This window comes from Oncorhynchus kisutch, linkage group LG17 (genome assembly GCF_002021735.2).
Source record: "Oncorhynchus kisutch isolate 150728-3 linkage group LG17, Okis_V2, whole genome shotgun sequence".
In the NCBI taxonomy this organism is placed as follows: Eukaryota; Metazoa; Chordata; class Actinopteri; order Salmoniformes; family Salmonidae; genus Oncorhynchus; species Oncorhynchus kisutch.
Window position 1 is genome coordinate 60,158,864 of NC_034190.2, and position 288,358 is coordinate 60,447,221.

The 288,358-nt window shown below is 41.5% G+C and overlaps 4 protein-coding genes across 7 annotated transcripts; 3 read left to right on the forward strand and 1 right to left on the reverse strand.

Moving 5' to 3' along the window:
- Positions 1–29,922: 29,922 nt before the first annotated feature.
- On the reverse strand, positions 29,923–153,080 carry LOC109908548 (neural cell adhesion molecule L1-like protein). Of its 3 annotated transcripts, none has more exons than XM_031794205.1 (25): positions 152,860–153,080; positions 103,316–103,502; positions 102,312–102,420; positions 101,961–102,148; positions 101,703–101,825; positions 98,842–99,012; positions 95,965–96,076; positions 95,619–95,800; positions 82,798–82,932; positions 82,226–82,366; positions 77,149–77,260; positions 76,153–76,319; positions 75,628–75,790; positions 75,308–75,432; positions 74,807–74,908; positions 72,412–72,609; positions 72,144–72,214; positions 71,792–72,014; positions 69,918–70,033; positions 58,044–58,248; positions 57,553–57,675; positions 55,791–55,970; positions 47,258–47,389; positions 44,299–44,371; positions 29,923–30,460 (listed from the first exon to the last, which is right to left on the reverse strand). In XM_031794205.1, exons 2-25 carry the CDS (start codon positions 103,395–103,397, stop codon positions 30,289–30,291), a joined length of 3,405 nt encoding a protein of 1,134 aa, XP_031650065.1. In that variant the 5' UTR covers positions 103,398–103,502; positions 152,860–153,080; the 3' UTR covers positions 29,923–30,288. The 3 variants fall into 3 exon arrangements, with proteins under 3 accessions (XP_031650065.1, XP_020362793.1, XP_031650066.1); XM_020507204.2 differs by lacking the exon at positions 152,860–153,080 and adding an exon at positions 112,782–112,891; XM_031794206.1 differs by lacking the exon at positions 152,860–153,080 and adding an exon at positions 109,944–110,057.
- A 26,010-nt stretch (positions 153,081–179,090) lies between these two features.
- Positions 179,091–247,768, forward strand: cntn3a.2 (contactin 3a, tandem duplicate 2). Its single transcript, XM_020506392.2, has 22 exons — positions 179,091–179,222; positions 179,370–179,505; positions 181,871–182,046; positions 182,251–182,346; positions 184,801–185,004; positions 186,120–186,222; positions 186,548–186,732; positions 191,400–191,536; positions 192,098–192,227; positions 192,374–192,524; positions 194,194–194,321; positions 198,028–198,197; positions 202,463–202,580; positions 214,398–214,556; positions 215,182–215,331; positions 224,132–224,202; positions 225,074–225,308; positions 234,576–234,685; positions 237,395–237,581; positions 237,954–238,066; positions 238,351–238,516; positions 244,582–247,768. The coding sequence occupies exons 1-22, from the start codon at positions 179,168–179,170 to the stop codon at positions 244,677–244,679; spliced, it is 3,078 nt and encodes a 1,025-aa protein (XP_020361981.1). The 5' UTR covers positions 179,091–179,167; the 3' UTR covers positions 244,680–247,768.
- A 2,890-nt stretch (positions 247,769–250,658) lies between these two features.
- On the forward strand, positions 250,659–263,336 carry exosc10 (exosome component 10). 2 transcript variants are annotated; one of them, XM_020506394.2, is made up of 25 exons: positions 250,659–250,891; positions 251,505–251,641; positions 252,164–252,287; positions 252,420–252,524; positions 253,561–253,726; positions 253,964–254,072; positions 254,164–254,239; positions 258,053–258,163; positions 258,338–258,481; positions 258,624–258,814; positions 258,979–259,135; positions 259,242–259,390; positions 259,666–259,716; positions 259,823–259,934; positions 260,704–260,751; positions 260,862–260,937; positions 261,034–261,143; positions 261,300–261,389; positions 261,473–261,541; positions 261,697–261,790; positions 261,880–261,953; positions 262,046–262,223; positions 262,369–262,433; positions 262,612–262,688; positions 262,984–263,336. In XM_020506394.2, the coding sequence occupies exons 1-25, from the start codon at positions 250,691–250,693 to the stop codon at positions 263,012–263,014; spliced, it is 2,745 nt and encodes a 914-aa protein (XP_020361983.2). In that variant the 5' UTR covers positions 250,659–250,690; the 3' UTR covers positions 263,015–263,336. The 2 variants fall into 2 exon arrangements, with proteins under 2 accessions (XP_020361983.2, XP_031650069.1); XM_031794209.1 differs by lacking the exons at positions 250,659–250,891; positions 251,505–251,641 and adding an exon at positions 251,769–251,886 and having other exon boundaries at positions 262,984–263,185.
- An 11,294-nt stretch (positions 263,337–274,630) lies between these two features.
- On the forward strand, positions 274,631–281,561 carry srm (spermidine synthase). The gene is made up of 8 exons (XM_020506396.2): positions 274,631–274,946; positions 275,707–275,827; positions 275,983–276,075; positions 276,196–276,349; positions 276,503–276,586; positions 276,939–277,084; positions 280,191–280,313; positions 280,459–281,561. Exons 1-8 carry the CDS (start codon positions 274,816–274,818, stop codon positions 280,474–280,476), a joined length of 870 nt encoding a protein of 289 aa, XP_020361985.1. The 5' UTR covers positions 274,631–274,815; the 3' UTR covers positions 280,477–281,561.
- Positions 281,562–288,358: the final 6,797 nt, after the last annotated feature.

The following is a 288,358-nucleotide window of genomic DNA, read 5'->3' on the forward strand; positions in this document are numbered from 1 at the left end:
GGACCTTCTAATCAGCAGGTTTGCATGGGAGTTTCGGCTTTCTATGGTGACATCACCATGCAGTAAATTGGTTAATAGACCAATAACAAAGAAAGCTCTAAACAGAGAGCTCCAAACCACTCCCATACAATCCCAGCAAAATTCTTGCTTGAGAAATAGGTTTTTCCCGGGAAGTCCAATTCCCCATTCAACCACTGGCAATATCCCCTTGCAATGATCTCAAACTGTGTTTCTAACACAGAATGAAATTAAACACAGACTACACCTTGCTAATCAGGGAACTATTGGGTATGTTGTGGTGGACTGTCATTACAATTGCTTCACGGGAACCTGGTAAAATGTTTGTAGTGTACAGTTGCAGGCCACTGAATGGCTCTGAATTCAATGTTAGCATGCAGTCAAAACTATAACTTTTGGAGCTAACTAGTGCTCTCAAATCATATCATGATGTTGACATCAGCTGGGAGTTGTATTCATGATATCGCTAACTTAGCTAGCTAACATACATTGATAAAAACAAGTTATATTAAGTTATTAAGCTAGCACTAGCAACGCTTGGTGTTCAATGAGACTGAGAGCTAACTAACCAGCTAAGCTAGCAAATAATGTAACAAAATTATAATTTCTGATTTGAAAAAGTCAGTGAAAGGTCAATTAGTTAGTGAAAGGTTAATTGTTACCCAGAAAGGATTTGATATTGATACAAAACAGTTGCATTGGGCCTTTAAACTTTACTTTTCTGGCTTGGGTCTATTTTCAATTGGTTTTTTACACTTTTGGGTAGTTAAAAAAAAACCTGTGGTTTGTTGGCTATCTGGCTCTGTATTAAATAATTTCACATGGACAACAGGATCAAAAAGCGTAATGCGCCCTATACAGTTCTGCATCATATGCAAATAGAGGTGTTTAATGAAGGCATCATGAATATTTCATGAATAGGTTGCACTGCAGCAACAAATTAATAGAAAAGAAATTACTGGAAAAAACCTTTGACGACTGAATATCCCCCTCTGTTTGATATCGCCCCGCTCATCAGTTGCTTATTAATAAAACCTCAACACTTTGAAGTAAAACTGCATCACACTCAAGTAAAACTGCCTCACACATAATTACATAGAGGAATATCAGAGCTGTTACCAACTGTCCACTTTTAACTTGCCACCTATGACCCCAACACAGTTCTCTGAGAGATCATCAGGTTGGGTTTTCATTGCACTGTGGACAGGCCTTTTGTGTCGAGAGGTTATGGCTCCAGAAATGAGCAGTATGCAAGGTTGCAAGGTCTGGAAATTGTTATTCTCACATATGTATATGGTTGGACACTCAAAACAGATGCAATTGCGTAACAATACAATATTCCCATTGATTTTGATATACCGTGACGTACTCTCAAATAAATAAAATGTTCAGCAAAGACACAATGGAGAATGATGACAAATAATGATATTGGCAAAAGCTAGATACCAGTTGGATATTCTATTGAGGGTTTGATCATCTTTCTAACAAGTATGGTGTAAAGTGTATGTGCCAGTTTCTTGCTTTGTCAGCCCAAGGCTCAACAGACAAGGTGATAATTATTCACATCCTACGCACCACTTTAAAGTCGCTTATCTAATCCTCACAATGTAGCCTAGTCAAGTTGGAGTGAAATCAAACTACTTTGGCCTAAGGATGCGGGCATAATATTAAAAGGGGAACTCTTTTCATAAACAACAAAGCTACATATTGTTTGTACTTTATTTCAGCTAACATTGTATCACATAATATACTGTACTACGCAGAGGTGGAATATACAGGCTTTCCTGGGTTCTTTCCTCGCAAGACAGTTACATCAGACATTGGTTTGATCCCCTACATTATTGCCCATTAAGAGTGTAAACACATTGTTGAAAAGACTAAGGTCAAGATTCTTTCCAATCCGATCGCAGGTTACAGGCATTGTAACCCGGCTTCACGAAAAAAGGATGCAGCTCTGCACTGACTTTGCTGTCAGCCTCAACTTGTGTGGCGCCCTATGGGACTTCCTATCACGGATGGTTGTGATACAGAGCGGAATCAAACCAGGGTCTGTAGTGACGCCTCTAGCAGTGCCTTAGACTGCTGTGCCACTCGGGAGCATAATTCGGCTTGTCACCAAAAGCACTCACAAACATTTACAGATGCACAATCGAGAGCATCCTGTCGACTGTATCACCGCCTGGTACAGCAACTGCGCCGCCCACAACCGTAAGGCTCTCCAGAGGGTAGTGAGGTCTACACAACGCATCACCGGGGGCAAACTACCTGCCCTCCAGGACACCTACACCACCCGATGTCACAGGAAGGCCATAAAGATCATCAAGGACAACAACCACCCGAGCCACTGCCTGTTCACCCCACTATCATCCAGAAGGCGAGGTCAGTACAGGTGCATCAAAGTAGGGACCGAGAGACTGAAAAGCAGCTTCTATCTCAAGGACATCAGAATGTTAAACAGCCACCACTAACATTGAGTGGCTGCTGCCAACATACTGACTCAACTCCAGCCACTTTAATAATGGAAAAATGTATGTAAAAATGTATCACTAGCCACTTTAAACAATGCCACTACTGCATCTTGCCTATGCCGTTCTGTACCATCGCTCATTCACTTATCTTTATGTACATATTCTTCATCCCTTTACACTTATGTGTATAAGGTAGTTGTTGTGAAATTGTTAGGTTAGATTACTCGTTGGTTATTACTGCATTGTCGGAACTAGAAGCACAAGCATTTCGCTACACTACTAACCATGTGTATGTTACAAATAAAATTTGATTTGAAGTAAAGCTCTCTCTAAGCAGTGGTGATAGCATGCAAATCGTGGTGGGGCAAAAAAGTGGGATGCATGCCAGCAAAGCCACTACACAACACCAAACAATACATTAATTGCGCTATAATGGTGACAAACGGTGCCCACAAACTGTTAGGGCCTACATAAAGCTGTCCCAACAGCAGTCCCAACATCTTACCACCACTGCTACAGCGGAGCCTTGTCTGGCAGCAAAACAGTTCATTCAGCCTCATTTACTGCCTTTAAAAAAACATATCTGCTATGGCTGACTTGCTTCAACAAATGTGGTTTCTAATGACAATTGTACAAACTATGGCATATGGGGATGACAAGCAGATAAGAGGCAATCCATAAGACATTAATGAGCGAGCTAGTACGGACGTAGTCAATATAACTGCTTGTTTAGCACTTTTGAAATGTACAGCGACAGAATTCAGAACATGGGCCGTTCTTTCAGTGTTCTCCCTGGACACCAAGTCAGAACAATAGGATAAATAAAGGGGACATATAAGCAGACAATGAAAGCTCTTACAATATTCAATGATTGCATTTCTCTAAAACAGGTTATAGGATACATGTGCACCAGAACAGAACAGTAGGCGAAATGAAGAGAGGTAAATAGCATATTACATCATTTATGCAACAGCATACAATACATTTTTGGACTCACCCTGTTGTGCTGTGCTCACTTTAACAGGAAGCTGGAGGGTAGTCCTTCGCGGGCAAATTTTGTCAAAGTCTGACATTCTCTGGATTTATGGTGCTTTCAAAACAACTGGGAACTCGGGAAAAAACAAGGTCGAATCATGATGACATCATTGATCTTCATGTCGTAGCTCTATGAAGAGGCCGGATTTTCAATTCCGAGTTGGATGACCATTCAAAACATATTTTCCCCATCGGAGCTTGTTTATTCCCGGCTTCCCAGTTGTCTTGAACTCACTGAAGTCAAGTTTTCGCAGTTACGAGTTAACAGTTGTTTTGAGCAAGGCACAAATCATGCTTCATTGACAACATGGCCAATGTCGGCCAATGTTTATAATTTTAAACTTGGAAAAGAGCCCTTTAATCGCAGATTTGGGACCACACAGCCACTGTCACTGATTCCTTCCAACCAATCATTTTTGAATTTGCGATTTCCAACTTATTGTGTAATGTTTATGTCCAAAGGCCGATGAGCACCGATACGTTTTATCTATAATTTCTCTTCATTATTTCTCTTCATATGACAAGGATTAAAAAGGATTTGCCAGTAGATTGCTGATTAATGATGATGACTGCTAGCTAAGATTTTGAAACATATCTGTTTGGGCTTCTTGCGGTCAATCTTGCGGTCTACAAATGATTTGTAATTAAGTTCCGGCCCTTGACCATCCGCTCAAGAAAAGAAATTGGCCGTGGCTGAATCTAGTTGATGGTCCCTGGTGTAGAATACCACTTTTTCTTGTGTGGCGTGCACTCTGGCACGAAGCACACAGGGGGCAACACCAGTAGCAGACATATGATTTCCAAGGCTTTCCCTCTCGCATCGCCATTTGGAGACAGTCTTTTAAAACGTGGTTCCCAGTGTTCCACTGCGCCATTTGCTTGTGGGTAGTACACAGACACTTGAGTTTTTAAATGTCTCTGTAATGGAGGAACAGTCCATTCCTTTGAAGTTAATTGGGCACCATTCTTGCTTACGATAATTTCCGGTGGGCTGTACACATCAGTTAAGAATTTAATGACAGTCTGGGTATTTACATTAGTGGTAAACACAACCTCAAACCATTTACTATAGTAATCCACAAGGGGGATCGCGTAGTGACAATCTGCTGGGGCAGTTTCAAACAGACCAACAATGTCAATTCAAAGATTTTGCCATGGGCCTTCAAGAAGGGTAACGGGCTAGAGAGGCCTGACGTGCATTTTTTCAGTTTTGTCAGTTGTCTGACAGAGTTGACATGTTGATATAGTAGTTTGTACGGACGTGTCCATTCCAGGCCACCAGTAGAGCTCACAGAGCTATTGTTCTGTTTGGATGACAGGGGGGGTTCTCATTTTGGGCCAGCTAAGCACTTCCTTTTCTACTATAGAGTAGTTTGTGCTTGGCTGCAGAGAGAAAACGGGATGCAGACGCCCCTATGTGTTCTGTTCCATATAGATTTATTTGCCTAAGCACACCACCCAATCTGTGGACACCGGGGTAGGAAAAGCAGGGTCGAATATCGCCAGGATAGAGCTATTGACAATCAGCTGCTTGACTTTCTCAAAGCTCTCCTGCGCAACATCTGTTGAATGTGAAAGGGTCATCTGTCCTGAGGCAGGCACGCATATGCTCAACCTCTGTAAGGTAATTGCAGACAAATTTGAAGTACCACCTAGTTAAGCCAAGGAAGGAGCGCAGGGTGGTAGCAGCGAAAGGAGCAGGGACTATTTTCTTTGTTTAGCAGCAGACCAGAGCTCTGAGAACAGCTTGCGAGTTGCGGACATGTTCCTCTTTCGTTTTTCCATATATTATGAAGTCGTCCAGGTAGGCTTGTGCACCTTGTATGTTCTGCAGGAGGGAGAACATCATATTTTGAAAAGCAGAAAGGCGAAATCTGAAAAGGCCATTGTGCGTAATGAACGCTCTCAAGTCCCGGCTCTCATCGTGAAGGAGTACCTGATGGTAGGCACTAACCAAATCAATGGTTGAGAATACAGTAGTGCCTTGCTTCTCAGCAAAGAGATGGATAACTGGATAACTGATAAGTGGATAACTGTCAATAATCACTGCTTTGATTGGCACGAGCAAATCCACACACATGCGGGTATCCACATTTTTCTTTTTGGTAACCACTATGGGTGAAACCCACAGGGAGGCATCGATTTTCTCAGTGACATCAGAGTTTAGTAAATGAACCAGGTCAGCAGTGACTGCTTTTTTAACAGACAGTGGTAGTCAAGGTAGTTTTTGTTGCACAGGAGTAACGTCATCTTTGACTTCCACGCGGTGAATGAACCCTTTGGCACACCCTAGTTTCTGCACGCTGGGAGTTGCTAGGTGCTGTACCTTAACATGCATAGGAGAGGACAGCACTGTATTACCAGCAAAATGCCTACTCCAAGATCGTAACTAAGTCCATGCCTAGCAAAGGCGTTCCATTTTCCACAATGAAGGAGGCTGCTAATGCTGCCGCCAGGTTTTCAATAAAATATTCAGCAGTATAACCTCAAATTCTGCCCTCTTTAACCCCCCCTCTCTACAGAAGTGGTTTCAGCCAGCCCTTCAGAGTGTTTGTGTGCTCTTCATGACAAAAATGTATTCTGTATGGATGTGTGCCATTAAAAAGCAGGAGTGTTATGCTATTCTCTGTTGTGAATGCTTCTCAGCTTGCATAGAAGCGCGCTTCCTCGAAGATCTAAGTGCATCACGAGAAACACCTGTCAAATTTCCCCTCGCTGTGAACCTAAGACAGGGTGTCTATTATTTATTAGGATTTCACAGTAAACATGCCACTTTCTCCTCCATTGGCTCCTATCCAATAGGCTCCTTAAACTAAACAGTCAATTGCATGATAAAATGTTGTCTTCTTACCTTCCAACTCACGTGCAAGTATATTCTGCGCCTTGATTGCTTTACTATGGTGGTCCTTACATTCCGAAATGCTGAGCTGTTTCAGCCAATGGTCCATATCATGTCTTCTTATTGTGTAACCGTAATTTGAAGGCCAGCCAAACTCCATTCAAAAACTGAACCAGAGTCAGGGATAGGATTCCATAAACCTCAAGTGTTTCATAGATGAAATGGAGTGAAATTGAAACCAGTGGTGACTCTTCATTCAGGACATGTTATTTTTGGACTTGCCTGTTTTGCATGTTATTTTGGCAAACTTCTTATGGCTGAGATCCTGCTAACAGGATCGGAATGACAACAGCCAGTGAAAGTGCAGGGCGCCAAATTCAAACAACAGAAATCTCATAATTAAAATTCCTCAAACATACAAGTATTTCACACCATTTTAAAGATTAACTTCTTGTTAATCCCACCACATTGTCCGATTTCAAATAGGCTTTACATCGAAGGCACCACAAACGATTATGTTAGGTCAGAGGCAAGTCACAGAAAAACACAGCCATTTTTCTGGAAAAAGCAATCCATGCAATAATCTGAGTCCGGCGCTCAGAGACAAAAACAACCCAAACAGATATCCACCATGTTGGAGTCAACAGAAGTAAGAAACAACATTATAAATATTAACTTACCTTTGATGATCTTCATCAAGAATGTACTCCCAGGAATCCCAGTTCCACAATAAATGTTTGTTTTGATCGATAATGTCCATCATTTATGTCCAAATACCTCCTTTTGTTAGCGCGTTCAGTTCACAAATCAAAATTCATGACGCGCGTTCACTAGGAGCAGACGAAAAGTCAAAACATAAGTATAGAATCAATCTTTAGGATGTTTTTAACATAAATCTTCAACAATGTTCCAACCGGAGAATTCCTTTGTCTGTAGAAATGCAATGGAACAGAGCTGTTATACTCACAGACATCATTAAAACAGTTCTAGAAACTTCAGAGTGTTTGCTATCCAAATATAGTACTAATATGCATATCTTAGCTTCTGGGACTGAGTACCAGGCAGTTTACTCTGGGCACCTTGTTCATCCAAGCTACTCAATACTGCCCCCAGCCATACATCAGTGTCACATATCAGTTTGCAAACAATGGAAAAAAATATATATCAATGAGTTAATAAAGCCGCATACAAACATGGTCTCTTTTTTGTTTTCCTAAGTAAAGCATCTCCAAAATGCAGGTCATTCAGCCTAGCTCAGTGCTTTCTGTGCTGGTTGGGAAAGCAGCAGAAAATATGGAGCGTTGCGCCATGATTGGCTCAGTGTTCTGTCACTCATGGGGACACTATGTCACTGCCAAGTCTAAGGATAGAGCTCTAAAATTCAAGCCCTTGGGAGCTGCCATAGAGTTAAATTACATACAAGTGCCCATCCAAATCAAAATCAAATCAAATTTATTTATATAGCCCTTCGTACATCAGCTGATATCTCAAAGTGCTGTACAGAAACCCAGCCTAAAACCCCAAACAGCAAGCAATGCAGGTGTAGAAGCATGGTGGCTAGTAAAAACCCCCTAGAAAGGCCAAAACCTAGGAAGAAACCTAGAGAGGAACCAGGCTATGTGGGGTGGCCAGTCCTCTTCTGGCTGTGCCGGGTGGAGATTATAACAGAACATGGCCAAGATGTTCAAATGTTCATAAATGACCAGCATGTTCGAATAATAAGAAGGCAGAACAGTTGAAACTGGAGCAGCAGCACGGCCAGGTGGACTGGGGACAGCAAGGAGTCATCATGTCAGGTAGTCCTGGGGCATGGTCCTAGGGCTCAGGTCCTCCGAGAGAGAGAAAGAAAGAGAGAAGGAAAGAATTAGAGAACGCACACTTAGATTCACACAGGACACCGAATAGGACAGGAGAAGTACTCCAGATATAACAAACTGACCCTAGCACCCCGACACATAAAATACTGCAGCATAAATACTGGAGGCTGAGACAGGAGGGGTCAGGAGACACTGTGGCCCCATCTGAGGACACCCCCGGACAGGGCCAAACAGGAAGGATATAACCCCACCCACTTTGCCAAAGCACAGCCCCCACACCACTAGAGGGATATCTTCAACCACCAACTTACCATCCTGAGACAGGGCTGAGTATAGCCCACAAAGATCTCCGCCATGGCACAACCCAAGGGGGGGCGCCAACCCAGACAGGATGACCACATCAGTGAATCAACCCACTCAGGTGACGCACCCCTTCCAGGGACGGCATGAGAGAGCCCCAGTAAGCCAGTGACTCAGCCCCTGTAATAGGGTTAGAGGCAGAGAATCCCAGTGGAAAGAGGGGAACCGGCCAGGCAGAGACAGCAAGGGCGGTTCGTTGCTCCAGAGCCTTTCCGTTCACCTTCCCACTCCTGGGCTAGACTACACTCAATCATATGACCCACTGAAGAGATGAGTCTTCAGTAAAGACTTAAAGGTTGAGACCGAGTTTGCGTCTCTGACATGGGTAGGCAGACTGTTCCATAAAAATGGAGCTCTATAGGAGAAAGCCCTGCCTCCAGCTGTTTGCTTAGAAATTCTAGGGACAATTAGGAGGCCTGCGTCTTGTGACCGTAGCGTACGTGTAGGTATGTACGGCAGGACCAAATCAGAGAGATAGGTAGTAGCAAGCCCATGTAATGCTTTTTAGGTTAGCAGTAAAACCTTGAAATCAGCCCTTGCTTTGACAGGAAGCCAGTGTAGAGAGGCTAGCACTGGAGTAATGTGATCAAATGTTTTGGTTCTAGTCAGGATTCTAGCAGCCGTATTTAGCACCAACTGAAGTTTATTTAGTGCTTTATCCGGGTAGCCGGAAAGTAGAGCATTGCAGTAGTCTAACCTAGAAGTGACAAAAGCATGGATTAATTTTTCAGCATCATTTTTGGACAGAAAGTTTCTGATTTTTGCAATGTTACGTAGATGGAAAAAAGCTGTCCTTGAAATGGTCTTGATATGTTCTTCAAAAGAGAGATCAGGGTCCAGAGTAACGCCGAGGTCCTTCATAGTTTTATTTGAGACGACTGTACAACCATTAAGATTAATTGTCAGATTCAACAGAAGATCTCTTTGTTTCTTGGGACCTAGAACAAGCATCTCTGTTTTGTCCGAGTTTAAAAGTAGAAAGTTTGCAGCCATCCACTTCCTTATGTCTGAAACACATGCTTCTAGCAAGGGCAATTTTGGGGCTTCGCCATGTTTCATTGAAATGTACAGCTGTGTGTCATCCGCATAGCAGTGAAAGTTAACATTATGTTTTCGAATAACATCCCCAAAAGGTAAAATATATAGTGAAAACAATAGTGGTCCTAAAACGGAACCTTGAGGAACACCGAAAATTACAGTTGATTTGTCAGAGGACAAACCATTCACAGAGACAAACTGATATCTTTCCGACAGATAAGATCTAAACCAGGCCAGAACTTGTCCGTGTAGACCAATTTGGGTTTCCAATCTCTCCAAAAGAATGTGGTGAACGATGGTATCAAAAGCAGCACTAAGGTCTAGGAGCACGAGGACAGATGCAGAGCCTCGGTCCGATGCCATTAAAATGTCATTTACCACCTTCACAAGTGCCGTCTCAGTGCTATGATGGGGTCTAAAAACAGACTGAAGCATTTCGTATACATTGTTTGTCTTCAGGAAGACAGTAAGTTGCTGCGCAACAGCCTTTTCTAACATTTTTGAGAGGAATGGAAGATTCGATATAGGCCGATAGTTTTTTATATTTTCTGGGTCAAGGTTTGGCTTTTTCAAGAGAGGCTTTATTACTGCCACTTTTAGTGAGTTTGGTACACATCCGGTGGATAGAGAGCCGTTTATTATGTTCAACATAGGAGGGCCAAGCACAGGAAGCAGCTCTTTCAGTAGTTTAGTTGGAATAGGGTCCAGTATGCAGCTTGAAGGTTTAGAGGCCATGATTATTTTCATCATTGTGTCAAGAGATATATTACTAAAACACTTGAGCGTCTCTCTTGATCCTAGGTCCTGGGAGAGTTGTGCAGACTCAGGACAACTGAGCTTTGGAGGAATACGCAGATTTAAAGAGGAGTCCGTAATTTGCTTTCTAATAATCATAAACTTTTCCTCAAAGAAGTTCATGAATTTATCACTGCTAAAGTGAAAGTCATCCTCTCTTGGGGAATGCTGCTTTTTAGTTAGCTTTGCGACAGTATCAAAAAGGAATTTCGGATTGTTCTTATTTTCCTCAATTAAGTTAGAAAAATAGGATGATCGAGCAGCAGTAAGGGCTCTTCGGTACTGCACGGTACTGTCTTTCCAAGCTAGTCGGAAGACTTCCAGTTTGGTGTGGCGCCATTTCCGTTCCAATTTTCTGGAAGCTTGCTTCAGAGCTCGGGTATTTTCTGTGTACCAGGGAGCTAGTTTCTTATGAGAAATGTTTTTAGTTTTTAGGGGTGCAACTGCATCTAGGGTATTGCGCAAGGTTAAATTGAGTTCCTCAGTTAGGTGGTTAACTGATTTTTGTCCTCTGGCGTCCTTGGGTAGACAGAGGGAATCTGGAAGGACATCAAGGAATCTTTGTGTTGTCTGTGAATGTATTGCACGACTTTTGATGTTCCTTGGTTGGGGTCTGAGCAGATTATTTGTTGCAATTGCAAACGTAATAAAATGGTGGTCCGATAGTCCACGATTATGAGGAAAAACATTAAGATCCACAACATTTATTCCATGGGACAAAACTAGGTCCAGCGTATGACTGTGACAGTGAGTGGGTCCAGAGACATGTTGGACAAAACCCACTGAGTCGATGATGGCTCCGAAAGCCTTTTGGAGTGGGTCTGTGGACTTTTCCATGTGAATATTAAAGTCACTAAAGATTAGAATATTATCTGCTATGACTACAAGGTCCGATAGGAATTCAGGGAACTCAGTGAGGAACGCTGTATATGGCCCAGGAGGCCTGTAAACAGTAGCTATAAAAAGTGATTGAGTAGGCTGCATAGATTTCATGACTAGAAGCTCAAAAGACGAAAACGTCATTTCTTTTTTTGTAAATTTACATTTGCTATCGTAAATGTTAGCAACACCTCCGCATTTGCGGGATGCACGGGGGATATGGTCACTAGTGTAGCCAGGAGGTGAGGCCTCATTTAACACAGTAAATTCATCAGGCTTGAGCCATGTTTCAGTCAGGCCAATCACATCAAGATTATGATCACGGATTAGTTCATTGACTATAATTGCCTTTGAAGTATGGGATCTAACATTAAGTAGCCCTATTTTGAGATGTGAGGTATCATGATCTCTTTCAATACTGACAGGAATGGAGGTGGTCTTTATCCTAGTGAGATTGCTAAGGCGAACACCGCCATGTTTAGTTTTGCCCAACCTAGGTCGAGGCACAGACACGGTCTCAATGGTTATAGCTGAGCTGGCTACACTGACTGTGCTAGTGGCAGACTCCACTATGCTGGCAGGCTGGCTAACAGCCTGCTGCCTGGCCTGCACCCTATTTCATTGTGGAGCTAGAGGAGTTAGAGCCCTGTCTATGTTGGTAGATAAGATGAGAGCACCCCTCCAGCTAGGATGGAGTACGTCACTCCTCAGCAGGTCAGGCTTGGTCCTGTTTGTGGGTGAGTCCCAGAAAGATGGCCAATTATCTACAAATTCTATCTTTTGGGAGGGGCAGAAAACAGTTTTCAACCAGCGATTGAGTTGTGAGACTCTGCTGTAGAGCTCTTCACTCCCCCTAACTGGGAGGGGGCCAGAGACAATTACTCGATGCCGACACATCTTTCTAGCTGATTTACACGCAGAAGCTATGTTGCGCTTGGTGATCTCTGACTGTTTCATCCTAACATCGTTGGTGCCGACGTGGATAACAATATCTCTATACTCTCTACACTCGCCAGTTTTAGCTTTAGCCAGCACCATCTTCAGATTAGCCTTAACGTCGGTAGCCCTGCCCCCTGGTAAACAGTGTATGATCGCTGGATGATTCGTTTTAAGTCTAATACTGCGGGTAATGGAGTCGCCAATGACTAGAGTTTTCAATTTGTCAGAGCTAATGGTGGGAAGCTTCGGCGTCTCAGACCCCGTAACGAGAGGAGTAGAGACCAGAGAAGACTCGGCCTCTGACTCCGACTCGCTGCTTAATGGGGAAAACCGGTTGAAAGTTTCTGTCGGCTGAATGAGCGACACCGGTTGAGCGTTCCTACAGCATTTCCTTCCAGAAACCGTGAGAAAGTTGTCCGGCTGCGGGGACTGTGCCAGGGGATTTATACTACTATCTGTACTTACTGGTGGCACAGACGCTGTTTCATCCTTTCCTACACTGAAATTACCCTTGCCTAACGATTGCGTCTGAAGCTGGGCTTGTAGCACAGCTATCCTCGCCGTAAGGCGAGTACAGCGACTGCAATTAGAAGGCATCATGTTAATGTTACTACTTAGCTTCGGCTGTTGGAGGTCCTGACGAATTGTGTCCAGATAAAGCGTCCGGAGTGAAAGAGGACAGGGGAAAAAAACAAAAATATAAACGGTAATTAAAAAGTAAAACCGTAAAGTTGTCAGGTAGCAAAATAGGTTGGCAACAAAACGCACAGCAACTTGAAAACAAGTCTGCAAGTTGTGACCGGAAATGACGTCTTAATCTAACAAAAACATCCCAGAAGGCTCAAGGTCATTGGCCACAGATAAAATTATGTCAAATCATGTTATATCTACAGTGGCTTTGATTGGACTGATCATACAACATCATTCTTTCAAAATCTTAGCTAGCAGTCATCATCAAGAATCAAGTTGACAATCTACTGGCAAATCCTTTCTAACCCTGGTCATATGAAGAGAAATTATAGATAAAACGTATCGGTGCTCATCGGCCATTGGACATAAACATTACACAACGAGCTGTAAATCGGAAATTCAACAATAAGTGGTTTGGAAGGAATCAGTGGCTAACTGCAAGAATTACAAAGCAATCTGCTATTCAGTGTAGTGGCTGTGTGGTCCCAAGTCTAAGATTAAGGGTCTCTTTTCCTGGTTTAAATGCTGTCAATGAAACATGATTTCATCCACACTCAAAACAACTATGAACTCTGAACTGCAAAATCTGACATAAGTGAGTTCAAGACAACTGGGAACTCGGGGAAAAAACGAGCTATGACTGGGGAAAAACTTTTGAACTTTCATACAACTCGGAAATATAATTCTGGAACTCGGGTCACTTTCTAGAGCTACGACCTGAAGATCACGGATGTCATCATGATCCAACTCTTTTTTTCTTTTTTTTCCCAGTTCTCAGTCTTGAAAGCACCATAAATCAAGAGAATGCCAGACATTGATGACAAAATTTGCAGACGAAGGACCGCCGCGCCACCTTCCTGTTCAAGTGAACAGGATACCCTGGGCCGAAAACCCTGGGCCGAAATGGCGCACCGGAGACCAAGCGAGCTGAGCTGCCACAATCCGCCCTGGCTGGATGCCCACTCTCGCATGGCACTTGTGGGAGGCTGGCATATAGCGCTCCGGGCTATGAGCGAGCACTGGAGACACCGTGCGCTTTACCGCATAACAGAGTGCCTGACCAGTACCACGCTGTTTCTGGTAAGCACGGGGAGTTGGCTCAGGTCTATCGCCTGACTCTGCCAATCTCCATGTGTGCCCCCAAAAATGGGGGCTACCTCTCGTGCCTGCTGCGCTGCCTTGCCTCATATCGCCGCCTCTCAGCTTTAGCTGCCTCCAGCTCCTTTTTGGGCGGCGATATTTCCCAGCCTGTCTCCAGGATCCCTTTCCGTCCAATATCTCCTCCCATTTCCAGGAGTCCTGAACCCTCTGCTCCTCCATACCACGCTGCTTGGTTTGTTGGTGGTGGGTAGTTCTGTAATGGGTGTCGTCTTCTGAAGAGGAGGAATCGGACCAAAGCACAGGGTGGTAAGTGTTCATGACTTTTTATTAAACAGAACACTGCAACAAAAATGACAAAGTGAATAACCGAAACAGTCCTGTCAGGTGCAAAACACTAAACAGAAAAACAACTACCCACAAAAACCATGTGGGAAAAAGCTACCCAAGTATGGTTCCCAATCAGAGACAACGATAGACAGCTGTCCCTGATTGAGAACCATACCCGGCCAAAACAAAGAAATACAAAAACATAGAAAAAAGAACATAGAATGCCCACCCAAATCCCACCCTGACCAAACCAAAATAGAGACATAAAAAGCTCTCTAAGGTCAGGGTGTGACATAAGAAAGTAATACTAAGTGTGTGTTGTGTAGTAAGCTGTTTGTAGCCCATGTGCCTCACCCTAATAATTTGGTCTATTTTCACCTCTTAATTTCGCCTACTGTTCTGACTTGGTGGTGCACATGTATCCTATAACCTGTTTTAGAGAAATGCAATCATTGAATATCGTAAGAGCTTTCATTGTCTGCTTAAATGCCCCCTTTATTTATATATTATTTAAGGTTCTGACTTGGTGTCCAGGGAGAACACTATAAGAACGGCCCATGTTCTGAATTCTGTCGCTGTACATTTCAAAAGTGCTGAACAAATAGTTATATTAACTACGTCCGTCCTAACTCGCTCATTAATGTCCTAATCGAAACCACACTTTTTTTTTCAAGGCAGTAAATTAGGCTGAATGAACTGTTTAGCTGCCAGACAAGGCTCCGCTGATAGCCAGGTGTAGCAGTGGTAAGGTGTTGGGACTGCTGTTGGGACAACTTTATGTAGGCCCTAACAGTTTGTGGACACCGTTTGTCTCCTTTATATACAATTAATGTATTGTTTAGTGTTGTGGCTTTGCTGGCATTACCCATTTTTGGGGGGCCCCTTCAAGATTTACATGCTAAAATCGACACTGACTGAAACATACAAAATAATGAAATTACTGATACAGCTCAGCCTACACAGTGCCTTCAGAAATTATTCACACGCCTTGACTTTTTAAAAATGTTGTTGTGTTACAGCCTGCATTTAGAATGCATGACATTTAGATTTTGTGTCACTGGCATACACAAAATACCCTATAACGGCAATGTGGAATTATGTTTTTAGGAATTTTTACAAATGAATAAAAAATGTAAAGCTGAAATTCTCTTGAGTCATTAAGTATTCAACCCCTTTGTTATGGCAAACCTAAATAAGTTCAGGAGTAAAAACAAGTCACATAATAAGTTTTATGGACTCACTCTGTATGCAATAATAGTGTTTTTGAATGACTACCTCATCTCTGTACCCCACACATATAATTATGGACAAGGGAGTTTTTTGGGGGAAAAAGAAAAGGAATAGAGCTAAGCACATGCAAAAATCTAGAAGAAAATCTGGTTCAGTCTGCTTTCCGACAGACACTGGGAGACAAATTCACCTTTCAGCAGAACAGTAACCTAAAACACATGGCCAAATATATATTGGAGTTGCTTACCAAGACGACATTGAATGTTTCCGAGTGGCTTAAATCAGCTTGAAAATCTATGGCAAGACTTGAAAATGACTGTCAAGCAATGATCAACAATCAACTTCACAGAGACTGAATTTAAAAAATAATTGTGTGTAAATATTGTATAATCCAGCTCTTAGAGACTTACCCAGAAATACTCACATCTGTAATTGCTGGGTTGAATACTTATGTATATTATATATTACAGATCTCTGCCCACACTGACCAGAAAAGTAAGCGAGCAATGGATTATGGTCATTGTAGTTAATTACCACATTTTCAGCGGCTAAACTATGCAGAATATTGGCTTTTGGAAACTACAACTCCCTACTACATAGCACAGTTAGGGCTTGATCTTATTTCGTTCTAGTTAAACTGCGCATTGAGGGGGGGGGGGTAGAAAACTGCTCATGTGACACTCAAGGCCTTCCTCTGCGAGGCTTTGAGTAGAATAATCTTTTATTGTTGTTCAGTGGTTTTAGCGTTCCACCGAGAAAGCAATTTTAAAACGGATGAAGGGGTAATCCCCTACAATGCAGGATTATCTCTTAAAATGACCTTTATCTTGCCATGAGGCACCCAAGTGCTTTTCAACTGCACTGCCCCTAGTCTTGTTTGATTACTGCTAGAGTGCCTATTTAAGCTTGCAGGGCTATGGGTATACAAATGGCAGAATACTGTATGCAAACCACAAGATAATGGGCAGCAGGGTATTGTGAAGACCCAGAGAAAGTCCACTAAAGGAAGAGTAAGGATTTGTGAAAGATTTTGAAGGTTTGCTGTCAGTTTTCAGAAAGACTTCGTTTTTTTAACCAGTTAAAACTCACCAATATGTTGTTAAGGAGTGTTGACTTTGGATACATAAAGACACAGACATTGCGTATTTAATCAGAAATGGCTGTCCTCTTGAAATCAAAACCATGATCACAGTAGCAATTTACTTGGATGCAGTGTCAGGATTCAATCACAACATTCTTGGATGCAATTTTCATTAAAGAAACATGTCAAAAGAGTCAGTGGCTAATAGAGAGCTTTCATCTGAAAGGATTTCAATTGGGAATATGAAATAAAGCAAATGTTCATGCTCATATTTACTGTATGTTATGTTTGCCTTCGATTTCTCAATTTGTCACTTGTCACTTGCCTAGACCGCTGTCACATTGTCTCTCTCTCTATAAGCCACAGTGTGTCTCTTTTTGTATCACTCAACCCCCTGTGGGATAATTGTCAAGTAGATTAGGGACATAAGTGCTGGCCTCTTCCTTTTGAGTTTTGTTTGATCAAGTGAGATAATTTAGTCAAACTTAAAGATACAATTATGGTAGATCATTGGTATACTCTCTTTTATAGCTATCCAAAGTCATTGCCATAGTATACCCAGGCAGATATACTGTAAGCACACTATGGCCTATTGGAAGCAGGGGATGGATAACGTGCTTGCCTCAAAAGTTAAATATGCTAAATTCGCAACAATACGAATAACACCATTCATAGAGTTGTGTAAAAAGATAAACAAATCATATAAATGTGGCTGAATTCAGTATAATAACAAACATATACTCCAAATATTTAGCCGATATCTCTGAAAAACATACAGTGAATATGCATGCATTATGCATACAGTAATACGGAAATATTGATTAAGGACAGAAATGCAAATCAAATTCAGATTTGACCTCTTCCACAATCGTACTTAAACTGTGGTAATAACATTGGATGTAAGGTTGAACCGCATTTCATTTTTAAGTTTATTTCTAAGTGTTACAATACATTCAACAGAATGTGTCCAGTTCAGCACCGGAGAAGAGAAGACTCCATACTTTGGCTCCTACTAGCAGTTACAACTACAAGAAAATAGCTTCAAGTGTTGTGTCCAAATACTGGTGGAGTCAACTAATAAAAGAATGGATGACCAGACCAGAGATGTCCAGGTCCTGAAGAAAGAGTTTGCAGTTCCCCAAGGTTAGCTCAATGAGTTTAAACAGGAGAACGGCAAGATGGCAGCAATCTATAAGTCATTGATAGAGGACATCAGTTCTGTATGTGAATCCATGATAACAATGACAGAGAAATCAGATTATCTCGAGGGACAATCCAGGCAGAAGAACATGGTTGTGGATGAATTGCAGAATCTCCACATGAGACCTGGATGAAATCTGAGGACAAAGTGAGGTAAATTATCTCAGAGAAACTGAAGATGCACCACAGGAAGATTGAGGTGGAGCGCGCCCACAGGACTGGAAAACCCCCCACCGGCCCAGGTGACAGGCACAGGTACACTACCATTCAAAAGTTTGGGGTCACATAGAAATGTCCTTGTTTTTGAAAGAAAAGCACATTTTTTTGTCCATTAAAATAAAATTGATCATAAATATAGTGTAGACATTGTTAGTGTTGTAAATGAAACGTCAGATATTTTATGGAATATCTACATAGGTGTAGTGGACCATTATCAACAACCATCACTCCTGTGTTCCAATGGCACATTGTGTTAGCTAATCCAAGTTTATCATTTTAAAAGACTAATTTATCATTAGAAAACTATTTTGAAATTATGTTAGCGTTGCTGAAAACTGTTGTTCTGATTACATAAGCAATAAAACTGGCCTTCTTTAGACTAGTTGAGTATCTGGAGCATCAGCATTTGCGGGTTCGATTACAGGCTCAAAATAGCCAGAAACAAAGACTTTCTTCTGAAACTCGTCAGTCTATTTTTGTTCTGAGAAATGAAGGCTATTCCATGCGAGAAATTGCCAAGAAACTGAAGATCACGTACAACACTGTGTACTATTCCCTTCACAGAACAGCGCAAACTGGCTGTTCTGTGAAGGGAGAATAGAAAGACCAGAATAGAAAGAGGAGTGGGAGGTCCTGGTAAACAACTGAGCAAGAGGACAAGTACATTAGAGTGTTTAGTTTGAGAAACAGACACCTCACAAGTCCTCAACTGGTAGCTTCATTAAATAGTACCCCTTCAAAACACCAGTCTCTAGGCAGAATTGCAAAGAAAAAGCCGTATCTCAGACTGGCCAATAAAGGATTAAGATGGGCAAACGAACACAGACACCCTGCTTGAAGGCATCCCGGAGTCGCCTCTTCACTGTTGACGTTGAGACTGGTGTTTTGAAGGGGTATTATTGATGGTTCAGTTTTGATAATAGGTTGTATGGGGTTTCTCTTTATTTTATAATCATTTGCTTATTAACTGTGAAACTTAAATGGTATTATCATGTAACCATGATTGTTGAAATTGCATTACGTAATGCCATCAAAGTGTTTGACTTATTACAGTACCAACATAACTTTTAAGTCCATCAGCATCTGAAATGTCCTTCTAATTGGGTTTCATTTATTTGCATAGTTAAAATGATTGAATAAAACTGCTGTACAACAATAGCAGTTGGCTATACATAGAGGAGCAATACAACATCCAGGCATTGTTTTTGATTGTGTGAAATGGGGAATGAAAATGTTTGCAAAAAACATTTTCTTTGCTTTTTTAAATTACACTCATATAGCAGTCAAAACAAACTGAAATCCTTGAGGATACAAAATATTAACGATAATATTTGTCTTTTCTGGTGGATTAACCTGAAATTGCAACCAGCTTTCTATTTCAACAGTAAAATAATATGGGATCTCTGATATGGGAGTTCTGCTTCTCGCTCCTAAGTAACTTTGCACTATTTTGTTTTTGTGTGTGTTATTTCTTACATTATTGGCCCATAAAATGTTTTGTGTTATTACATACAGCCAGAAATAACTTAATTCACCAGCATTAAGACCAGGAATACATTAATAGTGTTGGATGTTACATTTTATTTAGAATAGCAATGGAGTGGTCTTGGTGTCTTGGAACAGTTGGTTATCAATGTCTAGCTTGTCGACTACGAGAGCTACACGTCTCCATTTTAGTCTAGTGTCGTTCTGCGATTTCCTTTGGTAATTGATTGTTCATGCCTATTTTAAAGCCGGCGAGTCTTTTGACCAGGCTTTTAACCACAATTTTTTCTTTAAAGGACGCACATTTGGCAATGGTGGCTCACTGAGCCTAGAGGAAAGTCTTTGTCCTCAGGCATGGAGGGAAGCCAAAGTCATTCCTCTACCCAAGAGTAGTAAAGCTGCCTTTACTGGCTCTAACAGCAGACTTACAGTATCAGCTTGCTGCCAGCCCTTAGCAAACTGTTGGAAAAAATGGTGTTTGACCAACTACTTTTCAATTTCTCTATGAACAAATTAACAACAGACTTTCAGCATGCTTAAAGGGTACTGCACTGACACTGACGTTCTGACCTTAGTTTTTTTGTTATGTCTGTTTTAGTATGGTCAGGGCGTGAGTTGGGTGGGTTGTCTATGGTTGTTTTTCTATGAGTTGGTATTTCTGTGTTTGGCCTGGTATGGTTCTCAATCAGAGGCAGCTGTCAATCGTTGTCCCTGATTGAGAACCATACTTAGGCAGCCTGTTTCATTATTTTCTGTTGAGTGTTTGTATTCTGCACCAGACAGAACTGTTTCGGTTTTGTTCGTTCACTTTGTTGTTTTTGTTCAGTGTTCAATTTCTTTATTAAAAATATGGACACTTACCACTCTGCATCTTGGTCCTCACCTTCTTCCACCAACGGTCGTTACAGAATCACCCACCACAACCGGACCAAGCAGCGTGGTACCCAGGAGCAGCGGGTTCAAGACTCCTGGACTTGGGAGGAGATCTTGGATGGCAAGGGACCCTGGGTACAGGGAGAATATCGCCGCCCCAAGGCAGAGCTGGAGGCAGCGAAAGCCGAGAGGTGGCATTATGAGGAGCTAGCACGGCAGCGTGGCTGGGACGAGAGGCAGCCCCACAAATTTATTGGGAGGGGGCACACGGGGAGTGTGGCTAAGTCAGGTAGGAGACCTGAGCCAACTCCCCGTGCTTACCGTGGAGAGAGGTGGACCGGGCAGGCAACAAGTTATGCCGTGAGGCGCACGGTGTCCCAGGTGCGCAGGCATAGCCCGGTGCGTTACATAGCAGCGCCTCGTATTGGCCGGGTTAGAGTGGGCATCGAGCCAGGTGCCATGAAGCCGGATCAGTGCATTTGGTCTCCAGTGCATTTGGCCGTAGCCAGGCCGCACTGGGCTGTGCACATCCAGCCTGGAAGAGTTGTGCAGGCTCGGTGCTCGAGACCTCCAGTGCGCCTCCACGGTTCGGTCTACCCGGTGCCTCCTCCACTCACCAGTCCTCCGGTGGCAGCCCTCCGCACCAGACTGTCTCTCCGTCTCCTCCCTACAGGTGCTCCCGCCTGCTCATCGCTGCCAGAGTCTCCCGCCTGCTCATCGCTGCCAGAGTCTCCCGTCTGTCCTGAGCTGCCAGAGTCTCCCGTCTGTCAGGAGCTGCCAGAGTCTCCCGTCTGTCAGGAGCTGCCAGAGTCTCCCGTCTGTCAGGAGCTGCCAGAGTCTCCCGTCTGTCAGGAGCTGCCAGAGTCTCCCGTCTGTCAGGAGCTGCCAGAGTCTCCCGTCTGTCAGGAGCTGCCAGAGTCTCCCGTCTGTCAGGAGCTGCCAGAGTCTCCCGTCTGTCAGGAGCTGCCAGAGTCTCCCGTCTGTCAGGAGCTGCCAGAGTCTCCCGTCTGTCAGGAGCTGCCAGAGTCTCCCGTCTGTCAGGAGCTGCCAGAGTATCCCGTCTGTCAGGAGCTGCCAGACTCTCCCGTCTGTCAGGAGCTGCCAGAGTCTCCCGTCTGTCAGGAGCTGCCAGAGTCTCCCGTCTGTCAGGAGCTGCCAGAGTCTCCCGTCTGTCAGGAGCTGCCAGAGTCTCCCGTCTGTCAGGAGCTGCCAGAGTCTCCCGTCTGTCAGGAGCTGCCAGAGTCTCCCGCCAGTCAGGAGCTGCCAGAGCCGCCTGTCACTCCTGCCTGTCCAGTGCTGCCGGAATCTCCCGTCCATTCGGGACCCGTTGCTAGGGTACCCAGTCCGAGGTCGGCGGAGAGGGGCCACGGAGAGGGGCCGCCCTAAAAGGGACCAAGGAGGTGGGTTAAGAGGCGGACAAAGACTATGGTGGAGTGGGGTCCACGTCCTGCGCCAGAGCCGCCACCGCAGACAGACGCCCACCCAGGCCCTCCCCTATAGGTACAGGTTTTGCGGCCGGAGTCCGCACCTTTAGATGGGGGGGGGGGGGGGAGCTCTGAGCTATCTATCTAATAGAAAAGAGGGGTTTATTTAATGGAAGCTTCTCTAATGTCAAGTGTGGTGTACCGCAGGGCAGCTCTCTAGGCCTTCTACTCTTTTTTATTTTTTACCAAATGACCTACCACTGGCATTAAACAAAGCATGTGTGTCCATGTATGCTGATGATTCAACCATATACGCATCAGCAACCACAGCTTATGAAGTCATTGAAACCCTTAAACAGGAGTTTGTCTGTTTTGGAATGGGTGGCCAGTAGTAAACTGGTCCTGAACATCTCTAAAACTAAGTGCATTGTATTTGGTAGAAGTCATTCCCTAAATTCTAGACCTCAGCTGAATCTGGTAATGAATGCTATGGCTGTTGAAAAAGTTGATGATGTTACCTTAGACTGTAAACTGTTTTGGTCAAAACATATAGATTGAATGGTTGTAAAGATAGTGAGATTTCCATCTGTAATAAAGAGATGCTTTGCTTTTTGGATACCACACTCCACAAAGCAAGTCCTGCAAGCTCTAATTTTATCTTATCTTGAATATTGTCCAGTCAAGTGAGGCAAAGAATTACTTAGTTGAGCTGCAGCTGGCCCAGAACAGAAAAGAGGCACACGTCTTGCTCTTCATTGTAATCAAATGGCTAATATTAATACTATGCATGCCAGTCTCTCTTGGCTAAGAGTTGAGGAAAGACTGACTGTCACTTCTTGTTTTTATAAGAAACATTAATGTGTTGGAAATTCCAAATTGTTTGCACAGTCAACTTACACACAGCACTGACACAGACACTTACCCCACCAGAAATGCCACCAGGGGTCTTTTCACAGTCCCCACGTCCAGAACAAATTCAAGTACGTGTCACGCCCTGACCTTAGAGATCCCTGTTTATTCTCTATATTTTGGTTAGGTCAGGGTGTGACTAGGGTGTGTACTCTAGTTTTTGTATATCTATGTTTTCTTTTTCTTTGTTGGCCTAGTATGGTTCCTAATCAGAGGCAGCTGTCTATCGTTGTCTCTGATTGGGGATCATACTTAGGCAGTCCTTTTTCCCCACCTTCAGTTGTGGGATCTTGTCTTTGTTTGTTGCATGGGTTGCACTCCTAAGCTTTTCGTTCGTTGAGTTGTTTATTGGTTTTTTTGGTGGAACATTTTAATAAAGAAAATTTCCGCCTACCACGCTGCACCTTGGTCTCATTTGAACGACGGACGTTACAACATGAAGGGTATAATGCAGAGCCATGAGTGCTTGGAACTCCCGTCCATCTTTTATAGCACAATTGAACAGCAAACCTGGCTTCAAAAAACAAATAATGCAAAACCTCATGGCACAATGCCTCTCCCCCATGTGACCTACTTGTTGTGTGTATGTACTGACATATATGTGTAACTGATAGATGCGCACACACACACCACATATGAATGTTTTTAAATGTATGAAAAGAATGTTGTATTTTGTGCCAAACACATGCCGGAACCAACCTTACGAACTATGCCTATGTAATGTGTCTATAAGCAGTATATAAAAGATCTAATGGGACTGTCCCGACGGAGCTCACTTCAGACCGGTACTTTATGCATCTAAGTTTGACTCTGACCTCTCCAGCTTGTGAGAGTCGTGCATGTGTGGAAAGGACATGATTGAAATTAGGATACTAAGCTGATTGAAATTTGGATAAAAAGATGATTGATTGAAATGTAACTATTAGTATTGCTTGAATGAGAGCTATAATGGGACTAAATCCGGTGTGAGAGAGGCAATATGGGAGATTATTGAGGATGTGTATTGAACCCAAACCAATTCTGTGAGCTGAGTTTTTTAATCTATAACTTTATCTAGGGGTTCTGTCCGCCACCGCCCGTTGATCTACATGTAGTGAGCACTGACAGGAGAAGTCATTGAAAAGTTTGATAGGGTAACAGCTGTAACAGCTGAGATGGGTAAGGGCTGTAACAATGAAGTTCATGGATGCCCCCAGACACTAAGATTTCCTCGGGAACACGATATGTGTACCTCTCGGGCTCCTGCGCTGTGATTGTTGCTGGTGGTGAGGATATAAATACCTAAGTTGATTTATAACGTTATACAGGCATTCTGTATGGAGATATGAAAGGAGCACTATTTCCGAATATGAAATCAGTGGAATTAGAGTATAATAGCTAAAGAGATAGAGAAAACACCTGATCTCCGGATTTTGTCTTTAAAAAGGGCAACCATGGCATCCGTGACAGAGGGAGAAGTGTCCATCCATGTATTGTTGTTTAAAAAGGAATGTATTTAGCCATTATTTTACCAAGTAAGTTGACTGAGAACACATTCTCATTAACGACCTGGGGAATAGTTACAGGGGAGAGGAAGGGGATGAATGAGCCAATTGTAAACGGGGATTATTAGGTGACCATGATGGTTTGAGGGAGAGATTGGGAATTTAGCCAGGATACCAGGGTTAACACCCCTACAATACATGGGATCTTTAATGACCTCAGAGAGTCAGGACACCAGTTTAACATCCCATCTGAAAGACAGCACCCTATACATATATACTTTTTTTTAGACCAGAGGAAAGAGTGCCTCCTACTGGCCCTCCAACACCACCTCCAGCAGCATCTGGTCTCCCATCCAGGAACTGACCAGGACCAGCCCTGCTTAGCTTCAGAAGAAAGCCAGAAGTGGTATGCAGGGTGGTATGCTGCTGGAATACATTTTTAAATGTTGACAAGTGATATAGTATTCAAGATAATGATATTTTTCACTCTAACAACTGCAGCAACCTTAGAAATGTATTAGGAATGCCAACCTTCTGTTGAATGAAATTGGTTCATGCCATGATTTTGACAGGAAATTCAAATGAAAACTGACCTAAATTTGACTAATGCCCTAACACGATTTTACAGCATACACAGCTTGTACACCTTCTACTGTACTATCGATGTGCATAAGGTGATTTCGTTATAATTTGTATTTACATTTTTTGAATTTCACTAGCATATAATTATTTAAATTATTAAATTAGTCTTTTACATTTAATTTACTAGTAGACAGTTTTCCAAAGCAGGGATGGAAACGCCTGTAATATGTTTGATCCTATCATTTACAAAAACACAGACATCAGTATTAACATTATAAAATGCAATCAACCACAGTAACATTCACACATTGCATACAAAGCCAACTTTTGTTTTCTACAATATATACAGTGTTGTGAAGTATTAAAAGGGCAGTGCCATCAAAAACTTGATTTCCTGTTATTCTGATGATATTTCTACACAGAGGTCGAATAACACTATGAAGTTGTGAAAATTATGTAACAGATTTTTTTAAAGAATGTCTGGAATTTCAGCCTGTTCAGGTGGGATGAAGTTTTTGACCAAGATCATGACATCACAATCAGATCTTATTATTCTGACCAATGACCAATCATCTTTTATTTGCATGCGTAATCCTCCTACTTTGAAGGGGTAAGCTGAGTAGGCTCTAGAGCAGGGGTACTCAACTCTTACCCTACGAGGTCCAGAGCCTGCTGGTTTTCTGTTCTACCTGATAATTGCACACACCAGGGTGTCCCAGATCTAAATCAGTCCCTGATTATAGGAGAACAATTTAAAAACACAGTGGAACTGTCTTCGAGGTCCAGAGTTGAGTGAAGGGGTCTAGACAATTATATCCGACAATCAGGGCTGTGTATTTATAGTAAATATATTTTAATTTGTATCAACGCCGAAACGATCAGACTGAGAATTTCAATGTCGAAAGGAGGCTCAGGGAAATAAATGACAAAAAATAGATTTTGAGTTATTTTCATGAAATAAACAAACACAGTGATGTATTAGACATACAGTGATGATTTAAAAATACAATTAAACACTTAACATTGTGAAAATTAAATATACAAAAGTAGGCACATGTAATTATGTAAAGGTAATCAACGAGGGGATATGCAGTCTATAGAATATAATACCCAATGTGGAAGGTGTGTGCCAAGGTGCGCAGCAGAGTGGCACTAACCTTCACCGAGTTACATTATTTTCCATAGAATGCATAAAGCTCAGGGTTGATTATCCCACTTATACCACGGCTATAATGCCTTTGTCTCTTTTCGACTCCTGACATGTTCATTACTATGAGACAGCTGGAGATAGAATTTGAATATTGAAACAATGTTGCAAATGTCAGACAGCAAGGTTTATACAAATCTCCGCTGTTGAAAACAAAATGTTAGTCTAAAAGAAATGTGAGATAATGTAGTGGAGATCAAGTTTATAAATTGCTTGGCAGGGCTGACGAGACAGTGGATTGAGCAGTCAGATGGAACAGAGTAAATACAGTTGTGGCCAAAGGTTTTGAGAATGACACAAATATACATTTTCACAAAGTCTGCTGCCTCAGCTTGTATGATGGCAATTTGCATATACTCCAGAATGTTATGAAGAGTGGTCAGATGAATTGCAATTAATTGCAAAGTCCCTCTTTACCAATGTAAATTAACTGAATCCCCCCCCACTGCATTTCAGCCCTGCAACACAAAAGTACCAGCTGACATCATGTCAGTGATTATATTGTTAACACAGGTGTGAGTGTTGACAAGGACAAGGCTGGAGATCACTCTGTCATGCTGATTGAGTTCGAATAACAGACTGGAAGCTTCAAAAGGAGGATGGTGCTTGGAATCATTGTTCTTCCTCTGTCAACCATGGTTACCTGCAAGGAAACCGGTGCCGTCATCATTGCGCTGCACAAAAAGGGCTTCACGGGCAAGGATATTGCTGCCAGTAAGACTGCACCTAAATTAACCATTTATCGGATCATCCAGAACTTCAAGGAGAGCGGTTCAATTGTTGTGAAGAAGGCTTCAGGGTGCCCAAGAAAGTCCAGCAAGCGCCAGGACCGTCTCCTAAATTTGATTCAGCTGCGGGATCGGGGTACCACCAGAGCTTGCTTAGGAATGGCAGCAGGCAGGTGTGAGTGCATCTGCACGCACAGTGAGGCAAAGACTTTTGGATGATGGCCTGGTGTCAAGAAGTGCAGCAAAGAAGCCACTTCTCTCCAGGAAAAACATTAGGGACAGACTGATATTCTGCATAAGGTACAGGGATTGGACTGCTGATGACTGGGGTAAAGTAATTTTCTTTGATGAATCCCCTTTCCGATTGTTTCCGTAAAAAAGCTTGTCCGGAGAAGACAAGGTGAGCGCTACCATCAGCCCTGTGTCATGCCAACAGTAAAGCATCCTGAGACCATTCATGTGTGGGGTTGTTTCTCAGCCAAGGGAGTGGGCTCACTCACAATTTTGCCTAAGAATACAGCCATGAATAAAGAATGGTACCAACACAACACAGAGCAACTTCTCTCAACCATCCAGGAACAGTTTGGTGACGCATAAGGCAAAAGTGATAACTAAGTGGCTCGGGGAACAAAACATAGATATTTTGAGTCCATGGCCAGGAATCTCCCCCAGATCTTAATCCCATTGAGAACTTGTGGACAATCCTCAAGAGGCGGGTGGACAAACAAAAACCCACAAGCATTGATTATGCAAGAATGGGCTGCCATAAGTCAGGATGTGGCCCAGAAGTTAATTGACAGCATGCCATGGTGGATTGCAGAGGTCTTGAAAAAGAAGGGTCAACACTGCAAATATTGACTCTTTGCATCAACTTCATGTAATTGTCAATAAAAGCCTTTGACACTTATGAAATGCTTGTAATTGTACTTCAGTTTTCCATATTAACATCTGACAAAAATATCTAAAGACACTGAAGCAGCAAACTTTGTAGAAATTAATATTTGTGTCATTCAAAACTTTTGGCCACGAATATAGGCATTTTAACATCATAGATTTAGCCGGTGGTAAATGGTGGAATAGACACCATTTACGGTTTTAACCAATCATCATTCACGATTAGACCTTGTAGCCCACGCTATATTATCTCGGTAGAATTTGATGGCTATAGTTAAGTCTTACATGTTCGGTTTGAGCTGCTTTTGAAAGCAAAAGTTTAATTTAAAAAATGTATACCAGCAAATGAACACATTTCTAGTGGCAAATGTGCTAAAATATAGCCCTGGTATGAAAGGGATTATCAACTCGGGGTTTTCTGGAAAATAATCCAACTCAGTGGAAGGTCAATTCCACCTTGCATATCGTGGAACACAACTTCCAGGTCCTTCATTATTTTACATAGAACGCAGAGCAACTCATTGATTATACCTTACATAACACTCTAGAATGTCATACAAGCCAATCAGAAACAAGTATTCAACAATACCGTGGTATAAAGAATGTTTATGCCTCATATCTGTTGACCTTTTCTAAGAAAGTAAAAACATAAGAAATCATGCATCGTTATTAATGATATATGTGTCTGCTGTCTACCTTTTCTTTTTAAAGATATATATAGTGTATTTACAGTAACAGTCAAAAGTTTGGACACACCTACTCATTCAAGTGTTTTTCTTTATTTTTACTATTTTCTACATTGTAGAATAAGAAAGACATCTAAACTATGAAATAACACATATGGAAAAAGTAGCAACCAAAACATTGTTAAAATCAAAATCCAGGTTATTTTTGAGATTATTCAAAGTATCCACCATTTGCCTTGACAGCTTTGCACACTCTTGGCATTCTCTCAACCAGCTTCATTAGGTAGTCACGTGGAATGCATTTCAATTAATAGGAGTGCCTTGTTGAAAATTAATTTGTGGAATTTCTTTCCTTCTTAATGCGTTTGAGCCAATCAGTTGTGTTGTGACAAGGTAGGGGTGGTGTGACGTGGTAAGGTTGGACCCAGGTGCAGAGAAGAGACCAGAAAAAACAACAAACACTAAGTATCGAAGATTCACTCAGGAAACAAATGCACACAGTAAACAATTCAAGCTTCTGCAAAGGACCACAGAAAACACACCTCTTTAAGCAGGGACACAATTATGAAATAATAAGACACACCTGCCTCCCTCTGGTGCCAGGAGGAACCATGACAGGTGGTATACAGAAGATAGCCCATATTAAGTCCATATTATGGCAAGCACAGCTCAAATTAGCAAAGAGAGACAACAGTCCATCATTACTTTAAGACATAAAGGTCAGTCAAAACGGAACATTTCAAGAACTTTGAAAGTTTATTCAAGTGCAAGTTCAACCATCAAGCGCTATAATGAAACTGGCTCTCATGAGGACCGCAACAAGAAAGGAAGACCCAGAGTTACCTCTGCAGCAGAGGATAAGTTCATTAGAGTTACCAGCCTCAGAAAGCAGCCTAAATAAAAGTCACAGACACATCAACTGTTCAGAGGAGACTGTGTGAATCAGGCATTCATGGTCGAATTGCTGTAAAGAAACCACTACTAAAGGACACCAATAACAAGAAAAGACTTGCTTGGGCCAAGAAACACGAGCAATGGAAATTAGACCGGCGGATATCTGTCCTTTGGTCTGATGAGTCCAAATTGGAGGTTTTTGGTTCCAACCACCATGTTTTGAGACACAGAGTAGGTGAACAGATGACCTCCACATGTGTGATTCCCACCGTGAAGCATTGAGGAGGAGGTGTGATGGTGCTTTGTTGGTGACAGTCAGTGATTTACTTAGAATTCAAGGCACACTTAACCAGCATGGCTACCATTGCATTTTGCAGCGATACGCCATCCAATCTGGTTTGCGCTTAGTGAGACTATATTTTGTTTTTCAACAGCACAGTGGCCTAACACACATCCAGGCTGTGTAAGGGCTATTTGACCAGGAAGGAGAGTGATGGAGTGCTGCATCAGAGGACCTGGCCTCCACAATCACCGTACCTCAACCCAATTGAGATGGTTTGGGATGAGTTGGACCACAGACTGAAGGAAAAGCAGCCAACAAGTGCTCAATATATGTGGGAACTCCTTCAAAGCTGTTGGAAAAGCATTCCAGGTGAAGCTGGTTGAGAGAATGCAAAGAACAGGGTGGCTACTTTGAAGAATCTAAAATAGAACATATAATTTGATTTGTTTAACAGTTTTTTGGTTACTACAGTACATGTTTTCATATGTGTTATTTCATAGTTTTGATGTCTTAACTATTATTCGACAATATAGAACAATAGTGAAAATAAAGTGTCCAAACCTTTGACTGGTACTGTATATTGAAACTGCAGATGTCCAATCCTGTCTACAAGAATGTGAAAACATTTCCTAATGAATCCGTCACAATGTGGAGGTACAAAATAAATATGCATCATATACAATTGTGATTGACAGGAATTTAACATTTCTGATCAATGTCATGCATGACACAGATGATGCCATTAATTTCCTTTTGCTGTCACACACCCTTCAGAGGGAAGTCCGAAGGAAGCATTTGTCTCTTCACGCAGTGACTGGGCTGGGTCTTACAGAGCCTCTGTTTTTGTGGTCAGAGTATTCACCGATAAATGAGCCATCTTCGTTGAACTGGCATTCTTCTTCGTCCCCATAGTCGCTGTCCCCTCCCATGCCCCGATCCAGGGAACATTGGCTAGCCTTCAGTGGGTTTTCCTCACTGTCACACAGCACAAAGGACAGAGGATCATTTTGGTTACACACACACACACACACACATTTTGGCTGCTATTTTAGATTTCATGTTAGTCTTAAGGCGTCAGTATGCTTCAGTCTGGCTGGCGTGAACACATACTCCCTTAAGACTTTCACTTCAAATACGAGAAAAAAGCAGCCACAGTGCTGTTATTCGATTTTGAGATTCCGTAGCCAGTATACGCTTCCTCAAGCTTCCTGTCATTAATTTAGACCTTTTTGCAGAGGAGATCTTAATCACACAATTTTATATCTAACTTAGATTTTTGGTGCACTATTTCTCAATGAACAACAAAGACTTTATTGAAGAATCCTTAATGTTATTGTCAGTCGACTAAAAGTCTGGACCGTTTTAGTCTAGTTTCAGTCAGTAATTTTTTTCATTGAATAATTGATATTTACCTCTAACTTCCTGTGTTAAGAGATGCTTAAATTCAGATAGCCTTGTCCAACTACAATAACCTCCTATACCTTAGTTGGCAACATTGCTATTGTGGTAGATTGTAGCATACTCTATGGTTAATTCTGGCTATGGTTAAATAGCTGGATAAAGTTTAAACAATTTACAGCTCCAATTCTCTCCTCGTCATAACCATCTGAGGGGGAGGAATTACAATGATTCACTTAAAGAGGGAAGTATCTGAGCTTTCCAACAATGACAGAATTATTACAGTAATACTATTTAGCAAATAGTATATGCCAGGCGTTGTCTTAGAAAGGCCTGAAAAATTGACAAAGACTCTTCTCCATGCTCCCGTCCGGTAGGTGGTACATCAAGGCTCAGACCAACAGACTCCTAAACAGCTTCCATCCCCTCGCTATAAGACCGTTAAATGGCTAACAACTACTACTCTCCCTCTCCCACAGACTATCCACACTGACTCTATGCCCATCCACAGATCTCCACTCAGACACAACCTACACTGCTGCTAAAAATATTATTGATGAGATGTATTACCCCATTACGCTGCTGTCCATTGATTATCAATTTCCAATAACATTTATCTATTTATCCTGCTACTGGTCACTATTACTCCTTTTTACATTTGGAAAGTATTCAGACCTCATGACTTTTTCCACATTATATTACGTTACAGCCTAATTCTAAAATTGCTCGAAATAAAACATTTTCCTCATCAATCAACACACAATACCCCAAAATGACAGCAAAAACAGTTTTTTGCTGCAAATATATTAACAAATAAAAAACAGAAATAGCTTATTTACATAAGTATTCAGACCCTTTGCTTTGAGAGTGTAGTGCATCCTGTTTCCTTTCATCATCCTTGAGATGTTTCTACAACTTGATTGGAGTCCACCTGTGGTAAATTCAAATGATTGGACATGATTTGGAAGAGACACACCTGCCTATATGAGGTCCCACAGTTGACAGTGCATGTCAGAGCAAATACCAAGACATGGGGTCAAAGGAATTGTCCATAGAGCTCAGAGACAGGATTGTGTCAAGACACAGATCTGGGGAAGGATACCAAACAATTTCTGCAGCATTGAAGGTCCCCAAGAACACAGTTAAATGGAAGAAGTTGGGAACCACTAAGACTCTTCCTAGAGCTGGCAATCGGGGGAGAAGGGCCTTGATCAGGGAGGTGACCAAGAACCTAATGTCACTCTGACCGAACTCCAAAGTTCCTCTGTGGAGATGGGAGAATCTTCCAGAAGGACAACCATCTCTGCAGCACTCCACCAATCAGGCCTTTATGGTAGAGTGGGCAGACGGAAGCCAGTCCTCAGTGAAAGGCACATGACAGCCTGCTTGGAGTTTGCCAAAAGGCACATAAAGACTCTCAGACCATGAGAAACAAGATTCTCTGGTCTGATGAAACCAATATTGAACTCTTTGGCCTGAATACCAAGCGTCACATCTGGAGGAAACCTGGGACCATCCCTATGGTGAAGCATGGTGGTGGCAAGTTGTCTAGCAGAAGGGACCAGGAGACTAGTCAGGATCGAAGGAAAGATGAATGGAGCAAAGTACATAGAGATCTTTGATGATCCAGAGCGCTCAGGACCTCAGACTGGGGCGAAGGTTCACTTCCAACAGGACAACGACCCTAAGCAGACAGCCAAGACAATGCAGGAGTGGCTTCGGGACAAGTCTCTGAATGTCCTTGAGTGGCCCAGCAAGAGCCCAGACTTGAACCAGATTGAGCATCTCTGGAGAGACCTGACAGAGCTTGACAGGATCTGCAGAGAATGGGAGAAACACCCCAAATACAGTTGTGCCAAGCTTGTACCGTCACACCCAAGAAGAGTCAAGGCTGTAATCGCTGCTGAAGATGCTTCAACAAAGTACTGAGTAAAGGGTCTGAATACTTACAGTATGTAAAAGATGATATTACATTTTTTTATACATTGGCAAAAATGTCTAAAAATCTGTTTTGGATTTGTCATTGTGTGTAGATTGAGGGGGGGGGGAACAATTTAATCCATTTTAGAATAAGTTTGTAACGTAACAACATGTGGAAAAAGTCAAGGGGTCTGAATACTTTCCAAATGAGCTGTATATATTACCATGTATAGTTATATATTCCTGCTACCAGTCACTCTTCAGCTCAGTTCACATGTATATCCTACTACCAGTCACTTTTTATGTATAAACCCACAACCACTCCAGTACATTGAATAAGATACTGGCACTGATGGTTTTTTTAAACTCATAGTAGTTCTTGTGTGTTTTTTATTGTATTTTATGTTCTATTATTATCTACAGTATATTATTATTGTTATCATCACTGCATTGTTGGGAAAGAGCTCTCAAGGTAAGAATTTCACTGAAGGGGAGAGTGGGGTAAGTTGAGCCGAAGAGGTAAGTTGAGCCGAAGGGTTAAGCTGAGCCGAAGGGTTAAGCTGAGCCGAAGGGTTAAGCTGAGCCGAAGGGTTAAGCTGAGCCGAAGGGTTAAGCTGAGCCGAAGGGTTAAGCTGAGCCGAAGGGTTAAGTGGAGCCTCCCTTGTTTCTAGGAAAACAAACACAAAATGTATCATTTGACCAAATATTTAGGAAGTGGTCATCATTTTCATTGAGTCTGTGAAGGAAGAAACCACATGGAAAAAGTCCAAAAGTCCAAAAAAGTCCAAAAAAACTGATTTTAACAAAGTCAAAAGAATGTATTGTACCTAAACCAAAGTAGATACTATTGTTCTATACATCAGTTGGCATCTCTGTAAGCTTCAATAAACCTAGCATGAAAGTGTATATTAGCCCTATGTGGGCTAATATAGTCCAAATGTTTGCCTTGGGGTAAGTTGAGCCAATGGTCATGAGGTAAATTGAGCCAATGGTTGAGCAAATGGCAAGTTGAAGTGTTTTCTTCCCAGGCATATTTCAAGGTATTATCGCTGGGATATGAGGTCACAACAGGGCCTGGCCTATGTTAAAAGTGTTTTAAAAAGTACAACGTGGTTGTTAGGTGTTAAGCCTGTGTTAAGAGATGCTTACAATTATTCAAAGACAAAAAGCTATTGTGATTGTGTGGAATTGTGTTTGGGAAAAAAAGGAGACATGATTTGAAAAGAAAATGCTATTTCACCTTTATTTAACCAGGTAGGCAAGTTGAGAACAAGTTCTCATTTACAATTGCGACCTGGTCAAGATAAAGCAAAGCAGTTCGACACATACAACAACACAGAGTTACATATGGAGTAAAACAAACATACAGTGAATAATACAATAGAAAAATAAGTCGATATACAATGTGAGCAAATGAGGTGCGTTAAGGGAGGTAAAGGCAAAAAAAGGCCATGGTGGCGAAGTAAATCCAATATAGCAAGTAAAACACTGGAATGGTAGATTTGCAGTGGAAGGATGTGCAAAGTAGAAATATAAATAATAGGGTGCAAAGGAGCAAAATAAATAAATAAATACATTAGGGGAAGAGGTAGTTGTTTGGGCTAAATTATACAGTAGATGGGCTATGTACAAGTGCAGTAATTTGTGAGCTGCTCTGACAGCTGGTGCTTAAAGCTAGTGAGGGGGATAAGTGTTTCCAGTTTAAGAGATTTTTGCAGTTCGTTCCAGTCATTGGCAGCAAAGAACTGGAAGGAGAGGCGGCCAAAGGAGGAATTGGTTTTGGGGGTGACCAGAGAGATATACCTGATGGAGCGCGTGCTGCTATGGTGACCAGCGAGCTGAGATAAGGGGGGACTTTACCTAGCAGGGTCTTGTAGATGACCTGGAGCCAGTGGGTTTGTCGACGAGTATGAAGCGAGGGCCAGCCAACGAGAGCATACAGGTCGCAGTGGTGTGGTAGTATATGGGGCTTTGGTGACAAAACGGATGGCACTGTGAAAGACTGCATCCAATTTATTGAGTAGGGTATTGGAGGCTATTTTGTAAATGACATCGCCGAAGTCGAGGATCAGTAGGATGGTCAGTTTTACGAGGGTATGTTTGGCAGCATGAGTGAAGGATGCTTTGTTTGCGAAATAGGAAGCCAATTCTAGATTTACCTTTGGATTGGAGATGTTTGATGTGAGTCTGGAAGGAGAGTTTACAGTCTAACCAGACACCTAGGTATTTGTAGTTGTCCACATATTCTAAGTCAGAACCGTCCAGAGTAGTGATGCTGGACAGGCGTGCAGGTGCAGGCATCGATCGGTTGAAAAGCATGCACTTAGTTTTACTTGTATTTAAGAGCAGTTGGAGGCCACGGAAGGAGAGTTGTATGGCATTGAAGCTCGTCTGGAGGGTTGATAACACAGTGTCCAAAGAAAGGCCAGAAGTATACAGAATGGTGTCGTCTGCGTAGAGGTGGATCAGAGACTCACTAGCAGCAAGAGCGACATCATTGATGTATACAGAGAAGAGAGTCGGGCCAATAATTGAACCCTGAGGCACCCCCATAGAGACTGCCAGAGGCCCGGACAACATGCCCGCCGATTTGACACACTGAACCCTATCAGAGAAGAAGTTGGTGAACCAGGTGAGGCAATCATTTGAGAAACCAAGGCTATCGAGTCTGCCGATGAGGATGTGGTGATTGACAGAGTCGAAAGTCTTGGCCAGGTGAATGAATACGGCTGCACAGTATTGTTTCTTATCGATGGCGGTTAAGATATCGTTTAGGACCTTGAGCGTGGCTGAGGTGCACCCATGACCAGCTCTGAAACCAGATTGCATAGCGGAGAAGGTATGGTGGGATTCGAAATGGTCGGTAATCTGTTTGTTGACTTGGCTTTCGAAGACATTAGAAAGGCGGGGTAGGATAGATATAGGTCTGTGGAGGTTTGGGTCAAGAGTGTCCCCCCCTTTGAAGAGGGGGATGACCGCAGCTGCTTTCCAATCTTTGGGAATCTCAGACGACACGAAAGAGAGGTTGAACAGGCTAGTAATAGGGGTTGCAACCATTTCGGCAGATAATTTTAGAAAGAAAGGGCCCAGATTGTCTAGCCCGGCTGATTTGTAGGGGTCCAGATTTTGCAGCTCTTTCAGAACATCAGCTGACTGGATTTGGGAGAAGGAGAAATGGGTTGCTGTGGGGGGTGCAGTGCTGTTGACTGGGGTAGGGGTAGCCAGGTGGAAAGCCTGGCCAGCCGTAGAAAAATGCTTCTTGAAATTCTCAATTACAGTGGATTTATCGGTGGTGAAAGAGTTTCCTATCCTCAGTGCAGTGGCAGCTTGGAGGAGGTGTTCTTATTCTCCATGGACTTTACAGTGTCCCAGAACTTTTTTTGAGTTTGTGTTGCAGGAAGCAAACTTCTGCTTGAAAAAGCTAGCCTTGGCTTTTTTTTACCCCTTTTTCGCCCCATTGTCGTGGTATCCAATTGTTAGTAGCTACTATCTTGTCTCATCGCTACAACTCCTGTACGGGCTTGGGAGAGACGAAGGTTGAAGGTCATGCGTCCTCCGATACACATCCTAACCTAACCCGGACGACGCTAGGCCAATTGTACGTTGCACCACGGACCTCCCGGTCGTGGCTGGTTATGACAGGGCCTGGGCACGAACCCAGAGTCTCTGGTGGCACAGCTGGCGCTGCAGTACGGCGCCCTTGGCCACTGTGCCACCCGGGAGGCCCCAGCCTTGGCTTTTCTAACTGCCTGTGTATATTGGTTTCTAACTTCCCTGAAAAGTTGCATATCATGGGGGCTGTTCGATGCTAATGCAGAACGCCATAGGATGTTTTTGTGTTGGTTAAGGGCAGTCAGGTCTGGAGAGAAACCAAGGGCTATATCTGTAACAGGTTCTAAATTTCTTGAATGGGGCATGCTTATTGAAGATGGTGAGGAAGGCATTTAAAAAAAAAACAGGCATCCTCCACTAACTTCATGAGGTCAATATCCTTCCATGATACCGGGGCCAGGTCGATTAGAAAGGTCTGCTCGCTGAAGTGTTTCAGGGAGCGATTGACAGTGATGAGTGGAGGTCATTTGACCGCTGACCCATTAAGGATGCAGGCAATGAGGCAGTGATTGCCGAGATCTTGATTAAAAACAGCAGAGGTGCATTTAGAGGGCAAGTTGGTCAGGATGATATCTATGAGGGTGCCCGTGTTTACGGCTTTGGCGTGGTACCTGGTAGGTTCATTGATCATTTGTGTGAGATTGAGGGCATCAAGCTTAGATTGTAGGATGGCTGGGGTGTTAAGCATGTTCCAGTTTAGGTCACCTAGCAGCACGATCTCTGAAGATAGATGGGGGGAAATCAGTTCACATATGGTGTCCAGAGCACAGCTGGAGGCAGAGGGTGGTCTATAGCAGGCAGCAACGGTGAGAGACTTGTTTTTAGAGAGGTGGATTTTTAAAAGTAGAAGTTCAAATTGTTTGGGTACAGACCTGGATAGTAGGACAGAACTCTGCAGGCTATCCCTGCAGTAGATTGCAACACCGCCCCCTTTGGTCGCTCTATCTTGTCTGAAAATGTTGTAGTTAGGGATGGAGATTTCAGAGGTTTTGGTGGTCTTCCTAAGCCAGGATTCAGACACGGCTAGGACATCCGAGTTGGCAGAGTGTGCTAAACCAGTGAATAAAACAAACTTAGGGAGGAGGATTCTAATGTTAACATGCATGAAGCCAAGGCTATTACAGTTACAGATGTCATCAAAAGAGAGCGCCTGGGGAATAGGAGTGGAGCTAGGCACTGCAGGTCCTGGATTCACCTCTACATCACCAGAGGAACAGAGGAGGAGTAGGATAAGGGTACGGCTAAAAGCTATGAGAATTGGTCATCTAGGACATCTGGAACAGAGTGTAAAAGGAGCAGGTTTCTGGGGGGTATGGTAGGATGTGAATACAGTTGAGGTAAACCTAGGTATTGAGTGATGATGAGAGAGATATTGTCTCTAGAAACATCATTGAAACCAGGTGATGTCATCGCATGTGTGGGTGGTGGAACTGAAAGATTGGATAAGGTATAATGAGCAGGGCTAGAGGCTCTACAGTGAAATAAGCCAATAAACACTAACGAGAACAGCAATGGACAAGGCATATTGACATTAAGGAGAGGCACGCTTAGCCGAGTGATCATAAGGGTCCAGTGAGTAGTGAGGATGGTTGTGGTCATGGCGATTCAGACAGCTAGCCAGGCCATGGGTAGCAAGCTGGCAGATGATGGAGGTCTGTTTTTAGCCACCTCGTGCGTTTCCATTTGTAGATTAGTGGGGTTCCGTGTGGTAGAGGGGACCAATCCAATTGGCAAAATAGACATAGTTATAGTGACCCAAGAAAATTGTCCGATGGCCCTATTCAGATAGCAGCCGATAAGACAGCTAATTATTAGCGGGCCGCAGATGGGCGTTCAGGTAACGTCGCGATGGAGGGGCCAGTTGGATAACTCCCTCGTGCAGATAACGTTGGTATTCCAGTCGTGAAGGCCCGGTGGGGCTCCACGTCAGCAGTAAAACGGGTCTGGATAAGTGATTGTAGCTCAGGAGTGGCTGATAGAACTCTTCAGCTGGCTAGGTCCGGAATAATTTATGTTTGCTCCGGGACCGACGTAAGCCAATAGTCAATTGGATAGCAGCTAGTTAGCTGCAAGATCCAGGTATAAATGTCCAGAGCTTGCGGTAGAAATCCGGGGATATGGAGAGAAAATAGGTCCGGTATGCTCTGGTTTGAGTTGCGTTGTACAAAACTGCCGATAGCTTTTCAAGCTAAAGGATAGCTGATGACCGCCAACCGTGGTTAGCTGAATACTAACGTTAGCCAGTGAACTGGCTAGCTTCTGGCTAGCTTCTATTGTGGATTTCAGATTTTGAGGTGAATAATACTTTTTTTTGTATATATAAATTGGTGAGGCGGGTTGCAGGGAGAGTGTTTTTAAGTTGAGTTTTTAGAAGGAAAAAAAAACATCACATTGCAGGATTTTTTATGAATTTATTTGCAAATTATGGTGGAAAATAAGTATTTGGTCACCTACAAACAAGCAAGATTTCTGGCTCTCACAGACCTGTAACTTCTTCTTTAAGAGGCTCCTCTGTCCTCCACTCGTAACCTGTATTAATGGCACCTGTTTGAATTTGTTATCTGTATAAAAGACACCTGTCCACAACCTCAAACAGTCACACTCCAAACTCCACTATGGCCAAGACCAAAGAGCTGTCAAAGGACACCAGAAACAAAATTGTAGACCTGCACCAGGCTGGGAAGACTGAATCTGCAATAGGTAAGCAGCTTGGTTTGAAGAAATCAACTGTGGGAGCAATTATTAGGAAATGGAAGACATACAAGACCACTGATAATCTCCCTCGATCTGGGGCTCCACGCAAGATCTCACCCCGTGGGGTCAAAATGATCACAAGAACGGTGAGCAAAACTCCCAGAACCACACGAGGGGACCTAGTGAATGACCTGCAGAGAGCTGGGACCAAAGTAACAAAGCCTACCATCAGTAACACACTACGCCGCAAGGGACGCAAATCCTGCAGTGCCAGACGTGTCCCCCTGCTTAAGCCAGTACATGTCCAGGCCCGTCTGAAGTTTGCTAGATAGCATTTGGATGATCCGGAAGAAGATTGGGAGAATGTCAACAACAGAATGGTGAAGGCGAATACCGGTCATTAAAAATATTAATGAAAGTAAACCAGCCAATGAGCCAACATTACGTCACGTTATATAAGTAAATAGCAAGCATTTTTGAAACAGCTGGCTTGATACAAGTTTGAGGTTGGATTTTTTAAGTCTTTTTTCTAAAACGTGTGCTCTGGTCACAAAGGACGAGTCAACATTATTTGGTTATGAGTTAACAGAATATGAACTTTTAAAAGTGAGATTTTCACTGGACAGTTACTTTAAAAATATTCTGCAAAGGCATGCATGCTTATGCCTGAACAAAACAGATAAAAAGACACTTCATGGCAAATGTAATGTCCATTAGTCTCGTGGAATTCTTGTCTCATCACATTTACTTCAACTGAAATGAAAACTAATTTGTTAGATTTATACATCTCATCTCGTTATCATTCGTTTTTGTTCAGGGAAAATAGATAATTAAATGAATATTTTTTCGTAAAATGTAGTTATAGTTGATTAAATTAAATATGCACTATGTAGAAATAGTATCTAATTTCAGTTTGTGTGACAAAACAAGCAAGTATAGTGTAGAGAATTATTGTACCATCTAAACCATGGATGGGCAACTGGCGCCCTTTTGTAGTTTCTTTAATTTATTTATTACATTTTTTGGGAACTCAGTTGGGGTCTCAACTTACTGTTGAGCATTAGAATACAAGGCACAATTTTGAAATGTGGTTGTGCATCAGCAGTCACTCAATTTGCCCATGTCAGGAAATTGTTTAGATTGGTAAAAATTAGTCTAGCGGCAAACTACCTAAAATTGTAGTAAGCATGGTAGAATTACCGATTGGGGTGGTGCCCTGTCACGTCCTGACCATAGAGAGCCTTTATTTCCTATGGTAGAGTAGGTCAGGGCGTGACTGGGGGTTAGTCTAGTTTATATTTTCTATGCGGGGTTCTAGTTTTGTTTTTATATGTTGGTGATTTTGTATGATTCCCAATTAGAGGCAGCTGGTAATCGTTGTCTCTAATTGGGGATCATATTTAGGGAGCTTGTTTCAACCTGTGTTTTGTGGGATATTGTTTATGGGTAGTTGTATGTGAGCACGCCATTGTCGTCACCTTTCGTTATTCTTTATTGTTTTGTGTGTTTCACTGAATAAAAGATGCCTAACCCAGATCACGTGACATGCCAATTGATCATCAGTTATCATATTAAAAATGGTAAACATTTGCATACCCACTATGGCAAAATGTGTAGAATTACATGAAATGAATTGTAAAACAGATATTGTTTTCTCTCCATCCCATGGCAAAATGAGTAGAATTGCATGAAATTTGTTAGAAAATTGCTAAATCTTCTCTCCGCCGCAACGAAAAAAGGGGAAGAATTGCAGCTAACTTGATTTCAAATGGCAATATTTAGCAGAAAATGTACTTAAATAAATGTTTTGTTTTCTTTGCTATCACGAAGGGGTGCCGCTGCAATGGGTGGGGAGGTATGGATGTGGCTACACTGACCCACGAGCCACTGCAGCCCCTCATGATGAGTTAAGTTTTTTTTGTAGATACCACCCGCATCAAAGTTGCCCATCCCTGATATAAACCACTGCGAAATATATTTTCCATAACCAAAAATATTGTCTTTTCAGCTGTTTGAAGCTGGTGTACAAAACTGAAAGTAAAAGATGCAAAAACTGAACTTCAAAACGGGAGGCATAGAAATAGCGCATATAGAACATATCTACCGATTCTTAGACTTGCTTTCAATGACAATGACAGATCTATAACACACATTTCTATGTGATTTTGGTTGGGTCACCCAAAAAGTGACATATTGCAGCTTTAACACTGATATACACACACACTCGCACACAGAAATGCTCACACAAACAAACTCACAGACGTGTGCGCACATGCACACGGAAACACACACAGCTAGCATGGCTTTAACATAGCGGGTGGGGGTGTTGTTTTGATGGGGAAAGGGTGGATGGGGGGGGGCAAGGGAGGCGGGGTGAGGCTACCACCGTACAATCCCTTCACTAATTGCTAATTGCCAAGGCTTCAGGATGGAAGGCAATTTCAAATCTCTTTAGATGGAAATTGCCCGAGTGCTGCTCATTCCGTACAGAGTGGCCATATGCAATCCCAGACAAACAGCCTGTCATTCCTGGTATTCCCAGGGGAGCACGCCGGGGCCAAGGAGATTAGATGCCAATTTAAGACTGGGCACATGGCCAGCTTGCAGGTGTCTCTCGACAAGACAAAGGGTCACCTCAGTACCAAGGATTTCTTATCACCCTCACTAAAGCCCAGGACCATCAATATGTGGTAATACTCTACATTATCTCTGTCCCATTTTGCATTCATAATTCCGTGTGATATGATAATTTATCAAATGGTTGTACATACTGAATAGTCAACACAAACATGAGACAATTGATTAGGGGAAGCATTAAGATATGGATGTGAAGATTTACATATCAGGCCTTTAAGAAATAATTTTCAATAATCTATTAAATCATCCAACATTAATCTTCTCATATCTGTATGATATTAGGTAATGTTTGAGTTTACACTGGCCTCATTTGAATTGCTACCAATCTCTCTTTCTTTTTTCTACATCAGAGCTTGCAAACAAGTGCCTATATAAGTGTCATGTTTATTGGTGAAGTGCGGCAGCCGGTGCGACCCATCATGGGCTGTGTTCGAATACCCATACTAAACCTACTGTATACTACATACTTAATGAGTATATACTGCATACTATTAGTTCATTTTAGTATACTGTAAACTAACAGTATTATTTTAGTTGAGCATACTAGAGCTTTACCTGTGTACCGGAAGTTGATGCTGTTGCTATGGAACCTCTAGCTAGCTTTTTAGCATAACAAATGACTAGCTAAACATTTTACGATTTCGTGAGTGTCCGTAAATTCAATCTGCAGTGCCGGAGTGCGCTCTCGGTGTTCGTAAATCCAGAGCGTTGTCAGACTGTAAATTCGGAGTGTTTCGCTCTCAGAGCGTTCAAAGCGCACCCTGGACTCTCTGGCCGAGGAGTAGGGTTGATCCGAGCGTTCAACGGCAGTCAAGCACCCAAGCTAACTGGCTAACGTTGGCTAGCTACTTCCAGACACAAATGACACACAAATGACACACGATGACCATTTTACTCACCATAGCAGAGCTGGTTAGGCTGTTATGTTATCCAAAGCATTGATGATTTAACAATGAATTACCAATGTCCATTGAAACGCACAACAACTATACCACTTAGCTAAGAATGTGAATAATCAAGTCAATAAACGTTAGATAGCATATAGTTAATATACTGCCTGGCAAGTTTGATGTATTAGTATCCAACTAACGTTAGGTAACTATCTAACATACTAGTACATACTGCTGAAATGCTATGCGGCTCGTAAGGATTGAAAAGTCATTACTTTATTACACTGCACAACATTTTCTTAACATTTGTTAACAATGAATTTGTTTTCGCTCGTCGGACTTTGGCTGCATATTTTCCGCCAATTTTGTCAAATCTGAAAACGTTGTGAAGCCATGGCCATTTTCTGAAGAATTGCATTATGGGCCCTAAAAGTACGGAAATAGTGTCCTATGCGTGTATAGTTCGTATTTTGCCAAGTTTAGTACGGCATCCAGGAACATTTGGCATACTAACTATATCCATACTATGACCAATAGGCATACTATTTACTCAATTCATGTCACAAATAGTACGGTTAGTATGAGTATTCGAACACAGCTATTGTTACGTCCTGACCTTAGTTCCTTTTTTGTCTCTATTTTAGTTTGGTCAGGGCGTGAGTTGGGGTGGGCATTCTATGTGTTGTTCTATGTTTTTGTATTTCTGGTTTTGGGCTGGTATGGTTCCCAATCAGGGGCAGCTGTCAATCGTTGTCTCTGATTGAGAACCATACTTAGGCAGCCTGTTTTCCCACTATGATTTGTGGGTAATTGTTTTCCATTTCTGTGTTTGCACCATACGGGACTGTTTCAATTTTCATTTCTTTCCTGCACTTTGTTCTTTTGGTATTTTCTCGTTCTGAGTTATTAAAGTTATCATGGACACGTACCACGCTGCATTTTGGTCCGATCCTTCTTATTCCTCATCGGAAGAGGAAGACAATCGTTATAGCTAAGCTGTGACATCACCATACTGTGATGGGCTCTGATCTGAATCCAACTTCCTCCTCGACCTCAGCTGCAGCGCCTTGCTCTCTATGAGAGAGGAGTTAACTGGGCACTGCGTGGTCACACAGACATGAGAGAGATGGAAGTACATCACTGAATTTTGATGACTTTGGTCATCAAAAGATGTCTCGCCTTTGACCGCCCGGTTAGTTTTTTTTCCAGCTTTGAAGGAAGTCTTTTGTCCTACATGTCTCAGAATAAATCACGTTTTAAAGCACATCTACTACATAGGGAGCCACGTACAACAAATGTGTTTGAGATTTTACGGAAGTGCACATGCACCCACCCAGACACACATTGACAAAACATATACTGTACACAATATCCTACTCTACAGTACCATATCAATTTAAGGACAACAACTACCTACATTTTTTGTTTACTTAGCTGCTTTCATTTCTGTGTTGATCCAAGAAAAGCGCATGCATATAAGGTTTTCTTTCGGGACAAGAGAGATATACAGTAAGAAAATCATGAAAAGTACGGAAGTTCCTCTAATCTCATTGCCACAAAGCTCAATCATAAATACATTATAGTGAAAATACATATTGCTGTCAATGTAAGCACTTCCATATTAAATCTCACCATTCTCAAGAACAATAGCAAATGGCTCACCTGTAATCACCGAATGTGTCATCATTCATGCCCTGGGACTCAACTTCAGGGTGGAGATCCTCCTTTTCCTTTACTGCAAGATTGAAACATGTTCTATTAGCCTAGTACCAGAAAGCTCTATACAGACTCTTAGAATGTTTTCATTCAATTACATTTAAGGGAAGGAGATTGTCGTAACACTTCACAACATTTTCATGAAAAATGTATAAATAATTGATAAATAGTTCCTCATTATATAATCATAAACATTCATAAGCATTACCATTCATAAATATTAGCAACATTTATTATAGTGTATAAAGCATTTATACGCATTTATATTGTCTTATTCATGAAGGTTAATAGAAAATGTAACCGGACATCATTCAAAATGACACTGTGGCAGATCCAGGTTGTGAGAAAGTAACATTGTCCCTGCATGGAGAAAAAGCAGGTCCTACCTTCAGTACAAAACAGTATTATTTTGGTTGATCAAATGACATGTACCAGGAAGAGTCAGTGTGGTTTTCAGGAGTACATGTTTGATTGCATTCCATCCCTGAAATATCGAGTGACAGGATGAACCTTTAAAAAGGTAACCTTTAAAAGGTACTCTGCTTAGTTGAACCATATAGGGTTCTTCAGCTTGTCTCGATAGGAGAACCCTTTTTGGTGCTAGGTAAACCCTTTTCAGAGGGTTCAACCTAGAACCCTCTACTGTATGAAGGGTTCTTCCTAGAATATTCTATAAAATGGTTCTACTAATCACCCTTTTATCATCTAAAGGTTCTTCCTAGAACTCTCTATGAAGAGTTCTCTATGAGAACCGTTTTATCTTTGAAGGGTTCTTCTTAGAACCCTGTATGAACAGTTCAACCAGCCTTATTAGCCTTTGATATATGTAATGTATTGTCATGAAAAGTTTAATTTTAAAGGCCTTCCTTTGAGGGCCTAGCTATACTCTATCGCAGTAGTCTGAATCTCCTGGTTTACAAGCCACATCAGGCATTCAAGTCCTGCAACCCACATTCAGAATGACTGACAGGGTAGGGAAGATTAATTAGTGAGACTACCTAAATCATCTAAACTTGAAAAGACATCTCAGTAAAAGGTGAAATAAGTCTAACTACTAACAGATTGGATTCCTTTAGAAAAATATACTGTATGTTAGAGATGAAAAGGTTTTTGGTAGAACCCTTCATAGACGGTTATATGAAGGACCATTCAATAAGGGTTCTACTGTAGGCCAAGATAAAGGAAACACTTCAGTTGTTTGAGCTGGTATAGTGTGGGTCGCAGGTCCACTCAAGAGGGCAAACAAAAAGTAAACAAAAATACAAATAAATAGCCATTCTGAGTGATCACCTTCAACCTATGATGAAGAATTTCTATACTCCTTCAGGATGACAATGCCCCAGTCCACAAGTGGTCATTGAATGGTTAGATGAGCATGAAACCCAACGTAAACCATATGCCATGGCCGTCTCAGTCACCAGATCTCAACCCAATTGAAAGTTATGGGAGATTCTGGAGCGGTGCCTGAGACAGCGTTTTCCACCACAATCAAACAAACAATTATTATGGGATTTTCTTGTGGAAGAATGGTGTCGCATCCCTCCAATAGAGATCCAGACACTTGTAGAATCTATTCCAAGGCGCATTGACGTTGTTCTGGCAGCTCGTGGTGGCCCGACACCCTATTACGGCACTTTATGTTAGTGTGTCCTTTATTTCACAACACGTATGTGTTTCACAAATGTGTAATTTTCTCAGTTGAAACCACAGAAGGATATGAACAACAAACATCTCAAATGACCAAAAATATCTCCTCAACCATCCTGAGTGCTCTTTTGTGCGTCTGTTCAAAGCGATTTCCAACAGCTCTATGTGTAAATATGATTAAAAAATAAAGGGGCTTTTGATAGATACAAAGGAGAGGGGTTTCATGAAAAGCATCAGGACAAGTAAAGGAGGGAATACAGGGGTGATGAAATATTCAGTGTTCATGTTAACAGCTCCCACAGGCGGAAATGGTGGAAATGGTGAGAGCGAAAGAGAGCGGGTGAGACAGCAACACCTTTGTGAGGCCGAGACGGGTGCACAAAGGCTCGAGAAGAGCCGGGGCCGGGTCCAGGTGAAGGCGGAGAAGGGGAACAAAGCTGGCTGATTCCAACCTGTCTTTTTGACAACCCCAGTAATCAGCAGTGCCGGGCTGGGACACAAGGGCCACAGCACAGAGAGGAGGGACAATTGGGAAGGAAAGAAGGCCTCTAGCACCTTGCCGATGTTTCACACACAGGGTTGAATGGGCTTTGTCTGATTTCCCACATGCATGGACTGATTGGCATGCACGTTATGCAAAGAGCATTCCCACACGTCACAACTTCCGCCGAAGTTGGTCCCTCTCCTAGTTCGGGCGGTGTTCGGCAGTTGAAGTCGCCGACCTTCTAGCCATCGCTGATCCACTTTTCATTTTCCATTGGTTTTGTCTTGTCTTCCATCACACCTGGTTCCAATTCCATCAATTACATGTTGTGTATTTAACCCTCTGTTCTCCCCCCATGTCCTTGTCCATAATTGTTTTCTTGTAGTGCTTGTGCACGGTATGCTGGTATTACCAAATTTTGTTTGACCCATTTATTTGTATTGTTCTGTTGAAAACTGATTTACTGTTGTAAATCAGTTTTCGCTCTCCTGCGCCTGACTTCTCTGCCGCCAGTACGCACCTCACTACAACAAAGCTGAAGCTGTTGGCCAGGTTCGGGGTCCATTTTATTTCACTCAAATCAGGAAATAAACAGGCATTCAATTTGTTAATAAATACAAAAATCACCATTGAAAACAATAGGTTAATGTTCAGTTGACGAGTTGAAAAGCAATTGATTTCCTCTATCGAATTAAATAGATGCCAAAACCAGTGAAGTTCAAAGACAAAACTGACCTTGGACACTGGAAGACATGTTTGGGTGAGGTGGCGTACCTGCGTATTTGCCACCCTTGTTGCGGGTCACGAAGCATGCGATGAGCACGGTGAGGGTGAGGAGAGCCACAGCGCACATCATCCCGATGAACCAGCCCTGGGTGGAAACTCCCAAGTGAAGACTGGCCAAACCTAACCCACCCCAAACAGACAAATGAGGTTAGTTTGCCCCATGCCCTAAACAACTCATATAACAACGAGTACATTAGAAAACAGATTGGCATGTGAACCACATGGAAGTCCGTTGAGGTCATGAAAATAACTTTTTTTCTCAATAGACCTCCATAGTACAATGATATCCCCTATTGTTTGATTATTTCACTTTCCCCTGGTAACATTTGTCAATCACTTATAAAATAATATAAAATGAAGGACACAGGAAATAAAAACACATCTCACCACAGACGCTGTCGATAATTGTCGATAAATGCTTGTCAATCTGGTATTCTGTTGTGAGTGGAATGGACAGTTGATGGCTACCAATTGCACAACTTGGGACTATTCTCTCTTACCTTTAACCCTGGTCTGTATAACGTCTTCGAAAATACTAGCATTATCGAGCCGTGACTTAGCCAAGAGACACACAGTGTACACCGTCCCAGGCTCCAGCCCGTCAATCAAGTGGAAATTCTTAGAAGTGTTTACTGCTTCTGAAATCCTCCAGTTACCTTCACCTACAGGATTCGCACAACCATCAGGTGTTATTAGTCAGGCTAGCAGCACATGGTAAGGACTATCGCCATGCTAAACGCTACTTCTACGACAAGAACACTGAAAAATACATTGTTTACATTTCAGATAATGGAAACAAAGTATAAATAATTGTAAGTTACTGAAATGCAATAGCAGTCAGTTTGTGCATACAGTACAGTCAAGCCTTATATATCCTTATAACTAGGGCTGTGGCGGTCATGAAATCTTGTCAGCTGCTGATTGTCAAGCAAAAAACTACCGGTCTCACTGTAATTGACCGTTAATTAACATAAACACATTTAGCATCTCCTGTCTTCCACACATAGCCTACAAGTTACTGATGCAGACCTTTGGAACATCTACATTTTAAAAAGTCAAATAAATCCATGCAATATAGCCTACACCATCACAATAAATCCAGTATTTATTTTAGACAGGTCTAAAGATATGAAGAAAATGTAGTCTATTTCAGAAGAACAGAATAGCATACTCTGCATGGTCCTTATGTTAGGTCCTGATCTGGCTATGCCATATAGCTTTGAGCTACACTAGTTCATTTAACAGAAAATGTTGAGCAACATTAGCTCATAGGCTCTCATGAAGTGTTTGATTCGATTTTTGATTACATTTGCAGTGATTAGAGGGACAATAGAGTAGTTCGCCAGTTCAGTAAGCTACTAATGACCATCAGCAGCATCAAAGCTTGGAGAAGCCTAATTACCGTTACTAAACGGTCACATGGAATTTGACTACCATCATGACTCGTGACCGCCGGTGTAGCGGTAATATGGTCACCGTAACAGCTCTACTTCTGACATATAACTACATGCGTCCATTAAAAAAAAAGAGTAATACACTAGCAATGTGCTACTTTTTTAAAAAGCTGTGGGGGTTAGAGAGTAGCTTACGGTTATTCATATAAGCGACATAAAGCTGAGAGTCCTGTTGCTCGTCCCCGGCAGTCCAGCTGATTTTTACAAAGGTGTCACTCACATAGGAGCTTATGTTAAACAGGGCTGGGACTGATAAAGAGAGAAGAAAGGAAGGGGAAAGAAAAGAGAGGCAGGGAAGAGAGGATTAGTGAAGCCAAATCGGATCCCCCAAGTAAAGAACACTGCAGCCACTAGGCACCCTTCAAGGAGACTGTTAGAAAGCAAGGCAGGCATCCTCTACTTGATTGTGTGGAATTGGATTTGGTGTACAGGGAGATATATAACTTAGGCAAGTCTTCTGAGCTGCCATTTATGACATCCCACATGCAATAATATCTAAATAGATCCGACTACTTAATGTCTGGAAATTGTATTGTTGTCAGAGACACAGAGTGAAAAATTCATCATAATAGAAATATAGCAAAAAACAAAGGAGCATCATATTAGAAGTGTGAGTAGGTAGTATACCTAAGGAGGAAGGAGTTGCATTCACAGGAATCGAGCCGGGAGGAATGAGAGAGCAGTTATGCCCTGAAATGAAAGATGCACCTCAAGTTCCAGTGTACCCATTGAAACAGTTTCTACATTTCTACAATGGTCTTGTTTACATAATGACCCATTTCAAATTGTACTTTGTCAACATTTACAACGGAGGTCTACTAATGGTAGGCTCAGTGCTAGGTATCAATGTAGTGTTATTGAATGCTGAAACAATTGTGCCCAGGCTCTACAAATTGACATCTCGCCACCAATTACAAATGCCTATTTATGGTTCAAAATGACGCTGCTACCATTCAACACATTCTCTTGAAGGGCCACTACATTTTTGCATTAATTCCATATTTCCACAAGCCTAAATCCCAGAATTAGCCTAGCGAGCAAAGCTGGTTGAAATGATGTCAAAATTAATGTAAAACAGATTCTAATGACATAATTTCATCCCGTTCTGCCCGCTGGGAAGGGGGCATGTGCCTCTTTAGTTTCGATGGGCATGACACCACTGGTATACTGTTACTAATGTTAGGGCAATGATCACACTACTAACCTATCAAAATATCCCACACAATTAACACATTCCGTTTGCAATTCTAACATGTTCCAATGGCATGGGAAATGACTTCATAAACTATTTCCAAAACATTTGAAATGTATTAAGGATCTAAAACTCCACACCAAACTATAGCTTTTAAGGTAATTGTTGAAGCAAAGATAGGGTAGAATGCCTTTTACATTCAACATGTTATAATTCAAAGTGTTACAATAAAACGTGTTATTGTGTAATTCATGTATTTCCAACGCATTTTTAAGTAGATTTCCGGTAAGGTACTACTACCACAACTACCACTATCTGTATTTGGAATTCTATCCAGGAAGCCTATGGATGCATAGTCCTCTCAGTGGGTGCCACAGCTGGAATGGAGGAGAAATCTTCAGAGGGAGAAGAGTTCAAATAAGGCACCACATCACAAACATGAGGAAAGCTAGACTCCAGGCACAGTCAAACACCAAATACCATACATGTGTACGTAAGTACCGATGCATGCACGCACGTACACACACACATACATACACACACAGCCATAATCCATCAATACGCACAACACAAAAAAACTACAACCATCATATGTCAATGATGATGACAGCCAAATGGTACATTTTTAATCAGTCAGACATATGCAAGGGATACACAAAGCACAACAATAAAGCCAGGTATTGATCTTTTCAAAACAACTGAAAATGTGAAATGTGCTTTATGGAGAGCTTATACAGTGCCTTGCGAAGGTATTCGGCCCCCTTGAACTTTGCAACCTATTGCCACATTTCAGGTTTCAAACATAAAGATATAAAACTGTATTTTTTTGGTGAAGAATCAACAACAAGTGGGACACAATCATGAAGTGGAACGACATTTATTGGATATTTCAAACGTTTTTTACAAATCAAAAACTGAAAAATTGGGCGTGCAAAATTATTCAGCCCCCTTAAGTTAATACTTTGTAGCGCCACCTTTTGCTGCGATTACAGCTGTAAGTCGTTTGGGGTATGTCTCTATCAGTTTTGCACATCGAGAGACTGACATTTTTTCCCATTCCACTATCATACCCCGTTCAAAGGCACTTGCATTTTTTGTCTTGCCAATTCACACTGAATTGCACACATACAGAATCCATGTCTCAATTGTGTCAAGCCTTAAAAATACTTATTTAACCTGTTTCTTTCCTTTTATTTACAATGATTGAAGTGTATTTAACAAGTGACATTAATAAGGGATCGTAGCTTTCACCTGGATTCTAAATATCACATACAGTGCGGCAAAAAAATGTTTAGTCAGCCACCAAAGTTCTCCCACTTAACAAGTTGAGAGAGGCCTGTAATTTTCATCATAGGTACACTTCAACTACGACAGACAAAATGAGAAATGAGAATGCACGAGAATGAGAAAAAAATCCAGGAAATCACATTGTAGGATTTTGAATGAATTTATTTGCAAATTATGGATGAAAATAAGTATTTGGTCACCTACAAACAAGCAAGATTTCTGGCTCTCACAGACCTGTAACTTCTTTAAGAAGCTCCTCTGTCCTCCACTCGTTACCTTTATTAATGGCACCTGTTTGAACTTGTTATCAGTATAAAAGATACCTGTCCACAACATACTTTTTTGCCCCACTGTACACATACTAAGATGTGTTTAAGATGGTGCCGACAGAGATGGCATCATTGCAACTTGCTCTTAGATAACTTTTATTAGCTCAGGAAATGTTTTGTGTCATTACATACAGCCGGGAAGAACTATTGGATATTAGAGCGGTGGTAACTCACCAGAACTACCAGCATTATGACCAGGAATACGACTTCCCTGGAGCCGATCCTTTGTTCACTCTCCCCAGAGCAATTGAACTTATTCCAGAGGCCAACCCAAAACTTCGCTGGCGGAGGAGAGGCACTCGAGGCGGCATGCTAGTTCGATTTAGGAGGCGCACACACTACCCACCGCTTCCGAGTGTATTACTCGCTAACGTTCAATCTTTGGATAATAATGTTGATGAGCTTAGAGCAAGGATTTCTTTCCAGAGAGACATCGGGGCCCTCAAAGAACTTCACTGAACTTCATGCAAACTGGAAACAACATATCCTGAGGCTGCATTTATTGTAGCTGGGGATTTTAACAAAGCAAATCTGAGGACTAGCCTGCCGAAATTCTACCAACACTGTCCTACTCGCACTACTAAGACTCTCGACCATTGCTATTCAAACTTCCGGATGCTTACAAGGACCACCCAGCCCTCCTTTTGGCAAATATGACCACAAATCCATCTTGCCCCTCCCGTCTTATAGGCAGAAACTCAAACAGGAAGTGCCCGTGCTTTGTACTATTCAATGCTGGTCTGACCAATCGGAATCCACGCTTTCAGTCCCATCAAAGCTGGGACCGAGAGACTGAAAAGCTGCTTCTATCTCAAGGCCACCAGACTGCTAAACAGCAATCACTAATCACTAATCACTACATTGAGACCCAATCACAGGCCACTTTAATAAATTGATCACTAGTCACTTTATACAATGCCACTCCAAATAATGCCACTTTAAAAATGCTTACATATCTTACACTACTCATATCACAAGTATATACTGTATTTTATACCATCTATTTCACTTTGCCTATGCTGCTCGACCATCGCTTATCCATATACTTACATTTACATATTCTCATTCACTCCTTTAGATTTGTGTGTATTAGGTAGTTGTTGAGGAATTGTTAGATTAATTGTTAGATATTACTGCACTGTTGGAACTAGAAGCACAAGCATTTCGCTACAACATGGCATAGACTGACCAGGTGATTCAAATCAAATTGTATAGGTCACATACTTTTATTTTTTTATTTAACCTTGTTTATTTAAGTGAATGTGATACCGTAGAATAGTTTAGCCTGTCCGGAAGCAAGACGTCGGTCTCGGCGACATGGATGAATTTGCTTTTACAACATTTTGCATTAACATCTGCTAACCATGTGTATGTGACAAATAAAATTTGATTTGAGGATTGTTTTGATCACATGGACTGGGATATGTTCCAGATAGCATGCAAAAATAATCTAGACGCATACACGGATACAGTGACTGAGTTCATAAGGAAGTGTATAGGAGAAGGAAGTGTATAGGAGTACCCACTATGACTTTTAAAACCTATCCTAACCAGAAACCGTGGACAGATGGTAGCATTCGCTCAAAACTGAACGCACGAACCACTGCCTTTAACAATGGCAAGAAGTATTCTACAAGAATCAATATCACTCCGTAAAACACAATCTTTGGAACAATACTTGGATAGCTTTTCAGAATTCACTGATAAATTTGTCCACATTGGAAAACAGGAACAGGAAATACATTTGTTTTCATGACAGAATTAAAAAGTAATTTTGGACAGAACAATGTAGATAGTTTCAAATACATGCAACTTAAAAGTTACTTAACACAACATTTCAATTTGAAATCTTTTGGACATCAGAGCAACCTTGAGGGAATCTTATTTGTGTCACGTGTGCTCCCTTCTCCGGCCTCTAGGTCACCAGGCTGCTCGTGTTTCTTGTTTTAAAGTTCCGTTCCTTTATTAAATGTATTCACTCCCTGAATTTGCTTCGCGACTCTCAGCTCACATCGTTACAATTTGAGTCAGGAAAAGATCTTCATATGATAGGGAAGATATACAAAACCTTGCAGAGAGCATGTCCAACTGACAATCTCTTAGGAAAACATATAACTATTGGAACCAAGACTTAAAAAGAACTGATGAAGAACTGGCACAAGATGGAGGTAAAGTTGGAGCATAACTAAGGAAATTACAGTTAACGATAATTTTAAAGCTTAATCCAGTATAAACTAGTGTATAGAATTTATTATACAAAAGACAAAATTCACAAATTCTACAGAACAAGGCCAGAGTCAGGTCTTAAGTGTAAAACGAATAATGACTCAATAATCCATGCTTTCTGGGAATGATATAAAGTCCGGAAATTGTGGGCGTAGCTAGAAAGTTGGCTGTCAGAAGTATTACTATGCAAACTTGCTTTTAATCCGTCTGTCTTCAAATTTCAAGACATGGCATGTGGGGGTGTAGTGAGATACCCGATGGGTTGGACAATTTTCTTCATCACTCATCTTGAAACCCGCCATCATTAACACAATGGAAAAATCAAATTATTTAATATTTAAATACTGAAAGTGCGTGGGCTACGGAAAGAAACAAAATGGTGCAGTTTCAGGCCATGTGGCAGAAAGTGATGCGGCCGCCGGAGATCAGGGTGGGTGTGAAAGTTGGTCTCGGCAGGTGTGATGTAGTTGATGTTTGTACAATGTAGTCATTTGTACAGTATGTGTATGTTTTGTATTGTTTATAAAATATCAAATGAAATCGTTAAAAAAAGAAAAAGGGATCATAGCTTTAACCTGGATTCACCTGGTCAGTCAATGTTATGGAAAGAGCAGGTGTTCCTAATGTTTTGTGCACTCAGTGTAATTGAATCTCTGGTGATACACTGTTTTTCTAAGGGATTTGTGGTAGGAGGTTTTGCTATACATTTTTTTCTCTCACTTTTTTGCTACACCATGAGTAGACCATGAGGAGAAATAGATGGTTTTAGACCAGTTGAAGAGTCCCAACACATTGTTCTGATATCACTGCTGTTGTGTCCTTGTATCACAGCTGTTGTTCTTGTTTAGTTTCTCAGTAGTTTCTCTTTTTCTATTTCCTTTGTACCATACACTTATTTCTTTCTCTCACGCATGTCAGTCTCTCTCATCCTCTCTCTCGCTCACAGGCTCCCACCCACACTCAAATACAAACAGAAACAAAAACACACAACCCACACTTTCCCATATTCCCAGGATGCATCTCACAGTGCCATGAATGTTCCATTGTATGTAGTATCAACTCCATATTCTCTATCACCTCCCATCAATGTCTCCAAACTCATTGCGTTCCAGCTCCCCTATTGCCTATTGTAGATAACAATGACTGACTTGGCCAGAAGGCACATGTGCCCAATAGGCCCTTTTATCTCCATTCAGAGCCATATACTCTTACCATGTTCAGTAATGACAGACACTATAATGTCCCAATAGGAGCAGTGACTCCAAGCACGGACTATAACTCCCTTCAACACTTCAAAAACTGGTTGTCTCAACAATGAGTTCTCATTCAGCTTCATCAACGTGGCTGCCTGATATTTGCTAAAAGTTGTCAGAATATACAGTTTGTCTCATAATCTAGACGTCAACCACAAAACAACAAAAGGGTTTGAAGCTGTTGTTGAATATTTGTTTGCACTATACATGTGTAGTAGTATTTGGCTTGACACGAATGGATGTGGATTTCAAAACCATGTCTGCAGTTGTAGGAGAAAGTTTAGGGTTATTTACTATTACCTTGTTTTGTCTACCAGTTTGTTGTAAAAAAACAAGCTAGCCTTTTAACTTCCAACACCTCCCCCATATGATATAACAATGTGTAACCTACAACATTATCCCAGTTTGATATGTTGCTTGAATACGTTCATGCCAATATCAGCAAAAAATAGAACAGAATTCTTCCTCACTGTGAGATAGCAGAAAACTGCTGTAAAAACTTTTCCATTTTAAAATAGCCTAGAATCACACAGTTATTATTACTTCCAAACAAAAAGCATTTTGTGGACTCTAATAAATCAACAATGTTGTTTGGATTATTGTTTGAAGAATCGCTGAGATTATATTTGGTTATGAGCTACAAGCGTACCGACACCTACTACAAGCAACCGTAGCTGCGTTGCGTAGTGTTTTGTTCCGTAGCGTACAGTAATCATTGAGTTTAACACAGCCATCAACTCCCTCAACCATGATCCATCCCCCTGTGGATTGGCTACTCACTTGCTTCTGTGACCGTGCTACCCTCCTCCATGCGCTGGGGTCCGCAACCCACCCTGGTGCAGGCGCTCAAGTAAAACATGTACTTGCTCATCTCCCCCAGGCCCTGCAGGAGCCAATGGGTGGTGTCGGCACTGCTGACGTTCACCTCCTGCATGTCCCCCATCGCCAACGTCTCATTTACTATAGAAGAAGAAAATAATGGAAGCCATTTAGCAGACGCTTTTATGCAAAGCGACTTACAGTCATGCGTGCATAATTGTTTCCATTTTTTATTTAACCTTTATTTAACTAGGCAAGTCAGTGAAGAACAAATTCTTATTTACAATGACGGTCCACCCCGGCCAAACCCTAATGACCCTGGGCCAATTATGCGCCGCACCTGTAGACTCCCCAATCACGGCCGGTTGCGATACAGCCTGGGTCTGTAGTGACACCTCTAGCACTGAGATGCAGTGCCTTAGACCGCTGCGCCACTCGGGAGCCCGAGTTTTACGTATGGGTGGTCCCAGGAATCAAACCCACTATACTGGCGTTGCAATCGACATGTTCCAACATGTACCAACTGAGGTACAGAGGACAACCCAAGAAGAAGATAAACACACACACATACACAAAAATACAAATTTGTTTGGAGAGGCTGGAGCAGAGCTCACAGTCAAACATTCACATGACACGGGTCATGACTTTTGTGAGCTGACGAGGAAAACAAGACTCTAGTTACAAGACTTGACTAAGAGTCTGGGGCCTACTCATATGCTGTAATTAGGCTCCAGAGGTTTTCATTGTCAGGTCTCGTGGTAAATAAATGGAGATGTTAGTGTTATCGTATTTTACTGCACTTACAATTCACTGCCTCCCTTTTTTCTGTATTAGTGCCTTTCCATGTTATTCCTAAAGACGTTGCTCTGAAACAGCATGTACATAAAGAGATACCTCTATACAATGATAAGGTTTAATATGATTTCCTTGTTTATTTTTTGTTGTAATACTGTATATTTGCCAGCCTGTTAGGCTCTCTGAACCAGTTCTATTGTAATGTTTATATTCCCACTGGCTCCTTGTACTTTAATATCAGTGAAATGCTGATATCTGATGACAAGCACTGAAAAGGGCATGCTGGCTGCATTCAGAGGCCTGACTGGCTCAGTGGGTGCTAAAACAACTGCAGGGAAGGGTCTCCCATAACATTTCACACAATGCCTCCAGAAATGTCAGGCAAAAAAAAAATGCGGGTAAAAGGAAAATGTAATGAATGTGATGAAAGCCTCTTACCTCAGTGTTTTCTCCATAAGATAAGTGTTCTCTTCATATAAGATGTGAATGATTTCATTTCAATTCCATGTGATAGAAAGCATTTAATGACATATGAACACTAGCCATGTCTTCTTTTGATTTAGTAAACGTTTCCATTCTATTAGGGGAAAAACAGCAACTACATTTGCTATGCCTATAGAGGTAACCCTCTGCCAGTGGGCAATACCAATAATTGAGCTTTAGAGAGAACCCAATTGACCATTGAGTATTTAAACAGCACCATCTAGTGCAGGTTTTGATAGTGCAGCTATTGGAACAACAGCAAACTGTACTACAGTAAATGACCAGTCTAAACTGACCGCTAGGTAATAGTAGGTCAAGAGTAATATTCAGCTGGTAATATTGTGGTGAACTTGTGTGTACATACTCATCTACTGTAGTAATACTAGAGGGGTCATATGAGTACATACTCATCAAGTAATACTAGGGTGGTCATGTGTGCACATACTGAGTTGGTACTGCAGGAGATATCCCGTAAGGATGCCGTTTGCCTCAAAGGGGGGTGCCCACACCAGGGTGATAGAGTCTCTCTGGGCGTTTGACACTGTCAGAATGGGCACTTGTTCGGGAACTGTCAAAACATAGAAAAACAAACAAACATTACACATTCAGCCTACAATCCGTCATAATCATATTGAACATTCTCCTTGCTGTGAAATCTATAGGCTTTAGCGTTCACATATTTTGAGCTTCATTTTTCAGCAAGGCACACAAATGGTGTATTAATATACAGTATAAGACACACACTCACATTTACAGTAACATGTTGTGTTCTGTGACAACACCACAGTTCTCAGGGCGGGTGATGTCACTGCACAATGGCTATTACTACAGGACACAGCTAACTGTCTCACATCTGCTACACAAAGTTTGCATTGTTGTACTGTTATGCCTAGAAGTAAACCTGTGAGTGCACACATTCCTCTGCCAAATATTTACCTCCTTCTGGAGTCTGGAATGTGACGGGGTCACTATTGGGGCCGTTGCCCCTTTTGTTAAAGACGTTGACGGTAAGTCTGTACTCCGAGAAGGGTCTGAGGCCAGGTACCATGGCATGGCTCCTGTTCCCTGGGAACGTCAGGAAATGTCTCTCCTCGGGAATTCTGTTGGAATGTAGGAGACTCCGTTTCCTCAGCCAGTGCACCTGAGAGAGGGATAGAAAATGAAGAGACTTATATGGCAGCCATTTTGAAGATTTTTATTTTTTTATTTTACTAGGCAAGTCAGTTAAGAACAAATTCTTATTTTCAATAATGGCCTAGGAACAGTGGGTTAACTGCCTGTTCAGGGGCAGAACGACAGATTTGTACCTTGTTAGCTCGGGGGTTTGAACTTGCAACCTTCCGGTTACAAGACCAACGCTCTAACCACTAGGCTACCCTGCCGCCCCAAGATGATATTCAAATGAGAAAAGTTTTGTTTGTGATGGATATGGTTTCACAGGACCTTTATTTATTAATTTATTATATATTTTTATTGGACATATACACTCCCCTCCATATGTATTTGGACAGTGAAGCTAACCATTTTAATTTGTCTCTATACTCCAGCATTTGAGATGGAATGTTTCATATTATGCGACAGTACAGAATGTCAGCATGTCTTGCGAAATTTCGGAGTCACTTTTATTGCAAGTAAGAATAGAAGATATTTCTGAACACTTTTACATCCATGTGGATGCTTCCATGAATATGAATAATCATGAATTGTGAATAAGGATGAGAGAGAAGCTTACAGAGGCACAAAAATCATAACCCCCATTTTTTGTTGCCGCCTCTGAACGGCATCTCACTCATCATTATTTATGATTTATTCATGATTTTTCTTAATCATGGGATCAGAAACATCTCACCTACTCAGTTAAAGAAAACAACTCTAGTCATCATTCAGTTACTATTGGACAAAACATAACCCAAAACACAATCAAAACAAACAGCAAATTAGTTTGTAGAGTCGCAAGCTTGATGTAGTTGTCACGCCCTGACCATAGAGAGCCCTTGGTTCTCTATGGTGTAGTAGGTCAGGGCGTGACTAGGGGGCGTTCTAGGTTATATATTTCTATGTTGGTGCTCTTGGTATGCATCCCAATTAGAGGCAGCTGATGTTCATTGTCTCTAATTGGGGATCATACTTAAGGGTTCCCTGTTCCCACCTGCTTTGTGGGATATTGTTTTGTGTTTGTGCACCACGTAGTCACGGTTCAATGTCCGTTTATTATGTTTTGCTTAAAGTTTCACTTTGAAATAAATATGTGGAACAACATCTGCTGCTCCTTGGTCCTGTTCTTAAGACATCCGTGACAGTAGTCAATGCATGAAACACTAAACTTTTGACTTCCTTAATACGTTATAAGTGAATATGTTCAAATTAATTATTCAAATGGGAGGACTAGATACATAGTGATTTCATTTCTAAACAGTAAAACATATACTTATGAAAATACCCTCAAATAAAAGGTGACATTCTGTACTGTCACCTTATATGAAACCTTTGATCTCAACTCCCAAAATCTGGAATATAGAGACAAATTAAAAAATGTTGCTTCACTGTCCAAATACAGTGCCTTCGGAAAGTATTCAGACCACTTGACTTTTTTCACATTTTGTTACATTAAAGCCTTATTCTAAAATTGATTAAATTAAACAAAAATCCTCAGCAATCTACACACAATACCCCATAATGACAAAGCAAACAGGCTTTTAGAAATGTTTGCAAAAGTATTAAAAATAAAAAACTTTAAATACATAAGTATTCATACCCTTTCCTATGAGACTTTAAATTGAGCTCAGGTGCGTCCTGTTTCCATTGATCATCCTTGAGATGATTCAACAACTTGATTGGAGTCCACCTTAGGTAAATTCAATTGATTGGATATGATTTGGAAAGGCACACACCTGTCTATATAAGGTCCCACAGTTGACAGTGCATGTCAGAGCAAAAACCAAGCCATGAGGTCGAAGGAATTGTCCTGGGGGCTCAGAGACAGGATTGTGTCAAGGCACAGATCTGGGGAAGGGTACCAAAAAATTTCTGCAGCATTGAAGGTCCCCAAGAACACAGTGGCCTCCATCACTCTTATGGAAGAAGTTTGGAACCACCAAGACTCTTCCTAGAGCTGGCCGGCCAAACAAACTGAGCAAAAAGGCCTTGGTCAGGGAGCTTTAGAGTTCATCTGTGGAGATGGAAGAACCTTCCAGAAGGACAACCATCTCTACAGGACTCCACTAATCAGGCCTTTATGGTAGAGTGGGCAGACGGAAGCCACTCTTCAGTAAAAGGCACGACAGCCCGCTTGGAGTTTGCCAAAAGGCACCTAAAGACTCTCAGAACATGAGGATCAAGACTCTCTGGTCTGATGAAACCAAGATTGAACTCTTTGGCCGGCCTGAATGCCAAGTGCCAAATCTTTAGGAAACCTGGCACCATCCCTACGGGGAAGTATGGTGGTGGCAGCATCATGCTGTGGGGATGTTTTTCAGTGGCAGGGACTGTGTAAATAGTCAGGATCAAGGAAAATATGAACGGAGAAAAGTACAGAGAGATTCTTGATGAAAACCTTTCTCCAGAGCACTCAGAACCTTAGACTGGGGTGAATGTTGTGGTAGCAGAATCAGAATTCTTTAGGTAACATTGATAAATAAGATGTTTTATCAATTTTCATAAGTATGCCTATGTGGAAAAAGTTACTTGGGGCCCAGAGAGGGGAGAGGTCAGGCTTGTCTTCATATGTAAACGTATCTTTTAAACCTTATGAAGGGATGACTGAGGGGGAACCAATTATCTCTTGGCTCCACAATGTCTGTGTGACAGTCACTCCTCTCCGTAAGTTTGTCCAGGAGGGGTTGTATTTTTTATGGGAGTATCTAGGATTGACAATTGATATATGCCCTTGGATGAGGTAATGTTTTGGTCCTAAGTGGTACCAAGAACGAGGTAAGAACTTCGTTTTAGGAGAGCAAACTAAACGATAATTTATAGCTAATGCTGTCTGGCTATAGGATACTCCTTATTTCAAGTAAAAGGTTATTTGTGTAATGTTCCTAAGATCTGTTATTTGTCATGTGAGTTTAGGTGGGTGTCTTTGCTATAAAGGATCTCAGTTGCCATTATGTTGGCACTCTCAGAGAATTCATTTATAGACACTGAATTGATCTGAGAGTCACAGGGATATGGTGAAGCTCATATAATTAAAGATGGACTTTATGATAACTCTGACTTGTGTGTGGTTTGCTCTCTCGTGATTTGGTAATACAGGAAATTTCCACGACATTTGGCAACGAGGATAGGATAATGAATCTTCACTCGGTGACCGTTCCTGACGATCTAGGTAAATAAATCATGCACGAGTGATCCCTCAAACTTGGGATCTTAGGGAGACCACACTTCGGAAACGAAGCAAATGGACCAACCTTTGATCTGAGAGGAAGCGAGCCGAGTGGATACCACATCTCGAACTGAGTTTTTTTTAAAGAGGTGAGCGAACCACACACTTGAAGTCAAGTTTTTTAAATATGCCTCTGTTACGTATACTCTAAGTGTGAATTCCTTTGTAAGGAGCGCACCTCGGAGGCGTAAGCAGGGCCGAGTCAGAGGAGAGTAATCTGAGAGTTTGTGGACTCAAAGATACTCTGCCACTGTCCGGTTGCGAGTGACCAAGAGCTGTCCTGACACTGAATTGATCACAGTGGGGATTGGTGCGGTCTGTGGGGGTGAGGGGCCAGGGTAACTGTGTGTTCTGTGTGAAACATGGTACTTGGTGAAGCCCTATTGGAAGAAGGACCTAATTCTGTGTGTACCGTGCCTTGCGAAAGTATTCGGCCCCCTTGAACTTTGCGACCTTTTGCCACATTTCAGGCTTCAAACATAAAGATATAAAACTGTATTTTTTTGTGAAGAATCAACAACAAGTGGGACACAATCATTAAGTGGAATGACATTTATTGGATATTTCAAACTTTTTTAACAAATCAAAAACTTAAAAATTGGGCGTGCAAAATTATTCAGCCCCTTTACTTTCAGTGCAGCAAACTCTCTCCAGAAGTTCAGTGAGGATCTCTGAATGATCCAATGTTGACCTAAATGACTAATGATGATAAATACAATCCACCTGTGTGTAATCAAGTCTCCGTATAAATGCACCTGCACTGTGATAGTCTCAGAGGTCCGTTAAAAGCGCAGAGAGCATCATGAAGAACAAGGAACACACCAGGCAGGTCCGAGATACTGTTGTGAAGAAGTTTAAAGCCGGATTTGGATACAAAAAGATTTCCCAAGCTTTAAACATCCCAAGGAGCACTGTGCAAGCGATAATATTGAAATGGAAGGAGTATCAGACCACTGCAAATCTACCAAGACCTGGCCGTCCCTCTAAACTTTCAGCTCATACAAGGAGAAGACTGATCAGAGATGCAGCCAAGAGGCCCATGATCACTCTGGATGAACTGCAGAGATCTACAGCTGAGATGGGAGACTCTGTCCATAGGACAACAATCAGTCGTATATTGCACAAATCTGGCCTTTATGGAAGAGTGGCAAGAAGAAAGCCATTTCTTAAAGATATCCATAAAAAGTGTCGTTTAAAGTTTGCCACAAGCCACCTGGGAGACACACCAAACATGTGGAAGAAGGTGTTCTGGTCAGATGAAACCAAAATTGAACTTTTTGGCAACAATGCAAAATGTTATGTTTGGCGTAAAAGCAACACAGCTCATCACCCTGAACACACCATCCCCACTGTCAAACATGGTGGTGGCAGCATCATGGTTTGGGCCTGCTTTTCTTCAGCAGGGACAGGGAAGATGGTTAAAATTGATGGGAAGATGGATGGAGCCAAATACAGGACCATTCTGGAAGAAAACCTGATGGAGTCTGCAAAAGACCTGAGACAGGGACGGAGATTTGTCTTCCAACAAGACAATGATCCAAAACATAAAGCAAAATCTACAATGGAATGGTTCAAAAATAAACATATCCAGGTGTTAGAATGGCCAAGTCAAAGTCCAGACCTGAATCCAATCGAGAATCTGTGGAAAGAACTGAAAACTGCTGTTCACAAATGCTCTCCATCCAACCTCACTGAGCTCGAGCTGTTTTGCAAGGAGGAATGGGAAAAAATGTCAGTCTCTCGATGTGCAAAACAGATAGAGACATACCCCAAGCGACTTACAGCTGTAATCGCAGCAAAAGGTGGCGCTACAAAGTACTAACTTAAGGGGGCTGAATAATTTTGCACGCCCAATTTTTCAGTTTTTGATTTGTTAAAAAAGTTTGAAATATCCAATAAATGTCGTTCCACTTCATGATTGTGTCCCACTTGTTGTTGATTCTTCACAAAAAAATACAGTTTTATATCTTTATGTTTGAAGCCTGAAATGTGGTAAAAGGTCGCAAAGTTCAATGGGGCCAAATACTTTCGCAAGGCACTGTATGTGTTATTGTCTAAGTGACCCTCAGAGGTGGTGAATTCCAATTATTTAAAATGTGCTAGCCAGGTATGCCCTGGGTTACTCTGTGTGAGTATTTTGTTATGGGATCACTAGGTAATATTTGCCAGAGCGTTCTGTGTGAGCGGGGTAGGTTGACTCTGTGTGAATAACCTTTCAAGTATGTTCTGATGTTCTATGTGAACATCTGACCAATCCTGTGTGGGTGATTCTTAAAGTTCTGTGTGAGTACCTAAGATTTCTTATGTTTTATATAGATTCTGTGAATTATTTGAAATTATGATAAATTGTATGTTTGTATAATCAATTACTAGAGATTTGATAAAGTAATGCTGAGAATATAATTAGATACAATTTAAACCACCCATTCGTAGACGTATGTAGGTTGAGTTCATATCTGTAATGGATAATTTGATAAAGATGTGGGTTTAAGCACTATTAAACTAGTCTACAAAATCTGGGAAATTGAGCTCTAGAAATTGATTAGTGTGTGTCAACTTTTGGTTATCTTACCCTAACGATGTAACTATAAAACGCATCTTGATTATCTCTGTCTGGGTACAACATTTGAAATAAAACTGCCCTTGAGGTCTGATAATGTTATATTTTTCTTCGCAGTATGAGAGAAGTTGCGGGATTTATTGAATAAACAGTTTTCCATAAAGTTAGAGAGAATTCGAGGGAATCTCGACGTAATTTATAATGTCGTACAAAGCTTAAGGTTTTCCATCAAACAAATGATCATTGCGTGATGTAGTAAAGTAATTGAAATACGTTGCATAAGTAAACATAATCTACTTTTATTAAAAGGCGCAAGATCTGTTTCCTAGTCAATAAATGTCGATTTTATTCTTTGATTGCAAATCTATTCATTTGGCATATGAGAATCATAGCCGGAGTAACGCTTGGACCTTTAAAACTAGGTCTATTTTTCTGGGAATTGCCGATAGTGACGTGTCATGATTTTACTTGTAAAGTGGGTTTATTTGCAGAGAATCTTAGTAATTTACATAGCGTTGGTGGTATAGTGGTGAGCATAGCTGCCTTCCAAGCTCGAGTCCCGAGTTTTTGATTGTAATTAAACTATTGGTATGTTTTGCCTGGAAAGTTATGGTCGCTAGTGTTTGTATAAGATAAACTGAATGTTTTAATAGCTTGTTTGGTTCAAATTGATAGAAGGGATAAATTGAACTTTTTAATAGATTGTTTAGGTTAAATTGATAGACTTATTCGTTCAACAAAAAATAATAACGAAGCAAATTTTGATGCAAGACTATGTCTATTCACTAAATTATCTGCTGGAATAATGTATTGAGAATTGAGTCGTATTTAAATTACTGTATCAATAGAGGAGACAGTTACCTAAGTTAAAGAAATTCTAAATAATAGCAGAGAGATAATGGCGATAGAGAGGTGCCCACCGAAATGTTTTTCATTCTTATAGATTGACTGACACATGTTATAATTTTGGAGCTGTGTGTGTTATTTTTAAAGTCTTGGACATTTCATAAGTGTGAAGAGGAAAGAGAAGAGGAAGTTATAAAGTTTGGTTTTAAAGCTTACGATAGAGGTAAGGAAAAACGTTGAAATGAGAGGGGTTATATATTTTTGCCCACTGGGAGAAAAAAAAATAGGATATGTGGAGCGGAAAGTGATGTAGGTGTGAGTAAGGAAACATTGTGATAATGTATTCTGATGGTTATTGATTCTTGGTTTGATTGTTTAGGTAACACCAGTGAATTTGAGCAGGAAAGTTAATGTATTCTAACATTATAATCTGTTTCCATTATGTGGAACAATGTCAGGTCATTAAAGTTGATTGCAGGTTGAGTAGTTTGAGAGCCTGTTGGCAGAAGACTGAATGGGTATTAATGTTGAAAAGCAAGCTTGGGTCAAACTAGTAAGTTAGTATGTTAAGTGGGGGAGAATCATAGATTTTAATTCTAGTTTTGTTACCTCTATAGTCAAAACAATGTAATATGTTTTGGGAAATTAGCTAGGTTAAATTTGGTTATTTGTGCTTTTCCCCTGATACATAGACATCTGTCTCAGGGGCATCAGTTGTTGTTTTTTGAGAAATTTTTGCATGAATTTATCACTGTATCATCTGCATACATTGGAACTTCAGACCCTGTACAGACAGAAGGCAGATCATTAAAGTATGTGCTGAACAGTATTGACCTTTGGGGAATTAAAACGTTGTGGATATGAGTGGAAAAAAGTTTGTTTTGATTTTTATGCTGATGAGACAGCACTAACTTTTGAAAGATTTTAGATTTGTTAAAAATCAGGATAGTTTTTACTAAATTTATATCAACAGGTTGAAATTATTAGATTGCTGATTAAAGTGGTTTGTTTATTTGTTTACTGTTTATATTTGATTTTAGGTGTTGATTTTACTTAATTAAACATTGTATTATCTGATGTGTTTGAGTAGGATTCTTTCTTCCGGGACGGATGGAAGTTATCTAAAACATTTGTTATGACTATTTGTTGGTGTTTTTAAAATACTATGTTTGATTTGTTTTACATTTCCTTTGGGTTTGGTGAGTTTTCCATTTGTTTTAGTGCAAAGGTATCTTAAAGGGGCATGCACGCACATGGAATTTTAATGAGTTTTTAATTAAACACGTTCATTATTTTGATAAAGTAATGTTCTGGGAACCCGGGATACAACACATAGGAACTATTTGACTATTGTTTGCAATTTGTCTAATATAGTAAAAAACACTTCTTTGAAGGGTTTTGTATGACCTATGACCTCTATAATGACCTACCGTTGTGGCTTGATCACCCGCATTGGAAGGCCATTTGGATAATGAATTTATGGTCATTTGTAATACTGCTTTCAAGATAATTTGTGTAATTGATAAATATATTTGAGTTAGCCATATCTGTAATTTAGACCACTGTGAAGGAGAGGGCATTGCTTTTAACTAAGGGTATGCTGCTTTAAGTCTATTTTCCTATGAGTGACAAAGGCGTTGAAGAAGGCCTTCCGAACCACTTCTACCGAGAGAAAGGAACCAAGCCAGAAATCGATGTACAGTATCAGATCTAAGCTATCAACTGAGTCCACATGGAGTAAGCATAGAGGGAGATCTGTTCTAACCTTTTCTTATGATTCTGGTATATTGGTTGACGAATGGACAAGACATAATGAGTGGTAAAGATGAGACATTGATATTGGGACATTATCATGGGCCATCCACTTTGAATTGTAGCTATCTGAAGAAGAACGAAAAGGACGCCAGAAGAATCAGTGCCTGAGAGGGGGGGGGGGGGGGGTCATCTGTGCAACCATGAAAAAGAGTTAAATGCATCATTCATGTTTTTGTTTAATTTGAACTGTTTATCAATGATCAAACATAATGCAAGTCCTTGAAACTGAAACACGTTCTGTTTATCTATTGTTTAATGTATTTAGTGCAAGCAAATGTGTCTTTCCCAGTAGAGTTGTAGTGACATGTTTTGGGGACTTATTATTTTGAATGCTAGAAAATGAAAAAAGTATATAATATATTGTATTAAAACAAAGAAGACTTAAAATTCCTTTTTTTATTTTATTTTTACAAATATGTGTCTAAGTTTTATGCCATTGGTGTTACTGACATACAAACCACTCCTTACAAAGACATACAATTATTTGTTAATCACACCCTTATAGTTTGTCATACATTTGAGGATTTCAATGATGATTTGGTAACCTGGGTACCAGTCTGTTTGAGTTCTCATTCCACTCCTTGCCACACATTGTCATGCTACCCATAGCATGTTTAGCATGACATGGAGTACAATGAGTGGAATGTTAGCAAAACAGGTTCTAGATTTCAGGCTAATGATTTGGTGTTACTAAATATAAAGTGTAATTGGTGTTACTCTATTTTGATGAAAGGAAATGACTGGTTATCACAATAAAATAAAACATTTGAAGTCATTAAGTTGCCATATAAATTGATTTAAAAATGGGAAGACGCACCCAAATACATTTAAATAAATAAAATCTATGAATTAGATATTTTTTCTAAATTCCATACCAAAATCCGTTGCAACTCAAGAATGACTCAAGTGCCATTGAGAATTAACTACTGCTGACTAATGATAACTAGGGCTGGGTGATATGGCCAAAATATCATATCACATTTTTCTTTTTTTATGGTATGGTTATTTGACAATATTTTGTTTTTTAATAATACAAGTTCTAAATATGCTTCATGAGTAGTGCATATCCCCAGGGAAGCAACAAATACATTCTAAGTGGTTTTAAATGGGGCTTTCTCTCTTCTGATTGTTTTATACTGTTCAATTAAACTTCACCCAAAAATAAATGTTTCGCATTTTCATACATTTACTTCACTCATTTATTATTTCCACGCTGTAAAACATTTGTCTTTGTATGCCTCTATTTTGTGAAAAAGTCAATTTTCCTTTATCATAATAATGATTGTCCTCTATGATTCAACGGCAGTTCATACTTTCGCCACAAGGTGCATTGTGCCATTTTCTAAGATGCTTTCGGCACCCGCACTAACTCATTGGTGCCCGCGCTCTCACAGGCACTATTCATGGCATACAGTGCCTTCAGAAAGAATTCATACCCCTTGACTTATTCAACATGTTGTTGTGTTACAGCCTGAATTAAACATGTATTAAATTGATTGTTTGTAACCCATCTACACACAATACCCCATAATGACAAAGTGAAAACACCTGAATTGTACAATATTTGCACATTATTATTTTTAACATTCTTCAAGCTCTGTCAAGTTGGTTGTTGATCATTGCTAGATAGACAGCCATTTTCATGTCTTGCCAGAGATTTTCAAGCTTTTTTAAGTCAAAACTGTAACTAGGCCACTCAGGAACATTCAATGTCATCTTGGTAAGCAACTCCAGTGTATATTTGGCCTTGTGTTTTTAGGTTATTGTCCTGCTGAAAGGTGAATTTGTCTCCCAGTGTCTATTGGAAAGCAGACGGAACAAGGTTTTTCTTTAGGATTTTGCATGTGCTTAGCTCTAATCCATTTATTTTTATCATAAAAAACTCCCTAGTCCTTGTCAATGAAAAGAAAACCCATACAATTATGCAACCACCACCATACTTGAAAATATAAATAGTGGTACTCAGTGATGTGTTGTGTTGGAGTTGCCCCAAACATAACGCTTTGTATTCAGGACAAAGTAAATATCTTTGCCACATCTTTCATAGTTTTACTTTTGTGCCTTACTGCAAACATGATGCAAGTTTTAGAATATTTGTATTCTGGAAAGTTTTCCTTGTTTTTCACTCATTTAGGTTAGTATTGTGGAGTAACTACAATGTTGTTGATCCATCCAAATGTTTCTCCTGTAACTGTTTTAAAGTCATCATTGGCTTCATGGTGAAATCCCTGAGCGGTTTCCTTCCTCTCCGGCAACTGAGTTAGGAATGACGCCTGTATCTTTGTAGTGACTGGGTGTAATAATACACTATCCAAAGTGTAATTAATAACTTCACCATGCTCAAAGGGATATTCAATGTCTGCTTTTTTATTTTTACCCATCTTCCAATAGGTGTCCTTCTTTGCGAGGCATTGGAAAACCTCCCTGATCTTGGTAGTTGAATCTGTGTTTGAAATTCACTGTTCGACAGAGGGACCTTGCAGATAATTGTATGTGTAGAGTACACTTATTGTGTGAGCAAAGTTTTTCAAAATGTGTAAAAAGTCAAGGGGTGTGAATACTTTCTGAAGGCAGTGTAAAGTACATGTGCACACCCGAAGCTCTGCAAGCAAATTAGCCGTTCGCAACTGTTAGCAGTCTTTTACAGGTGATAAGAATGGACGATTGCCATACTTTTTAGAGTTTCATTACTCAGTTATTACATTTATATAACATTTACCAAACGTAAAGTAAAAATCCAAACCGGTTTGTGCATTAACTGTATAATGTAAAATACGGTTTGTCGACCAATAATTAATGCTAACTGCTAACTAACTTCAATGTAAAACATGCTATGCTAAATGGGCACATAATGTACACAAAATGGTAGATTACACAGAGTACCCTGACTTGAAAAACACACAGGCAACCTTAAATTCAGCCTTAATATTCCACATTTCTCAAATAGGAATACAGCCTGTGGAGTAGGCTACCCAGGGATATGTACAGGTGACCCAGTATTTATATTAAGTGAGATGTAATGGCCCTACTTTAGGTGAAGAAGAGCAACAGAGCTAGGAAGATGGGCCCACCTCAAGTAAAATCCTGATAGAGAAACTTGGATAATGCTCATTAGGCCATACAATGGAAAGCGGACAAGCTAGTTCCTCCCTATTTCAGTCCATTTTCTTCGATTTGGTACCTGATGAACACAACCCTGAACACTCACATTGTAGCCTCCCAGATGACCCCGCAATGTTGCCTGGGCAACCCTCGTCCAACTGACTCTGAGAAGGGTGGTGTTCAACACCTCCACTGCCACGTCCTGTGGGGAAGCTGTAGGCACTGGAGAGGACAGGCACCAATCAGTAGCAATAGTACAAGCACACAAGCGCACGCACACACACACACACACTAGACAAAGGGTAGGTAGCACATATTTACAAAGAAATACAACATCAAGAAGGAACAAACACACTATATAAAACAAAAGCATTTCCACTTCTGTATGAAACTATGGAGGGTACGTATTAGTACAGTCTATGTAGAGGGCGGGGAGGGGGGTTATAGTACGGAGGGTGTGAAAAACAAAAGATCTAAGATCCATTATCCTTTGTGTCATTATGTGTCAAATCTCACAATTTGCTCAGACAAAGGTGAGAATTTGACTTGCAAACTCTCTGCAACGGTTCCAATTTCTTATGTGAGGGGACTACTTGAAGTACACCTACATAGGACTGGGGTGATATCCAGAAAAAAAATGACAGACACTTAACCTGATACATTATCCCGAAAACAATGCCAAAAGACAACTGAAGACAAGAAAATGGGGGAGATGCAATGTTCACATAAATTAATAATATTGGTCTCTTTGTCAAAAATCGCAGTTGGGTCACTTAACAGAGTAGTACTAGGATACACTACAACACCATCTGCACATCAGAACAGTAGATAAACAATGGAAATGGAAAATGTATGATACAACCAATGATGATTATTTTGTTTATATGTATAACTAAGAGTAGAAATATTGTTTTCATTCACATAGAGGAGCAACATGCCTCCCCTGGGTGGGCTTGGTAAAACACTCATCTCCCCTACTTGCACATTATGATACACCTATCCAGCCTTAAAAGTGTACATCCCAATAATATCTCCTTTCTCCTGAAGTGCGTACTCATTCACTAGTTCCTTTCAAATCAGTGAAGAAACTTTGAATTTACACTGTATTCAGTTGAAGTCGGAAGTTTACATACACCTTAGCCTAATACATTTAAACTCAGTTTTTCACAATTCCTGACATTTAATCCTAGTAAAAATTCCCTGTTTTAGGTCAGTTAGGATCACCACTTTATTTTAAGAATGTGAAATGTCAGAATGATAGTAGATAGAATTATTTATTTCAGCTTTAGTTTCTTTCATCACATTCCCAGTGGAATTTTGGTAGCATTGCCTTGAAATTGTTTAACTTGGGTCAACCATTTTGGGTAGCCTTCCACAAGCTTCCCACAATAAGTTGGGTGAATTTTGGCCCATTCCTCCTGACAGAGCTGGTGTAACTGAGTCAGGTTGTTGGCCTGCTTGCTCACACACGCTTTTTCAGTTCTACCCACAAATGTTCTATAGGATTGAGGCCAGGGCTTTGTGATGGCTACTCCAATACCTTGACGTTGTTGTCCTTAAGCCATTTTGCCACAACTTTGTAGGATTGCTTGGGGTCATTGTCCATTTGGAAGACCCATTTGCGACCAAGCTTTAACTTCCTTCCTAACTGATGACTTGAGCTGTTGCTTTAATATATCCACATAATTGTCCTTCCTCATGACTCATGACGCAATCTATTTTGTGAAGTGCACCAGTCCCTCCTGCAGCAAAGCACCCCACAACATGATGTTAACAAGAAATTTGTGGAGTGGTGGTTGAAAAACTTGTTTTAATGACTCCAACCTAAGTGTATGTACATTTCCGACTTCAACTGCATATAAGGGAAATTAATGTACACACTTTGGGACGAGGCACTGATAATTGGGACATTGCCAAAAAGAGGCCATATGTATGAAGTTCACGGGATTAAAGGAAAAACTCTGGTGGTCTGTTACTCACAGTCTTCCCCGGAGTACCCTGTCACTACTTTGGGTTCTGGGCCCCAGCCGTGACTGTTGCGACTCTGGATCTTGATCTCGTAGGGGATGAATGTGGGGGTGTTCTTGATGACAAAGGCGTGTCTCTTGACAAGATGCTCTTTCCAGATATCTTCTACTCCCAGTTTCCTGTAGCTCAACTTGTACTCCAGGCCTGGACCATTGTGCTCCACAGGCAATAGTGGCTGTGACAGAGGACAACACAACAGAAAGTATGTCATTAAACACATAAGGTATCTACAACATACTCTACCTGTATCTAAGACATACAGCATACAATTGCTGCTATAGACACAGTTATGAGTCTCTCTCACCTCCCAACTGATATCCATTTGATGGGGCAGATGACCCTGAATTTGGATGTTTTCTGGGTTTTTATCAGGAGCTGTGAGGACATATGCATTATTATATAGTTTGCTCTGTGTTGAGACAATTCCTTTAGGGCGCATATGGCCAAAATAACTCTTCACATGACAATGGCCAGTTCATTGAAAACTTTGAAATCCTCTTAACCTATATATAAAGTAGACAGTTATAAACGTATAATAAGATGATTATAACAGGTTACAGAGAAAGTCAAACCTGCAGGAAGGGTTTTGTATCGGTCTGTGGGGTTGCTTGGGGGCCCTTTCCCAATGCCATTAACTGCATACACTCTAAACTGGTAGTTCAGGTGGCCGTGTAATGTCAACAAAGCTGTGACCTGGTTGCCAGGGACTCGCTGGAGTTCTCGCCAGGTCCCAGGATCCCACTGACTCTCCTCGTACTCCACTATGAACTCTGTGCTCGTACAGTATACAAAATCATAAATTAGCCATTCAGAAATAAATATACTGTTTACTGAAAAAGTATTACATTGTATGTCTACATTAGGAAATATCGAAATACACTACGTGACCAAAATTATGCTCGTTGAACATATCATTCCAAAATCATGGGTATTAATATGGAGTTGATTCCCCTTTTGCTGCTATAACAGCCTCGACTCTTCTGGGAAGGCTGTCCACCACAGTAGATGTTGGAACATTGCTGCGGGGACTTGCTTCCATTCAGCCACAAGAGCATTAGTGAGGTCGGCACTGGTGTTGGGCGATTAGGCCTGGCTCGCAGTCGGCATTCCAATTCATCCCAAAGGTGTTCGATGGGGTTGAGATCAGGGCTCTGTGCAGGCCAGTCAAGTTCTTCATCACAGATCTCGACAAACCATTTCTGTATGGACCTCGCTTTGTGCACGGGGGCATTGTCATGCTGAAACAGGAAAGGTACTTCCCCAAACTGTTGACACAAATCTGGAAGCACAGAATCGTCTAGAATGTCATTGTATGCTTTAGCGTTAAGATTTCCCTTCACTGGAACTGGGGAGACTAAACAATGAAAAACAGCCACAGACCATTATTCCTCCAACATCAAACTTTACAGATGGCACTATGGATTCGGACAGGTAGCGTTCTCATGGCAACCGCCAAACCCAGATTCGTCCGTCAGACTGCCAGATGGTGAACGCGTGATTCATCACTCTAGAGAACGCATTTCCACTGTTGCAGAGTAAAATAGCGGCTTTACACCACTCCAGCTGACGCTTGGTATTGCACATGTTGATCTTACACTTGTGTGCGGCTGCTCGGCCATGGAAACCCATTTCATGAAGCTCTCAGCGAAAAGTTATTGTACTGATGTTGCTTCCAGAGGCAGTCTGGAACTTGGTATTGAGCGTTGCAACTGAGGACAGGCGATTTTTACATTCTACGCGCTTCAGCACTCTGCGGTCCCGTTCTGTGAGCTTGTGTGGCCTACCACTTCACGGCTGAGCCGTTGTTGCTCCTAGACGTTTCAACTTCACAATAGTGTACCTTGTCTGTGCATATATTTCACATTATAGAAATCTCTTTTTACAGTTTCAGGAAAGGGGTTATAATACTGTATATTGAGGAAGAACATCCCCCAAGTGTTACATGACAATCAATGTTTTTAGTACACTGAACAAAAATATAAACAAAACATATAAAGTGTTGGTCCCATGTTTCATTAACTGACATAAAAGATCCCAGACATTTTACCTACACACAAAAGGTGAATTACTCTCAAATGTTTTGCACAAAATTTGTTTACATCACTGTTAGTGAGCATTTCTCATTTGCCAATATAATTAATCCACCTGACCGGTATGGTATATCAAGAAGCTGATTAAACAGCATACTTATTAGACAGGTGCACCTTGTGCTGGGGACAATAAAAGGCCACTCGAAAATGTGCAGTTTTGTCACACAACACAATGCCACAGATGTTAAACGTGAGGGAGCCTGCAATTGGCATGCTGACTGCAGGAATATCCACCAGAGCTGTTGCCAGAGAATTGAATGCTAATTTCTCTACCATAAGCCGCCTCCAATGTCATTTTAGAGAATTTGGCAGTACATCCAACCGGCCTCACAAACGTCGACCACATGTATGGTGTCGTGTTGGCAATCGATTTGCTGATACCAACGCTGTGAAGAGAGTACCCCATGGTTACGGTGGGGTTATGGAATGTGCACAACAGCGTGTTCCAGTTCCCGCCAATATCCAGCAACTTCGCACAGCTATTGAAGAGGAGTGGGACAAAATTCCCTAGGTCACAATCAACAGCCTGATCAACTCTATATGAAAGAGATCTGCCGCGCTGCATGAGGCAAAAGGTGGTCACACCAGATACTGACTGGTGTCGACCAAACTTTTTTTTAAGTCATCAGTGACCAACAGATGCATATCTGTATGTGAAATCCATAGATTAGGGCCTAATTTATTTATTTAAATTGACTGATTTCCTTATATGAACTGTAACTCAGTAAAATCTTTGAAATTGTTGCATGTTGCATTTATATTTTTGTTCAGTATATGTTTGTAGTATGCTGAAACTGGGACCACATTTGAGGACATCCCTCCTTCCTATAGCAAAAGGTTGAGGGTGAAGACAGCTGACTGTGGTAGCCAGGCCTACCAGTGGTAGAGCTGTTGTGGTCGTCACCGGGTACCCAGGCCAACCGGACACTCCAGCTCTTTTGTTCAGACAGCTCCACATCCTCTGGCGCATCAGGGACATCTGAAACAACATAACAGCAACATTGTAATCACATTATGATGGTGGGGTGCACAGTTTCAGTCATTTGAGGACCGCATTCCTGCTACATTTCGTCTTTGACCGCCTTATATAGTAACTAGGGACTGACTACCTGTGACATGTTCATTGGGGCATGCAAAGGAAAACTAAAATTATACATTTCTGTCCAGGTAGTCCTTCCCTCTTTCAGTCTATTTTCTTCCGTTTGGTGAACTCTTGGTGCACTCTTCAGCCAATCAGTAAGATCCCTATTAAGCACCGTAGGTACCAAAGATAAATCAAAACCGTCTGGACTGCGGACCTCCGGGGCCTGAATTGTGCACTACAGCACTACAGACGTAGTACAATGGCATTACTGAAACTGACGGTGATGCTGCTTACCAAGTACAGTAACGAGTGCAGAGGCGGTGTCCTGGTCTAGATTGGTTCTGGCGGTACATGTGTATGTTCCCTTGTCGCTTTGGTTTACATTGATAATTTGTAGCATTCCATCATCCAGAAAATATCTAATAATAAAAGCACATTTATAAAGAGAGACTCATAATACATTCACTTGTATCATTGGTAAAGCTGTCAATCTTAATAGGTGGTTTCTATGAATATTTCCGTAATCTTTGTGAGGTGATCCAACTTCCTACACTCTTGTAATTGTATAGTGATGAGGTACAAAATGGGGTAACAATCCCATTAGGGTATCTTACCTGGACTGTTCTGTGAATGGGGGTATCTCTTCCCCATCCTTGCTCCAGACTATTTGAAACTCGTTCCTAAGAGATATATCATACTCTGCTTGGCATGTAAGCTGGGCTGTGGTTCCACTTAATATGTGCAGGTCCTGCGGCGGCTCCACGATTTGGGTGGGATCTGAAACATACAAATACATTTACCGGGTGAATAAAACAAGATCTTAAACTCTTCTGATGTTCAGTTACATTTGAAAGTCTCGCGGGCCATATTTGAAGTCTCATGCTAGCTATGTAAGTCCGGTGAGAGAGAGTTACAGACATTTTACACAGGCTGAACTGAACTATGTCTGGAGGATAATGAATGCCATATTTTCCCTGCTACCTTTCCTGTCACCACTTATCTGAAAGGACTAGATGAATAAAAGCAATATGGCTGAAAGCCAACATCCTTATTATTTGTCCTAAACCCAATTTCCTTCAAAGTGCAAATGAAAAAACCTAATGATAAGCCATTCAATGCTGTCTAAGGTGCAGAAATACCTTTGACGTCCAACAAGGCTGTGATGGCTGATTTTCCCTCCGAATTGGTGGCGAAACATACATATTCCCCACTGTCTTCTTTCCCTGCCTGGTTGATCTGCAGCGATCCATTCTTAAAAACTGAGAATCGTTCCCCCTCAACAGATTCCGTAGTGTCATCCTTGTTCCTAGAAGACAAGCATTTCTGAGTTGCCATTTGTTGTTTTCCTACTGGACATGTACATGTTAAAACTGCGTTGGATATACAATAATTACACAAAAACATTTCATTGCAACACAAATTGAATTCTAATACGTTGTAAATGAATTCCACCCGTCGTTGCTTTCAAAGACACCTGAAAAGCCTGTTTAAAGTGAAATTTTAGTTCCTAAATTCATAACACATTTGGAAAACAGTTTATCTAGTCATTTAACATGTCATGTTAAAATTGCAAATGGAATTGTGTGTGGAACTTCCAGTAGGGTTGGTTTGCACTCTTCCTCATTTTGTTAAGGTGTTGGCGAATGAAACAAGTGGAACTCATGAGTCCTATATGAAATTTGAATGGGTCAATGTCAATGGGTCTAAGAGAGAGTGTTCCCTATCTAAACACACCAAAAGAGAAGGATTAGGGGTGATGTTCATGAAAGAGATAATCAGAATATAAGGAGATGAACGGAGGAAACGTGTCACAGAACTGCCCAGATGGAGGACAAATGAAGAATAGAGAAAGAATTAAGGATGATTCGGGCATTGTTCACCACCCAAATAATAAACAATAAAAAACAATAAAAAACAAATCGCTCACTCACAAATTTGACTTCAAAACGGGATGCGTGCTGAATCCTTGTTCATAGTGAATCAAATGAACTGCACACCAAAAAGTGATTGTCAAAATTGAATGGCAAATACATAAATTATTGAAGATAACCTTTTGCAGTGCTTTCCATACCAGTCACTACAGGTGTTCACCAACAACAGCAGTGGAGGAGAAATAGGCTGGTGGCTCAACTCACCAGGAAACAGTGGATGGAGGGGAGCTGAATACTTTGCAGTCCATGATGATGTCCCTCCCTTGCACTACTGAATATCGCTGGTAATCCTTAGTCAGCATCCGAGGTGGGAGATCTGTGGGGGAAGCAAAAACATAAAGCTATCAACCATGGTATAGGTTAATGATTGGTTTATTGGTGATACTATCATGAGGAAGAATTTGGGTGGTTTTAGGTAAGCTGTTCTAGTTTGAGAAAAGTCATTGTTAGCTTGGAATGTCCAAGCATAGCCTCGTCGAGGATCTGTTTGTGCTATGCTGCTCTGCTTCTCGGATAGGACTGGTTGTGTGTGTGTTCTGTGGCCAGCAGAGGTTGCAACAGTACAATAAACACACTTGCATGCATTCCCACATGCCAGCACACTCACTATTATACTGTACATCTTACGGAGAAATCACTGTCAGATCCATCAAACATTAGCAATAATACAATAATACATGAAGCCATGTGTTATGAAATTTTTATCATGGCTGTGATGTGGTCATAGCCACGAGGCGAAGCCACGAGTTCTCTTAAGATTAGCCCCTTTTTTTCAATTTTCGCCTAAAATGACATACCCAAGTCTAACTGCCTGTAGCTCAAGCCCTGAAGCAAGGATATGCATATATGGAAATGTGAACAGGAATATACAACATTTTGAACAGAAATATACTGTTCAAAAAAATAAAGGGAACACTTGAACAACACAATGTAACTCCAAGTCAATCACACTTCTGTGAAATCAAACTGTCCACTTAGGAAGCAACACTGATTGAAAATACATTTTACATGCTGTTGTGCAAATGGAATAGACAACAGGTGGAAATTATAGGCAATTAGCAAGACACCCCCAATAAAGGAGTGGTTCTGCAGGTGGGGACCACAGACCACTTCTCAGTTCCTATGCTTCCTGGCTGATGTTTTGGTCACTTTTGAATGTTGGCGGTGCTTTCACTCTAGTGGTAGCATGAGACGGAGTCTACAACCCACACAAGTGGCTCAGGTAGTGCAGCTCATCCCGGATGGCACATCAATGCGAGCTGTGGCAAGAAGGTTTGCTGTGTCTGTCAGCGTAGTGTCCAGAGCATGAAGGCGCTACCAGGAGACAGGCCAGTACATCAGGAGACGTGGAGGAGGCCGTAGGAGGGCAACAACCCAGCAGCAGGACCGCTACCTCTGCCTTTGTGCAAGGAGGAGCACTGCCAGAGCCCTGCAAAATGACCTCCAGCAGGCCACAAATGTGCATGTGTCTGCTCAAACGGTCAGAAACAGACTCCATGAGGGTGGTATTACAGCCCAACACCGTGCAGGACGTTTGGCATTTGCCAGAGAACACCAAGATTGGCAAATTCGCCACTGGCGCCCTGTGCTCTTCACAGATGAAAGCAGGTTCACACTGAGCACGTGACAGAGTCTGGAGACGCCGTGGAGAACGTTCTGCTGCCTGCAACATCCTCCAGCATGACCGGTTTGGCGGTGGGTCAGTCATGGTGTGGGGTGGCATTTCTTTGGGGGGCCGCACAGCCCTCCATGTGCTCGCCAGAGGTAGCCTGACTGCCATTAGGTACCGAGATGAGATCCTCAGACCCCTTGTGAGACCATATGCTGGTGCGGTTGGTATTTGGTAACATTGCCTTTATATTGTTTAACATGGGTCAAACGTTTCAGGTAGCCTTCCTCAAGCTTCCCACAATAAGTTGGGTGAATGTTGGCCAATTCCTCCTGACAGAGCTGGTGTAACTGAGTCAGGTTTGTAGGCCTCCTTGCTCACACACGCTTTTTCAGTTCTGCCCACAAATGTTCTATAGGATTGAGGTCAGGGCTTGTGATGGCCACTCCAATAGCTTGACCTTGTTGCCCTTAAGCCATTTTGTCACAACTTTGGAAGTATGCTTGGGGTCATTGTCAATATGGAAGACCCATTTGCGACCAAGCTTTAACTTCCTGACTGATGTTTTGAGATGTTGCTTCAATATATGCACATAATTGTCCTCCCTCATGATGCCATCTATTTTGTGAAGTTCACCAGTCCCTCCTGCAGCAAAGCACCCCCAACAACATGATGCTGCCACCCCCGTGCTTCACGGTTGGGATGGTGTTCTTCGGCTTGCAAGCCTCCCCCCTTTTCCTCCAAACATAAAGATGGTCATTATGGCCAAACAGTTCTATTTTTGTTTCATCAGACCAGAGGACATTTCTCCAAAAAGTACGATTGATTTGCACCTTTCGCACCAAAGTACGTTCTTCTCTAGGAGACCGAGCGAGCCGCCTTCCTGAGTGGTATGACGGCTGCGTAGTCCCATGGTGTTTATAAGTGAGCACTATTGTTTGTACAGATGAACGTGGTACCTTCAGGCGTTTGGAAATTGCTCCCAAGGATGAACCAGACTTGTGAAAGTCTACAATATTTTTTTCTGAGGTCTTGGTTGATTTCTTTTGATTTTCCCATGATGTCAAGCAAAGAGGCACTGAGTTTGAAGGTAGTCCTTGAAATACATCCACAGGTACATATCCAATTGACTCAAATTATGTCAATTAGCCTATCAGAAGCTTCTAAAGTCATAACATAATTTTAAGGAATTTTCCAAGCTGTTTAAAGGCAGTCAACTTAGTGTATGTAAACTTCTGACCCACTGGAATTGTGATACGTATGTGTATGTGACCAATAAGATTTGATCGTGAATTATAAGTGAAATAATCTGTCTGTAAACAATTTTTTGAAAAATTACTTGTGTCATGCACAAAGTAGATGTCCTAACCGACTTGCCAAAACTATAGTTTGTAAACAAGACATTTGTAGAGTGGTTGAAAAACAAGTTTAATTGACTCCAACATAAGTGTATGTAAACTTCTGACTTCAACTGTGTATATGTGTGTATGTGTGTATGTGTGTATGTGTGTATGTGTGTATGTGTGTATGTGTGTATGTATGTATGTATGTATGTACAGTGCCTTGCGAAAGTATTCGGCCCCCTTGAACTTTGCAACCTTTTGCCACATTTCAGGCTTCAAACATAAAGATATAAAACTGTATTTTTTTGTGAAGAATCAACAACAAGTGGGACACAATCATGAAGTGGAACGATATTTATTGGATATTTCAAACTTTTTTAACAAATCAAAAACTGAAAAATTGGGTGTGCAAAATTATTCAGCCCCCTTAAGTTAATACTTTGTAGCGCCACCTTTTGCTGCGATTACAGCTGTAAGTCGCTTGGGGTATGTCTCTATCAGTTTTGCACATCGAGAGACTGAAATTTTTTCCCATTCCTCCTTGCAAAACAGCTCGAGCTCAGTGAGGTTGGATGGAGAGCATTTGTGAACAGCAGTTTTCAGTTCTTTCCACAGATTCTCGATTGGATTCAGGTCTGGACTTTGACTTGGCCATTCTAACACCTGGATATGTTTATTTTTGAACCATTCCATTGTGGATTTTGCTTTATGTTTTGGATCATTGTCTTGTTGGAAGACAAATCTCCGTCCCAGTCTCAGGTCTTTTGCAGACTCCATCAGGTTTTCTTCCAGAATGGTCCTGTATTTGGCTCCATCCATCTTCCCTTCAATTTTAACCAATACATTTTACAATACTGTAAAATAGCATTGTATCTGGTCAAACAACAGAATTTCAGAATGCTTATAGGGAAGGACACTCAACAAGCACAGCACTTACACAAATGACTGATGATTGGCTGAGAGAAATTGATGATAAAATGATTGTGGGTGCTGTCTTGTTAGACTTCAGGGCAGCTTTTTTCATTATTGATCATAGCCTGCTGCTAGAAAAACATGTGTGTTATGGCTTTACACCCCCTGCTATAATGTGGATAAATAAAGATTTACTTGTTTAACAGAACACAGAGGGTGTTCTTTAATGGAAGCCTATCAAATATAATCCAGTTAGAATCCGGAATTCCCCAGGGTAGCTGTTTAGGCCCCTTGCTTTTTTCAATTTTTACTAATGACATGCCACAGACTTTGAGTAAAGACAGAGTTTCAATGTATGCGGATGACTCAACACTATACACATCAGCTACTACAGCGACTGAAATGACTGCAACACTCAACAAAGAGCAGCAGTTAGTTTCAGAGTGGGTGGCAAGGAATAAGTTAGCCCTAAATATTTCTAAAACGAAAAGCATTGTATTTGGAACAAAACACTCACTAAACCCTAAACCTCAACTTAATATTGTAATAAATAATGTGGAAACTGAGCAAGTTGAGATGACTAAACTGCTTGGAGTAACAAAAATATTGATGCAGTAGTAGCTAAGATGGAGAGAAGTCTGTCTATAATAAAGTGATGCTCTGCCTTCTTAGCAACACTATCAACAAGCCAGATCCTACAGGCCCTAGTTTTGTCACACCTTGACTACTGTTCAGTCGTGTGGTCAGGTGCCACAAAAAAAGGACTTAGGAAAATTGCAATTGGCTCAGAACAGGGCAGCACGGCTGGCCCTTGGATGTATACAGAGAGCTAATATTAATAATATGCACGTCAATCTCTCCTGGCTGAAAGTGGAGGAGAGATTGACTTCATCACTACTTTTATTCATGAGAAGTTTATTTATGAGACATGTTGAATGCACCGAGCGGTCTGTCTAAACTACTGGCACACAGCTCGAACACCCATGCATACCCCACAAGACATGCCACAAGAGGTCTCTTCACAGTCCCCAAGTCCAGAACAGACTATGGGAGGCACAGTACTACATAGAGCCATGACTACATGGAACTCTATTCCACATCAAGTAACTGATGCAATCAGTAAAATTTGATTTTAAAAAACATGAAAAAACACCTTATGGAACAGTGGGGACTGTGAAACAACAAACATTGGCACAGACACATGCATACAGTCACACACACACACGCAGATTTAGTACTGTAGTTATGTGGTGGAGTAGGGGCCTGAGGGCACACAGTGTGTTGTGAAATCTGTGAATGTATTGTAATGTTTTAAAATTGTATAAACTGCCTTAATTTTGCTGGACCCCAGGAAGAGTAGCTGCTGCTTTAATAAATACAAATACACACACACAAAGTGCTAATGTCCAGTACTGACTTATGATCATGATGTTAGCATTAGCCAGGATGGTGCCATGTCTGTTGGAGGCTTCACACTGGTAGACGGCACTGTCCTCAGGCCTGGCCCTGTGCAACACTATGGTGTCATCAAGCACTTGTCTGTTCGATGACGGGCCATCTGAAAGAACCAGAAAGAAATGCTTAAAACCAAACACGAATACAGATTCTATATCACTGGCAGTCTTTGTATCTGGCCTGTATATTGCCTGATTATTGTTATTTTATTGGGTTACTATTTTATTTGATCTATTTGTTAATTTTCTTACTTTTTAACTGCATTGTTGGGAAAGGGCTCATACGTAAGCATTTCACAGTAAAGTCTACATCTGTTGTACTCAGCGCATGTGAACAAAATCAATGTGATTTGATATATAGGATGCTGAGCAACAACTGGACCAAATGCAACACAGTGGAATGACTATTGTATTACACAAAACTACAAAGATAATATTGTATCCTATATAGTCAAGTGAAGTGGGTCGACTGGGCACTGAAGTAACCGGCAAGGACAGAGGTCAGGTTTGATACGTTAGAGGTCATCTCACTCACCATCCAGAGGCTGTCCGTTCTTCCTCCATGAGATAACCGGCCGTGGCTTTCCCGAGGCAGAGCACTTGATGTGCACGTCAGAGCCAACAACAGCCAACTGGCCCTTGGGTGGCTCCGGCTGCCATCTTGGTGGCTCTGTGAGACAGTGCATTCGGAAAGTATTCAGACCCCTTGGCCTTTTCAACATTTTGCTACATTACAGCCTTATTCTAAAAGGGACTAAAAAATGGTTCACATCAATCTACACACAATATCCCATAATAACAAAGTGAAAACAAGTTTTTAGAATTGTTTGCAGATTTACACAAAAACAGATACCTTATTTACATAATATTACTGACCCTTTGCTATGAGACTCAAAATTGAGCTTGAACTTGGAGTCCTCCTGTGGTAAATTCAATTGATTGGATATGATTTGGAAAGGCACACACCTGTCCCTATAAGGTCCCACAGTTTACAGTGCATGTCAGAGCAAAAACCACACCATGAGGTCGAAGGAATTGACCGTACAGCTCCTAGACAGGATTGTGTCAAGGCACACATCTGGGGAAGGGTACCAAAAATTGCATGCAGCATTGAAGGTCCCCAAGAACACAGTGGCCTCCATCATTCTTAAATGGAAGAAGTTTGGAATCACTAAGACTCTTCCACGAGCTGGCCGCCCGGCCAAACTGAGCAATCGGGGGAGAAGGGCCTTGGTCAGGGAGGTGACCAAGAACCCGATGGTCACTGACAGAGCTCCAGATTTCCTCTGTGGAGATGGGAGAACCTTCCAGAAGGACAGCCATCTCTGCAGCACTCCACCAATCAGGCCTTTATGGTACAGTGGCCAGACGGGAAGCCACTCCTCAGTACAAGGCACATGACAGCCCGCATGGAGTTTGCCAAAAGACACCTAAAGGACACTGACCATGACAAACAAGATTCTCTGCTCTATTGAAACCAAGATTGAACTCTTTGGCCTAAATGTCAAGGGTCACATCTGGAGGAAACCGGTCACCATCCCTATGGTGAAGCATGCTGGTAGCAGCATCATGCTGTGGGGATGTTTTTCAGCAGCAGGGACTGGGAGACTAGTCAGGATCGAGGGAAAGATAAACATAGCAAAGTACAGAGAGAGATCTGCTCCAGAGCGCTCAGGACCTCAGACTTGGGCGAAGGTTCACCATCCAACGACCCTGAACACACAGCCAAGACAACGCTCCGGGACAAGTCTCTAAATCAAATCTAATTTTATTGTTCACATACACATGGTTAGCATATGTTAATGTGAGTGTAGCGAAATGCTTGTGCTTCTAGTTCCGACAGTGCAGTAATATCTACAAAGTAATCTAACAGTTTCACAACAACTACCTTATACACACAAGTGTAAAGGGATAAATAAGAATATGTACATATAAATAGATGGATGAGCGATGGCCGTGCGGCATAGGCAAGATGCAGTAAATGGTATAGAGTACAGTATATACATATGAGATGAGTAATGTAGGGTACATAATCATTATATAAAGTGGCATTGTTTAAAGTGACTAGTGATACATTTATACCTGGGGCGGCAGGGTAGCCTAGTGGTTAGAGCGTTGGACTAGAAACCGGAAGGAACCCCCGAGCTGACAAGGTACAAATCTGTCTTTCTGCCCCTGAACAGGCAGTTATAACCCACTGTTCCTAGGCCGTCATTGAAAATAAGAATTTGTTCTTAACTGACTTGCCTAGTTAAATAAAGGTAAAATTAAAAAAATAAGTGGCTAGAGATTTGAGTCAGCAGCAGCCACTCAATGTCACTGATGGCTGTTTAAAAGGTCTGATGGCCTTGAGATAGAAGCTGTCTTTCAGTCTCTCGGTCCCAGTTTTGATAAACCTGGACTGACCTCGCCTTCTGGATGATAGCGGGGTGAACAGGCAGTGGCTCGGGTGAGTGTTTTTCCTTGATGATCTTCTTGGCCTTCCTGTGACATCGGGTGATGTAGGTGTCCTGGAGGGCAGATAGTTTTCCCCCGGTGATGTGATGTGTTGTGCAGACCCCACTACCCTCTGGAGAGCCTTGTGGTTGTGGGTGGTGCAGTTGCCGTATCAGGCCGTGATACAGCCCGACAGGATGATCTCGATTGTGCATCTGTAAAAGCTTGTGAGTGTTTTAGGTGACAAGCCACATTTCTTCAGCCTACTGAGGTTAAAGAGCCGAATTGCGCCTTCTTCACCATGCTGTCTATGTGGGTGGACCATTTCAGTTTGTCTGTGATGTGTACGCCGATGAATTTAAAACTTTCCACCTTCTACACTACTGTCCCGTCGATGTGCATAGGGGGGTGCTCCCTCTGCTGTTTTCTGAAGTCCACGATTATCTCCTTTGTTTTGTTGACGTTGAGTATGGTGATATTTTCCTGACACCACACTCCGAGAGCCCTCCTCTCCTCTCTGTAGTCTGTCTCGTAGTTGTTGGTAACCAAGCCTACCACTGTAGTGCCGTCTGCAAACTTGATGATTGAGTTGGAGGCGTGCATGGCCACGCAGTCATGGGTGAACAGGGAGTACAGGAGAGGGCTGAGAATGCACCCTTGTGGGGCCCCAGTGTTGAGGATCAGCGGAGTTGTTTCCTACCCTCACCACTTGGGGGGCGGCCCGTCACAAAGTCCTGGGCCCAGTTGCACAGGGCGGGGTCGAGTCCCAGGGTCTCGAGCTCAATGACAAGTTTGGAGGGTACTATGGTGTTAAATGCTGAGCTGTAGTCAATGAAAAGCATTCTTACATAGGTAATCCTCTTGTCCAGATGGGATAGGGCAGTGTGATTGCGATTGCGTTGTCTGTGGACCTATTGGGGCGGTTGGCAAATTGGAGTAGGTCTAGGATATCAGGTAGAGTGGAGGTGATATGATCCTTGACTAGTCTCTCAAAGCACTTCATGATGACAGAAGTGAGTGCTACGGGGCGATTGTCGTTTAGCTCAGTTACCTTTCTTGGGGACAGAAACGATCGGCCAGCAACCTTGCGGGGGTTAACACGTTTAAATGTTTTACTCACATTGGCTACGGTGATGGAGAGCCTACAGGTTTTGGTGTCAGTGGCACTGTATTGTCCTCAAAGCGGGCAAAGAAGTTGTTTCATTTGTCTGGCAGCAAGACGTCAGTGTCTGCGATGGGGCTGGTTTTCTTTTTGTAATCCGAGATTGACTGTAGACCCTGCCACATACATCTTGTGTTTGAGCCGGTGAATTGCGAATCTACTTTGTCTCTATACTGACGCTTAGCTTGTTTGATTGCCTTGCGGAAGGAATAGCAACACTGTTTGTATTCGGTCATGTTTCCGGTCGCCTTCGCATTTTCAGTTTTGCATGAATGCTGCCATCAATCCACAGTTTCTGGCTAGGGAAGGTTTTAATAGTCACCGTGGATGCACTTGCTAATAAACTTGCTCACTGAGTCGGTGTATACATCAATGTTGTTGTCTGAGGCTATTCGGAACATATCCCAGTCCACGTGATCAAAGCAATCGTGGAATCTGATTGGTCAGACCAGCGTTGAACAGACCTGAGCACGGGCGTTTCCTGTTTCAGTTTCTGTCTATAGGATGGGAGCAACAAAATGGAGTGGTGGTCAGATTGCCGAAAGGAGGGTGAGGGAGGGCTTTGTATACGTCGCGGAAGTTAGAGTAGCAATGATCCAGAATGCTGCCAGCTCGAGTCGCACATTCGATATGCTGACAAAATGTAGGGAGCCTTGTTTTCAGATTAGCTTTGTTAAAATCTCCAGCTACAATAAATGCAGCCTCAGAGTATATGGTTTCCAGTTTACATAGAGTCCAGTGAAGGTATTTCAGGGCCGTCGAGGTATCTGCTTGGGGGGGATATACCGGCTGTGATTATAATCTAAGAGAATTCTCTTGGTAGATAATGTGGTAGGCATTTGATTGTAAGGAATTCTAGGTCAGGTAAACAAAATGACTTGTATGTTGCTGTATGTTGTTATGATTACAAGACGAGTCGTTAATCATAAGGCATACGCCCACACCCTTCTTCTTACCAGAGAGATGTTTCTGGTTCTGTCGGCGCGAAGCGTGAAGAAACCGGGTGGCTGTACCAACTCTGATAACATATCCCGAGAGAGCCATGTTTCCATGAAACAGAGAATTTTACAATCTCTGATGTCTCTCTGGAAAGCAACTCTTGCTCGAATTTCATCTACCTTCTTGTCAAGTGACTGGACATTGGAGAGAAGTATACTCGGGAGCGGTGAGTCCGTCTATGGAGCCTGAACAGAAGATCGCTCCGTCTGCCCCTTCTGTGGAGCCGTTGTTTTGGGTCGCCTACTGGGATCAGATCCATTGTCCTGGGTGGTGATCCGAACAGAGGTTCCAATTCGGGAAAGTCGTATTCCTGGTCGCAATGTTGGTTAGTTGACGTTGCTCTTATTTAGGAACACAAAGGATGGCAACAGAGGAGATGGCCGCCGTTTTAAGGTCTCCAAACCAATTGTGCTATTATGTGCGTTTTGTCGCGATATTTGTAAATTATTTTGTACATAATGTTTCTGCAACCGTATCTCACGGAAGAAAAGAGCTTCTGGATATCAGGACAGCGATCACTCACCTTGGATTAGACGAAGATTTCTTCAACAACAACAACAGCAGCAGCAAGCAGGACTCACACGATATTCTCCAAACACCCCACACGGCAGACATCCCAATTATTTGCGAAAGGAAGCGATGCAGAGGACGAAGAGCCAGATGCCTCGTCTGGACCCGCAGAAGACAACTAGGAAAGCTGCCATTACCGCCAATATTACTCGCCAACGTGCAATCATTGGACAATAAACTAGACGAGGTAAGATCACGAATATCCTACCAACGGGACATCAAAAACTGTAATATCCTATGCTTCACGAAATCGGGGCTGAATGATGACATGGATATTCAGCTAGCAGGATACACGCTGCACCGGCAAGATAGAACAACACACGAGGGGTGACGGTCTGGTGGTAAGACGAGGGGTGGCGGTCTGTGCATGTTTGTAAACAACAGCTGGTGCACGAAATCTAAGGAAGTCTCTAGATTTTGCTCGCCTGAAGTAGAGTATATGTGATAAACTGCAGGCTACACTACTTGCCTAGAGAGTTCTCAGCTATACTTTTCGTGGCTGTTTATTTACCACCACAGACAGATGCTGGCACTAAGACCGCACTCAGACAGCTGTATAAGGAAATAAACAAACAGAAATCCACTCACCCAGAGGCGGCGCTCCTAGTGGTCGGAGACTTTAATGCAGGGAAACTTTAGATCAGTTCTACCAAATATCTATCAACATGTTAAATGTGCAACCAGAGGAAAAAATATTCTAGATCAGCTGTACTCCACACACAGAGATGCGTACAAAGCTCTCCCTCGCCCTCCATTTGGTAAATCCAACCACAACTTTATCCTCCTGATTCCTGCTTACAAGCCAAAATTAAAGCAGGAAGCACCAGTGACTCGGTCTATAAAAAAATGGTCGGATGAAGCGGATGCTAAACTACAGGACTGCTTTGCTATCACAGACTGGAACATGTTCCGCAATTCTTCCGATGACATTGAGGAATACACCACATCAGTCACTGGCTTCATCAATAAGTGCATTGAGGACGTCGTCCCCACAGTGACTGTACGTACACACCCCAACCAGAAGGCATGGATTACAGGCAACATTCGCACTGAGCTAAAGGGTAGAGCTGCCGCTTTCAAGGTGCGAGACTCTAACCCGGAAGCTTACAAGAAATGTGCTGCGACGAACCGTCAAACAGGCAAAGCGTCAATACAAGGCTAAAATTGAATCATACTACACCGGCTCCAACGCTCGTCGGATGTGGCAGGGCTTGCAAACTCTTACAGACTACAAAGGGAAGCACAGCCGCGAGCTGACCAGTGACACGAGCCTACCAGACGAGCTAAATCACTTCTATGCTCGCTTCGAGGCAAGCAACACTGAGGCATGCATGAGAGCGGCAATTGCTCGGCCTCCGACCGCAAGGCACTTCAGTGGGTAGTGTGTACGGCCCAGTACATCACTGGGGCAAAGCTGCCTGCCATCCAGGATCTCTACACCAGGCGGTGTCAGAGGAAGGCCCTAAAAATTGTCAAAGACCCCAGCCACCCCAGTCATAGACTGTTCTCTCTACTACCGCATGGCAAGCGGTACCGGAGTGCCAAGTCTAGGACAAAAAGGCTTTTCAACTGTTTTTATCCCCATGCCATAAGACTCCTGAACAGGAAACCAAATGGTTACCCGGACTATTTGCAAACCCCTCTTTTAGGCTACTCTCTGTTTATCTTATATGCATAGTCACTTTAAATATACATTCATGTACATACTACCTAAATTGGCCCGACCAACCATTGCTCCCGCACATTGGCTAACCGTGCTATCTGCATTGTGTCCCACCACCCTCAAACCCCTCTTTTGACGCTTCTGCTACTCTCTGTTCATCATATACAGTGCCTTGCGAAAGTATTCGGCCCCCTTGAACTTTGCGACCTTTTGCCACATTTCAGGCTTCAAACATAAAGATATAAAACTGTATTTTTTTGTGAAGAATCAACAACAAGTGGGACACAATCATGAAGTGGAACGACATTTATTGGATATTTCAAACTTTTTTAACAAATCAAAAACTGAAAAATTGGGCGTGCAAAATTATTCAGCCCCCTTAAGTTAATACTTTGTAGCGCCACCTTTTGCTGCGATTACAGCTGTAAGTCGCTTGGGGTATGTCTCTATCAGTTTTGCACATCGAGAGACTGACATTTATTCCCATTCCTCCTTGCAAAACAGCTCGAGCTCAGTGAGGTTGGATGGAGAGCATTTGTGAACAGCAGTTTTCAGTTCTTTCCACAGATTCTCGATTGGATTCAGGTCTGGACTTTGACTTGGCCATTCTAACACCTGGATATGTTTATTTTTGAACCATTCCATTGTAGATTTTGCTTTATGTTTTGGATCATTGTCTTGTTGGAAGACAAATCTCCGTCCCTGTCTCAGGTCTTTTGCAGACTCCATCAGGTTTTCTTCCAGAATGGTCCTGTATTTGGCTCCATCCATCTTCCCATCAATTTTAACCATCTTCCCTGTCCCTGCTGAAGAAAAGCAGGCCCAAACCATGATGCTGCCACCACCATGTTTGACAGTGGGGATGGTGTGTTCAGGGTGATGAGCTGTGTTGCTTTTACGCCAAACATAACGTTTTGCATTGTTGCCAAAAAGTTCAATTTTGGTTTCATCTGACCAGAGCACCTTCTTCCACATGTTTGGTGTGTCTCCCAGGTGGCTTGTGGCAAACTTTAAACTACACTTTTTATGGATATCTTTAAGAAATGGCTTTCTTCTTGCCACTCTTCCATAAAGGCCAGATTTGTGCAATATACGACTGATTGTTGTCCTATGGACAGAGTCTCCCATCTCAGCTGTAGATCTCTGCAGTTCATCCAGAGTGATCATGGGCCTCTTGGCTGCATCTCTGATCAGTCTTCTCCTTGTATGAGCTGAAAGTTTAGAGGGACGGCCAGGTCTTGGTAGATTTGCAGTGGTCTGATACTCCTTCCATTTCAATATTATCGCTTGCACAGTGCTCCTTGGGATGTTTAAAGCTTGGGAAATCTTTTTGTATCCAAATCCGGCTTTAAACTTCTTCACAACAGTATCTCGGACCTGACTGGTGTGTTCCTTGTTCTTCATGATGCTCTCTGCGCTTTTAACGGACCTCTGAGACTATCACAGTGCAGGTGCATTTATACGGAGACTTGATTACACACAGGTGGATTGTATTTATCATCATTAGTCATTTAGGTCAACATTGGATCATTCAGAGATCCTCACTGAACTTCTGGAGAGAGTTTGCTGCACTGAAAGTAAAGGGGCTGAATAATTTTGCACGCCCAATTTTTCAGTTTTTGATTTGTTAAAAAAGTTTGAAATATCCAATAAATGTCGTTCCACTTCATGATTGTGTCCCACTTGTTGTTGATTCTTCACCAAAAAAATACAGTTTTATATCTTTATGTTTGAAGCCTGAAATGTGGCAAAAGGTCGCAAAGTTCAAGGGGGCCGAATACTTTCGCAAGGCACTGTATGTATAGTCACTTTAACGATACCAACATGTACATACTACCTCAATAAGCCTGACTAACAGGTGTCTGTATATAGCCTTGCTACTCTTTTTTCTGTTGTTTTATTTATTTTCTTACACACACACACACACACACCTTTTTTCGCACCATTGGTTAGAGTCTGTAAGTAAGCACTGTAAGGTTTACACCTATTGTATTCGGCGCACGTAACAAATAAACTTTGATTTGATTTATACAATACTTCTTCCCGGCTGTATGTAATAATACTTAAGATTTACTGTGGTAACAATGTAAGAAATAAAATACTGCATAGTTTCCAAAGAACGCAAAACGAGGCGACATCTTGCTAACTCTACTACAGAGGATAGTGCATACGGCCCAGTACATCACAGGAGCCAAGCTTCCTGACATCCAGGACCTCTATACCAGGCGGTGTCAGAGAAAGGCCCTAAAAATTGTCAAAGACTCCAGCCACTCTAATCATAGACTGCTTCCTCTGCTACTGAACGGAAAGCGGTACCGGAGCGCCAAGTCTAGGTCCAAGAGGCTCCTAAATACCTTCTACCTCCAAGCCATAAGACCCCTGAACAACTAATCAAATGGCTTCACAGATCATTTGCATTGCCATCCCACCCTCTGGAACGCTGCTGCGACTCTCTTATTATCTATGCATGGTCACTTTAATAACTCTACCTACATGTACAGTTGAAGTCGAACGTTTACATACAGCTTAGCCAAACACATTTAAACTCAGTTTTTCACAATTCCTGACATTTAATACTAGTACAAATTCCCTGTCTTAGGTCAGTTAGGATCACCACTTTATTTAAAGAATGTGAAATGTCAGAATAATAGTAGAGAATGATTTATTTCAGCTTTAGTTTCTTTCATCACATTCCCAGTGGGTCAGATGTTTACATATACTCAATTAGTATTTGGTAGCATTGCCTTTAAATTGTTTAACTTGGGTCAAACAATTCGGGTGGCCTTCCACAACCTTCCCATAAGTTTGGTGAATTTTGGCCTCATGGCTTCACGGTTGGGATGGTGTTCTTCGGCTTGCAAGCCTACCCTTTTACCTCCAAACATAACAATGGTCATTATGGCCAAACAGTTGTACACTGCTCAAAAAAATTAAGGGAACACTTAAACAACACAATGTAACTCCAAGTCAATCACACTTCTGTGAAATCAAACTGTCCACTTAGGAAGCAACACTGATTGACAATACATTTCACATGCTGTTGTGCAAATGGAATAGACAACAGGTGGAAATTATAGGCAATTAGCAAGACACCCCCAATAAAGGAGTGGTTCTGCAGGTGGGGACCACAGACCACTTCTCAGTTCCTATGCTTCCTGGCTGATGTTTTGGTCACTTTTGAATGTTGGCGGTGCTTTCACTCTAGTGGTAGCATGAGACGGAGTCTACAACCCACACAAGTGGCTCAGGTAGTGCAGCTCATCCCGGATGGCACATCAATGCGAGCTGTGGGAAGGTTTGCTGTGTCTGTCAGCGTAGTGTCCAGAGCATAGATGCGCTACCAGGAGACAGGCCAGTACATCAGGAGACGTGGAGAAGGCCGTAGGAGGGCAACAACCCAGCAGCAGGACCGCTACCTCCGCCTTTGTGCAAGGAGTAGCAGGAGGAGCACTGCCAGAGCCCTGCAAAATGACCTCCAGCAGGCCACAAATGTGCATGTGTCTGCTCCAACGGTCAGAAACATACTCCATGAGGGTGGTATGAGGGCCCGATGTCCACAGGTGGGGGTTGTGCTTACAGCCCAACACCGTGCAGGACGTTTTCATTTGCCAGAGAACACCAAGATTGGCAAATTCGCCACTGGCGCCCTGTGCTCTTCACAGATGAAAGCAGGTTCACACTGAGCACGTGACAGACGTGACAGTCTGGAGACGCCATGGAGAACGTTCTGCTGCCTGCAACATCCTCCAGCATGACCGGTTTGGCGGTGGGTCAGTCAGGGTGTGGGGTGGCATTTCTTTGGGGGGCCGCACAGCCCTCCATGTGCTCGCCAGAGGTAGCCTGACTGCCATTAGGTTCCGAGATGAGATCCTCAGACCCCTTGTGAGACCATTTTCTGGTGCGGTTGGCCCTTAGTTCCTCCTAATGCAAGACAATGCTAGACCTCATGTGGCTGGAGTGTGTCAGCAGTTCCTGCAAGAGGAAGGCATTGATGCTATGGACTGGCCCGTCCGTTCCCCAGACCTGAATCCAATTGAGCACATCTGGGACATCATATATCGCTCCATCCACCAACGCCACGTTGCACCACAGACTGTCCAGGAGTTGGCGGATGCTCTAGTCCAGGTCTGGGAGGAGATCCCTCAGGAGACCATCCGCCACCTCATCAGGAGCATACCCAGGCGTTGTAGGGAGGTCATACAGGCACGTGGAGGCCACACACACTACTGAGCCTGATTTTTACTTGTTTTAAGGACATTACATCAAAGTTGGATCAGACTGTAGTGTGGTTTTCCACTTTAATTTTGAGTGTGACTCCAAATCCAGACCTCCATGGGTTGATAAATTTGATTTCCATTGATAATTTTTGTGTGATTTTGTTGTCAGCACATTCAACTGTGTAAAGAAGAAACTATTTAATAAGAATATTTCATTCATTCAGATCTAGGATGTGTTATTTTAGTGTTCCCTTTATTTTTTTGAGCAGTGTATTTTGGTTTCATCAGACCAGAGAACATTTCTCCAAAAAGTATGATCTTTGTCCCCATGTGCAGTTGTAGAAGTGGCTTCTTCCTTGCTGAACAGCCCTTCCGGTTACGTCGATGTAGGACTCGATTTACTGTTTATATAGATACTTTGTACCCGTTTCCTCCAGCATTTTCACAAGGTCCTTTGCCGTTGTTCTGAGCGGTATGACGGCTGTGTGGTCCCATGGTGTTCATACTTGCATAGTATTGTTTATACAGATGAATGTGGTACCTTCAGGCGTTTGGAAATTGCTCCCAAGGATGAACCAGACTTGTGGATGTCTAAAAAAAAATTCAGAGGACTTGACTGATTGCTTTTGATTTTCCCATGATGTCAAGCAAAGAGGCACTGAGTTTGAAGGTAGGCCTTGAAATACATCCACAGGTACACCTCCAATTGACTCAAATTATGTCAATTAGCCTATCAGAAGCTTCTAAAGCCATCACAGAATTTTCTGGAATATTCCAAACTGTTTAAAGGCACAGTCAACTTAGTGTATGTAAACTTCTGAAACGTCTGGAAAACTGTCACGCCCTGACCTTAGAGAGCCTTTTTATGTCTCTATTTGGTTAGGTCAGGGTGTGATTTGGGGTGGGCATTCTATGTTTTGTTATCTATGATTTTTGTATTTCTATGTTTTGGCCGGTATGGTTCTCAATCAGGGACAGCTGTCTACCGTTTTCTCTGATTGGGAACCATACTTAAGTAGCCCATTTTCCCTCCTTTCTTTGTGGGAAGTTTACTTTGTTTAGGGCACATAGCCTTTGAGCTTCATGGTTTGTTTTTGTAGTGTTATTTGTTTTGTTTGGCGTCATTTTGATTAATAAATGAAATTGTACGCTCACCACGCTGCACCTTGGTCCTCTCCTTTCAACAGCCGTGACAGCTGCTCTTTAATGATTTGTTATTCTTATCTCTTACTTTTTATGTTGTATTTTCTTAAAACTGCATTTTTGTTTAAGGGCTTGTAAGTAAGCATTTCACTGTAAGGTCTACACCTGTTGTATTCGGAGCATGTGAAAAACAACATTTGATTTGATTTGATGTCCTTGAGTGGCCCAGCCAGAGCCCGGACTTGAACCCCATCAATCATCTCTGGAGAGACCTGAAAATAGCTGTATAGTGACACTCCCTATCCAACCTGACAGAGATTGAGAGGATCTGCAGGAAAGAATGTGAGAAATTCCCTAAATACAGATGTGTCAAGCTTGAAGCATCATACCCGAGTAGACTCGAGGCTGTAATCGCTGCCAAAGGTGTTTCAACAAAGTACTGAGTAAAGGGTCAGAATACTTACATAAATGTGATATCATTTAAAAAATATATATATTATACATTTGAAAAAAAATCTAAAATCCTGTTTTTTCTTTGTCATTATGAGGTATTAAGTGTATATTGATAAGGGGGAAAAACAATTTAAATCAATTTTAGAATAAGGCTGTAATGAAACAAAATGTGGAAAAAGTTAAGGTGTCTAAATACATTCCGAATGCACTGTAAAGAGAGTCTTAGTCAGTCTAGGGTTGTGTTCCCCTGCTCAGACGTTGCTGACCCATGCCAGATCTTACAATCTTTTTATGTATCAGCTAACTAAACCATACGTTATAGCATTCTGGTACCAGGCGGCACAGTCCATGACGTGGCATGCAACCATTGGTTGATTCATCTAACGTCTGAGCAGGGGAGCACAACCTATGTAATGGCAACCATAATCCTTTGTATCTAACAAAGACGGTCACCTGGAGATGTGTCCATCATTGTAAAGATGATAAATGACCCCTTCTAGAATGCTTTAGGCTCTAATAAGAAATCAATGTTTTCCTTTGACAATGTAGCTGCTGTAAGTGAACACAACAGAGAGGTTTTAAAAAGGTATTAAAAACTGTTAAATGTACACTGTATAAAGAAGGGCAAAGGCTTCACTTGGACATTGTAAAGGGGACAACAAACTTTTTTGTGGGGGACACACTGAAAGTATAACCTGCCTCAGTCTACTTACCCTCCACCATGACGTTGAAGTAGTGGACTGTGTCTCCGACAGAGTTCCTCGCCTCACACGTGTACTTCCCATCATCCTCCTCTTCAATGTTATTAATGGTTAAACGTTTCCCATAGTTTTTTAGATTTGCCCGTTTCGGTAGCTTCTCTGTCCTTTTTGTCCATTCAATCACAGGAGTTGGACTGAGTAACAAGATGAGAGAAAACGAGATATGATTCGTGAAAAATTATACACACATTATTCTATCAAATGTAATACAACATGTTCTATGCAGATCCAGTCACTGAAGTTATGAATAAATATTCTTCATACTAAATTGAGAAATAATTAATTAGACTCCACTTACAATCCCTCTGCTATACACTCTAGCACCAGCTCCTCTCCTTTCAGCAGCCGTACCTCTGACTGAACACCAGAGGGTACCAGAAGGCTCGGTCTTCTCTCTGGAATGGCATAGGCTTCCATGGGCAGAAAAGGACAGGCAGAAGATGTATAGTAGGTAAATCTATGAAATAACACATATGGAAAAATGTAGTAACCAAAAAACATTTAAACAAATCAAAATATATTTTATAATTCAATGTAGCCACCCTTTTCCTTGATGACACCATTGCACACTCTCGGCATTCTCTCAACCAGCTTCATGAGGAATGCTTTTCAAACAGTCTTGATGGAGTTCCTACATATCAAATCAAATCAAATTTATTTATATAGCCCTTCGTACATCAGCTGATATCTCAAAGTGCTGTACAGAAACCCAGCCTAAAACCCCAAACAGCAAGCAATGCAGGTGTAGAAGCACGGTGGCTAGGAAAAACTCCCTAGAAAGGCCAATACCTAGGAAGAAACCTAGAGAGGAACCAGGCTATGTGGGGTGGCCAGTCCTCTTCTGGCTGTGCCGGGTGGAGATTATAACAGAACATGGTCAAGATGTTCAATGTTCATAAATGACCAGCATGGTCGAATAATAATAAGGCAGAACAGTTGAAACTAGAGCAGCAGCACAGTCAGGTGGAAGTTGAAACTGGAGCAGCAGCATGGCCAGGTAGACTGGGGACAGCAGTCTACCTGGCCAGTCTATGCAGTCTATGCTGAGCACTTGTTTGCTGCTTTCCCTTCACTCAGCCATGAAAAGCCAACTGACATTTACTCCTGAGGTGCTGACCTGTTGCAGACTCTACAACCACTGCGATTATTATTATTTGACCCTGCTGGTCATCTATGAACGTTTGAACATCTTGGCCATGTACTGTTATAATCTCTACCCGGCACAGCCAGAAGAGGATTGGCCACCCCTCAGGGCCTGGTTCCTCTCTAGGTTTCTTCCTAGGTTCCTGCCTTTCTAGGGGGGTTTTCCTAGCCACTGTGCTTCTACATCTGCATTGCTTGCTGTTTGGGGTTTTAGGCTGGGTTTCTGTACAGTACTTTGTGACATCGGCAGATATAAAAAGGGCTTTATAAATACAGTTGATTGATTGATTGACTCTGCAGTCCAACTCATTCTAAACTATCTCAATTGGGTTGAGGTCGGGGGATTGCGTAGGTCAGATCATCTGATGCAGCACTCCATCACTCTCCTTGGTCAAATAGCCCTTACATAGCCTGGAGGTGTGTTTTGAGTCATAGTCCCACTAAGCCCAAACCAGATTGTATGAAGTATCACTGCAGAATGCTGTGGTAGCTATGCTGGTTAAGTGTGCCTTGAATTCTAAATAAATCACTGACAGTGTCACCAGCAAAGCACCCCCACACCATCACACATCCTCTTCCATGCTTCAAGGTGGGAACCACATATGCGGAGATCATCCATTCACCTACTCTGCATCTCACAAAGACAGCGGTTGGAACCAAAAATCTCAAATTTGGACTCCAGATTTCCACCGGTCTAATGTACATTGTTCGTGTTTTTTGGAAGAAGCAAGTCTCTTCTTCTTACTGGTGGCCTTTAGTAGTGTTTACTTTGTAGCAATTCGACCATGAAGGACTGATTCACACAGTCTCCTCTGAAAAGTTGATGTTGTGATGTGTGTTACATTTTCTGGATTGACTGACCTTCATGTCTTAAAGTAATGATGGACCGTCATTTCTTTTCGCCTATTTGAGCTATTCTTGCCATAATATGGACTTGGTCTTTTACCAAATAGGGCTACTTCTGTATACCACCCCTACCTTGTCACAACACAACTGATTGGCTCAAACAAATTAAGAAGGAAAGACATTCCACAAATTAACTTTTAACAAGGCAGACCTGTTAATTGTATTGCATTCCAGGTGACTACCTCATGAAGCTGGTTGAGAGAATGCCAAGAGTGTGCAAAGCTGTCATCAAGGCAAAGGGTAGATACTTTGAAGAATCTTAAATATAAAATGTATTTTTATTTGTTTAACATTTTTTGGGTTAGTACATGATTCCATATGTGTTATTTCATAGTTTTGATTTCACTATCTTCACTATTATACAACAGTGTAGAAAATAGTTGAAAAAAATGTAAAACCTGGAATGAGTAGGTGGCTCAAACTTTTGACTGGTACTGATAAAATTGCATAGATGAATCTCATTCAACGTGTGCATATTAAACATGTATTGACTTTTCCTATAAATAAGTTTGAGCCTTTAGTCAGTCAAATACTATGAACTGTAATGGGATATTATCATTCATGTTAAAGTCAAATATAATGTTAAAGCAACGCCCCACTGCTGTCAGTCATCTAACTCACAAGCAGGTTTTACTGAAATGTAAACGAAATATGAAGACCCACCTTGATCCAATGGAGCCATGTCTATTCCTCTGATCTGAAGTACATGCCTGCACCTTTTTTCACCTGCACACTTTGCACTTTTTTAAAATAAAACCAGATATAATGTTGATAGACTTTTGAATACGACAATTGTCTTTGACATGTGTGGGGACAGCATTCCTCCCTCTCCTTACACCATCACTGCATCTAGTGTCCTGAACATGCCCTTTCAACGCATACTCAACATGTAGGGTAGGGATTTCAACCTGGGAGTAGTATGTTGCTGACCGGTCTTACAGACACCTATTTCATCAGTTTTTTCAAGTGCTACTTCTAATGTAAGTGTATCGGAGCCTTAATGTTGCACTTAGAATATGAGGATGTCCTCTTGGTCTAATGTTTAGAGGAAGGACTATAGCTTGCCTGTACCTGGTATAAAACAGGTTGAGAAACATTGATGTAGGGCATTACACTGTCAACCTACAGCTCTTGACGACCACCGACATGGCTGTCTTCCGAACAATGGTCCGTATGACGGAGAATGCAGCGAAGCAGCAGTAGTCTCTCCGGCTATCCTTCTCCAGGGCGTTGGAGATGTAGAGGTTGCCGTCATGGCCCATGGACACCCTCTCATCCTGTTCAATATGTTGGAGACCTGGAGGAAACAATATATAGTTTTCATTAAGACACACAATGGAAAATGTTTTGCAACAGAAAGCGACAATTTGTGTTTAATATTGAACAAGGCGAAAATGTGTGTTTCTTATTGGAAGTGTAAAGGAAGAACTAGGGTCACATGACATGACTGACCCTACTGTGGCTTTAAATATGGCAGCCAATAAAAACGATTTCCCCAAGTGTTTCCCTTTATAGAGCAATGTAGGGAGAGTATTTGGTTGGATAGCTATTAGGTAAGAGTGGGGTTATAGAAGTAGGCTTGGTCTGTCCATTCATAGTTTTAGACATAGACTTGAATGGGAAAAATTCAAGCGAGGGGAAGGCCGATGTTATCAGAGGGCACCATCAGGCCTACTCCATAAAGTTTGCAGAAACACTATTATGCTGATTTTTTTTGTTTTTTTGTGTGATGATTACTTTATTTATATGTGGGATATTGTTTTCAACAAGTTCAAAAATAGCTGGAGTGCATCTTTAAAGCTACAAACACCAAACCAATGTTGACATGTTCAGACTTAAATGGCTGATACTAACTCAGCAAAAAAAGAAACGTCCTCTAACTGCATGTATTTTCAGCAAACTTAACATGTGTAAATATTTGTATGAAGATAACAAGATTCAACAACTGAGACATAAACTGAACAAGTTCCACAGACATGTGACGAACTGAAATGGAATAATGTGTCCCCGAACAAACAGGGGGTCAAAATCAAAAGTAACAGTCAGTATCTGGTGTGGTCACCAGCTGCATTAAGTACTGCAGTGCATCTCCTCCTCATGGACTGCACCAGATTTGCCAATTCTTGCTGTAAGATGTTACCCCACTCTTCCACCATGGCACCTGCAAGTTCCCAGACATTTCTGGTGGGAATGGCCCTAGCCCTCACTCTCCGATCCATCAGGATCTTTTTGCCAGTCCTGTCTGATCAAGCAATGGTGAGTTTGTGCCCATAGGCGACGTTGTTGCCAGTGATGTCTGGTGAGGAACTGCCTTACAACAGGCCTACAAGGCCTCAGTCTAGCGTCTCTCAGCCTATTGCGGACAGTCTGAGCACTAATGGGGCGGCAGGGTAGCCTAGTGGTTAGAGCGTTGGACTAGTAACCAGAAGGTTGCAAGTTCAAATCCCCAAGTTGACAAGGTACAAATCTGTCTTTCTGCCCCTGAACAGGCAGTTAACCCACTGTTCCTAGGCTGTCATTGAAAATACGAATTTGTTCTTAACTGACTTGCCTAGTTTAAATAAAGGTAAAATAAAAAAGAATGGAGGGATTGTGCGTTCCTGGTGTAACTCGGTCAGTTGTTGTTGCCATCCTGTACCTGTCCCGCAGGTGTGCTGTTTGGATGTACTGATCCAGTGCAGGTGTTGATACACGTGCCCTGCCACTGCGAGGACGATCAGCTGTCCCTCCTGTCTCCCTGTAGCACTGTCTTAGGGCTCTCACAGTACGGACATTGCAATTTATTGCCCTGGCCACATCTGCAGTCCTCATGCTTAAGACACAGATGAGCATCTTTCTTTTTGTGTTTTTCAGAGTCAGTAGAAAGGCCTCTTTAGTGTTCCAAGTTTTCATAACTGTGACCTTAATTGCCTACCATCTGTAAGCTGTTAGTGTCTTAACGACCGTTCCACAGGTGCATGTTCATTAATTGTTTATGGTTCATTGAACAAGCATGTGTTAAAACCCTTTACAATGAAAATCTGTAGAGTTATTTTGATTTTTACGAATTATCTTTGAAAGACAGGGTCCTAAAAAAGTGACGTTTCTTTTTTTTGCTGAGTTTGTGCCTTTTAAACTATAACCATTTAATATGTGCATAAAAGCTCCAGTGGCTTCAATAGTAAATAGTGACTAGCTAGGTTGCTATCTACAAACTAAGTCCTGGAACAGACCTGGCACAAAACTAGTGAGGACAAGAACTAACTGTGGTCTAGTTCTGATCCGTACTAGCTCTGTTCCAGCTCTGATCCAGGGCGTAACTAGCACCTAGCTAGCTCTGGTCCCCGCACTAACTAGCTCTGGTCAATGCTCTGGTCCAGGGCATAGCTCGGATCATTGGTCTAGCTCTGGTCCGACTCAACTTAGATTTTCTTCAGGAAATTTCATTTTCTAATTTCTAGTTTACAATTCTTATTTAATTTCTTATTTTTATTTTGACCACTTTATGAGAAGCTGCTCTCAGCTCTAAAAAACAAGCATTTCTTTTTGAGCTCCTTGCCGAATTGAAAAGTGTGTGACTTGGCTAGATGGAACTAGAACGGCTGAGAGCCTAAGCATATGGCCTTATCCCCATTGAGACACTACTTCATACAGTGCTGTGATGTCATTAGACCCTCTTTTGGCTATGGTGAGAAAAAGGTGACAAAATGTCCAAATTTAAAGGGAACTATGTTGAGCGGCCCTAATTCTTCTTGTGTAATAACAAAAAAGCTCATTCCCATTACTATGCCAATTTAAAACAACTACTGAATTACTACATAAGAACATGTCAATACTATTTTGTGACTTGGGTAATAACAATATTACAACAGAGGTATAGGAGCAACCTAATGTAAAGTGTTACTGTACTCTATTTCAATTGAAATGTGTATAAAGTGACATATTCCCTTCTAAACTGTTTCAGTTGGATGGTGCTGTAAAGATTGAACTAGTGGTCTATTTTCTCACCAATAGTCATCCAGTAGATCTTTCGTGGAGGGATCCCCTGTGGTGGATTGCATTCCAGAATCACAGGCTGGCCCTCTTTAACAACTATTGGGGCAATCTTCTCTTTGGGGAACTTTGGGGTACCTGTGCAATGGTTAGGCATGTTTTACTCATGTCAACACCTTTAGATAGGATTCCAAATGTAACACTCACCGTCTTGCTGTAAGATGCAAAACTGTTCACTATGCTAGGTTCTTACAACATGAGAGTGGCACTCACTTGGTACAATGAGTTCAATTTCCTCTGATACTGCTGTTCCCAGATTGTTTGAAGCGTAGCACTGATACATCCCCTGGAACTGCGCAAGGCGCCCGCTATGAATCACAAAACTCCCATTGTTTCTCTCTTTTTTGACCCCCAAGTCGAAGAGGGGATCTATGGCCTGGCCATCTTTTGTCCATCTGTATCTGTTGGGGCAATGAAGCATTTTGTAATGCTTGGTTACAGTTATGATATTTAGCTTGAGATGCAACAATAAGCATTGGGTTAATGCTGACAGTGTGAACAATCCATAAGCATAAGGGCAAAAAACAGGGAGATCCTAGGACGAATCGCAGTCATCTCACTCACACTGGTTGTGGGTTTCCTTTGGCTTCACATCTCATGGAAAAACTGCCTTCAAAGGGTAAGGCAATGACAGGGCCAGCGGTCTGCACTGTTATGGTCGGTAGCTGCTCCACTGCGGGATGAAAAGATAGAAATCATACATTCGTCTCCATATTGCTTTCATCAAACAAACACTTTAACAACTTGACTACCATTATGGGGATTTGGTCATGTTTTGTGCAATGTACAGCAGGAAATGTATAACTTATGCTTGTTGGAAGATTAATATTGAGAAACTAGCTCTATTTGCCCACATGTCTGAGCTAATAATGAACTGCAGTGCAGACAGCGATTAAACCAACAAGACATACCAATCTTGCACTGCATGTTACACATGCCTGAAGTAAATGACCCGTCATAGGCATGAATTTAGTTAGCCAGTCCATGTCTCTGACAGCTGGACCATATCCTCTCTCTTCACTGCCCATCATGGGCATAGGGTGTGTCTAAAACATTCCCATAGACTATGAAATATACTGAATGTACAAAAGATTATGAACATGTTCTTTCCATGACATAGACTGACCAGGTGAATCCAGGTAAAAGCTATGATCCCTTAATGATTTCACTTGTTAAATCCACTTCATTCGGTGTAGATGAAGGGAAGGAGACAGGTTTTTTAAGCCTTTAGCCAATTTAGACATGGATTGTGTATGTGTGCCATTCATAGGGAAAATGGGCAAGGCAAAATATTGAAGTGCCTTTGGGGTATGGTAGCCAAGTGCACCGGTTTGTGTCAAGAACTGCAACGCTGCTGGGTTTTCACAGTCAACAGTTTCCCTTATGTATCAAGAATGGTTCACCACCCAAAGGACATCCAGCCAACTTGACACAGCTGCATCCATGTGGAAAACTTGACACCTTGTAGAGTCCATGCCTTGACTAATTGAGGTTGTTCTGAGAGCAAAAGTGTGGGGTGTTCTTAATGTTTTGTACACTCAGTGTAGGTTGCCAATACTGCACTTTACCTTCCAGGGGGATTTCGAGTCCTCCGGCCCTGGAGGTCAAGGCCAAGAGGAAAGCAAGGCCCAAGCTCCACAGCGACCTCATCACTCCACCGCCGTTGAGCAGAGACTGTCCAGGAGAGCAGGCGACACTACTGACAGCACCACAGCTTTGACCCACTAGATCAGCGGATAGCTGTCAACATAGGACCTAGATGTGCAGAGACACAGGGAAATATAAAAACTGTCAGTAACCCAGTGGTGTGTACTCATGGAGGCAAGGGAAGTCATTTTCCTTCAATTTGCAAGAGGCTGAATGTATCTTACTGGAGAAAGCATCAGTATGTGTATCCCATCTATCTGATGCTGTCTGGTAAAATTGAGAATGACATTGTTGCCCCATTGAATGCAACGGAAGCCAGCCAGCATTTAGCCTCCCTTGATAATAAAAAATAAAATAATAATAATAGCCAATCAGCATTGAGCTAAACTGAGTGAGCTCAACTGTGAATTGTCCGGGCGCACCAAAATAAAACTTTAAAGGGAAGCGGGTTTGGACTTGTCTTCACACCAATCACATCACATCAAAAGTAGAACGTAATTTACAGAAAAACTTAAATTGTTAGTAGAGGTCGACCGATTATGATTTTTCAACGCCGATTCCGATACCGATTATTGGAGGACAATTACAACAATACTGAATGAAGACTTATTTTTACTTAATATAATACATCAATAAAATCAATTTAGTTTCAAATAAATAAATGAAACATGTTCAATTTGGTTTAAATAATGCAAAAACAAACTGTTGGAGAAGAAAGTAAAAGTGAAATATGTGCCATGTAAAAAAGCTAACGTTTAAGTTTGCTCAGAACATGAGAACATATGAAAGCTGGTGGTTCCTTTTAACATGAGTCTTCAATATTCCCAGGTAAGAAGTTTTAGGTTGTAGTTATTATAGGACTATTTCTCTCTATACCATTTGTATTTCATATACCTTTGACTATTGGATGTTCTAATAGATACTTTAGTATTGCCAGCCAAATCTCGGGAGTTGATAGGCTTGAAGTCATAAACAGCGCAATGCTTGAAGCACAGTGCAGAGCTGCAGGAAAATGCACGAAAGTGCTGTTTGAGTGAATGCTTATGAGCCTGCCGCTCGCCTACCACTGCTCAGTCAGACTGCTCTATCAAATCAAATTAATTACGGTCTTTGTTAGGAAGAAATGGTCTTCACACAGTTCGCAACGAGCCAGGCAGCCCAAACTGCTGCATATACCCTGACTCTGCTTGCACAGAACGCAAGAAAAGTGACACAATTTCCCTAGTTAAAAGAAATTCATGTTAGCAGGCAATATTAACGAAATATGCAGGTTTAAAAATATATACTTGTGTATTGATTTTAAGAAAGGCATTGATGTTTATGGCCAGGTACACATTGGTGCAACGACAGTGCTTTTTCACGAATGCGCTTGTTAAATCGCCCGTTTGGCGAAGTAGGCTGTGATTCAATGACAAATGAACAGGCACCGCATCGATTATATGCTACGCATGACAAGCTAGATAAACTAGTAATATCATCAACCATGTGTAGTTAACTAGTGATTATGTTAAGATTGATAGTTTTTTATAAGATACGTTTAATGCTAGCTAGCACCTTACCTTGGCTCCTTGCTGCACTCGCATAACAGGTGGTCAGCCTGTCACGCAGTCTCCTCGTGTAGTGCAATATGATCGTCCATAATCGGTGTCCAAAAATGCCGATTACCGATTGTTATGTAAACTTGAAATCGGCCCTAATTAAATCGGCCATTCCGATTAATCGGTCAACCTTTAATTGTTACATCTTGTTGTGCCGTTGTCCTCTGGTGGCTAGCTAGCTAAAATCGTCCATTTCTTAAATTAGCCATGGATGGAGATAGGGATTTGAACTTATTGGCAAACGATTATAAACAGTAATTCTGATCCAACCATAAATTCCTACATTGTGCCCCTGGCCTGAGAGAATGGAAGTTCAATATGTAGCTAGATGTAGTAGGCTGATGTTAACTAGCTGGCCGGGCGCATCATTGTTCATGAAAGGAAGTTGGGCTAGTGAGCAAGCATTTTTGCCAGGTAGCCTAGGAAAACAAAAAATAAAAGCGTGTACTGTATCACAGAGTCATAGAACGTTTCGGCAACATGAACAGCATCCCTATACTGACTTTTAGTGGAGAAAAGTACATCTTGAATTGCCCAAGGGACAATTTGCTTTGCCTATACAAATCAGTAAATAAACGGAAGCGAAATGGTTAAATTGCCTATATGTACTAGTAAAATCATATATAAAATGCACTGGGTACAGTTTGATAGACTACCCCTCGGACAGCCTAAAATAATCTAAATAGAGCACCATTGCCCAAGCAAATACTGAAGCAACCCGGCTAGGCCATCACCATGTCTTTCCTTACTCTCTTCTGAATAACAGTAATGTCCCATATCACACATCCTCTCTCAACGGGTGTAATTCATTGGTACATCATTGTTGTAAAACATGCCAGTGGTTTGGGATTACCCTTGATTAGATTAGATGAGGTACGATCATGAATATCCTACCAACGGAACATCAAAAACTGTAATATCTTATGTTTCACGGAATCGTGGCTGAATGATGGCATGGATATTCAGCTAGAGGGATATACGCTACATGGCGAGATAGAACAGCACACTCCGGTAAGACGAGGGGGGCGGTCTGTGCATATTTGTAAACAACAGCTGGTGCACAATATCTAAGAAAGTCTCTAGATTTTGTTTGCCTAAAGTAGAGTATCTTGTGCTAAAATGCAGACCACACTATTTGCCTAGAGAGTTTTCAGCTATACATTTCGTCGCTGTTTATTTACCACCACAGACGGACGCTGACACTAAGACCGCACTCAGTCAGCTGTATAAGCAAATAAGCAAACAGGAAACCGCTCACCCAGAGGCGGCGCTCCTAGTGGCCGGAGATTTTAATGCAGGGAAACTTAGATCAGTTCTACCTAATCTCCTATGTTAAATGTGCAACCAGAGAGAAAACAATTCTAGATCACCTGTACTCTACACACAGACGCGTACAAAGCTCTCTATCGCCCTCCATTTGGTAAATCTGACCACAATTCTATCCTCCTGATTCCTGCTTACAAACAAAAAGCAGGAAACACCAGTGACTCGGGCTATAAAAAAAAAGTGGTCAGGTGAAGCAGATGCTAAACTACAGGACTGTTTTGCTATCACAGACTGGAACATGTTCTGGGATTCTTCCGATGACATTGAGGAGTACACCACATCAGTCACTGGATTTATCGATAAGTGCATCAGTCACTGGTTTTATCAATAAGTGCATTGAGGACGTTGTCCCCACAGTGACTGTACGTACGTATATACCCCAACCAGAAGCCATGGATTACAGGCAACATTCACACTGAGCTAAAAGGGTAGAGCTGCCGCTTGCAAGGTGCGGGACTTTAACCCAGAAGCTTATAAGAAATCCTGCTATGCCCTCTGACGAACCATCAAACAGGCAAAGTGTCAATACAGGGCTAAGATTGAATCGTACTACACCGGCTCCAACGCTAGTCTTATGTGGCAGGACTTGCAAACTATTACAGACCACAAAGGGAAGCACAGCAGCGAGCTGCCCAGTGACACAAGCCTACCAGAAGAGCTAAATCACTTCTATGCTCACTTCGAGGCAAGCAACACTTAGGCGGCTTGCATGAGAGCATCAGCTGTTCCGGACAACTGTGTGATCACGCTCTACATAGCCGACGCAAGTAAGACCTTTAAACAGGTCAACATTCACAAGGCTGCGGGGCCAGACGGATTAGCAGGACCTGTGCTCTGGGCATGTGCTGGTCAACTGGCAAGTGTCTTCACTGACATTTTCAACATGTCCCTGATTGAGTCTGTACCAACATGTTTCAAGCAGACCACCGTAGTCCCTGAAGGCAACCTGCCTAAATGACAACAGACCCGTAGCACTCACATCTGTAGCCATAAAGTGGTTTGAAAGGCTGGCAATGGCTCACATCAACACCACTATCCCAGAAACCCTAGACCCATTCCAATTTTCATACCGCCCAAACAGATCCACAGATGATGCAATATCCATGATGCAATCTCCAGATGATGCAATCAACATAAACACCTCCCTCTGCAACTGGATCCTGGACTTCCTGACGGGCCATGCCCAGGTGGTGAGGGTAGGTAGCAACACATCTGCCACGCTGATCATCAACACTGGAGCCCCTCAGGGGTGAATGCTCAGTCCCCTCCTGTAGTCCCTTTTCACCCACAACTGCATGGCCAGGCATGACTCCAACACACACACCATCATTAAGTTTGCAGACAACACAACAGTGGTAGGCCTGATCACCGACAACGACGAGAGAGCCTATAGGGATGAAGTCAGAGACCTGGCCAGGTAGTGCCAGAATATCAACCTCTCCCTCAACGTAACCAAGACTAAGGAGATGATTGTGGACTACAGGAAAAGGAGGACAGAGCACACTCCTATTCTCATTGATGGGGCTGTAGTGGAGCAGGTTGAGACCTTTAAGTTCCTTGGTGTCCACATCAACAAACTAGAATGGTCCAAACACACTAAGACAGTCGTGAAGACGGCACAACAAAGCCTATTCCCCTCAGGAAACTAAAAAGATATGGCATGGGTCCTCAGCTCCTCAAAAGGTTCTACAGCTGCAACATCGAGAGCATCCTGACTAGTCGCATCACTGCCTGGTACGGCAAATGCTCTGCCTCGAACTACCCTCACTACAGAGGGTAGTGCGTACGGCCCAGTACATCACTGGGGCTAAGCTGCCTGCCATCCAGGACCTCTACACCAGGTGGTGTCAGAGGAAGGCCCTAAAAATTGTCAAAGACCCCAGCCCCAGTCATAGACTGTTCTCTCTACTACCGCATGTCAAGCTGTACCTGAGCGCCAAGTCTAGGACAAAAATGCTTCTCAACAGTTTTTACCCCCAAGCCATAAGACTCCTGAACAGCTCAACAAATGGCTACCCGGACTATTTGCATTGTGTGTGTCCCCCCCCCAAAACCCTCTTTTTACGCCGCTGCTACTCTCTGTTTTTCATATATGCATTGTCACTTTAACTATACATTCATGTACATACTACCTCAATTGGCCCGACCAACCAGTGCTCCTGCACATTGGCTAACCAGGCTATCTGAAATGTGTCCCTGCACTGTTGGTTAGAGCCTGTAAGTAAGCATTTCACTGTAAGGTGAATACCGAATACCTGTTGTATTCGGTGCACTTGACAAATAAACTTTGATTTGATTTGATTGTAAAACTGGGATGGCAGCATCAAATGGCATGCTTACAGAAAACCTTATAGGCACATAATATAAGATGCTGCTATGGATGATTGCTAGAGTGGGTAAACTTAAGTTTGTATATAGTAGTAAACCTGTGGGTATTGTGGGTTTCAGCCTGTGGGTACAGTGGCACTGCCAAAGGGCTCACTCTACAAATTAATCACTCAGTCACAGGAGCGGGAGTCTGCCTTGTCCAAACACAAACCAATGATGTATCTCCCGCCAACCTCCCACAATGGAGTTGCCGGTTGGTCCTAGTTAGTAATATGGGTAAATGCAGGTTAATTTGGCAATTACTGTACACCAGGGCTAGGATTAGTCTAATTCAACAATGGAATTGAGAGTCAAGTAACACATTGGAAATTGTCCAATATTCTCAGTGAGGGTAAGTTTTCAATTTGTGAATTTAAATTTAATTTGGAATTGAATAGTTGGTTGCCTTTTTGCGACAGAAATAAACCTAATTCATGATAAAGCAACTACGGTATGGTAAAACAGTCACAGCATCACACGACGTACCACATATAGTTCAACAACAAAAAAAGAAACTAAAAAAGACTCCAATATTTCTGTACATACTGAAATCTTGTGAATAATTAATTTTTTCATTGTAGAAAATATATATATGTTAAACAGTCCATAAAATGCAGGCAACCTTGCTTAAATGATCAATTTGACCCTTTTCCAGATTTTGTTGATCCTGACAACAAATAATCAACATCATGCCTGACCTTACCAAGGATGTAACTCATTCAAGCTAAACAAAGCCTCTGTTTTGTATACATAAATAACCTTTTGGATTATGAAAATGATTGGTCTTCATCAGGGTACAGTATGTACATGGAAGATCATGCAATAACCTCCCAGTTTACATTGACTCAAATAGCCAAAGTTGGATGAAATAAAACTTCAATTATTTCGTTAATGTGATGAAGTCCATTCTTGCAGTATTGAAGAAACGCAAGGCTTTGGAATATAAACAGGTAACATGCTCCCAACATTTGTTTGGAAGCAGAGGGATCTATTACCAGACCACGTCAGGATATTGAACCCTCCAATCGCCAGGGATTGTGTTTATATGACCAATAGTCAGCCGAGGAATGAGTGTGGGTCCACCACCCCGCTAATCCCTTTACCACAGCAACCCAAAACACACATTGTATTGTACCTCATTACTTACTGACTTGAAAGTCCAAACATACTATTAATCATCAATCCATTGAAAAAAAAAACTCCTTTCCAAAAGAGCAACAACATACAGTAAAGGGCATGGAAATTAGAGTATACTCACTGAAATCTTTCAACTGTGGATGCCTATAGGCTGTGAGCAAATCACCTGCACTGAAAGTCCATTTAAATGCGTCAGAAATCTGTGTTGTGCAAGTTCAGGCACACCGGACAGGAACAGACAGTGAGCATTCCAGCTCACCCTTCACGTTGCTTATTTTTCGCCCAGTGAACGCCTCTCGTCCGCCCCTCCACTCAAGCGGCTAAAGGAGCTATGGGAGATTCACTGAAGTGACATATGTCGGCAAAGCCTCTCACTTGGCAAAGAGGCTCTCTAAGCCGAACGACAATGACTTGGACAAAGCCACGGCCACAGGGCTATTCACAGACCATTAAAGAATGAGGGGAGAGGAAGTACAGGCATGCCTCTCTGTCCATACCCCTCCTCACCCTGCACTACCACCCCATGCCTCCCTTCACTAAACATGTGCATGATGACACCCATTTACACCCACCCTATTTTAATGATTATAATACAAATGGGTCTTAGCTCCATTGAAGAGAGTGGAGCGGTGGATGACATCTGCTTTCATCAAGCCTCATCTTTTGTAGTTGTGTAATGCACTGGCTTGAGGGGTGGATACTGTTGTTAGAGAAGGACATACATTGCACTCACTGCATGGTTTTACATGTCTGAAAACTTAGGCACAATAGGCTACTTGTATCGTCAACACATAAATGGGCCTTTTTGTGAGCTGTCTATTACACAATATCAGCTAGGCTTGGGCGGTATACTGTATACTGGGTGTTTAGAAATACCAACGGTAAAAAAAAAAAAACACACTACATGACCAAAGGTATGTGGACACCTGCTCCACTCTTCTGGGACGGCTTCCACTAGATGGTGGAACATTGCTGCGGGAGTTGCTTCCATTCAGCCACAATATCATTAGTGAGGTCGGACACTGATGTTGGGCGATTAGGCCTGGGGTTGAGGTCCAAGATCTGTGCAGGCCAGTCAAGATCTTCCACACCAATGTTGACAAACCATTTCTGTAGGAACCTCGCTTTGTGCATGGGGGCATTGTCATGCTGAAACAGGAAAGGACCTTCCCCAAACTGTTGCCACAAAGTTGGAAGAACATAATCGTCTAGAACGTCATTGCATGCTGTAGAGTTAAGATTTCCCTTCACTGGAACTAAGGGGCCTAACCTAAACCATAAAAAACACAACCCTAGACCATTATTCCTCCTCCACCAAACTTTACAGTTGGCACTAAGCATTCGGGCAGGTAACGTTCTCCTGGCATCTTCCAGACCCAGATTAGTCCGTTGGACTGCCAGATGTGGAAGTGTGACTCATAACTCCAGAGAACATGTTTCCACTGCTCCAGAGTCGAAATGGCGGCGAACTTTAAACCACTCCAGCCGACGCTTGGCATTGCGCATGGTGATCTTACTCTTGTGCGGCTGCTCGGCCATGGAAACCCATTTCAGAAAGCTCCAGACAAACAGTTATTGTGCTGTCGTTGCTTCCAGAGGCAGTTTGAAACACCTTAGTGACTGTTGCAATCGAGAACAGACCATTTTTATGAGCTGCGCGCTTCAGCACTCGCCGGTCCCATTCTGTGAACTTGTTGTGCCTAGACGTTTTCACTTCACATTAACTGCACTTACCGTTGACCGAGGCAGCTCTAGCGGGGCAGAAATATTACAAACTGACTTGTTGGAAAGGTGGCACCCTATGGCGGTGCCAAGATGAAAGTCACTGAGCTCGTCAGTACAGGCCATTCTTCTTCCAATGTTTGTCTATGGAGATTGCATGGCTGTGATTTTTTTATACACCTGTCAGCAACCTGCCTCCACTTGACTCTCAGCTGTGCTATACACAATACCAGTCAAAAGTTTGGACACATCTACCCATTCAAGTGTTTTTCTTTATTTTTACGTACTGCTTATGTATGCCAGTTAGGCACTACACCCCTTGTAAAGCAGATTCATGTGCTTAATTTTAAGAATTTATTTGGCTAAGGTTTGTATCAAACTTATAGGCTTATGGTCTAGGCTACATGAGGTGTGTGACTATGATTAGGAAAAAGTTTCTTATGCTGGTGTTTTGTGGTGGGACAATGAGCTGGTCGAGCTTAACACGTTAACCCTGTTACCAATAGATAGACAGGCTAGAAATGTTTTAACAATTTCATTTTCCATTTCAGGTTACATTCAATTGCCACTCCCTGTTGCACACAACAAGTTTCCATTCTCCCTGTCACAAGGGGATCTTTTGCTGATTTAAGAATAAATTGTCAACCCCTGTTACAGTTTAACCTGTTACTTTAATCTGCACTTAATAGGCACTTACTATAGTCATTTTTTATTTAATTTCTTGAGATGGGATATCTAAAAAATAATAATAATAATTTGGACCAAGTCACACTTCTCAAAAGGGCACCGAATTGGTGGAACGACCCTTCCACTGATTGCAAATGTTAATCACATCCCAGTGAGATTCTGCTATCTTGGCATATTTCACTGTGGTAAGTAAAATTAAAGATGACTCTCTTATCATTTGATCTATGGTTATGTGGTCAAAGCACTAATCCCTTTAGCCATTTCTTTTATCAATTTATGCAGTCAACAAGAGCAATGCAAATAAAATAATGAACTGTTGTAAATGTTATAAAGAGGGTGCCTCAGATCAACCCACTGGATGTTAACTTAGTTTCCAAGGATACCTTTTTCCTTCATATTTCTGAAAAAAATAAGTTCCTTGGGTAACACTTCCATTGAGCCTTGCTGAAAAGGGATACATTACAGGACAGCGCTGCATTTCCCAACAGCACGAACAGTAGTCTCTCAATTGATCATAACCGGCAAAGGTCAGAAAGAGACATGGCCTTACCTTTGAGGTCAATACCTGCCAAACCTAACATGTATTCCTTGTGCCCTCTCAAAAGGAGTGCGTATCTAAACAGGTACCACAGCCACAGCCTCGATTCCACACTAACAGACAGCACCTGGCAGCTCTCTGACATCAAGAGCCAACCTGTACTACCGGTATTATGTAAGGGCAGGGTTTGTAACTTGACAGACACGCACACACACTTGTTAGGTTACAGTGAAGCGTGCTAGAAACTTCTCACATTTCAAAGACTGCTCCTTTCAAAAGGAAAAACAAAAACATTGACTGTAGTGAGACGCTGCTGCACGTGGGCATTGTTAGATAACATTACTGTATTGTACTCACAGGGGAAGTCTATGTGAGCCAATTAATTAGTGTACTCCCCTTTTGGTGCGACTCACAGTTTTTTAAATTGACCTGCAGCTGATGACAATATCGATTGTGGGATTTTGGGCATGTCCACAGTCAATCTGTGTTTGCAATTAAATCATGCCAAATGTACAGTCATTTGAAGAGGTGAGTGAATGAGAGACAAAGAATACAGTACAGGGCTGCTGCTATTGTTGTTATGCTAAAGTACTAAAGTTAGCTCTCATGCTTTCAATTGACCTTTCAACATTGCCGTTGTTTTTAGAGTGAATGTTCTCATCGTTGGTCCCGCCATATTGTGAAAAGTGTCATTCGGTAGAGTGGGAAAGAGCTCATTCAGTGCAGGGGTTAAGAGTTTAGTGGATTGTGTGAGGACATGGGAAGAGCCGTTTGCTCAATTTAATTTTGAAGCATGTGTTTTGGTTGGGCAGGGACAGTATTGTATTTACAACACTTAAACCACCAAACAAAAACTTGGTCCCTGAGGGGGGAAATTAAGACTTTGGACAGGCTACTAATCACTCATTACCCTTTTTGTTGATTTCTTTCTTTGCAATAAATATGGAAATAATCAAAGTGAGCTGTAACAGTTAACAAAACATTTTGGGATATACATAGGAATTCAGACTTCGTTATGTCCTATTCCCCAATGGAATTATGTTTTACAAAACAATTATAATGGTTTTTCACAGCTCCCCTACATGGAACTCATCACTTGGCAGCACTTGAGAGTGACAATGAAAGGGCCATTCAGCAGCTAAATCAGTTTGCTGCAAGAACTGGAATATGGACAGTGACACTCAAACTCAGTGACACTAGACCCCTTTTCGGGGTCTACTGGCAACCCACTTCACACCTCAGCTCTTTCCACCACAGTGCTGAGAAAGAGATAAGGGAATGATTCCCCCAACAAATACCAGAAGCTAATGCAGTACATCCGGTAACACTGTACTAACACCTTTTCCATAACCTTTTTAAAAACAGGCATGATATCTTTATGAATGACTTTCAGCTCCCGAGTGGCGCTTCGGTCTAAGGCACTGCATCGCAATGCTAGAGGCATCACTACAGACCCTGATTTGATCCTGGGCTATATCACAACCGGCCGTGATCGGGAGTCCCATAGGGTGGCGCACAATTGGCCCAGTGTTGTCTGGATTAGGGGAGGGTTTGGCTGGGTAGGCTGTCATTGTAAATAAGAATTTGTTCTTAACTGACTTTCCTAGTTAAATAAAGGTTCAATTCTGTACCCCTTTCAAATAGTGTTACTCTATATCCTATAGCTTGTGTTAGTATTTTTTTTATTTTTCTTTTGCCCATTTTAATCCTGACTTGGTTTCCCTTGTTTTTTAAGACAAAACATCCATGTGCTGTCAACAATTTCTCAGTTATTTACAATATATGCACTTTCTGTACTGTAAATATTTTCTCAAAACACAGTAGCACCGGTAAAATAACTAGACGCTGGTTTACAACTCTGAATTCCTGGTGGTTTATTTTCTCTACAACAGAGCAATAGAGGAGAGAACTGAACATGAATATACCTGTTGACACGTTGACGGCATCTGACTCACTTTCTCTCATCTCTTTCCTTTCATCAGCTAGGAGGGAGAAGGAAACAGAGGAACGAAGGAGCCGCCAAGTTCCAGGGATGTCCGGGGCTTTAGTGGCAGGTCACAACAAGTATCTTTTATCCAGTTTGAAATGAACAGCTGTTGGATCTCCTTCTCAATTCTTGTGGATTACGATTCATAATTGAGGGGCTTAGGCAAAGGATGCAATCAAACCATTCTATTCTATTCTTACAAAACACACACATACAGTTCACTCCCACTGTCCCACTTACACACGCTTTGGAGATGACACCACTGCTCTAACTATGGCACAAAGGAAAGTAAAGAAGGCACTACGACCTAATTGAATGGACAGATCACTCATTTCATCAAATGGCTTATACCTGCAGCCTTGCTACCTATAAAAACTTGACAGAATCCAGATTTGAAAGCCATAGTAATTATTAGGGATGTAACGATTCACCAATTTGCATCGATCCCAGTTCAAATGTTAAAGATATGAGTGCATTGGTCTGTCACTCCAAACCGAACTAAATGTAGCAAGCATCGTTCAGAAAATCAATACAAACGTTGACTTTTTGTTGCTCAAATGACTTTATTTAACAAGGCAAGTCAGTTATGAACAAATTCTTATTGACAATGACGGCCTTCCCTGGCCAAACCCTAACCTGGATGATGCTGGGCCAATTGTGCGCTGCCCTATGGGATTCCCAATCACGGCCGGTTGTGATACAGCCTGGAATCGAACCAGGGTCTTTAGTGACGCAGTGCTTTAGACCGCTGTGCCATCGGGAGCCCACTTTCTTTCTGGAGCCCATCCGGAGCCCACTTTCTTTTCGGGAGCCCATACTGCTCATCTTTTGTCCATCCATCCATCGACAAGGATCGATGGATGGGCTATAACGAGATGCCGTTTTGCACACCAATTTTGTAAAGTACCATTATTTGTCTGTTTGTGGCCCACCTGTTAGCTTGCACAATTGCTTGTCTGTCTGCTTTATATAGAAAGCCATGGCCCACAACTAGGGCTGTGGAGGTCACAAAATTTCATCAGCTGGTGATTAACAAGCAAATAACTGTCGATCTCACGATAATTGACCATGCTTCCACACCTGATGCAGTCCTTTGGAACATCTACATTTTAAAAGTCTAATAAATCCATGTAATATAGCTTACACCTTCACAATAAATCAATGATTTTATTTAGACAGGTCGAAAGAAGCATGATATGAAGAAAATGTAGTCTATTTCAGAATAGCATACTCTTGAGTTGTCCTTATGTTAGGTCCTGATCTGGCTATGCCAAATGGCTGTGGGTTACACTAGTTCATTTAGCAGACAAGATTTGCTTAGAATAGTATGAAGAAGAAGATTGAACAAAGCTGAACAAAAGGGAAAGGATATTTTCTCCAAACGATTTGAGTGCGCACATGCGACAATTCTGTGTTGAGTGGTTAACAAAGAAATAGGTATTCCTATATCCTTAATTTATCATTATTAATGCAACTTTAGTTGTTCTACAAACGTTGGGCTATATCTTTCGATTTTATTACATTGTAAGGCTGCATGATGCGTCTCTAATGATGATTTGAAAGGCATGAGCTGCAGGCTGTAAACACTACATCAGTCACTCATTCACAATTTGACAAGAACTTGATAATGCCTAGACTATTATGGCGGCATCCCCTTTGTGTGGCCTTAATGCACCCTAAAGAAAAACATGCCTTTTGAGGTGCATTTTTATGGTGAAAATGATCTTCCCCAAACTTGGAACTCACTGTATGCCAGTTAGGCTCTAAACCCCTTTTAAAGCGGATTAATGTGCCTAATGTTAAGAAGTTATTTGGCCACTTTATTTGTAAGGCTACATGAGGTGTAGGCATTGTTTCATATGCCGGGCATCATTCACAAGTGATAGGCTAATATTGTCACCCATCAGATTATTCTTGATTAAATATGGTCTTTACATATCCTAAATAATATACAGTACCACCATTCAATAGTTTGGACACACCTACTCATTCAAGGTTTTTTCTTTATTTTTACTATTTTCTACATTGTAGAATAATAGTGAAGACATCAAAACTATGAAATAACACATATGGAATCATGTAGTAACCAAAAAAAGTGACAGCTTTGCACACTCTTGGCATTCTCTCAGCCAGCTTCACGAGGAATGCTTTTCCAACAGTCTTGAAGGTGTTCCCACATATGCTGAGCACTTGTTGCTGCTTTTCCTTCCCTCTGCAGTCCAACTCATCCCAAACCATCTTAATTGGGTTGAGGTCGGTTGATTGTGGAGGCCAGGTCATCTGATGCAGCACTCCATCACTCTCCTTCTTGGTCAAACAGCCCTTACACAGCCTGACCGGCAACTACCCCTGGGGGCGACTTACCCCAATAGAAGATTATGTCATAGGGTTTCACAGAAGTGTCCCTATGTTTTTTACCTCATCTGCACATAAAGAAACTTTGTTATTTGACCTTTTCCTTACACTCCATTATGTACAGTTAAACTGAACACATTATCATTTGAATAAGGCAAGATTTTAAATCCCAGCTCTTTAAATGAATTTCAAGAGGAAATTCATTGGAATATAACCAACTGCCTGCCTTTCTTTATTGAATGTGTTTTGGATTCCAAACCTCTCCGCCAAGTGTCACGCCTTGACCATAGAGACTATTTTTATTCTCTATTTTGGTTAGGTCGGGGTATGACTAGGGTGGGTAATCTAGGTTGTTTTATTTCTATGTTGGCATGGTATGGTTCCCAATCAGAGGCAGCTGTTTAGCGTGGTCTCTGATTGGGGATCATATTTAGGCAGCCATTTCCCCACTGTTTTTTGTGGGATCTTGTTTATGTGTAGTTGCCTGTGAGCACTCCATAGCTTCACGTGTCGTTTGCTCTTTATTGTTTTTTTGAGTTTCACAAATAAAAAGATTAGGAACTCATATCACGATGCGCCTTGGTCCGAATGTTATTTCGACGTTTGTGACAGAAGATCCCACCACACCAGGACCAAGCAGCATGCCCAGGAGGAGAAGGCATCCTTGACTTGGGAGGAGATCTTGGATGGGAAGGGATCCTGGACTTGGGAGGAAATCCTGGCAGGACAGGACTCCAACGACGGTCCACAGTCCGGAACCTCCAGCGACAGTCCAGTCTGGAACTTCCAGGCAAGGTGTCCAGTCCCGCTCCATGGCAGGAGCCTTCCTCTGCGCCGGTGCCCAGTCCAGGCACGGCGGCTAACTCACTTGGGAGGAGATCTTGGATGGGAAGGGATCCTGGACTTGGGAGGAAATTCTGGCAGGATAGGACTCCGACGACGGTCCACAGTCCGGAGACTCCGGCGACGGTCCATAGTCCGGAGCCTCCGGCGACGGTCCACAGTCCGGAACCTCCGGCGATGGTCCACAGTCCGGAATCTCCAGCGACGGTCTACAGTCTGGAGCTTCCAGGCAAGGTGTCCAGTCCCGCTCCATGGCAGGAGCCCTCCTCTTCGCCGGTGCCCAGTCCAGGCACGGCGTCCAGTCCAGCTCCAGGGCCGGAGCCTTCCTCTGCGTCGGGGCGCAGTCCGGGCACGCCGTTCTGTCCAGCTCCAAGGCCGGAGCCTTCCTCTGCACCGAAGTCCATGTCAGGTCCGGTGTCCAGTCCCGCTCCATGGCAGAAGCCTTCCTCTGCGCCGATGTCCAGTTCAGGCACGGCGTCCAGTCCCGCTCCATGGCAGGAACCTCCCTCTGCACCGGTGCCCAGTCCAGGCACGGCGGCTAACTCAGCTCCATGGCCGGAGACTTCCTCGGCACCGGTGCCCAGTCCGGGTGCGGCGGCCAACCCAGCTCTGTGGCCCCCTCTGCGCCGAGGCCATGTCCAGGCACGGCGTTTTACCCAGCTCCATGGCCGGACCAGTGGTCTTGGCGGGGGCAAAGTCCCGCACCAGAGCCGCCACCGATGCTGGATCCGCGGGATGAGCGGGTTCTTTGTCCCGCACCAGAGCCGCCACCGATGCCCTTCCCATCCAAGATCTTCTTCCAAGTACAGGTGCGAGCTGAGTGGGTACTTCGCCCAGCACCGGCGCCGCCACCGACGCTAGATGCCCACCCGGACCCTTCCCTATAGAGTAAGGTCTTGCGGCCGGAGTCAGCACCTTTGGGGGGGGTACTGTCACGCCCTGACCATAGAGACCCTTTTTATTCTCTATTTTGGTTAGATCGGGGTGTGACTAGGGTGGGTAATCTAGGTTGTTTTATTTCTATGTTGGTCTGGTATGGTTCCCAATCAGAGGCAGCTGTTTAGCGTTGTCTCTGATTGGGGATCATATTTAGGCAGCCATTTCCCCACAATTTTTTTGTGGGATCTTGTTTATGTGTAGTTGCCTGTGAGCACTCCATAGCTTCACGTGTCGTTTGCTCTTTATTGTTTTTTTGTGTTTCACGAATAAAAAGATGTGGTACCCATATGACGCTGCGCCTTGGTCCGAATGTTATTTTGACGTTTGTGACAAAAGGCAAGTTTTTGTGCATCCCATGATTTAAGTCCGAAAAGTGCTCTTTCCATTTCATGGATATAACTCACCAGATCACATTCAAAAGAGCCAGTGAAGACTGGTAACCCACCCAAATGGCTGTGGCCTGGGGTTTTTGCCTGCTGGTCTCGGTGGCACCTCAGGGTTTTGTGTGGCACATTAAAAGCATGGGCAGCTGTCTTAATGCCCTGTCCATTTTCAATAGTATTCAGCACATGACGAAGCGCATCTTCGCCATAGCCACCACGATCATATATTTTCTGCTAAACAATTTTTTTAAGTATCTGAATAATGGTGGAGAACTGGCACCTAATCTAACCCTAAATGTACTCATATTCTGACCGTAACCTAACCCCTATCTGACCCTAACTCCTAATCTATTCCTAACCATGGCCCCTATTCTAACTCTGATTCTTAATCCTTACACTGCTAACTGGGGGTTAGATAACTATACTAGCAGACATTATCTTATGCTAACTAGCTTGCCAGCATTTATTTCACCTCAGACTTTCTGCTAGTGAGGTTGCTAGCTTGGTAACTGGGGGCTAGCTGGCTATGCTATCAGACATTAGCTTATGCTAACTAGCTGGCTAGAATTTACTTTCTGCTAGTTAGGTAACTGGGCTATCCAGTGCCTAAATTACAGTTAGAAACAAATTATCAACCATAAAGGGGCTAGATCACCCCATTGGAGGGGGGACATCTTGTCCAACATACTAACCTGAAAAATTACTACTTTACTCAAAAACAATCAACATTTTGCTCTCTAAACAAGTGGATGATTGTAATGAAATTCGTCTTCCTCTGACGAGGAGTATGACAGATCGGAGCAATGTACAGCGTTGTAAGTGTTCGTCATTTTTATGAAAAGACACTGAACACGAAAATACAAAATAACAAAGTGAAAGAACGAAACGAAACATTCTGTATGGTGAAGACACAGAAAACAATCACCCACAACTCAAGTGGGAAAAACAGGCTGCCTAAGTATGGTTCTCAATCAGAGACAACGAACGACACCTGACTCTGATTGAGAACCATACTAGGCCAAACACATAAATACTATATAGAAAAAAGAACAGATTACCCACCCCAACTCACGCCCTGACCAAACTAACACAAATACATAATAAAGGAACTAAGGTCAGAACGTGACAATGATGTATCTTAACGCTTCACTACATGTATATATACACTGCTCAAAAAAATAAAGGGAACACTTGAACAACACAATGTAACTCCAAGTCAATCACACCTCTGTGAAATCAAACTGTCCACTTAGGAAGCAACACTGATTGACAATAGATTTCACATGCTGTTGTGCAAATGGAATAGACAACAGGTGGAAATTATAGGCAATTAGCAAGACACCCCCAATAAAGGAGTGGTTCTGCAGGTGGGGACCACAGACCACTTCTCAGTTCCTATGCTTCCTGGCTGATGTTTTGGTCACTTTTGAATGTTGGCGGTGCTTTCACTCTAGTGGTAGCATGAGACGGAGTCTACAACCCACACAAGTGGCTCAGGTAGTGCAGCTCATCCAGGATGGCACATCAATGCGAGCTGTGGCAAGAAGGTTTGCTGTGTCTGTCAGCGTAGTGTCCAGAGCATGGATGTGCTACCAGGAGACAGGCCAGTACATCAGGAGACGTGGAGGAGGCCGTAGGAGGGCAACAACCCAGCAGCAGGACCGCTACCTCCGCCTTTGTGCAAGGAGTAGCAGGAGGAGCACTGCCAGAGCCCTGCAAAATGACCTCCAGCAGGCCACAAATGTGCATGTGTCTGCTCAAACGGTCAGAAACAGACGCACAGCCCTCCACATGCTCGCCAGAGGTAGCCTGACTGCCATTATGTACCGAGATGAGATCCTCAGACCCCTTGTGAGACCATATGCTGGTGCGGTTGGTCCTGGGTTCCTCCTAATGCAAGACAATGCTAGACCTCATGTGGCTGGAATATGTCAGCAGTTCCTGCAAGAGGAAGGAATTGATGCTATGGACTGGCCCGCCCGTTCCCCAGCCCTGAATCCAATTGAGCACATCTGGGACATCATGTCTCGCTCCATCCACCAATGCCACGTTGCACCACAGACTGTCCAGGAGTTGGCGGATGCTTTAGTCCAGGTCTGGGAGGAGATCCCTCAGGAGACCATCCGCCAACCTCATCAGGAGCATGCCCAGGCGTTGTAGGGAGGTCATACAGGCACGTGGAGGCCACACACACTACTGAGCCTCATTTTGACTTGTTAAGGACATTACATTAAAGTTGGATCAGCCTGTAGTGTGGTTTTCCACTTTAAGTTTGAGTGTGACTCCAAATCCAGACCTCCATGGGTTGATAAATTTGATTTCCATTGATAATTTTTGTGTGATTTTGTTGTCAGCACATTCAACTATGTAAAGAAAAAAGTATTTAATAAGAATATTTCAGTCATTCAGACCTAGGATGTGTTATTTTAGTGTTCCCTTTATTTTTTTGAGCAGTGTATATATAACAAAAATAAGGATCAAACTTCATTGGATTATATCTACAACTTTTTCTAAATGACCAAAAATGTTATCAATTTACCTCAAAATCATTGAGGAAATTACATAAAAATGTTGATGAAACAGATTGATCAAGACTAGAAGCAGCCAGAGGAACTGTTGAAAAAAGGATTTGTGACAAATTGTGTTTGAGAATTAGGGGGGGGGGGGGGCTTCTTACCCCAGGGGGTGTCTCACCCCATAGTACCCTAAGTCCTACCTTATTGATATTGTACAAGCTCTCAAATGGAGTAATTAAATTATTTCAAATCTGATGAATCAACGAATACAGATATTCATCTAAACACGGTAGATAACACATACTTACTACACATTTATGACAAGCTAGGAGTTAATGGGAATGAAAACTTCTGTTGTAACATGCTGGAAACAGCACAGGGTCACACACACCAGCACACACATTCCTCAAATATTACCCCATCTATAGCAAGCTCTGACAGGGCCGCCACAAAATACTTAACTGAGGTAAACAAGACATGAGCCTTCCTTGTACTCTATCTGGACTGTCAGACTTCAATTTGCTAAAAAGACAACACACTAACACTTAAGAGATATACTATAATGAAGAAAAACATATCATATAAGACTTGAGTACTCGACATAGTGCCAAGTGCTTTCCAAAGAACTACCACAATCTTGATAAGATGACTGATAATGGCTTCAATGGCATTACGGTTGAGTTGCATTCCAGTGACAGGTGTGTCAACATTACATTACAGTGTTGTCACTTGCCATTGTCAAGCATCTGATTTGGTTGCTTTACCTAGTAGTATGCCCTCCTATATCTAGTCATGCTAAAGCTACAGATGGCTCCTTGCCAATGGTGGTTGAGGAAACTCACTCGACCTGGTAAGTCTTAATTGCTAACTAGCATGGGATGGTTACCGTGAGGACATCACCTTGTGTGGCTACTGAACAAATGGCAACCTCCCTACAGCCTTACACAATATAATGACAGGGTAGCCCCTTAAAAAGGCTCAAGGCCTTGCCACATTAGCATTTTGGAAAGGGGATGAATGAACGTGTTTGTTCTAGTTTGTGTGCTCAATTGAAAGAGTCCATTAAGTAGTGTTTTACGCCTTGTTCCAAGTTGGGTCGGAAGTTCTGTACTTGCTGGGAGGAAAGTGCAAGGGAGAAAGTTCTAAGGAAGTATGTTGGTTTGTAAAGTATGTCTTATGTCACGTGCAAATGAACTGCAAAAATCTGACAGAAAAATCCAGCTTGCAACAACTCAACGCAGCATTGTCTCACGATTGTTATTTTCAAATTAAATCGTTATATTTCACATGCGCCGAATACAACAAGTAAACCTTACAGTGAAACGCTTACTTACGAGCCCCTAAACAACTATGCAGTTTCAAAAAGATGCAAATAAAAATAAGAGATGAAAAGTAACAAGTAATTAAAATGCAGCAGTGAAATAACAATAGCGAGACTATATTCAGGGGGGAACCGATACAGAGTCAATGTGCCCGGGGAACCGGTTATTTGAGGTAGTATGTACACTACCGTTCAAAAGATTGTGGTCACTTAGAAATGTCCTTGTTTTTGAAAGAAAAGCGCATTTTTTGTCCATTAAAATAACATCAAATTGATCCGAAATACAGTGTTTACATTGTTAATGTTGTAAATGACCATTGTAGCTGGAAACAGCAGATTTTTTAATGGAATATCTACATAGGCAAACAGAGGCCCATTATCAGCAACCATCACTTCTGTGTTCCAATGGCACGTTGGGTTCGCTAATCCAAGTTTATCATTTTAAAAGGCAAATTGATCATTAGAAGACGCTTTTGCAATTATGTTAGCACAGCTGAAAACTGTTGTTCTGTTTGAAGAAGCAATAAAACTGGTCATCTTTAGACTGGTTGAGTATCTGGAGGATCAGCATTTGTGGGTTCGATTACAGGCTCAAAATGGCCAGAAACAAAGGACTTTCTTCTGAAACTTGTCAGTCTATCGTCACTCTATTCCCCTGTGTTGAGGATCAGCGTGGCAGATGTGTTGTTACCTAGCCTAGACCACCAGGGGGCTGCCCGTCAGGAAGTCCAGGGTCCAGTTGCAGAGGGAGGTGTTTAGTTCCAGGGACCTTAACTTATTGATTTAGCTTTGAGGGAACTATGGTGTTGAACACTGAGCTGTTGTCAATGAATAGCATTCTCACATACAGTGGGGAGAACAAGTATTTGATAACCTGCAAAATCGGCAGTGTTTCCTACTTACAAAGCATGTAGAGGTCTGTCATTTTTATCATAGGTACACTTCAACTGTGAGAGATGGAATCTAAAACAAAAATCCAGAAAATCCCATTGTATGATTTTTAAGTAATTAATTTGCATTTTATTGTATGACAAGTATTTGATACATCAGAAAAGCATAACTTAAAATTTGGTACAGAAACCTTTGTTTGCAATTACAGAGATCATATGTTTCCTGTAGTTCTTGACCAGGTTTGCACACACTGCAGCAGGGATTTTGGCCCACTCCTCCATACAGACCTTCTCTAGATCCTTCAGGTTTCGGGGCTGTCGCTGGGCCATACGGACTTTCAGCTCCCTCCAAAGATTTTATATTGGGTTCAGGTCTGGAGACTGGCTAGGCCACTCCAGGACCTTGCAATGCTTCTTACAGAGCCACTCCTTAGTTGCCCTGGCTGTGTGTTTCGGGCCGTTGTCATGCTGGAAGACCCAGCCACGACCTATCTTCAATGCTCTTACTGAGGGAAGGAGGTTGTTGGCCAAGATCCCCTCAATACGGTGTAGTCGTCCTGTCCCCTTTGTAGAAAAGCATCCCCAAAGAATGATGTTTCCACCTCCATGCTTCACGGTTGGGATGGTGTTTTGGGGGTTGTACTCATCCTTCTTCTTCCTCCAAACACGGTGAGTGGAGTTTAGACCAAAAAGCTCTATTTTTGTCTCATCAGACCACATGACCTTCTCCCATTCCTCCTCTGGATCATCCAGATGGTCATTGGCAAACTTCAGACGGGCCTGGACATGTGCTGGCTTGAGCAGGGTTACCTTGCGTGCGCTGCAGGGTTTTAATCCACAAAGACATAGTGTGTTACTAATGGTTTTCTTTGAGACTGTGGTCCCAGCTCTCTTCAGGTCATTGATCAGGTCCTGCCGTGTAGTTCTGGGCTGATCCCTCACCTTCCTCATGATCATTGATGTCCCACGAGGTGAGATCTTGCATGGAGCCCCAGACCAAGGGTGATTGACCGTCATCTTGAACTTCATCCATTTTCTAATAATTGCACCAACAGTTGTTGCCTTCTCACCAAGCTGCTTGCCTATTGTCCTGTAGCTCATGTGCAGGTCTACAATTTTATCCCTGATGTCCTTACACAGCTCTTTGGTCTTGGCCATTGTGGAGAGGTTGGAGTCTGTTTGATTGAGTGTGTGGACAGGTGTCTTTTATACAGGTAACAAGTTCAAACAGGTGCAGTTAATACAGGTAATGAGTGGAGAACAGGAGGGCTTCTTAAAGAAAAACTAACAGGTCTGTGAGAGACGGAATTCTTACTGGTTGGTAGGTGATCAAATACTTATGTCATGCAATAAAATGCAAATTAATTACTTAAAAATCACACAATGTGATTTTCTGGATTTTTGTTTTAGATTCCGTCTCTCACAGTTGAAGTGTACCTATGATAAAAATGACAGACCTCTACATGCTTTGTAAGTAGGACAACCTGCAAAATCAGCAGTGTATCAAATACTTGTTCTCCCCACTGTAGGTGTTCATTTTGTCCAGGTGGGAAAGGGCAGTGTGGAGTGCAATGGAGATTGCATCATCTGTGGATCTGTTGGGCAGTATACAAATTGGAGTGGGTCTAGGGTTTCTGGGATGATGGTGTTGATGTGAGCCATGACCAGCCTTTCAAAGCACTTCATGGCTTTGACGTTTTGCTCTTTAATTACTTGTTACTTTTACCGCTTATTCTTTTCTGCATTTTTAAATAACTGCATTGTTGGTTAGGGGCTTGTAAGTAAGCATTTCACTGTAAGGTCTACACCTGTTTTATTCGGCGCATGTGACTAATAAAATTTGATTTGATGCTCCAGATACTCAACTAGTCTAAAGAAGGTCAGATACTAGTCTAAAGAAGGCCAGTTTTATTGCGTATTTAATCAGAACAACAGTTTTCAGCTGTGCTAACATAATTGTAAAAATTGTTTTCTAATGATCAATTAGTCTTAAAATGCTAAACTTGGATTAGCTAACACAACGTGCCATTGGAACTCAGGAGTTTTGGTTGCTGATAAGTGGCCTCTTTACGGCTATGTAGATATTCAATTTGTACAAATGTGCCATTTCCAGCTACAATAGTCATTTACAACAACATTAACAATGTCTACACTGTATTTCTGATCAATTTGATATTATTTTAATGGACAATTTTTTTTAGCTTTTCTTTCACAAATAAGAAAAGATCTAACTGACCCCAAACATTTGAACGTTAGTGTATATCCAATGGATTAAATAAATGTTTCAAGAAAGACAGAGGGCAACCAGTCTCACATACAGATCCTGATGAGGGATTGCAACATCGCCTGAAGTCACTATCAATACATGTAAGACAACAATGATTAAAAAAAGAGTTACTTCAAAGTTTACGTCTTTACTCAATTTCCATTCTAACTCTAACTTGCAAACACACTTGTTCGGTTTGCCTAGCTGACTTCGGCTAGCCGCCAGCCGAACTGAAGCATGTTGATGCCTTAAGGCTAGTGTGTGTACCCACACTACCCACCAGTCTCAAATGCCAAGAACAAGCTAGGTCTAGAAGGGGCCACAGCCATACTTAAGCATTTGTTTGATATTCTGTCACATTTTCCCCTGGCTCCTGAGAACTATGGGAGTGCTAACTGACCTTCAGTCCTTCACATCACTCGTTGGTTTCACTCACACACCGCAGGTATTCCTAACAATGGGCCTTTTTCCTGGATCTGGAATCTGATTCTTATGCTAATGAGTCCTTCCCATGGCTCTCTCTCTCTCCTGTGCTGCAGATATTAGGCCCCCACTGCACTCAAAGGCCTGCTCAGAGGAATCTGTTCCAGGACTGTGTCCATTTATCCTATTTGTTTGTGGTTATAAAAACGGTAGGAATAACTAAAAATCAAGGAGCATGTATTGACTTTGATTAAGTATGTAGAGTTATTTTTTGTGTCGTTGACAGGGACCAGGTACAGCAAACATTGCACTAGATTTGGTCTACATAGTTCATTCTCATCTGCATTAGATTTCCAATATAATAGTAAATTTTATGCGCAATAAAAAAAGATGTGTAATCTTTATAATAAACAGAACACTTTAAAAATATATATTTTTTAAAGATAACATTTATTTAATTAATTAGGAAAGTCCTATATACAACGACGGCCTACACCAGACAATGCCGGGCCAAGTATGCACCGCCCTATGGGACTCCCAAACACGGCCAGATGTGATGCAGCCTGGATTTGAACCAGGGACTGTAGTGATGCCTCTGGCACTGAGAGGCAGTGCCTAAGACCGCTGCGCCACTCAGGAGCTCATATATCTGCGAAGCTGCCTTCCAGTAAAATGTCGCCAGCTCATACATCTTATATTATACAGTTTAACTGCACACGTGATAGGAATTTATTGATGTGTTGCAGAAACGCACTATTTCACTCATCTCATGCTTTTTCTCTCCTTGTTTGTTCTCACAATTAGTCATTAGTTTTACTCCAAATAATTTAGGGTACATTTGCATAATCCTGTAGGAGTTGGGAGAAGAGCTCCAGATCCCAACACCTCGGGATTTTCCTCACAACACCTGACCAGAAAATTAGATATGGACGATTAAGAGCCTCCATGGCACATGCCTAGTGTGACAAGGGAATCTGGCAACAAAAAAAAGCATCCGACTCCAGTCCAGACTGCTCCGTATTTCAATTCACATAGGTAGTGACAGGCAGCCCAATTCTGACCTTTTGTGCACTAATTGGTCTTTTTACCAATCAGATCAGCCATGAAAAAGATCTGATGTGAAAAGAATCTGCCTGTGTAAACGCAGCCATATAATCGACCGCTTAATTGGTCTGTGTTGGACCAATATAAATGCACCTTTACTATTTTCTACATTGTAGAATAATAGTGAAGACATCAACACTATGAAATAACACATATGGAATCATGTACTCACCAAAAAAGTGTTAACCAAATCAAAATATATTTTATATTTGAGATTCTTCACAGTACCCACCCTTTGGCCTTAATGACAGCTTTGCATTCTCTCAACCAGCTTCATGAGGTAGTCACCTGGAATGCAATACAATTAACAAGTGTGCCTTGTTAAAAGTTAATTTGTTTCATGTCTTTCCTTCTTAATGCGTTTGAGCCAATCAATTGTGTTGTGACAAGGTAGGAGTGGTATACAGAAGATAGCCTTATTTGGTAAAAGACCAAGTCTATATTACGGCAAGATCGCTCAAATAGGTAAAGATATATGGCACAACAGCGCCTCTTCAAACTCAGGGGGCTTTAGAAATGTGGCTTGTCACCCAAAACCCTAACAAACTTTTACAGATGCACAATTGAGAGCATCCTGTCGGGCTGTATCACAGCCTGGTATGGGAACTGCACCGCCTTCAACCGCAAGGCTCTCCAGAGGGTGGTGCGGTCTGCACATTGCATCACCAGGGGTAAACTACCTGCCATCCATGACACCTACAACACCCGAAGTCACAAGAAGGCCAAAAAGATCATCAAGGACATCAACCACACAAGTCACTGCCTACTCACACCTCTACCATCCAGAAGGCAAGGTCAGTAAATGTGCATCAAAGCTGGGACCAAGAGACAGGAGCTGTTTTTCAATCTCATCAGACTGCTAAACAGCAACCACTAACTCAGAGAGGCTGCTGCCTACATTGAGACCCAATCACTGGCCACTGGATCACTCTTCACTTTATACAATGCCACCCTAAATAATGGCACTTTAATTATGTTTACATATCTGACATTACCCATATATACTGTATTTTATACCATCTATTGCACCTTTCCTATGCCGCTCGGCCATCGCTCATCCATATACTTATATGTACATATTCTCATTCACCCCTTTAGATTTGTGTGTATTAGGTAGTTTGTTGGGGAAATGTTAGATTACTTGTTAGATATTACTGTACTGTCGGAACTAGAAGCACAAGCATTTAGCTACACTCGCATTAACATCTGCTAACCATGTGTATGTGACAAATAACATTTGATTTGAGACTTGCTTTGGCCAAGAAACACGAGCAATGGATATTAGACCGATGGAAATCTAATGAGTCGAAATTTGCGATTTTTGGTTTTTGGTTTTGAGACGCAGAGTAGGTGGACGGATGATCCTCGCATGTGTGGTTCCCACCGTGAAGCTTGGAGGAGGAGGAGATGTGATGGTGTGGACGTGCTTTGCTGTCAGTGATTTATTTTGAATTCAAGGCACACTTAACCAACATGGCTACCACAGCATTCTGTAGTGATACGCCATCCCATCTGGTTTACGCTTAGTGGGACTATATTTGGTTTTTCAACACGACAATGTCCCAACACACCTCTAGGCTGTGTAAGGGCTATTTGACCAAGAAGGAGAGTGATGGAGTGCTGCATCAGATGACATGGCCTCCACAATCACCAACCTCAACCCAATTGAGATGGTTTGGGATGAGTTGGACTGCAGAGTGAAGGAAAAGCAGTCAACAAGTGCTCAGTATAAGTGGGAACTCCTTCAAGACTGTTGGAAAAGCAGTCCAGGTGAAGATGGTTGAGAGAATGCCAAGAGTGTGTATAGCTGTCATCAAGGCAAAAGGTGGCTACATTGAAGAATCTAAAATATATTTGAACACTTTTTGGGTTACTAAATAATTTCATATGTGTTATTTCATAGTTTTGATGTCTTCACTATTATTCTACAATATAGAAAATAGTTTAAAAAATACAGAAAAAGCCTTGAATGAGAGAGTGTGTCCAAACGTTTGACTGGTACTGTACATGAACATAAATTACACAAGATAATCCTTTAAAGAGGGTGGCAAGAAGCGAAAATTATTTTTCATATTACCTTAGAACTGTACAGATACAATCTTGTCAACAAAATCTCAAGGTGCAGTTGAACGCTGTTCTGTACCAACTCTGTGTTTCAGTGTTCATCTCTATGATCAGAGTCTATTAGGGGTCACGCATTCATTTCTCAATTTTCTCTCTTTCTAGATTGGTTGATAAATCAAATTATTGCCTGCAGTTTTTTACAGCCTGTGGGCGTTGACTCAGGACGGATTTATGACCAGTCTCAGTCCACTAAGTAATAGCTTCAAGAGTTTTCTTTCTATGGGCATGTTGTCACCGGTGAAGAACGAAAGGGAACACGCACTAGGAGTTCACTTCCATAATAATTACAATAATAGACAGGGCTCTCTTGTCATGCTTCTCTACTTGGGTTTAGCAACCATTGAAAAGAAAACTAGAAAATAGTACTGTTTTTCCATTTTGAGACGCTGTCGTCAGTAGACACTTCCTCAAAATAGTCAGATTTAATCTAAGATAACTCAAGAAATCTGTCATTAATTTAGGTGCTTTTCCCAAGAAGATCTTAGTCGCGCAATTTTACATCTAACTAAGATGTTTGGTGCAGGATTTCTTAATGAAATAATGTGCATGAAAACGAACCGTCTCTTGTTGAATAACAACAAAGACTTTATTGAAGAATCACTGCTGTTGACCAATCACCGACGAAGGGTCGTAGACTTTGGCTAATGACTTCGGCTTGCCTCAAGAAAACATTGTGTGCCCGAACTAGAAGTCGACCGATTATGATTTTTCAACGTCGATACCGATTATTGGAGGACCAAAAAGGCCGATACCGATTAAATCGGCCGATTTTTATTTATTTATTTGTAATAATGACAATTACAACAATACTGAATGAACACTTACTTTAAATTAATTTAAAAATATATTTTTTTATATACACCTTTATTTAACTAGGCAAGTCAGTTAAGAACGCATTCTTATTTCCAATGACGGCCTAGGAACGGTGGGTTAACTGCCTCGTTCAGGGGCAGAACGACAGATTTTCACCTTGTCAGCTCGGGGGATCCAATCTTGCAACCTCACAGTTAACGAGTCTAACGCAATAACGAGTCCAACGCAATAACAACCTGCCTCTCTCTCGTTGCACTCCACAAGGAGACTGCCTGTTACGCAAATGCAGTAAGCCAAGGTAAGTTGCTAGCTAGCATTAAACTTATCTTATAAAAAACAATCAATCATAATCACTAGTTAACTACACATGGTTGATGATATTACTAGATATTATCTAGCATGTCCTGCGTTGCATATAATCTGACTGAGCATACAAGTATCTAAGTATCTGACTGAGCGGTGGTAGGCAGAAGCAGGCGCGTAAACATTCATTCAAACAGCACTTTCGTGCGTTTTGCCAGCAGCTCTTCGTTGTGCGTCAAGCATTGCTCTGTTTATGACTTCAAGCCTATCAACTCCCGAGATGAGGCTGGTGTAACCGAAGTGAAATGGCTAGGTAGCGCGCTAATTGCGTTTCAAACGTCACTCACTCTGAGCCTTCTAGTAGTTGTTCCCCTTGCTCTGCATGGGTAACGCTGCTTCGATGGGGCCTGAAAACTGTTGGCCTTCTTTAGAGTTGAGTGTAGTTGAGTATCTGGAGCATGAGCATTTGTGGGTTCGATTACAGGCTCAAAATGTCAAGAGACTTTTTTCAGAAACTCATCAGTCTATTCTTGTTCTGAGAAAAAAAAGGCTATTCCATGCGAGAAATTGCCAAGCAACTGAAGATCTTGTACCACACTGTGTACTACTCCCTTCACAGAACAGTGCAAACTGGCGCTAACCAGAATAGAAAGAGGAGTAGGAGGACCCGGTGCACAACTGAGCAAGAGGACAAGTACATTAGAATGTCTAGTTTGAGAAACAGACGCCTCACAAGTCTTCAACTGGCAGCTTCATTAAATAGTACCCGCAACACACCAGTTTCAATGTCAACAGTGATGAGGCGACTACAGGATACTGGCCTTCCAGGCAAAGTTGCAAATAAAAAGCTATATCTCAGACTGGCCAATAAAAATAAAAGATTAAGATGGGAAAAGAATACAGACACTGGACAGAGGAACTCTGCCTAGAAGGCCTCTTCACTGTTGATGTTGGGACTGGTGTTTTGCGGGTACTATTTAATGAAGCTGCCAACATCAAAAACATGGTAAAAATGTCATTACTGACTATGAAAGAGGTGGGAATGTTGTTCCCTTGGCATATAATTGCTACATTTACTATCAATACAGCATGAAAAAAAGTTTTCCAGATTTAATTTTGGCGATTCTTTTTCGCGATGTGAATTTTGGGTCACGACTGAGACAACATGGTTCAATTTGGGTCCTGAGGCAAAACCAGTTGAGAACCAGTGGTCTAGTGATTATTAGCGAGCTGGACAGTAAAATCAAATCTAATTTGATTTGTCACATGCCCCGAAGACAACAGGTGAAATGCTTATTTACAAGTCCTTAACCAACAATGCAGTTAAGAAAAACAAATACTACCCATCCCGCATGCGGGAGCGTAACGTAGCCTCAAACTAATTAGCATAACGCAGCGGACATAAATCTTCCTAGAACATTTTCCTATTCATGAAAATCACAAATGAAATATATTGAGACACAGCTTAGCCTTTTGTTAATCACACTGTCATCTCAGATTTGTAAAATATGCTTTACAGCCAACGCTAGACAAGCATTTGTGTAAGTTTATCATGGTATAATGCTATGGCTAGGCTCTGCTAGCATCAGGCAACATTTTCACGAAAATAAGAAAAGCAATCAAATTAAATCATTTACCTTTGAAGAACTTCGGATGTTTTCACTCAGGAGACTCCCAGTTAGATAGCAAATGTTCCTTTTTTCCAAAAATATTATTTTTGTAGGCGAAATAGCTCCGTTTGTTCTTCACTTTTGGCTGAGAAATTGACCGGAAAATGCAGTCACTACAACACCGAACTTTTTTCCAAATTAGCTCCATAATATCGACAGAAACATGGCAAACGTTGTTTAGAATCAATCCTCAAGGTGTTTTCCACATATCTATTCGATAAAATATCCATAGGGACAATTAGTTTCTCATAAGAAGCGATTGGAAAAATGGGTACTTTGTACTTTTTTAAAAAATGGTGTACTTTACGCAAGATTTTCTGCCGGAGCCATCATGTGACCACTTGCTAAATGTGGTCCCTTACGGCTATTCTTCAACATAAATGCGTAAAAAGACGTCACAATGCTGTAGACACCTTGGGGAATACGTAGAAAACGTAAGCTCATTCGTAGCTCATTCCCCTGCCATATAAGGAGTCATTGGCATGAGGCGGTTTTAAAAAATGCGGCACTTCCTGATTGGATTTTTATCTGGGTTTCACCTGTACATCAGTTCTGTTGCACTCACAGACAATATCTTTGCAGTTTTGGAAACGTCAGAGTGTTTTCTATCCAAAGCTGTCAATTATATGCATAGTCGAGTATCTTGTCGTGACAAAATATCCCATTTAAAACGGGAACGTTTTTTATCCTAAAATGAAAATACTGCCCCCTAGTTATAAAAGGTTAAGAAAGTATTTACTAAATAAACTGTAAAAAAATAAATAATAATAAATACATTTAATTTGAATGTAGGTCCATTGATTGTGTACAGTGATTATAAGCGAGCTGGACAGTAAAGAAACCTTAATTTCTGCATTCTTTTTTTGTTTTTGTTTTCTTAAACCAGCCATAGGCCGGATTGGGCCTGCGGGTCAGATGTTTGATACCCCTGTTCTACAACATCAAACATCCTGCTTTAGTGTTTGTTTATAGAACACAAAATTGCTTTCACAGTTTGACATCTTGCCCAGTACAATATTTAAGTGATAATGCCAGAGAAGCCGTGGTTTGGAGGATATATTGGCAAGTATGGTGTTAGGCCCGAGACTAAGTAGAGAGCCGGCAAAATAAATATTATTATCCCTTCTTGTGACAATTGTCAAAGAAATGCTCATTAAGATCTCTCTGTGGGTCTAACCCCAAGAAGTTCTAGAAAACGGTTAAAGACCTGGAGAATAAACCCTCCACCTCATAGCTGCCCATGTCCCTTAATGTTGATTATGTGGTTGTTACTAACAAGAAGCACAAGGCTGAGCTCTTTAATCACCACTTCATTAAGTTAGGATTCCTATTTGACTCAGCCATGCCTCCTTGCCCATCGAACATTTCCTCATCTCCCACCCCTTCTAATGCAACTATCCCCGATGCTTCTCCCTCTTTTTCCCCTGCCCCGCTACAAAGTTTTCCCCTGCCACTGAGTCCAAGGTGCTAAAGGAGCTCCTTAAACATTCCCCCAAAAAACATCTGGTCCAGATGGTTTAGACCCTTTCTTCTTGAAGGTTGCTGCCCTATCATCGCCAAGCCAACCTTTTTAACCAGTCTCTCCTTTCTGGGGAAGTTCCCATTGCTTGGAAGGCAGCCACAGATTGTCCTTTATTTTAGGAGGGAGATCAAGCTGATCCTAACTGTTATATGCCTATTTCTATTTGCCCAGTTTATCAAAAGTGTTGTAAAAACTTGTCAATAATCAACTGACTGGCTTTTTTGATGTCTATAGTATTCTCTTGGGTATGCAATCTGGTTACCGCTCAGGTTATGGATGTGTCACTGCAACCTTAAATGTCCTCAATGATGTCACCATTGCCCTTGATTCTAAACAATATTGCGCAACTATTTTTATTGACTTGGCCAAAGCTTTTGATAAGGTAGACCATTCCATTCTTGTGGGCCGGCTAAGGAGTATTGGTGTCAAGGAGGATCTTTGGCCTTGTTTGCTAACTAGCTCTCTCAAAGAGTGCAGTCACCAAGGGAGTACCCCAAGGCTCAATCCTATGCCCCACGCTCTTCTCAATTTACACCAACAACATAGCTTAGGCAGTAGGAAGCTCTCTCATCCAATTATATGCAGATGATAGTCTTATACTCAGATGGCCCCTCCCCGGATTTTGTGAAAAATGCTCTACAACAAAGCTTTCTTAGTGTTCAACAAGCTTTCTCTACCATTAACCTTGTTCTGAACACCTCCAAAACAAAGGTCATGTGGTTTGGTAAGAAGAATTCCCCTCTTCCCACATAAGGTTTAGAGCTTGAGATAGTCACCTCATACAAGTACTTAGGATTATGGCAGTTCACTGTCCTTCTCTCAGCATTTATCAAAGCTGCAGGCTACAATTAAATCGAGACTTGGTTTCCTCTATCGTAATCGCTCCTCTTTCACCCCAGCTGCTAAACTAACTCTGATTCAGATGACCATCCTACCCATGCTAGATTACGGAGACATCATTTATAGATCGTGATGTAAGGGTGGTCTCGAGCAGCTAGATGTTCTTTACCATTCGGCCATCAGATTTGCCACCAGTGCACCTTATAGGACACATCACTGCACTCTATACTCTGTAGACTGGTCATCTATGTATACCCATCGCAAGACCCACTGGTTGATGCTTATTTATAAAACACTCTTAGGCCTTACCCCCCCCTATCTGAGATACCTACTGCAGCCCTCATCCTCCACATACAACACCTGTTCTGCCAGTCACATTCTGTTAAAAGGTCCACAAAGCACACACATCCCTGGGTCTCTCCTCTTTTCGGTTCGCTCCAGCTAGCGACAGGAACTAGCAGCAACAAACACTCAAACGGGACAGTTTTATCTCAATCTCTTCATTCAAAGACTCAATCATGGACACTCTTACTGACAGTTGTGGCTGCTTTGTGTGGTGTAGTGTAGTGTGCTGTTGTCTGTGCCCAATAATGTTTGTACGGTTTTGTGCTGCTACCATGTTGTGTTGCTACGATATCATTGTTATGTTGTCATGTGTTGCTGCCTTGCTATGTTTTTGTCTTAGGTCTCTCTTTATGCAGTGCTGTCTCTCTTGTTGTGGTGTGTGTTTTGTCCTATATTTACATTGTATTTATTTCCTAGGCCCCCATCCCCACAGAAGGCCTGTTGCCTTCTGGTAGGTCATCATTGTAAATAAGAATTTGTTCTTAACTGACTTGCCTAGTTAAATATAGGTTAAATAAAGAAATTTAAAAAATACAAGATTAAAGGCATTTATAGTGCATCTCTGGTGAAATTCAATAAAAGCTATGATTCAGGCAATTTGTGGCATACTGTATGTGCACTGGGGTTTTGGCGTTCACACAACTAAAGATTAACGTCCATAACTTAGTCCCATCTCTCTATATAATGTACTATATAAGCCAATTTGAACAAAATATAAATCTACTTTCTGTTCAAGCAAATTAGGGTTGAGTGCAAGGCATGGACCTGCTTCTGCTCATCCACAGCAGCCAACCTAGCAGCCTGGAAACATGTACGGACATGGCATCAATGTGTCATCCCCCTCTTTCTTCATTCTGCACTTATCGTGTTTTTCTACGTGTGTGCGATATAAACGGTCTGTTAGTATATTTTTGGGGAACAAGACTATCTGGCTTTTCCTCAACGAACTCCAGTTACAACAAGAGAAAATCGGGCAGGGGGGAGGGGACACAAGTGGAGATTTTGTTTACTCCATGACTGTTGAGACACACTGTCAACAGGGAGTACAATTCTACCATGGAACGAGGAGACGAGGGATGGATGTCTATAAAAAGGGGGACCTAACAGTGAATGCACTGTTTAAAAGCAAGAGCTCAGCTGAATTAATTTAAGTGCATTTCAAGTGCAAGCAAACCATGTTACTCACTAGCGAGGAGGAATTCAGGCCATTGTCTATTGAGCGGGTGCCCGCGCCCCTTGAAAAGCAACAATGGTCATTCAGAGGGGAAGAGTAGGTGGTTTGGACAGTAGAGGCGTGGGTGTCCTCGAACCCGGAACCTCCAGTTCCTCTCCCTCCCCAGGTGGTCTTGGTCCAGACTATGGTTGTCTCTATCTCTATTCAACTGGGTTCAGAGTTATTTGTGGTGCCTGCATAAGGTGCTTATTACACTACTAATCAGTGGATGGTTGGAGCGGTTAAGACCTTTGACCTGGCTCTCTAGGAGGTGACAGGCCTGCCAGGCAGGAGTCCAGAAACCATAGTGACAGGAATACAGCGGTCCAGGCCACTGGCCAGAGAGGTTGGCTGGGACATTCAAATTTAGAGAGAGTGTCACTGAATTCCAAGTCCAGTATTGATACAGTCCCAAAATTTATGCATGTCAGCAGTAATATTCAAGATACAGGTGCATCATATGATGCAAAAGGCTTCATGACGTGGCATCCTACACTTTGCTTCTTGAAAACTTGATTGCTGAGAATCAGGCTGTCAAATAAAATACACTCACCTCCCCAACATAAAAATATTTTCACATGACCTTACCCTTGCACACCCTCCCCCTCATAGAATTAACTCAAAATAATGTTTAAGGCCACAAATAACAATAACTGTAATGACCCGGTGTGGTTGACAAAGTCATCCACAGAGAGCGAGGAGGGAAGGGAGGAGAAGAAGGAGGAGGGAAGGGAAGTTTATTTGCATAGACCATGATTTCCATTATGTCTGCTTCATTTACTTATAATGGGAAAGGGGGGATACCTAGTCAGTTGTACAACTGAATGTCTTCAACTGAAATGTGTCTTCTGCAATTAACGCAACCCTTCTGAATCAGAGAGGTGCTGGGGGGCTGCCTTAGATTGACATCCACGTCTTCAGCGCCCGTGGAACAGTGGTTTAACTGCCTTGCTCAGTGGCAGAACGACAGATTTTTACCTCGTCAGCTCGGGGATTCCATCCAGTTTAGGCCTAGTTAAATGAGGAATGATATCAAATATTAATAAAATAAAGGCCTGTTTGGTGGAGTGCTGCCGTTCTCCCCCGATTGCTCAGTTGAGGGCGGCCAGCTCTAGGAAGAGCCTTGGTGGTACCAAACGTCTTCCATTTAAGAATGATGGAGGCCACGGTGTTCTTGGGGACCTTCAATGCTGCAGACATTTTTTGGTACCCTTCCCCAGATCTGTGCCACGACACAATCCAGTCTCGGAGCTTTACGGACAATTCCTTCAACCTCATGGCTTGGCTTTTGCTCTGACATGCACTGTCAACTGTGGGACCTTACATAGACAGTTGTGTGCCTTTCCAAATCATGTCCAATCAATTGGATTTACCACAGGTGGAATCCAATCAAGTTCTAGAAACATCTCAAAGATGATCAATGGAAAAAGGATTCTTTATCTTTTTCTTGTTTTTCTCAAACATTAAGTCCTTTTGTGATGCCTGCTCACACCAAAAGTGAGAGATTTATTGTGACCTAGGCCAGTGCATAATCTCAATTTTCTGCACCTAATTCTACAAGCAGGATAATGTCAAACACAATAGCAGAGGTGCATAAAGATTTTGGCCCCCATGCACTCAACACAAATTCCTTGTATTATACAAGAATCTAAACGCAACAAGCTAAAACATAATGAATTTACTGAGTTACAGTTCATATAATGAAATCAGTCAATTGAAATAAAATAAATATGATGGATTTCACATGACTGGGCAGGGTGTAGCCATGGGTGGGCCTGGGAGGGCAGAGGCTGACCCACTTGGAAGCCTGGCCCACCCACTGGGGAGCCAGAAACAGCCAATCAGAATGAGAATTTCCTCACAAAGGGGCTTAATTACAGACAGAAATACTTCTCAGTTTCATCAGCTGTCCGGGTGGCTGTTTTCAGACGATCTCGAAGGTGAAGAAGCCGGATGAGCATGTCCTAGGCTGGTGTGGTTACACGTGGTCTGCTGTTTTGAGGGCGGGTTGACGTACTGCAAAATTCTCTAAAACTACGTTGGAGGTGGCTTATGGTAGAGAAATTAACATTCAATTCTCTGGAAACAGCTCTGGTGGACATTCCTGCAGTCAGCATGCCAATTATACGCTCCCTCAACTTGAGACGTGTGGCATTGTGTTGTGTGACAACTGCACATTTTAGAGTGGCTTTTTATTGTCCCCAGCACAAGGTGCACCTGTGTAATGATACTGTTTAATCATCTTCTTGATATGCCACACCTGTCAGGTGAATGGATTATCTTGGCAAAGGAGAAATGCAAACAGATAAGTAAACAAATGTGCACAATTTGAGAGAAATAACCTTTTTGTGCATATGGAAAGATTCTGTGATCTTTTATTTCAGCTGATAAAACAACGCTTTACATGTTCTGTTTATATTTTTGTTCAGTGTACATTGCTCTCTGTTACTCTTTTTTTTGTATGGTCATTAGCTGTATGGTCATTAGCAGAGTATACAATATACACATTTTAGCTTCAAGACAGCGGCAATTTGAAAAACTGAAAAAGTAGATTGTGCTTATTTATTGGCACATGGAACCGTAACGCTTGCCGTAGTTTAAAAACTTAGTGGTGCTAAAACAATGTCATATCTGAATTCTGCCATCTTCATTGCACGTTCACATTTATTTGGAATAAAATTTCAACAGGAATAAATACATGTCGGCAAACTAGTCCAGCAAGTATATCAGTTTATTCGGGATGTTTTTCAGCGGCAGGGACTGGGAGACTGAAACGGTTGGCATAATTTAAACCCAGACATTAGGCTCTGGGAAATCCCCCCCTGAAATAGTAGGGGTGAAGCAAGGTTATTTGCAATTTAGATAGTTCCATTTTACGAGTAAATTGGATTATTCTTGCTTTTTGGTATTTAGACGCTATCCTTTCAGCAGAAAACATCTTAAGGCTTGACACAGCCTGCCCTGCAGATCGTTTCCACTGTAGTGTTGATTATCTTGGACTGGCACGAGGCTTTACCCCCCTCCCTGTGCTACATTGATAAGTGGTTCAGGAATACCTCTCTGCCTGATAAAGCTCTTATAGAGAGAGCACTGTGCTGTTCCTAATGGCTAACAAAAAAGGATGTTAATACAGGCTGTGACATTGACAGCATATCACCGTTTGCGGCTTTGTGTCACCATCACACCACATGTAAGCATTCTTTCAAGCATTTCTCCTGAAATGCATTTGACTCATGCAGTCCTAGTATAATGATTGGGGTATTGGAATGGCACATTATGGAATACCTCTGCCACATCTACAAAGTCAGGTATTGGCTAGGTTCTAAACCCTTCCCAGCAGGGTTCAATTAGACAATTACAGCATGTGGGGTAGCTAAGGGGTAATTAGCTGTTCTAGTTATCTAGCAGGCTGAGTGGAAGGGTGGGGACAAAGATTGCATGGCATGTGGCTACAGAGTAGGGCTGGGCGATATGGCCTAAAAATCCTATCTACATTTTTTAAAACTTATGGGCGATTCATGATATACAGTATCTCAATTTTAACGTTTTCTCTAAATAAGCTATGTTGAGCAATTAACAGTCAATACGCTGCATTTCAAATAATCAGGAATAATCAAATTAATTCATGGTCAAATTATATACACTGAACAAAAAGATACTGAACAAAAATATAAATGCAAGTCAGTATGAAGTCAGTATGCCAATTGAATGCGCCCTCAAAACTTGAGACGTGTGGCATTGTGTCGAGTTTCAAAACTGCACATTTTAGAGTAGTTTTATTGTCCCCAGCACAAGGTGCACCTGTGTAATGATCTGCTGTTAAATCAGCTTCTTGATATGTCACACCTGTCAGGTGGATGGATTATCTTGGCATATAAAAAATGCTCACTAACAGGGAGGTAAAACAATTGTTTGCACATAATATGAAATAAATACTGTAAGCTTTTTGTGCGTATGGAACATTTCTGGGATCTTTAATATAAAGAAGAAACCCACACACTGCTTGATGGTATCACTATTTAAAAAGCTTTACGTATCGGCCTCAAGGCCTTTTCAGAGCTTTAAGAAGGAAAGAAATTCCACAAATGAACTTTTAACAAGGCACACCTGTTAATTGAAATGCATTCCAGGTGACTACAGTGGTTCGTCCTTTAAAAGTTGCAGCCAACTGCGGCGCAGCTTGCATGGTGCTGCAGAATTCTATACACGTTATTTGTGTGAACCACTGCTACCAATAATGTTAGTTAGTGCTAGTTTGACCACCAGAGGACATCGAGAAGCATTTGATAACCTTCAATAATGGCTGTACTAGAGAATGAGAGCACGCGGGAGACCGGGGTCAATCATTGACGAGGAGGAAGGAGTAGTCTGTCATTGTAAATAAGAATTTGTTCTTAACTGATTCCATATGTGTTATTTCATAGTTGTGATGTCTTAAATATTATTCTACAATGTAGAAAATATATTAAATAAATAAAAACACTGAAATTAGTAGGTTAGTCCAAACTTTGAATGGTATTTTCTTAATTAATATTATGGTGTTTCTATTCCAAGAAAAACAAAAAAAAACTCTGGGTTTCCATTAGGATAGAATGGAAAATATGGAGCTGTACAATGTGACGGTCGGGAGTACAGTACTGTGCTATTTAGCTAAAGAATCCCCATGTCGCGAGGGCAGGGCACGTGGGAGACCGGGGTTCAATTCCCCGACGGGGAGGAAGGAGTAGGCGGTCCTTGTAAATAAGAATTTGTTCTTAACTGACTTGCCTAACTAAATAATGGTTACACTAAGAGCATAACATTTCTACACCCTAATTTTCTAATTCTAGTCTAACCAATACCCAAATGGAGAATCAGTGAACATAAAAATCTCATTGATTTATCAAGACCAGTCCCCATGGTTGTCTCAGGGCAGCGCGAAACGGTGCTAAAGTAGTTGTAGGCTATTGCTTCAAATCCTATTGCTTCTAACTTCAAAATATTTAAAAATAAATAAGACCTACACCACTTTTAACAGCACATTACTCAACACTAGTGAGACTCATGTCACCTACGGTAGGCCTACAGTATATCGAAAAATATGAAGTGACAATTACATATAGAGGATTGGAGGATATTTCTGTAATTCAGTGATATTTATTCCCATAATAATTTATTATGGATCCGTGGTCAGAGGTCATAAATTCCTGAGAAGACCCTGCCACATGGCCACATAGTAGAGAGAGGGTAAACTTTCACAGAGGACAAAGGAAATCCTTCCACCTCACAGAACTTGAGGTACGAACAAATTTCATGTTCCGAAGAAAGTGTAAAAGATCGGTGAAGAATCCAGCTACGAACTGGTCCGTTTGTCACAACTTGGGAAGCTCATGGGAGACGGTGTGGCCACATTACCATAACGCTGTTTATATAATAGCCCATATATAAGGTTTACATCTAATTGTTGTATATGATGAATGAGTGATTATGATACTGTTTACACAATATGATTTTGGACTGTTTAATGAAGGAAAACTCAAAAAGGGAGTTGGATTTGAACTAAATCAGAGGACTGCCCCTGAGCCCAGTTAGGGTCCTGGGACAGCACTTTTCTGCCATTCCGAATAAAACCCAACTTTGAGAAATTATCACCAGACCGAGCTTACCTCAATTACGAGATGGCTAAAGGTTGCAGAATCTTTTAACCATACCACATAGTTAAACGGTTAGACTATCGATACCGACCGAATAAGAAGTCTTTGATACAGAGAGAGAGAGGGAGAGAGACGGACAATTCTACGAAAGACACAAACTTTTCATCAGCGATCAAGACGACACACTGAGCGTAAATATATATATATTGATTGCAATTGTTCCCGAATGAGTGAGCGTTCATGTGTAAAGGATTCACATTTTAATTGTTATAATTATCACTCTGTAGTGACTTCTTAGTCGACCCCCACTTCCCCTTTTTGTTTAACAAGCCACCATGCCGGTTTAGCCCACTAGGGCGCATTTTCCTATCATTACATTTACCTTGTTTGTTTGTTTGTTTATGCATTTCTGTGAATTAGTAATAAATAAATGATTTAAGACAATTGATGTATGGATGACTCATAGTGAAGACTGGGTTCGTGCAGATAACTAACAATTTATGACGTTTGGAATGAGACTAACGTGAGGTACAGTAAATAATTCATTAATTCGATGACTAATTGATCAGATAAAATATCTGAAAAGTTATTTTAGGAAATGATAACTGTGTAATCTGAATATTTGTCCTTGGTGCCCCGACTTCTTAGTTAATTAGTTACATGATCAGTTGATTGCACAGTAACTAATTACAGAGAATCTTTGATAAAAACTATCTTCAGTTAATGATAGTAAAGACACGACATAAGTAATACTGAAGTCCTGCACAATTATCAGTTTCTATTTAGGTTTATGTCGCCCATTCATTGTTAGAGACCCAGTAGGACACAAAAGCAAAATCAGTGATCTAACTCCCCCTTCCGCTGGTCTGGAGCAATGAAGTGGTGACGCAGGGTACCGTACTAAACCACAAATGACCTCTAAATCCCGTGGCATAAGCTCACAATTTTTAAAGGAGGAACCACTGTACCTCATGAAGCCGGTTGAGAGAATGCCAAGAGTGTGCAGAGCTGTCATCAAGACAAAGGTGGCCACTTTGAAGAATCTAAAATATAAAATATATTTGGTTAGTTTAACACTATTTTGGTTACTACATGATTCCATATGTGTTATTTCATAGTTTGAGGTCTTCACTATTATTCAACAATGTGGAAAATAGTCAAAAATAAAGAAAAACCCTAGAATAAGTAGGTGTCCAAATTTTTGACTGGTACTGTATACTTTCAACTCGCGCAAAGTGGGAGATGCTGTCAAGAAACACTGCCATGTTTAATCATCGGACCCAGCTTTGCCAGCTGAATTTAAGAATCCACCACTTATTGTATATAGGAGAGGTCGCAATTTATGCAATAAATTGGTCCACGCCAACTGCCAGCTACAAAAGAAAATCAGCCAGGCTCTTTTACACCCTCTCCCAAATGGTAGCTATGGATGCAGAGGTTGCACACAGTGCAACAATATGATGAAGTGTGAATATTTCGGCAACCCACATACAGGAAAACGGTTCCAAATAAATGACATTATTACGTGCTCCACCACCCATGTTATCTAAATTATTAAAATGTCCATGTGGGCTGTGTTATGTAGGTAAAACCTCTCGTTCTCGCAAACAGAGAATGAATTAACATAAATGTTCAATCAGGAGAAATGACAGGGATTATCCAGTCGCAAAACATTTTAATGACCATTTTTACCTTTAGATTTTGTGGCACAGAGAAATTTAAGATATCAGACAGGGGAGGTGATTGAAATAATACTCTGAGCAAAAGAGAATGTTTTGGGATTTTCACCCTCCAGACATTATTTCCTAAAGGTCTTAATAATGAAATGTCTATGTATGTTTTGTTGTAAATGTGAAAATGAATTAATGCCACCATTTCAGATTATTCGTTTTTCTTGCACTGTACCCAATGATTTATGAAAACTTGCTTGGTCGGTCGATGTGTTTAATATGTTTTCTGTACACACTTTATTACAAAATTTATGAAATGCATTGTTATATTTGGTAACATTTATTTCCCTCGACTCCAACCTCATTCGATGCATGGAACGGATGTGGGTGGAGCTGTCTGCAACTTTTTTTCTTTTACTCACAAAAGCTCTGACGAAGGCCTTGAGGCCGATACTTAATGCTTATTAAAGAGCTGTGATACTATCAAGAGCAGTGTGTGGGTTTCTTCTCTTTTCTCATCTTATTCAACTGTCACCATGCACCTGCAACAAAGATATCTCAGCTGTGCGAGTGCCTTTTGACTAATAAATATGTTGAAATGGAACCAAATTATCGGTTCCTGTCTCAGTACTTTTTTAAATAGGTTATATGGTCTACTACGGTATAGGTTGAATGTGATAGTCTGCCTATAACGAGCCTGAGTAGGCCTATAACTCCAAATTGGAAATGGTTAATGCAATGCATTTCTGTTGAATATGGAAAAATCCACCCGCACTCAGCCCTGCCTCACCTACTCAGCCAATCAGGAGCCGCTAGTGTGTTGGCCATTTCATGCTGCATACTAAACAGTACATGCTAAATAGTATGCAACGATGAGTTAATGCATAACTATTCACCACCACCACCAAGTCAATACTTTGCAGCAATTACAGCTGCAACTCTCTTGGGGTATGTCTCTTTAAGCTTGGCACATCTAGCCACTGGGATTTTTGCCCATTCTTCAAGGCAAAACTGCTCCAGCTCCATCAAGTTGGATGGGTTCCACTGGTGTACAGCAATCTTTAACCCTTTCACACGTACCATCACACGGGTGTGATCGTTCTACAGTGGCCCCTGAAGTGTACGATCACACCCCGTGTGTTTAGAACACTCCTTTAGAATGCTCATTTAGAACAGCCAGTTTCAAATGACGCAACAATCAGCATTTGAGCTGGCCACACTTTTTTCAGAAACTATTTACACAAACACAGTCCTTACAAAGTTATGTCCAGAATGTGAGCAGTTTATTTTTGGATGCAATGTTCAGATATTCACAGAAGTATATATAGCATAACACAATCATCATAACCAGAAAAATGTAGGCTACATTTGTCCTAGCGCTAACTGAGGAAAGATTGACCCAACACAAGCAGTCATATTTTCTAACTCTCGGCTGACAAACTACAATATGAATTAGCTAATAGCAATTACTATGTATAATTAATCACATCACGGGTGAGCTCACCATTGATGGAAATAACTAGGTAAAACATTTTATAGAAATTTAAAGTAAACCGACGATTAGTTTCAGCGCGCCGCCATGCATTTTTTCCTCACAGAAACCGAAGATAAGAGAAGAGGAGATGAGTTTGGTCTGTTTATAGTATGCATGTTGAAGGGGTGTGTCATCTACCATCGTTCACATCCCACCATTAATTTCCAGAAGTCCTCAAAATAATTAGTGAACTCTTACTCACCTCATTGTTATAACATCTTCGGTCAAACAGACGCGAAACCCAGAATGCATTTTATGTCAACAAACAGCTGGAATTAGCTTAGCTCATCATAATCAGTACAACCTTCAAAAAAGTATTTTACAGACATAATATGTGCCCATTACAATCTGTGCAAGAATCAGAATGCATGATTTGTCACCTAGAATTGAAAACGTGAATAAAACAGTAAATACACAAATAATTGCCGCACAAAACATTTTCTGATTTATTGATACAAGTGGCCGTGCCAGCAGTCAACCACGTGACACCCACTCTGCATCATTAAGTGTTGTTGTTTATGTATGTAGCTAGTTAGTTAAGCTGTAGCATTAGCAATGTCTTTCAAAAGGAGACAACTCAAATGTGGAAATTCTGGAGATTTTTTTTAAATTCTGACAATGAGTCTGAGTATGAAAGTCAAGAATCAGATTCTGACAGTGAGGAGCTGCCCCCCAACCTTATAGCCATTGAGAACCCTGAATATGAATTTCCCTTGTCCACTGACAAAGTACCAGGTCCCTTTGAAGATGCTGGTGGTGATCAGTCAGTCAGCTCCAAAGATGTCCAGCTCCAGTTATGATATTGGCAAATAATGTTTGTGGTTTCTGAAAGTACAGAATAAAGAGGAATTATTCATTAGAATACAATATAAGGATATAGCAAAAAAAACAATACTACAAAGAAGTAACATAATAAACACTGCTATAAAAAAAATAGTTTATTGCATTGACAAAATCACAGATTTGAGTTATAACAGTAAGAAACTAACTTTTGAGCTCCACAAGGGGGCAAAGCAGGGCAGAACAGAGCTATGCTGAATAGATCAAATAAACAAACCATTGCCATATTTTTTATTTATTTAACTAGGCAATTCATTTAAGAACAAATTATTATTTACAATGATGGCGTACACCGGCCAAACTCGGACAACGCTGGGAGAATTGTGCGCTGCACTATGGGACTCCCAATCACAGCCAGTTGTGATACAGCCTGGATTTGAACCAGAGTGTCTGTAGTGACGCCTAGCACTGAGATGCAGTGCCATAGAACGCTGCGCCACTTGGGAGTCATAAGGCCAGGGTAGCTTCAAAATACAACACAAGCTAATAGTTCTCTGACGCAACTAGCATTGTTTTACAGAGCTAATAGAATGTACCTACGTAAGCACGATTGACTATAACACCATAAAGGTTATAAAATGTGTAACGTTACCTCACGTGTCCGCGGTTATAAGGAATATATTATGATCCATACATACAGTGAGCTACAGCATATGGAAACTATTATAAAGTAATAAGGCAGTTACTTTGATAGAAACGCAGCCTGGATTTGAACCAGGGAGTCTGTAGTGACGCCTCTAACACTGATGTGCTGTGCCTTTGACCGCTGCACCACTTGGGAGTCATAAGGCCATGTAGCTTTAAAATACAACACAAGATAATACTTCTGATGCAATTAGCATTGTTTTACAGAGCTAATAGAAGAATGTAGCTACATAAGCACGATTGACTATAACACCATTAAGGTTATAAAATGAGTAACGTTACCTCACGTGTCCGCGGTTATAAAGAATATACACAAATATATTATGCTCCATACATACAGTACGCTACAATAGAAATGTGGAATGGAAAATGGAAAATGTGAACACGTTTGCAGATCCTGTTCTGATGGGAGATGAGCAAATGTCTGCAGATGTAAACTGCACAAACAATTGGGAAGTGCTTGGGAATTTTGTCCGTGTCAGAAATGTCTCAAAAATGTAATTGTCCGCAAAAGTAAAAATGACTATTTTTATGTGAATGAATGAGGAGGCAGAACACACCAAAATTCAAACTGTTTTTAGAATAAAAACTTGTTAGAAAATCATTTGAAATTGAAGTTGAAACAGCCTATAAATATAAACAGGCTGCGTGCTTTAGTTTGAGGGCAGCGTGGATAAAATGTACTGTTTACGTATCAATCACATTCTGGAATGGAGAGAACATTCTAACATCACGTGCATTAAAAAAAAAACTCACGCTGGGGTGACCATTAGAGATAGTTGGAACTCACGCATGAAAGGGTTAAATCATACCACATATTCTCAATTGGATTGAGGTCTGGGCTTTGACTAGGCCATTTCAAGACATTTAAATGTTTTTACTTAAACCACTCGAGTTTTGCTTTAGCAGTATGCTTTGGGTCATTGTCCTGCTGGAAGGTGAACCTCCATCCCAGTCTCAAATCTCTGGAAGACTGAAACAGTTTTCCCTCAAGAATGTCCCTGTATTTAGCACCATCCATCATTCCTTCAATTCTGACCAGTTTCCCAGTCCCTGCCGATGAAAAACATCCCCACAGCATGATGCTGCCACCACCATGCTTCACTGTGGGGATGGTGTTCACTGGGTGATGAGAGGTGTTGGGTTTGCTCCAGACATAGTGTTTTCTATTCTTTCCATTTTTTAAATAATGGATTTATTGCTGCTCCGTAGGATGTTCAAAGTTTCTGATATGTTTTTAGAACCCAACCCTGATCTGAACTTCGCAACTTTGTCCCTGACCTGTTTGGAGAGCTCCTTGGTCTTCATGGTGCCGCTTGCTTGGTGGTGCCCCTTGCTTAGTGGTGTTGCAGACTCTGGGGCCTTTCAGAACAGGTGTGTATATACACTGAGATCATGTGACAGAGCATGTGATACTTAAATAAAGTCCACCTGTGTGCAATCTAACTAATTATGTGACTTCTGAAGGTAATTGGTTGCACCAGATCTAATTTAGGGGCTTCGTAGCAAAGGGGTGAATAGATATTCAGTCACCACTTTTCCTTTTTTTATTTTTTTGAAACAAGTAATTTTTTTCATTTCACTTCACCAATTTGGACTATTTTGTCCATTACATGAAATGCAGATAAAAATCCATTTAAATTACAGGTTGTAATGCAACAAAATAGGAAAAACGCCAAGGGGGATGAATAGTTTTGCAACGCAATGTAGCTAGCTGATAATTATGAAGTAAAATGTTTGCTTTGTGTATATCTTGTTTCGGTTCAGTGATTGGGGAGGTGCAGCGTGACATAATACAGTAGGGGGAGCGTGAGTGCTTCTCAAATGTAATGTTTTATGTGTTCTCCACACTCTCGTTCTCACAAGAATGTACTCAAGAAAACGTCCTCGGAGAATGCACTTGGAGCATGAGTGGAGCATGGTAGTAGGCATATTGAGAACCACCACATGATTTTTTTTGTTAAGTGTTTATGCAACCTTCCCTTGTTTCAGAGTGATTTGAGTGACAACAACAAACATGGGACACAAGCCCCCATTTTGTTACATTCCCCAATAAGAAACCCAAAAAACTTTGCTCCAAAGAAAAAGTTAATACATGGCCCCACACGTCCCTCTAGGGGTACCCTCCCCCACTGCTCAACTGACACAGTGGCGCACAGAACGCAAAAATATTCTTAGAAATATTTAACCTCCACACATTAACAAGTCCAATAGCTCAAATGAAAGATAAACACCTTGTTCATCTAGCCACCAAGTCAGATTTCTAAAATGTTTTACGGCGGTAACATAGCACATATTTATGTCAAACCACCACCAAAGATAGGCTAATTTACATAGCCATTTTGTAGAACAATAGATGCAATCACAAAAGCAGGATTAAAAGAAAAATTATTCACTAACCTTTTGAAAATCTTCATCAGATGACAGGAATAGGACATGTTATACAGAACATTTATGTTTTTTTCAATAATATGCTAATTATATCCATAAATCACGGTTTACATAGAAGGTCATGGCCAAAAAATGCTACAACAATGCCCGGAGAAATTATGATAACTCTGCCAGATAACAGAAATACACATCATAAACGTTGACTAAATATACATGTTCTACATATAGTTAGAAAGATACACTTCTTCTTAATAAAACAGCTGTGTTACATTTATTTTTAACGTTACAGAATTCGTTCACTTGTCAATAATATGAGACGGCGCTCATAGATTAGCAATATGGCTTCGCTATTTCGGAGTCCACAGAAACACATAATAACCACATAAATATTCCCTTACCTTAGCCGTTGTTCGATCAGAAGTCGTGGAAGAAGTCATACTTACCAAAACCAGCGTTTGCCTTTCAAATGTGTGTCTTTGGGTTATCAAACGAGACTAATTTCGGCTGAAAAGCACTCAAAAATCTATGGGTTGCGCATCGAAACTTCAAAATTACATATTATATGTCGACTAAACTGGTCAAACTAAGTTCAGATTCGAGCTAAAACATGTTTTAATCATATATAAAAGATATAAGCTCGAAAGGAGAAGCCTACGTCGTTTGGTGGATCTTGGAACAAAAGAGAGAATTTGCAGACGCGCACGTATTATTGCGTGACCGCAGGGTTTCGCCCCGCCAAAGGGTGAGGGAGCGCGCAATCTTCACAATGACGCGCCCCATTGAAAGAGGACATCGCGCTGAAGAGATAGAAACTGTTTCCAGATCTGTAGCTGGTTGGGAAGGGTGGGGGCGATGACGTCAAAGTTGGGCCAACTTTTCTGATGACAGAAAGAGTTTGGAAGAATGGATGCCCTGTTAGTTCTGCTTTACATAGAGACATAATTTGAACGGTTTTAGAAGCTTTAGAGTGTTTTCTATTCAATAATATTTATTATATGCATATATTAGCAATTTTTTACAGATTTTTTGTCAGTTTACTATGGGCACGCATTTCTCCAACGGGGGCAGTATTCTGCCATAGCCTTAACAGGTTTTAACTAACAAATGAGCCACTGACAACCGAAATGAAACAGGTGGGGTTTTAAAATGGGTTCTGAAAGGCATCCATGGAGGGCCTACTGAGTGCTCACCAAGAAACTCCAGTTGGGTCTTAAAAAAATGCCCATCATGGATACTAACTGGATTTCTCTGATATCAGACCAACTAAAAGAAGAAGAAGAAAAAACACACCAACTTAGCTAGTGAAACCAAAATTGGGGAAAACAAATCAGGTAAAGGCTCTGTTAAACAACCTTAAACAGAGGTGTCGCTCTTCCAACATCTCTTTTTCCAACTGAAGCAATGGGCCAGTAGCCCCTACATATCAGCTGTGCTAGCACAGGTGCAACACATCCTGACCAACAAGGATGATTCCAATCAGTATGCCACACCCAAAGAGAAACAACTGCAAAAAATGCATTCAAGAGAAAAAACAAAGTCTGTAACAGTGTTTGTGTGCAGATTTCTGTGTTTGCTGTGAATGAATGACAAGGAAAGGAACTGCGAGAGCATACCAACGTGTGAACTATGATAGAAGTTTGCAGGACAGGACTGGATGAAAATGAATTCCTATGTAGCAGTTTGGTGTGCTGTGCTGTAAATGTATTCATTGAACGCTGGCTCCAACATCACAGCACAGCGGGGAGTTTGAGTATCCCTGGATTCCCCAATTACCCCATAGCAGTCAAGTTGGGTCACAATGAAAGAGGCTCAAACCATTTCCCTGTATAAAGCTGCAGTGGACTGAATAGCCAAGCTTCAGAGGACCGACCATTGCCAATGCCCTGGGAAACCTCCTCTTATTCTCCTTCAGTTGAAGGAGATATAGAGAGAACACACAGCTTGAACACAGACCAGTGAGGGTTCCTCAGAGGAGGACCATCCTACTCAGTGAATTTCATGAAAATAAAAATATAGTAACACATTAAATTTTTTAAATACTTTTTAGATTAAACTATACTAAATATATTCACATCATCAAATAACTGATTTAAAACACACTGTTTTGCAATGAAGGTCTACAGTAGCCTCAACAGCACTCTCTGGGGTAGCACCATTGTGTAGACGGAGGACAGCTTTTTTCCCGTCCTCCTCTGGGTACATTGGCTTCAATACAAAAACCTAGGAGGCTCATGGTTCTCACCTCCTTCCATAGACTTACACAGTAATTATGACAACTTCCGGAGGATGTCCTCCAACCTAAATAAAATGTGGTGAGTAGTTGACAAAGAGAGAGAACGACAATAGTTGAACAGTTTTTACCTAACTTGCTATTGCTATCCAACACTGGAACTCTTCCAAGTCAAGGTATGCTTTTGGTTTTATACATTTATTTCCAACGGGGCCCGCCAGTGTAACTGCTGAACTGCTTGCTGTACACTGTACTGCACGATTGTAGCGGGATTACTAACGCGTTAGTTCTAGTAGCTATGTTGACTATGACGTTAGCTAATATGATGACATTGACAATTATATAGGCTGTGTGTAGCGGTTAGTGGTTATGTGGTATGAAGGTTTTTTCGCCTTGTCACAGACTGCTGCTGTGTTGTGCACTGAAGTCCACAAGTGAAGGGTAACAGGTGAGAGGAGGAGAGGGCATAGATGCGAGAAGGAATTATACAATGAGCAAAGTGATAACGCTGTTTGTGTCAGCCTACTATGAAAGTGAACTGTGTGTGTGTGGGTGATCAGGGGTGTAAGCAAACAGAATGAAACAGGGGTGTAAGCAAACAGAATGAAACAGAGATAAACCTACCTGAATTTGTCCAATAGAAACTCTTGTTTGCAACTGTTTGGATTAATGATTACACCCTAGACCAGCTAGATGCAGGCAAGAGTGTGCAAGGTGGTATTTAATTTTGAGTATCATGTAGTGGCCTAAACCTATTGATGTTACATTGAGCTGGATGAATGGAATATCATCCAACAAAACTGGTAATTTAAACACATAGTCCTATGAAGAAGTAGAAGAAGCCTTTAGGGGAGAACTTGCGCAAGAAAAGTCCAAGGTAACGCAGATTTATGTGACATATTACATGTAAAAACCTGCCCAGAAAAAACAACAACATAAAAGTCAACCGACAACAGCTTGTAAATCAGGATGGTTTCATACTCTGAATAAAGTCACTCGTGAGGACAGGCATAGGCAAAAGGAACTGTTCATTTTCCATTACAAATTTACACGTATCGTTATAATGCACGATCAACAGCAATATGGGTGTTGTTCGAACATATTCATGCTACACCATGTTCAGAAATAAAAACAAAAATAATACATCATCCGAACAGTTCTGTGAATGTGAAACTCGCATACAACACTTTCAGTCTGTGTGAAAAATCATATGCCGTATGACGACCGCCTTACGTATTATCTAGACTTTAAAAGGATCAATATAGACCATGCATGTTAAATAATACTTACCTTCGGAGTAAAAAGTAAATCCAACGTAAATTATGATTTGCATGTGGTTCTTCAATCAACTTTGGATGATAGCGAGCTCGCGCTCCCCCATACTTTAGCCCCATAAATCACTTTTGCCGGTTGTCAAGAGAATGACCCAAACGTTTGCATAATTTATACATCGGAAACCAATGAATACAACTCCTTGTCATGCAAACTGTAGAGAAAAACTGCGATAATTGCGTTCAGCTTTTGGTTACACAGAGCGATATACAGAATCATCACAGGTGAGGCCACCGTTGGTACCCACGTGATTAAATAATATACTGGTAAATATAAACGAATATTTAATGTATAGGCAGCTGGCAATATATTTCCCCCACCGCTGTGCAATGTGCCTGCGCACGGGGTGTTGAAAGCAATTTAGAAGCTTTCATTCAAATCCTAAAATCACATTGATCTGTCAAATTCGTTACTTGATTTCTGCCAAATTTTATATAATAGGTTAAATGAACCAAAACCCAATTTTTATCATACCAATCAAAAAAAGCACTTCAGTGTGATGAGTAACCTTGTCCTTGCCTGAGATGTAAAACATTTTGCTTGCTTCCAAAGCTAGTGCCCAGGCTTTAGCTCAGCATGCTAATACAGTCTTGTGGTGTGCTGGAGACCAGGTTCAAACCCTGGATGGTCACACATGGCATACTGCGTATTCAATAAAAATAGATCTAAACTTCATTATAAATTCCAATTACATGTGTTATTGGTGATTATAGAGGACAATCATTGTTCAGTCAGGCATGCTATTGCCCTCTCCACATATCTAAAGACATTTCACATACTGGCTGGACATTTCTTTTCTTCATCTAATCTCAACAAATACTGCAGTAACTTCAATTCACAGAGAATAATTGGAGGATGGCATTTGACAAAGGACACGCTTCTTACCAGATGATTGAGGTGGCACACGTTCTATGACAAATTATTTGACTTTGAATCGCAGAGAATAAGTCCATGGACAGCAAACTAGTTTTATAGGCTCCCACATTTTCAAACTCCATAGAATACAGTTTATTTTATGAATTGTGTCAATGACAGATAACTTTGTTTAATTCACAGGACTAAGCTCACTCGGAGCACAGAGGATGAAGAGATATTGTAAATATTACACAGATGTCACAGCTCTCTTTACCTAAGTTATAGCGACGTTATAGCCCTCCTATGTCAAATATATAATATGACTGATGAGAGAGACTTACTACCTAACTTAATGTAGTGTTAGTCACATTCAATTAAACCGTTTTTACCACTCAGTACAGAATTCAAATCAACCCATGAAATCATCAAAATGGACCACCATGAACACAGGGCTTTAAAACATAAAATATTATTTGGTGCATTATCAATATTAAATAGTAATTTTGTTAGCAAGGATGGGAATCTACTACTCATTTGTGTTTTTTTATTTTTAATTTTAAACTTGTATTGTTGAGGGACAGTGTCATGCATATACATGTATTTACCTGGAGTGATTGAGGGTGGAGCTATTACTAATTACTACAGGAGATTATCTGTACTTGAACTTGACCCATGTCCTCAGATATACACTTTGTTCTTCTATCCGCATCCCTGCCTCAGTGTGCTCTATGTTACAGACAGTGACAGTTGGAAAGAACTGTATAGAGGGAGACTGATACAAGGGGATACAGAGAGTAGGGGACGATGCTACTACTAGAAAATACTCTGGTGTTCTACTGCAGCATGTTTAACCTCTGAAAAGAGAGCGTTTACACATAGCCACATGAAGTAGGAGTGCTGAGGGTGCTGCAGCAACCCCTGATAAATCAGAATTTTAAACCAAAACAAAAGTAGTGCACTGGGCCTTTATTACTTGTGTATGTGCAGACCAAAATAGCCGTCAGCAGCGCGGGGATAAAAAAGTTATGGCAGGAAAAACCATTTTACATTCGTACGGTGTTGTACCGTCACAAGTACAGCTCTTCTGGATTAAAGCTGACCTGTCATCCTTGAGGTAAAGCAAATAACTCAAATCATGTTCAAAATGAAAAGTGCGTATAGCATAGAAGGTTTTGTTGTCATGGTGATGAAGCAAGGTTATGACCAACTTGATAGCCTTGCTTGCCAGGATGCAGAGCAAATGGGGAAATAGAGTGTCTGGCTGTGTGAGAATACCAACCAGACAACTGATTCTCCTGTAGTACAACTCTGCCCTCTAGTGATATCAGTTGTCCATAGACAGCTATACACCATTCAACTCTAAAACCCATTGTCATCATCAGGTATGGTTTTCGAGTGTCTCAAATTAGGAGCGCTGGTCCCCCGGTCCATTTATGATAATCTAAAAGGCAAACCTGATCCTAGATCAGCACTCTTACTCTAGGACATGGGTCCAGAGCATTTAATTGAAAAAATATAAGGCTTTGGTCATAATCACTGGCTCTGGAATGCTCTTGGTGAGCTCGATCCACTGAAAAAAAGACCATTCTGAAATCCTTACCTTTATAGAAATATAGTGTAACAACATGTAGACCCAGTGTGCAAAAGTGATGTGACATAAGTGATTAGACATTAGCAAAAGTGATTAGACATGAGGTTACAGTAAAGTACTTGATTTTGTTGGTGCTAAAAAGACGGAAGTGACATTTTCAGTCAATTTGAAATGCTTTACTGTGGATATAGATACTTTTCTACCTGTTTCCTCCAGGATCTTCACAAGGTCCTTTGCTGTTGTTCTGGGATTGAATTGTATTTTTCGCACCAAAGTATGTTTATCTCTATGAGACAGAACGTGTCTCTTTCCTGAGCGGTACGACGTCTGCGTGGTCCCATAGTATTTATACTTGCGTACTATTGTTTGTACAGATGAACGTGGTACCTTCAGGCGTTTGGAAATTGCTCACAAGGATGAACCAGACTTGTGGAGGTCTACATTTTGTTTCTGAGGTCTTGGCTGATTTCTTTTGATTTTCCCATGATGTCAAGCAAAGAGGCACTGAGTTTGAAGGTAGGCTTTGAAATACATCCACAAGTACACCTCCAATTGACTCAAAAGAGTCAATTTAATGACTCCAACATAAGTGTACGTAAACTTCCGACTTCAACTGTAGCTTGGATAGTGCCTTCCAAAATAACTAATACATGGTCGTAGGCAGAGCTATATATAAACTATAATGACAGTTTGGCCGCAAGGGAATGAAATGCAACTTAGCTGCCTTTATCCAAAGTGATCCTTGTGGTAATTGAAACCACAACATTATTGTTATCATTACACTTATCCCAACTAAGTCACGAAGGACCAATTCTAATGGTCTGGCAGGGAATGGGAGGAACTACGGTCCTCCTAACGTTCGAACACACCAACGCGTTTGCACAAAATAGTACGCAGCATCATCTGGATATGTATGCAACAAAAGTTCAACATTCACCTTCTGTTACCATTTCTGTCAAGTCGCCTACACATACAGTTTTACACATACGTTTGATAAATCCAACATATGCACCACACAGAACGCACTGCAACTGCCCCTGCAACGCAATGCTGCAAGGCAAACATAGCGTTTCATTGGAAATGTATTAAATTCTGGTGTACCAAAATGCAAACGCTGTCGGTGTGATCGAAGCGTAAGTCTTCTACAGTACTCACTACAATCCACCAGAGGACACTGTTCTATTCCTCAGACCAGTGTCAAAGGAGAGGACATACAGTTTGACAATTGCTTACACATGATTTCTGAAACTCTGGCTCCTTTTCTATGTCTACACACAAAAAACCCAAACACAGACAACATGCAAAGTGTCACACATCTCTTGCAAAACCAAACACTTAATTCAAAATTATTTTAATTATTCTCAAAATTGTGTTTTTGCATCAAAACTACACACAAACTATCAAATGATTAGCTCTTATACACGCCAACTACACAGGGATGTGAAAAATGTAAAACACTACTATCTTGTGTCTTTTGCGTGTTTAGTGTGCAGTGGACTCCAAGGCAGTTTGTCATAGCACTCACACGTACATGTACGTGCACAAATATATACAGTATGTATGCATATTCACTATATATTTACACTATAAACAGAAATGAAAGGGGGGAAATAACATGTATTTCCTGCTCAAAACATTGTATTTTCATCCAGAATTCGGGATGAACAGTAACAGACAAAATAAATACGGTAGAAGATAAACAAATAGGCAAGGGAAGTAACATCTGGAGTAGCGTATCCAGCCCTGGCATGTCCCCTTGTCCCAGTCACCACAGGCCTCCTCCTTGTCCTTGTCCGCACCCCCCTCTTCCTCTAACTCTCTCTCCAAAATGGGCCTCCATTGTTGTCCAAACCAAGACAGCCAACCTGAAGCCTGTATTTATAGTGCTCAAGCTCTGATTTCTAAGCGAATAAATTAGCTATAAGTGTTTTCACACGTGAGCTCTGGGTGTAGGTAATCGGTAAAGGAGTGTGGCATTTTGAAAGGCAGTGTTTCCCAAACAAATCACAAGATCTGTTACTTTAAAAAAATACTTTGTTCTTATTGTAGGAACACAAAGAAAGTACAAATAAAGTCAAATAAAAGAACAACAAAAAAAGATCTGTCAGTTACAGTGCACTTCATACCTTCATCATCATATCATCATATTAGTTACATTGACATCTTTGAATTAGACCTTTTCCAAGTACGAAATCCATTTTTCCCAGTATTCTTGACCTCTCTCCTGTTGAGTTCTTAAAGCAAAGGTCATACGCTCCAAGTGGTGTATTTCTTCTACAATGTCTATCCATTGTGTCACTGTGGAAGGGTCTTTTTGTAGCCATTTCCTAGTGATAGCCTTTTTACTGGCTGCCAGTAGGACCTTCAAGAGGTACTTTTCTCTATTGTGTAAGTTATCAGGTATTTCACCCATGTACAAAGAAATGAATGTTTGTTCTATGTCAAATCCCATTATTTTTCCAATGTTAGATCTTATTTCTCCCCAATAAGTTTCGATTGCGGGGCAAGTCCAAAAGATATGAAAGTGGTCCGCCCTCAATAGACCGCATTCTCTCCAACAAGGGTGTAGTGAGCCAGTCTGTTTTGATTTCAGTTTAGGTGTTATGAATTCTCTCCAGAATTCTCTTCATGACCTTGAGTTGGTGGAGCTTTGTTGAGTCTCTAATATGTTCAACCATGTTTCATCAGTTAAGTTCAGTCAATGTTAAGTTCCTCCTCCCATTTCTTTTTAATATAGTTCGTGGAATGTTTCTTTGAGGATTGAATACCCAAGTAGAGATTTTTGTTACTCTCCAAGTTGTATGCGTTAGTGAATACTTGGATTAATTTTGGAGATGCTCGAGGTTCAGTCACTTTTATCTCCCTTAAGAAATAGTGTCGAACTTGTAGGTATCTGTAAAAATCTTGTTTATCCAAGCCATGTTTTTTACTTAGGTCCTGGAAGTTATCTAGGTTCCCATTCCTTATAATTGTACTGAATGATGTGATGCCTTTCTGCATCCATTGTTTAAACCTGCTGTCCTGAGTTGCGGGGATGAAGATGGGGTCGTATGCGGGCCAACTCAGCAGTTTGATCTCTCTGTCTAAATTATTTTGCTTAACTACCCTAAACCATGTCTTCAGAGAGAAATTAATCCACTGATTTTGTCTATTGTCTATTTCTTTTACCATGTCCTAATTTCCCAAAACCGACTGTATGGGTGTCTCTGTCAAAGTAGTCTCGATGTCTTTCCATTTGGATTCGTATTCTGAATTGCACCAACACACCAAAGGTCTCAATTGGGCTGACACATAATAATCTTTTAGGTTTGGTAAGGCCTTACCCCCACAGTTTTTTGGTAACTGTCATGTTGTATATCTAGTTCTTGGTCTCTTACTGTTCCAGATAAACCTTGATTTCCGTTTATCCCATTCCCTAAACTGTTTAGGCGGGATTTCTATGGGCAGTGGTTGGAACAAATACAGTAACCTTGGCAGGATGTTCATTTCGATTGTTTCAATTCTACTACTAAGATCTAAGGGAAGTGAATTTGACCTGTCTAGGTCATCATATATTTTCTTGTTAATGTGATCGTAATTCATGCAATAAAGTTTGGGTGTATCTTTTGGTAAATTTACTCCCAGATATTTAATGGATGAAGAGGTCCAGGTGAAGTTATACCTACTCTTCAGCTCTTCCTGTGGGGTATAATTACATACTAGGGCTTGGGTCTTGTGTAGGTTAAGCACATACTGTACCCTGAATATGTTCCAAATGTTTGTAAAACATCCATCAATCTGGGTACACTTGAGCCTGGGTCTTTAAGGAATAACAGAACGTCATCAGCATACATGCATATCTTATGTTCACTGCCTCTTATTGTTATTCCCTCTAAAGTTGGGTCCTATCTTTTGTGCCTGTGCTAATGGTTCAGGGTACAAGGAGAAGAGCGTGGGTAAAAGATTACAGCCTTGTCTTGCCCCTCGCTCTAATCTTATCATTATTGGCAAATGTCCATTTATCTTTATTCTAGCGGTCGGGCATGAATACAGTGTTTTGATGCACTGTATCACTTCTTTGTTGAAACCAAATCTTTCCATAACTTGGAATAGGTAATCCCATCCCACTGAATCAACTGCTTTTTCTGCATCGAGGCTGATTAATATTGCACTTGTCTTATGCATCGAGGCTGATTAATATTGCACTTGACATGTAGTGTTCTCCTTATATTGTCCTGTGTCTGCCTATTTTGTATGAAACCAGTTTGATCTCCGTCAATCAATTCTGGGATTATGTTCTCCATTATTTTGGCTATTATTGATGCATATAGTTTATAATCTGTGTTAAGAATTGCGATAGGTCTATATGAACTGCATTCTTTCTTCTCTTTACCCTCTTTTGGGATTACTGATATGATGGCCTCTCTCCATGACGGTGGGAGGCCCCCTCCCTCAGAGTCCAGTTAAAACAGGCCTTAAGTAGAGGTGCTAATTGTTCTCTGAAGGTTTTGAACCATTCTGAAGGGAAGCCATCAGTGCCTGGAGACTTGCTGACTTTTTGTTGAGATATTGCTTTATCAATTTCTTCGGTGGATATTTCGAAAGTTAGTCTATCATTTTGCTCTGTCCCAATTGAGGGGAGATCAAGTGAGTTCAAAAAGTGCTCTATTGTCTGTGCATCTGCCTTCTCTGGTTGCTTGTACAGATTTGTATAATATGATTCAAATGCATTCTGTATTTCATCTAATTTGCATGTGATCCTTTTTGTTTTGTGGTCTTTTATTTTGATAATGATATTCTGTGCTTGTTGTTTCCTGAGTCTCCATGCCAGTAATTTGGTTGTTTGAGTCTGCTTCATAATATCGTTGTTTTGGGAACCTAAGCTTCTTCTCTACTTTTTCTCTATAAATCTGGTCTATTTCCTGTTTTACCTTTGGAATCGCTCGTAATATAAGAGGGTCTTTGTATTGACTATGAGATCGTTCTACATTTCTTAGGGTTTCCTGTAATTTCAGCAGTTTCTGTGCTTTAATCTTTTTCTTGAGAGATGATGTGGCTATGATCTTCCCTCTAATAACCACCTTAGCTGCATCCCACAATATAGCAGGAGATACTTCCCCGTTATCATTATTCTCCAGATAGATGTTCAATTCTGTCTTTATTGATTCCTTGAATGCTGGATAATTCAGCATGCTTGTATTAAGTCTCCATATAGTATTTCTTGGTTTGCTATCAAGGTGTAGAGTTAGGTAAACTCCATTATGATAAGTCGCTCTGCCCTATCCTACAATCCTTAAGCCTGTGTCTATCTGCACTGTACATAAAAAAAAGTAGTCTAACCTGGAGTATAAAGTGTGGCGGGCTGAGTAAAAAGTATATTCCTTATCGGTCTTGTGGGTGTCACGCCATACATCGAGCAGTCCTTAATCCTGCAGTATCCTATTGATCTTTTTGGCAACTAGGCTCATTTTCCTTATTTGGTTTGTGCTGTCCAATTTTGAGTGTAGAATTGTTTTAAAGTCCCTCCACAGATAAGAGTGCCAAACACCTTCCCATAGAAGACCATGTCACTCCCTGGGGGTGCGTATACATTAAATAATGTAACTTCCTTGTTATCCAGTTTACATTTAACAAGTATAAATCTACCCTCCTTGTCTTTTATTTCTGACATAAACTCAAAATTAACTGAATTTGAGATCAAGATTGCAACTCCCCTTCTACCCATTTTGTAATAAGAAAAAAATGTGTTCCTATATCACATTTTCTTGAGTTTCTCGTGTTCAGGTGTGGATAAGTGAGTTTCCTGCCAGAATAGTATGTCAACTCTCTCCCGTTTCATCTTTGCTATTACCTTACTTCTCTTGATGTCACTCCCCAGTCCGTTTACATTGAGACTTATGACCTTACTTCTCTTGATGACACTCCCCAGTCCGTTAACATTGAGACTTATGACCTTACTTCTCTTGATGGCACTCCCCAGTCCGTTGACATTGAGATTTATGAACTTACTTCTCTTGATGTCACTCCCCAGTCCGTTAACATTGAGACTTCGGTTAATTACAAGTGAAAACTATATCGGTCATGCGTGCATGTCATGAATCCTCCCCTTGATATGCCCTTCTGTCGCCCCGTTGTCAATGTGTCATTAATCCTTACCTAATATATATGTTATTAACGTGACGGTACTTAGTGTGTTCGTAAAGAACACATGCTTTTGGCTACTCACCCTTGTTCAGCATTGGGGGAAAATAGGGGATATATTTGACCTATTGTAGTGTCAACCGTAAAAACCCAAAGACTTAACTGCTCACGGTAACTATTAATTCTGTTAAATCCGATTCAGTGTCTTACATCTTCCCGTTGGAAATGCCTGAGTCTCTCTCGGATGTGAACGTCCTCTCGCCGAGATGGTTTCCCTCTTTCTCCATGACCCTGCTTGTCAACAATGATCCATGGGAGAGCCTGCTCGAGTCTTTCCACTGGTGATGTCACCTTTCTCCTGGCGGTATACTCCACTGGGAAGCCCCTTGACTTCAGGTCCTCAGCCGCCTCGTCTGCATGCTCGTATACCCTTCTCGAATACCCTTCTCTTTAAGCGCTTTCTTAATGGGGGTGTATTCTTTCCCTCTGTTCAGTATCTCTCACACGTAGTCATGATCAAAGAACACTCGTTGGCCTTGGAAGTTAACAGGCTTTTTCCAGGTTGCAAGTAAGACTTTCTCTTTGACTGAGAATTTTAAGAACCGTACTACTATGGATCTTGGTGGGGCGCCCCTGGGGGGTTTTGAGGCCAGAGCTCGGTGTGCTCTCTCGATTCCCAGGTCAGTGTTGTCTTCAAGTATGCCCTTGAATAGACCCTCCACGAAGTTGGGCAGAGAGTATTTTTCTGCGCCCTCTACGTTATAAAGTCTAATGTTGTTTCGACGTGAGAAACCTTCGAGTTCTGTCACTTTTGCCTGTAGTGCGTGTTGGCTTTTCAGTGACTGTTCAAGTATTTCCTTGACTGCGGAGTTCTATATGTCCGTTTCCCCAATGTACTGTTCTGCGTCCCCCATTCTTGTAGATATGCTGTGAAGTTGTAATTTGTTTTCTTCCAGTTTCTGGATAATGTCCTTTTTGAACTCATTTAGTTATTTTCTTACATCTTCTCGAAGTTCCTCCTTCATCACCTCATGAAATGAGGGTTATTTTGCTGCTGCTATCTTATTTGCGCTAGCATTAGCCATTTCGGGTTCATTGACGATTATATCTTCTGCTGTCTTGTTACGGGCTGTTGTTGTAGCTCTGCGACCTTTTCCTATTTTCCCCTTTTCCATTTTGCGTAAGTTATTATAATGCTCATAGTAAATGCTTGAATTTAGGGGGGGAAATACTAGGCAGCCATTTCCTAAGTTGCGTCACCGGAAGCCAAGACCTGTTACTTTTGAATGATGTGTCTAATGTAGAGAACTGTGTTTAGTGTTTTGCAAAAACTGTGTTTTACAAATGCAAACTGAGTGTAAAGCAGATGATGTGCTTGCGGTTTTGCAGACTTGGTCTGAAGATTAGGTACATGAGTTAATGGTTTCACTGAGTGTACCTCAAGTACCACTTTTAGTGTGTAAGCGATTGTAAAAAACAGTTATTTTCAACCACAGTATAAGAGCCCTGAAATCTCCAACACCGGCATATATCCTTGCATGATTCTCTATGTCTAAGGAATATACTGTAGATCTGTCCATGCTTGCTTGAATGGGGAATCTGTCCAATTTAACACAACACACTGTGGCAATGTTCTGTTCTGTTCTGTGCTGTCACAAAAAAACAGTAGATGGGGCTTCTCTGTAAATATATGTAGTAAATTCATTTCCAAAGCATTGTTGATCCCTATGATATTTCCAATGAGAAACACTGTAGCAAATACATTTTCTGTATCTCTCCATTTTAGATAGAACAGGTTAAATATAAAGTGGCAAGAAAACGTATGTGAGCCCTTTGGAATTACCTGTATTTCTGCATAAATTAGTTAGAACATTTGATCTGATCTTCATCTTAGTCACAACAATAGACAAACACACCAATTCTTGTATTTTTCTTGTCTATATTGAATACATCATAAAAATTCATAGTGTAGGTTGGAAAAAGTATGTGAACCCCTAGGCTAATGACTTTTCCAAAAGCTAATTGGAGTCAGGAGTCAGCTAACCTGGAGTCCAATCAATGAGATGAGATTGGAGATGTTGGTCAGAGCTGCCCTGCCCTATAAAAAAACACTCACAAAATTTGAGTTTGCTATTCACAAGAAGCATTGCCTGATGTGAACCATGCCTGGAACAAAAGAGATCTCAGAAGACCTAAGATTAAGAATTGTTGACTTGCATAAAGCTGGAAAGGGCTACAAAAGTATCTCTAAAAGCCTTGATGTTCATCAATCCACAGTAAGACAAATTGTCTATGAGGTTTAGAAGAATCCTAGAGTGTCAGCTAAAGATTTATAGAAATCTCTGGAACATGCTAACATCTCTGTTGACGAGTCTACGATACGTAAAACACTAAACAAGAACGGTGTTCATGGGAGGACACCACGGAAGAAGCCACTGCTGTCCAAAAAAAGTCCCAAGTTTGTAAAAGAGCACCTGGATGTTCCACAGCGCTTCTGGCAATATATTCTGTGGACAGATTAAACTAAATTGTAGTTGTTTGGTGGGAACACACAACACTCTGTGTGGAGGAAAAAAGGCACAGCACACCAACATCAAAACCTTATCCCAACTGTAAAGCATGGTGGAGGGAGCATCATGGATCATGGTTTGGGGCTGCTTTGCTGCCTCAGGGCCTGGACAGCTTGCTATCATTGACAGAAAAATTTATTCCCAAGTTTATCAAGACATTTTGCAGGAGAATGTCAGGCTATCTGTCCACCATTTGAAGCTCAAAAGAAGTTGGGTGATGCAACAGGACAATGACCCAAAACACAGAAGTAAATCAACAACAGAATGTCTTCAACTGAAGAAAATATGAAGTGGCCCAACTGAAGTGGCCCAGTCAGGGTCCTGACCTCAACCTGATTTAAAATGCTGTATCATGACCTAGAGAGCGGTTCACACCGGACATCCTAAGAATAATGCTGAACTGAAACAATTTTGTGAAGATGAATGGTCCAAAATTCCTCCTGATTGTTGTGCAGGTCTGATCCACAAATAAAGAAAATGTTTGGTTGAGTTTATTGCTGGCAAAGGAGGGTCAACCAGTTATTCAATCCAAGGGTTCACATACTTTTCCCACCCTACACTGTGAATGTTTACACGGTGTGTTCAATAAAGACATGAAAACGTATAATTGTTTGTGTGTTATTAGTTTAAGCAGACTGTGTTTGTCTATTGTTGTGACTTAAAATTTGACCAAATTATGTAGAAATCCATGTAATTCCAAAGGGTTCACATACTTTTTCTTGGGAGGGGCAATTTAATGCAAGCTTAATTTTCTTTTTTACATTGATAAAACATTTCGGGCCTGTCTATCTATGGGTAACAAGGTTGACGTGTTAAGTTGACCGCTCAGTTCATCCACCACAAAACACTACAAAATGGCCAAAAAGAGGAGAACAAGCTCACCTGCTTTTAGCTATGATTTCACCATTTAATGTTCAATGTTTATTTTGAAAAAAAAGTAATAGTTTAAATCAAATCAAACTGTATTTGTGCCGAATACAAGTGTAGACTTTACCGTGAAATGCTTACTTACAGGAAGAGTTAAGAAAATATTTACCAAATAAACTAAAGTAAAAAAAAATTCAGTTACACAATAAAATAACAATAACGAGGCTATATACAGGGGGTACCGGTACTGAGTCAGTGTGCGGGGGGTACAGGTTAGTTGAGGTAATTTGTATATGTACTGTAGGTAGGGGTGAAGTGACAATGTATAGATAATCAACAGAGAGTAGCGGCAGTGTAAAAATAAAATGGAGGTTGGGGGTGTCAATGTAAATAGTCCGGTGGCCATTTGATTAATTGTTCAGCAATCTTATGGCTTAGAAGCTGTTAAGGAGCCTTTCACTCTGGTACCGCTTGCCGTGCGTTAGCCATACCAGGCGGTGAAGCAACCGGTCAGGATGCTGTCGATGGTGCAGCTGTAGAACTTTTTGAGGATCTGGGGACCCATGCCAAATCTTTTCAGTCTCCTGAGGGGGAAAATGTTTTGTCATGCCCTCTTCACAACTGTCTTGGTGTTTTGGACCATGAGAGTTTGTTGGTTATATGGACACCAAGGAACTTGAAACTCTCGACCCGCTCCACTACAGGCCCGTCGATGTTAATAGGGGCCTGTTCGACCCTCTTTTTCCTGTAGGACACGATCAGCTCCTTTGTCTTGCTCACATTGAGGGAGAGGTTGTTGTCCAGGGACAACACTGCCAGTTCTCTGACCTCCTCCCTTTAGGCTGTCTCATCGTTGTCTGTGACCAGGCCTACCGCTGTTGTGTCGTCAGCAAACTTAATGATGGTGTTGGAGTCGTGTTTGGCCACGCAGTCATGGGTGACCAGGGAGTACAGGAGGAGACTAAGTACACACCCCTGATGGGCCCAGTGTTGAGGATGAGCATGGCAGACGTGTTGTTGCCTACCCTTGCCACCTGGGGGCGGCCATTCAGGATGTCCAGGATCCAGTTGCAGAGGGAGGTGTTTTGTCCCAGGGTCCTTAGCTTAGTGGGCACTATGGTGTTGAACACTGAGCTGTAGTCAAAGAACAGCATTCTCACATCCTTTTGACCAGGTGAGAAAGGGTAGTGTGGAGGGCGATTGCGTAATCTATGGATCTGTTGTGGCGGTATGCAAATTGGAGTGGGTCTAGTGTATCCGGAAGGATGGTGTTGATGTGAATCATGACCAGCCTTTCAAAGCACTTCATGGCTACTAACATGAGTGCTACGGGACGGTAATATATATATTTTTTAACTAGGCAAATCAGTTAAGAACAACGTCTTATTTACATTGACGGCCTAGGAACAGTTCAGGGGCTGAACGACAGAGTTTTACCTTGTCAGCTCAGGGATTCTTATCTAGCAACCTTTCGGTTACTGGACCAACACTCTAACCACTAGGTTACCTGCAGCCCCATTTAGGCAGGTTACATTCGCTTCTTTGGGCACAGGTACTATGGTGGTTTGCTTGAAACATGTAGGTACTGTATTACAGACTCGGTCAGGGAGAGGTTGAAAATGTCAGTGAAGACACTTGCCAGTTGGTCCGGCATGCTTTGAGTACACGTCCTGGTAATTGTCTGGCCCCAAGGCTTTGTGAATGTTGACCTGTTTAAAGTTCTTGCTCACATTGGCTACAGAGAGCGTTATCACACAGTCATCCAGAACAGCTGGTGCTCTCGGTGTTGCTTGCCTCGAAGTAAGCATAAAAGGCATTTAGCTCATCTGGGTGGCTCCCGGCACTGGGCAGCTCGCGTCTGGGTTTCCCTTTGTAGTCTGTAATAGTTTTCAAGCCCTGCCACATCCGACGATCGTCAGAGCCGGTGTAGTAGGATTCAATCTTAATCCTGTATTGATGCTTTGCTTGTTTGATGGTTCGTCTGAGGGCATAGCGGGATTTCTTATAAGCATCCTGATTAGTGTCCTGCTCCTTGAAAACGGCAGCTTTAGCCTTTAGCTCGATGCGGATGTTGCCTGTAACCCATGGCTTCTGGTTGGGATATGTACGTATGGTCTCTGTGGGGACAACGTCGTCCCAAGGCCATTGGATGAATCCCGGGAACATATTCTAGTCTGTGCTAGAAAAACAGTCTTGTAGCGTAGCATCCGTGTCATCTGGCCACTTCCGTTTTGAGCGAGTCACTGGTACTTCCTGCTTTAGTTTTTGCTTGTAACTACGAATCAGGAGGATAGAATTATGGTCAGATTTGTCAAATGGAGTGCGGGGGAGAGCTTTGTATGCATCTGTGTGTGTGTGGAGTAAAGGTGGTCTAGAGTTTTTTTTCCTCTAGTTGCACATGTGACATGCTGGTAAAAATTTGGTAAAACTGATTTAAGTTTGCCTGCATTAATGTCCCCGGCCACTAGGAGCGCCACTTCTGGATGAGCATTTTCTTGTTTGCTTTTGGCCTTATAGAGTTGGTTGAGTGCGGTCTTAGTGCCAGCATCGGTCTGTGGTGGTAAATAGACAGCTACGGATAACATAGATGAGAACTCTCTTGGTAGATAGTGTGGTCTAAGGCTTATCATAAGGTACTCTACCTCAGGCGAGCAATACCTTGAGACTTGTTTAATATTAGATAACACGCACCAGATGTTATTGACAAATAGACACACACCCCCACCCCTCATCTTACCAGACATAGTTTCTCTGTTCTGCCGGTGCATGGAAAATCCCGCCAGCTCTATATTATCCATATTAACATGTTAATTCAGTTCACGTAACAGGGTTGACATTAAAATGAGGGACTGACAGAAATGAATCACTAATAAGTAAATAAGTAATAATCTCCAGAAATGACTTAGTCAAATCAACAAAATGACTAGGGCATAACTAGGGCTTTACAATTATGGTGAAAACATGGAGAAATGTTAGGGTTAAATGGGTTAAAATCTTTCAAGAAGTCACAGAGGGTGCATAGAGGGACATGTCAAAATACTGGACTTTGGAACTTTAACAAGCTATATGCATTCAGGCCATCTGACCGAACTGGACAGTTCCTTGGACTTCATGGTATAGTTTCTGCTCTGACATGCACTGCCAACTGTGGGACCTTACACTGAGTGTACAAAACATTAAGAACACCTGCTTTTCCCATGGCCTAGACTGAACAGGTGAATCCAGGTGAAAGCTATGATCCCTTATTGATGTCCCTTGTTAAATCCACTTCAATCAGTTTAGCAGAGGGGGAGGATACAGGTTAAATAATGTTTTTTTAAAGCCTTGAGACAATTAAGACATGGATTGTGTATGTGTGCCATTCAGAGGGTGAATGGGCAAGACAAAAGATTTAAGTGCCTTCGAACAGAGTATGGTAGTAGGTGCCAGGCACACCAGTTTGTGTCAAGAACTGCAATGCAGCTGGGTTTTTTCACATGCAACAGTTTCCCATGTGTATCAAGAAGGTGTTCTTGATGTTTTGTACACTCAGTGTATATATATGTGTGTGTGTTTCTTTCAAAATCATGTCCAGTCAAATTACTTGGCCACAGGTGGACTCCAATTAATTTGTAGAGTCATCTGAAAGATTATCAAAGGAAAGTTGATGCACCTAAGCTCATTTTGGAGTGTCATAGCAAAGGGGTGTGAATACTTATGTAAATGAGATTTCTGTATTTAATTTTCAATAAATTTGATAACATTTTTAAAAACATGTTTCACTTTGTCATTATGGAGTATTGTGTGTAGGTGGGCAAGAATATATATATATTTTAATAGTTTTTGAATTCAGGCTGTAACACAACAACATTTGTAATGAGTCAAGGGGTTTTGAATGAAGACTGAATATATATTTTTTTAAATCCCCAATTTTGATCTTGTCTCATCGCTACAACTCCCCAATGGGCTCGTGAGGCGAAGGTCGAGTCATACGTCCTCCAAAACATGACCCGCCAAACCGCGCTTCTTAACACCCTTCCTGCACCAATGTGTCAGAGGAAACTTTCAACTGAAGACCAAGGACAGTGACTCTAGTGATTCATTGTCACTCTAGTGATGAGACAAGTAAAGCCCCAAGAGCCAAACCCTCCCCTAACCCAGACGACGCTTTGCCAATTGTGCACCATCCTATGGAACTCCCGATCATAGCCAGTTGTGATACATAGTGACTCCTCTAGCACTGCGATGCAGTGCCTTAGACCACTGCGCCACTCGAGAGGTCCCAAATTAATACTTTCTGAAGGCACCATATATCATGTGTATATGACAAATAAATAAACTTGAACTTGATAGTTCCATCTGTGCCACTGACTTAGTCTGGCTTTAATTCCAGTTTGTCTATGAATTAATAATTGATATGATGGATTCATGTCTCCATCTTAGGCCTAAATAGCATAATTAATGATATATGAGTGATAAAGTATGGTCACATTTCATTTTGTCTGTTAAACCTACCCTTTGGAATGACTTCGATAGCAACAGTGAATCTATTTCATTTTTAAGTGGAGATCTCTCAACAATCATTCTAACGATAGCACAATTGGTAATAGTCAGTGACAAATATCATAGCTAAGCAGGGCTTGGTTAAAACCAAGGGTTGGAACGGTTGAGGGAACAGAACCAAAAAACGGAAAATATATAAATGATTTGAGGAACAGAACCCAAAATGGAAAAAAAAGTGCTTTATCCTCTTCCGGAACAGAACTGTTATTTTAAAAGCATGGGAACCGGTTAATAACATAATTTTACATTCCGGGCATTTTTTTCCAGTCCCACAAAAATCGCAACACAGCGCCTATGCAAAGCCCTCACTCTCACTCAAAAACGTATTCCAGTGTCTGCCTGCCAGCTGGAAATCTGTGTCAGTGGGTGTGTGTGTAGGCTACCTATCTCTCCCCTCTGAAGCATAGGTTACTGTAGCCTACAGACAACATCACAAGCATGATTCAGAAATTAGGGAGAGATGTTTAAAAGAATGGATTAACATTTTCAATGCTAGTTAAGGATATTATAGTTATCACGTTTATTAACTTCAAAATGGTAAGATGTGTTTTTAATTTTTAATTCACACAAGCATGTTAGCTAGCTAGCTAACGTTAGCTCTGGTCCAACGTTAAACCAACTCGGAAATTCAAAGATATTCAAAGTTCCTCCATAGAAGCCACTCCTTCGTAGATATAATTCTGTGGGCCTAATTCAGATAATGCATGCCATAACAATATGCCCAACGCTTCAAAGCAAGCTTCCTCATCCTCTCTCACTGGCAAAATTTCAGTTGCCTCTCGTGCCCTACAAAGTGACTGGCAGAACAGTGTGTGTGCTTGTCTTTCATTATGATTAAACCATGCTGTTACGGCAAAATACAATTTTCTCTTAACGACTTTCCTATATAGATTAAATCGCTTACCCACTCCATAGCAAGATGCTCTATCTGCACTGATTGGTAAAGTAAAGATCTGAAGTTGTTTTCAAGGTACAAATTCAACATATTTTATACAATTTGCTTATCATGATGATACTCTATAATCCTGAGGTTGTAATTTCACCCTCAAAACAACAGTTAATGATGAGAACCTTTTTCAAATCCAATATATTTTCCATGTAGATTCCACTTCACAATATGCTTTCAAATTACGTTGAAACAACATTGATTCAACCAGTTTGTGCCTGGTGGGATACTACAGAAAATCCTTGGTATGGTGCTTGGACACTAACTGTAGCATGATCCTTACTGATACACTGACAAACTAACTCCTGTTCTGAATACATTAGATGAAATCTCCATTCAGTTATCACTCCATTTGGTTTTGTCAGTGAAGCTTTTAACAGTCAACATGTGCTTTGCACTTGGATGCAGTGGGAGATGCATGCCACCTGTTCCTCTGTGAGAGTGAACGTTTGTATTATAGTGTATTTAAAAAAATCATGTTTGTAACACTTTCTAAGAACGACTTCATAATTTATGTAGGCTTTTATAAGGTGACATTAGCTGTTACTAAAGTTTATAGCAAGTATAATACACTATATTATTATATATTACACTATATCTAAGAATATATAGTGCATAACAAGTCAAACATACTCTCTTGCAGCAAAAAACACTGAATGTTCTTTACGGTCTCTACCTGGCTTTGGACTAACCCCAGTTACTCAGGTAGCGGTTTTGATTGAATAGTGCCCATAGTGCTGTCTGAGGTTGTGGGACTATTGCCCAGTCCTCCCAAAGCAGGTCTCTAATTCCCCTCTAGAAGCAGCCAAACTGTATTGACCAAGAACAGGATTTATCCCCAACTGGATCTCTCTCTTCTTTAATGGGGCCTGGGCTCCCTCATAGAGAGAGAGAGAATTCAAGGTACTCGGACCTAATGGACCCCACAAGCATGGAGCTGCAGTGGGCAATAAAAGGTATGCCGGGTCGTTAGTCTTAGGCAAGGCTGTTGAAACCATCCTGGCTAATGAAGTAAGGCTACACCAAGAGTCAACCATAGAGTGTAGGAATTAATGAAGCAACCCAAGGAGGGCATCCTTCCTCAGTGCATTCTTAAATTAGCAAACAGCTCAACGACAAAGCAAAGTTTTTTGTTTTTTTACAGCTATGTTCATAAAAAGTTTGTACAAATCGTGGTAAAGTCTTGTGTAGTCTAGAATACAAAGTTATGGAGGAAACAGGATTTGCAGTCCTGCGTAGTTTAATGCATTTATGCTTTAGAGTATTTATGAGCAGTTTTAAATATGAAAATGATAATGCTTTTTTTTGCTTCATTGCTTGCACAGTATTGAAGATACAAGTAACTAGATAAAGGTAACTTGTGAATATTTCACACAACATATTTGTGTGAAAAGGGAATCTTAAAACTTGGACATTTAGTTGTTTGTGTATTAAACTTCTACTTATTTGGTAGAAACGGCTGAGTCTTACTGCCTGGCTCAAAGATATCCAAGTACCTCAACTCCTCCATGGAGTTGAGCGCAGACTCGTTTTTAAAATAAACCTCGGACTTGTCGATACCTAAAAAAATGTACATTCTTAAACCCTTTCCATGTACCTATGTTTTCCCTTTGTTGTTGCGGTCCTTTCTTTGTTTGCTGAAATCCATACTCTTTAATTGAACGTTAATCAAATACAACCACTGACTGTTTCCTCATTGCTGTTGCTCTAAGAGGGCAACTCAGCATGCCCATGTGCTGGCGGACATATTCAATCAATCCTTATCCCAGTCTGCTGTTCCCACATGCTTCAAGAGGGCCACCATTGTTACTGTTCCCAAGAAAGCTAAGGTAACTGAGCTAAACGACTACTGCCCCGTAACACTCACTTCCGTCATCATGAAGTGCTTTTAGAGACTAGTCAAGGACCATATCCCCTCCACCCTACCTGACACCCTAGACCCACTCCAATTTGCTTACCGCCCCAATAGGTCTACAGACGACGCAATCGCAATCACACTGCACACTGCCCTAACCCATCTGGACAAGAGGAATACCTATGTGAGAATGCTGTTCATCGACTACAGCTCAGCACTTAACGCCATAGTACCCTCAAAACTCGTCATCAAGCTCGAGACCCTGGGTCTCGACCTCGCCCTGTGCAACTGGGTACTGGACTTCCTAACGGGCAGCCCCCAGGTGGTGAGGGTAGGTAACAACATCTCCACCCCGCTGAGCCTCAACACTGGGGCCCCACAAGGGTGTGTTCTGAGCACTCTCCTATACTCCCTGTTCACCCACGACTGCGTGGCCATGCACGCCTCCAACTCAATCATCAAGTTTGCGGACGACACTACAGTGGTAGGCTTGATTACCAACAACGACGAGACTACTCCAGGGAGGAGGTGAGGGCCCTCGGAGTGTGGTGTCAGGAAAATAACCTCACACTCAACGTCAACAAAACAAAGGAGATGATCGTGGACTTCAGGAAACAGCAGAGGGAGCACCCGCCTTTCCACATCGACGGGACAGTAGTGGACAGGGTACAAAGTTTTAAGTTCCTCGGCGTACACATCACGGACAAACTGAATTGGTCCACCCACACAGACAGCGTTGTGAAGAAGGCGCAGCAGCGCCTCTTCAACCTCAGGAGGCTGAAGAAATTCGGCTTGTCACCAAAAGCAATCACAAACTTCTACAGATGCACAATCGAGAGCATCCTGTCAGGCTATATCACCGCCTGGTACGGCAACTGCTCCGCCCACAACCGTAAGGCTCTCCAGAGGGTAGTGAGGTCCGCACAACGCATCACCGGGGGCAAACTACCTGCCTTCCAGGACACCTACACCACCCAATGTCACAGGAAGGCCATAAAGATCATCAAGGACAACAACCACCCGAGCCACTGCCTGTTCACCCCACTATCATCCAGAAGGCGAGGTCAGTACAGGTGCATCAAAGCAGGGACCGAGAGACTGAAAAACAGCTTCTATCTCAAGGCCATCAGACTGTTAAACAGCCACCACTAACATTGAGTGGCTGCTGCCAACATACTGACTCAACTACAGCTCACTTTAATAATGGAAATTGATGTAAAACATGTATCACTAGCCACTTTAAACAATGCCACTTAATATAATGTTTACATACCCTACATTACTCATCTCATATGTATATGTATATACTGTACTCGATACCATCTACTGCATCTTGCCTATGCCGTTCTGTACCATCACTCATTCATATATCTTTCCATACATATTCTTTATCCCTTTACACTTGTGTGTATAAGGTAGTAGTTGTGGAATTGTTAGGTTAGATTACTCGTTGGTTATTACTGCATTGTCGGAACTAGAAGCACAAGCATTTCGCTACACTCGCATTAACATCTGCTAACCATGTGTATGTGACAAATAAAATTTGATTTTGATTTGAATCTCAATAAGTAAAGTCGGTGGTTATATTTGTTTAACGTTTTATTAAAAAGAAAGGCACAGAACAACATAGGTACACGGTAAGGGTTTAAGATTTTTAACTTCTTAAGTATCAATATATAGCGACCCAAAGGAGTTGGAGGTTAATAAAAAAAACTATGGAAGAGTTGAGGTACTTGGCTAGCTAAAAGATAGACATGCAGAGGGAAAAAATTAATTGAGGCTGTTATTCTCTAAAACTGGGCTAAACATGGAGGTTGCTCCATTGTGCTATTAACATGTTATCTTGCATCCATTTGCACTTTTCTTTGTAACTCTGGGTATTAGACAAGCTAGTCGTGGTGGAGCATTTACATTCACTTCTCTGAACGGTTGAGAAATAAGGCCTAATGACTTTTACAGCTTAACACACACACACACACACATACAGACGGAGGTAATACCTTCAGGGTTCGGGCTAATCCGTGGTGCCTCGAGGCGGGATAAAAATATTCCTAGAGGCGGCTTTTCACAACAAGCTCCTAGGATCAAGTGCATGAATACATTACGGAGATAATTAAAGGAAATGTCAAATGGTGGCTGTATGGAGCATTATTAACGATGCCCTGGCCATGTTAAAGAATCCTGGGCTGAAGAGACGATGATCAATGTGTGTTTAATAGGTATCTGGTAGACTACAGAGACACTGACTGTAGTAAAAAAATTGTTTGTTTCACTGGGTTTGTCCCAGCTATTGACCGTGTGTGTGTGTGTGTGTGTGTGTGCGTGTGTGTGTGTGTGCGTGTGTGTGAGCGAGCATACGTGTTAAAGACAGACAACTGGCTGATAAAATGTGGGCCTTGTCTGAAGATAATTTATGAACTACAGTTATAGAGTGGGAAGGAGAGGTCCTCTCTAGAGGACTTGAAATAGATTAATAGCCTATCTTACTTTGTCATCAGAATAGTAGCATTGATTATTATTCCTTTACTCTGAGTGAAAGGAATGTTGGAATGGAAATATAACTGATCCAGGACACAAACTCAGAACCATCGGCACTATGACACAATGTACACCAGAAGGTGCATTGCTCAAGTACAAAACGGCAGGGGATGTCATCTAGGATACTCATGTTAGCAATCTTCCGGTTACCAGCTCATTCCCCACTGGATTTCCCCCATCAGATTTGGGATTTACACCGGCAACTTTGCAGTTGCTGGCCCACCTGTCCAACCTTTAGCCTAGGAAATAACAGAATTCTTATGCAGAAATGTCTTCTTCAAGTAGCCTACAGATCAAGGGGGTTATTATGACACATTGAAACCATGTAAAATATGATTTATAGATCACTTATTCATGTTTAATTAGCCTACTGTAACCTATCAAGTGCATTGAAATGTCAATATTTTCCCAAAACTTTGATCAGTTGAAAGGTTACTACACAAAATTAAGAGTTGCCCACAATAATTGATCATAGCTTCTATTCAGTCTACACCAGCATTGGGGCAGATTCGGACTGCCATGGATCTACACTGTGCAATATTTCAAGTATACAATATATAACGGGCCAACCAGGACTCAGGGGTAGACGTAACATAGTAAATGTAAATCGGAGACACTCTAATTAGTATGATATGTTACCTTTCGTATGATATGTATTAATTTCTGGATGTTATTCATCCATTTCGTATGATATTTTGTGAATTACAATTTGTATCATATGTTATCAATTGCAATTCGTACAATACGTTACGAATTGCAATGTACAATAAATTCAAATTTGATCAAACATATGCTATGTTACGAATTCCAATTTGTTGTGGCTAATGTTAGCTAGGGTAGGGGTAAAGGTTAGGAATAGGAGTTAGGTTAAATCAAATCAAATCAAATCAAATTTATTTATATAGCCCTTCGTACATCAGCTGATATCTCAAAGTGCTGTACAGAAACCCAGCCTAAAACCCCAAACAGCAAGCAATGCAGGTGTAGAAGCACGGTGGCTAGGAAAAACTCCCTAGAAAGGCCAATACCTAGGAAGAAACCTAGAGAGGAACCAGGCTATGTGGGGTGGCCAGTCCTCTTCTGGCTGTGCCGGGTGGAGATTATAACAGAACATGGCCAAGATGTTCAATGTTCATAAATGACCAGCATGGTCGAATAATAATAAGGCAGAACAGTTGAAACTAGAGCAGCAGCACAGTCAGGTGGAAGTTGAAACTGGGTTTTAAGGGTTTTAAGGTTAGGGTTAGCAAAGTAGCTAATTAGCTAAAAATGCTAAAGATGAGATTCTAACTTTGGGTTGCTAGACATTGCCATTATAGCCCACACATCCACCCCAACCAATTTAAGTAACCTACTGTCTTATGTAACCATATCAAATGTAACATAGGCTAACGTACTAATTTGTGCCAAATGTACGTTTACTATGTTATCCACTCTTCTGAGACCAGGCTGAAAGTGCAGTTATCAACATATACATTTTTATAATCCTATCAATACATTTTGATATCCTGATCATTTTTACGCAGTGATGTCCCCACAGTTTTTCTGTCTGCTCAGATCGCTGGCGAAGACTGGCGCAGTTCTTTGGCTTCGGCAGGTGCGTCTGCCATACCTTTCCATCTTTTCTGCTTCTATCGTCTGCTTTAGCTACTTCACAGGGAATACGGAGACCTCCGCAAAATACTATTTTTAACATAATCTGCCAACATGAATGTGGCTCGGAGATAGGTCTGCGTTTGTGCTCATCTTTCGTACGGTTGCCGATTTGATTCATGAGCAAACTGTGTGGGTGTTGTTTTTGGGAAAGAGAAAACGACGTAGGCTATGAGACGCTTGCCTATTTAGTGCCTTCGTTCATTGCCTGTTTTTTCTTACACTGACTGACCAGTGTTTCGGTTTAACCTGTATGAACGAGCTTGTGTTTCCGACATAAATCGGTGGAAAACGCGTCCGTGGCGGGTCAACTATTTATTATGGCTAAAATAATTGAATTAGTGCACTGCTGGTCTGAATATATTTCAAGATAAGGAGAAAACGGCCGCTAGGTAAGGAAATTATCAAGCTTGGCATGTGTGGCCATGCCATTGAAACTGAAAAATCACTGAAACAATGTGTGGCTGGATATACATTATGATGGCAATGGTGACAATAAAATTTACTTTCAATAAATTGTTCTTTGATTGGTAGCCTAATTCGTTTTCTTGGTGGGCATCTATCTACCAAAGACATATGCCTATAGGCTTTAACATGAGGTGTTTCCTCTCAATTATAAACTCAATATAACAGTAACATAATATTAATAATAGATATTGGACATATAATGGTTTGTGTGTTTGGTTTGATTAACGTTGATTGAGGATTGAGGAACATATAGCCTAGGCTACTCGCAGAAACTGCAAGCACTCACGATATGTTTGCCATTGATACACATTTGTTGTTTTGTACAGTTTATTTCTGAAGCTATTTTACATATAGCCAGCCTAATGCTTGTTTGTCAGTTAAATGACTTCTTACCTCATCTTTCACATCTCTTTGTCCTTCCTATAGAACCCATAGGTGTTATCAACATCTATTGACATCACATCTAATTTTACCGTTTCAAATGTAACAAAGCATAGATGTAAAATTGTACATAGGCCTAGTGGGGGGTTGCACTCAAAGCTGCATGTGCATTGAAAATGCATTGCATTGCCATGATAGAACCATTTAGGTGTTTCCAATGAGCTGCTGCTCATTTATACATTTTTTCAAGGGACAAACGATGAGAGGTGGGTGGGTGCCTATTAGTTCAGTATCTTGAATATTTCTCTATGCAGAGAGATTCTGACTAACCTGCCAAGGTATGGCTCTGAATGAATGAGTCTGTCTGTTCATGCTTGGGGAACTAAAACAATAATCAAGTAATATGCATATTCTTCTATTGAGTAAGTCAGTGGGAACTCCTATTATTGTTATGAACGCAGATGTGGTCAGTTTGGGTTGCCTTGCTGTTGAAATGCTGTGGTATTTGGTTACTTGCAGATACAGAGTAGAAGAGAGGGAGATGTGCTTCTTTTATGGGTTTCAATTGCTGTGATACAGGAAGTGACACAACTCCTTATCATCTGACATTCATCCTGCTACAATTCTTTGGCTTATTTATCACCAGCACATGTGGTGTCACATGATGTGAGTTCTATGTATGGCGACCAAACAGATGAAACCGTTTATTGAGCAGCTCAGGTTTCAAATAACTTATTTTACACAACTCCTATCGCACAACAATCGTCAGCCCACAGTGAAGCCTATACAGTTTGCAAGGCAATACTGTAGACCTACTGGAGAGGTGAAGCATGCAGAATTCTTCATGAGAAGGCGTGGAAAATCCAATTTAGGAGACTTCCAGCAGGAGAAAAGACCCAGTAAACATGAAAGAATACTCCCTGAGACCTTACAAATCTGACATTACAGCAGCCAACACACAATTAGCCCATATAACTACACAACTAAAGCAGACTAGCCCGAGGATTATACCTTAAATGAGGTGTACATCATGTTTGAATCTGTGTGTGTGTTTGTGTGTGTGTGTGTGTGTGTGTGTGAGAGAGAGAGAGAGAGAGAGAGAGAGAGAGAGAGAGGGCATTTGTGTGGTATCACATTTGTGTGTGTTTCATTCTTCAGTTTATTTGTGTCTAGTTTATTTGTATTTGGGAATCACTGCTCTACTGCAATTAACCTTAGTATTGCAATGCAGACCACGCAATGACCAGCCACTCGCCCTTGATCATGTACCTGTGGGGAATGGATTTCTCATCAAGCTCTCTAGATTCCCTCAGCATGTGGCAAGACATGCTGGTGTCAGTGAGACTAATTGATTGGATGGCACCCAATTCACAGGTCCAGGCTCCTTGGGCCTGAGAGGATAGATTTGTCTCTGTGAAAGATGGAGCTGGGTCAACAGTTGTTCTCCTAATAGATTGGCGTCTGTCTTGTCCCATATGCCAATGAGTGCTCCCTTGCTCGCTTGTATTGTTTGTTTCCATATCAGAATACACAGGATTCATTAATGCAGTTGCTCAATGGGAATGTTGAAACTGGATATAGAAAAAAAACACGGTTAAGAGAAATGGACGGTTCCCACATTCAGTCCCAACATTCCATCACTCAATATTTCTATGTTGCCAATGTCAATTCCATATCCGTCTTCACTGCCTGTCTAAATTATGGCTAAGCGCGAAAAAATATACAGCATATTTGAAGTTTTCATGAGGTGACATGTATGCTGAGTTTGGTGTTTTTGCTATAATGACTGTCTCCTACAGGTCAGGCCTGTCTGTTCCGGAGAAAAGAGTGTCGTTTAGAGCTTATTGAATGAAAGACTTATTCGTCCTTCCCTGCCAAAGATGACGTTACCATGGAAACAGCTTCTTCTGCTATCAATCATCGACTGTCTCGCAGGTAGAATTCTTTTTTTTTCATGTTTAATGATTCTTTTGTAGGGACATTTACGATTTGAGTGTGACATCCGAAAAAGCTGGAACTCATGTCACAACCAGAATATATGAGTTAAACGTTCTGCTACATTGAAGAGTATGTCTTCCCCAGAATGTTTGGACAGTGGATCATTCCATGGTCCAAGATGGAGGATGGAACCCGGTGACTTGTTTATCCCTGTTGATTCTATGGAAGAGGAGGCCACTCTTACATGTGATGCTAAAGGAATCCCCCCTCCTCAATACAGGTAGGATTCTGACTTACTCACCTGGTTTGAATTTCTACATGACTTCGACTACAACTATGACTATGTTTTACACCAGTGCGGGGTCTACTGGTTTTCATCTTTGCTTTTCAATCAGCAACTAATTTACACCTGTGAAATGAGGTGTTTTGACTGTCTGGCCGATCAGGGACTTTAATGGGTCAGGTTTATGTGGTTCTTCTCCCCTGCTCATGCTTTTCACATTAATAGCTTGTTGTTATTTTACAGAGGGGGGAAAAAACCAGTCGCGCAAACAAAAACAAAAAGATGCATTGACTGTCAACTGTCTTTGCTGTGTCGTCCACACTACTCCAGCACAGCTGGTGTAAATGAGAAGAATAAAAGTGGTATTGAGCTCACACTATGTTCATAATCACATCTGGTTGGTATCTCCCCAGCTAAGATGAGGTATTTCCATTTTCTGATTAAAGGCGAGACGAGCGTGTTTAGCATTGCATCTCTTCAGGCTTGCTGTGCTCTGCACCACATGCCCTCAACACCTCCTCAGCTCCTCTCTTGAAGTGTAAATGGAATACACTGCTCCCTCCATTTTATCTTCTCTCGCACTCTCTCTCTCTCTCTCTCTCTTGCTTTCTCTCTCACTCCTGCCACTCATGCTCTCATACCCCCAAAAAGGGAACAGTGTTTCTGAGGTAAAACACAAAAATACATTGGTCTTGTGCTGCATATTTGGACTCATATAATCAATGAACATGTAAACAGTGTTTATTATATGAGATCAAGAGAAACTGAACTACATAATTCAAATTCAATTCTATTTGTCACATGCTTCGTAAACGACAGGTATAGACTAACAGGGAAATGCTTACTTCCAAACAATGCAGAAATAATTTATTTAGAAAAATAGAAAAATAATAACACAAGTAATGTAACCATGCTGTTTATAATGCATTATGAATAGACTAATATGCTTTTATGGCACATGTTTAGTGCTGTGGGGGCTTCACCCCATAGTGCATTATAACTTACTTGATATAAGCATTCATAACAGCTCACAGCTCAATTTAACAGCCTTTATATATGCCACAAGTCACCGTCTGGGATCTAATAAGATCCTCTGCCTTCCCCTGTTTGGCAAGAGCCCCAGGTCATCAAATCAATTAATTGCCTTGATATAGTAGCGGGATTGATGGACTGAGTTTCAAGGTGCTTTACCTCTCAAATACTATGACCTATTTTTTTAAATGACTTTTCTGGTTTAAAAAATGGTTTATGTGGCATCACCAGTAGTCATAAACATCAATTGTAGTCCCAAAATTGAATAAAAAGTGTAAGTAGGATAACTTTGGTCATAAAGTTAAAGTATAAAGTATATTCCAAAACGGAGATTTGCGAGATTTAGGAAGTGAATGACGTTAACATTTTCCTTGGACTTGATACCAGCTTTGATTATTGTCCTCTTTTCTATGAGAATGCAGAAAGGGTGCAATGAAAGGAATGTGTGAAAGCATTGCTGTGTGGGTAGTGTGAGTTTGCACCTGCTGTGGTGTTTCATGGTGCTAATGTTCTTGTTTAAAGAGAGAAGAACTGAGCATATTATACCAATCGAAAAAGAACAAGGTGCTACTTTTTGTGACTATAGTATGTGCATTTTTGACTATTAGGCCTCGGTGGAGAGTGGAAACAATGTATTTGAGAGTTTGTCTTAAGTGGATGGGATATCCATATCAACTGTAAAACTGTAATAACACTAAATATTATGAATGCATTTGCATATTATTAAAAGGACATGACACACAATTTAAGTTTGTCGGATATCTTCAAACTCCAAAATACAGTAAGTCTGTCAAGATGAGTCCACATTCCCTTTCCATCCATTGTGTAGGTCCAACTACAGTATACAGTATGTGTCCAATTGAATGGAAAGGATAACACAAATCTGGTAATGATATGGTTCTTAGCATTTCATTTGGGATTGTGGGATACAGCTGGACCTACAAAGTAGATGGCCTGGGACATGGACTTATCTCAACAGGCATTCTTCTTATTTAGCTTAGCTTGAAGATTTACAAATTGTTATAAATGGTTATGGATATTGGTATGTACTTCAAATATTGACATAGTAAAGACTCATGCACAGTATGTCCCTTCATTTGAAATGACAAAACAACAAAAGCAACAAACAACCCTAAACCGTACCTACCTGTATATGTTATTTTTTATCATTGACCTCAGAATAACAATAAACTTTAAGTACCGTCCAAATAATGGTTGCTGCCTTTATTGAGTTTTAGTGTTCAATTTGCTCCCATAAATCCACTGTGGTAAATAGATAGAGATGTTTTGTGAATATTGCCAGCAGCTGATGGTATTTCTGCCCTCACAGATGGTCACTGAATGGAACTCTCATAAATCTGGAGTTGGACCACCGGCGTCGGTTGTCTGGGGGCAACCTCATCATAAGAAGTCTGGACCGCTACCAGGATGGGGGAAGGTATCAGTGTACAGCCTATAACACAATAGGAGCCGTTCTCAGCAGAAGAGCAAGCCTACAGTTTGCCTGTAAGTTAAGAACAGGCCATAATACTGCCTCCTGTCACACTGCATTATATTGCATTATTACATTGTCACCATTGATAATAACACACCATACCTTATAAATGCATTATAATGCTTTACATGCAGGTGGTTCATAGGGGGAAATGAGTGTCATCAGTGCTGTATTTATATTCTTAGATGTCATAAATTGACCTGTTTCTCTTCTAGACTTGGATCATTTTAAACTCCACACAAGAAGTGCGGTGTCAGTTCGAGAAGGACAAGGAGTTGTGTTACTCTGTGGAACACCCACGTCCTCAGGAGGTATTGAATTACTTTTGTTATCTTCTTTTGACACTTGACAGTCCTATATGAGTCCACACGGCATTTCAACTATACTTTAGCACTACTACTTAAGCATGATTTTGCAGTCATATTACAATTTAATCAGTGCTTTTGGTGCAATTATTTCAACTGATAGCACAAAACTCAAATAGTCAGAAATGCTTCATGTCCAAATCGTTACCAATAGGTCAATTCCACACCAGTTTGGCCTAAAGATAGTCATGATGTTTTCGATCTTCCTCTGATAAAAGCCATACAAAGGTTGTTTGGGGGAATTAAGAAATATTTAAATAAAGTTGGAACATCTGTGAGATTTTGTTGTTACCCAGGTCTCCACTACAACGATTAGTCTGTAGATGCTACAAAGTAAGTCTTGGTGTCTTTTCAAAACTTACCGTGCGCTCTGAAATATGAGTAGTGTTTACATTAAGAATGCAATTTATTTACTATAATATATAGATAACATAAATATAACATATTTAACATATATAACATCTGAGAGCAGTGTGTAGGTATATGGATGTTGACTGTGCATATTTAACATATATAACATCTGAGAGCAGTGTGTAGGTATATGGATGTTGACTGTGCATATTTAACATATATAACATCTGAGAGCAGTGTGTAGGTATATGGATGTTGACTGTGCATATTTAACATATATAACATCTGAGAGCAGTGTGTAGGTATATGGATGTTGACTGTGCATATTTAACATATATAACATCTGAGAGCAGTGTGTAGGTATATGGATGTTGACTGTGCATATTTAACATATATAACATCTGAGAGCAGTGTGTAGGTATATGGATGTTGACTGTGCATATTTAACATATATAACATCTGAGAGCAGTGTGTAGGTATATGGATGTTGACTGTGCATATTTAACATATATAACATCTGAGAGCAGTGTGTAGGTATATGGATGTTGACTGTGCATATTTAACATATATAACATCTGAGAGCAGTGTGTAGGTATATGGATGTTGACTGTGCATATTTAACATATATAACATCTGAGAGCAGTGTGTAGGTATATGGATGTTGACTGTGCATATTTAACATATATAACATCTGAGAGCAGTGTGTAGGTATATGGATGTTGACTGTGCATATTTAACATATATAACATCTGAGAGCAGTGTGTAGGTATATGGATGTTGACTGTGCATATTTAACATATATAACATCTGAGAGCAGTGTGTAGGTATATGGATGTTGACTGTGCATATTTAACATATATAACATCTGAGAGCAGTGTGTAGGTATATGGATGTTGACTGTGCATATTTAACATATATAACATCTGAGAGCAGTGTGTAGGTATATGGATGTTGACTGTGCGTATTTAACATATATAACATCTGAGAGCAGTGTGTAGGTATATGGATGTTGACTGTGCGTAGGTGTTGGCACTGAGGAAGAAGTAATTTGATGGTAGGGGTTGTCTCATGACACATCCCTTTTGTCCTCTCCATCCCTTTGGGAGCTTTGCTCAAAACACGTGACGCCAGGTATAAGGGGTTATACCACCCTTTATAAAGCATAGCATTTTGGGAAATTGACATAGTGCACTATGTCACATTTGGCTATAAACCCTATAGAGGGAGTGGTTATGTCAGATCTTTTTTACACTATTAACCTGTGAATGTGAAGTCATACTTCCGGATCAGGTCATCTCCCGGGTCTTTTCAAGATTATATCATAAAATGTATGAAAATACGGTCATTTAAGATATATACAATTATAGTCGTATTTGTTTACTGATTTACTCACACCCAATGCCTTTCATCAAAATATTTGAATCTCAAGAAGTAAGACACATCGTTGAAAATTAGAAAAGTGTTGCAGCGTTGTTAGCATGCTGGAGCGCGCCTGCTCAAGCTGAGGACCTACAGGATGGTAAGAACCCGTTAGCTACAGGCAATTTGATGTGTTTCATAATAGATAATGCTTTTTTTGTGAATGTTGCCACCCAGTACTTTTTGAAAATGTAAAAAAATATATGTTTCTGAAGACTGGCAAGCTGTCGAAACACCTTTAAGCAGTTGTTGTTTATGTCTGTAGTTCAAATTAAAGAGTTGTAACTTTTTCGCTTCGTGCTTTTTCTTGGGCGTCAAATTTGTAGATGTTTTTTTCAAAACACATATACATTTTAATATATATCTTAAATTAGCACGTTTTCATGGATTTGAGGATGCATTTTTGAAGCCCATTCTTAGCCTACAAAACGAGGATCCCAGAAGTAACAATTAGCGTCACTTTCATAGGGTATTGGTGTTTTGACAAATCACATCAGATCTTTGCCAATTTGGCAAAAGATCAGAACTGGGCTGCCTGTATAAATGCAGCATTTGTGTTCTTGGTTTCAAGTTTTGAATGTAACGTCATATCAGTAGTTGGCTAAATCTCCCCCTCATTTCCCTTTCTAGACCTTAGTTATTCATGGGTCTTCAATGAATACCCATACTTCGTCCAGCAAGACAACAGGCGCTTCGTATCTCAGGAGACTGGCAACCTGTACATCGCCAAAGTGGAGCCCTCAGATGTAGGCAACTATACCTGTGTGGTGATGAACAGCATCACAAAGGGCAAAGTTCACAGCTCACCCACATCTCTGGTCCTGAGGAAAGACGGTAAGCTTATTCATCAGAAGACCTTGCATAATGATTCATAACATACAGATAGCAGGCATTGTAGGTAGGCATTCATTGAGCCAGATAACATTTTGTAGTATAGTAAAAACGGACTTTTATTTTGAAGACACCTTAAACATGATGTTGAATAAATGTGTTATGAATGTGGGTTGAATGATACGGCGACATTCATGAAGGTGTCATGACTGGTTTCATAAAGGCGTTATGTACAGTATACCTCCTTCGTATAAGCTAACATTGTTATTACCTGATATGCATTGTGTAGTTGCCAGGCTATGTTCATTATAACACTATGTAGGCTTTATCACCAATGATCCAGGTGCCTTATTTTCTTACTCTGCTTTTTAAACAACTGCCTGTACTTGGAGGAATCCAATGAAGTGTTCCTTATAGCTACAGTATCTCTGCAGCTCTTCACGCTTTTGCAGAAAGTAAACCCTGCCTTTGGGTTGAATTAAACATTTAAATATTAACCATACATTCAAAATCAGCCAGACCCTCAAGAGATAACCTTAGTGTATTCCACCCAGGAACGGAGGCTTTAAATGATTTGATGCTGTTATTTCGCTACTCTCCCTCGAATGCATGCTTAAAGCTGCAATATGTCACTTTTTAGGGCGACCCTGACAAATTCATTAAAAACAAGTGTAAGAAGTTGTAGATCTGTTGTCCTATGTGCGCTATTTCTATGCTTCCTGTTCTTAAGCGTCATTTTTGCTTCTTTTACTTTCGTTTTTGCACACCAGTTTCAAACAGCAGAAAATACAATATTTTTGCTTATGGAAAATATATTTCACAGCAGTTTAGATGGTACAATGATTATCTACGCTATACTTGCTTGATTTGTCACATAAACTGAAATTAGGTGAACTATTACAATTTCTGCAACCAGGAAATGATGGAGCGATTTCTGCATAGTGTACCTTTAAGTGGAGTAGTAGTTTAGTTCACCTAAGAAATAGTGTTTATGCATGTATTTTTTTTCTGTTAGTTTTACAATGCTTTTGTTGGGCCTCACAATGCAAGGTAGCATAGCTTGTATGTCATGAATAATGGAAGCATGAACAACAACTACTTGTACTTGTACGTCATAGGAGTAATGGGAGAATACGAGCCGAAAATAGAAGTTCATTTCCCCGACACCGTACCAGCAGCAAAAGGATCAGTGGTTACGCTGGAGTGTTTTGCTCTTGGGAAGTAAGCTGTATTTCTTGGAGCATGTTTTCAATCTTCCCTCTTCTTTCACTCACTTAAAGCATTTTGGGATTTTTATAGAGAAGTGTCACTAGGGCAATTATGTTTGTTCGACTGTGGCATCGCTCTATTATTCGTCAGAACAGCCTTTGAATGCAATGATTGTCAACGTCAGTTTGTGAAGGGCCACATGCATACTTTCTTCAAATGACTTTCTTTATTTAATGGATAGAATACGAAAATGAGTTGCATAAAATCTCGTTAGATATGGTCTAACAGAGAAGATGTGGAGTCGACACTCTAGAGCTCTGCTTTCTGTCTTTCCTAGCCCTGTCCCTGAGATTACTTGGAAGAGGGCAAATGGAGTCCCGTTCCCCAGCAAAGTGAAGATGAAGTACTCCAATGCCGTCTTGGAGATCCCCAGCTTCCAACAAGACGACACGGGGGGCTATGAGTGTGTGGCCGAAAACAAGATGGGGAAGAACATCGCTACAGGCCGATTGGCCTTCCATGGTACTGTCACCCTGTGGGATCGCAAATATAATTTTAACCATCAGGCGAGTCAGTTAAAAACACTCCTTTTTACAATGACAGCCTGATAAGTGGCTAGAGGCAAGTGCAGCAATAGATAATGAAAATTATATGTACAAAACAAGACTGACATTTAAAACAAAATATATATATATATACATTTTATTTAACCTTTATTTAACCAGGTAGGCTAGTTGAGAACAAGTTCTCATTTACAACTGCAACCTAGCCAAGATAAAGCAAAGCAGTGCGACACAAACAACAACACAGAGTTACACATGGAATAAACAAGTGTAACCGATGTGAAATGGCTAGCAAGTTAGCGGTGGTGCTCGCTAATAGCATTTCAATCAGTGACGTCACTTGCTCTGAGACCTTGAAGTAGTGGTTCCCCTAGCTCTGCAAGGGCCGGGGCTTTTGTGGAGCGATGGGTAACGATGCTTCGTGGGTGTCAGTTGTTGATGTGTGCAGAGGGTCCCTGGTTCGAGCCTGGGTATGGGTGAGGGGACGGACAAAAGTTATACTGTTACACAAGCGTACAGTCAAAAACGCAATAGGAAAAAAAAGAAAGTCTATATACAGTGTGTGCAAATGGCGTGAGGACGTAAGGCAATAAATAGGCCATAGTAGCAAGTAATTACAATTTAGCAAATTAACACTGGAGTGATAGATGTGGACATGATGATGTGCAAGTAGAAATACTGGTGTGCAAAAGAGCAAAAAAGGTAATAAAAACAATATGGGGATGAGGTAGGTAGATTGGATGGGCTATTTACAGATGGGCTATGTACAGCTGCAGTGATCGTTTAGCTATTTTAGCTGATGTCTTCAGCGATCTTTGCAATTCGTTCCAGTCACTGGCAGCAGAGAACTGGAAGGAAAGGCGGCCAATGGGGGTGTTGGCTTTGGGGATGACCAGTGAGATATACCTGCTGGAGTGCGTGCTACGGGTGGGTGTTGTTATCGTGACCAGTGAGCTGAGATAAGGCGGAGCTTTTCCTACCAAAGACTTATAGATGACCTGGAGCCAGTGCGTCTGGCGACGAATATGTAGCAAGGGCCAGCCAATTAGAGCATACAGGTCGCAGTGGTGGGTGGTATATGGGGCTTTGGTGACACTGTGATATACTGCATCCAGTTTGCTATTTTGTAAATTACATCACCGAAGTCAAGGATCGGTTGGATAGTCAATTTCACTAGGGTATGTTTGGCGGCGTGAGTGAAGGACGCTTTGGTGCGGGATAGCGAGCCGATTCTATATTTAATTTTGGAAAGGAGTTTAATGTGAAGGAGAGTTTACAGTCTAGGCAGACACCTAGGTATTTGTAGTTGTCCACATATTCTAAGTCAGAATCGTCCAGTGTAGTGATGCAAGTTGGGCGGGCGGGTGCGGGCAGCGAACGGCTGAAAAGCATGCATTTAGTTTTACTAGCGTTTAAGAGCAGTTGGAGGCCACGGAAGGAGTGTTGTATGGCATTGAAGCTCGTTTGGAGGTTTGTTAACACAGTGTCCAAAGAAGGGCCAGATGTATACAGAAGGGTGTCGTCTGTGTAGAGGTGGATCAGGGAATCACCCGCAGCAAGAGCGACATCGTTGATATATACAGAGAAAAGAGTCGGCCCGAGAATTGAACCCTGTGGTACCCCCATAGAGACTGCCAGAGGTCCGGATAACAGGCCCATCACAATTCAAAAGGACAAAAACACATGGCAAGAACACAACAAACAGTAAAAACAATCCATATATGGTCAGCAATCATTTGTTAGGACATCAAATACAACAAGCATACCATCGTACTTTCAAGAGGGATGGATTTATCCATGTGTAAAATGTTCACTACATTTTACAATCATGAACACACACTATTGGACATTATGAAAGCTGTGCTATATTCAAGATAATGCACAGGCTCTCATGCCATCATTATATTGCTGTTGCTACTACTCATTGGCAAAGTACAGCCACTGTTGGTATTATAATGTAATAATATATTGTTTGTTTATTGATTTTACACTGAACAAAAATATAAATGCAACATTCAACAATTTCAAAGATTTGACTGAGTTACAGTTCATATAAGGAAATCCATCAATCGAAAATCAATGAATTAGGCCCTAATCTATGGATTTCACATGACTGGGAATACAGATCTGTTGGTCACAGATACCTTTTTTTTAAGTATCAGAAAAGTATCAGAAAACCAGTCAGTATCATGCAGCGCAACATCTCCTTCAAATGGAGTTGATCAGGCTATTCATTCCTTTACACTTGTGTGTATAAGGTAGTTGTTGTGAAATTGTTAGATTACTTGTTAGATATTACTGCACGGTCGGAACTAGAAGCACAAGCATTTCGCTACACTTGCATTAACATCTGCTAACCATGTGTATGTGACCAATCAAATTTGATTTGATTTGATTGTGGCCTATGGAATGTTGTCCCACTCCTCTTCAATGGCTGTGCGAAGTTGCTGGATATTGGCGGGAACTGGAACACGCTGTTGTACATGTCAATCCAGAGCATCCCAAACATGCTCAATGGGTGATATGTCTGGTGAGTATGCAGGCCATGGAAGAACTGGGACATTTTCAGCTTCCAGGAATTGTGTACAGATCCTTGCGACATGGGTGATTGCGGCAGATGAATGGCACGACAATAGGCATCAGGATCTCGTCACGATATCTCTGTGCATTCAAATTGCCATCGATAAAATGCAGTTGTGTTCTTTGTCTGTAGCTTATGCCTGCCGATACCATAACCCCCCTCCCGTCACCATGGGGCACTTTTTTCACAATGTTGACATCAGTAAACCGCTCGCCCACACAACTCCATAGACTGTCTGCAATCTGCCTTGTACAATTGAAACCGGGATTCATCCGTGAAGAGCACACTTCTCCAGCATGCCAGTGGCCATCGAAGATTAACATTTCCCCACTGAATTTGGTTACGACGCCGAACTGCAGTCAGGTCAAGACCATGGTGAGGACGATGAGCAAACAGATGAGGTTCCTGAGACCGTTTCTGACAGTTTGTGCAGAAATTCTTTGGTTGTACAAACCCACAGTTTCATCAGCTGTCCGGGTGGCTGGTGGCAGATAATCCCGCAGGTGAAGAAGCCGGATGTGGAGGTCCTGTGCCGGTGTGGTTACACATGGTCTGCGGTTGTGAGACCGGTTCGAATAACTGCCAAATTCTCAAAAACTACATTGGAGGCAGCTTATGGTAGATAAATGAACATTAAATTATCTGGCAAGAGCTCTGGTGGACATTCATGCAGTCTGTGGCATTGTGTTGTGTGACAAAACTGCACATTTTAGAGTGGCCTTTTATTATCCCCAGCACAAGCTGCACCTGTGTAATGATCATGCTGTTTAATCAGCTTCTTGATATGCCACACCTGTCAGGTGGATGGATTATCTTGGCAAAGGAGAAATCCTCACTAACAGGGATGTATGGAACATTCCGGGGATATTTTATTTCAGCTCATGAAACATGGGACAAACACTTGTTGCATTTATATTTTTGTTTAATGTGCATTGTTGTTATCTGTAAGCATTGCAGGCAACTTTGTTTTTGATTTTCATTCTGGTAGAAAACATTTCCAGTTGGGACAGACAGTCTCACATTGGAAGTATATTTGGCAATACTTTTACTTCAATTATTTCATTTTTTTATGCCTGGATTGCTTCTGCTTCCTCTCCTTTTCTTTCCCATGGTCTCGTGACTGAGGCAAAATAACACTTTCCTAATTGGAGTTGACAGAATGTTAACAAGTGACAATGGTGTTAAAAGACTTTCTGCAAAAGCTCCTTGAAACCCAGTTTGGTGCTGGGAATAGGTCAGAGGTGAGTTTGGCTGTGAAACCGATTTGAATTATGATCTCTACAGTCTGGGAGCGTTGCAGGTGAAGAGCTTTGTGTCATCTCTGTAAGAATTCCCTAATCTCTAGTGCATTCAAGTACATGATAGCGCTGCTTACAGAGGGTAACACAGTTTGAACAGAGAATTGCACATTGTTCCTCACTGTGAAGCCAAGTGCATGTTTGTGTTACTAAAGATAGTAGATACAGTAGATACTGCCCCTTTGCAGTGAAAGGGACATTGTCCTGTGTAGGGTGCAGCTTTCGAATGGGACGTTAAACGGAAGTCCTGACTCTCTGTGATCACAAAAGATCCCGTGGCACTTATCGTATGAGTAGGGGTGTTAACCCCGGTGTCCTGGCTAAAATTTACAATCTGGCCCTCATACCATCATGGCCAGCTAATCACCAACAGCTTTCCGTTGACTCATTCATCCCCTCCCCTCTCCCTTGCAATTATTCATCACGTTGTTGCTGTTCTCAGTCAACTTACTTAGTAAAATATGGGTTAAATAAATGTAATAAATAAATAATACAGTAAAGTTTTGTCTACTGTTTTGCAAAAAAAAGTGTTTAGCATTTGCATTTAGTGTATAAACAATGAGAAATTACTAACTGTAAGAAAAGGTTATTGTTTTGGCCATGTGGATCCCAGTTTTGCTCACGAAGATCCCAGTTTCCTTAACAGTGTTCAAGCAGTCGAGAAAAACTGTCAGAGGACTTCCCCTTTAAAACCCTCTACTAATATGCAGTCAGTCATTGACATGGAGTATTTTGGATCTTTCTTAGCCAAACCTCAGTGGATTCAGACCATGAGAGACACAGCCCTGGCCATAGAGGAGAGGCTTCACTGGGAGTGCAGGGCCAACGGGAAGCCCAAACCCTCCTACAACTGGCTGAAAAATGGTCAAGTGCTGATCACTGAGGTAAACCCCACCTTCCCATCCATCTCTCATGAGTTTTTTGTCAGTCTTACAGAAAGGAAGGCGCTAGCACACTGAACATTTCACAATCGAATCCAACTTTTAGGAGTATAAGCAATATCCAGGCACCTTCCTTACATTGAAACATTGCTTTTGCACCTGTGACATGGGTGTGCATGGAGAGAGATATTGCGTGTGTGTGAGAGAAAGATAACGTATCAGACTCTCGACAAGCTGCTCCATTTCAAGAGAACAGGCAAACACTCTCCATTATTCATAGCCCATGTTCAGGCTTCTGCGGATTGAGTTAATCTACTGTGAAAAGTACGACAGCAAACCAAACTTAAGCACCCAGAGAAGTGCATCTAGATGTTTCTAGCACATGCACTTTTCTACCACTTTGTTATTGTTTACATTAGCTGGATATTTTGTTTAATTTGACTCCTTACCAAAATCCTCCTAATGGTTATTTTTACTGTGATACGTGTGTTTTATTATATTATGTTCATATGACCTTAACATTTACTTGTACTCCACATGCTACTTGTGTCTGTGCCTTGTCAGGAGAGGGTCTACGTTGACAATGGGGTCCTGTTGATCTCGTCTTTGAACCTGTCTGATGCCGGGATGTACCAGTGTGTGGCTGAGAATAAATATGGTGTCATCTATTTCAGCACTGAGCTCATGGTCTTAGGTATGGTGGCTTTTATCCATTTCTTAAACATTGTGTGACTGTCTAACAAATCCAAAAGGTCATATTACTGTTCTTTGAAAGGTTAGAAGGATTCGATAATAATGGGGTCAATAATAATGTTTTTTACGTTTCCTGTGTCCCTTCAGCCTCTTCTCCAGACTTCACTGGTAACCTGCTCAGAGCCCTGCTTAAAGCCAAGGCCGGCACCATAGTGACTCTAGAGTGTAAGCCCCAAGCCTACCCCACCGCTAGCATCCTGTGGAAGAAAGGCAACCAACCCATCCACACCAATGACAGGTAAGGTCTTACAGTACATTCTATATATGGTTCGATTCCCCCTTTCTTCTCCACCCATATTAGTGCTTCATATTACATTGATCAGACGATGATCTGTTCCTAATTTATTTTAGCCTTATTTAGACAGGTACAAGAAGATACTGATTTCTGCAAGATAGGATGTATTTCTCAATTGGTCATTTTTCTTTGGTAGTACATACAACCTCCGAAAAGATAGAGACCTTGTAGATTTTTTTTCAAGAAGGAAGAGCTTACATAAAAATAATCTCTACTTATATCATTTGAAATCATATCAAGAAAATATCTAAATGTCAATGACTTGCTATTAGTTTCATAACTGATTGTGTACACTAAAAATGTTTAAATAGAATGTTCAGAATAACAGACACAATTCAAGGTCAATGGGTTAGAATTTACCCACTGGGCACAGACATCAATTCATTGTCTATTCCACGTTGGTTCAATGTCATTTCATTGAAATGACGTGGAAACAAAATTGATTCAACCAGTTCAACCAGTGGGTAGATTTATTTCAAAGATTTTAGGCACTGTTGCCAACTGGTGTTGATAGGGTTCAACACATGACAAGTTGAATGTAAACAGGGTCATGTTTATTTTCGTTTTCATTTTCCATTACATAACATTTTTACAAGTTTTCCGTTCAATTCCTTAATGAAAATGACCCAGTGTAGAGGACATGAGTCGGGCTTATGGTATCCCAATGAGGTAGCCCTGCCTGGGAGAATAGCAAAGCACCCTTTAATGGTTCAAACAGCCGACCAATCAGTCTGTTACCAGCGCTTAGCAAACTTTTTGTTCTACCAAATACAATGTTATTTTGCAGAAAACAAATTAACAACAGACTTTCAGCATGCTTATTTGAAAGGGCACTCAACATGCTCGGCTGACACAAATGACAGATGACACAAATGACAGATGATGATTGGCTGAAACATGCATGTCTATCTCTTCTGGCTCAAAGTTGGGTAGAGAGTGACTGCATCACTATTGGTCTTTGTGCGAGATGTTGATGTGTTGAAGGTCGCAAACTGTCTGCTTAAACAGTTTGGACATTCATCTGTACCACACAAGATATGGAACCAGAGGCCTTTTCACAGTCTTCAGGTCGAGCATAGAAGCTTGGAAACACACAGTATTAAATAGAGCCAATAACAACATGGCTCTCTGCCACCCCAGATAACCCCAGATAACTCAAGTTAGCAATAAAATAAGATTTTTAAAAACTATGGGGACTTTGAATAGACACACAGACAGTTTTATGTATTTTGGACTGTATTTTGCATTGTATTATGTATTGTATTACGTAGTGATATGTGATGCGAGGTTGTCTCGCCTGGCTATCTTGAGATTAATGTGGGTCGCTCTGGATGGGAGCATCTGCTAAGTTACTAAATTGTGATGTACATGTAGTGTTTTGTATATTATGTATTTCATTTGTTGTGTTTTGATTTCTGTTTGGACCCCCATAAGAGTGGCCGCTGCCCCGGCAGCAGCTAATTGGGGATCCTAAAAAACACTACTAATACTAGTGCCAGCCTCGGCCCCTGGTGGAATTTCCTATTCGACTAACAGTTAAGACGGTTTCTCCCGTGGGAGACTGGGGTACAGATTCTACCCGTGTCACCAGTTTCTCCATCTACCCCCACAGAATCACTCTCTCTCCAGGTGGAACTTTGAGAATCACTAATGTGACCAAGTATGATGCAGGCAGCTACACCTGCTTTGCCAGAAACCGATTTGGGACCTCCAGCACCACTGGAAGACTCCTCATCACAGGTAAGGTGTTGCATTACACAGTAGTTTAGCCCTAACAAAACCTACACTCTGTCTAACTAAGGGTTACCAAAGGTAAGAGCTAAGCTAGCTCTTCTCTGATACTGAGCTCAGACTTGAGGGCAGAAAACATGACCAGATTCATGGTTTGCATCCCACAGTTTCTTTTTGTCATAGGAATTTCATTGCGTTGAGCTGTGTTCCCTACTGTAGAGTACACCCTACTGTACATTTTGCAGTAGGTATAATAATACATTGGAAAGGTGTTCGTGAAACTACTTTATCTTTGTATACTTGGATGCAGCCAACCAATTGACTCGAACAAATTAAATGACCCTGAGCCGAAATATAGTTGTAAAAGTATGCTTTTATTGCCGATTTTGAAGTGTATTTCTAGAAGAGGGGTTGTTGGTTGCTCATGCAACTATTAACCTCTTCAATTCTGACGCTCTCTGGTGGCTTTTCTAAACGATGCATAATATTATATACTACCCTCAAAGTACATTTCGGATTCAAAGCTATAAGTCCTACAAACACATGCTTAGTACTGTTAGAAAGGTAACTGACTACTTTTTTAGGTTTTAAATAAAATATGTCACCAATTAATGTTACAAAAGGATTAGTAAAATAAAATGATGGCACTCTAAGCATGCACACAGCTATTTTGAAAGTGCAGGGCTTGTGCAACATACATTTTTGTCTCATAGGAATCTTTTGTCTTACAAGAATGATATACATAAATGAGAACGTTTTAGTTTCTATCTATCCATTGATGCAAATATATCCCCTGTCTGATGCCCAGTTCCTCCACTAGAGCGCAATAGGAGATCACATGACATCTCTTGGCCACTTGAAACCAGTTGTGTCTGGTTTGGGTAGTGAGTCACTGTTCCAAAATGGCTGAACAGATTTTCAAGCATGACCATAGGAATCCGGCATTTCACGTTATTGGGTCAGTGTTTTGAAATAAAACACAGACAGGTGAGAAAACATCAAACTATTTTCCCATTCACTTTTCCTATTGTATATTAGTGAGATAGATCAACGGCGCATGTGGAGGATGCATACAAAGGAAATGTGGCTAGATAAGGAAATGCATTGCTTTATATTGACCATCAGGGTGTACCCTTTCCATGCATACTAAATGTTTTCACTTTTGGTGACTTGATCTGCATAGCATACTCTATGAATATGACTATAGCTCATGATTTATGGTCTTTGTGGGAGGTGTGGTGGGGGGTGGAGGTAATGACATTTCCAGCAGTACGATTTGAGTAAAATATCCAAAAAGACAAGGGCTGTAGCATTCAAATGATATGTCAATTTTCAAACAAAAATAAGAGGGGAGGTACCCCCCCCCCCCCACTCGCCGGGCCCTGTGCAGGGCCAAAAGAACAACCCCTCAGAGTTAACAGGTGAGCCGAATGGTAACTGTCGAATAATTTGGCTGCCAAACACTGCATTTATTTTTAAACCATACGATGGTATTTGCATTTTCCGAGGATTTATTCAGAGAAGAGATATACGTATAGAGAATCATGAGACATCTTTTACATATCATTGTTCATGCTGAGGCTCCAAATACAATCCCTGCAATAGTGATACATTTCTTATCCCTTTATTCTTTCTTTTGTGATTTATTGATTTTATTTAGCAAGATAGAGCAAGGTTGTAATTAATTGCCCTGACTTTTGAAACGCAGCGGCCTCCGACAAACAATGGCTGTAGTGGTTGCAACTCAGTGTGCCCTTATTGTGTGGTCAGCAGGTGCTCTGTGTGTGTAAGCATGTGTCTGTGGGTTAACTCATCTCGTGGATAACAGTCCCACCACCTCGAAGTATAAATCACCTCTGCTTTTTTATCGGATTTATCTGGGTATTGTAATTGCTTTCAGGATTACCAAAGATTATTCCAGTCATGTCAGCAAACAGTATCAGCTCTTATTAGTAACAAGCCTGTTTAATAACCCTTTACTTGGCTAATCTGTTGTAATACTTCCATAATTCTGCCTGAAAACTGTAAGACTTATTGCTTTACATAACCCGTCTGTTTATGACAGCAAGTGTAACATTTCCACTATCCATAATTACCTTGTTTCAGGGTTGAGTAGGTTACTTTCTAAATGTAATCCATTAGTTACTAGTTACCTGTCAAATCGGAATCAATAACGTAACTTTTGGATTACCAAAACTCAGTAACAGATTACATTCAGTTACTTTTAGATTACTTTCCCCATAGGAGGCATTAGAAGACTAAATTGGTAACATAAAATGTTTGCAGGATTAATCTATGTAGCTGGCTGTAACGGTTGCCTTCTGTGGATCGGACCAAAGCGCAGCGTGGTTAGAGTTCAACATGTTTAATAAAGACCATAAACGTGAACACTACAAAATACCAAAACAACACATGCGAAAACCACAACAGTCCTATCTGGTGCATAGACAGAAGACAACCACCCACAAAATACCCAAAGAACATGGCTGCCTAAATATGGTTCCCAATCAGAGACAACGATAAGCACCTGCCTCTAATTGAGAACCAATCTAGGCAACCATAGACTTACATAAACACCTAGAAAGGAAACATACAAAACCCCTAGACAAGACAAACACATACATCACCCATGTCACACCCTGACCTAACCAAAATAACAAGGAAAACAAAGAACACTAAGGTCAGGGTGGGACACTGGCCATATATGGATGTTACATTTTACTTTATTGGGTTGGTTATGTTACCCATCGCTAACCCATCGCTTTCTACTACTACATAATAATAATACAATGAAATTATATCTTTACATTAAAAACCAAAGTCAACTGTTTTTAATGTAGGCTGGGATCTGCACTATGTAGCTGTTGCAAGAGCGCATTTTTCACTGGCTGTCCACTGGTTTCAAAAACAATGATTGAAAAGCAGTTTATACTTCTTGAATTAAACTATTATTGGGTTCAAATACACATTTAAATTTGTTAACAGCCATCCACAACAACTACAATCCGTAAGACGCAAATAGCTAAATAAGAGAGCAGCATTGTGATTGACATCAATGAGCTACTTAGATATCAATAATAAGTGATATCTGTATCGCTGTAGACTAAACCACTGCTGTCATCCTTACATCCAAGCATTTATTAAAGTTGGATATTCTTTGGATGCCGACAGTTGTCGCACCATTGGAAGTCTAAGCTTGGACTGTAGCCTACAAAAGCCTATTCCTGCTCTTTTCCCGCGATCCATCAAACACATTTGGTGTGTCTTCATAGTGTTCTCTGACTTGTGGTCAGACTTGCTCAGGTGTAACTAACTTAGACTTTTTTTCAATGCTGATTTGAATGTCATTGAGAAAACAAAGAAGTGTCAATGATTTATTTTTCGCAAACATCCTTTCTGAATTTAAAAGTAATCCTTGAAGTAATTATTTAGTTTTCCAAAAGTATTTGTAATCTGATTACAATATTTTTGCTGTTAACGTAACGGATTACAGTTACCGTTTAAAAAAACATCCCATACATGTAATGGATGACATGTAATCTGTTACTCCCCAACCCTGCTTGTTATTGAACAAGATATAGACAAACAGAATAGCTTGACCGAATAGCATTTGATCATACATTGGAATTTTCAGTTTACTTCCTGAATTGACTGAAATGTAATTGACCCCATCCCTGGTGCTTTGTGCGTGGGATTGTTTGTACATTTTGGACAGATCCAACAAGAATTACTCAGGGGCCAGTGGACATGGAGATCATAGTGGGTGAGAGCATCGTGCTGCCCTGCCAGATCGCCTGTGACCCTGTCCTTGATGTCTTCTTCACCTGGGCTTTCAACGGACAGCTCATCACCAAGACAGACAGGCATTTTGAGCTAGTGGGAGGGGTGAGTGACCGACACACTTTCTTCTACACTATTTCTTAGAACATTTGGACATCTGGCATATCTTTCTCAATTCGGTCACATTTCTTCAACTCCAGGGTGTGGTGTCCCCTGATTTCCCCTATTTGTTTTTAGGGGAGACTTTGGCCCTGTTCAAATACTTTTAAACGCACAGACTCTTCCTAACACATTGATTGCTGTAAGCAATGGCTCTATCACATACCTTTAACTTAACCAATCAAGCCATGCTGTCATTGTAAATAAAAATTAGTTCTCAATTGATTTGTCTGGTTAATATTTAAATAAAAATCCAGCCATGTCAGATGAGTGATCCAATCAGATCCTTCAAAGAAGGAAGCAGGCATTCTTTAAAGTATTTTTTGAGCAGGGCCTTTGGCTAGTTGTAGCTCTGGATTGGTTACTGTGGTCAATAGCACATACCCATTATTGCATAATATCCGTGCAAGCCAATTTGTGCTAGGTACACTGAAGCTTGAAAATTGAGAGCTATACTTTCATGTAAATAAGAAAGCGGCACGTTCCCATTGGCTTCTGTCCGAATCTTCCGCATGCTCGCGGGAGTTACAGGAAGTAATTAAAACACTTGTTGAGTCTAGATTTTCAAGCTTCTCAAGCACTGGCTCGCACGCAAATATCAAACTAGACATTTTCTGTCAGTCTCATTAATTTGAAAAACTCAATAGCAGTCTTTGATAAGTCTTCAATCAATTGTTCCAATTGTATTTTGTCAATAGTAGCTCAACATGATTTATTAAGTTAGCCTGATCAAAACATATTAAACTTTCTACTGCATCTTTGGTTTCAAGTACATTTTACAGTGTCGGAGTTTTTCAACTTAACATGAATCTTTTGCCTCTGTTGTATCCTCTGAGGTTTTATATTTTGATGTTCAGCTGCAAAATGATCACTGATCAAGGTCTTGTAACAGATCTTCAACTGTATTGGATATCAGTGGGGTAAAAAGGCGTCATGCAGTGCCTGGACTACAACAACAAAAAACTACTGGATGAAATGGAACACCCACACATTTTGAGAGATTATACATCCGGCATATGTGTGTGTGACTGACAATTTTCTTATCACTAATGAGATTCACTCCTCAAAAATGTCTATAATGTCCCCAAGTCCAAAGAGATTATCAACTAACTTGCCCGCTTCAAGGAATTAATTTCCATAATTAAACCAGATCAGCCTCGCCACTATCCCTCCGCCACAGCCAAAGGAAGGGATTCCACCTTTAATTTAGCATTCGCTGCTGGCAGTCGTCTTCAGAAATGAAGACGAAAAAACTGCCCGAAGACCCATAGACGTAGGAGGGGGTTACTGTCACGCCTTGGTCTTAGTGTTTTGTGTTTTCGTTATATATTTGGTCAGGCCAGGGTGTGACAGGGGTTTATGTTGTTGTAATTCGTATTGGGGTTTGTAGTATTTGGGATCGCGGCTGATTAGGGGTGTTGTATAGGCTTGGCTGCCTGAGGCGGTTCTCAATCAGCAGTCAGGTGATTCTCGTTGCCTCTGATTGGGAACCGTATTTAGGTAGCCTGAGTTTCACTTGGTATTTCGTGGGTGATTGTTCCTGTCTCTGTGTAGTGTTCACCAGATAGGCTGTAATAAGTTTCACGTTCCGTTTGTTGTTTTTTTGTATTTATTATAGTTATTTCATGTATCGTCACTTTTCTTCATTAAAGACATGAGTAACCACCACGCTGCATTTCGGTCCGACTCTCTTTTGACAAACGAAGAACGCCGTTATAGAATCACCCACCACACACGGACCGAGCGGCGTGGTAACAGGCAGCGACCACAGGAAAAGCGAAAGGAGGAATGGAGATGGGAAGACGTATTGGATGGCAAAGGTTGTTACACTTGGGAGGAGATACTGGCTGGAAGAGATCGCCTCCCATGGGAACAGGTGGAGGCACTTAGGAGAGCAGAGGCAGCCGGAGATAAGAGCCGACGATACGAGGGAACACGGTTGGCAAGGAAACCCGAAAAGCAGCCCCAAAAATTTATTGGGGGGGGGGCTCAGAGGGAGAGTGGCTGAGTCGGGTGTCAGACCTGAGCCAACTCTCCCTGCTAATCGTGAAGAGCAGTTGCAGTGGGAGAGGCTGCATCACTTGGAGAATTGGACATGGGAGGAGGAACTGGACGGAAAAGGACCCTAGGCTCAGCCTGGAGAATATCGCCGTCCCAAGGAAGAACTAGAGGCGGCTAAAGCAGAGAGGCGCTGGTATGAAGAGGCAGCACGGCGACGCGGATGGAAGCCTGAGAGTCGGCCCCAAAAATTTATTGGGGGGGGCTTACAGGGAGTATGGCTATGCCAGGTAGGAGACCTGCGCAAACTCCCTGTGCTTACCGGGGGGCTAAAGAGACCGGGCAGGCACCGTGTTATGCTAGTGAGCGCACGGTGTCTCCAGTGTGGGTGCATAGCCCGGTACGGTTCATACCAGCCCTTCGTATTGGCCGGGCTAGAGTGGGCATCGAGCCAGGTAAGCTTGGGCAGGCTCGGTGCTCAAGAGCTCCAGTGCGCCTGCACGGTCCGGTCTATCCAGAGCCACCTCCACACACCAGTCCTCCGGTAGCAGCTCCCCCGCACCAGGCTTCCTGTGCGTGTCCTCGCTCCAGTATCACCAGTGCCCGCACCACGCATCAGGCCTACAGTGCGCCTCGCCTCTCCTGCTCTGTCGGAGTCTCCCGCCTGTTCAGCACAGCCAGAGCCTTCCTTCCCTCCTGCGCTGTCGGAGTCTCCCGCCTGTTCAGCGCAGCCAGCGTTTTCCTCCTCTCCTGCGCTGTCGGAGTGTCCCGCCTGTTCAGCGCAGCCAGCGTTTTCCTCCTCTCCTGCGCTGCCGGAGCCTCCTGCCTGTTTGAAGCAGCCTGAGCTGCCAGTCTGCAGGGTGCTGTCAGTCTGCAAGGAGCTGCCAGTCTGCAGTCAGAGCTGTCAGTCTGCAAGGAGCTGCCAGTCTGCAGGGAGCTGCCAGTCTGCAAGGAGCTGTCAGTCTGCAAGGAGCTGCCAGTCTGCAAAGAGCTGCCAGTCTGCAAGGAGCTGTCAGCCTGCATGGAGCAGTCAGAGCTGTCAGTCTGCAGGGAGCTGTCAGTCTGCAGGGAGCTGTCAGTCTGCAAGTAGTGGTCAGTCTGCAAGGAGCTGTCAGCCTGCATGGAGCAGTCAGAGCTGTCAGTCTGCATAGAGCAGCTAGATCCGCCAGTCAACCAGAATCTTCCAGATCTGCTAGTCAACCAGAATCTTCCAGATCTGCTAGTCAACCTGAATCTTCCAGATCCGCCAGCCAGCCAGGATCTACCGGAGCCTACTACCTACCTGAGCTTCCTCTCAGTACTGGGCTTCCCCTCAGTACTGGGCTGCCCCTCAGTTCCGGGCTGCCCCTCAGTCCCGGGCTGCCCCTCAGTCCCGAGCTGCCCCTCAGTCCCGGGCTGCCCCTCAGTCCCGAGCTGCCCCTCAGTCCCGAGCTGCCCCTCAGTCCCGAGCTGCCCCTCAGTCCCGAGCTGTCCCTCAGTCCCGAGATGCCCCTCAGTCACGAGCTGCTCCTCAGTTCTGTGGGGTTCTGGGTGAGGACTATTAGGCCATGGTCGGCGGCGAGGGTGGATTATCCCAGGACGCGAAGGGGAGGAACTATGACATTTATGGAGTGGGGTCCACGTCCCGAGCCGGAGCCGCCACCATGGACAGACGCCCACCCGGACCCTCCCTATGGTTTTGAGGTGCGTCCGGGAGTCCGCACCTTGGGGGGGGGGGGGTTCTGTCACGCCTTGGTCTTAGTGTTTTGTGTTTTCGTTATATATTTGGTCAGGCCAGGGTGTGACAGGGGTTTATGTTGTTGTAATTCGTATTGGGGTTTGTAGTATTTGGGATCGCGGCTGATTAGGAGTGTTGTATAGGCTTGGCTGCCTGAGGCGGTTCTCAATCAGCAGTCAGGTGATTCTCGTTGCCTCTGATTGGGAACCGTATTTAGGTAGCCTGAGTTTCACTTTGTATTTCGTGGGTGATTGTTCCTGTCTCTGTGTAGTGTTCACCAGATAGGCTGTAATAAGTTTCACGTTCCGTTTGTTTTTTGTATTTATTATAGTTATTTCATGTATCGTCACTTTTCTTCATTAAAGACATGAGTAACCACCACGCTGCATTTCGGTCCGACTCTCTTTTGACAAACGAAGAACGCCGTTACAGTTACATTAAAAATGCCCTTTACTTACCCAGGTTGTTTGGGATTTCTTATGATTGCCTTTTGTAGAGAACAGCTGGGGATCTGATGATCAGAAACATCCAGTTGAATCATGCCGGGAAGTACATCTGCGTGGTGGACACAGACGTGGAGAGCCTGTCAGCAGTGGCCATATTGATTGTAAAAGGTAAGAAACCCTCCTTTTCGCAGAATTACCACTCACTAATTATAACTGGAGTCAGTTCCTGTAAACACAGAGGGAGTATGTTTGAAGGCCCATTTAGTAGCACCGTTTACAGGGGAATATAGTAGTTAGCTTAATTACAGACATAGAATAGCATCATATAATTGAGCTGTTGTTGCTAGGGGGAAACGTACAACTGACACACAGGAGGCATTCTTAACTATTGAGAGAGAGGCCCTTTAAGGACTACATGACACATTTATATTAAATTAATGACAAGCATTTTGCCAATGTCAGCTTAGGTTGTACATTGAGTCGTCATCAATATTATCTTACTGAATTACATCACTTTTCTGTCACAATACCCATTAGATGGCGGATCTGAAGGAAATAGAGTAGGCCTACCGGGCCTAAAGTGAGTTCTGTCCTGAAGCATCAATCGTCAATGTCATTTTGGGCTTACAACGTGCTCTTTGACAAAAATGTATTCTTAGGGTAACACACAAATGTATGTACAAATGTATGTTGTACAGTAGATAAATAAAGATCCATTTCAGTGTTACTGATACCTTTTAGTTCTGAAATGAAAAGGGACTTTTATTCAGAAAACTCCTTACTAATGATATTGAATTTTTTTTTTATGAAGGTTGGTATGAATCATACTACAATACTCATAAATGTGTTTCATAAATGTGATGTGAATGTAAAATACCTAAATATGTCCATACAGTGTACTGTATTAAAAAGGGGAATTTTTTTCATTCCCATTGTAGTGATGCCTAAAACAAAGCAAATGTAGTATGTTCATTTTAATCTCCGACTATTTTAACGCCCCTGAGATTCTGACAGTATTCTCTCGGCCCTGCCAAGGATATATAATTAACGAGATAAAGAATTGATCCTTGATTGTAGGTTTTAATGAGGGCGACACATCAAAGCTTCTTATTGGAAAGAGCTAATGAGTTTTACATAGATCGATATCGTACAAATTAAGCTGATGTTGACATTCTAAATATAATATATTTAGCATGTCTTTATTATAGAGCGAATCACAACAACTTTTGACAGCTATTATACATTATTTGATTAAATATCAAGTCACGTTTGCAGTTCTTTATCATGTTTATGAAGTGTTGCACTGGCAAAATGCTCTAATAATTGAAATGTTGTTTAGAATTCAGTTCAAATTCCAGCAAATGAGGAGTGTCAGTGGTTCCTAGCACAGATATTATGAAATATCTATTTAATTCTGTGGTTCTTACACTCATTGTTTGCTGGTGGTCTATGTATTAGCTTTGGCGAACTGACACCTTCATTACAACAGGAAACAGCAGATGAGCTTTAAACATCAGCCCCTCCAATTGGTTGGATAATAAAACTAAATAATTAAAACGGGGTTTCTCGAAGGCTACAGAGATTGTTTTCATTTTCACCTTTTAACGTAGCCCTGTGACAACTACAGTACTGTTGATGAGAGAGAAGAGGATAATTAGAGGGGAAAAATGTATACGCCTGAAGTGGCTTCCTATTCCTTATTAATAGTGTTTTCCATTACAGCACATAGTGAGCTTTGGGCAAGAGACATATCTTTCTCTGTATTTTGGCTCTGGCCAATACAAGATAATATACAATAATATACAGTGCCTTCAGGCAGAAGTCACACCCCTTTTTCTCACATTTTGTTGTGTTACAGCCTGAACACACAATAACCCATAATGTCAAAGTGGAATTATGTTTTTCAAAATGTTTACAAATTAATGAACAATGAAAAGCTGAAATGTCTTGAGTCAAGTATTCCACCCCGTTGTTATGGTCAGCCTAAATAAGTTCAGGAGTAAATGTTGCTTAACAATCACATCATATTGGAATGAACGTTATTTACAATAAGGGTTACATGGAGAAAATCGGACCTCTCTGAAATGAAAATGGATGGTCCTACTTTCAGCAAAATATATTTGACCTTAACCATCCCTAAATGGTTGAAAAAAACAACAACAAGTAACCCTACCCTATACCCAAAATAATAAATAGAACAAAGAAAACATGTCTACCATCTACCCCCACTTCTTGGACAGGCCAGAGCCTAACATGTGCAGTTTTAGAAACTGTTCATCTCTTCATCTTTTAAGCATTACATAGCAATGTGTGAATTTAGGGCACAGAGCCAGGGCCAGGGCTGCGGGCCAGAAGGTTGTGGGTTCGCAGACAACATGGGGTGTAAGATCTCCTTTATAGCAAAAACAGGTCGGCCTTTTATAAACATTTCATGCAATTCAACATACTTTCACATATTAGCGGAGTCATTTTTTAATACCACACAAATTACCAAAATTACAGGCTAAGAATTGACAGAGAGATGTGTTCATCTTATCATATTTCTCCAATGCCAAATCAGTGTGTCTTGTTTGTAAAGAAACTGTCCAAGTTTACAAATAATTGAATCTGAGATGTCGTTAGGAATCTGAGCATGGTATTTTCAAAAGTTATGCCTACCTTTCCACCACAGACAGAGTAGGCCTACCGACAGAGAGAAATGCAAGCTTTATCTTCTGGCTACTTCTTCAGTGGCTTAACCCAACGAGAGATGATCAGAAGTGTTTCCCTAAAAATTGTCTGGGTTTAAACATCTATTGTACAGAAAGGGAATAGCTTAATCAATTGATAGTGACCGAATTAGATTACTTCCCAAGCAAAGCCAGCCTCTGAATATCAAAGAAACAAAACAATTCTATCCCCATATGCATCGGAGTGATGTCTTTCCCAGGTATCTTACGGCTTGTTTCTTTACGGCCCTTCACTGACATGGAGGTAGGCTATTTAAAGTAGTGGGTGGAGGAATTGACCGACAGAATCTATTGGTTATAGCAGCCCGTAGCCTAATTTTGTTTGTAAAACAGGTAGGTTTACCTCTTATTTCTTAAATAGGAAGAAATAGGCTCCTACCACAAAGCCCTCTTGTTGTTAGTAAAGTCTAAATAAAATAAAGGTGGGTTGAAATGAATTATGCCTACTCGAATTTGTATTCTTTCAGCATCATGAGCTGTCCATTTCCGATTGTGCCACTGCTTCTGCTACAAGTTTCAGCACCACTATGTAAATTACTCCAATCTGGCTTATTGTGAGGTCAATAACTCTGATAAATACATCACGGCCAAGAAACATAATGTTTTTAATAAAAATCTATTATAGTAGTAGCAAGCTATCAAAGTTGATCTCTGGCCCTCATCTTTGCACTCTCTTTCTAAAACTGATTAGAACATAGGCTATAGGCTAGTCCACACATTTTTGGGACTAGGCCTAATCAACAACAAAAAAATCAAAAGAAACCTTTGGCACTCCTCCTAAACTGTCACCAGAGCCCTACACAGCACAGCTATTGGTTAAGCAGCACACACAAAAGTATTTGATCAGAAAGAGCAGAGCAGGCCGGGGCTCAGGATTGGAATATCCATTGCGCTGTGTAATGCAGCTTAGTTTTATCAAACTAAATCAAACTTTATTTGTCACATGCGCCGAATACAACAGGTACCGTGAACCTTACAACCTTACCGGGTAAAGTAGATAATAAACAGCAAGTAGCAGCAGTGTAAATAGTCCTGGAGAAACTCTCGACTCGCTCCACTACGGCCCAGTCAATGTTAATGGGGGCCTGTTCGGCCCGCCTTTTTCTGTAGTCCACGATCAGCTCGGTATCCGAATTGGAGTGGGTCTAGGGTATCCGGGATGATGCTGTTGATGTGAGCCATGAGCGGCCTTTCAACTCACTTCATGGTAGTCATTTAGGCAGGTTACCTTCGCTTCCTTAGGCACAGGGACTATGGTGGTCTGATTGAAACATGTAGGTATTACAGACTCGGTCAGGGAGAGGTTGAAAATGTCAGGTAAGACTCTTGCCAGTTGGTCGGTGCATGCTTTGAGTACACGTCCTGGTAATCCGTCTGGCCCGCGGCTTTGTGAATGAGCTCGTCTGGTAGGCTCACGTGACTGGGCAGCTCACGGCTGTGTTTCCCTTTGTAGTCCCATAATAGTTTTCAAGCCCTGCCACATCCGACGAGCGTCAGAGCCGTTGTAGTAAGATTCAATCTTAATCCTGTATTGACTCTTTGCCTGTTTGATGGTTCGTCAGAGGGTATAGCAGGATTTCTTACAAGTGTCCGGATTAGTGTCCCGCTCCTTGAAAAAGCGGCAGCTCTAACCTTTAGCACGATGCGGATGTTGCCTGTAATCCATGGCTTCGGGTTATGATATGTACGTATGGTCACTGTAGGGAGAGACGTCGTTGATGCAGTTATTGATGAAGCCGATGACGGAGGTGGTATACTCCTCAATGCCATTAGATGAATTCCGGAACATATTCCAGTCTGTGCTAGCAAAACAGTCCTATAGCGTAGCATCCAGGTCATCTGACCATTTATTGAGCGAGTCACTGGTACTTCCTTCTTTAGTTTTTGCTTGTAAGCAGGAATCAGGAGGATAGAATTATGTTCAGATTTGCCAAATGGAGTGCGGAGGAGAGCTTTGTATGCATCTCTGTGTGTGGAGTAAAGGTGTTCAATAGTGATGTGCTGGTAGAAATGAGGTCAAATGGATTTAAGTTTGTCTGCATTAAAGTCCCCGGCCACAAGGAGCGCCGCTTCTGGATGAGCATTTTCTTGTTTGCTTTTGGCCTTAAACAGCTGGTTGAGTGCCGTCTTAGTGCCAGCATCGGTTTGTGGTTGTAAACAGATGGCTATGAATAATATAGATGAGTACCCTCTTGGTAGATAGTGTGGTCTACAGCTTATCATAAGGTACTCTACCTCAGGCGAGCAATACCTTGAAACTTCTTTCATATTAGACATCAAGCACCAGCTGTTATTGACAAATAGACACATACCCCCGCCCTCGTCTAACCAGACGTTGCTTCTCTGTCCTGCCGATGCATGGAAAATTCTGCCAGCTCTATATTATCTGTGTCGTCGTTCAGCCACGACTCGGTGAAACATAAGATATTACAGTTTTTAATGTCCCCATGGTAGGATAGTCTTGATCGTATATCATCCATTTTGTTTTCCAATGATTGCACGTTGGCCAATATAACGGATCATAGTGGAGTTTTACTCACTCTCCCACGAATTCTCAGAAGGCAGCCCGACCTCCGTCCCCTTTTTCTCCGTTTTTTCTTCACGCAATCTTTCCAGTTCGAGGTGTGTTATTGCTGTTCTGATGTTCAGAAGTTATTTTCGGTCATAAGAGACGGTTGCAGCAACATTATGTACAAAAAAATAAAATAATTTTAAGTTAGAAACAACGCAAAAAAAAACTTGCAAAATAGCACAGTTGGTTAGGAGCCCGTAAGATGGCAGCCATCCCCTCTGGCGCCATTCACCTATTTACACCATCCTAGCAGCTATCTTCGAAATACTGTATAACTTTGCTCTGTGCTTCTCCCATCATGCACATCGAAACCTATACGCTGTTGATAATTTGATTGAGACCACACTAAGTAGCCTATAGACGCAATTGATGTATTTAAAAAAATATATATATTTCACCTTTTATTTAGCCAGGTAGGCAAGTTGAGAACAAGTTCTCATTTATAACTGCGACCTGGCCAAGAATAAAGCAAAGCAGTTTGTCACAAACAACAACACAGAGTTACACATAGAATAAACAAAACATACAGTCAATTCAGTTGAAGAACATCTATATACAGTGTGTGTAAAAGAGGTAAGAAAAGGGAGGTAAGGCAATAAATAGGCCATGGTGGCGAAGTAATTGCAATATACCAATTAGACACTACATTGACATGCAGAAGATGAATGTGCAAGTAGAAATGCAGGGGTGCAAAGGAGCAAGATAAATAAATAAATACAGTATGGGGATGAGGCAGTTGGATGGGCTATTTACATATGGGCTATGTACAGGTGCAGTGATCTGTGAGCTGCTCAGACAGCTGGTGCTTAAAGCTAGTGAGGGAGGTAAGAGTCTCCAGCTTCAGTGATTTTTGCAATTCATTCCAGTCATTGGCAGCAGAGAACTGGAAGGAAAGGCTGCCAAAGGAAGAATTGGCTTTGGGGGTGACTAGAGAGAGATTCCTGCTGGAGAGTGTGCTACGGGTGGGTGCTGCTATGGTGACCAGTGAGCTGAGATAAGGTGGGGCCTTACCTATCAAAGCCTTGTAGATGACCTGAAGCCAGTGTGTTTAGCAACGAGTATGATGCGAGGGCCAGCCAACGAGAGCGTACAGGTCGCAGTGGTGGGTGGTATATGGGGCTTTGGTGACAAAACGGATGGCACTGTGATAGACTGCATCCAATTTGTTGATTAGAGTGTTGGGGGCTGTTTTGTAAATTACATTGCCGAAGTCGAGGATCGGTAGGATGGTCAGTTTTACGAGGGAATGTTTGGCAGCATGAATGCAGGATGCTTTTTTGCGAAATAGGAAGCCGATTCTAGATTTAATTTTGGATTGGAGATGCTTAATGTGAGTCTGGAAGGAGAGTTTACAGTCTAACCAGACACGTATGTATTTGTAGTTGTCCACATATTCTAAGTCAGAACCGTCCAGAGTAGTGATGCTGGGCGGGCGGGCAGGTGTGGGCAGTGATCGGTTGAAGAGCATGTATTTGGTTTTACTTGCATTTAAGAGCAGTTGGAGGCCACGGAAGGAGTGTTGTATGGCATTGAAGCTCGTCTGGAGGTTAGTTAACACAGTGTCCAAAGAAGTGCCAGAAGTATACAGAATGGTGTCGTCTGTGTGTGTGATATTGTGCGCCCAGCTGAGAATCAGAGATGAGGGCACACATCGATATACAGTATAGCCTAATAAGCAACTAATTCTAAAACCCTGAGAAATATTTAAATTTCATCAATTAGAAATGACATAACACTCCCCTTGACTAGATATAAAAAATACTAAACCCTCCCCTTCACTGAAATTAAAAAAGCATGACCCTCCCCCATTTTCTTTCAGGTAACCATTCTATCCATTTTCGTCCATTTGTAAGTTGCATCGACTCACTCTGTGTGCAATAAGTGTTTTTTTTTATCACATCTCATCTCTGTACGCCACACATACAGTCTCTATTTCTGAATCGACTCTTCAGATATTTTCATATCTTATCGAGCACAGTCTTGTATTTGTGTATTATTATTACCTCACCAGTTCTCATTACTGAACGTCACAAACCCTTGGATATCTACACGAACCCTAGCCTCCATAATGAATCAGTGATATACATATTGGATTAATTTTTTATTTACTAACTAACTAATCAAGTCACAGAATTACATAAACAAACAATATGGTTATTGGTTACTAACACAGTGCATTGATAAGTCCCTAGTGGGCTAAACCAGTATGACGGCTTGGTAGACAATGGAAAGGGGTGGGGACAGATAAAAAGCGGGAAAGATAAAATGGATCCACTACACTCAGTTGATAATTATATTAATTGAAATGTATGTATTTACGCCTGTATGCCATTGTTGTCTTCTCTGTTGGAATCGCCGACCCGTCTGCTGGAGAGTCAGTTCATCAGAGAGTCTCTGGTTAACTTCCCCAGAAGTCACAATGTCTTTCATAGTTGTTGCTTTCTCAGTGGCTCTGGATAGTGTCTGTTGTAATGGATACGTCAGGCTTACAGATGGTCGTTGCATGGAATAGATGCTTCCGCGGTTGTTGGTTTTCTCGCGCTAGATTTACATAATTTCCAGCTGCAGACTAGTAATTCTACGTCTAGGATTTGCTCTTATTCTGTAGTGATCGATAGTCTCAGAGTTGTACCATTTCCAGCCATGTAGCCAACACTACACGCTGTCTGGTCTCCTGGGCCTGTTGTTATCTTTTCAAAAGTATTCTTATACTTATTCATTAGGGGTGAAACAGTTCACAAAACTCACTGTTGGGTATGATACGGTACAGTGGCGTCACGGTTTGGTACGGTTTCGATACATCGACAAAATAAATGCCTGAGAAATATGTCATTTGTATTTAGATTTTCCATTTATTATAATAGTAAACATGGGTAGCTTTAATTCCCAGGAGCATATGGAAACAAAGGGACAACAAAAAACAACAGTGCCTAGTCATTTAAAACAGAACTTCAACAAGAGTGCATAGTCCAATTAAGAAGATTAGTCTATCCAAATGATCTGCAGTGAGCACAGATCGGCTTGCTGTGACAATGTCAGCCGCTGTGGAGAATACCCTCTCGCTAGGGACAGAGGTCCCAGGCACAGCCAGGTAGCGCCTTGCTAACATGGCAACATGAGGGTATATTAACTCTTTGGTCTTCCACCATGTACAGTTGAAGTTGGAAATTTACATACACCTTAGCCGAATACATTTAAACTCAGTTTTTCACAATTCCTTACATTTAATCCTGGTAAAAAATTCCCTGTTTTATGCCAGTTAGGATCACCACATTATTTTTTGCAAGCCTCCTCCAAACATAGCAATAGTCATTATGGCCAAACAGTTATTTTTGTTTCATCAGCTATTTTTGTTTCATCAGACCAGAGGACATTTCTCCCCGAAAAGTACGATCTTTGTTCCCATATGCAGTTGCAAACCGTAGTCTGACTTTTTTATAGCGGTTTTGGAGCAGTGTCTTCTTCCTTGCTGAGCGGCCTTTCAGGTTATGTCGATATAGGACTCGTTTTACTGTGGATATAGATACTTTTGTACCTGTTTCCTCCAGCATCTTCACAAGGGCCTTTGCTGTTGTTCTGGGGCAAATGTCATGTTACTCGTATTGCCACTTGAATAGTCTATCGGCATTGAACAGAGCCTACACGTTGTAGAAGTTTTATGCACCACTCGTTGGCAATCCCCGTTATAGTTTACAGGGAAACCGAAATGTTCCCAGGTTGTTCCCAGGTGGCAGACTGCTCCTTTGCATTTAGCTAACTGTTAATTCCTTCATCAGCTAATTGCTGCTACGATGGTCTCTTAGCTCTGTTCTCGCTGGAGTGAAATAACTAATGAGCGGAGCTGCATACAGCTATGAGACAAAACACCTTTCTTTTTTTTAAGACAACTTTATTACTAAACTCAGAAAAAAAAGAAACGTCCCTTTTTCAGGATCCTGTCTTTCAAAGATAATTTGTAAAAATCCAAATAACACTAGCAGCTTACAGACGGTAGGCAATTAAGGTCACAGTTATGAAAACTTAGGACACTAAAGAGGCCTTTCTACTGACTCTGAAAAACACCAAAAGAAAGATGCCCAAGGTCCCTGCTCATCTGCGTGAACGTGCCTTAGGCATGCTGCAAGGAGGCGTGATGACTGAAGATGTGGCCAGGGCAATAAATTGCAATGTCCGTACTGTGAGACGCCTAAGACAGAGCTACAATGAGACAGGACGGGCAGCTGATCGTCCTCGCAGTGGCAGTCCATGTGTAACAACACCTGTACAGGATCAGTACATCCGAACATGACACCTGTGGGACAGGTACAGGATGGCAACCACAACTGCCCGAGTTACACCAGGAATGCACAATCCCTCCATCAGTGCTCAGACTGTTCGCAATAGGCTGAGAGAGGCTGGACTGAGGGCTTGTAGGCCGGTAAGGCAGGTCCTCACCAGACATAACCGGCAGCAACGTCGCCTATGGGCACATACCCACCGTCGCTGGACCAGACAGGACTGGCAAAAACTGCTCTTCACTGACGAGTCACGGTTTTGTCTCAACAGGGGTGATAGTCGGATTCACATTTATCGTCAAAGGAATGAGCCTTACACCAAGGCCTGTACTCTGGAGCGGGATTGATTTGGAGATGGAGGGTCCGTCATGGTCTGGGGCAGTGTGTCACAGCATCATCGGACTGAGCTTGTTGTCATTGCAGGCAATCTCAATGCTGTGTGTTACAGGGAAGATATCTTCCTCCCTCATGTGGTACCCTTCCTGCAGGCTCATCCTAACATGACCCTCCAGCATGACAATGTCACCAGCCATACTGCTCGTTCTGTGTGTGATTTCCTGCAAGACAGGAATGTCAGTGTTCTGCCATGGCCAGCGAAGAGCCCGGATCTCATTCCAATTAAGCCCGTCTGGGACCTGTTGGATCGGATGGTGAGGCTAGGGCCATTCCCCCCAGAAATGTCTGGAAACTTGCAGGTGTCTTGGTGGAAGAGTGGAGTAACAAGAACTGGCAAATCTGGTGCAGTCCATGAGGAGGAGATGCACTGCATTACTTAATGCAGCTGATGGCCACACCAGATACTGACTGTTACCCCGCCCCCTTTGTTCAGGGACACATTATTCAATTTCCATTAGTCACATGTCTGTTCAGTTTATGTCTCAGTTGTTGAATCTTGTTATGCTCATGCAAATATTTACACATCTGAAGTTTGCTGAAAATAAACGCAGTTGACATTCTTTTTTTGCTGGGTTTATATAGATATTTTTCCCACATTCATTTATATGCCATAATATTTTTTTGTACAATTAAATATATATATATATATATATATATATATCTTCCTAGCTGGAATATATGATTAATGTGTTGTTAGGTTCACAGTACATACCGAACCGTGCAACCTGGACCCTGTACCGAACGGTTCAATACGAATACACGTACCGTTTCACCCCTATTATTCATTCATCTTATGCAACATTCAGAAGTAAACCTGACAGTTGGGAAATGTCCACTTTAAGAGGGACAGTTATGTGTGTTTCCTGTCCTTCATGAGATCACCAAATGAAACACACTCGACATGACTGTCCCTTAAGTGTCCACGGACCATTCCCACATTCTCAAAATTATAAATATTGTTTCATTCTCCCATTTTGGGGATTATGAGTTTCGGCAAGAGAAGCTCTGTTCTCCATAGACTCTCTCCCTCAATACTACATGGCAGTTTCTACCAGGTATTTATGACCGTTGTAAAACCTGATGTGGGAGAGAAAATGAGAGAGGGGGAGCCACGATCTACACCCAAAAAGGGCCATGTCGTGACAGATTCAACTACAAAGACCAAGGAGGTCGTCCAATGCCTCGCAATGCAGTGCACCGATTGGTAGATGGGTAAAAAAATATATATATATCCCTTTGAGCATGATTAAGTTATTAATTACACTTTGGATGGTGTGTCAATACACCCAGTCACTACAAAGATACGGGCGTCTTTCCTAACTCAGTTGCCGGAGAGGAAGGAAACCACTCAGGGATTTCACCATGAGGCCAATGGTGACTTTAAAACAGTTACAGAGTTTAATGGCTGTGATAGGAGGAAACTAAGGATGGATCAACAACATTGTAGTTACTCCACATACTAACCTAATTGACATAGTGAAAAGAAGGAAACCTGTACAGAATAAAAATATTCCCAAACATGCATCCTATTTGCAACAAGGCACTAAAGCAATACTGAAGAGGAAAAAAAGTTGGCAAAGCAATTCACTTTTTTTCTGAATACAAAGTGTTATGTTTGGGGCAAATCCAATACAACACATTACTGAGTACGACTCTCCATATTTTCAACCATAGTGGGGGCTGAATGTTATGGGTATGCTTGTACTCGTTAAGAACTGGGGAGTTTTTCAGGATAAAAATTTATGGAATAAGTCAAGGGGTATGAATACTTTCAGAAGGCACTGTATGTCATTTAGCAGACAGTTTTATCCAAAGTGACTCACAGTCTTGCGCGCATATAGTAGCACTTTATAGGGAATAGGGAGTCATTTGAGATTGGCTCAGTGTGGATGGCAGCTGAATTAAGGAGCTGTTGCAGCAGCAGATAATAAAGAGGTGTGTATGTGTGTGCGTGCCTGCATGTGCGTGTACAGTAGGGGGGACTCTAACTATGCTTAATTTGCGATCGAGTCAGGCCCCCCTGGCCCTCCAGACACAGTGGCAGTGGAGGAGGTGACGGACAGCACAGCACAGCTCTCATGGAGCCGCGGCAGGGATAACGGCAGCCCCATCACCAGCTACCTCATCCAGACCAGGACCCCCTTCACTGTGGGCTGGCAGAGGGTGGACACAGGTAGGCCTGCACATTGATCTAGCCTCTTTGTTTATCTGTGAAGATTTAATTGATAGGTCATACATTTCATTAGGGATGGAAATTAAGCTAGCCCGCTAGCCCGTGGCTAGTTCCTTTCAGACTGGGATAGTAGAAAATGTGCCAAACTAGCCTAACGGCTAGTGAAATTCTGTCTTTTCAAATATGTCTTGGCACAGATTTTGGACCCGGGCTAGTAAAAATTGCAGTCTTCTTGGCCGGTTGGCCAGTGCCCAATATCCATACGTTCCATCCCTGCATTTGGGCTCCCGAGGGGTGCAGCGGTCTAAGGCACTGTATCTCAGTGCTAGGAGCGTCACTACAGACCCTGGTAGATTCCAGGCTGTACCTCAACCAGCCATGATTGGGAGTCCCATAGGGCGGAGCACAATTGGCCCAGCTTCGTAAAAAATAAAAAAATGTGATCATGAACATGTGAAAGAATATTTAATGTTGAACCACAACAACAGATCATGTAGATGCCCTATCCTTGGATTAAAGTGAACCGTGTATATTTTTTTTACCATAAGGGACTATTTGATTGAAATGATGGTTTATCTACGTTGATGGGATGCCTGATCTTAGCCTTATTTCCCTCTGTCCCTAGTTCCTGAGGTAATTGATGGCAACACACTGACAGCCACGGTGGTGGATCTCAATGCCTGGGTGGAGTACGAGTTTCGAGTTGTGGCAAAGAACAGTGTGGGAGTGGGCGAGCCCAGTCCCACCTCCCTCCAGACACGGACAGAGGATGCAGGTGAGTTGTTCACGCAAATTCCACTCCATAAAACGCTTCATAAAATGCTTCATAAAATGCTTCATAAACTTTTCATGAGAAGTAGTTGGGTCATTCCACGAATAGAGTGCCTTTTGCATCCCTTCTGATTTTAAGTAGAAATTGTGCACCATATTGAATTTTTAGATCCTGTTATATTGAATGGAAGTGCCCTTTAAAAGTTTGATTAAGTTCTGTTATGATAAGTAAATGCCATAATGTAGATATTTTGTTAGATACTGCTCCCTATTTTTTCATTTTAGCTGTCAAGCTAGCTATTCGGTCCAAAACACTGAGCTATATATGAACTAGAGGCCGCGTTCAAGATGGACAACCATTGTTTTCAATGTAATCTACTCATGTTTGCATCCACTGTTTCGTGGTTGTCCAGATCCGGTTTTAGAGAGCTGATTACGCCTGCGCATGAGCACTTAGTGCGCACTGGAGCAGCGCAAGAAGTGACAACATCATCAGGTCATCTAGAAATTTGACAAAGTGAATTCAAATAAAATCTTCGGCTGTGAGTGATGGAAAAAAATCAGCCTGTAAAACAATTATTCAGCCTGTAAAGTGTTTTATTTGCAATTTTCTCATTTGACTTCTCGATGGGAGCTGCGGCAGGTAGCCTAGTGGTTAGAGCATTGGGCCAGTGACTGGAAGGTTGCTGGATCAAATCCGGTGTGGATAGGGTAAAAATCTGTTGTTCTGCTCCTGAGTAAGGTAGTTAACCCATTGTTCCCCGGGCACAGTGGATGTCGATTAAGGCCAGCCCCCCCCCCCCCCCCCCCGCACCCCTCTGATTCAGAGGAGTTGGGTTAAATGAGGAAGACCCATTTCAGTTGAATACATTCAGTTGGACAACTGACTAGGTACTCCCCTTTCCCCCATCTATGAGAACGTTAATTTTGGGCTTGACTTCAGGAAAACTGCAATACCAAAAGTGTCCTCTGGGTACAGTGAAAAGCGTGCTTCTAGACCGGAACCCTGGGGCCTTGGTACCAAGTAATGTAAAGAGAGGGAACCGTCAGATGCGTCATAATATCCCAGAAGTAAAGCCGCACTAAAAGACAGATTTGAAATGGAATTACATTGAAAACAATGTAGCAGGGTGGGAAAAATCCCATAAAGTATTTTTGGAAGGTGTGCATTCTGAAAGTATTCAGACTCCTTGACTTTTTCCCCCAAAAAATCCTTATCAATCTACACACACAATACCCCATAATGACAAAGAAAAAACTGAACTATCACATTTACATACATATTCAGTCCCTTTACTCAATTACAGCCTTGAGTCTTCTTGGGTATGACGCTACAAGCTTGGCACACTTGTATTTGGAGAGTTTCTCCGATTCTTCTCTGCAGATCTTCTCAAGCTTGGTCAAGTTGGAAGGGGGAGCATTGCTGCACAGCTATTTTAAAGTCTCTCCAGAGATGTTCGATCAGATTCAAGCCCGGGCTCTGGCAGGGCCACTCAAGGACATTGAGAGACTTGTCCCGAAGCCACTCCTGCATTGTCTTGGCTGTGTGCTTAGGTTTGTTGTCCTGTTGGAAGGTGAACCTCCCCAGCCTGAGCAATCTGGAGCAGGTTTTAATCAAGGATCTCTTCGTACTTTGCTCCGTTCATCTTCCCTCGATCCTGACTAGTCTCCCAGTTCCAGCCTCTGAAAAACATCCCCATAGCATGATTCTGCCACCACCCTGCTTCACCATAGAGATGGTGCCAGGTTTCCTCCAGACATGACGCTTGGCATTCAGACCAAAGATTTCTTGGTTTCTTGGTTTCATCAGACCAGAGAATCTTGTTTTTCATGGTCTGAGAGTCCTTTAGGTGCCTTTGGGCAAACTCCAAGTGGGCTGTCATTTGCCTTTTACTGAGGAGGGGCTTCCGTCTGGCCACTCTACCATAAAAGCCTGATTGGTGGAGTGCTGCAGAGATGCTTGTCCTTCTGGAAAATTCTCCCATCTGTCATAGTGACCACCTCTGTCATAGTGACCACCGCCCTTCTCCCCCGATTGCTCAGTTTGGCCAGGCGGCTAGCTCTATCAAGAGTCTTGGTGGTTCCAAACGTCTTCCATTTAAGAATGATGGAGGCCACTGTGTTCTTGGGGACCTTCAATGACGCAGACATTTTTTGGTACCCTTCCCCAGATCTGTGCCACGACACAATCCTGTCTCAGAGCTCTACGGACAATTCCTTCGGCCTCATGGCATGTTTTTTTGCTCTGACAAGCACCATCAACTGTGGGATCTTATATAGACAGGTGTGTGCCTTTCCAAATAATGCCCAATCAATTGAATTTACCACAGGTGGACTCCATTGAAGTTGTAGAAACATCTCAAGGATGATCAATGGAAAAAGGATGCACCTGAGCTCAATTTCAAGTCTCATAGCAAAGTGTCTGAATACTTTGTCATTATGGGGTATTGTGTGTAGACTGATGAGGGAAAACATGTATTTAATCCATTTTAGAATAAGGCTGCAACGTAACAAAATGTGGAAAAGTCAAGGGGTCTGAATACTTTACGAATGCACTGTATTTGCAGCGGATGCTATTGGCAAGCTATTTGATTTTATTTTTTTTATGGGTCCATTATTATCCCATTTTAATTTTATAAGATGATTTGGGCAGAGCAATTTAATCAATTTAATTTGTAAAATTCAATATAACTAAAATATCACAAAGATATCGTTAAAAAAAACAGTAACAACGTATTTTTGTCAGGGAATAGGAAACAAGAACCTCAACCTACAGCAGTCAATTGTTTTTGCCATATTTAGAAGCAAGCACCAACACACTTAATAAAAACTAAAACACACATGTGAAAGCTTAATTACATAAAGGATGGAATATGTCCATGATAAAAACAAGAGAATGGAATATAATTGGATAAATTAGAAAAAAGATTAGTTGAGATGCAGCCAACACTCGTGTGTGGATTGCTATTCCTAAAATCAATATGGACATCACCTGGCGCTGAAAGCTGAGTAGGCTAATTTAATAACAAGAGCACTTTGTTGGAGCCCTATTTAAGAAATAAGAGAGAGGCTTACCTGTTTGATAGATGCAGTAATGTTATTCAGATATTTGTTGGTAGGCCTAGCTATTTCCTCAAATACTGTCACTAGGCCTGCCTCTATGTCTGTGGAGGGCTTGGTGTATGGCTGAAAAAAGGGCTCGTATTGAGGGGGTAAAGGGCAAAAAGCATACCCCTTGTTAGCTTGAGGGAGGAAATAAAATGGATCCAGATTATATAAAGCAATCAATAATGATGATAAACTCGATGATTAACACAATGCTTTGTGCTAAAAACGAGCTGTAAAATACACAAGAAAGACACGGTTCTGATGCACATGGAGATTTGGTTAGTCTATGACATTCAGAGGTTGAGCTATGGCCTTCTGCAGGTTGAGGACACCAACAATATTGACTTTGTTTGGGAAGTATTTAGTAATCTAATACAATCACAATGTGACTGTTGCTATCAATTGAGATTTTCAAGTTATGTAAAAGAGAATATGTTTTTAAGCCCAGGCAGCTTTTAGGGATGCACTTGTATCTTTTGCTTTTGGGTTAAGCCACGAACGAGTAGCCAGCTTCAAATTCTTCATCGGACTCAGGCCTCATGTCTGGGGTGGATTCATGATGACGTCTCATATTTAATTATTTGCTTACAGCGACAGTTTTGTTGCAAACAAGACACTGGCTTGGCATCTGAGAAGTATGGTGATAAGATGAATATCACTTAATAGGGTATTAATAGAGACATTGACATTTTTATCTTATTGTCATTTAATTAATTAGCCCACTAACCAGATGTGTTCAATGTGTAGTGTAGGCCTATGAATTGGGCTGCGAGTCTTTGCTAGCCTTTGCTGTTCTGGCCCGCTGACTAGCTACAAGCTCAGGAAGAAATTCGCTGGAGGCCAAACCTAGTTGCCAAACCCTGTTGCATATCGTAAATTCAATCACCCCCTTCACGATCTTCATCATCATTCAGATCGTTCAAAAATGTGTGGATACAGCTAAACTTGAAGAACTCATGGTTCTCTGTGGTTCTCTCTGTGAAGTGACGTTATGTTGTTGCTCGCTAGTGCGGTATGCTGAAGAAACAATATACTGTACAATGTAACAACAATTGCTCGCAAACGGCACAGGTGTGAGATTTGTTTCACTATAGAAGCACTGGTCCTCTTAAATTGTAATTCCAGGTTGCACAAAAATATTTCAGGGCATATGACTGTCTGCTCTGCCATTGCTCTCCTTCACAAAAGGGATGTATACAATCATGACAAGTATAGGGTTGCTATAAGACGAAAATAGGAAAATAATGGAACCTTGATAAAACTATGAAATAGCTCCCCAAAACCATCTGATGTTTAAATGTAATTTATTACTAGAATTGTGATCACAGACCTTCCCAAAAATACATTGAATTGAGTTTTAATATGCTCGACCCTGCTCCATTGTTTTCAATGTAATTCCGTTTAAAATCTGGCTCCCAGTGTGGCTTTACTTCCGGGTTATTATGATGCATCTGACTCAGTGCTTGGCTTAGGCCGGAACTGTCCGGAGTGCCGTCATCCCACCTCCAATTTTGGGGGAACGGCATACGGGCTCCTCTATAAAACAAAGTGGCTTATCACCAGCCTGGATTCACACACACAGTGTAAAAAAAAAAGTTGATCAAAGCGGAATTAAGGCGAGATCTGCATTGAATAACAATGGAGAGTGGGCATTCATATCCTGATTCCACTGTTCACCGCTAGTCTGTGAATCCGGTGTATACGTGTCAGTAGTCTGTTCGAGTTTGAGAATTCGCAGATTGAGAATGCGCCAGACTGAATGTGCAGGATGTGCTGTTCCAAATTGCCAAATGAGGGTTCTTACTGTCATGAAAATCCTGGAAAAGTCATGGAATTTTAACATGTTTTCCTTTTTTAAATATATGCTCAATCACTTAAAAATGTACATATCAGCTATGATCAGAATTAGGCCTACCCTTCAGTGCGTCTCTCTGTGTGTGCTGTGCTTCATCTGCATGTGTGCCAGTGCGAATGGGCTGTTGCTCGAGGAGAGAGAGACATTTCAGCAGCAGGTAGCCTAGAAAATCATTTAATTAACTATATAGCCAATTCAAAACATAACTAGCTGTACTACAAGCTATCTCACTAGTTAACTTTTTAGCTATAAGCATTAATGTTGTAGACTCGTTGTCGTCTTTTCACCGGCACTGTTGCGAAATACTTTACGATTCAAAAGTTGGACACACCTACTCATTCCCAGTGGCGGAAGAAGTACCCAATTGTCATACTTGAGTAAAGGTTAAGATATCTTAATAGAAAATGACTCAAGTAAAAGTGAAAGTCCCCCATTAAAATACTACTTGAGTAAAAGTCTAAAAGTATTTGGTTTAAATATACTTAAGTATCAAAAGTAAATGTAATGTTAATATACATTAAGTATCAAAAGTAAATGTATAAATCATTTCAAATTCCTTATATTGAGCAAGTAATTAACATTTTCGGATAGCCAGGGGCACACTCCAACACTCAGACATAATTTACAAACTAAGAAGTTGTGCTTTGTGAGTCTTTGAATCCACCAGATCAGAGGCAGTAGGGATTACCAGTCATGTTCTCCTTATTAGTACATGAATTGGACCGTTTTCTTGTCCTGCTAAGCATTTAAAATATAAAGAGTACTTTTCTGTGTCAGGAAAAATGTATAGAGTAAAAAGTACATTATTGTCTTTAGAAATCTAGTGAAGTAAAAGTAAAAGTTGCAAAAAAATAAAGTAAAGTACAGATACCCCCCCCCCAAAAAAAAACTTTTAAACCACTGTACTTTAAACCACTGCTCATTCCAGGGTCTTTCTTTATTTGGACTATTTTCTACATTTTAGAAAAATAGTGAAGACATCAAAACTATGAAATAACACATATGGAATCATGTAGTAACCATAAAAGTGTTAAACAAATCAAAATATATTTTCTATTTGAGATTCTTCAAAGTAGCCACCCTTTGCCTTGATGACAGGTTTACACACTCTTGGCATTCTCTTAACCAACTTCACATGGAAGGTGTGCCTTTGATGAAAATTGCTCTTATGAGGACTGCCACAGGAAAGGAAGACCCAGAGAGTTAACTCTGCTGCAGAGGATAAGTTCATTAGAGTTACCAGCCTCAAAAACTTTAGCCCAAATAAATGCTTCACAGAGTTCAAGTAACAGACACATCTCAACATCAACTGTTCAGAGGAGACTGCGTGAATCAGGCCTTCATGGTCGAATTGCTGCAAGGAACCACTACTAAAGGACACCAATAATAAGAAGAGACTTGCTTGGGCCAAGAAACACAATTAATGGACATTAGACTGGTGGAAATCTGTCCTTTGGTCGGATGATTCCAAATGGAGATTTTTGGTTCCAACCACCGTGTCTTCGTGAGAAACAGAGTAGGTGAACGGATGATCTCCTCATGTGTGATTCCCACCGTGAAGCATGGAGGAGGATGTGTGATGGTGTGGGGGTGCTTTGCTGGTGACACTGTCAGTTATTTTTTTTTTTATTCAAGGCACCCTTAACCAGCATGGCTACCACAGCATTCTGCGGCGATAAGCCATCCCATCTGGTTTTCAACAGTACAATGACCCAACACACCTCCAGGCTGTGTAAGAGCTATTTGACCAAGAAGGAGAGTGGTGGAGGGCTGCATCAGATGACCTGGCCTCCACAATCACCCGACTTCAACCCAATTGAGATGGTTTGGGATGAGTTGGACCGCAGAGGAAGGAAAAGCAGCCAACACGTGCTGAGCATATGTGGGAACTCCTTCAAGACTGTTGGAAAAGCATTCCAGGTGAAGCTGGTTGAGAGAATGAAAGATCGTGCAAATCTGTCATCACGGCAAAGGGTGGCTACTTTGAAGAATCCAAAATATATTTTGATTGGTTTAACACTTTTTTGATTACTACATGATTCCCTATGTGTAATTTCATAGTGTTGATGTCTTCACTATTATTTAAAAAATTTGGTAAATTACTAAAAACTAAGAAAAACCCTGGAATGAGTAGGTGTGTCCAAACTTTTGACTGGTGCTGTATATATATTTTTTTGTTTTAGCAAAACAGGTGGGGCTCAAAATAGGTGGGGCTCTGCCCCTGCCCTGAATGACGGGTCGCCACTGCTCCTGCACCTCTCATCCCAAGTCAAGCACTGATATGACAGTTGCTTTTCTTTACATTTCTTGCTTTGTCCGAACCTAGCATTGAATCAAGGCGATTTGTCGCGCTATGCAGAGACGTCCCAAGGATCCTGGATAGCATGGACGATGCAGATGGGTCGCCACTAGTTGCCACAAGTCATGAACCCCCCCTATTTCTACAATTTATTTTCTTAAATCTAGCCCTAACCTTAGCGCTAAACTTAACCGCACTGCTAACATTTGCCTAACCCTAACATTAAATTATTACATTTTGACTTTGTGGTTGTGGTAACTAGTGGAAACCATGCCGATGTTGATCTTTTCCGAGGCGCAGGTTGCTCAGCAACCCTCCTGGACTTGCCCGGACAGGCCTGCCCCTCACCCGGCTACAGCCAGCGTGAGAAACTTGCTAGCAAAAGTTTGTGCAATGAGACTAAAAAAATTCTGAACTCTGACCCACTAAACATCTTTGCTAGTCATGAGTCATGATAGTGTTATTATACAAAGCAAGTGAACTTCAAAACGTGGTGTAGTTTTATTGGGATTTGCAGCTGTTTGTAAGTAATGAATCTACTAGCTTCTGAAATAACTTACTTTAATATAGACCACATGGAAAATTAATAAATCAGATTTTCAATATGAATAAAGACTTGTTAAAGCTGCAAAAATATGCATTTTGACATGTCCCTCGTGTTTTTCTGGCTTCTAGAAGAGTTTCAACGTAATTTCTGAAGATTATTATTTATTTCACGTGATTAATTTTGCTTTGTCCCTCATTTTAAGGCGAACGCTGTTAAGTGAACTGAACTCTCGTTTTAATATGGTGATACTATTCCCAAAATAAAATAAAAACAAAAAAACATTGAACATCTAGTAGTCAAATCATAGTGTAAAAGCAGGTGAGTTGGATCATCTGGTGTTTTGTGGTGGAAAACAGACGGATGACAATAACACGTCAACCCTGTTTCCTATAGATACGTAGATAGGCTAGACATGTTTTAGCAATTACATTTTTTGTGAAACTTGCATTCAATTGCCCCTCCCTGTTGCACACAGCAAGCTTCCATTCTCCATGTCACAAGAGTTATGGCTAATTTAAGATGAACTTCAACCCTGTTACGTCAACCCTGTTAATTGGCACTTACTTTATACATTTTTCTTTATTACTTTATAAAATGTTCTATAACAGAATGTCATAGGTGAAAGTTTTGTATTTGCAAATTACACTACCCAAAAGGCAGTCAACTGTTGGAATGACCCAGCTGTTGGATACAACCCTCCTCCAATCGGGGTCCGGGCTCAAACAGTATTTGTTTATCTAAAAGATTCTTATTAAGCCGTGGTTGAACGAGCTTGTCTGGCGCAGTGGAACCAATGGAATTGGAAGTCCCAAAAACCCCAACCATCTGGAACTCCAGACAGGCTCAATCAAATGTTCAAAGTATAAAGCAAAACAAATATTATTTGAACCCAGATCTGCTTCAAATAGCTTTGTCAATACAAATGTCTCAAGCTATCTGAAACAAAAGACATGTGCCAGACTAGTGTTGTCATAAACATGGTCTCTGTTGTGTAGTTCCTGATGCTGCACCCACTGATGTTGGAGGAGGGGGCGGCAGCAGATCAGAGTTGGTTGTTACATGGGAGGTAAGTCGTCGTTTGTTCCAGTCTCCTCTAATTTATTTATCTTAATTTAATAAGGCAAGTCAGTTAAGAACAAATTCTTATTTTCAATGATGGCCTAGGAACAGTGGGTTAACTGTGGCAGAATGACAGATTTTTACCTTATCAGCTCAGGGATTTGATCTTGCAACCTTTTGGTTACTAGTCCAACGCTCTAACCACTAGGCTACCTGCCGCCCCACTAAAGAGAAACTGTTGTCCTTACTTGTATATCATTTAATAAGGTGCTTATTATTTTACATTAAATCAGTTAGTTGGCTTGTGGGTGTTGTAAATCCAGAGCTGTTGAAATGTGGCTCCGGAGCAGCGGTTGTAATTCCTTAGTTGAGGCGCCCATATAAGCCCTTGGCAAACAAATGCAGAACATGCCACCTGACAGATGAATTGTTTTCAATTCATGATACTTTGAATGATTAAAAGGGTACAATTCAATCAAATCAGAACCTTGGAAATCCCACACTGTTGCAAAACTGCAGTACTGCAAAGTTACATCAGATAAAATGTTTAGGCATCATAAGTGCCAAACAAATAATGTAATGATGATATAAGCTAAATACATTAAGAATTCTACTCTTCACCTATTATTGAAAATATTTAATTTCAAGAACTGTGGGAATAACGTTCCATTAAAAAGGCTGCAGGGAAATGTATAATACGCCCAATAGTTTTAATATCTGTTTTTTTCTTGCTCATTTCAATTATAGTCAGGTAGCAAAGAAAACAAATTTGAAGGTCATGGTTGTGAGATTGGATGTGATGGTGTCTGGCGTGATGACTCGCTGAATGTGTGTTTTGTATGTGTTTTAATATCACTATAGTTGTGTTTCACTCCCAGCCTGTTCCCGAGGAACTGCAGAACGGTGAGAGCTTCGGTTACATTATCGCGTTCCGTGGCCTCGGTGAGATGACCTGGACCCACGTCGCCACCTCTGCTCCAGGGGCATCCCGCTATGTGTACCGGAACGACAGCATCGCTCCCTTCTCACCCTTCCACGTGAAGGTGGGAGCCTATAACAGCAAAGGGCAGGGCCCGTTCAGTCCCGTGGTCACCATCTACTCTGCAGAGGAAGGTGAGAGATAAACCATGTATACTCCAACAGTTCCCCCAAAAAATCCTTTCCTTGCTTCATTGGTTTCCACAACCACTTATTTGAAAGGGTATGATAGGATTTATTTTATGTATCCTGACTGTTTGACTGTGGACAACTACAAATACTTAGGTGTCTGGTTAGACTGTAAACTCTCCTTCCAGACCCATATCAAACATCTCCAATCCAAAGTTAAATCTAGAATTGGCTTCCTATTTCGCAACAAAGCATCCTTCACTCATGCTGCCAAACATACCCTTGTAAAACTGACCATCCTACCAATCCTCGACTTTGGCGATGTCATTTACAAAATAGCCTCCAATACCCTACTCAACAAATTGGATGCAGTCTATCACAGTGCAATCCGTTTTATCACCAAAGCCCCATATACTACCCACCATTGCGACCTGTACGCTCTCGTTGGCTGGCCCTCGCTTCATACTCGTCGCCAAACCCACTGGCTCCATGTCATCTACAAGACCCTGCTAGGTAAAGTCCCCCCTTATCTCAGCTCGCTGGTCACCATAGCATCTCCCACCTGTAGCACACGCTCCAGCAGGTATATCTCTCTAGTCACCCCCAAGACCAATTCTTTCTTTGGCCGCCTCTCCTTCCAGTTCTCTGCTGCCAATGACTGGAACGAACTACAAAAATCTCTGAAACTGGAAACACTTATCTCCCTCACTAGCTTTAAGCACCAACTGTCAGAGCAGCTCACAGATTACTGCACCTGTACATAGCCCACCTATAATTTAGCCCAAACAACTACCTCTTTCCCAACTGTATTTAATTTTTATTTATTTATTTATTTTGCTCCTTTGCACCCCATTATTTTTTTATTTCTACTTTGCACATTCTTCCATTGCAAAACTACCATTCCAGTATTTTACTTGCTATATTGTATTTACTTTGCCATCATGGCCTTTTTTTGCCTTTACCTCCCTTCTCACCTCATTTGCTCACATTGTATATAGACTTGTTTATACTGCATTATTGACTGTATGTTTGTTTTTACTCCATGTGTAACTCTGTGTCGTTTTATCTGTCGAACTGCTTTGCTTTATCTTGGCCAGGTCGCAATTGTAAATGAGAACTTGTTCTCAACTTGCCTACCTGGTTAAATAAAGGTAAAATAAAATAAATAAAATAAATTAAAGCACAAGGCGAGACCCAAATGCACACATTGGAGGCCAGATGGTTGGAGTCTTACAATGATTATTAATCCAAAAGGGTAGGCAAGAGAATGGTCGTGGACAGGCAAAAAGGTAAAAACCAGATCAGAGTCCAGGAGGTACAGAGTGGCAGACAGGCTTGTTGTCAAGGCAGGCAGAATGGTCAGGCAGGCGGGTACAAAGTCCAGACTCCAGGTAAACAACCAAAACCGGGAGGACGAGAAAAAAGAGAATGCAAAAAGCAGGAGAACGGGAAAAACACTGGTTGACTTGGAAATGTAAAAGAAGAACTGGCACATAGAGATGGGAAACACAGGGATAAATACACTGGGGAAAACAAGTGACACCTGGAGGGGGTGGAGACAATAACGAGGACAGGTGAAACTGATCAGGGTGTGAGAGTACCCCCCCCCCCCTCTAGGGACGCCACCTGGTGTCCTACCTGGGCTCATACCTGGTTGACTGGGGTGTCGGCGGTGGAAGTCGGTGATGAGGGCTGGATCCAGGATGTCTCTAGCGGGAACCCAGCACCTCTCCTCCGGGCCCTAACCCTCAGTTAACCAGGTACTGGAAACCCCTGCCCCATGGTCGAACACCCAGACGTTTTACCGTGTAGGCCGGATGGCCATCAATGACACGGGGAGGGGGGAAGACAAAGAACAGTGAGAAGACAGAAGACAAAGAACAGTGAGACACGGGCTTAATCTTAGACATATGGAAGGTAGGGTGAATACAGAGGGTACGGGGTAACACAAGACGGACAGCAGTGGAACTCAGAACTCTGGAGATGGGAAAAGGACCAATGAAACAAGGGGACTGTTTGTGGGACTCTACCCGAAGGGGCAGGTCCCGTGTGGACAGCCATACCCTCTGCCCAATGCGGTAGCGGGGAGCTGGGGTCTGGCGATCTGCTTGTCGACGATACCTGGAGTTGGTCTTGAGAATAGCCGCCATGGCTCTTCTCCAGGTACATTGACAGCGGTGGACAAACATCTGGGCCGAGGGTATGCTGACCTCCTGCTCTTGTTCAGGGAAGAGTGGAGGCTGATTCCCCTTTTGAGTGCTCCGTGGGGTGAGTCCTGTGGCAGAACTGGGAAGAGTGTTCCGGGCATACTCCACCCAGACAAGTTGACGGCTCCAGGTAGTGGGGTTGGTTGAGACCAGGCACCTTAAGGTGGTCTCCAGGTCTTGATTGGCTCGCTCCGACTGACCGTTAATTTGGGGATGGAATCTGGATGACAGGCTGGCCGACGACCCAATAAGGGTGCAGAATGCCTTCCAGAACTGAGACGAGAACTGAGGACCCCGATGGGAGACCATGTCTACTGGGAGTCCATGGATCCGGAAGACATGCTGCACCATAAGCTGGGCCGTCTCCTTGGCAGAAGGTAGTTTGGCGAGAGGGAGGAAATGGGCTGCCTTGGAAAACCGGTCGACTACCGTCACAATGACAGTGTTTCCATCAGACGGCGGGAGCCCAGTGACAAAGTCCAGAGATATATGAGACCAGGGACGATGAGGAACCGGTAGTGGCTGCAGGAGGCCAGAAGGAGCTTGCGTTGGAGTCTCGTTTTGAGCACACATAGTGCATGCGGTGGTGAAGGCAGAGTCATCAGGGACCATTGTGGACCACCAGAAACATTGTCGAATGAAGGCTAGTGTACGACGGGACCCTGGATTACATGTCAGCCTGGAGGAATGATCCCATTCCAGAACCCGGGACAGGACTGGACTAGGGACAAACAGCCGCTTAGCCGGGACCCTTCAGGTCCAGGCTAGGAGCGTTGTGCCTTGCGGACCAGGTTCTCAATACCCCAATCCACAGTGGCAGCAAGGCATGAGGTAGGGAGAATGGTTTCAGAGGTTGAGGGTGTGGCAGAGGAACTGTGTAGGCGGGAGAGGGCGTCAGGCTTCACATTCTTTGACCCTGGGCGGTCGGAGATGGTGAAGTTATATCTGTTGAACAGGAGGGCCCACCGGGGGCCTGAAGTTGAAGCGAATGGCTGTACAGAGATATTCCAGGTTGTTATGGTCCGTCCAGACCAGGAATGGCTGTTCTGCTCCTGCCAGCCAGTGCCTCCACACTTCCAACGCCATCTTCACAGCCAGTTGTTCTTGGTTGCCAACATCGTAGTTCCATCGTAGTTCCTCTTAGCAGGATTGAAATGATGGGACAGGAAAGCACAGGGATGAAGATTCTGGTGCTGGGCAGATCGGTGAAACAGAATGGCACCCACTCCAACATCTAAAGCATCCACTTCAACCACAAATTGACGCGAGGGGTCCTGATGGATGAGGATGGGTGCTGTTGTGAACCGATGCTTCAGGTCCACAAAGGCTTTGTCGACAGCTGGAGACCATTTGAACGGTACCTTGGGAGAGGTGAGTGCCAAGAGGGGGGCCTCCAGGGTGCTGTAGTCCCGAATGAAACAGCGGTTAAAGTTTGCAAACCAAGAAACCGTTGCAACTGCACCCTGGACGTTGGTTGAGGCCAATCCACCACTGCTTTCACCTTTCCAAGATCCATCTGAACATCGCCCTCAGCAATGACATCCCAGAAAGGTGATAGTAGAGCGGTGGAACAATTCTCGGCTTTCACGAACAGTTGGTTCTCCAGGAGGAGCTGATGGACCCGTCTGACATGAAGAACATGTTCTTGTGTAGATCGGGAAAAACCAGGATGTCGTCAAGGTACACAAACACAAAACGGTTTAGCATGTCCCGAAGCACATCATTGACCAAAGCCTGTAAGACAGCGGGGGCATTGGTGAGTCCAAATGGCATGACTTGGTACTCATAATGTCCACTGGCTGTGTTGATGTCCACTCATCCCCCTTGCATATCCGAACCAAGTGGTAGGCATTTCAAAGGTCCAACTTAGTAAATATGATGGCCCCCTGGAGAGGTTCAAATGCCAAGGAGAGGTAAGGGGTAAAGATTCTTGACAGTAATGTCATTAAGTCCCCGGTAGTCAATGCACAGACGCAGGGTCTTGTCCTTCTTCTCCACAAAGAAAAACCCTGCGCCGGCAGGAGATGCAGACAGACGGATGGCCCCAGTGGACAGAGACTCCTCTATGTACTCCTCCATAGCTTTGGTCTCTGGTCCAGACAGAGAATACAAAATCAACCCCAAGGTGGTGTAGTGCCTGGGAGAAGATCAATGGCACAATCATAAGGAGGGCGCGGGGGAAAGGAAGTAGCACGTGCCTTACTGAACACTTCCAGGAGGTCAAGGTATTCTGTGGGGATAGCAGACATCCACAGTCTTGCTAACATCCTGAGGAAGATGACTTGAGGAAGGCTGTGCTGCTTGAAGGCAGTGGGAATGGTAAAATGGTTTCCAACCCAGGATGGAGCTTGTGGTCCAATCAATCATCGGATTGGGCTTTTGAAGCCAGGAAAATCTCAAAACCACCGGAACATGGGGAGAGGTAATGAGGAGGAACTAAATTGTCTCACTGTGGTTACCAGAAACTAGTAATTGAACGGGCACAGTACTATAGGTGACTTCCCCTATAGAGCGGCCATCCAGTGCCCTAGCATCCATGGGCACAGAGAGAGGCTGAGTGGGAATACCAAGCTACGAAGCTATCGTGGCATCTAGAAGACATTCATCAGCCCCAGAGTCAATGAGCACTCGGAGAGACTTAGATTGGACTCCCAACAGCACAAGAGCAAAAAGGGGTGTGCGGGTGATTAGGGAATTAGGGAACTCCCAGTCTGACTCCCCATAGTACTGGTACCCACTAGAGACAGGTAGCTATAAAATGTCCTGCCCCTCCACAGTACAGACAACGGTTATTATTCATCCTCTGTGAGCGCTCCCAAACTGATAGCCTAGTTCTTCCCAACTGCATAGGCTCAGGAGTATCCAACTCACCCGTCGTAGATTCACGTGAGAGCTCGGGTGGCTTCGATTCCTCTCGGAAGAGCTGCCTTCAGAAACTTCCGGATTCCATAGGAGGTGAACGCGCCATATCAGGTGCACGAGTGTGCCCGAAACCAGACCTCCTCTCACTCTTGTGTTCCCTTAGGCGTCCATCAATTTGAATGGTTAAGGCGATAAGGGAGTCAAGATCCAACAGCAGTTCCCAAGCAGCTAGCTCATCCTTAACCTCCTCAGATAATCCGTGCAGAAAAGTATCAAAAAGAGACTCCGGATTCCAGGCACTCTCGGCGGCCAACCCGTGAAAATCCACCGTGTAGTCTGCCACACTACGGGAGTTTTGACGCAAGTCAAGCAATTTGCTGGCTGCCTTTCTCCCAGATACCAGAGACTCAAAAACTTCTCACCTCTGCAATGAATTCCTCCAAATACCCGCAAATGGCAGATTGTTGTTCCCAAACTGCCGAAGCCCAGGAGAGCGCCCTTCCTGACATTAGTGTAATTATATACACTATCTCTGATCGGTCTGAAGAAAACGAAGATGGCTATAGCTCAAAAATAAGCGACCACTGAGAATGAAAACCCCGGCAGGCACCAGGATTCCCCGAATATCGCTCTGGAGGAGGTAAACGGGGTTCACGGGGAGTCGGGATAGGCTATACCAACTCACCACAGATAGGGGGAAAAAATTACTGGGTGGTTGGGGTTTTTCAGAGGTGGCAGACAGTCTGAGCTAACGCCCTGATTGGCTCCATAATAGCCTTAAACCCATGGTCGTGGCATTCCGTCAAGGAACTGAGCCCTTCCAAAAGGCCCTGTAGCAACTCCTGATGTCTCCCAATGGTGGCTCCCTGTAGGGAGACAGCGTGGTAGAGCTGGTCCAAGTCTGCTGGGTCTGTCATGGCCAGTTCGTACTATCATGACACAAGGTGAGACCCAAATGCAGACACAGGAGGCAGATGGTTGGAGTCTTACAATGATTATTAATCCAAAGGGGTAGGCAAGAGAATGGTCGTGGACAGGAAAAAGGTCAAAACCAGATCAGAGTCCATGAGGTACAGAGTGGCAGACAGGCTCGTGGTCAAGGCAGGCAGAATGGTCAGGCAGGCGCGTACAAAGTCCAGAAACAGGCAAGGGTCAAAACCGGGAGGATGAGAAAAAGGAGAATGCAAAAGCAGGAGAACGGGAAAAACACTGGTTGACTTGGAAACGTACAAGACGAACTGGCACAGAGAGACAGGAAACACAGAGATAAATACATTGTGGGAAAGAAGCGACACCCGGAGGGGATGGAGACAATAACGAGGACAGGTGAAACTGACCAGGGTGTGACAGACTGTTGAACGGTGTTTCCAAAATGGCACTCTATTCCCTATATAGTGCACTACTTTTGACCTGAGCCATAGGGTGCTATTTCAGACACAACCCCAGTTCACATATTGAAAGAATGCATTGTTGGGGAGGTGCACATTATGATAATATACTCAAATGTAACTATAAATCAATCAAAACAAAGGGTACCACACTTTATTTGGATTGCCCCCTAAACATGGTCTACAAATGCTCAAAATATCAACAAACTATAAACTGCAACTCTGTTAATTTGAAATACAACAACATGCAAAGATTAGAGCTAGAGTTAGGGTTAGTGGATAGCTAGTTTAGTTTGTTGATTATCTATAAACCATCTATAGGGGACTATCTTAAAGTAACTGTCCACTGTCCATAATTATATAATTATTTTAAATATGAGTGAAATAGTTTTCCATCCAACAAAATGGGAATTAAGTAGGTTAAAAAGAAACTTTTCTGTGTTGGAAGGGTGTGGGCATATACCAGTCATAAAAAATATGAATTTGAGTAGACAGCTGATTGGCCAGCTCATCCTCTTCAGGAAGATGACATCATCATTTACGAGGAAATGGCAAACATTTTTTTTAATGTCTGTTTGAGATACGAGTTTGAAGTGGGATTTGTGAAGTGTTTTTTAAATCCAATTTATGCTTTGGCCACAAATACAAGTATAGGATGAATCAACAACATTATTTGGGTATAAATTAACATAATATTAACTTTTAAAAATGAGATTTTCACTGGACAGTTACTTTAAATAAAGTACCAAAGTTAATATACTCAGCAAAAAAAGAAACATCCCTTTTTCAGGACCCTGTCTTTCAAAGATAATTCGGAAAAATCCAAATAACTTCACAGATCTTCATTGTAAAGGGTTTAAACACTGTTTCCCATGCTTGTTCAATGAACCATAAACAATTAATGAACATGCACCTGTGGAACGGTCGTTAAGACACCTTCAGCTTACAGACGGCAGGCAATTAAGGTCACAGTAATGAAAACTTAGGACACTAAAGAGACCTTTCTACTGACTCTGGAAAAACACCAAAAGAAAGATGCCCAGGGTCCCTGCTCATCTGCGTGAACGTGCCTTAGGCATGCTGCAAGGAGGTGTGAGGATTGCAGATGTGGCCAGGGCAATAAATTGCAATGTCCGTACTGTGAGACGCCTAAGACAGCGCTACTGGGAGATAGGACGGACAGCTGATCGTCCTCGCAGTGGCAGACCACGTGTAATAACACCTGCACAGGATCGGTGCATCCGAACATGACACCTGCGGGACAGGTACAGGATGGCGGCAACAACAACTTCCCGGGTTACACCAGGAATGCACAATCGCTCCATCAGTGCTCAGACTGTCCGCAATAGGCGGAGAGAGGCTGGACTGAGGGCTTGTAGGCCGGTTGTAAGGCAGGTCCTCACCAGACATCCCCGGCAACAACGTCGCCTATAGGCACATACCCACCATCGCTGTACCAGACAGGATTATCAAAAAGTGCTCTTCACTGACGAGTCGCGGTTTTGTCTCACCAGGGGTGATGGTCGGAATCGTGTTTATCGTCGAAGGAATGAGCGTTACACTGAGGCCTGTACTCTGGAGCGGGATCAATTTGGAGGTGGAGGGTCCGTCATGGTCTGGGGCGGTGTCACAGCATCATCAGACTGAGCCTGTTGTCATTACAGGCAATCTCAATGCTGTGCGTTACAGGGAAGACATCCTCCTCCCTTATGTGGTACCCTTCCTGCAGGCTCATCCTAACATGACACTCCAGCATGACGGGCTGTTGGTGGTAGGTCAAGTGCATTATGCCACCGCTGGCCAATCAGGTGACCCGAGTCTGCAGTAACCTAGCAAGCATAAAAGAAAACTATGGAAAAATTGATACTGTGAGATTCCTAACGTTTAAAACCATGAGAGAGACTGTCAATGAATACAGCAAAGAGCTTCTGTTTTTGAGTGAGTTAATGTTTAAACTCTTACTCAGCACTGTCAACACTTTGTATTTAACACTTTTATAACCCATAAAATGCACGTTCTTCCTATTTCCACTCAGCGCTACAACAAGCAGTGCAGCAGTAATGAATGAATAGGAAAGAGTATATAGGCTTGCGTTGTTGTTATTATTAGCGGCTTGGGTCTTTTGTAATATCAAGGAATATTTGACTTTCTCTGTTCATAGGAGTAACAACATGGATTTGTGCGGTGCGACCCGAGTTTCACCATCAGCTGGAAGACGGTGTCCCTTTTTGGTCAGTGTCAGTGGAGGAAAGGGAGAGTGGAGGGATGTTGAGAGATGTCCCTCACTCTGCTGCTCTTTCCCTCCGCTGAGACTGACCATCAGACGCAGGCACCATCAGCCCAGTAAAATAAAAAGCTAACTATTTAAATGTGTGCTCACTCAGCTGTGCCTCACAAGTAATACAACAATGGATATATTACCGGTGTGATCATATAGCCTACCGCAAATTTTGAAATAGAATTGTAAAAGAATGTCCCGAACAACAATGCATTGGCAGGCAAATTCATGCAAAGCCAGTATGCTGTTTTAATGTATTGAGCCTATAGCTTACTGCACAAACCTCATTGCAACAGTACTGTTTTTAATTGGTTATTGTTGCATAGGCTTACATTTTTTAAGTCATGTTAATAAAAAGCGGTAGATCTCGGCATGCATTTTCACTCAGAATGTGATCTTGACTCAGAAAAGGTTGGTGACCACTGCAATAAACTGAAGGATCATAAATGTTTGTTTGAAAGGGGTTGTATTTGTAGAGTCGTTTGCCTTGGTTGTTTCTCAATAATGGGTGAAACTCTCCTCGGTTGTGTCTTTTCAGAGCCGAGTGGTATGCCAGGGGGAGTTTGGGCCAGAAGTGTTTCCGCCTCAGAAATTGAAGTGAATTGGCAGGCTCTATCCTTTACTCCTGAAAGAGTTCTCGGCTACGAGGTATATTTCCTGTTTTAAATGTAAATGAAACAGCGAGTTTGTGCAACACAATTACAATGCCTGTCGTCACCCACAGTGTACCTCAAAGCCTCAACTTCAAAACGTCATGTTTCCATGGTAACGGCTGATTTAATTGGATGACTTGTGTGGTAAATTATACAGGCCTTCACAGCAGCATCCCGAGAGCACTTTGGCCCTTTTAAAGAATACAAAGCAAAATGCTGATCTACCTGCTTTTTTTACTTCCTGTCACCTGTACTCAACACCACAAACACATAATACGGTCTGTGTTTTTGGGCCAGAAACACCAAACCAGGGCTGCCAACTTTTGAAGATAGGAAATCTCACTCCAATCTATCATAAATCCACCCAAAAGCAAATTTTCTGCAATTCTGTATATTTTCTCACAGCTTTGGCCATGACCAGGGTGGAATACATTTTTTTAAAATCAGGATTCATTTCAAATTGAATACACACTCAAATCTCAACGACTTGGTTTTAAGTTACTTTAAGATTATTTGGACATGAAATTTGGAGACTGCCAACTGGTGGAAAATGCTAACATTAACGGTTGGTGGCCGTGGCTAACCATAGGATGGATTGCAGTCTCCCCTTGTTCATAAGAAATAAACAAGTTAAAATGTAATTAAATTGGTGAACTATTCCTTTAAAATAGGAATAAATTCCTGCATAGGAAGCTCCCCAAGAAGGTTGGCCACCCCTGATCTATGTCTTCCAAATACTGGGGATTTGAACATGTGACATTTGATTTCTACAAATAACCCCACATTCAAAAAGATCTAATGAATATCAATCTTCAGGTGGTTGAGGCTGAACCTTTCTATCATCCTTTCTAAAACCTTTCTATCATCTTTCTGTACATAGGCAACATGTTTTGCATTCATACCTACCACATCTGTCTAGCAGCTTGTGCACAATACTAAAATGACAAAACAGGATATTTGGGACAAGGGGCATTTCAATATAACCTATTCTCATTTTATGATGTAACCTATATTCAGCACTGCCCATAAATGAGTACAAAAATAAATAGCCGTCATTGAATAGCCCTCATTGAATAGCCCTCATTGAATAGCCCTCATTGAATAGCCCTCATTGAATAGCCCTCATTGAATAGCCCTCATTGAATTGTAAAAATAAAAAAAATAAAAAGATCCATTCAAAGACAAGTTGGCATATCAGATTTCACATTTAATTACACCAGCAAAATTGGTAAGAAGTGAAATAGTAAAACTATGGCGTATAACAGTAGTGTTCTTGCTAAGATAGGCACACCAATTAGTCTATATGTGACCGACCGACTCAAATCGGTCTTATGTAACAAAATTTGAGATGTTTTTTTTTTTACATTGGATAAAATTAGACTATCATACAATGGTGTATCATACACTACAGTTGAGGAACAATGGGAAAGTAATTTTGCTTTGAAAGTTGATAAACATTTAAACTCACTTTTGAGGAAATGGCCTTTGAATCTTTTGGTACTAATACTGGAGAGCCCTTCAAAAAGACAGAAGCAGGCTATATGGCAGACCAATCCAAACTCATCTCTCAGCATTTTCAGCCCACTTATTATCTTAGCCAATCATGGCTAGCGGGAAGGTTGGTGTCTTTTTAAGTGGCTAAACCAACTAGGCTCGTAATTGAACAATTTTATTCGTATTTACAGATGGCATACAAGTTTGTTATTAAGGCACATGAAAGTTCACATGTTCAGAAGGCATTTCTGCCAACAAAAAAAAGTTTATGTTCAAATGGCTCTCCTGTGAAGTAGTGACCTGCGACATACGCCTAGTTTCCTGAAGCGGCTCACATATTTAGCCCATTGTAGGGGATGACTTAGACCAAATACATTATTGTGAAAGACACCATGGATCTGGGCTAATGCAAATGGTGAATTAAATCACTATGGTAGGCTATATTATTGCATGCTGTCAAAGGGAAGCATTTTGCGACAGGGGCAGGTTGTGACAGCAAATCCATTTGTTTATAATTATGTGTACAAAACAGTGCTACAAGTTGTTGTGCTGCTCTTTGAAAATTGAGTTCATAAACTTTGTTCAGCGTAGAACGAAGGTGCCTGTCCAGTCTGTCGCGGCTGCCTTCCACAATCGTGGGAGGTGTTTTTTTACAAACACGTATCCAATCACCATTTGTTCCTGACCCTTACTAAACCAATCACAATCCTCAATGTGACACGGTTCACAGTGCAATGGCAGGAAGCTGAAGTATCTCCCAGGTTGAGATGCCGCGGTTGAAATGTGAATACACTGAATATACACTGGATTAAATAGAAAATAAAAGCAGTACTTTTTTCAATGCGTGAGAAATAAGAGGTGTGGCGTGTGAAGAGGATCAAATGTGTGTGTCTCACTCCAAAATGCCTGAGAGTTGGCAGCACTGCCCTAAACTTAACCTTAAACCTAACCTTTACCAAGTTCTTGCTTAAAGTATCACCCTTCGGGATTCATGAAAATAATTACCTTAAGCGAGGCGGGAGTAAAAGGCATATAGCCAACCAGAGCTCAGATATTAGCATAAACCAAATCCCCAGTTTGAGATGTCTCCATATGTCCACAAGTCTGTAGCATCGAATGGTTGTTTATTCAGTGTGTCAATGTGTTTGCTTCTGTCCCTATTCAAGTAATACATGAAAAGATAAACTCCCATTTCCTCCAATTTCAACAGGTGGTGTACTGGGAGGATGACACCAAGCCTGAGACGATGGGGAAAGTGAGGGTACCTGGGAGTCAAACATCGGTCACTGTTAGTGGCTTAGGGCAAAACACTCAGTATTTTCTCACAGTCAGCGCTTTCAACACAGCTGGTACTGGCCCTTTCCTCCCCGCCATCAACGCCACCACCAAGAAATCACGTAGGTGTCTACTACAATACTGGCCTAGACGGTCAATGGAGGGAATTCCATCAATTGCTCAGCAAAAGGGAAAATGTATTAATAAACTGGACAAATTTGTTGTGGACAGAGGATTAGTGTTCACCATTCTTTTTAATTAATGCCAAGTGGGGAGGACAGAGGAGGGCGTTACGGCAGTGGTTGGGAAATAGCTCTTATTTAAAGGGTACATTTTAACTGCATGGTGGGTAGCTGTCAGGAGAAAAGTGTGTAGAGTAGAATGAGCCAAGCCATAGAGACACTATGACTGGTGAAGATGACTGGGTGAGGTCATGACTGGTTATGGTAACATACAAAGAAACTTAACGACAGAATGCTGCTTGTGTCCAACAGCACCCGGACAACCTCCTCTAAATGTTGAGTGGACCTTGATTGGCTCCCAGATCACTATATACTGGGAGCCGGTGGTAGCCATGGAAACAGAGTCAGAGGTCACCGGTTACCAAGTGAGTTCATATTATCCTCAAACTTCCCACTTATTTCCAAACTAGTAATGGCAAATTAGTCCAGCTACATATTTATCAATATCTGCTGTACTACATATTTCTGCTGTACCTACATCTTTTAGTTATTTCTGATACATGTCCAGGAAGAATCACGTAGCTTATGTGGTCGTCTGGTCCATCACCCAGTATAGTTTCTAATGATAAATCCCATCCTAATTTTTCACCAATCAACTTGCTGATTATGAAGAATGCTACTCCATGTTTTCTATTTTTCCCCCCGTCAGCTGTCTTACAGGAGTCTGAAACATAAGGAAGAGAACATGCTCTTGACAAACAATTCCACAGCCGAGCTGACCCTCGTTGACAATGAAGATTATGTCATCCACATAAGGTCGCTGAGCGAGGGAGGGCTTGGCCCAGCCACAGATCCCATCCGCATCCACAAACTAAGTAAGCTGCTCATAATGTAAAGCATTAACTGATCTGGGTTCAGCGAAAATATACAGTACCAGTCAAAAGTTTGGAAACACCTACTCATTCAAGGGTTTTTCTTTATTTGAACTATTTTCTCCATTGTAGAATAATAGTGAAGACATCAAAACTGAAATAACAGATATGGAATCATGTAGTAACCAAAGAAGTGTTAAACCAAACAAAATATATTTTACATTTTAGATTCTTCAAAGTAGCCACCCTTTGCCTTGATGACAGCTTTGCACACTCTTGGCATTCTTTCAACCAGCTTCAACTGGAATGCTTTTCTAACAGCCTTGAAGGAGTTCCCACATATGCTGAGCACGTGTTGGCTGCTTTTCCTTCCTCTGCGGTCCGACTCATCCCAAGCCATCTCAAATGGGTTGAAGTCGGGTGATTGTGGAGGCCAGGTCATCTGATGTAGCCCTCCATCATTCTCCTTCTTGGTCAAATAGCCCTTACACAGCCTGGAGGTGTGTTGGGTCATTGTCCTGTTGAAAAACAAATGACAGTCCCACTAAGCCCAAACCAGATGGGATGGTGTATCGCTGCAGAATGCTATGGTAGCCATGCTGGTTAAGTGTGCCTTGAATTCATAATAAATCACTGAGAGTGTCACCAGCAAAGCACCCCACACCATCACACCTCCTCCTCCATGCTTCACGGTGGGAACCACACATGCAGAGATCATCCGTTCACCTACTCTGCATCTCACAAAGACATGGCGGTTGGAATCAAAAATCTAAGATTTGGAATCATCAGACCAAAAGCCAGATTTCCACTGGTCTAATGTCCATTGCACATGTTTCTTGGCCCAAGCAAGTCCCTTCTTCTTATTGGTATCCTTTAGTAGTAGTTTCTTTGCAACAATTCGACTATGAAGGCCTGATTCACGCAATCTCCTCTGAACAGTTGATGTTAAGATGTGTCCGTTACTTGAACTCTGTGAAGCATTTATTTGGGCTGCAATTTCTGAGGCTGGAAACTCTAATGAACTTATCCTCTGCAGCAGAGGTAACTCTCTGGGTATTCCTTTCCTGTGGCGGTCCTCATGAGAGCCAGTTTCATCATAGCACTTGATGGTTTTTGCAACAGCACTTGAAGCTTTTAAAGTTCTTGAAATTTTCCAGATTGACCTTCATGGCTTAAAGTTATGATGGACTGTTGTTTCTCTTTGCTTATTTGAGCTGTTCTTGCCATAATATGGACTTCGTCGTTTACCAAATAGGGATATCTTCTGTATACCAACCCTACCTGGTCACAACACAACTGATTGGCTCAAACGCATTAAGTAACTTTTAACAAGGCACATGCATTCCAGGTGACTTCCTCATGAAGCTGGTTGAGAGTATGCAAAGCTGTCATCAAGGCAAGAATTTTGATTTGTTTAACACTTTTTTGGTTACTACACGATTCCATGTGATATTCCATAGTTTTGATGTCTTCACTATTATTCTACAATATAAAAAAATGTAAAAAAGAAAGAAAAACCCTTGAATGAGTAGGTGTATCCAAACTTCTGACTGGTACTGTATTTGTTAATGAAGATATTAACAAAATACGACAGGCCCTTGGACAAACTTAATGTGACATAATGTGATGTTTCAATCCCCATCGGGACAGGGGCAGGTTATTAGAAATGGATGGATCTTGGAAATATGTGTAGACCGTGTGTGGTGATTCAAAGAAGAGATTGACCGGAGTCTTTCGTAGATTTAATACGTTCTGCTCACAAAGGAGAAGCAAGTTCAGAGGGACCAAGAGTCTCGTCTCAGCTTATATCCAAAACGAGTTACATCTATATTATGTGAGTGCATATTGCCATTCTATTACCATCAGGTAGTTACAGCTGAGATGGCCCTGGAAACACTATTTCCATCAAGATGAAAACAGTTTTTCAACAGAAAGTCATTTAGGAACATGATAACCTAGCCAAGACAGTTTGTCCTCCTGTGACTGCCCTCTTTTGGGCTCCGAAGTCTCATATTTTGCTGAAATATGCAGCACAATCTATCTATGTCACTAAGTTTCACTTCCCTTCTCACTGGATACTATATTACCTTCCTGGGAGACTACAGGAGGAGACCTCTTCCTTTCCTTTAAATGCTAATTAGAGGTTCAAGCAGCGAAGCTCGCTTGGGGCCCACAAAAGGCTAGAGCAGGCACTGTTTATTGTTTTTGTTGAAGTTCATTATTAGGAGTTCGAGCAGCAAAGCTTTGAGAAATCCTATTGTCATTATTTTTAAACCGGTTCTTCCATCACAGAAAATTAACATGCAAATGTCTGTGAGATGGTAAGGCCTAGGCCTAGCATGATGGTAAAGGCTTATAGTCCACACCCTATCATGCAATGCTATGCCAGTTAGCCAGATGGTGGCGCTATAACACACAATTGAAAATGCCCCTCACCCCGTTTGACCTAGAGTCGCAAAGTACATAGGTACATAGGTCCGCCATGAGGGATATTCCGCCATTCAGAATTTTGTGGAAAATACTGGGCAGTCCGGAAGGACTGGGCAGACCTGGATGAAACTTGATATATAGCATCTATGGACCAAGGTCTCCGAAAACAATACTTTTCCGGCTATTATCGCAAACAACATGGCAGCTATGGACAAATAAACATTGAAGTGAGCGTGACCTGACACATAAATGCATATGAATCTGACATGGATATTTATATTGATACATTGTGACAAACACTGTCAAGACTCAACATATGAAAGCACATGCAGATTAACCACACTGTGGCTCTACGACAGGCACATATTTATATCTATTGATCTGTTTGACTTTGGCACACATGATCAGCGATGTGAGTCTAGCTAACCTGTAGAGTATGGTTCAGTTTGACCCAAGGTGGCGCTGTCGAACAGGAAAAAACATTAACGCAAGATTATTGGCTTATAATGGCCATGTTGTTTAAACTAGAATCTTAGAAAATAAAGACGTGGGTTTTAAGACGTGGGTCCATAGAAGCTATTTACCAAATTTGGTGTCGGTCAGCCCAGTGGTTCTGGCAAAAAATACGTTCAGTTGTCAACATCATTAAACATTTTTTTAAATCCATCGAAAGCATATTGCATGATCTATTTGATATGGAGTTATGATATTTGGCAGGTGTGTTAAAGTTAGAATCCCTAGTTGCAACATCGATTTTTAGACATAAATGAATGATATTCACTAAGTGTACAAAACATTAGGAACATAGACTGACAAGTTGAATCCAGGTGAAAGCTATGATGCCTTATTGATGTCACCTGTAAAACCAATTCAATCAGTTTAGATGAAGGGGAGGAGAAAGGCAAAATAAGTATTTTTAAGCCTTGAGACAATTGGATTGTGTATGTGTGCCATTCAGATGCTATTTAAGGTCCTTTGAACACGGTATGGTAGTAGGTGCCAGGCGCACAGGTTTGAGTGTGTCAAGAACTGCAACGCTGCTGGGTTTTTCCACGCTCAACAATTTCCTGTGTGTATCAAGAATGGTCCATCACCCAAAGGACATCCAACCAACTTGACACAAACTGTGGGAAGCATTGGAGTCAACATGGGCCATTGGAATGAGTTCGATACCTTGTAGTCCATGCCCCGAGGAATGGAGGCTGTTCTGATGGCAAAAGGCGGCAAACTCAATATTAGGAAGGTGTTCCCAATGTTTTGTACACTGTGTATACCCACTGATTTTTGAAGAATATAACTTATATATTCCTCCATGATCTTAGTTCAACTGTAATACCCCATCAGAACCCAAGATATAAGCTTGTTTAACTCCAATGTTTGTAAACAATGTAAATGTAAACCAACACGGTATATCCTCAAAACATGGTTAAAAGTACACTGAACAAAAATATAAACTCATCATGCAACAATTTCAAAGATTTTACTGAGTTACAGTTCATATAAGTAAATCAGTTAATTTGAAATTAATTCATTAGTCCCTAATCTATGTATTTCACATGACTGGGAATACAGATATGCATCTGTTTGCCTCATGCAGCGCGACACATCTCCTTCTCATAGAGTTGATCAAACTGTTGATTGTGACTTGTGTAATGTTGTCTCACTCCACTGCAATGGATGTGTGAAGTTGCTTGATATTGGTTGGAACTGGAACACGCTGTCATACACGTCGATCCAGAGCATCCAAAACATGCTCAATGGGTAACATGTCTGGTGAGTATGCAGGCAATGGAAGAACTGGGAAATGTTCAGCTTCCAGGAATTGTGTACAGATCCTTGCGACATGGGTCTGTGCATTATCATGTTGGAACATGAGGTGGTGGTGGCGGATGAATGGCACGACAATTGGCCTCAGGATCTTGTCACGGTATCTCTGTGCATTCAAATTGCCATTGATAAAATGCAATTGTGTTATTTGTCCGTAGCTTATGCTTGCCCATACCATAACCCCACCGCCACCATGTGGAACTGTGTTCACAATGTTGACATCAGCAAACCGCTCGCCCACATGACGCCATACGCGCTGTTTTCCATGTGCCCGGTACATTTGAAACTGGGATTTATCCGATATCCGATATTTATCCGATATCTTTGGTTGTGCAAACCCACAGTTTCATCAGCTGTCCAGGTTTCTGGTCTCAGATGATACCGTAGGGGAAGAAGCCAGATGTGGAGTTCCTGGAATGAAGTGGTAACACGTGGTCTGCGGTTGTGAGGCCAGTTGGACGTACTGCCAATTTCTCAAAAACAACCGTTGGAGGCGGCTTATTGTATTAACATTGAATTCTCTGGCAACAGCTCTGGTGGACATTCCTGCAGTCAGCAAGCCAATTGCACGCTCCCTCAAAACTTGAGTAATCTGTGGTATTGTGTTGTGTAACAAACTGCACATTTTAGAGTGGCCTTTTATTGTCCCCAGCACAAGGTGCACATGTGTAATTATCATGCTGTTTAATAAGCTTCTTTATATGCTACACCGGTTAGGTGGATTGATTATCTTGGCAAAGGAGAAATGCTCACTAACAGGGATGTAAACAAATTTGTGCACAAAATTTGAGCGAAATAAGCTTTTTGTGCGTATAGAACATTTCTGGGATCTTTTATTTCAGCTCATGAAACCAACACTTTACCTGCTGCATTTATATTTTTGTTCAGTATATAATTTTTACATTGTGGATGGTCAGTCATTGTATATATAGCTCTGTCTATGAATTTGAGAGTGGTTACATTTCTCCAGGCCAATCCCTCAGCTTTTTACCAAAACAGAGGCGGGGTGGCCGCTCTGTTATTGTTTCAACTAAGGCTTCTAGCTTTAAGGAGTACAGAAGTAGCTCATCGAGAATCCCATTTTGTCTGGATAATGGTGCTGTGGTGCCATGAATTTTGAACCCAGCTATGGTTGCTTGCAGCTATATTTTGTCATATTGATATTCTGTGTTGAGCCACTGAAAAGGATGGAGAGGATTGCATTCTAAACTGGCCTTATTTATTACATTTATATTCAGATACGAAGTGTGTGTCCCCCTCTACTTTTTTATATTTGTTTTGTCTGAAAATAAAGAAATAAAGAGCCTGTATTTGTACTTTTAGTTTTCCTTTAACACCTATTTTGTGTGGAAGCACAAACCGTATTAGGTTGAAGCAAATTTGCTTCAAATTGACCCTATTTTTTTCTCTTGAGTCAGCTTTCATTTGGTCTTAATTGTTATATTTGATTATATAACATACTGTGTTGAAGGCATGTGTCAATTAGCTAGGGATGTATATTAATAGGAATGCATTATTATTCATGTGAAAATTACATGGGTGGTGCAAGTTGGTTTAGAGGTAGTGCTGCCAACTCTGGACTACATATATCGCCCCTGGAGACCAGGGTTCGATTCCCTAGTCCCACCCTTTCAATTTGTCTGCATCTCATAACTGGTATCTATCACTCTATTATATATCATTTTTAAAAAGAACAAAAATAGAAGGGACAAAAACACAAAAATAACATTACATGGGGCAAATAACTATGTTGAGGTATCATCTCTCTCTGTTTCATAAATCCTTAATGTTGGTGTTATGCTTTGTTCTAGGTATGAGTGCTCGAGGCTCGAAGGCCTGGAGTCTGAACACATCCCCTGTCTCTCTGCTCCTCAGCATCGCATTTTCAACATTCAGGTCTACATCGTGACAGAATGTCAGGCTACTATCTGGTTTACAGATCAAATAAGCTGTCTCTGCTCCATTCCAAATGACCCATCTACAATTATCATTTTTCTAACTGTGTGAAAGTAATGGTAGAGACCATCCATTTTGGAGGCAAGACAATAAGCGCATTCATTTGGGAAGACATTTTTGTTGTTGTTTGGGCACATGTTTTGATGAACATTGCGTTTGTTCAAGTGCTGTCAACTTCTGAAGGTATCTATTTGGATTGTACATTTTAGGTGGATGTTCAGATGAATGCGCTATTCTGACTTTTTGGAGCCCTGAATGATACAAATGCCTTACTTCCATTCATGTGCCAAAGTAGTTTGAATCGTTTAGTTGTAGGCTAAATGTTAAGCTAGCAATGCCATGCTTTTTTCCCCTTCATATTTTCATTTGTAATTAAACCATGTCACACTCAAAGCTAGTTATGAAAGTTATTACCTATGGTAATAATACTTGTCATTTAAACTTTCAAGGTTGCGATATGAAGTTGACTTTTGTAATTTTGACGTACTCTGAGGTGGTCATCGAAGCAAAAACTTTTACTGGTGTTTGGCTGAGCCAAGTTAAGTTCTCTTGCTTACTCATTGAGTAGACACAACCATTTGCCTGTGCCTGTGCCTTTGAAGATCTGTGTAAGAGTGTGACAAAGAAAATCGCTTCACTTGACTTATAGTCAGTGTTGTGCAGCATTTCAGAGCTCTTTAAGTGATCATTATCGTATAATTATGTGCTACATGAAACCCATAAGACGAGAGCGGCTTGAGAGAGTGCAAGCCATTTTCTCAATGTTTTCATTTTGTCATTGTGGTAGAGACTTGATTGTATCACGAGGGCTCCTTACAACTATAATGAGCCAAAATCTAAAAACTGACCTTACAGTGGATGGATAGATTGCATTTAATAGGAGGACTGTCTTTACCACACCTCACCCACTACCAATATGACACCCACCTGGGTGATGCATGGCAGCCATTTTGTGCCAGAGTGCTCGCCCGTTGCGTGGTGAAAATGGTGCCAAATGTGCCAGTCTGACATTGAAATTGAGCCACTAGCTGAGACCCAAGCAGACAAAGTCATTCACCCCCAAGAAAATCCATGGAGCCTTACTGTATATGGAACTCATGCATGACATTGACTTATAGTCAGCTGTGTTAAATATGTACTAGACTTGCCTATCATTTGTTCAAGGTTCAATTAGCCTTTTCTTGAAACGTATGTATTGTATTATAGGCCCTACATATTTTTCAGTGTAGCCTCAACTGCTCAGGTGTTCGGTCTTTTACACACCAACTTCACTGGTCATAAAGCAGAGAGCAGCTATATCAGACGGCTGACAGCACATGATACAGTGGTCTATTTAATGCTCTGACTTGACAAATGAAAAGTCTGATATCTGCCATGATTTAGCAGCAATTAAAACATATTAATAAATTAGAGTGAGCCTAGGGGCCTTTATGGGAAAGGGCATAGGACTAATGGTTCTATGACATCACAGAAGATTAATGTATCAGGATTCAGTGAGAGGAGCTAAATCAGAACGATTCCATCAGGATGGAAATATATGTGTGTGTGTGTGTGTGTGTGTGTGTGTGTGTGTGTGTGTGTGTGTGTGAATAGATGCATATTACCGTGCTTCTCTGTGTGTCGTAGATCAATAAAACAAGTTTAGACCTTACCGTGAAATGCTTACTTACAAGCCCTTAACCAACAGTGCAGTTCAAGAAGAGTTAAGAAAATATTTACCAAATTAACTGAAGTAAAAAATGTAATAAAAAAATAATAAAAAGATGACGGTGTCTTTTGGAAGGCCAGTGAATCATTTTTATAAAGCCCCAAATAATTTATTGGCAATCAAAGATTTGGGAAGTTTTTGTGCCCACTTTCAAATAGAATAACAACACCATGAAGTTGCACATCTGCAATGGTGTAAACTGAGTTGTGTTTATTAAGCACCAAATGGAAGAAAACTAACTCAAACGTGGAGGGACTACCTGGACTAAGAAAGGCTTCTTTTCACTTCCCATTGCAAAATGTTTTCCATTGCGTGCCCTAATGAGCACGATCCAAGTTCAACCGATACGTTTAAAAAAGGCAACAGTTGTAAAGGGCTTTGTTGGATGATAAGATCAGATCTCATTACCACTGCTGGCAACTTAAAGAGAGCTGTCTTTGAGTAATGTGTTTTTGTTGATATGCTTGTTTTTGTGGCTTTCTCGTGGTTCATCTGTACACTCTCAGTTTTATTTCATTACAAACCAACCAGTGTTTACAAAGAAACTGTATCTTTATGACTGATTTCAATGTTTAACTGATTAGAAACTCACAAAATACAGTCTATGAACTTTGTGTCCTTGATGCAGAAAGGTCACCTCCATCTTTGTTTTGTAATGTATACAGTAAGTACTGTGGAGATCTTGTTTTTTTTATGTCTGATTATATGCTTTTTTAGTTTTGACAATTCTACACAAAGGTCAAGTGTTGCTTTAAAGAGATAAACATATAAGTTCTAACTTGTTTAGAAATAGATTTTGATTGCTCTGTCGCTCCCATGTACTATGATATGGACCAATGCCCTCAAAGGGGTTTAAAACCGTGAAGGAAACTTTCATTTGATTTGTCTCCAAAATGCAATATTAATTTTGAATGCAATCCCCATTAAATTCAACAATTCTTAACTATACCAGAGTGATATTGTGACAATTTGGTCAACGGACAGCAAAGTTTTCCCTTATGAATGGTACTAGGAAAACCGATCATCTGTTTTTTATAGCACTATATTTGTACAACATGATTCAAACTTATTGAGCTTGACTAATGCATTATTAAAAGGAAAGACTAACATCAAACAGTACTGTATAGTTAATTGGTTAGCAACACTTGGTCTTTATGTTTCACACTGCAGTATTAAAACAATGTTAAGTGATCTCCATGAGATTGTATCAAGAATGTTTTCACGATGAAAAGTAATTGGCTGATCTTGTATACTGAATCTGTGCATGTACAATATTGTTTGGTGCATTTATGTTTTCTAAAACAAAAAATTAAAGGAAAACGATTTACAGAGGATTTTCTCTTCAGTGTTGTTGTTGAGTTGTGTGAATTATACTGTATAATAGCAGTCTACTTTGACCAAGAAAGTAGAATAGTCTGTATTTATTTCATTCATATTTTTCTTCTGATTTGTCCAACTACTGATATTGGTCTGCTGACATTGAACAGTTGACCAAAGGATCCTTCCATAAAGTACACATGAGTGTACCATTAAAGACTTTGTTCTGTGTCTTCCTATTTTTAAAAGATAAACTAGAATTTTGACATATGCACATGGACATTGCATAACTGCAATCACAAGAAAATGATAGTACTGGACACAAGCATAATGCTACTACAATAACAATTTTTCAGGATTACAGCCATGTGTCCATTAATCTCGGTTAAAACAGAACAAAAGTCTTGCGTAATTGGTCAGATGCTCGGTTAAATTCTGGGTCCATAGGTGTTAAGAGAAGAGATATAACGACGATCGGAACCGGAAGGAAAAGCTTTTTGCAAGTTACCCGCAAGTCTATGGGCCAAATTTCTCCTACCCGTTCGACTGTTTAGACGTTGCCAGATCTTACAAAGCCTGGATAGGTATTTTACCTATCAGCTAACCATATCATATACTATAGCAATCTGTCGGTCAATGACACGGTCGATACCGTGGCATGCAACCATTGGTTGATGATGCAACGTCTAAGTAGTGGAACGCGACCGCTAACACCTGCGAAATCTTGATTTATCCAAAGCACGGGAACTAACGCTGCTCGTTATCTCCCGTTGCATCATGATAATCTACCATCTATAGATCTGCAGTACAATTTATGGTTACATAGTCTGTCCACGAAAGTCTTTTTTTGTAATATTTTTTTTCTTACATTTTAATTGTCTGACATTTTACTGTATCGTTAGGATCTAGTAACATAAGCATTGTGCTGCTCCCGCTATAATTACTGCTAAACCAATACACTTTTTTGATTTGATGTATGTGTCCAATGTTCAAGTCCAGCCCCTTTCCTCTCACAAACAGCATATGAAGGTACTCTATGTGCTGAAATATCTATCAACCCAGTGTTGCAGAGACTCTTTTTTTAAATGTCCAATGCAGCCGTTTTTATCTCAATATCAAATATTTTTCGGGTAACAATTAAGTACCTCACAGTTATTGTTTAATAATAAAAAACATAGTAAAAAAAGAAACAAAATAGTTTCTTAGAAAAAAAGCGATTTCTCTAGCAATAATTTTGCTAGGACTGTCTGGGAGTGGTCTTAGGGCTCCCGAGTGGCGCTGCAGTCAAAGGCACTGCATCTCAGTGCTAGAGGTGTCACTACAGACCCTGGTTTGATTCCAGGCTGTATCACAACTGGCTGTGATTAGGAGTCCCATAGGACTCTTTGCACAATTGGCCCAACTTCGTTAGGGTTTGGCTGGGGTAGGCCATCATTGTAAATAAGAATCTGTTAATGGACTTGCCTGGTTAAATAAAATAGTTGGGAAGGGAAAACTGAAAACTAGCTGTAATTGGCAGAGAGGTTTGGAACTCTTTCATATTGGTGTATTAAATAATTTACTGCCTGGTGATGTCAACAGGCAGGCCAAAGGTCCATCCCACCGAAACAGGCTGACATTTCAGGCGATCTTTTCAAACAGCTCTTACACTAAAAGGGCATTATCATAATTTTCACAATTTCACAGTACAATCCAAACCGTATAGTGTGGAAATATATATAAAACACAAGAAAATCTATTTAAGATAATAAGAGAAAAGGACCCTGTACAAAGATCAATATGAAGAGGATTGGAAGAGAAAAGTTTCCTCTCCACACATCACAGATCCAAATAATGACTTGTCAATGTGTCAATGCCCAGAGCGCTGCACTGCACATGCTATTGATCAGTGGATCAAAAGGAGCCCACTTTAACACCTGAAAGACCATTGCTCCTGTACCCAAGAAAGCGAAGGTAATTGAACTAAATGACTATCGCCCCATAGCACTCACTTCTGTCATCATTAAGTGTTTTGAGAGGCTTGTTAAGGACCATATCTCCTCCACCTTATCCGACACCCTAGACCTACTACAATTCTCATACCGCTCCAACAGATCCAGGGACGATGCAATCGCCATTGCACTGCACACTGCCTTTTATTGTCCCCAGCACAAGGTGCACGTGTGTAATCATCACACTGTTTAATGAGCTTCTTGATATGACACACCTGTCAGGTGGATGTATTGTTTTGTGAAATGAGAAATGCTCACTAACAGCGATGTAAACAAATTTGTGCACAAAATTTGAGAGGAATAAGCTTTTTGTGTGTGTGGAAAATATACAGTATGCTGTATATTACCAACTGACATTGCTCATTCTGATGTTTCCTAATTTCTTATTATTTACTTGATTATGGATTATGTGTGTATTGTTTTGTATTTCCAGGTATTACTGGACTGTTGGAGCTAGAAATACAAGCATTTCGCTGTATCTACGACAACAACTGCAAATCTGTGTACATTTTGATATACATGGAGGAAGATGGGGACAATTCTCAGATGAACACTGCCATCCGCTGGTACAATCTTCTAATTACAACAGCCTCGTGGACTTGTGTGAGGAGAGAAATAGAATGCAGGGTCCGCAAAAACAGGCCCGCCCTTTAATTAACCTATGCCTACACAAAGCGTAATAAAATATTTGTGCAGTTCACAGTAGTGCCAACACAGGGTGGGTGCAAGTTGATAGATCATAGGCTATTGAGCAGTGGGAGATGGGGGACAGAACAAACAATTTTAGGGTTATTTTACTAAGGGCACTCTAGTCATTTGGGGGGTTTAATTGTATGTGAGTGATATATGCTGTATATATTTTTCAAAGTTACTCAAAACAACTAAAATATGGTGCGTTCTGTCTCTGCTTTATACTCCAGTCCAGTTAGTGGCGCTATTGCTCATCTAATGTTAGTGTTATCCATAAAACCCAACGGTGAAGAAGAAAAACCAAGCGCGGTTGCTTCCTGCCACTCGCATGTACAGAAATTAGAGATGGATTCTTCAAACAGTGACAAACAAAATAATAATCAATCTGTTAACGAAGACCCAGCTGGTGTGGACAACGAGTTTTGTCCCGGTTTCAAGGATGTGGATGCATTTGTGAAGGTAGTGAGCTGACTAACGAGTTGTACTGTGTCTGCAGCATGTAAAACGTGGAACAGCTAACGTTAGCTAACTAGCTATATGTCTCGTAATAGTAGCTTCAGCTACGTTTAGCAAGCCTAACTAATGCTTTAACATAGATTCTAACAAAAAAATAATTTATACACAACATAAGCAAGAGCTTTGTCTCGGGTGTTCAGGATGGTCACGCCAGGTTCCACTTCTCGCTAGCGAGAATCCTCACACAGTAATACCAGAGGCCCAACTCAGCGTAAAACCTGTCTCCCTCAGCCACCAGCAGGTGGAGTTGTTTCGACAAGCAAGGATATTTTGTATAGAAGTCAATGAGAATGTCACATTGGGTCAACAACAAAAAATGTATGACTTAAATAGAAGTTTCGTAATGCTTAAGTAGTTAAGAGTGTACTGCTGTAAGTAAGACGTGTGACATCCCGGAAACTTTGAGAAAAAACGTCTGAGATTGCTATTCATGGTATGAGGCTAGTAGCATTTAACCATGTATCTTGTCAGTATATCCATCTTTGACGCTAGCTAACTGCATTATGCATAAAGGTAATTTTAACTTTGAGTAAGCCTTACCCTTTCTCTTCTATAGTATGGACTGGGCACTGTCGTAGCAGCTACCAAGGCATCTGCCAGTCTACCGCAAGTAGGGGATGAATATGACTTATATCGCAGCTTCCCGGGATTTCAAGAATTCTGTGAAACTCAAGGAGATGGACTGTTGCATTGGTGAGTAATAATTTGTAACCCCGTAATGCATTTCTTTATTTCACAGGAGGTGCAGGTGCCATAAGTGGGGAGGATGGGATCATAGTAATGACTTGAATGGAATTCATGAAATGGTATCGAACTAATTGTTTCCATACGTTTGATACCATTCCATTTACTCCAGTCATTATTGTGAGCCTCTTCACATCATCAGGCCTGAATGCTGATTGGCTGACAGTCATGGTATATCAGACCATATACCACGGGTATAATCTTTATTAATTTTTACTGCTCCAATTACTTTGGTAACCAGTTTATAATAGCAATAAGGCACCCTGGGTATTTGTGCTATATGGCCAATATACCACAGCTAAGGTCTGTACATAAGAAAATGGCCCTTAGCTGTGGTCGGGCCACATGTACATACTGGTAAAGTAGTACTGGATTGTAAACAGTTTGACATTGCTGCCAAGAAAAATGGTTGGCATAAGTCGCTCATGCACCATCTTCCCAACATGTTTGTCTTTTTCTTCCCATGGTCAGTATGAGTCAGATAATGCACCACCATGGCTGCAGAGCTCACATGAGAGACCGCAACAAACTGACGGGGTTGGAGGAAAGATTTGACTTGGTGGTTGACTCCAATGATGTCATTCTTGAGAAAGTGGTATGTATACCAAAGTGGCAGCATATTCTGAACTAATGACTTCTCTAATTCCCCATTATTTTGGGAATTATTCTGAAGTCAACACTTCAGCGAGAAAAATTCACACCACTTCACACAAAAATTGATTTTCAGGGTATTCTGCTTGATGATGCTGCCGGAGTCAACAGGAGCCAGCAACCTGTCATGCCCGCAGGTTTTCAGCCCCCTAAGATCGTCGTATCCAGTTGGAATCGTAAGGTGCAGAAACAAAGCTTCTTGGCACAGGGGCCACAAAATGACAAACCTGTCATAACTATTGTCTAAACATCACAACTGTTATCATGGTTACTCCATACATATCAGTCTGAAAGAAGTCGCTGTAAAAAAAGACGCAATAATCTCTATCAGACAGAATGTTGAAAAACATTTAAACGTCCACTGCCGTTCCTAAGTTTTGGGATCACTTAGAAATGTCATTGTTTTTTAAAGAAAAGCACATTTTTTTGTCCATTAAAATAACATCAAATTTATCAGAAATCTAGTGTAAACATTCATTTTGTAAATGACTATTGTAGTTGGAAACGGCAGATTCTTTTTAATGAAATATCTACATTTATCAGCAACCATCACTCCTGTGTTCCAATGGCACATTGTGTTAGCTAATCCAAGTGTATAATTTTAAGTCGCGTTGATCATTAGAAAACCCTTTTGCAATTATGTTGGCACAGCTGAAAACTGTTTTAATTAAAGTAGCAATAAAACTGGCCTTCTATAGACTAGTTGAGTATCTGGAGCATCAGCATTTGTGGGTTCAATTGCAGGCTCAAAAAGGCCAGAAACAAATCATTTTCTTCAGAAACTACTCAGTCTATTCTTGTTCTGAGAAATTAGGGCTATATTAAGAAATGAGGGCTATATTAAATTATAAACTTGGATTAGCTAACACAACGTGCCATTGAAACACAGGAGTGATGGTTGCTGATAATGGGCATCTGTACGCCTAAGTAGATATTCCATTCAAAATCGGCCGTTTCCAGCTACAATAGTCGTTTACAACATTAACAATTTCTACATTGTATTTCTGATCAATGGACAAAAATGTGCTTTTCTTTCAAAAAACAAGGGTGTTTTATAAGTGACCCCGAACTTTTGAAAGCTTGTGTACTTTACCGGTTGTCCTTTTGGCGGTAGGAAGTGGAGATAAATGTCCACATCTAACAAAAAGTTAATGTTTATAATGTTATTTGGAATGGTATGGAAGTATTATTGATTGTTTTTTGTCTTTATTGAACAGGGGGGTGACTCTGGTTCTGGACGTAGTTCAGAGACATTCCGACTCCTCCAAGCCAAAAACGTCACCAGACCTCAGTTGAAATTCCGGGAAAAAGTTGACAATAGCAACACACCGTTTACTCCAAAGATCTTCGTCAAGCCCAATGCGATAAAACCACTTCCTTCATGTAGGTCGCGTTTGCCATAATTTCAAATAAATTCAGTTGTAACTTATTTTTGTGCCAACACTTTCCTGGTATTTAGAAATTACACATCAGCATTGTATTACCCAATATGATCAATTGTGTTCCATGTAGTTGCCAAAAATACAAAATTCTTTACTAAAAAGTACCAATTAAATAAATTGTACATGCAATAATGAAGTGCGATGAAGATGTCCATTGATTCCATCTTTCCTGTTGTAGATTTTACCAACAAACACATTCGCAAAGAGAGACCAGAGGATTTGGATGTCCCTGCCGCCCTGGCTGATTTCATTCACCAGCAGAGAACTCAGGAGCATGTAGAAGACATGTAAGACATTCTGAGTCGGTGTACTCTCTTGTTCCAAGGGTGAAATGTGATAACATCCCATCTGACATTGCTATCGTTTTTTTCTCCATAGGTTCGCTCACCCATACCAATACGAACTGGATCACCTTGCGTTACCTGAGCATCTTCTGTCCAAGCCTGAACCCCAGGTAAATTGTTTGGTTAACACTTTATTTGAGGTATAGCGTCATAACTAGGATCCTGCATTTGAGTGATAAAATAAGACACTGCATTTACCGTTATTTCAAGCATTATCTTGCTAGTGTCGCTGCAGGTAAAAAGTCAGAGGAAATGTTATTTACACAAGATGTCTCCAATCAATGTCTGGTTGTGCGTGTGTATGTTTGGTGGGGGGATTGCCTGAGTCAGGGGAGGCTCTGTGAATCTTGATCGCACAAAACCTATTATTTAGCAGGGAATATTATTTGTAGATCAATGATTATACACCTCACTTTGCTCAAGTTGACTCTTAACGGACTCAATCTAATTGTTAGTCTCATACACAGTTCACTGCCGATATAAAAGTACAGTCAGTAAAGTGTGTTTGTGCTAGCTCACTGAACATTGCAGTACAATATCAATAATATACAAAGGTCAAATAAAAAATTACTAGTAATTGTAAGGTATATACATAGTATTATAACTGATATGTGCACAATAGTATATACAGTACAAATGAATGTGCCATGACAAGTATGACTGTATACAAATAAACTGGATAGTGTTTTGGTCGCGCAGTTGAATAAATAGTATAAAATAGAACAGCAGCATTGACTTTGTGGTTGTGTGCTTGAGTGGAGAGTCAGTGCAAATAGTCTCTATGGTGCAGGTCTGAGCAGGTAGACAGCTAGGGTTAGCTGTCTGATGGACTGGTAGTAGAAGCTGTCTCGGAGCCCGTTGGTCAGATGGTAAGAGTTAACTGTCCATGGCCCGAGTGACTGAAGTCCTTGATCTTCCGGGCCTTCCTCAAACACCGGATGCTATAAATGTCCTGGAGGGCAGGGAGCCTGCCGCCTGTGATGTGTTGAGGCATCCTCACCACCTTCTGTAGAGCCTTGCGGTTGTGTGCGGTGCAGTTTCCCTACCACGTAGTGATGTAGTCATTGGTGCGGCTCATTGGTGCGGCTGTAGAACTTCTTTAGGATCCGAGGTTCCATGCAAAGTTCAGTTGCCTGAAGTTGAAGAGGTGCTGTTGTGCTTTCACCACTGTCTGTGTGATTGGTCCATGTCAGGTCCTCTGTGATGTGTATGCCAAGGAACTTGAATCTTTAGACCCTCTACTGCAACCTGTTGATGGAGATTGGGGGTGTCCCCTCCTGTGTCCGGTAGTCCATGATCACCTTGGTTTTGCTGACATTGAGGGAGATGTCATTTTCCACTGCAAGTGCTCTCACCTGCTCCCTGTCTCGTCGACTATCAGGCCCACCACTGTTGTGTTGTCAAACTTGATGGACTATTAGCAGGGATGCAAACTGGTGAGGGCCCAAAAAGGTTACTTTTCTTCTTTTTTTGCACTGAAACATGCAAAAAAAACTTCTAGGGGGAAATGCAGGTTAACTAATTAAGCAAATAATATTTTATCTACATGATCAATCTGTGTAAAATAAAGTGGTTAATGTGAACCTAACTCACAGCTTTAAAAAATGTAAGGAAAGCATTCCAATTATTTGATTCCTCGACTTTATTGCAAATGGCACTCAAGTTAAGAAAAAAACAATACACTGATTTTGCTGTTAGCCATGACAGCCTTTATAATAGAATGCTTGTGACCACACACATCTAAATATTGCACTTGGGGAAAAACATCTTCAGTAGAAATAGAAAGAAACAGAGGCATTCTATTTTTGCTCTATTATAGTGGCCATCGATCAAGTGCACAAGGCTACATGTTTGCAAAAATAAAGTTCACTGAGTAAAACATGTAATAATCCCCCCTCACTCACAAGTGTTACTGTCAGTTCAAAACAACAAAAGCAATATCTTTGGGCTACTGCACATTATTACATTGTAGAACAGATGTCCACAGGCAGAAAGTGTACAATGTGCCAGCAGAGCATGATACCCTTTGTTGACATAATTGATCTCTTTCAGGCAGAGAATACACCCGCTATACCCCTTTTTATCCACTGTATTGAAAAAGTGAGAAAGGGGGAAAGTGTGTGGTGGTCCTTTCACCTCTATAGTGGCATCCAGCTTAAGCCAGCTCCAGTGACACTTAACTGTTTAACAAGCAATGCCTCATTTTCACACAATTCTCTCATTCTGAAAATTAACTTGCTGTACTGTAGAGGGAAAACATTAGTTCACAGATAGTAGTTAGTTCGTTAGCTAGTTAACATTTCAGATTGCCAGGGTCCAGTAAGCAACTAACGCGTTCTAACTTGAGGAACGGCAAGGAGTGGTATAACCTTACCAGTTCATACTAGATCAAATTGGTTAGGTTACTAACGTTGGTTCATCTGATGTTGTAACATTAGCTAGATAACGTTAGCTGTCTGACTTTATTTTCACATCATAAACTAAATTATTTGATCAGTTCAGTTGAATGTTGCTCAACATTTCTCTGGCAAGCTATAACGGATAATTCGATCCAGCTAGCAAGATACTTAACAATACTTGTTCCACCACACTTTCTCCCTCACCTCAAACTTTCCAAATGCCAGTTTTCGGTTACAGCTCATGAAGTACGCTTCATCACCTTCTCACCCCAGTCTCCGTGGTCAGGCTTCTCACCTACCTCTTCGTTATCGTTCAGGGGACGCGCTGCTGTAAATTAACCACGCCTCTTTCCGAGCGCGCGCTGATGTTGTAACTAGCTAATTGGTTGTCTCTTCTCTCTTCAGTCGCGTGCTCCATTCTGTTATGTGAATGATTGGCTTAGATGCACCCAGTATTGCTCCAAACGCGCATCACTCGTTCGCATACAGCCAGTTGTCATCCAAAGCCCCCCCCCTCTAGTTTGCATCCCTATATTAGGGACAGTTAAAGGGGAGAGTCAATAAAAAACAACCATGAAAGTATGTAGAAAATAATAAAGGCCAATATTTTCACTTGAAAATACCGCACACGGGCACTTGTTGCAGATTACAATAATATATTCAGCAAAACCTGCAACATTGGGCTACTTTACTACAAACAAAAATGTGCATTATCATGCCTGAGACCTTGTCAAGTCCATCCGGTGTCACTTTTATTTTTGAATAGCTAAATACACTTTGACGCGGTCATGAAGCATTTTTCCCATGACGTCTTGACACTTTGTTGACCTTGACATTACTGGATATCTTTATTGAAAGCTGTTGGATATCTTTATTGAAAGCTGTTGGGTATCTTTATTGAAAGCTGTTGGGTATCTTTATTGAAAGCTGTTGGATATCTTTATTGAAAGCTGTTGGATATGTTTATTGAAAGCTGTTGGGTATCTTTATTGAAAGCTGTTGGATATCTTTATTGAAAGCTGTTGGATATGTTTATTGAAAGCTGTTGGGTATCTTTATTGAAAGCTGTTGGGTATCTTTATTGAAAGCTGTTGGATATCTTTATTGAAAGCTGTTGGGTATCTTTATTGAAAGCTGTTGGATATCTTTATTGAAAGCTGTTGGATATCTTTATTGAAAGCTGTTGGATATCTTTATTGAAAGCTGTTGGATATGTTTATTGAAAGCTGTTGGATATCTTTATTGAAAGCTGTTGGATATCTTTATTGAAAGCTGTTGGATATCTTTATTGAAAGCTGTTGGATATCTTTATTGAAAGCTGTTGGATATCTTTATTGAAAGCTGTTGGGTATCTTTATTGAAAGCTGTTGGGTATCTTTATTGAAAGCTGTTGGGTATCTTTATTGAAAGCTAATATTGGTCAAGTTCGCCTCTGGCACAAATAAGCAAATGTTGTTTTGTTTTTTGTGTGATACATTTTCTCAATTGATGCCAGACTTCATTTTCTGTGTTTTTATTTTTCAGATGTACAAACCACTTGCTGAGACAAAGTGCTCATTCATTGACAATCTGGAGGATCTGGTGGCAGTAAACGAGAAACTGGCCAAGACGTCAGAGTTTGCAGTAGATCTGGAGGTACAATTGAGGGTTTTGCACATGTTCCTCTGTCTGAGACAATTAAATTGTACCTCAAATAACTAAGCTTTAAAGATGGGGAAAATTAACACTTGCTAGTTTTAGCCTTTTGTGACCTCATCTGTCCTACCCAACCAGGATTTTCTGTTGAATCATGTGTATCTTCTCTCTTAGCATCACTCCTACAGAAGTTTTTTGGGCATCACCTGCCTGATGCAGATTTCAACACGGGATGAAGACTTCATTATAGACACCTTGGAGCTGCGTAGTGAGCTGTACATACTCAATGAGGCTTTCACAGATCCCGCCATCGTCAAGGTCATTGCCTGGTTGTCTAAGCACATTTTGGAGCCCAATGCCCAATAATGGCAATGGTAGCAGGCTTAGCATTTCAGTTTACAGAAACTTCAGTATAGCCTAGAATTTGAGTCACTAATGTAGGTTTATATGGCTTTCGCAGGTTTTCCATGGTGCCGACTCCGATATTGAGTGGCTGCAAAAGGATTTGGGCCTTTACATTGTCAACATGTTTGACACTCACCAGGCGTCACGAACCCTTAACCTGGGCAGGCACTCGCTTGACCACTTGCTTAAGCTGTTCTGCAACGTGGACTCTGACAAACGCTACCAACTGGCAGACTGGAGAATACGGTAATGTCATTTCGCTAACCCTCTATTATGCACTTTGATGTTGTAGATGTTCATGTGTGCTCTGATTGTTCATAAATGTGTACTAAATAGTTTTCACTTAAAGCTGTTCATGTTGGCCTGGGAGCAAAATATGATTTGATTGAATTGCTTTTGATTTTCCCTAGGCCTTTGCCAGATGAGATGTTTCAGTATGCCCGGGCAGATACCCACTACCTCCTCTATGTCTACGATCGGCTGAGGGTGGACCTGTGGGAAGTGGGCAATGGGCAGCCTGCCCTGCTGCAGATGGTCTGGCACAAAAGCAAAGACATCTCATTGAAGGTACACTTCTCGAGCTGAATAGCGCGACTGAACATTACCGCACCACCTAGGCCTAATTCCCTTGTTAACTTGTTCAGACAATAACAGTGAAAACCCCTCTCTGCAGAAATACATGAAGCCGCTCTTCACCGAGGACTCCTACATGGACCTGCTGAGGAAGCAGAAGAAGGCGTTCAACACGCAGCAGCTAACTGCCTTCCGACTGCTGTACGGCTGGAGGGACAAGCTGGCCAGACAGGAGGATGAGAGCACTGGGTAGGGAGGGTCTTGCCTATGGACCCATTTGTCGTTTGCTCCCTTAAGATCCTGATGCTCAAGAGTATTTGGTTTGGATTGTGAAGTTGGTCTATGAAAGCCAGCTTTATACTGTCTGCTACATTTGCTGCCCTCTTTCCCCAGTAAGCACCTAACACTGCTTGATATGTAAAATCATCCTGATTCATCTCAAACTGAGATTGCCATTTTCATTATTGCTAAGGTTTTTGTTAAGTATATGACTTTTATTTAAACTTGCTTGCCATGTGTTTCAGATATGTCCTGCCCAATCATATGATGATTAAGATCTCTGACATCCTGCCCAAGTAAGTTGAGATGCCGGTCCCCCCCAAAAACACACACCTGTGCACATGCACACACACAAACATTAATACCATGTTAAACAATCCCCATCTGTTTTTCTTCTACCAGAGAGCCTCAAGGCATCATCGCTTGCTGTAACCCTGTCCCCCCATTGGTGCGGCAGCAGGTCAACGAGCTCCACCTATTGGTGCAGCAGGCCCGGGAGATGCCCCTTCTCAAGGTGAGACATGCCTGGGGGCAGTGTTGATTGTTTACTACATTTAACCTCAATCAACTACCTGAATTAATTGAGTTATCTATTTTCAATGATGACAACCTCACTAACCAGCCTGACACATCTTGGTTTGGGTGACTTGATGCTGTTATAGTGTCAAATAAGTAACTAGTGAATAAAGGTACTCTAATAAAATCTGATTTTTCTGGTAACATACAGATGATGTTAGCAGATATTAATGCGAGTGTTTGTGCTTCTAGTTCCGACAGTGCGGTAATATCTAACAAGTAATTAACAATTCCCCAACAACTATCCAATACACACATCTAAAAGGGTGAATGAGAATATGTACATATAAATATATGGATGAGTGATGGCAGGACGGCGTAGGCAAGGTGCAAACGATGGTATAAAAAACAGTATATACATATGATATGAGTAATGTAAGCTATGTGAACATTGTTTAAAGTGTCTAGTGATCCATTTATTAAAGTGGCCAGTGATTGGGTCTCAAAGTAGCCTGAATTAGTGATTGCTGTTTTAACAGTCTGATGGCCTTGAGATAGAAGCTGTCTCTCCGTCCTAGCTTTGATGCACCTGTACTGACCTCGCCTTCTGGATGGTAGTGGTGTGAAGTGGCAGTGTTGTCCTTGATGATCTTTTTGGCCTTTCTGTGACATCGGGTGCTGTAGGTGTCATGGGGGGCATGTAGTTTACCCCCTGCATTTATACAATGGATTTCACTTGAATCAATGTTTTCCGTGTGTGTATATAGGCTGAAATTGTGGCTGACAAGAAGAAAACACTCACGCCCATAAAAAAGGTTTGTACAACTAGTTAATTGATACCACATCCACTTGGTTATACATTTTCACAGGTCATTTATGAGCAAAACTGCTTATCTGAAGTGCCATGCATTGGTTCTTTTTGCAGCCAGAAATTCCTCTTTTTGGTCCTCATGATACATCCAGAGTCTCTGAAAGTGATATCCCCAGCTTTACCCCAGATAGTAAGATATATCTTAAGTCCATTGTTAACATTAATTATGTTGTCCTTGGCTATAGTCATTTAAACCAATGAAAATGTACTTTGCGTCTACTTTCAGAACTCTCAACCAAAAAGGGGGCACTCTTTTCTGAAGAGGAGCAGGGAGAGGAGGTTGACATGCATAAAATGATGGGTCTAGTAGTTTCAGCGAAAATCACATTGTTTGAGGTAAGAACTATGATGTCTGGTTGTGTTTTGGCCCATGAATGAATGAATGGTACACTACAGTACACCTCTCAGATTTGTTGTCTGTTATAAGACTGTTTGAAATGTGACTGTAATGATCTCGGTTGGTGACTTGCGTGTTTTGTGCTTCTTTTGAAGGAGGACACAGTCAAAGACCCTGGTCACCTCACAGTGGCTCAACAGAAAGCATGCAGGGTTGTAGAGTCTTTTCAGAACCCTTTCCGAATGGTAAGATGCATTGACCTGGTAATGCGTGGTTAACCAATGATGTGTTTTGTTTGTGTTGCTATAATGCATCCTCTTGTTTTTAGTATCTACCGTCAAACGACATCCATATCTCCAAAAATGCTAAGTTCGACCCCTCTACGAAAATATATGAGGTATTTATTAATTCATTGATATTTGTACATAATGATTGTGGCAGAAATTATGCCACTGAAATCTGAACTCGAAGATGGTCAATATTATCTTGAAGTTCGAACTGTCAAACTTCATTTGTCCTGCTTGTGTTATATTATCCACTATGTTTCAACAGATCAGTAATAGATGGAAGCTGCAGAGTGTGGAGCAGCAGCAGAAGGAGGTAGAGGCCAAAAAGAAAGCGAAGGAAGAGGCAAAGGCAGTAGCAGGTGTGGTGTACTTGACTTGATTCAAATTAACTTTCTAAAATTATTTCAAACCATCCTTTGTGAATATTGTGAGATTTATTGTCCTACAGAGGAAAGGAAGAAGGCCAAGCAGAGCTACCAGGAATCACTTCAGAATGTTGCAACTGTGCGCCAGCAAGCTTCAGTGAGTAGTTTTCACATTTCTTCAGAGCTATAAGAAAATATTTTCAATTCTGTGCAGGCAAGTTCTCATTACATTGTTTACATTTCCATCAGGAATCTATAAAACCAGGAGGAAAGAAAAGGGAGAGGGTTGCCAGTGAGACAGGAGAGTCGACCCCAAAACCTAACAAGAAACTAATGAAAGCTGCTGTGAAGAAAAACGAGGACTCTACAACACCTCTAGTTTTCAAACCGTATGACTACAGCCAGTCAGATTTCAAAGTCTTTGCTGGTACGCAACCACATGTATTTGTTTATGTTCTATCTGACTTTGGTCGTGATATTTGTAGTTGGTTGATGCGATTATTTTGCATCTCCACACATGACCTTCCTTTCTCATTGTATGTGGTGAAATAAATCATTTTTTGATGTTCTAGGGGCCAAAGGAAATGATGGTAAACAGTTTGATCCAGACAGACAAGGTCATGAACCCAGGAAAAAGGTATTATTAACATCAAGTTATAATTATTACATTTGCCAAATTAACCCACTGTGTGTACATTGTGCATTCAATGTCATCTTGCTAAGTCTACCTTTAACGCTGGCAAGATATTTGTGGAAAAGTAGCAGTTCTCATGGCTATTATAATATCAAGTGAACATTCTTTTTGGTTTCTGTAGAAAAATGCAAAAGCACAAAAATCGAATGCCTGTGCTGGGAACCGAAGTATGTCCTTTTTTGGTGGAAAATCCGAAAGGTAACAAGATCCATGCTTGCTGTTTTGGAGACACCATCGCACTTGCTCGCAAAGATATTTGCTGTGGCTAATTAACAGTAAATAAGTGAATTGCTTTGCCACAATTAGGCATGGTGTTTAGCTAGCCACCTAAAACTGTTTACAGTTAACAAACTCTTCTACTTTTGCTAGAAAATGGCGGGTATCTCCAGTGTACATTTTACCATTGTGACGTGCATATTAATTTTCTATCACAATTCCAGTTTTGATTGTTCTACTAATATCACTGTGTTGGTTTTCTTTATTCATCTTGCAGAGGAGTCTGTCGTAACTGGCCTAAAAGTTAGGTCTACCCATCAATGAACTTTTCTTCTCTTCTCAAAAAGGAAACCTGTTTTAAAATTAGATTTTTTTTTTGTGTGGATCTAGTTACCATATGTTAGTACAATGGTGCACAAAATATTTGTTTCTTTAACAAAGTATTTGCAGCCTGCTTATTAAAATAGTTTTTAAGGGAATTTGTCTTATTTTATTTGTTGATGGAATCCTTACAAAATGTGCTTGCAAACATTCAGACTAGACTGTCAGGTACATTTTTAACCACACTTGCTGTTAAAGCTCATACAGTTATTGGCTGCCGCTCATTAAAAGAGGAACTGGTCAAAACTATGCAGACTTTGGGAATGATCATTTTGAAGACTTTTGCAGTAGTTTTCATAAATTGAGTACCTTTCCAAGATTAGTTTTGTAAATTAACAGCAACCAGTGACTTGTCTAATGGGCAACAAGTTCTATTATACCTGGCTGAAAGTAATGGTTGAGGGGAGAGCCAAAGAACAGGAGCGTAGGAAATGCCCATTGTTATACTGACTGTGTGTTAATGCCTGTTGACTGATACTATCTTGTAAAGACAGAAAAAAAAAGGGACCAAATTGACAAAGTATCTATTCTAAGCTACCTCGAAATACACAGATGATAAATGACAAAATATACTGTATATTATATGCCATTTAGCAGAAGCTTTTATCCACAGTGATGGATTTGTGCTTTTTTTCAAACACCTATTTTTCAGTGGCAATTGACGGGATTATAACTGACTAAATAGACCCAGAAAAAAATTAACAAAAAGGATTTTTCATTTCAGTTGACTAAAACGACACAACAAAATTATCTGACTACCTAATGCATTGTTCCGAAACTGGGGCGAGGGGTGTGCAGGAGGAGCGCTGAATTGTTTTATTTTTTAAATTAAGAACTTTGTGCTTATCACTGAAACTCTTAATCTCAAACTCTTCTCCAATCCAGTAGGTCAGGTGTTCCTAAACTTTTTCACTCAGGCTCCCCTTTTAAGCGTAGGGGAACATCCCGCCCCTGCACGCACACCACATCTATTTATATAAGCACAGTTCATGACACAATCTGTGACTTAAACATTACAACAATCTATGGGCTAAAAAAACATTAGCTGACTAGTTGGGTTAGTTGATCTGGACATTTCTGACAATTTATAAATGGCTCTGTAAGGTATGCAATGATTGACAGGATAAGAGGAAAACTGATGCACTACCCAATTAAACCTTGTGCATTCTACTATTACAATTTTCAAGAGTATGTTGAAAACCTGACTTGAGTTACCCCAGAAGCCTTTATGACCTAAACTGCGCTGCCAATTATGACAATCTGTTATGATTTGATCCATGCCATGAAGTAGGGGTGATTAGATGGTAAAACTGCAAGAATTTGTAAGATTTTCATTTTGAGTTGTTTAGATAAATGATCATGGGATTGGGGTAGGGGAGTGAAAAAAAACATGGGATATTTATATATGGGCCCCGGCGTGCTCATGATATGTTTTATCTATTCATTTGTGGGAGTTTGGAGTTGGACAGGTGCTCTGCTGTACGATCGACAGTTTAGTTTGAGTTGAGTTGGGTCTCTGAGTTTCAAATTTGGGGAAGCAAATTTTCACCATTAAAAAAAGTAAATAAAGCATTCCTTGCATCGATCATCACATTTGGAGACTTATGTAAGATCAGTAGATTATAGTCATATAACTTCAATCACTGTTCACAAAAAAGACTATGTGGTGGTGTAGAGTAAGCCTAGGCTATATAAGATGTTTTTTGTGTTTGTAAAACCCATTTCATACAATTCTACACTGTCTGGAGACATTAGCAGAATAATTTTTTAATGTGACAAAAATGTACAGGGTAGAATAGTCTTATAGGCTACTGCTGACAATGACAAACAGATCAAGAAAAACAACCTTGTTTGCAACCATCTAATCTAGGCCTTTGGAAAGGGTAGACACATTGTACAATATGAAGTCCATCTAACCTGGAAGAGGAAATGATTGTCCAAAAATCATGTTTCCAGTGGCACTGACCCAGTGATATAGAGTCACCGGGGATATGGACGATGCTCCCCGCTGGTGCCAATCAGATAGGCTACTGTTCGCTCAAGTTGTTGAATTTTGATAAGTAAAAGACCATCTCATTGACTTCTCTTTACACCAATAGCGATTTTCATCCCAAACCATGTTTTCCTGCGATGAAGTTGGGGGTAGAGAATCTTTCTATTTTTTTTTTTACAATTCTAAACTTGGCGAACGGGGAATGAGAACATTAGATTAGGAACGTGGCATTTTCTCACCCATGGCTCGCAGGTCTGCTAATAATTTCAAGCATATAGGCTTACAAGACCACTAAGCAAAACAGTGCTGGGCAAGGCCCTGTGAGTTTTCCACCTGCCAGTGCTGGATACAAGGCAGAGTTTTTTTCCCCCGCAATGGCTCGCATCGCTGTCAATCGTATTGAAACCGTTTCTTTTTGTGCTCAGTTTTATTAGCCACAATCTTGCGTATATTCATTTAGTTACAACACCCCTCTTATCTCGCTCTCTCATTCGCACACAAACCCATTGTAATTATGCGTTAACCTATAAAGAAATGTGCGTGCTGTTCACAACAGGCGTTTTTGAAAACAGCCATGAGTTAAATGAACTTAGGCTGCAGTGATACTGTTACCGAGTCTTGTCCTATGCTTAGGCTGCTCATCACATTAGGAATTGGATTGTGTTAGTCTGCATAGATGCATGCAATTGCTTTTATTATAAAGGTGATTTCTTTTTTGTATTTTGTGTTCAGCACCCGCTACTCAAAACAACTTCCCGTAGCTATGCAGGCTTGTCTGCAACCTATGAAAAGGGGAGATAAATACTGATTGTGAGGCCGGTTGGATGTAATTCTCTAAAACAAAGTTGTTTTCCCGAGATTGTATTTTGAAATATTATGATATGCCTAGAGAAAAAAAAAAGAATGGACACTTTTAGAATAGTACCCATTTAAAATGGGTTCAATACAATTAAGCTTGGTAATGAATGTGATATAGTATAGGCAGTGCCGGTCCTGACCTCACTGGGGCCCTAAGCAAAATTCTGCTACGGGTCCATCCTACCTGACCCGCGAGACATGTAAACCGTTTGCCATTGCCACACAGTCACACCTGACACCCGTGCTCCCACAACAATCCTCCCTCCTTTAAAACAGTTTGTTCCGTCTGTCGGTCTAAGAATAAGTAGACCTATACAGAACAGAATGAGGTATAAACAAACAATATTTATTGAATATAATATTTTCTATAGAATCTTATGAGTGAATATTAACATAAGAAATGGTAGAAAATAATAAAATATAACATTGAGCTTTGGCTCTGCTGCCTGGTAATTAGTCCAGTCCTTACAATATTATACTGTTAGCGTTGTCTCTACAATGTAAACATAAGCCTATAGGCTATGGCTGCAGCTTTATGTCTCAAAATAGTCAAATAAACCTATACAGCTGTGTGATTAACTTTGGTTCACTCTACAGCCTGGGCATTTTCAGCATCAGCATGGGTACCAGTCTATCTGGACTGTCTGGAAGAAGTTGAGAAAGTATGTCACATAGTTAAGTAGTCACTTAAATGTTACTAAGTGTAAATATTTTAATGTTTGAATTAAAATCTTAACATCAAAATATTCCTCTTCTGCATTTTCTTGAGGCATCATAGGACATGTTTCCCCACGTCATGATTTATGCTCATGATGGCCAGACCACTCAAACGTTCCTGATTTATGCTCATGATGGCCAGACCACTCAAACGTTCCTGTGACATGGAAGATGAGCTTTCATTTTGAGAAGCTCCTCTCTGCCGATGCTACTGTTACTGGTAGGGTGACTGCAATTCTGAGGGCCATTCAAAGGTTAGGATAGAGTTCCTCCAGGTTGTTCTCACAGAGAAAGGAAAGTAGCTCAAAGACAGTCATCTTATCTGATGGCAGATCAGGTCAATTCTGAATCTCGTGTGCCAGATCCATTCCACTGATGTTAGTCACCTCTGAAGGTTATAGTGTTTTCCATTTCCATGCAGTGAGCCTTTAAAGATTCACTGGACATCTGAGAGGCAGTGCTGAAGTTCAGCAGCACTCCATATTTGGTTTTCACCTGGTTGAGTGTTAGAAATCTCTCATTCATGGATGTCACAGCAGAGTCAACCACAATGTTGAAGTGGTTGACTTCAAGGTTTTTCAGTGCATCAGTCACTGGTTCATCAGGAGCCTCATAGCTGAAATGCCTCCTGGTGTTTCTCAGTCTCTTCTCTTTCAGATCAGCCTCCACATGTATTTCTTCACAAATGCTTTTGGCTGTTGTCTGGGCCTCAGACAATCCAGTTTCCCGGTATGTAGTGAGGGAGGCCTTTGCATTTGAGATTAAATTCACTGCGATATCTAACTGCGTTGAGGTGGGTTGGAGGAGCTTGTTCACCTTGTTTGTCATTGTCAGTATCTCACACCATACAACACAGCAAATCAAGAAGCGGTAGGACCCAACTTCCTCTGCAAGTGCTTGTGCCTTCACTTTGGCCACAGGATCGTTGATCGTCTGTCTGGCTTCCAGTAATGCCACCCGAACCTCAGAAGCCTGATACCTGATTGCATGAACAGTCTGGAGCCTACTCTCCCATCTTGCATCACTCCATGACTTCACGGTTATGTTCACATGTTTCTTCAAAACACTCCATCTTTATATGCCAGCTGAAAAGAAGGTGAAGAGCTTTTGCACACGCCCAAAAAACCCAACTTCATCTTTTGAAGATATGGCAGCATCTGCAATTAAAATATTTAGAGTATGTGCTCCACATGGGATGAACACGGCTCTGGGAGTTTGGATTGTACACCTTGGTGCTTGCCCTTCACATTGGCCCCATTATCATAAGCTCGCCCTCAGCAAGCTTCAAATTGAAACTTTAGCTCGTTTTGCTCATCTAAGATGACAGTGGACAGATTCAAGCCTGTTGTAACCTCAACATTCACAAAGCCGAGGATGTGCTCCTTGATCTCTGGCTTTCCCTTTAAAGCAACGCTTCTCAGAATAATGGACATTTGCTCCTGGTGACTAATGTCAGGTGTACAGTCCAAGATAATGGAGAAGTACTTTGAGTCTCTTACTTGAGTCACTATTGCTTCCAGAATCTTGTCACTCACAATCTGTATCAGCTCATTCTGTGTGCGCTTTCCAAGGTAATGAGGATGTGTCTCTCCATCTTTAATTTTGCTGAGATTATTTTCCATAACAGGGTCCATTTTTGCCAGTAATTCAACCTCTTTTAGGAAGTTTCCATTATCTGGTTGGAAGAGTTTGTCTGATGAACACCTGAATGCTAGGTTTCTTTCAGCCAGAGACTGGGTGATTATTAGTAAATGTGTAAGGACATCCCACTATCTTTCTTTCAGCCTCCAAAATTGTCATTTGTATCTGGTCAAGAGTCTGTCCCCGACTTAGGCACATATCAAGTTCTCTCCACTTAATCATATTGTGTGTGTGTTCAGGACTACCATCATGGTGTTTCAGAATGGCGTTGACATTTGACCAGTCATTCATGCCTTCCTTTATTATTTTATAGTCTTTTGAAGAAAAGAGCTTACATCAAAAACAATACTAGTACTGGCTGAGGTTGCCTGTACTTCACCTGGGTCTGTGTTAGTACTTGCTGAAGATGGCTGTATTGGGTCTGTGTTAGTATTTGCTGAAGCCGTCTGTACTGGGTCTGTGTTAGTACTGGCTGGATGTGGATCAACTGAGTAGATGCTTGTACTGGCTGATGATCCAGCATCTCTACTGACAAACTTAACATAGCACCTGTAAATTATATATAACAATACTATTATTATTTGTATCAGCTGCATCAGGCCCATTCAAACTGGCTCCCCCAGATTTCCTTTTTATACATTTTCAAATATAAAATACTATTTATACTATGGCTTGGCTGAATACTTGATGGTTATTATTCACTGAGAGATGTGCATCCATATTGCCCAGCTAATCAACATTTTAAATGCAATATATAAATCAATAGTCAATGTCAATCCATTGCTTTCAATCTTGCATTAGTCCAGAGTTGTAACTAAAACTTGACTGAGAGACTAGATTATTATTGTCTTGTTTTAAAATTGTGCACCTCTGAGGAGTGACATCACGCCCATATATAATTGTCTGGATTGGTCTCCAGAGGTTGCTGCTGGAAAGTGCGAGTTTCATTTTGTGCACGTGAATATGAACGCATGTTCACACACGATGCGGTTATCTTTACCCAGCTGCAAATTATAAACACCGTTGCCCATTGGCGTTAATCAAACATAATAAATAGTTGTATTTCACTCTCACTTTTGTCAGGCACAAAATCACAGAACACAGCCATGGAAGTGGCTGGTAAGCAAGACACAGACAGACCAAGATATGCACTGCCCAGCTAGGTTAGCAAGACAGACAGACTAGAGGGAGATGCACTGCAAGCTAACACATCAACTTAACGTTACTGTTATTTGCTGACATCAAACTTGCTGTTCCCGCAATTTACTCTCCATGTAGTTTTTTTCTCATTTCGTGACCAGAAGGATAGTTCCACTTCATCCTCTCATCAAAGTCGTAAACATTGACACCTGCTTTGACATGAGGGGGAAGCGGGGCCCTTGCGCAATATTCGGGTCCCCAGGCAACTTGCGTTGTGAGTGTATAGGGCCGATCCCAGTTCTGAGTATAGGCTACTACTATGGCAGTACATAAGTAATAGATTACATTTGACTCCAGGATGCTGGCCTTCTAGGCAGAGTTGCAAAGAAAAAGCCATATATCAGACTGGCCAATAAAAATAAAAGATTAAGATGGGCAAAAGAACACAGACACTGGACAGAGAAACTCTGCCTAGAAGGCCAGCATCCCGGAGTCGCCTCTTCTCTGTTGACGTTGACTGGTGTTTTGCGGGTACTATTTAATGAAGATGCCAGTTGAGGACTTGTGAGGAGTCTGAACTAAAATAGTCTGACAAGTTTCAGAAGAAAGTTCTTTGCTTCTGGCCATTTTGAGCCTGTAATTGAACCCACAAATGCTGATGCTCCAGATACTCAACTAGTCTAAAGAAGGCCAGTTTTATTGCTTCTTTAATCAGACCAACAGTTTTCAGCTGTGCTAACATAATTGCAAAAGGGTTTTCTAATGATCAATTAGCCTTTTAAAATGATAAACTTGGATTAGCTAACACAGCGTGCCATTGGAACACAGGAGTGATGGTTGCTGATAATGTGTCTCTGTATACCTCTGTAGATATTCCATGAAAAATCTGCTGTTTCCAGCTACACTAGTCATTTACAACATTAACAATGTCTACACTGTATTTCTAATCAATTTGTTATTTGAATGGACAAAAAATGTGCTTTTCTTTTCAAAAACAAGGACATTTCTAAGTGACCCGCAAACTTTTGAAAGTTATTATATATTTTAAGTTCACATGTACCTTTATGAAGTGTTCAAGGAAGGCAGCCCAATGGACAGGCACATTTCTTCAGGAAGATGCGTGTAGAGGTGCAGCCATCTTTTTGCGTGTCGTTCGCCATAAAAGATCACAGAAGAAGAACGCATTCTAGGTGCGTCATAATGTGACATACAGGTTGATGTCAACAAGCGGGCAGAGTAGCCAATATTTTGTGAGCATGGAGAGCCGGAGATAGCCAGACTAGTAAATTTGGCTAAGGAAGAGAAGGTGGGTATTGGAGAAAGGCCATCAGTGCATGTTCTGCAAGCAGTACAGTGGATGAAGCCATGGTAGATGTGGTTATGGACAGCGAGGAAGAAGGAGAAGAGCCAAGTGCAGTGGGAAGATGTGTTGAGGAAGAATGGTGCCAAATCCAAATGGTATTCTGTAGTCTCTGATGGCTCAGAAATTTAACTTGACAAGAGTGAAGATGAATTACCTGTGGTCTGAGTCTCGCCCCGATGGTCATGCAATGCATGATTCGGGCCCAGTGGGAGTTACATTTTTGGAGAAAGTGGATCCCTGCCTTTTGGCTGATCCATATCCATATCAGGCTGGGTAGAAAAGAAGTTGGGTACTGTTAAATCGGTAAAGGTAGCTTGAAGTGGACTTGTGATGATTTTCTTTGTTTCTTCCATCCAGGGGGAAAAGGCACTTTGTGTTTTTTATTTTTATTTTACCTTTATTTAACGCAAGTCAGTTAAGAACAAATTCTTATTTTCAATGACGGCCTAGGAACAGTGGGTTAACTGCCTGTCCAGGGGCAGAACAACAGATTTGTACCTTGTAAGCTCGGGGGTTTGAACTTCCAACCTTCCGGTTACTAGTCCAACGCTCTAACCACTGCCTAGTGTCCAGTGCGTGAGAGACAGGTTGAGGTTGCCAGGGTCAGAGTAGCCCTTGATCATGACTTTCAGTTCCATTACATTACACATAAGTAATTGGATGAAGGCATCTTCTGTAGGGGTTGCTGTGGTGCTTGGTCTGAAAATGAATATGCATCGCTTGAGGTACAGTTTTGGAAGAATGAGGACATTTTATCTTTCAAATCGTAAATAAATAATAATAAAATAAAGGTTACTTTTGATACATACCTTTTATAAAGTTAGGGTTCCCACATGGCCATATTTCCATGTTACTGCGCTTGTTTACGGAAAATGGATGGAAGACAGTGGACTACCTGTGCTAATTAGCTATCTTGAGTCTCTGAACACCTGTGTGTAAACGGAAGACAAATGCCACAAATGTGTTTTCACTGAAAAATACTGTCGGTGTATTTTGCATTTATGAAATTATTTTGATGTGATGTGAAAGTAGAGGGATTTATGTTTCTAGAAACGTACCGCAATTGAGAATCAATTCACGTTTAGATTGAGTTTTTGTCTGTTTTGGCTTCCTGAGCCAATTCGGCCTTTAAACAGAACATGTAAGGTCCTTGGACTAAGGAGTAACGTTAGGCTCCTTTAGTCCAATATTGGGCTAGGGTCAGAGTAGAACAGAAGGTGGCTCAAAGAGCGGTAGGATGATTCTGAATGAAGGAAAGTATATGAGAAGATGGCGGAAACTGTGGTTTTGTTTTAAACTGCTAGTGAGTCGGGTGAAGATAATAGTACAGAGAGTGAGAATGAGTGGGTTACAGTAGCGAAAAAGAAGAGAAACACAAGAAGTAAAGTTGTGGCGGGAACTAGAAAACCCCTAGCCTGGTGTAGTATCAGTTAGGGTCAAAGCACAGTGGAGACTCCTCAGAGGAGGAAGGGGAGGACCATCCTCAGTGAATTTCATACAAATAAAATAGTAAAACATTAAAATGATCCTTTTTAGATAACTATACTAAATATATTCACGTCCCCAAATAATTTATTAAAAAACACTGTTTTGCAATGAAGGTCTACAGTAGCCTCAACAGCACTCTGTAGGGTAGAGTCATGGTGTAGCCTCTGGGTACATTGACTTAATTACAAACAATACAATACAAAACCTAGGAGGATTGTGGATCCCACCCGCTTCCATACTTACACAGTAATTATGACAACTTCTGGAGGACAGTGCTCCAACCTATCAGAGCTCTTGCAGCATGAACTGACATGTTGTCCACCCAATCAAAGGATCAGAGAATGAATCTAGTACTGAAAGCATAAACTACAGCTAGCTAGCACTGCAGTGCATAAAATGTGGTGAGTAGTTGACTCAAAGAAAGACAATTGAACAAATGTAATTATAAAAAAATTGAGAAGCAAGAGAGATTTTGTATTTTTTTAGCTAGAGAATGCAGTTAGCTAGTTTTGCCTACTCAAACAGAGAGGGATGCTATGTTACCTAATTGGATATGGCTATCCAACACTGTAACTCTTCCAAGTCAAGGTAAGCTTTTGGTTTTATAAATGTATTGCCACTGTGTCACGACGCCGAGGTCGGTCCCTCTCCTTGTTTGGGCGGTGTTCCCGCGGTCGACATCACCGGTCTTCTAGCCATCGCCGATTCACCTTTCATTTTCCATTTGTTTTGTCTTCCGCACACCTGGTTTGCATTCCCTCATTACTTTTGTTTGCCTCAATAAAGGGCTCCGTTTGCTACCCATTTCTGTTCTCCTGCACCTGACTTCCCTGCAGCCAGTTACGCACTCCTTTACACACTGAGGCCTGCCGGTGTAACTGCTTGCTAACTGTACACTGTACTGCATGATTGTAGCGGGTTTACTAACGCGTTAGTTCAAGTAGCTATGTTGACTTGACATAAGCTAATATGTTGACAACAATATAGGCTGTGTGTAGCGGTTATGATATGCAAGTTTGGCTTGGAAAGGTTTTTGTTGCCTGGTCACAATCAGCTGATGTGTGATGTGTTGATATGATTTGTTTAATAGACGTCTGGATACTGTGTTTCAGGATTCTGTGGCCATTTACACAGATGGTTCAAAAGATCCAAGGACAGGACGGATCATTACAGATCATCTGGCTGTACTGTGTATATACGGCAGAGCTGATGGCCTTACTGTTGGCCTTGCAGTGGGTGGAGGAAGTTAAACCAGACAGAGTAGTTATTTTCTCTGATTTATATGCAATGTTGATGAGTCTGCAGTCCTTTAGATTACGTAGCAGACAAGACATAATTTAGGATGTACTACAAACCCATGGCAGGATTAGACAGATGGGTATACAGAAGATGTACTTGGGTCCCAGCCCATGTGGGGTGGAGGGGAATGAGGCAGTTGATGTACTGGCTAAACAAGCACTAAGTAGTGGGGATGTTGATGTTGTAGTTTCAATGAGCAAGGCAGAGGCAAAAGGCCTGTTTATGGACAGTGATGATGCAGAGATGGCAGGAGCAGGGGAATAGAGATACTAAGGGCAGGCATGTATTTCAAGTACAGAGGAAAGTCAGGGAGGGGGGGGCAGCAGCAAAGGACAGAAGAGAGGAGGCTATTTTTACTAGATTAAGGGTGGGACAAAGCCGGTTGAATAAGACTTTAAATGTGATAGGAAAGCATCCAACAGGAAATTGTGATTATTGCCAGGAAACAGACCATGGAGCATATTTTATTTTTTATTTAACCGAAAAGCGAAAGGGGGATACCTAGTCAGTTGTACAACTGAATGCCTTCAACTGAAATGTGTCTAACTCATTTAACCCAACCCCTCTGAATCAGAGAGGGGGTGGGGGCTGCCTTAAATCGACATCCACGTCTTAGGCAAGTCAGTTAAGAACAAATTCTTATTTACAATGATGGCATACCCTGGCCAAACCCTCCCCTAACCCGGACGACGCTGGGCCAATTGTGCCCCACCCGATCACGGCCGGTTGTGATACAGCCCAGGATCGGATCAGGATATGTAGTGACGCCTCTAGCACGGCGATGCAGTGCCTTAGACCTCTGTGCCACTCAGGAGCCTAAATATTGCTATAGTGTGGGCAGTATCAGAGGGAAGCTGAGATCTCGTATGAGGAAGAAGGGGATACAGGAAATTAGTTTAAAGAGTATATTGAGGAGAACGTCATTAGATTTAGTCTCAAATATTTGATATTTTTTGCTGCCAGCCCGTTACCTGCGAGCAACGGGCTTGGCAGGTAGGATTTAGCTTCTCCCTCTCTGTCCCACACTCCAGTGCAGTAGGTGGCGGTAATGAACCGTAACGTTGGATGCCAACCACTGATAAAACCACCGAAGAAGATACCAAAGCGAAGAAGGCATGCTACACGCCCCAACGTGGTTCACAGCTCAGTCAGATTTATTTTGAATGAAACATTAACAAATATTTTTTGTTTGTTACTATAACGAACTGTAAACTTTGACTGCGTCAATAATGGACAGCATAAAAGACGGATGGTTCACAGAAACGTGTACGTTATGGCCTGGACAAGCGATGAGTCTGCAAGTAGAAGAGGTTCTTTACCAACAAAAATCTAAATTTCAAGATGTCATGGTTTTCAGGAGGTAAGTAGCTAGCTATTTAACTAGGTAGCTAACGCTAGCTAGCAATACAACTGTTTATGCTAGCTACGTTAGCTAGTTATGTGACGCTGAGTGGCTGGCTAGCTAGTATTTAGTCTGCTTTTAAAATTGAAAGGTTAAGTAACTGTTCTCTCATCTAATCATTATTGCTAGAAGTTTAGCTAGCGCAAACTAGTTAGCTCACGTTAATTAGCTAGCAAACGTATCTACCTAGTTAGCTGACAGCAATACCTTAACGTCGTTAACCTAGCTACTATACGGTTAGTTACCTAATTGGTTCCAAGGGTGTAAATGTTTCCAAGGTTTTCTAGCTAGTTATTTGTTTTGATTGTTTGTCGTGGTCATTTTATTCATGTTAGCTCGTTAGCTAGCCAAAGCTAACTATCTAGCTAGTTTAACTTGCCAGATGTCATGAACCCAGATGTTGCCATCTCTCACTTCCGTCATTGAAATTGCTTCAATATTATGTGTGCTAAGTAATGTAAGTAGCCCTGCATTAGCTAGCATGTCTTGGCACAACTTGTCTCATATACGTAACGTTAGTTGGCTAACTAGGTTGCTAGCTTTATCTTGCCAGTCATAACTTGTATTTGACACCCCTAACCCATTCCTAATTTATTATCATGCAACCACATCCAGTCTGTTCCTTTTTGACCTGTTCCTGCTCTTCTAGTGTTTCTGGGGTTATTTGTTTGCACTAATTACTCATTTGAGTAAGTAATCTCATACCATATAATTTCAGCAAAACCTATGGAAATGTACTTGTGCTGGATGGAGTTATTCAATGCACAGAGAGAGATGAGTTTTCCTACCAAGAAATGATAGCCAACCTACCTCTGTGCTCCCACCCTTGCCCCAAAAAGGTATAGTCATCCCACCATAAATTCAGTTGAACATATTATACTACAATACTTAATTGTGCCTTGTAGAGAATCCAGGACAGATGACCTTTTGGGGAAGTTTTGGGAATTGGTGTCTTGTATCACTTATTATAATGAATGTTCCCTTTTCTTTGCAGGTCCTGATTATTGGTGGAGGAGATGGTGGCGTCCTGAGAGAAGTGGTAAAGCATCCACTTGTTGAATCAGTGGTTCAGTGTGAAATCGATGAGGTAGGTACCAAACACTAACTGGAATCATGCTCTTTGCTCTTTTCTCAAAATGTAATTGACTGGTAACAGCATAGAAGACAGAAGTGTGAGGTTTGTTATAATATTCACTTTGCCCTTAAGGATGTAATCAATGTGTCGAAGAAATACCTCCCAGGTATGGCGCAAGGGTTCTTCAGTCCCAAACTCACTCTGAATGTTGGGGATGGATTTGAGTTCATGAAACAGAACCAGGATGCCTTTGACATCATTATAACAGATTCATCTGACCCTGTTGGTAAGGAAACAGATGCCTGCGACATGAGTGTTTTATTTGCTCATATTTCTGTGTAATCTGGAAAATAAATGTACCTTTTGATAATTGATGTATCAATAGCTATCTCAAGTGTTCACTTTTCCTAAGTCTAATCCAGTTACTTATGTCTTGCAGGGCCTGCTGAGAGTTTGTTCAAAGAGTCTTATTATGAACTAATGAAGACAGCCTTACGAGATGGTGGAATTCTTTGTTGCCAAGGTGACATGATTTCTACTGACGCTTCAATCCTGCTTCAGATATCGTTATTAGAAAAAAGATGGCAAAGTGTGTGCAATTCATAGCAGTATCACGAGGTAAATAGACTGCCAATCTAAACTGGCCAGGAACCTGTTGCCACCTATATCACATTATTATAGCAAGATTGCCAATAAGATACATGTTCAATTGGTGAGGGGAGTCAGAAGACCATCCCTATCTTTATTTGCAGCAAATGCTGCTTAGCAGCTTACTTATTGCCCTGTGAGGAAATAGATTTTTTTGCAGTTGGTTAGATCAATAACACTGACAGAGAATTGACCCACCCTTTTTTGTTTGCCTCTGATTTCAACAGGAGAGTGTCAATGGCTCCACTTGGAGCTGATTAAAGAGATGCGGACCTTCTGCAAGACACTGTTCCCAGTGGTAGATTATGCCTACTGCACCATTCCCACCTACCCAAGTGGTCAGATTGGCTTTATGCTGTGCAGTAAAAATGCTGTGAGTTTCCATCTTTGTCCTGGTTAGCTTTTTTCTGTCTTCAGTAATGTAATTCTTAGTGGTTCATTACTTATAGAATTGAATGAGTTAATGTTTTTGTGTACTTTTTAAGCAAGTCGTTTTGAAACTAGTGCTCAACAGCCAAAAAAAGGTCCCTGAAAATATATTTGTATTTATGAAGGATCCCCATTAACTGTTGTCAAGGCAGTAGCTACTCTTCCTGGGGTCCAGCAACATTAAGACAGTTATAACATTTAAAATATTACATGACATTTCACAACACATTGTGTGCCCTCAGGCCACTACTCTACGACCACATATCTACAATACAAAATCCATGTGTGTGTAGAGGGCGTGTCTTGTGTGTACAACGTCACGTACCACGTCGTTGCTCTCTGTCCATGCAGGTGTGTGCACAGAGTTAAAATAAATTCTTAGATGTGCTTGGGCCCATCCTGTAACCTCATTACTTTAACCTTACAACATCATTGGAAATGATGCCATCTGCCAATCAACATTGTTCATCAGGTTACAAGCCAGCGATTGACAAAAAAAAAGGACAATATGGAATTATTGATTTGGATCATTGACATTACAGGAAGGCAGGCCACAATGTACTTATCTATAAAAAAGTGGAAACAGTTGCCTTTGATAGCCTCTATGGAATGAATACTGTGTGTTGTGCCCAGGATATCTAAATGGATGAAAGAATAAACGTTTTTTTATTAACCTTTTAACTAGGCAAGTCAGTTGAGAACAAATTCTTATTTACAATGACGAACCACACTGGGCCAATTGGGAGTCCCATAGGGCAGCTCACAATCACAGCTGGATGTGATACAGCCTGGATTTTAACCAGGTACTGTAGTGAAGCCTCTTGCACTGAGATGCTGCGCCACTCGGGAGTCCACGATAAATCCTTATCGTGAAATAGTACCCAAATTCAACAAGAGACATCAGTGATACTATTTAGGAAGTAAGATTGTGACCACAATGTTTCTGATCGGGTTGAAAATGATCAATGTATTTGCAGCTGAAATGCCATCTCATCTGTATCCTATACATTTGCTTGTCCAACCAGGGCGGCAGGTAGTGGATCAAATCCCAGAGCTGACAAGGTAAAAGTCTGTCGTGCTGCCCCTGAACAAGGCCGTTGGCCTACCGGGGAACAGTGAAAATAAGAATTTGTTCTTAATTACTTATTAAGCCTAGGCGTCCCGCTAGCGAAACAACTTCCTGTGAAACTGGAGGGCACGCAATTCAAATAAATAATCATAAAAATTGTGAATATTAAACTTTTAGGTACATACAAGTGTCATATCGGTTGAAAGCTTAAATTCTTGTTAATCTAACTGCACTGTCCGATATACAGTAGCTATTACAGCAAAAGCATGCCATGTGGTTGTTTGAGGACGGCGCCGCATATCAAAATATTTTTCTGCCGGCACAGGTTTCATAAATTCACAAATAGAGATTAAATATTAACTTTTTGAAAATCTTCCTCTGATTTGTCATCCAGTGTCCCAGCTATAACATGTAGTGTTTTGTTAGATAAAAAATCCTTCTTTATATCCCAAAAGGTCTGTTCGTTGGCGCCATCGATTTTGAGTAATCCACTCGTTCAACATGCAAAGAAAGGAGTCTGAAAATCTACGCCTAAACTTCAAAATCCATTTCTATTTGTTCCTCAGATACCCTAAAATATAATCAAACTAATATTTCTTACGGAAAGTATGTTCAATAGGAAACCGATTTTAGCAGGTGCGTCTTGGCGCGCGCAAACACGGATTTCCATGCCGGTGTCCTCGTACTAAAACTGTTATTTCTTATTTGTTATTTAAGTTATAAGCCTGAAACATTGAACAGACTGCCGACACCCAGTGGAAGCCATAGGAATTGTATCCTGGGAGCTAGAATTGAGTATTCCCTTATACTGGCCATTGGAAGAGCATTGTCTCTCTCTCAAAAAAATCTGGTTGGTTTTTCTTTGGATTTTCTCCCACCATATATATTGTTATACTCTCCTACATTATTTGATAATTTCTACAATCCTCAGTGTTTTCTTTCCAATGGTACCAATTATTTGCATATCCTGGCTTCAGGGCCTGAGTAAAAGGCAGTTTACTTTGGGCACGTCATTCACACAGGAAGTGGAGAAAAAAGGGCCCTTTTAACTGACTTGTCTAGTTAAATATATTTTTGGGATTAGGCTACTTTGTTTCCGGATAAATGCATTGAAAGAGAGAAGTGACACTAGCAAGGTCTAATACTGAGCAAAGTTCCGGTTCCAATCCAAGTGCCATAGACGTTTAGCAAACTCCAGGCGTTTAAATGAAAATAGAGCCATTTGGCCACCAACACACACAAGTGGTGGGTTTGATGTCAAAATGAGAATGCATGAGCAGAAAATAACCCCACATCTTCTGTAAAAAATATGGTGGTGGATCTTTTATGGGGCTATTATGCTTTCACTGGTCCTGGGGCCCTTGTTAAGGTCAACAACATCATGAACTTTACCCTGTACCAGGACATTGTTGCCTCTGCGGGGAGGCTGAAACTTGACTGCAAGACGATAACCCCAAGCACACATCAAAATCCACATTTTAATGGCCGACTCCGGACTTCAATCCCAGTGAAACCCTGTGGTTTGAATTGAAGAGGGAACTCTATAATCGCAGACTAAGGATATAAAGAATCTGGAATGGTTCTGTATGGATGAATGGTCTAAGATCCTTCCCGATCCAACTTGTAGAACATTTTATCTGTATATCTAACTTTGGATGCATTCATAATTGTTCTATTGATTTATTCTCGCGGTGCTCAAAAAAGGCATGCGCTTAGCTAACATGCATGAAGACCTTAAATAATTGCATGTAAGGATTTCTGGGATTCATATGTTAAAAGATGACTACATATGGTTTATAATGCATGTATGAACCTTACATTGACAGGTCTATTCCAAGATGTGGGATAAAGTCGATTTTTCAGGCCTCTAAACAAGCAAAGTATTTAAAAACATTCTGAAACCCACTTCCGTAGTGATGACTTTTTTTCCACAGTCAGTCACAGTCCCATATTCTTACAACAATTGTGTTTTTGTATTTAGCAAACCACTTTCAGAGATCCCGTGAGAGAACTATCAACAAATGAGGTGGAAAGTATGAACCTGAGGTATTACAACCCGGAGATCCACAGAGCATCATTCATCCTCCCTGAGTTTGCAAGAAAGGTAACCCTGTTACAATCATATTTATTGTACATGTCAGACCCCTCATACAGAAATTGAGGGCATTTCCCCCACCCGTATTCCTACACCAGGTATCTTCCATCCTTGCGTTGTCTCACTTTTATCCATACTATTTTACTCTTCACAGGTACTGAGTGAAGCATGAATGGCATGATGAACAAAATCTTAATCCTTGACCTGATTCTCTCTGGCAACAGAAGCAACACAAGAGCTGCTACGCCTCTTTTCTCAGTCTCCACCAGGAAGGAAAGACCTTCAGTGGGCAATTCTGTTCCTTTCAGAGAGTATTAATTCCTTCCAGTGCTTCCTTCCAGTCTTACAAACTATTTGTATTTATTTGTTCTGGAATTTTTGTCATGTCTTGATTCTTAAATGGTAATCACTTATGTCAACATCTAGTGAGGTGGGATGGAAAACATTCATACCCTACTCTTTGGAGCAATGTGATTCTAACACATTATTAGTATGGATTTAATCATAGTACTTGGTTGTATAAATACCAGATTACCTCTTAAGATTAAGGTACACTCAATTGCAAAACATGCCCACTCTGGTTTAAAGAAAACCAATACAAACGTATTCCTCTTCGCACCTCTCCGTCAACTCATTCACCCAAATAATTCAAGATGATCCAATAGTGCCTGGATTGTGTTTTTCCATTACAGTAGGAAACATTTGTTGAAGTGGTTTCTATCATAGTTTACCTCCAGGCAGACGAATGGTATGATTTTATATTGGTTGAAAATGTATTATCTGCCACAATGGAAAAGCTCAGGTCAGAAGTTGAGTTGAACATTACCACTTTAAAATGTCAACAGAAGTGTTGATTGTTTCCTATATAACACTTGTTTAGATATAGTTTATTCACCAATGGAGCTGAAGTTACATGTGTAAGTTGATTGAATGCTGATGATGTACTGCACATCAATTTAGTTGGTTTCTTATCCTTTGCTATTCAATCCCTATATTTGGTACTATATGGTTGTTGATCTAGTATGGAATAATCCAGAATACTGATGTCAAAATTATGCCTTTTGGTTTTTATTTCTTGGGGACCTGATTTGTTATGAACTTAGGTGTGAAATATTGAAAACTATAGATCTCCATGGAGTACGTATCAGTAGTGCATCCATACTAAACCTATGTCCAAGGCAATGGTGTTACACATGAACATTAAGCTCATGTTTTTTATAAGAATGATGAAATATAATAAATCTGAGGTAAACTGGATATCTGAGACTTGTTTCTCTGTTTTAAAGCTCCACATCTCTCGTCTAAAATCAAGTGATTATACAAAAACTGTATGAAGTGAGAAATCCACCTGAACTAGCTCAGGCATGAAAATTACGATGAACCAATTAGGTTTCAATCCCACATTGTAGAATTGTGTCCACTGCACAGGGCCCTTCAGAAAGCATTCACACCACTTGATATTTTCCACATTTTGTGTACAGCATGAATTTAAAATGGATTCAATTGAGATTGTGTCATTGGCCTACACACAATACCCCATAATGTCAAAGTGGAATTGTTTGTAGATTATTTTGAAAAATTAATTAAAAATCTGAAATGTCTTGAGTCAAGTATTCAATGCCTTTAATGTCAAGCTGTACGTTCAGAGGTAAAAATGGGTTTAAGTCACATAAATTGCATGGATTCACTGTGCAATGTGTTTAACATGATTTTTTTAATGACTCCATCTCTGTTCCCCACACATAATTATCTGTATGGTCCCCCAGTCTAGCAGTGAATTTCAAACACAATGACCAGGGAGGTTTTCCAATGCCTCGCAAGGAAGGGTACCTATAGGCAGAAGGAAGAAAAACAGGCATTGAATTACCTTTGAGCATGGTGAAGTTATTAATTACATTTTGGATGGTGTATCTATACACCCATCCACTACAAAGATACAGGCATCCTTCCTTTCACTACAAAGATACAGGCATCCTTCCTAACTAGTTGCCGAGAGGAAGGACGTGAGGCCAATTACTTAAAACAGAGTTTAATGGCTGTGATGGTAGAAAGCAGCATATGGATCAGCAACATTGTAGTTACTCCACAATACTAACCTAAATGACAGTGAAAATAAGGACGCCTGTACAGAATAAAAATATTCCAAAACATGTATCCTGTTTGCAATACGGCAATAAAGTGAAACTGCAAAAAATGTGGCAAAGAAATTCACTTTGTCCTGATTACAAAGCGTTACGTTTGGGGCAAATCTAACACATCACTGAGCACTATTCTTATTTTCAAGCATGGTGGTGGCTGCATCATGTTATGGCAATGCTTGTCATCGGCAAGGACTACATCGTTTTTGGGGGGATGAAAAGAATCTGAATCAAGCTAATCACAAGCAAAATCCTAGTTCTGTCTACTTTCCAACAGACATCTGGAGACAAATTCACCTTTCAGCAGGACAATAACCTAAAACACAAGGCCAAATATACACTGGAGTTGCTTACCAAGATGGCATTGAATGTTACTGAGTGGCCTAGTTACAAGACTTGAACATGGCTTTCTAGCAGTGATCAACAACAGAGCTTGAAGTATTGTGCAATCTAGGTGTGCAAAGATCTTAGAGCCTTGCCCAGAAAGACTCACAGCTGTAATTTCTGCCAAAGGTGATTCTAACATGTATTGACTCAGGGGTGGGAATACTTATGTAAATGAGATATTTCTGTATTTCATTTTCAATAAATTTGCCAACATTTCTAAAAACATGTTTTCACTTTGTCATTATGGGGGTATTGTGTGAAGATGGATGAGATGTTTATATATTTTTTGAATTCAAGCTGTAACACAAAATGTGGCGTATGTCAAGGGGTATGAATAATTTCTGAAGGCACTACATGTAAGATCCATAGTTCTCTGATATCATAGACAACTGCCACATCTACCTACAGCATACATAACAGTTTTACCTGCAATGTTCTGCTTTGCTCCCTCTGAGTCTACACGTTCATTCGATATTTCTGAAAGTAAACAGTTTATAGTTAGTCTTGCATCCATATCAACATATCGCTGGGTGAGCAGTTTCACTTTAATATTGTCCTGCGGATATTGTATGAAGGAGCACATGCCATTCTTTCAACCATTGTGAATTATCATGTTATCTAGTTTGTTCCGTGGTTGAACTTATCAAATAAATACAAATTACATGTTGATTCCACCTTCAAACTTATTGACCTCATAGCCCTATACAATCGTATACTGTAGGAAAATTATAGGATTTGGTCACCGATTTCAGTGCCTAAGTTGGAACGTAGTGGCTGTACAGTAACATGCTATACATGTCAGAGCTCAGGGTCTCCGCTTTATAGCTATGAGACCGTAAATATAGCTAGATTCCATTTATGGACTTCTCTCTACACATATTCTGACCTTGAACTTATCCTGTTAAACTCTGTTGGCATTTTCTAAACAACGCATTATATTGTATGCTACCCTCAAAGTACATTTCAGTTTCTAAACTATAAGTCCTGCAAATACATGCTTAGTACTGTTAGAAAGGCAAGAACTGTGGAATTCTGATCAAGATGTCAGAAACTACTACTACTACAGAGCCCGAGATACAGCAGCTTGAGCAACGTGCCATGCCTTCTTTTTTTGTCTTACAGGAGTGACATACATACGAGAAAGTCTCTACCTATCCATTGATGTAAATCTGTCCCGTCTGATTCCAAGTTTGTCCATGAGATCGTAGTAGGAGATCACAAGGTCTCTTGGCCGCTTGAAACCAGTTGCTTCTGGTTTGGGTAGTGAATTATGTAGTGGAAATTCTAATCAAGTAAGGGAGAAGAGACTCAATTTCTTCAATCAATCAACCTTTAATACCGATTAATTATTGCAATAATGGAGCTTGTCAACGACCACCTGTAGGTGATCGCTGAGAGCCCAATAAAACAAAAGCAAGGGGTTTATATAGAACCCTAAAAACTACTTAATCATGGTTGGTTCCACCCCTCCCCGGCAGATTGAGGCATCATAAGCTACCTTGTTTTCTTCTTGTGGCTATGTGTATCGGGTCTGTGAGGTCATTTCGTACAAACAAGTGATAACAGCAGTTCCGTTACTCCTTTCTTTACCAAGCTAGCCTCTGTTCTCTTCATATCAACATCTTTGTCTAATGCCATGTGACCAAGTTACTCAGAAGCAAAGATGATTGGAAACAATACAGGTCTATTCTGTTCGTCAAGTTTATCTCTATCCAATGTACTTGACTACACTCCTAGACCAGTTGAGGGGAGTGAACGTGGAAGAGAGGAACCAACCCTGAGGTGGGGGAAGTGGTGAAACTATGTTGTATGTGCACACCAATAGGACTCCTTTATGCCTTTAAGCAGAGAGCTCTTTACCATCACTAACCTCCTATACTAAGCTCCTATTATAAAGCTACAAATATTTATATAGGTACAGGTAAAAAATGTTGCGTTACAGTGCATTCGGAAACTATTCAGACCCCTTCCCCTTTTCCACATTTTATTACATTACAGCAGGTAGCCTAGTGGTTAGAACGTTGGACCAGTAACCAAAAGGTTGCTAGATTGAATCCCTGAGCTAACAAGGTATAAATCTGTCATTCTGCCCCTGAACAAGGCAGTTAACCCACTGTTCCTAGGCCGTTATTGTAAATAAGAATTTGTTCTTAACTGACTTGCCTAGTTAAATAAATAAAACAATTCTAAAATGGATTAAATACTTTTTTTCTCATGAGTCTACACACAATACCCCATAATGACCAAGTGAAAACAGGTTTTTAGAATCTTTTGCAAATGTTTTAAAAATAAAAAACAGAAATACCTTATTTACATAAGTATTCAAACCCTTTGCTATGGGACTCAAAATGGAGCTCAGTTACATCCTGTTTCCATTGATCATCATTGAGACGTTTCTACAACTTTATTGGAGTCCATCTGGGGTAAATTCAATTAATTGGACATGATTTGGAAAGTGACAGCTGTCTATATAAGGTTCCACAGTTGACAGTGCCCGTCAGAGCAAAAACCAAGCCATTAGGTCGAAGGAAAGACAGGATTGTGTCGAGACAGGATTGTGTCGGATTGCTCCGAGACAGGTTTGCTCCGAGACAGGATTGTGTTGAGGCACAGATCTGTTGGAAGGATACCAAAAAGGTTCTGCAGCGTTGAAGGTCTCCAAGACTCCAGTGGCTTCCATCATCCTTAAATGGAAGAAGTTTGGAACCACCAAGACTCATCCTAGAGCTGGCCGTCCGGCCAAACTGAGCAATTGGGGGAGAAGGGCCTTGGTCAGGGAGGTGACCAAGAACCCGATGGTCACTCAGAGCTTCAAAGTTTCTCTGTGGAGATGGGATACCCTTCCAGAAGGACAACCATCTATGCAGTACTCAACCAATGCCTTTATGGTAGGGTGGCCAGACATAAGCCACTCCTCAGTAAAGGCACAAGACAGCCCACTTGGAGTTTGCCAAAAGGCACCTAAAGGACTCTCAGACCATGAAAAACAAGATTTACTGGTCTGATGAAACCAAGATTGAACTCTTTGGCCTGAATATCTGGAGGAAACCTGTTACCATCCCTATGGTGAAGCATGGTGGTGGCAGCATCATGCTGTGGGGATGTTTTTCAGCGGCAGGGACTGGAAGACTAGTCAAGTTTGAGGGAAATATGAATGGAGCAAAGTACAGAGAGATCTTTGATGAAAACCTGCTCCAGAGTGCTCAGGACCTCAGACTGGGGCCAAGGTTCACCTTCCAAAAGGACAATTACCCTAAGCACACAGCCAAGACAACGCAGAGTGTCTTCGGGACAAGTCTCAATATCCTTGAGTGGCCCAGCCATAGCCCGGACTTGAACCCGACCGAACATCTCTGGAGAGACCTGAAAATAGCTGTGCAGCAACGCTACCCAACGAACCTGACAGAGCTTGAGAGGATCTTCAGAGCAGAATGGGAGAAACTCCCCAAATACAAGTGTGCAAAGCTTGTAGCGAGGCTGTAATCACTGCCAAAGGTGCTTCAACAGTACTGAGTAAAGGGTCCGAATACTTATTTAAATGTGATATTCCAGGGTTTTTTTTTCTCGTTTTTTTTTTTTTATGAAAAAAGGTTTTGCTTTGTCATTATGGGATATTGTGTGTAAATTGATGAGGGAAAAAAACAATCCATTTTAGAATAAGGCTGTAGCGTAACAAAATGTGGAAAATGTCAAGGGGTCTGTATACTTTCCGAATGCACTGTATACCTAGGTCCACCCGGCTAGGCATTTATCCGGCATGCCGGCCGATTGGACCTATCTGTCTGGTTAGCCGGCCGACCTAGCCGTCTGTCTGGTCAGACAAATCTCCACACTCCACACTGCCCTATGCCACCTGGACAAAAGGAACACCTATGTGATAATGCTGTTCATTGACTACAGCTCAGCGTTCAACACCATAGTGCCCTTAAAACAAGGACCGTGGGACTAAACACCTCCCTCTGCACCTGGATCCTGGACTTCCTGGCGGGCCGCCCCCAGGTGGTAAGGGTAGGTAACAACACATCTGCCACGCTGATCCTCAACACGGGGGCCCCTCAGGGGTGCGTGCTCAGTCCCCTCCTGTACTCCCTGTTCACTCATGACTGCATGGCAGGCACGACACCAGCACCATCATTAGGTTTGCAGACGACACAACATTGGTAGGCCTGATCACCATCAACAATGAGACAGCCTATAGGGAGGGGAGGTCAGAGACCTGGCCGTGTGGTGCCAGGATAACAACCTCACCCCCAACGTGATCAAGACAAAGGAGATGATTGTGGACTACAGGAAAAGTAGGACCAAGAACGCCCCCCTTCTCATCAATGGGGCTGTAGTGGAGCAGGTTGAGAGCTTCAAGTTCCTTGGTGTCCACATCACCAACAAACTATCATGGTCCAAACACACCAAGACAGTCATAAAGAGGGCACGACAAAACCTATTCCCCCTCCGGAGACTGAAAAGATTTGGCATGGGTCCTCAGATCCTCAAAAAGTTCAACAGCTGCACCATTGGTTGCATCACTGCCTGGTGTGGCAACTGCTCTGCCTCCGACCGCAAGACACTACAGAGGGTAGTGCATACGGCCCAGTACATCACTGGGGCCAAGCTTCCTGACATCCAGGACCTCTATACTAGGCGGCGTCAGAGGAAGGCCTTAAAAATGGTCAAAGACTCCAGCCACCCTAGTCATAGACTGTTCTCTCTGCTACCACACGGCAAGCGGTACTGTAGCGCCAAGTCTACTTCCAAAAGGCTTCTTAACAGCTTCTACCCCCAAACCATAAGACTCCTGAAAAGCTAATCAAATAGCTACCCAGACTATTAGCATTGTCACCACCTCCCCCCTCTTTTATGCTGCTGTACTCTGTTTATTATGTATGCAGTCACTTTAACTCTACCTCCTTGTACATACAGTATTACCTCAATTACTTCGACTAACCTTTTCCAGGTGACTGCCTCATGAAGCTGGTATCTCATGAAGCTGGTATCTGTGATAAGTAACGGCATAATACGCAGTCGGAAATTCAGTTTTACCATTATTCAGGGTCAACAACATAAAAAACTTTGCATTTCACATATTAAACATAATCAACAAGCTTACGAAGTTTAGGTTTGGTGAAAAATTTCTGGAATATAACATTACCTCTGGGTGCATTATAATTAGCCCTGTCCCAGCTATAACAGCCTATAGGGCAGAAGACTATCTCCTGTTTCAGTAGCGTGAGGCAACTTGATATACAAGTATACCCCCTGGACAGGACGCTAGACTATCTCAATGCCTTACCCCGAATGAATCTGCTTAATGCAGATTGCCAAGCAGAAATGCATTGGGTTCCGCTTTTTAGAGTCTTTGGTATGACTAAACTGGTGATTGAACCCAACCTTCCAATCTCAGGGCCGACACTAACACCAAGGCCACTGAGTTGATGGGTGAATTATGCTTTAAATAAACAACATCTGCTGCAGATTGTCAGCTGCTTTTAACTCAAAACTGATGTTTTAGGTTTTCTCCTTCAGTGATTTCAC

Coding starts and splice junctions, on each gene's coding strand:
- LOC109908548 (XM_031794205.1), bottom strand. CDS start 103,397: ATGAGGTCGCTGTGGAGCTTGGGCCTTGCTTTCCTCTTGGCCTTGACC. Junction 57,676..58,043: donor ATTCCAGACTCCAGAAGGAG/GTAAATATTTGG, acceptor ATGTTTTGACAG/TTCCCGAACAAGTGCCCATT. Junction 47,390..55,790: donor TAGCACGGTCACAGAAGCAA/GTGAGTAGCCAA, acceptor GGGGTGGGTTAG/GTTTGGCCAGTCTTCACTTG.
- cntn3a.2 (XM_020506392.2), top strand. CDS start 179,168: ATGACGTTACCATGGAAACAGCTTCTTCTGCTATCAATCATCGACTGT. Junction 198,198..202,462: donor ATTTTGAGCTAGTGGGAGGG/GTGAGTGACCGA, acceptor TGCCTTTTGTAG/AGAACAGCTGGGGATCTGAT. Junction 225,309..234,575: donor CATCTACTCTGCAGAGGAAG/GTGAGAGATAAA, acceptor GTGTCTTTTCAG/AGCCGAGTGGTATGCCAGGG.
- exosc10 (XM_020506394.2), top strand. CDS start 250,691: ATGTTAGTGTTATCCATAAAACCCAACGGTGAAGAAGAAAAACCAAGC. Junction 258,482..258,623: donor CAGATCCCGCCATCGTCAAG/GTCATTGCCTGG, acceptor TGGCTTTCGCAG/GTTTTCCATGGTGCCGACTC. Junction 259,717..259,822: donor ATCTCTGACATCCTGCCCAA/GTAAGTTGAGAT, acceptor TTCTTCTACCAG/AGAGCCTCAAGGCATCATCG.
- srm (XM_020506396.2), top strand. CDS start 274,816: ATGGACAGCATAAAAGACGGATGGTTCACAGAAACGTGTACGTTATGG. Junction 276,076..276,195: donor TTCAGTGTGAAATCGATGAG/GTAGGTACCAAA, acceptor TTTGCCCTTAAG/GATGTAATCAATGTGTCGAA. Junction 276,350..276,502: donor AGATTCATCTGACCCTGTTG/GTAAGGAAACAG, acceptor TATGTCTTGCAG/GGCCTGCTGAGAGTTTGTTC.